Genomic DNA, 250,257 nt, shown 5'->3' on the forward strand with positions numbered 1-250,257 from the left:
CAAAAATTAATTATGGAACAAGACAGCTAGCAATAAAATGGGGTTGCTTGGTATATTAATCACTTGCAATGCAACAGGAAACTATCTATTATCAGGTCAAAATCAGTCTTGGTATCATAGTTGAAAGATGATGGACAAGTTCATATGATCTGCACAAGATGCAATTTCACAGGATATTTCCAAAATGACTATTTTCTTATGCATGTGATGCTACGTTTGTGTATTTCCTGATCTTCTTGCTAAAATGAAAAAAGTGTCTAGTTTATTTATAGCACCTTGATGAGAAAAGTTTAAACTGCTTTGATGGCCTAGAGGGACAAGAGCTTAATCACAGATTATCAGATCAAATGGGAAAAGAATACATTGTTGGCTACCAAGTTTTCAAATCTGTGTAATGAATACACTACTGGTCAGGAAATACCTGAATCACACTCTTCTCATCAAAATGCACCAGAAAAGAAAAACAGAAGGAAAAATGTCTGTTGACATTTAAAACATATCACAGAAGATTAGGGTTGGAAGAGACCTCAGGAAGTCATCTAGTCCAATCCCCTGCTCAAAGCAGGACCAACACCAACTAAATCATCCCAGCCAGGGCTTTGTAAGCTGGGCTTTAAAAACCTCTAAGGAAGGAGATTCCACCACCTCCCTAGGTAACCCATTCCAGTGCTTCACCACCCTCCCAGTGAAATAGTGTTTCCTAATATCCAACCTAGACCTCCCCCTCTGCAACTTGAGACCATTGCTCCTTGTTCTGTCATCTGCCACCACTGAGAACAGCCGAGCTCCATCCTCTTTGGAAACCCCCCCCTCCATTCAGGTATTTGAAAGCTGCTATCAAATCCCCCCTCACTCTTCTCTTCTGCAGACTAAATAACCCCAGTTCTTAGATTACTGATGAATTTTCCTGTAGAGGCCTATAGTCTGTAACAAGTATGTTATTACAGTTTGAACTTCAACCACTTTGAAGTTGCCGAATCTCTGAAGGGAAAAAAAAAACCCACAGCCTCCTCTGAAATGCCATTTGTCAGTTGAACCTTTTTGTCCCAATCAATTCCAAATGGGAAAGACAATAATTAAGTTCTATATTTCATTGGAGTTACTCTGAATTTCCACCAGTGTAACAGAGCAGATTTTGATCACTAGATTGGGTCAAATGTGACATAATTTACCAGCATAGATTTAATAATTAGCTCACCAAGGCAATAATTAAGAATATCTCAATAGCCATTAGTCATTGTGATATTTCTCTTACACTCTCATATGTACAACCTAATAGAAACCTCAAACTATTGATATTTTACTGTATAAACAGAACAGCAGATAAGCAATATAGACAGTAAAGTACCAACTTCCTTGAGGGCTTTTGGATAACAAAGAGAATGAGAACAAAGTTACCGTATTCAAAACAAAAGAAATGGAGTATTCTACAATCATGGGCCATATCTATCTATCTCACAAATGTGTACTGTAGATATATGTTTAATTTTACACATGTACATTCAAACAAGAACTGCACTCTCCTCCTGCCTTCCCCTCCACCCCCCACTATGGCATCATCTGGGGCTCTCTGCCTTCTTTCTCCCATAGTCTTGGAATTTGTCCAGATGAACTTTGAAAACTGTTTACCCAAGGTCTTCTTGGCTTGTTTATCTTTTCAATTTTAATTAAGAAAGCTAAGATTGCAGACATTTACTAACTTTTGAGTACCTGATTTTGAAATCTTAATGCCTAATCTTAAAGCCTAGGTAATTAATTGCACACAGAAATATATACATATATATAAAAAAAGCCAGAAATTCCATTATGGGGCATCAGATTGACACCCACATGGTTCATCAACAGACCTCTGCCTTCCACTTGAGTTAACAGAGTAACTGACAATAGTAGTAGGATGTCATTTTCCAAGGGGACCAGCATTAGAGGGGGATAAGATACATACTTTGCCAATAGGTTTCACAGATATTTGCTGACCGCAGACGAATGGTGAAAGTCTAGTTTTGGATTCCATTTCAGGCTGCGGAGGGGAGTGTGTTCTAGTGTGCTCAGTACTGTCTGTTTCCCACCACTGTCTCATTGGCCCAATCCCTTTCTCCTTGTCTGCCCAGTCCTAGCCTCCACACCAGCTTCAATATCTCAGTCCCAGTTTTTCCCTCCTGGCTTCTTATCCAATTTATCTTTCCCTTACCTCTGGTCTCTAGTAGTCACCCCTCCATTCCCCTCTCCCCAACTGAATCCCAGTCCCAGTCCCCTCCCTGGCTTCCTCACCCAATCTCCGTCCACAGCCCCAGCCCTCCGCAATTCCTTGCCCCAGTCTCCTGTCCTGTCCCAGATCCTTGTCAGATCTGTCTCCCCTCTCTCTGAGCACACCTTCTCAGGTGTCAGGCCTGATGTCTTTCATATATTCACAGGTAAGGGCACAGATAACATGATCATCTTGTCTGACCTCTTGAATATCACAGGCAAAAGGGCTTCCCTGAATTAAAATATATGCTCTCATTCAAACAGGAATTATCTTGATTTAAAAATTGCCAGTGATGAAGAATCCAACACAACCACTGGTAAGTTGTTCCTTTAGTAACTAGTTAATTACCCTCACTGTTGAAAATGTATGTTTTATTTCCAGTCTGAATTTGTCCAGCTTCAGTTTCCAGCCACTGTATCTTCTTATACATTTGACTGCTAGATCGAAGAGCCCATTATAAAATTTTTGTTCCCCATGTAGATATTTAAAAGGGGTGTAATTATGAGATTCTTCCACACTCCAGTACTTAGGACTTCCACGGCTCTGACTCAGCAAAACCAATTGGTTTGGCATCTGCGGTTCTTCCCTTCCAGAGTCTGTGACCAGTGGCAAACAGTGTGACCAGAGAGCCTTCTTAAAACCAAAAAAGTATTGCTTAATTTAATCTGCAGGACTCTATCATATCAAACATAAGCTACTTGTCTTCATTCTCAAGGTCCTTCATGATCTACCCTCACCTTATCATCTCTCATTCAGTACTGAAAGGTCAAGTCCCACCTCCAATCAACCCATGATGCCAGCCTCCATTGCCCACTTGTAATTGTTGTTTATACAGTGGGAAAACTGGTCTTTTCAGCCACATTACTGATACCCTAAAATTCATCCCAAGGGTTTACACACACTATAATAACGTAGCTTATAAAAAAAAAGCCCTTTCCTTCAGTTTATATGACTTTTGTTTTCTTTAAAGATATCATAGGCCCCTTTTTATTACTGTGTTTAAGTCAGAGTTAACATTTCTGTCTGTGAGGATTAAGGAAACCAGTTCCTCCAATAACTGAAGTCATCTCCATATAATGGTTGTGTCCCTAGATAGCGTCCCTGCAAGTGTTGTGTGAGTGCCTTGCCAAAGAGCCCTCAGGCCTGGCTTGCAAGTATTCCTTTGCGCTGAAAGTGAATGGCTGCTCACTTCTGCATACTTCTTCGAGCCTAACCATCTCCTTTGTACTGGGTACTGGGAATTGTCTTGTGGCTCTCCCATTACCAAAGCTTCTAGGATGTAGTGCTTAAAGTGTGATGGGCGCCATAGACCTGCAACATGAAATTTCTAAAACGCAAGCTGGGACATTGAGGGGCACAGTGTGCCTGGGGGAAATTTCTTCCTATTGGCTGTTTTCCCCAGCTGCCTGCCTCGCTGGGAAGAGGAGCCAAGCAGGGCTGCTCTGGAAGCAGGCAATGCTCTCTCCTCCTCTCTTTAGGAGCTGTCACCGTTGTCACCGGAGGTGGGGGGTAGAACCCTGCGTTGGATTATTTTTGTAATTCTGCTTCCATCCTGCCCCATAATACCCATTCCCACCTGCTCCCGCATTGTTTCTTGCATTTTTATTCTGCTCCCACACGCAGAAACCTTAGATCCCATATATCCCGCAAGACAGACAGATCGATTAATACATAAACTGATCGGCTGGTTAATATATTATATATATGTAAATGGAATTCAGACAATTTTTACCTCTAAGAATAAAACAAAACTTGCATAAACCATGTAAAAAACCCATTTTAATTCCTGTTATAAGACGTCACCTCTTTCTATCCCTCACTTAAAGTGAAGTATTAAAAGTTTTAAAGTGTTTTCCCATAAATCACCACAGTCTGTTTTGCTTGCCCACCCAATGCCACCCGCAACAAAGTACATTTTACCTGCTCCTGCTAGTATGGCAGTGGGTCATGCGAGACCCACGGGATGCCAGTCCTGCTGTAGAGCTCTGGGGTGGCGGAACAGAAAGAGCCCAGCAACTCAGGGAAACTGCTCCCTCCTCTGACCAATGGGATGATTCTTCTGCTTCTCTCCCCTCCACTCCACTCTTTCTCCCTGCAACACTTAGCAAGGGGATGAGGAGGCCCTGCTGTATCCCCCCGGACTGGAACAAGGTGAAAAATTCCAGGACTAGAGCTGATGCGGGGTGTGGGGGGGAAAGGGGAGGGAGATAACTGAGTTGGGGTTAGCGCAAAATTAATTTCAGGCAGGAAGACAGGCAGATGTGGGTGTGAAGATAGAATCCTATCTACCCAATCACCCACACTTTTTTCAGCCCATTTTAAGCACTGCTAGACTGGTGCTGCTGCTGCTTCAGAAAAGTGCTACTTTCTAATAATTGTTTACAAAAGTTCATTAGGAATTTTGTGTGGATTAGACGTAACTTGTGAAGTTCCCCCCTAGGGAGAGAGAGCTCCATTTTCCCATAGTTTTCATAAAGAGACCATGGATATGGAAATGTATTAAAATGAAAAGCATTTTATTCTGAGAATGGCTGGCTTCTACATTAATGGTACTAAACACTATCTTAAAATGGTGTTACTACAGAGTTTTGTCCAATTTGGGAAGTAGTTTTAAAGAGAATCTAGTCCTGGAATTAAAGATTTTTTTAAAACCTGATAGATTAGAAATAATATTTTGTATTTATCTAATTTTTATTTATTTGCCCAAATAATAAAGCAATGCATGAAAGTATTGTTTTGTGGTTAAAGCACCAGACTAAAACTGGTATCAGAATTCAATTGCTAGCTCTTTCAGACACTTTCTTGGGCATGTCATTTAATCATGCTGTGTCTCCATTACCTATCTGTAAAACGTGGGTAATATTACTTCCTTTCTTCCACACTTTGTGTGTCTTGTGTATTTAGAGTGCAAACTCTTCCTGCAAGGGACTGTCTGTCTGTACTGTGCCTAGAACAAGGTGGCCCTGATCTCAGTTCAGGCTGTAGGTGCTACTGTGATAATGATACTGATATTAGCCCTGATCCTGCTACATTAGCATCAGACATGCTAACACAGACACCCATGTGGGGTCCCATTACTTTTATTTGTCACCCTCTTTAGGAAGAGGTATTGTGGAGAGGGCTGCTGCACTGGCTTGCCTCACTGGTATCACATGTGAAAAAGAGGTTTGCCTGTTAAAACATGCAGCAGAATTTGCCTCCAGCTAGAATGCATTGTTAGTGATGCAGTGTGGCAGCAGGTTTCTTAGACTCCATTCTGGCTCCGGTCCTGAATCTCAAAACTGCGTGCATGCAAACTGCCAAATGGCCACCAGAATAAAAGGTCATCAGCACCTACGTCTTATGGTGATGTTGGGCAGTTTAGAAAAAGCTCAGAAAGAAAGATCCTATTTCCAAACCATACCAGTTTCTTCAATTAAGAAATCCTATTAAAGAACTGAAAATGTAGTTTTGAGTATTAAAGGGAATGAACATCTAAAACATGCTTTCAAACAGCTCTTCACTAATCCCTGAAATACTTGCTGGCACTAACACTTCTCAGGCCATTAACTTTCTCACAAACTGGTCATTTAGTGGTATAATTATTTCTTCCATGTATATTATTGGTTTTACCAACCACATCTAATGGCCTTTTAAAAAATTCATGCTATTATCAAGTAGAATGGGCTTTCATACGAAACATTTACATGACAGTAACTTTTACCTTTGTGTTTTCTAGTTCATCCTCCTCCTGCAATGCTGTGCTATCAATTAAATGTAACATGTTCATCATAGCCCACGGCAATCAAGGTATCATTTCAATTCTCAGTCAGTTACAATTTTATGATGTGGTAGCAATATGCATGCTGTTGCAAAACTATTTTAGCTAATAATCAGCAGTTTCTGCACAATACTATGATACCGAAGTCAAATGCAACTTCAGGATGGAATTAAAAGGTCAGATACACTGAAATGCAATAAACAGGTTTTCCAAACAATAATGATGAGGTGATATCTGCAGTACATATTTGCTAATGATACCACAACTCCTTAAACACAACATCAGACATTACTACCAAAGTTGTTTAGTAGGACTGTAGTATCTGTTGGGAAAATAACACAGCAGGGCACAGATTATCCAACAAGTTCCTGGAATGTATTGGAGACAATTTTTTATTTCAGAAGGTGGAGAAAGCTACTAGGGGAGAGGCTGTTCTAGATTTGATTTTGACAAATAGGGAGGAACTGGCTGATAATTTGAAAGTGGAAGCCAGCTTGGGTGAAAGTTATCATAAAAGGGTAGAGTTCATGATTCTAAAGAAGGGCAGGAGGGAGAACAGCAAATGTTACCTGAAAGTGAGAACAGGCATTCGCATGACATTGCAAGATATTTATGTGCCAGATGCACTAAAGATTCATATGTCCCTTCATACTTCAACCAACATTTCAGAGGACATGCATCCATGCTGATGATGGGTTCTGCTCGATAACAAACAGACCGACGCATGTTCATTTTCATTATCTGAGTCAGATGCCACCAGCAAAAGGTTGGTTTTCTTTTATGGTGGATCGGGTTCTGTAGTTTTCACACTGGAGTGATGCTCTTTTCTGACTTCTGAAAGCTTGCTCCACACCTCGTCCTGCTCAGATTTTGGAAGGCACTTCAGATTCTTAAACCTTGGGTAAAGTGCTGTAGCTATTGTGACAAAGTTCCTGCTCTACCTTGGTGGGTCTTGCGCTTATTGGCAGATTTGCTCACCTTGGAGCTTCATGGCAGCCCTCAGCTTGGCCCTTTTTCTGAACCCATAGTCCAGGTCGACGACTCCTTTGTCTGACCAGGAGTTGGGAGGATTTGGGGGGAACCCGGGCCTGCCTTCTACTCCGGGTTCCAGCCCAGGGCCCTGTGGAATGCAGCTGTCTAGAGTGCCTCCTGGAACAGCTGTGCGACAGCTACAACTCCCTGGGCTACTTCCCCATGGCCTCCTCCCAACACCTTCTTTATCCTCACCATAGGACCTTCCTCCTGCTGTCTGATAATGCTTGTACACTTCAGTCCTCCAACAGTCCGCGTTCTCACTCTCAGCTCCTAGTGCCTCTTGCTCCCAGCTCCTCACACGCACACCACAAACTGAAGTGAGCTCCTTTTTAAAACCCAGGTGCCCTGATTAGCCTGCCTTAATTGACTCTAGCAGCTTCTTGATTGGCTGCAGGTGTTCTAATCAGCCTGTCTTAATTGTCTCCAGAAGGTTCCTGATTGTTCTGGAACCTTCCCTGTTACCTTACCCAGGAAAAAGGGACCTACTTAGCCTGGGTCTAATATATCTGCATTCTATTCCTCTCCTATAGCCATCTGGCCCGACCCTGTCACATACCCTCTGCTCAACACTACGGGGTTGGGCAACTTGGGACGTCAGGCAGCGTACTCGTGACAAGCCATCTGCATTGCCATGGTGGCTTCCAGCCCTGTGTTGTATGGTGAATTGGAAAGGTTGTAGGGACAGCAACTATCTGGTCACCCTTGCGTTCTTCTCTTTATTTCGCTGCATCCACTGGAGGGGTGCCTGGTCGGTCACAAGGGTAAACCATCGTCCCAGAAGGTAATAACGTTGTGTTTCCATGGTCCATTTCACAGCTAGGCACTCTCTTTCAACCACGGCATACTTCTGCTCTCTCGGGAGGAGTTTCCTGCTGAGGTAGAGGATTGGGTGTTCTTCATCTCCAACCATCTGCGATAGGACAGCTCCCAGTCCTACTTCAGATGCATCTGTTTGTAAAATGAATTCTTTGTTGAAGTCTGGGGCTATAAGCACAGGGTTTCTGCAGAGGGCTGTCTGTGGATCCATGAATGCTTTCTCTGCAGCATCTGTCCACTTCACCATGTCTGGACCCCGGGCTTTTATCAGGTCTGTCAGGGGACTCGCTCTGGTAGCAAAATGGGGAATAAATAGTCTTTAGTACCCCACCACACTCAGGAATGCCCGGACTTGCTTTTTCCGATTCGGCTGGGGCCAATTTTGGATAGACTCCAGTTTGGTTAGTTGGGGCTTGACCATGCCCCTTCCTACAATGTAGCCAAGGTATTTAGCCTCGGCTAGCCCTATAGCACACTTGGCTGGGTTGGCTGTGAGGCCAGCCTGCCTTAGCGTGTCCAGAACCGTTTCTACCTTTCCTAAGTGGGTTTCCCAGTCGGGGGTGTGAATAATCACATCATCCAGGTATGCCGCTGCATAACTGGTATGGGGCCGTAGGAGCTTGTCCATAAGATGCTGGAAGGTGGCAGGTGCCCCATTTAGTCCAAAAGGAAGAACAGTATATTGAAACAGACCCTCTGGTGTAGAGAATGCAGTCTTTTCTTTCGCATCTTTGGCAAGGGGAATCTGCCAATATCCCTTTGTTAAATCAAGGGTGGTCAAAAATCGGGCATTGCCCAGGCGGTCAACTAACTCATCGATATGGGGTATGCATCGAATTTGAATATCTCATTCAGCCGGCGAAAGTCATTACAAAACCTAGTGGTGCCATCGGGCTTGGGCACCAACACAATTGGGCTTGACCACTGACTGTGGGACTCTTCGATGACTCCCAGCTCCAACATCCTTTTTACCTCTGCGTTGATCTCCTCCCTTTTTGCTGCTGGGACCCGACAGGGCCTTAAAGTTACCTTTGGCCCAGGGTCTGTGATAATGTGGTGATATGTTTCAGTGGTCCGGCCTGGTTGGGTTGAAAACACGTCCTGGTATTGGTTGATCATCTCAGTTACCTCCTTCTTCTGGTTTGGTGTCAGATCTGATCTGCTCCTGAATATTATTTCTCTGGATCGGGGTCTCTTGGGCCACTACACATGCCTCTCATTGGTCCCAAGGCTTTAAGAGGTTAATGTAATAAATTTGTTCTTGTTTCTGGCATCCTGGCTGCCGCACTTTGTAGATTACTTCCCCCACGGGTTCAACCACCTCATAAGGCCCCTGCCATTGGGCCAAAAGCTTGCTTTCTGTCGTGGGTACCAATACCATCACCCGATCCCCTGGTTGGAACTGTCGGACTTTTGCCTGGTGATTGTAATGGGTTCACTGGGCCTCCTGCGCCTTTTCCAAATGTTCCCGTACAATAGGGGTGACCCGGGCTATCCGTTCTCACATCTGCAACACGTGGCCAATTATATTTCTCCCCTCATTGGGTTCCTCTTCCCAGATTTCTTTTGCAATATCTAGTATGCCACGGGGGTGGTGTCCGTCTAATAATTCAAAGGGGGAAAACCCAATTGAGGCCTGAGGTACCTCCCGGATTGCAAACATAAGGTAGGGTAGTAGGGAGTCCCAATCCTTCCCGTCTCTACTTACCACTTTCCTTATCATTGCCTTGAGGGTTCGGTTAAACCTTTCTACCAGCCCATCGGTCTGCGGATGATAGACTGAAGTTCTCAGGGTATGTATATGAAGCAGCGTACAGAGGTACTTGTATAAGGTGAATTGAAAAATACTGTTTCTTTTCTTTATCATTTTTACATTGCAAATTTTTGTAATAAAAAGTAATATACACTGATTTCACAACACAGAACACAATATATATATGAAAATAGAAAAACATCCAAAATATTTAATAAATTTCAATTGGTATTCTATTATTTAACAGTGTGATTAAAACTGCGATTAAAAAAATTAATTGCAGTTTTAATCGCATGAGTTTACTGCGATTAATCGACAGCTCTACTGATTACCTATAGCTGGTTGCCATTCATTATTTACAAAGCTACAGTGGTCTCCATTAAAGAGTAAGTATTTGCCAACAGAAGTCAGACATATAGTATCTGAAATAGATGTCATTACATAGATGTCAAATTATAAATATCATGCATAGCTTAGAATGCTTGATAGCTGCTTCTTCGGAAAATAAAAAATAAGTGTGATACACCTTACATAATTTTGTGTGATAAATATTAACAAATATTGATTTTTTAAAAAAAAATGGCAGCTACTGTACATGTGTTTTATATCCTGATGAAAACAATAGAAAGGAAAATATTAGGAAAGAAGCCCTGTGAGTTCAGAAGACACAACTTAGCTGCAGAAAATACTTTCAGAATATGCCTTTATAAGTTGCTTTATTGCTGGGATCTAATTTAACACACCAGAGAGTGAGGTTTCATTTACATTACATTAGAAAGTTCTAGGAACTGATATAATTTAAAAAGCTTTGGCCAGTTAAAAAATATTTAAATTTTTTTCTGATACCATTAAAAAAGCGCTGGTTGTGTGAAATACTCAAAAAATCTGATGGGTCCAGCAAAATGGATGGACATGTAATGGACTGAATTCCTGTGAGCTTAACTGGGGGTGGATGTTGCTAAATGGAGACTTATGGGACACAATTTTATTGAAAACCAACCAAACCTATTTTATTTAACTAGCACTATTGACAAGTCACAAACGGCCACGTGTAATACAAAGGTGTTGTGCTCATTTGACCTCTCTCATCCCAGTCCAAACACTAACTACTTAGCCCCATTTTCTCTTCCTTCATAGGTGGTCCCTGGTTTAAGCAGAAAACTGCTTCTCTTGCCTGCTAAAAGTCACAGGCCCATCAATTCATAGATTCCAAAGCCAGATGGGATCACTGTGATCATGTAGTCTGACCTCCTATATAACACAGTCCATAGAACTTCCCCAAAATAATTCCTAGAGCATATCTTTTTAGAAAAACATCCAATCTTGATAAAAAAAATTATCAATGATAGATAACTCACTATGATTCATTGAGGAAAAGATTTTATATATATATATATATATATATATATATATATATTACACAAAATATGATGGGTTGAGTTCAATCTTCTAGGTGCACCACATGGAGCTTCCATAATCCAGTCTGTGGACTCCCAGCGGTAGAGAAGAAGGCAGACTAGAGTGGCATGAACTGCTCAGCAAACCTACTCTGCAGAAGATCTTGAAATGAGCTAATGCAGTTCTCAAGTGGGCCAGGCCATAGTGGAAAAGACAAGGTCAAACTGGCAGGGAGATTACTTGATTCACAGCTTCTCCTGGAAAACCCCTGCTGGGTAGACTCCTATTGAATGCCAGCTGAAATATAAAGCTAGCTTCCCAGGAAAGGGGGAAAAGCAATACTGTCATCTGTCCTTCCCTCAGGACTCCTTACAACATAATTGACCCAGCAGAGGTATGTGGGTGCAATTTACAGCCTCCTGTGCCCAAGGAAATGAAGTTGGCCAAATGACTCTATAGCTCAAATGTTATAAGCTTGAAAACTCTCTTTCAACTGAGGGCTGTCATCCTTGCTTAAACTACAGTACCCTGAAAAAGCAAAATGAATTCAGACAACTCACGAAAGCTTATGCTCTAATAAATTTGTTAGTCTCTAAGGTGCCACAAGTACTCCTTTTCTTTTTTGTATACTTTAAGAATCAGTGCATTCAAAGATAGGAAAAGGAGAAGATGGTTCCATGAATCAGGCAAACACGAGATTTTTTCATATCTGTTCCTAGATTACTTATAGCCATTCTTCTTTACAGATTTCGAGATCAGAAATGACTAGTTTTAAAGTTGTCAAAGTAGTAGTTCTTGTTGCAGGAACAATGTTAAGGGGGATAATTCTTCATACAAATCTCAATTTTGGTGGGGTTTTTTTTAACTGATTGAAGTAAGACAAAAATATTTTCAGTCACTCTTGCTGGTTTGTAAATGCAGATGATGGACTAGAATGCAACATGCTTGGTTGGCACAACTGTTCAAACTTTGGCATCAGTGGAAAACTACACAGCAATTAGATCATGTTGATTATCAAGTCTGTTAAATCACTTAACCTTAAAAATGTTTGCATTTAGGCACTAACCTGTTCATGTGCATTGTCATAAATATAAAGGGAAGGATAAACCCCTCTGAAATCCCTCCTGGCCAGGGGAAAGCTCCTCTCACCTGTAAAGGGTTAAGAAGCTAAAGGTAACCTCGCTGGCACCTGACCAAAATGACCAATGAGGAGACAAGATACTTTCAAAAGCTGGGACGAGGGAGAGAAACAAAGGGTCTGTGTGTCTGTCTATATTCTGTCTTTGCCAGGGATAGACCAGGAATGGAGTCGATGAAGTGAGCTGTAGCTCACGAAAGCTCACGCTCAAATAAATTGGTTAGTCTCTAAGGTGCCACAAGTACTCCTTTTCTTTTTTAGAACTTTTAGTAAGTAATCTAGCTAGGTACGTGTTAGATTATGATTTCTTTAAATGGCTGAGAAAAGAACTGTGCTGAATAGAATAACTATTTCTGTCTGTGTATCTTTTTTGTAACTTAAGGTTTTGCCTAGAGGGGTTCTCTATGTTTTGAATCTAATTACCCTGTAAGGTATTTACCATCCTGATTTTACAGGGGAGATTTCTTTATTTCTATTTACTTCTATTTTTATTAAAAGTCTTCTTGTAAGAAAACTGAATGCTTTTTCATTGTTCTCAGATCCATGGGTTTGGGTCTGTGGTCACCTATGCAAATTGGTGAGGCTTTTTATCCAACATTTCCCAGGAAAGGGGGGGTGCAAGTGTTGGGAGGATTGTTCATTGTTCTTAAGATCCAAGGGTCTGGGTCTGTAGTCACCTAGGCAAATTGGTGAGGCTTTTTACCAAACCTTGTCCAGGAAGTGGGGTGCAAGGTTTTGGGAAGTATTTTGGGGGGAAAGACGTGTCCAAACAGCTCTTCCCCAGTAACCAGTATTAGTTTGGTGGTGGTAGCGGCCAATCCAAGGACAAAGGGTGGAATATTTTGTACCTTGGGGAAGTTTTGAACTAAGCTGGTTAAAGATAAGCTTAGGAGGTTTTTCATGCAGGTCCCATCTGTACCCTAGAGTTCAGAGTGGGGGAGGAACCTTGACATGCATATACAGCTCCCACTTCATTTACAAATTTACAAATGGACATAATAAGGGCAAGGGAGTTTAAATTTTCACAGTTCTACTGAATTTTCTCCTATATTGTGTGTAGGAAAAGATGCATTCCACATGGGTCCAGTAACTGTGACAGCCCCTTGATCTGCTGTAGTTCTCAGTGAAGCACATGGCAGCCAATAATTATCCTGATGCATTTTTGAAAGGAGCATCATGGATATTTAATAAATAATAAAATGGCAGGAACATCTTAATTACAAGTATAATTAACCCTATAAATTACAGCCTAATCCTCCAAACATTATTCGTCACACCATGGTGGTGTTGCAATATTTCTGTAAGGCACGGAGATAAAGTTTACTCAACAGGCTAGTGCCTGAGTAACATTTGACGATAAAAAAGATGATCTCTCTTCATTTAGTAAGTAGACTTTGGAGTAAGTGAATGAGCTATTTGTGGAATTCTGTTCACTGCAGACATCTGCTCACCTGGCAATAGTCTAAGGACTCTAAAAGCCAAGGACTTTTGATTATCCTGAGTGGTCCTGTGTGTGTTCTGAAGCAAAAAGTGCAGAAGGCATTTTTGCTTGTATTACATTTATTATTTCTTAAATAAAGACATGGGACTCAATCAGATGCCAAGAATTTCCTGGGGATCATGACAAAACTCATCATAAACAGTTAGAGAGCAGTAGGGGAGAAAGAGGTCAAATACCTTATCAGTTATTTTTATTCCTTTTAAAATCATAAGATACAATTCACCACTCAACTGTTTCCTTGGGGAAAAATATTCCCCAAGGAATATTTAATATTCTATTTAAAATTTTTATTTATCCTTTTAATATAAGGAATGTAGTACTTGCAGGATCAAAATGTACCTTTAAACATTAAGGGGGACTTGGGAATCTACAATCGTCAATGCATCAAGATTAAATTCATACACTGGAATTTTTATATTAAAACACTTTTCTTGGTGGATTATCTGGTCTCCGCCTTTTACTACAACTCAATTAAAATCAAAATTCTCATTAAGCATTTGAAACCCTTTAGACAGTTTGGTAGGTGATATTAACCATAACATACAATAGTGACTAAAGTTTGCAGGCATATGGATATGATTTGTAACTCATTTTACAAGCATGCATCAAATGCCCAATTATCAAAAATCTGAAAGTCTCTAAAGTTGTAGCTTAAAATTTCCCCCCAGAGAATACCAAAAATATGTAGCTCACATCATGGACACACTAATTCCTAAATTTCAGTTTTTTAAAAAACCTCTCAGTTGTAAAACCACAAAAAACCCCACCACACGTAAGCTATTTTGAACACAAATAATGGTTTAATGACAGAAGATACATTTTCTGGACTAGCACCTCATCTCTAAATATACACATATTTGGTTAACTTTTAGTGCGCTCTATATAGTTAAGCCAGAGCTCCCACTATTCATGATGGAGTTGTGCAGCTAATATAAATCACTATGCTGAAAGTTTACTACACTGGAATATTTGGTGGTAAGGATTTGAATTACCATTTTTCTTCCAGTTTATCTTACATTAAATTCCTAAGAGGCCAACTATTTTTACATTAAATGTGTTTAACATGAAGTAAAAAACAAATTACATCACACATAAAGGCAGTTAATATAGGACAAGAAAGGAATAATATATACATATTTAACTACTGTTCCCAGTGAATGTTACTATAATACAGTATTTAAAGAACAAAAATTTATATTTTGACTTATTCTCATGCACTATGACAATATGCAGGGGGACAAAGTGCAAAGTCAGCTGATAAATGAATTTATCACACACTTTTGATGACATTGACCTACCTTTTTATATGGGTCTGTCTGGACATGGATCAGCTTCATCATCAGGTGTGGCCACTGCATCAGTTTTCCCCTTTTTTTACTTGTCTTCTCTCTGCTGGAAGGATGAGTTAGTTTAGCCCTCCGGCTATATTAGAAGTCCTCCATTCTTCTGGGGTAAACAAGAGTCTGAAATCAAACACCACCACAAATCTAATGTTGTCCTCACTTCACTGTAGAAGCTCTATTGATACCTTTTTACCCTACTTGGGCCACACTTCCTTCTCCGTATGGTCTCATTTTCCCTCCCCCGACCATCTCCCTCTCTCTCAGTCCTTTGCACCTAGGCTGCAGGGTGCAAACCAATCCCTCTTCAGGTGGCTCTACTCCCAGAGCCCTAGGCAGCAAAACAAATCAAATATTTTGCTTCACTGTTCTGCCTGGCCCCCCCAACCCTACTTCCTACACTTAATATGGCCAATCCTAAGTGTTCAAATGTCATGAGTCAGACCCCAAAAAAGTAATGACGGGCTTAAAAATAATGATTAATTTTAAATAAATCAAATAATATTTTTCACCAGCTTTCTGATTCTCACATTTTTCATGTTCTCTGTGTATATAAATCTCCCCACTGTATTTTCCACTGAATGCATCCGATGAAGTGAGCTGTAGCTCTCGAAAGCTTATGCCCAAATACATTTGTTAGTCTCTAAAGTGCCACAAGTACTCCTTTTCTATTTTCAATTGGTAAGTGATCTCAGGTTTAGAATTCAACCATAAATACGCACATGGCTCATGGTTCACCCCTTGGAGATGACCCTGTTTACCTCCTCGGGTGTGAGGACCTATTATTCTATCCCTCTTCTTAACTAGACAAAATAGGCAATGTTTCCCCTCATTCTCCCTCCATGCTCTCCCAGTATCTGTTCCGCACTACCCATTACATTCACTTGCTCTCCCTGTCCTAGCATTACCACCTGTCCAGGTTTTCCCATGATCTTTCCTTTTCTGAAGTGTCTGTCCAAGAAAATCTGTAAGGGTGCTCAGCAGATGCTGACAACTGTCTGGTTTTATGGACTCAGAATGATCCAGATATCCCTTTTTTGTACCTCAAAAGTGGCACACTGTTCTTCACCCACCACATTTTCCTCTTCTGCCATAATACACTCCCTGGCAACTTCTTCAGTTTACCACATGCCTGAAACAGTCTCCCACATCCCAGCTTCCCACAGTCCTCCCTCCCCACATACCCTATTTGCCTTCTGCGCCTCACATTCCTCTGACTTCTCAGTTTCCTAGCCTGCTCCTGCTCCCATTCACCTCAGTCTGAGTTAGAGCAGTTCTACATTTTCTGTCCCCTGCTTAGCCCTTACTCTGAAAGAAAAAAAAAGGGGGGGGGGGACTTGGCTGAGGTAGTCTTGACATCAGCCTCACTTTCAGCAACAAAGCTGAAGGGAAACGGCAACCATCTTGTTAAGGGCAGCCTGTGACTTCAGTCCCACTGATGATAAAGTGAGCGGCCATTTGGGATGAGAGAAAATCTTGAGTTTAAAGGCAGAAATCAGAAAACCATGAGAACTCTTGAAAAACACCAAATATCTCAGACTTGTGATGAAGTCTGAGAGCCGGCCGAAGTACACACTGTAGCCCTTAGTGGATTCCCATAAACACATGTTGAGTATGACAGAATTACTTTTACTGGGGCTGCCAGAAAAAAAAAAAAAAAAAAAAAGAAGAAGGTGCAATCAACAAAGGCCCAATTAATTATTTCCCTCTACGAATCAAAACAGTTCCAAACCCAGCCCAGAGAGCCAGGCCAGTGGAGGGTTATACAGATAACTTCAGTGTAAGGCCTCCTCACTGCCCTGTATCCTCCTCCTGCAGTGACTGCTCACCCCTGCCAGCAACAGGCTGTTGCTGGCTTGTTCTCAGCCTTCCAGTCCCAGCGCTCCTCCACAGCCAGCTCCCATGCTGTTGTCTCCAACCTGCAGCTCCTGCTTACCAGCAGTCGCTCTCTCTGCTGAACCAGGTTTCCTCTGATCTCAGGGTGGCACTTCCTCTTCAGAGCCCTCTCCTGGCTGATGTTGATAATGTAGCTCATTAGTCTTAGCCTGTGTCTCCAGCATATTCCGGCTACTCCCTCACAGGCTCCTTTCCCTGCTTGCTCACAGGCTAGGATAGCCCAGCCAGCAAACTACTACTCTCCCTGGCAGCGGTGGAGCCAGGTTTTGCAACCAGGAGGGGTGATGGCCAAAGGGGCACTAACCACCTGCAGCAGTACTCTCCTCCCCAGCGTTGCAACCCTAATCCTGGCCCAGTGCAGCACGCAGACATTGGGGATAGGCTGTCTCATAGGGCTGTGCCTGGCTCCTTGCTCACAGGGTCACACTGCCATGTGACCCCATGAGGGAGGGAAGCCAGGGAGAACCAAATTTGAGTGACTGGTGTTGCAACCTGGCACACATTGAAGTCCCATGTGAAAAGGCACAACACACACACCTAAATGCTGCTGGGGGGTGGTTGCTCCCTATTAGCTTTGCCACTGGTCCCTGGCTCTCTCTACAATGAGCAGAAAGGGCTTATTTGTAGTCCTCACCCTCACTTCTTAGCAGTCTTTGTTCTTTCCCCCTCATCAACCTGAAGCCATTCTCATATGAAGGGAGAGGAGCAGAAACAGCCCAACAGCTCAGGGCAGCTTTGCTCCCGCACCTGCATTGTAACTAACAGGGGCAAAATGGTGCCTCTGTTCCTCTCCGTGCAGCACCGAGCCTAGGGAGAGGAACAGAAGACAGATGAAGAGCCCCTAGAGCTGCCCTCCCAAGCTAGGAAGGGGGAAAGGGGGCTCACTGCTGCTCTCCCAAATCTGGGAGAGCAGGTAAAGAACCCCAGAGGAGCATCAGGGAGGCTAGAGGATCTGTAGTGATGGGGGTATTGTAATTATCAAGCCCTTAAGTGTACCCCTATTGTAAATTTAAATATAAAACATATGTAAAAGTTCCTGAGACGTGGCAATAATCATGAAAAATAAGTAAAGTTGTTTACAACATTTTGTAACAAGTTCAAGAGAACCAGACAAAGAAGCCAGATAAGTCTAAACCAAAAAGGCCATGTTGACATAATCCAAGGACTATTAAAATTATGCTTGGTAAAAACAAAAGATATGGAATCAGATATTAATAGAACAAAACTGGGGTGACATATTAAGTCTAAATTGTTGAACAAAATAACGAAAGGGATAAACTATGCAGCCCTTTTTGTGTTTTATAAAAAGAGACTGAAAAAACATGATCAGTTCAGTTCAGCCCTCCCCCTCATCTCCTGCCAACCTTGCATCACAGCTCACCTCATCTCATCCCCCAGACTGCCAGCACTGGAACTCATCGCAGCTCATCTGAAGGAGTTTTTTCCTGAGACGAAGGCTGGCTGGCTTTGCTTATTTAAAGAACTTCATTTTCACCTGTAAGTGCTGAAAGTTATCACGTTACTATGACATCCAGTCCTCAGCCCATCAGTGAGGCTATCTAATTACCAGCACTGCAAAGGCATGTAAGATCTTGTATTGTATACTCTTCCCTTGCTGTGTTATGTTCTGCCCACTATTTTCCCTCCTATCCTATCTCAATCACTCATACTACAATCATCCAAATCTGCCTTATCTAAGGAGAAAATATCCAGTCAGATGACAGCCCTGACTAGATCATAACCAAGGTCCAAGCAGCATGCGTCGTGGAAGACTTGCCAGCCAAAGCATCCACTTGTAACCATCCAGTGTTTCAAACATATCAACAATGTATTTTAACCATCTTTTCTATCCTGTCTCTCCTCTACCTTGCTAAGAGCAAGATAAGTAAATGCCATCTATACTTCAGGACTGGGAGTAAAATTAACCCTTTTCCTTTTCATCAAAGAAAGGGAGTTCTGAAAATAAGAGACTGATGGTTTGCCTCCAAAAGGAGAAAGACTGGAAAGGTTTTGACTGTTTTGCACACTCAACCACAGTTTCAGTATAAATGACTGTTTTAATTTCTTGTTCTTTCCTGTGTTTAATAAATTTTAATCTGAATGAATGTTTTTGGCTGTTTGCCAAATAACCAAGGAAAACCAAGGCCTCACTGTTTAAAAGAACCCATTTTATGTTGGACAGTGAAATGTATAAACACCTTTAGGTCTTTGAGGTCAATATCCTTTGACATCAATATCAATGTCCACAGGGGGACAGGACTGATTTTGAGGTTTGGGGTAGAATTGCTGGGCAGGTAATAGTCAGATGTGGGGGTGAGAGCTCCTGCAGCAGGAGCCAAAAATCAGTTTTACCCAATAAATTTGGGAATAGGCAAAAATTGTTTCTTACACACTGGGGACAGGCAGGGATAGTTCAAAAATAAAAAATCAGAAAACAATATCTTTTAAAAAACATGATATTTGGGGACTTATGCATGATTTTTGATCTTTTGAGGTTGGTAATACTGGAGCCAGGTTTTGAGCTGTTCTAAAGGTCCAGCTCACCCTGTACCAGGTTTCTTTTATGGTATTATCCAAATTGGTGATTTTCCTACTGAAATAGGAAGACCCTCAGACCTCTAACAGGAGCTGTCACTTCATTCTAATTTTAGAATATTCCAAAATGTCAGGCTTCAAAGTCATGATGTCTTTATGAACAGAGTCCATTTTAAGTCACATTTAGTAGTTTTAACTTTATCAGCTTTAATTTCAGTCATGTACAGTTGGAATTGTAACTAAGGCAAGTGCCTTTCCAGGCAGAGGGCTACTTCCAATACAATTTTAAAACTAAAACATTCCTAAAGGATTTTTGATAAAATGTGTTATATACAAATTACATGAAATTGTGACACATTTTATTGGCTGTTAATTGGGATAACCTACATAAAACCACTAATTGCCACTTGATGCAAATCTCAAACTCCTGGTGAAGAACTGTTCATGCCACATCATCATTTTCATGTTTTATTTATATACATTTTAATTTATTTGTAGTATACTAGTGCCTAGAAACCCTAGTCAAGGATCCTGGGATTGTGCTAGACACCACAGTTATGAAGACAGAAAACACTTAATCACATTATTAAGTCTGTAACATTCCACATACACACAAAGGAACCAAAAGATCAGGATTGTATATATTACATAAATTAATTAGGAAACATTAGCGAAATTGATCCAATATAGGAAGTTGTCCTCTCCCTTTTAGAGTTACAATTGAGTGATTTCACTTAAGATAAAGGAAAATTTAATGAATCATGTTATCCTTCACTTGAGGATAGCATAGGAGGTCTTTGTGATACCACAGGGTAAGGAACTTTTTATGTTGGTGAGGGTCACTTCTTGCCTTATGTTACTGTTTAGAATTAATCCCTACCAGAACCCTTAAAAGTACAATTAAAGAACTATATATGCCCTGACTTCATTCTGCTTTATTGGTTTAGATACGTTGCTCATTTTAGACCAATAACCATAACAGCTACATTAAAATCTTTTCTGCTATAAGCAGAATAGCACGGTTATCTTATCTTTTAAAAACAAAAAAGACTGTAGCAGCTAGAGGCACCAATCAAAATGCCAAAGCACATATAGTGAGAGTTCCTGTCCCAAAATGCTTAAAATCTAAACAAACAAGACAAAATGGTAGGGTTGAAATATGGTAGTAACAGTTCTCAAGATTAAAGCTAGGTTTCAGAGTAACAGCCTTGTTAGTCTGTATTCGCAAAAAGAAAAGGAGTACTTGTGGCACCTTAGAGACTAACCAATTTATTTGAGCATAAGCTTTCGTGAGCTACAGCTCATTTCATCGGATGCATACTGTGGAAAGTATAGAAGATCTTTTTATACACACAAAGCATGAAAAAATACCTCCCCCCACCCCACTCTCCTGCTGGTAATAGCATGTACATGGCAGAGGGGCATTGCTGGCACATGATGGCATATATCACATTGGTGGATGTGCATGTACATTGTACATTGTACAATGTACTGCCATGTACATTAGTCAAACTGGACAGTCTCTACGTAAAAGAATAAATGGACACAAATCAGATGTCAAGAATTATAACATTCATAAACCAGTCGGAGAACACTTCAATCTCTCTGGTCACGCGATTACAGACATGAAAGTTGCGATATTACAACAAAAAAACTTCAAATCCAGACTCCAGCGAGAAACTGTTGAATTGGAATTCATTTGCAAATTGGATACAATTAACTTAGGCTTGAATAGAGACTGGGAGTGGCTAAGTCATTATGCAAGGTAACCTATTTCCCCTTGTTTTTTCCTACCCCCCCTCCCCTCCTCAGATGTTTTTGTTAAACCCTGGATTTGTGCTGGAAATGGCCCACCTTGATTATCATACACATTGTAAGGAGAGTGGTCACTTTAGATAAGCTATTACCAGCAGGAGAGTGGGTTTGTGTGTGTGTGTGTGGGGGGTGTGTGTGTGAGAAAACCTGGATTTGTGCTGGAGATGGTCCAACTTGATCATCATACACATTGTAAGGAGAGTGATCACTTTAGATAAGCTATTACCAGCAGGAGAGTGGGGTGGGGGGAGGTATTTTTTCATGCTTTGTGTGTACAAAAAGATCTTCTACACTTTCCACAGTATGCATCCGATGAAGTGAGCTGTAGCTCACGAAAGCTTATGCTCAAATAAATTGGTTAGTCTCTAAGGTGCCACAAGTACTCCTTTTCTTTTTAAGATTAAAGCTGGCTTCCACTAGAAAAGCCAGCAGAATTCCTGGGAGAACAATTACTTTACAGTTTGGGGGGGAAAAAATATCCTCATAGCACATGCATTGTTCCATCTGACCCAGTCCAAATAAATGGAAAAATTGACCATTGTAATGTATGATATTCAGATTGTTACTAGAATTTAAAAAATTATGAAACTACTGTATTACTTTTTTGAATATTTACACTACTTGTTTTGCTGTTTTGCATCAAGGTAAGAACGTGAGGCTAAGCTCCTTTTCAAACTGTGTTCTCTTTGATCCATTCACATGTTTGAGGACTTTGCGTTCTTGAAAACCACATTTTTAGAGAATATAGACATGAAAATCAGACATTGTGACTGCAGCTTATTTGTTCATCTCAGCGTTTGAAAATCTCGCTACAAGATGGTGCACAACGTGAGTAGTTCTTCCTGAATAACTCAAACAATGATCATACTCACATTGAGGAGGGATTTGAAGCCTCACTTTGGTTTGAGGCCACCAAAGGCACATGGAGCTTGGTGATCCATACTAAGTTTTACTCCTGATATCATAGTACAGAAGACCTGGGGATCCCTAATAGCAACAGAGCTCACTCAGATTCATTACCATCACCTCCTGCACTCAGTCAGACATTCTCTGCCTCACAACACAAAGCAGTGGAGCAGATGAGGTGGAGCAGAAGTTAGTGCTAAGATTGAAAGCTAGTACATTCCTGGATTGTCAGATGAACATGCTGCCTTCAACATGTCAGGACCTAATATTTCAAAAGAAAAGTCAACCAGGAAAATTTAAAAATTACTTTTGAGAATTTGAGGCAGCTGCTATAGATCATAAAGGAACAGTAAAGGGCAGAAAGTTGTTTTTGCTTCACCCCTCACCTCCAAGGGGTTTCCCTTTATTGTATTTAAGGGGTCAGGCTCCACAATAAATATTATCTCATGAACTCCGGTAGTTATTCCATTTGCTAGAATGATGTGTTGGAAACACATTTATAAAACAAGAATGTATGTGTCTTAATACCCACTAACCATATATGAATGGCAAAACAAGAGAAAAGTCACATAAATGATGTGAAAAATACAGACACACTGGGTCCTAAGAAAATGTTTTTTTATTTTCATTTTATGGAAATACATTTTTCATTTTTATTTCCATGATACAAAAATGTTAAATATCAAAGTTTCTGAAATCTACCAAAGCAGATTTTTTGTAAATGAATAAAGGGCTGGTACAGTTTGCAGGTTTGTCACAGGTTTCAAAAACATTTTTACAAAAAACACAAACCATGGAAAACCAGATCAAGACTTGAGTGAAAACAGAAAAGAAAACCCACCTCCTCCCAACATTAATTTCTTTCTTTCTTTCTTCTTTCTTTTTTTTTTTTTTTTTAAGGAAAGTATAAGTTAAATTTTTCCAAGAGGACAAAAGGATATATATGTGTAGGATTAGTTTCCAGACAGATACTGGCTGAAGTCTTCCTACTGAGGAAATAGGACAACACTGTAAGGTTTCCAGGGTAACTGGTAGAAAGCAGTAACCGATACTGAGGTTTATCTGTTCAGGACTACTGATATTGCCCGAACATCTGAAGATGAGAAGACTTGTGTGATAACTCCCCTCAAGCACAGGAAACAGCCTAACAAAATTCTTAATAGTGCTGATTCTTTTTGTACATTTCATAGCCAACATGCCATAACAGGTGACCAAAACATGTTTAGTCTTGCTTCTTAAATCTAACATTGTTTACGACAGCAAAGATTTCACATGATCAACAGACAGATTTGCAAACTAGTTAATACACGAGTAAAACTGACAGTGATTGTTCAGTAGACAGTTTAAAAAAAATTAAACTGATTTTCAGGAGACATACTTATTTTTCAACACCACTTTTTATTTAAATAAAGTATGGCTTCCAAGTGGTATACTCTTGCAATTGTTTTGAATCAGCTTCACTTTTTATTAATACAGATGTTGGCTACCACGTGTCAGGAACTTCAAAGAGTGCTGTGGAACCACTTGTGATGCTTCCTAAGAGAAGAGAAAGATATTTACAACATTAAAAAGTACCATCTCAAAACATTTAAGTGGACTAAGACACCTTAAAATACAACAAGTTGTAGCATAATACTTGCAATTCAGGGTAACTTTATAATGCTATAGTTATATGGGGAAAATCTTCAAAGCAACAATCTACATTTATACCATTATATTTAGCAGTCAATCCTAAGTATGTCAGAACTATGAAAAGTATGATTACAAACAAATCAGGCTTTGATAATGGACAAATTGCTACATTTCAGCGTTAACTGTTGTTTTTGTTTGTTTTTTAGGGGGCTAGGGTGGGGGGCATTTATGGGTTTAACAAGTGCAGCACACATGGCATGCATCACCAATCACAATTTGCAGACCGCCATGTAAGCAATTCTCCAAACAATAAGACCAAGCATTCTCAGTGCAGACACTTCCTTAAAATGTGAGGCTTGTTGGTAAAAGTTTACCAATTTTTTTTTTTAACCTGGATTTTAAAAGACTCATTACCTGTTTAAACCAAGAATCAGAGAACTTCACTCATACTCTTTCACATTGTGCAAAGACATTTTTCTTCAGACACAGTTTTTACTGCTGGAATTAGCAAGTGAGAAAAGATGACTCTCTAATTGGAACCCTAACAGACCCTGCCTTGATTGCCTGAGTGCTCTCAAAGACTAAAAACAAGACAAGATGGAAGACTGGTGAAACCTTTCTCACCACATGAAATTATAAGGTAACAAAGCAATGACCCTGGCAAATCATCAAGTGACATTTAAGTACTTTAGGGACTTTATATTTTCATACAGTATTTTGCAAATCAGATCCAATTTTATTAAAACGGATGCAGCAGCATATTCAGTTTGTAGCTGCAGCATCAAAATTATAATAAATAAAAATGTTAGTGGTACTATCCTACCTCCAATGATCTGTACTGGGACATGTGCTGTTCAATATATGCATAAATGATCTGGAAAAGCGGATAAACAATGAGATGGCAAAATTTTCAGATGATATTAAATTACCCAAGATAGTTAAGTCCAGATCTGACTTTGAAGAGTTTCAAAGGAATCTAACAAAACAGGGTGATTGGGCAACACAGAGGCAGATGAAATTCAATATTGATGAGTGCAAGTAATGCACATTGGAAAATATAATCCCAACTATACATACAAAACGATGAGTTCTAAATTAGCTGTTACCACTGAAGAAAGATCTTGGAGTCATCGTGAATAGTTCTCTAAACATCTGCTCAATGTGCAGCAACAGTCAACAAAGCTAACAATGTTAGGAACCATTAGGAAAGGGATATATAAGGCAGAAAAGATCAGAATGCAACTTTATAAATCCATGGCACACCCACACGTTGAATACTGTGTGCAGTTCTGGTCTCTCCATCTTAAAAAAAAGAAAGAAAGCAGAACTGGAAAAAGTACAGAAAAGGGCAACAAAAATGATTAGGGACATGGAACAGCTTCCATACAAGGAGTGTTCTTAGAAAAGAGATGAATAAGGTGGGGGTGTGGGATATGATAGAGGTCTAAAAAATCACGAATGGTGTGGAGACTGAATAGAGAAGCATTATTTACTCCTTTCCATAACACAAGAACCGGGTGTCACCCAATTAAATAAATAGGCAGCAGGTTTAAAACAAGCAAAAGGAAGTATTTCTTCACACAACGCACAGTCAACCTGTGGAACTTGTTGTCAAGGGATGTTGTGAAGGCCAAAAGTATAACTGGATTAAAAAAAACAAAACAGATAAGTTAATGGAGGATAGGTCCATCAATGGCTAAGGTGGTCAGGGACACAACTCCATGCTCTGGGTATCCCTAAATCTCTGATTGCCAGAAGCTGAGCTGGATGACTGAGGATGAGGATCATTTGAAATTGCCATGTTCTGTTCATTCCCTCTGAAACATCTTGTGCTGGGCACTGTCGGGCTGATGGGCTAGATGGACCATCGTCTTACCCAGTATGGCCCTTATGTTAAATTCTTATGTACCAACTGCGATTGTTGTTTCATCCTTATTCAAGGCAGTTGAGAAGAGGTAACACGCTGAAAACTAAAGTATTTCAGTTTCAAACTAATGTTGGAAAGAGAAATTATTTTCTGTTTTTACTGGCAGTCTCCATTTCCAAACAAGTACTACTGCCAAATATAGCAGAGGGATTTTACACACAATAGAGGCAGTTCCTTTAAAATATTTCTGTGGACAGATTTATCTAACATATTATTACGTTTGCACAATATGTTTTTATCTTTGTTGTGTGTGGAAGGAAGAGAGGCACTGAGAAAGATCTTAACATAAAATCAAGATCTAGGCAGTTTGAGACTTAGATTAAATCATTTGATAAACTGATCAGCTCTTTATCACTGACAGACAATAATTTGAGGAACACCAGCGTGGGATGTGTCACCTACACTAACAAGTATATCATCTTGATAGTGTTTAAAGGACTGTCATCCATAATTTAAGAAACATGAAAGTCCTTTAAAACAAAGCTATACATGAAAGTTTTATGAAAGAACAAAATTGTCAACAAATGTACATTTGATTGCCCCCCCCCTTTTTTTTTTTACTGGTATGCACAGCATTAATGGGACATCCAATAGTTTTGAACAAAAGACAAGTTACTATACAGCTATGACAACCTCTGTGAATTACTTTCAGAGTGGTAGCCGTGTTAGTCTGCATCAGCAAAAAAACCGAGTACTTGTGACACTTTAGAGACTAACAAATTTATTTGGGCATAAGCTTTCGTAAGCTAAAACCCACTTCACCAGATGCATGTAGTGGAAAATACAGTAGGAAGATATATATACAGAGAACATGAAAAAATGGGGGTTGCCATACCAACTCTACCGAGACTAACCAATTAAGATGGGCTATTATCAACAGGAGAGAAAAAACATTTGTAGTGATAATAAGGATGGCCCATTTCAAACAGTTGACAAGAAGGTGTGAGTAACAGTAGGGGAAAAATTAGCATGGGGAAATAGTTCTTTAGTTAGTGTAATGACTCATCCACTCCCAGGCTTTATTCAAGCCTAATTTAATGGTGTCCAGTTTGCAAATTAATTCCAGTTCTGCAGTTTCTCGTTGGAGTCTATTTCTGAAGCATCTTCAGCCCCCAACAAAAACCTCTCCAGCGCTTCATCAAGGATCTACAACCTATCCTGAAGGACGATCCCTCACTCTCACAGATCTTGGGAGACAGGCCAGTCTTCACTTACAGACAGTCCCCCAACCTGAAGCAAATACTCACCAGCAACCACACAACAAAAACACTAACCCAGGAACCTATCTTTGCAACAAAGCTCATTGCCAACTCTGTCCACATATTTATTCAAGGGACATCATCATAGGACCTAATCACATCAGGGGCTCGTTCACCTGCACATCTACTAATGTGATATATGCCATCATGTGCCAGCAATGCCCCTCTGCCATGTACATTGGCCAAACCGGACAGTCTCTATGCAAAAGAATAAATGGACACAAATCAGATGTCAAGAATTAACACATTAAAAAACCAGTCGGAAAACACTTCAACCTCCCTGGACACTCAATTACAGACCTAAAAGTTGCAATTCTTCAATAAAAAAAACTTCAAAAACAGACTCCAACAAGAAACTGCAGAACTGGAATTAATTTGCAAACTGCACACCAGGGTTAGGAAGAAAACACCATCTGATTCAATCACTGTATTTCAAGTAAGTGGCTTTGATGTGCAGGCTCAGAGGACAACTTGGAGAGCCTATGGAACTTCAATGTTGGGTTTTTCATTTGAATTAGAATGTAAATGAGATTTTTTTACATGGAAATTCTGGAGCTCGGTATGGCAGGGATACAGTATTACTTTCTGGATAAGAATCATTAGAGCAAGAACTGAAGTGACATTTGAGCTAAGACATTCTGACATAAGAATGAAATATGTATCACTTTCAATACAAGTAGTTCTCAACATGACCAGGAATTGAGCACCTGAATTATAATTTATTATTTACTACAGGAATTAGATATAAAACAAAGCCCCTATCTCAGAACCTCTCAGGACACTATACACAGATAAATATAATGTTAAGGTATCCCCTTCTTAAATACAAATTATGAATCAATGAATTTTATAATTCCAAAGCCAGAAGGGACCATTGTGATCATCCAGTCTGATCACTTGCATAACAAACCGTAGAACTACCCCCAAAATATTTCCGAGAGCATATCTTTTAGAAAAACATCCAATATTGATTTAAAAATCATCAGTGATTGAGAATCCATCACGATCCTTGATAAACTGGTCTGATGTTAAATTATCCACTCTTAAAAACGTATGGCTGATTTCCAGTCAGAATTTGTCTAGCTTCGACTTTCAACCATTGGATTGTGTTACACCTATCTTTGCTAGACTGAAAAACCTATTAAATATTTGTTGACCGTCTAGGTATTTAGAGACTGTAATCACCTCACTCCTTAACCTTCTCTTTGTTAAGCTAACTAGACTGAGCTCCTTGAGTCTATCATTATAAGTAGGGCCCTATCAAATTCATGGTCCATTTTGGTCAATTTAACGGTCATAGTATTTTAAAAATAGTAAATTTAATTATTTTAGCTATTTAAATCTGAAATATCATGTTGTAACTGAAGGGGGTCCTGACCCAAAAAGGAGTGATTATAGGCAGGGCTGTGGTACTGCTACCCTGACCTCTGTGCTGCTGCAGGCGGCGGTGCTGCCTTCAGAACTGGGTGGCCATAGAGCAGCGGCTGCTGGCCATGAGCCCAGCTCTGAAGGTAGAGCTGCTGCCAGTAGCATCACAGAAGTAAGGATGGCATGGTATGGCATTGCCCCCCTTACTTCTGCACTGCTGCTGCCTTCAGAGCTGGGTGCCCAGGCAACAGCCACTGCTCTCTGGCCATCCAGCTCTGAAGGCAGCGCAGAAGTAAGGGTGGCAATACTACGATTGCCCCTGCAACTCCCTTTTGGATCAGGACCCCCAATTTGAGAAACTCTGGTCTCCTCCATGAAATTGGTACAGTATAGGGTAAAAGCACACAAAGGACCAGATTTCACAGGGGGAGACCAGATTTCATGGCCCGTGACACTTTATGGCCATGAATTTGGTAGGGCCCTAGCTATAAGGCAGGTTTGCTTTTCTAATCCTTTAATCACTATTGTGGCTCTTCTCTGAACCCTCTTCAGTTTATCAACATTCTTCTTGAATTGTGGACACTAGAAGTGTAGACAGTATTCCAGCAGTGGTTGCACCAGTGCCAAATACAGAGGTAAAAATCACTCTACTCCTACACAAGATTCCCATTTATGCATCCAAAGATCACATAAGTCCTTCTGAGCGCCCTGTGTGACGCCGGCCATGTTCAGCTGATTATCCATCAACACTCCCAAATCTTCTTCAGAGTCACTGCTTCCCAGGATAGAATCCCCCCCCCCCGCCTTAATTCTTTGTTACTAGATCTACACATGTACTTTTAACTGTATTAAAATGTATAATGTTTGCTTGTGTCCATCTTGCCAAGTGATCCAGACCACTTTGTATCAGTGACCTGCTCTCTTCATTCATTTACCACTCCCCCAATTTTTGTGTCATCTGCAAACTTTATCAGTGATGACTTAATGTTTTCTTCCAGATCACTGGTGAAATTGTTAAAATACCATGGGCCAAGAATAGATTCCTGTGGAACCCCACTAGAAACACACCCGCTCAATGATGATTCCCTATTTACAACTACATTTTGAGACCTGTTAGCCAGCTTTTAATTCATTTAAAGTGTCTCATGTTAATTTTATATCATTTTAGTTCTTTAAATCAAAATGTGATGCACTACCAAGTCAAATGCCTGATAGAAGTTTAAGTGTACTACATCAACACTTTACCTTAGCAACTAAACTTGTAATCTCATTAAAAAAAATAAAGTTATTTGACGGGATTTATTTTGCATAAACCCATCTTGATTGCCATTATATTACCCTCTTTTAATTCTTTATTAAGTCCCATAACAGTTGCTCCATTATCATGTCTGGGATCCATGTCAGACTGACAGGTCTATAATTACCTGCGTCCTCCCATTTACCCTTTTAAAATACTGGTCCAACATTAGCTTCCTTACAGTCTTCTGGAACTTAGACTTATCAAAAATCAACATTAACTGTCCAGTAAGCACCTCAGCAAGCTCTTAAAACTCTTGGGTGTAGGACAGATATTTTAAAATCAGCAGGTCTGACTCACTTTAGTAGCTGCTGTTTAACATTCTCCTGTGATACTAATGGGATGGAAGGAATGTTATCATATGACATGACTATATCATATGTTTTTTCCTCATATAGAGAACAGAAATATTTATTGAACACTTCTGTCTTTTCTGCATTATTATTGATAATTCTACCATTTCCATCTAGTAATGGACCAATACCATTGTTAGGATTTTTTCTGGTTCATAATATACTTGCACTCCTTATTGTCCTTAACTCTGCTGGCCATAGATTTCTCCTTGTGTTCCTTTGCTTCCCTTGTCCATTTTCTATACTTCCTAGATTATGATTTACACTCATTACTATGAACTTCCCCTTTCTTCCATTTGTTATATATATCTTCTTTATTTCTTAAATAGTACCTTCACTTCCCTCTCAACCAGTTTTTTATTTTTTTAACTAATATAGCCTTCTTCCTCAACTGTAGGATTGAGACTTTTTTTGGATATCTAGTAAAGTGTTTTTAAACAATTTCCAATTATCGTCCACATTTTTCTGATTAAATTCTTTCTCCCAGTTGATTTGGCTCATAATTGTTTTCAGCTTTGTGAAACTGACCCTTTTAAGTCACAATGTTTTTTTTATTACTGGTCTGGACTGGATAATATTTGTTACGTGCAAACAGAATAAAGTCATGATCACTTGTACTTAAGCTATCATTTTCATTTCTGTGATCAGTTCACTCTCTCTCAAGATGAGATCCAATATAGAATCCACCTGTGGATGCAACACTTTCTGTGTCAGGAAATCATCATCTATAATAGTTAGAAATTCCAAGGATGTTCAGTACTGGCAGCATGAGACCTCCAGCATGTTCCACTCAAACTGAAGTCCCCCAGGGTGTCTCAGCTTTTTTCCCCCCTACACATTATAGATCAGTCCATAAAGGATCCAGTCATTCTGTTTCCCTGTGTCATTGGGTGGTCTGTATCCAATCTTATTCTTTACCTGTTAGGGAATTGATCCATAAACATTCAAGATCATTTTCTTTCAGTTCCTGGTGACTTGGAAACAGGTAATGCCATTTTTGCAGAGTGCCCCCCCCCGCACATTCAATCTTTCCTAAATAGGTTATAATAATTGATTTTAAACATTCCAATCATGGGAATCATCCTACCAGGTTTGAGCAATACCAATTATATTGAATTTATGCTCATAAATGAGCAATTCCATTCTTCTTGTTTGTTACCCAGGCTCCTGGGATCAGTGTATAGGCAATTAAAGAATGTCCTTTCATGTCCTTTGCCACCTTGATTAATTTTGTTTCTCAACATCTGGATTTTTGTGCTAAATGAGTACTCGTATCTTTCCTCTTTTTACCCTTCTCTTCTGTCATTAATTTAATGCCCTCCTGACTAAATGAAGCCGGCCAGTTTAATAAAACAGGAAGATAGAAATATATATATTTTTATTTTTAAGAAGAGAATGTGGGTGGGAGGAGAAATGAAGCACTGGAGGAGGGATTTCCCACCACCAAAACATGAGTCCTATTCTCTAGTGCTCAGTTTTGTAAAAATGTGATCTCAAGACAACTCCACATGTGGTGGAATGATCTTTTAATAGTGGTGTGAGAAAATACACTCTAGGCTTCATGAGACAGCTTTATATATACTGAACGCTAACACTGATAAGGGCCTTTACAAACTATTAAATACTTTTTAAAAAGTCCATCTACTATTTAGGCAGATACTATAAAAAACAAAAAGGCATAAACTAAACAGTGTGCAACTGTGCTGCTACAGTCTGAACAAGCTCTAACGAAGAGGGAACTACAATGATTTCACTTCATGGTCAATGGGGCAAGATCCTGCTTGCTGACCGATGATTCATTCCAAAGCTGTGAAAAAACTCTTGGAAAATTAGTAACAATAATTTCAGTGCCAACTAATTAATTGTCTTCAGTAAGCCACTGCCTACACAGTAACTATCCAAATAAAATACTGACTCTGGGCTGTGAAGCTGTCCAGGATTAGAAGAATTGTGGGAGACACTATTTGCAGAAAAGAAACTATAAGGTAGAAGTTTCCCATTCTGTGGCCCAGTGTCTATCACAATCCTGATACGTATGGGTAGTTGTGAGCAGTAATGAGGAGTAGGGAGGAACAGAAAAGTGAACATAAAAAATAGGAAAGACCCCCCTCCACCCATTTTTGAACTAAGCAAAAGCAATGTCTGGATCACCATCTGGAGCACATTCCTGCCAATGGAGATCTGTGTAGAGACAGAAAGTCCACCTTATAAATGTCTGATAGAGACATTTGCCCATGGCTACATGGCTGGTTTGCAGATCTCTGCAGTGAAAGCGCACAGTGTATTGGCCCATGAGGTTGCCATGGAACTAAGAGAATGAGCCTTGATTCCTTCTGGAACAGGCGTGCGGGAAGGCTTGTAGGTCTCAATGATGCATAGCCTCATCCATCTAGAAAAGGATAGCCTGGATACTCTAAGCCCTTGGCATGTCAAGACGAAAGGAAATTAACAGGGAGCCTCATCTTCTTGTGGATTCTGTACGCTTGATTAAAGTCTTTAGTGTTCTCTTGACATCAAAGGTGTGCCGCTGCTTCTCATTTGGATGCTGTACCAATAGGCAGAATGAATGAAATCAGAGGCTCAAAGGGATGAATGGGTAGAGCTTTCAATCCCAGTGCTAGGTCCCTCTTAGAGAAGATTGGTCAAACTGCTGCCCTGATTGCTCTGAGAAATCCGGATACCTGAAAGTTCTGCGAAGGAGCTGGACCATCCTGTGAATAGAACAATACTTAGAGCTGATACCCAGGATGCTATGGTGCTGGGATGAAGGCTCCATGTGAACCTTTCTGAAGGAAATCCTGAGTAGCCAGAATCCCAGGATCTCTTGGATCTGTGTTGAGCTCTTGGACGACATGAACTCCATCCATGTGGAGGAGTAGGCTTTTAGAATGGAAACTTCCCTGGAATAGAATAGAGTCCTGATAGCTGCACTCGGCCTAACACTTCCCTGCCAGGCTGTCAGATGAAAACTATCTGGGTCTGGATGGAGGAATGGACAGAGAGAGAGAGAGAGAGAGAAAAAAAAAATCACCTCATCTCACTGGAAACGGCAACTGCAATTCCAGTTTGTATTCCATCAGATTAGAGAACCAGGGTCTCCTTAGTCAATACAGAGTTCGCGCTATCACCCTTGCTTCTTCTTGCTTTATTTTTGGATAACCTTCCCTAGGAGATGGTATGGCGGGAACACATATAGCAGACCTAAAGGCCATCTATGTGACAGAACATCTGTCCCCATGCACTTGGTTGGAGTCTGCTTCCCGGGTGAAGAACATTGGTAATTGCAAGAATACAAAATGACCAAACAGGTCAACTGAGGGAAGGCTGAACATCGATGAGATCAGAGTGAAAACTTCCTGGTTCAGACATCACTCCGAGTAGTTGACTGAGTCCGCTGAGCCTTTTGGTTCAGCTCTCCTTCCATGCGTATCACTTTTAGGGAAAGGAAAGTCTTGTCTGACGTCTCCATTGCTTCTGCATGTATAGCTATGCTCCTTGTTCCCCTGGGGTGTTTAATATGCAACTGTGGTCATGTTGTCTTGTTGGATCAAAATATGACTGCCTTCTAGGTAGCTCTGGAATCTCAGTAAAGCTAGTTTAGCAGCTCTGAGCTCCAACCTCTTGATGCTGCGATTCCTTTCTCTGGAGCTCCAGATATCCTATGTTGTTACTGGTCCCAGAAGTGCACCTCATCCTGTCACAAATGGTGTCTATTGTGAGAACCAGCAGGTCTGTAAGATAGATAGGAAGACCCCTGTGGATGTTCTCTGGGACTGTTCATCATCTTAGGTGATCAAGCATCTGGTTGGGAACCAGTACCTCATCTTGCATTTGCTCCAGGAAATGGTTCCATTCTCCCAGAAAAAAGGCCTGGAGACACCCGATATGTGACCTCACTCATGGAGAGACCCATATGCAGAAGACCAGAAGGCCCAGTGACTAGAGACACTGTGCTATGGTTGGCCTGCATGCATTTGTCTAACATAGATATCAGAACTTGGATCTTCCGGAATCTGTCTAGTGATGGGTAGATCTTCATCACCAATGTCTCTGTCCCCACTCACAGGTGAATTATGTTGGTCAAGGGAATCAGAGCTTTTCCTGGTATTATCGTGAAGCCATGAGCTTGGAAGTGATCCAGAGTCCAGGTTGCAAAATTGTGCACTGTAGCCTGTGAGCTGTACCTTGGCTGGGACTACTATCAGCTACTTAAGATTCCGTGCAGAAGATGGATCAGAAGGAAGTGTCATGCTGAGGATTTTGCTGGTTAAGAGGAAAATTAATCTGGCTTTCCTTGGAAACTTCTCCAGATTCCTCGTACTCCCCCAGGTTAACAGTCCTCTCTTGGATACTCTGAGTTGGTAGCAACCAGTGGATTGCTGTGCTGGCTTTGACAGCAAGGGTTGAGGCCTCTGGCAGTCTCAGCTACTAATTTCTCTAATGTTTTCCCCAATAGCTCCTCACGTGTAAGTTTGAATGCACAAGATATCCATTTAGAATGAGCGATTACTATTCATGTGTATAACATGACATCCCCGTAGCCACCAAATTAGAATCCACTGCTTATCACAAATCACATCGAGTGTTTGAACAAGACAGAACCCAAGATGTCTCACTCCAAAAACCCATCATATTCCTGAAAGATGAGCCACTCGTTGACTACAAAGGAAGCTTTCCTTACTAAACATGTGAAAAACCTTTGGTCTGAACAACTATAGCTGAGGTTTTGCAATTGCTGTGCAGCATGTCATGATTCTTATGGTCTATAGGGTCTTTTAGAAGGAAGTCCCTTCTGAAGGCGTGACTGTACCTTTCAATAGTGGAGCTACTACTACTCCAAACTTAGGCTCCCAATATATATGTAATTTCTTTGTTTTTGTATTTTATATTATATATAAATTATCATTTTAGTTTAACATTTGGTTTAATTGGGGATCCTCATTTGGATCTTATGATGCTCTCAAAGGAGGCATCAATAGGAAAACATGTATCATAATGCTAACAAAGAATGATATTTTATTAATATTAATAAATTCCTTACAGGCCACCAACTGACATGTCTTGGAAAAGTTCTGTAGGTTTGTTTTTTAGGGTTGTGTGTTTTGTTTTGTTATGTTATGTTATTTGCATGTGTGATAGTTCTCCCCCGGACTGTTTTACAGGTGGACCACACAATACAGAAGGGGTACTGGCATACATGCCTTCATTATATGAAAGGTATGTGAAAGGCTGCCTGTCCCAGGCCAGCTAAGACCCAAGACAGTGTTGTATGAGTGACCTAGTACCACTCTAGGCTTTACATAGTAAATCAGAATAATTTTTGAATACAGGAAGGGATTTCTTACATACCCCTCTGTAATCCTATGAAGATACACCTTGTCACATGTCTCTGTTATGGTCACACACTGCCTGAAGTGCTCAAGGCTTTAATGTCAAGCAGGGGAGGGGTGAGAAGAGAGCCACTTTACCCACCTTTCAGGGTCTGATCCCCTTTCTCTGGCAGATAAAAAAGCGGATGATAAGAAGGCACTTCCCATTCTGCTGCTGCCTCAAAATCTTAGTCCCTTTCTCAGGCAGAGCAAGGGTCCTCAAGCTAAAAAACATACAGACACAATTTCCATTAGGCTGAAGCCTGAGGCAGGGCTGCACAGATGGAACGGGCTTCTCTGCATGCCCAGACATACTGCAGAATTGGGGATGAGCACGGAGTGCAGTACAGAACACTGATAAAGATTCTGAAGGGGATAAATCCCAGCAAACCCTTTCTCAGGGGCAGAAGGGGGTTTAAAATCCCCCTTCACTTGGGGGGGGGGATTTTCACACCACTTCACTTATTAATAAAAGTCCCAGGTGCCTTGCAAAGAATACACTTCCTTTTTCCATTCTGGGACCTGGAGTCTCTGGGTTTTGCAGGACTTACCCCAGAGTATCATGAGAAACCCCTTATTCATGCTGAGAGGAAGGGATCTGAGTAGGAGCCCAGCTTGTCTTCCCAGAGTTTCTAGGACCCACTTTTGGACTTGTGGGGGGGACCAGTAGCCCAAAAAGGGTCTTAGCTTTTATGGTGTTTTTTTGCCCCAGGACTTCCCTGGGTCAGCCTCCTCGTTCTCCCTGTTCTATTCTGTTCCCCTGGTTGGGGTTTTTCTGAGATGGAGTCTCAGAAACTGGGGAAGAGGTGAGGGACACAGCAACGTGTTTGGCCAACTCAGAGGCCCGTGCCCTCGCAAGTGGGAGGTGCTGCACCAGAGATTCTGGCTGGCTGTGACCACTGCTATGCTCAGTTCCCAGACCAGGAGGCAGTGTGGAGGCTTGAAAACATGCTTTATCTGCCCCCCAAATGGCTGACAACTAATTGAGAAGAAAAGGATGAGAGCTAAACACAATGACACCTAACTGCTGCCGTGGAGGCAGAAGATCTGGTAGCAAGCAAAAGAAGGGCTGTGGGCTAGCATAAGCTGTGTTGCAGATTTGAACCGCCTCCAGAAACTGCAGCCAAGAGAGAAATAGCTTGTATGTATCAGAATTGTGGGAGAAGCTGAGCATCAAGAACACTTTCATACAATTACCTTTCCATGGAAAATAAATGGTCAAATGGACATCAAGACCCTTTCAATTTGCCTTACTATTCTCAAACAATCTCACTGGGAGCATAAAAGAATGGGGCTCCATTTACAGATATCCTCTACCAAACAGCAAGATCCTGATGAGAAAGATATATATTACCAGCTGAATGCATTGCAGTTAAGCATTTGTTCAAAGCAGAGACCAAGCCTGCATGGTCAGCTGAGGAAGATACACACAATTGTGTGTAACAGCATACTCATACTATACCACACATTCAGAAATGATCTCACTAAGAGGCTTTATACAGATATTCAACATGGGAAGCTGGATTTAATCACTGATCGACTACTGATACAGTAGGTCTATAAGTGTATTTTTCACACTTCAGGTGAACATGTAAACTATCAAGTTCCCAAGATCACTTAAATTTAAAGATACAGAAACATTGACATTGTTAATCAAAAAAAAGTTAAACCTGTATAAATTCTTAGTGTCTGCACCATTTCTCATGCCACATTTTTCAATGCTCATTCAGTTACAAAATCTTGACATAACTACCTTCATTTCAGAAACCATGAGCCATCATCTTGGGATCTCCCTAAAGAAAGATATTTCCACAATCCTTTTAAAAATGACCTGCTACACAATCATAATTTAACAAAGGCATACTCTGAAAAGCTCAAATACCAAGATGGTACTCTGTTTTACAGCTCCCAAGGTATAGTACAAGACAATATTTAGCCCTTCCATATTTTTCAAACCTATCACCATCAGTTAGGTAAAGGGGGTGAAAACTTCAACCTGCACAGTTAGTGCTTTTGTGAGTTTAATTAGAAGCTTGATGTTTGAACATGTTTATGATTTAATTCATAATAGCCTTATAAATAGGAATTAAGTTTTGCAGGCTCAATGTGGAAATCTGAGGTTTGTCCTACATTATATGGATACTAATAGGATTGGGAATGTTTACACAAGACCAAGGTAATAGGATTCATTGAACTACCTTATTTGCACGGCTGAAAGACTTCAGTATTTTTGGTAATCTGAGAAGATAAAAATCCCTTGATTCAACTGATTTAATTTTAAAAAATGAGGTAAACAATGCTTGTAGTTCTTATTTATAACTACTTTGAACACTTTTTAAAAAAAGTTAAGAATTAAGCTTCCTCAAAGTTATATTTAAGGTTAAACTCTTTAGTGAAATATGGTAATTTTATTGTGTATACCTGGACATTGTTGCCTTATTTGCTATTAGACAATATTTGTACAGCACTGAGCACAATGGAGTCCTGACCCTGCCAGCCTCTGGGTGATACCAGAACATAAATGTTAAGTTAGACACACAAAAACTAAATTAAAACAAACATTAAGATTGCAAAACGATGTGCTCAAAAGTTAGGAAACACCAGAATTAAAAGTTATGTCTGCAACCTTAATTCGGCCTCCTTCTGTCTATGTATGATACAGTCTTTAATTACACAATTACATACAATTTTTTCCACAGGAATTCTGCCATATTCAGTGCACAGGATGCCTTGCTCTAGGGATGAACTAGGGCTAGTAAAGAAGACTTGTCTGTAGAACCCCTGCCTCATATTGCAGAAGTTGGAAGGCATATAGTGAATGAGGCAAGGGATTGCAGGAAGAAAGGAAGGTCTCATGGATAAGGCATCTATATGCCATCCTGAAGAACTGGATTGTATTAGTGCCTATGCCACAAAGTTCCTATGTGATACAAGGCAAGTCACTGAAATCAAACTTTTCACAGGTGATCATTATGTGTTCCTCGTTTTCTGGGTGTCTAATTTGAGACCCTGAGTCTGATTTACAAAAGTTTTGAGCACTCAACTGCAACGAAAGCCAATGGGAGCTTTGCTTTGAACATATAAGACTCAGGTCCAAGGCACCTTAAATTGGGAACCCAAAATCAGTGCATACTTTTGACATTCATCTTTTTATGCCTCAGTTGCCCATTTGCAAAAATGAAGACCAGACCACATCCATGGGGTATTATGAATATAAATTCATTAATATTTGTGATGAATATGTAGCATTCATATACTACAGTAATGAGTGCCACAGGAAAGTCCTAAGGAAATAATTCTGTATTCAGATCAGGGTTTGATTAGTGTGCAGTAAATAAGGTATGGTGCATTATGAAGCTAAAACAAAAAATGGAATAGCTGCTCATTAAGTGAGCATTGTGCATCCTGGACACTGAATGAGGCAGGGGTCCTATGGGGGAGAAAAATCATGAAATTAAAGTATCACAATGCAAATGTACATGGGCATCAAATTCAGGTTGCACAGGTAACTTGTAATTCTGACATTTCCTAACTTTAAGGTTGCAAACAACTTTGGTGTGTGTAATCGCCAGGTTTTTAAAAGAGAAAACTGAAGAAAACAAATTCCATTGTGTGGAATCATATTGTCCCCTTCATGGGTCATCAGGAGGATTGGAACCTTTAGAGCAGTGATACATAGATACTCCGTCAGGCTCGGGAGCTGCAAGTGGCTCTTTAATGTGTCTCTTGCGGCTCTTTGCAGTACAAGGTATTAAAACACTGTGTGATTTAATTATTAACCAATCAAAATGCTTTTACTAGATTATTAACCAACTGTAGAATATTTGGTCAGTCATTTTGTAGTGAAAATTATAATACATAAAAATAGTAAATGGAACAACGAATTCACAATACTGTGACTCTTCTGGGTAATGTTGATTGCTAATTTGGTTCCTGAACCACTGAGTTCTGTGTATCACTGCTTTAGATATACAGCACAGACCTCTAAACTTGAGTTAAAAGAGTAACTGACAGTAGTAGGTTGTCATCTTCTACATGATGAACCAGCCACTAGAGGGGGATGAAAAACGTTGCCAATGGGTACCAACTATAATTGTATCCGATATACTAGACAGGAAAAATGGTATTTTCTCCAATGTTGTAGGCCACAATAAAGAACAACAGGTATACAGAAGTCTTCACCTGGCAACAAAACTGCAGGTCTGAATACTTAGACCAGAAGCAGCTTGGGTACATTTTGTTCCCCAGGCCATACTGACACACCTAAGAATGGAGGAGGATGTAATGTATGATAGAAATTGTACCTCTCAGACAAAGAGCAAGACTAGGAGGCATGTATGCAACCTTCCTATTTAACCTGTGAAAACAAACGGAGGCTCAAGAAAACCAGGCTATACACAGAGGAGGGGAGAGAAGAGAATAGTGATTATTCCCACAAAAATCACTTTCAAAAATGATGGCTGATCAACAAAGATTAAAATGAACTTTATGTAAACATAGGATCTCTCAACTATTTAATCTGTGCCCTCATTAAATAGTTATGTGGTATAAGATTTCCCCTTTAAACACCACATTTACTCTGGGAAGAACACTTGATAGAGCAGGTGTTCCCAAACTTTTGTGGGAACAACCCTATTTTAATGCATTATTTCCTTCCAGGATCCCACACAGCATGGAGGACATCATTTTGTAGAGCAAAATGTCATCTTCCACACAGTGTGACCTTGCACACACCAGACACGTGAGGTCATGCCACATGGAGGACACTATTTTGCTCTGCAAAATGGCATCCTCCATGCATCGTAACCTTGCATGCACCATACATGCGAGATCATGCTGTGCAGAGCAAAATATCATCCTCTACACACTAGGGATTGCCGTGACCCCATCTTCTGACTGCATGACCTCATTTGGGGTTGCAACCCACACTTTGGGAACTTCTGTGATAAAGACATTATGCGACTACATCTACATCAGTGGAGAAAGGAAGCTAAACAGCCACCCCCTCCAAATTACATCACAAATGACCAAGTCACACCTGTGAGTAGCTCAGTAACGAACCTGCAAATGTATCTAAATAGCTTTCAGAAGATGTTTGAGAAGCCAACAGTCAGTTCTCTAGCAATCTAATTCAAACCTTTAGTTCAAAACACTCAAATTGTGGAAATTATAAAATATTAATATGCAAGTCAAAGGAAGGAACACCCACACAAAGGGCTGGTCTACACTAAAAAGTTAGATCAGCATAGCTACATCTCTCAGGGGTGGGAAAAATCCACACCCTCATGAGATATAATTAAGCCTACCTAACCCCCAGTGCAGACAGCACTAGGTTGATGGAAGAATTCTTCTGTCAATCTAGGGACTGCCTCTTGTGGAGGTGGATTACCTACAGTGACAGGAGAACCACTCCCAATGCAGTATTCAGTGTGTACACTGAAGCACTAAGCAGGACAGCTGCAGCACTGCAGTTCTGCCGCTATACTGTTTTAAATGTGGACACAGCCTAAGTTACCTAGTGCTGTAGAGTCTTACATGCAAATTAGAATAAAAACTACAGCTACAGCTGAGCCCATATGGAAGATGCACACAGAACACTGGGTATGTTTATTTAAACAATTACAGCACTAGGCTTGTTTTGGGTGTGTGGAAAGGATGGTTTTGGATTACTTTTTTCTTTGTTCACAAATATAATTGACTTTCAAATTATACATCTTCATATCAAGACACAAACGAGACAGTCATACATACATTACATGGCAAAACAAAGTGCTCTTTTACTGTTTAGACAAATCCAGAATTTGGCAGTACATAACCAAAAAGATTTTTGCAACCTACAATAAGGTGGGTCAACTAAAATGTTCTACTTGTCCTCCAATGTCCAACAGACATGGGAACACTGGTAACTTACATTTTGCTCCTTTGAGCAAACATTGACAACATTTAATAATATGGCATTGGTCCCTAAAAGCTTTTTGATATACTGCACATACAACCTAAAGATCTTTTTAAACTGTAGACCATTTGCACAAAGCTACTTGCTAAACAGAGTGATTAATATGCAAAGCTTGAACCTGTGAGCATGCCAAAACTTTCACATGATATCTGTGACTGAAATTGTACGGACACTGAATAAACTGGTTATCAGCAGTGTTCCCTTTATTATGAAAAGAATATTCCTCTCAATGCTTACATTTCATTTTACTTTTCATCCAGTAGAGTCATGATTGTGCGCTCTGCCTTTCAAGTATGTAATGAAGTGACACTTGCATAAAAGTGAAAGCAAATGTGTGTGCATCACAATGATTGTTGACAAAATTTAGATTTGACAATATGCTTATTGCGGTCATAAATAGCGTCCACAGATTCTACCATCAGGTTTAAGCTATGCAAGTTAATACCACACGAACAGAATAACTCTGAACTGCACGGTAGTTCAGATGATTGACCAGTACTAATTTGGAAAACAAAGAAATAGTGGCATAGTCAGGTTTCAAATTAAATAATTCTGATAAGATATATATGGGAAAGTCTTTATTACTTCCTATATTTAATCTAATTATATTTAATATGCTGCAAATATCTCTATAAAGAGAAAAATTACAATGGGTGACATCAAGGCTGGGAAGGAAGGTACTGTCACAATTCCTACTTTCTGTATATTTGTTGCTTTATCTAGATTCAGCCGCTGGATTTGTTCATCAAAACACAAAAGTTACAAGATCCCTATAACCTCATGATATACCTCCCTTTGTAAGAAGTACATGTAAACAAACACACTAATATGACCTGCTATTAATATGGAAACTTTGTTTGCAAGTCAGTTCAGCATCCCTACTGCCTTCAAAACAAGTATTCACCTGCCCTTAGTTAACAGGAGGCAAGTGCAAACAATGAAAGAGGAGGTCACCTCCTGTTAATCCTATTTGTCAATAGACTCTTAGTCTTCATGAAGTGGTCAACACTACATTAATCCCAGAGATGTATCAAGTAAATCCATAATTTGTTTTAGATAGCTAAAAATAGAAGTCATTTAGGCATGACCATCATTTCAGAATCTTTATGACATGATTATAAAGCTATTACGAGAGAGAAAGAGGACTTTATATTTAATAAAATCACATTTTTACTCCAAATTAAAGTGGAAAGAATTTACCATTTAACATTTTGCTGGACTCCAAATGTTTACTCAGAGTAATAAGAAAAACCAATTTATGTATGACACATAACATCCACTTAGCTATACTGAAAATGGGAAGTGATCAGTTTTTTCCTCTTCTACCTGATGAATGAGGAAAGATGTTTCTTTAAGCCAGTTGATGAGTTTGCTTACATCAAATAAGCATTGACATTTTAGGAGCTAGGGAGAGAACATGTAATATCTTTAGGGATGACCTGGTTCATATTATGGGAAACTAAACACAATCGACAACGTGTATGCACATGCTCCAATCGGAGGATATTTTATGAGGTGGACAATATGGTGTGGAATCTCAAACTCAAAGTTGGGGATTCAGAAAGCCTCACGTTCTGATGACTGACTTGATGTGTGACCTTATGAAAGTCCCTTCATTTCTCTGCCTCAGTTTCTCCATCTGTAAGATATATTTTATTTATCTTGATGAATGGACTATAAGGTGGATGGAAAGCTGGCTAGATTGTCAGGCTCAGCGGATAGTGATCTATGGCTCCATGTCTAGCTGGCAGCCGGTATCAAGTGGAGTGCCCCAAGGGTCGGTCCTCGGCCGGTTTTGTTCAATATCTTCATTAATGATCTGGAGGATGGTGTGGATTGTACCCTCAGCAAGTTTGCAGATGACACTAAACTGGGAGGAGCGGTAGATACGCTGGAGGGTAGGGATAGGATACAGAGGGCCCTAGACAAATTAGAGGATTGGGCCAAAAGAAATCTGATGAGGTTCAACAAGGACAAGTGGAGAGTCCTGCACTTAGGACAGAAGAATCCCATGCAAGAATCGCTACAGACTAGGGACCGAATGGCTAGGCAGCAGTTCTGCAGAAAAGGACCTAGGGGTTACAGTGGACGAGAAGCTGGATATGAGTCAACAGTGTGCCCTTGTTGCCAAGAAGGCCAATGGCATTTTGGGATGTATAAGTAGGAGCATTGCCAGAAGATCGAGGGACGTGATCGTTCCCCTCTATTCGACATTGGTGAGGCCTCATCTGGAGTACTGTGTCCAGTTTTGGACCCCACACTACAAGAAGGATGTGGAAAAATTGGAAAACGTCCAGCAGAGAGCAACAAAAATGATTAGGGGACTGGAACACATGATTTATGAGGAGAGGCTGAGGGAACTGGGATTGTTTAGTCTGCGGAACAGAAGAATGAGGGGCGATTTGATAGCTGCTTTCAACTACCTGAAAGGGGGTTCCAAAGAGGATGGAACTAGACTGGTCTCAGTGGTAGCAGATGACAGAACAAGGAGTAATGGTCTCAAGTTGCAGTGGGGGAGGTTTAGGTTGGATATTGGGAAAAACTTTTTCACTAATAGGGTGGTGAAACACCGGAATGTGTTACCTAGGAAGGTGGTGGAATCTCCTTCCTTAGAAGTTTTTAAGGTCAGGCTTGACAAAGCCCTGGCTGGGATGATTTAGTTGGGGATTGGTCCTGCTTTGAGCAGGGGGTTGGACTAGATGACCTCCTGAGGTCCCTTCCAACCCTGATATTCTATGATTCTATGATTTATCTACCTTCCACAATGTTTTAGGAATCAGTTAATATTTGTGTAGTGCTTTGAGCATTTAAAACCCCTATGTAAGTGCTAAATAATATTAAAAAAGAGGAGTTCATGAACTTAATCAGAGAAGCTGGAAGATTTATTAAAAGCTGAGCATATTTGCAATCAATATAAAAGACCAGCTAACAAAATACAATCAATGATGTATCAGTCTAACCTATGCCAAGTTGAAAAATAACACTCCATCCGCTCAAGCCAATAGCCTAAAACAAAAGGTTGGCATAATAGGCAAGTCTTGCAATATGCACAGGTTTGCTGGACTGACTGGGGAAAAATTGAAGAATCATGCTTCCAGTACTTCAATTTTCGATAGCATAAGCAAAAGTGTCCCAGATGACCCTAATTGTCAAGAGAGTGCTTAGCCACACTGGGAGGAAAAATTACCTCATACCACCAAGATTATCCTCACAGAGGTCTTTATTTTATAATGGAAAGTAATCTTCTAGTAAATGACCCTCACTCTCGACCTTTGTTCTGGCCTCAAAATCTAGGTAAAATATTTCAAGTTTCTATCTTATTGGCAATTTTTTTTTACACTGATCAATGCAATCCCATAGTTTGCAATTCAGAATGGGCTTTAAACTAAAGCACTGTCTTAAGATAGATATGGATAAAAGGAATGCTTAACACTCAAAAGACAACTTGCACCTTGTTTAGGGTTATGGTGATTCCAAATAGAAAAAGGACAGAAATGAACATTCAGCCATATTGCTCTTACCTGTTGGATCTTGCTCTTTCTTGACTTTTTTGAACTTTTTGGCTCTCTTCCTTCCCTCTGGAACAGACTCTGCATAGCAATCTGTTTCATCAAGCTCTGTTTCTTGGATTTCTCTCTCTTCCATATCATCAGAGCCAGTTTCCTCTTGAATAGGACTCATACTTCTTTTTCCCATTGTGCTGGTAGCTGTAAAACTGAAATTAAAAAAAGGAAGACAACATGGTCATCTTGATAGAACGAATACAGCAAGAGTATTTAATGAAGCAGGTGGGTCTGGCTGCTGTATACCAAAATTAAAAATATTCATAGGCCAGCTATAAATTTTAGTAATAATGACAGTTCACCATGTCAACTGCATAAGTTGTCTGAAAAATAATGCAGTCTTAAAATTATCTTTCCAGGTGGAAGATTTGTCTAGCACCAGTGTTCCATAAAACTGATATTCAGAATTTCATCTTTATTAGATGCAGAATGATCCTTTCTTTGTCCAAGAATATTTTATATTTTCCCCCTACTTTGATCAGGATATTTTTTAGCTCCACAATTAAAATCAGGTCTTAAAAAGTAAAGATTTCCTGCATGTAAAATCTATATATCAAAATAAAATTGCACCTTCTCCTGTTCCTCTATATACTACCGTATATACTCGATCATAAACCGGTTCGTTTATAAGCCGACCCCCCGCAAGATGGATAAGTAAAAATGGAAAATTTTTATGACCTATTCATATACCGACCCTATAATTCAGGGGTCAGCAAACTGGCTCCCGGGCCATCAGGATAAGCCGCTGCCAGCCCAGATGGTTTGTTTACCTCGAGCGTCCGCAGGCACGGAGGTAAACCTAAGTAAACAAAGTGTCCCAGTGCACCAGCTGCTTACCCTGACAGGCCAGGACAGCAACTGGTGGGGAAAATTTTTTTTTGGGGGGGGGGTGGAGGGGGGAGCTGGGTGTCAGGGGAATAACTCCTGTGACCACCCCTAGCCCGGGACCCCCACACTCTCCCCATCCCATCCCTTCCCACCTTATCTGGGAAGGGCCAGGGGAGAATGTCTCTGGCCTGGCTGGAGCTGCTCCGGCAGGCTGGGCAGCATGGGCGCAGCCTGCTCCGGCGGGCCAGACCGGGTGGCGCAGCCGCAGCATGCTCTGGTGGGTGGGGCCGAGCATTAGGGCTCCAGCGTGCCAGCCCCAGAGCTGCAGCTGCTTCAGAGGCTGGGGGGAGAGCAGCGTGACCACAAGCGGAGAGACTCTGGTCCCGCCTCTTCCCTTCTGGCTCTGCTGGATGTTCTGCCTCTCCTTGCTCCTTCTGTTGGGGGGAGGGGCTGTGTCCCACCTCTCCCCTCTCTACACCCACTCATAAGCTGGCCCCCTTCTCTGATGCTTCCCTTTTACTAAAAAAATTCGGCTTATGAACGAGTATATACGGTACTTACCCATAACAGTCTAAATTCATCAAGACTTGATTAAAAAGCCACGGTCTGAAGAGAATAATTATAACCACATTTTATTCAGAATGCATTGAAATTACACTGCACAAGACAGTTTCACCTTTTAATTCCACTATAATTTGCCATTAGAGCAAAAATTCTTGGACATAAAATCAAGGTTAGCAAACATGAGTAACGCAGTACGAAAGTAACCTAGCTCAAAGAACAATTACGGTAATGTAATTGCTGTGTATCTGAATATCAGATGTTTGCTTAAAAATTACTGTGTACATTTTAATGCTTTTTAAACAAGACATTTTAAGATTATTATAAATTTATGCTTATGAAGCTTCAAGTTTTCCGTTAATTTAAAATGACATCTCAGAGTACAGTATTCACGAGTTTCTAAACAAACGCTCTTACATAAATCAAAACGTAACATCTTCGTTAAAAAACATATCACATCACATGGCTTTTTTGCACTTAATGACAAGGAAATATGGCTCTCTAACAATCCTTCAGAGGAATTCCTGTTTAGTTGTATTTTTTGGCTTCAAGATGAATTTTTTTTTTTGCAGTGGATTCAGGAGAACTTCTCTCTAATTGAGAATGTCTTCTATTCAGATACCCAAAGGCACTAAAATATAAAATATATGATTAAACGTCATGCTCTTACTTCCACTTCTGGGCCACATACACCGCTTGGTCTGAATAAATAGCTGGATTCTCCTCTCAATAGTCAGAGAGGAGAGGCCTTCCTTTGGGGTCTCTTACAAGATCCTCTCATTAAGTCACACCATGACTACCATTAACAAGCACTTGAAGGCTATTTAGCTACAAAAATTCAGATGGCCAAAAAAGCAGAAAAGAACTATTTACCATATATATCTACTCTAAACATCATAGTAAATCTGGATTTTGAGTTTTAGACTAAAACTGAAGTGAAAGAAGAGAAGGCAGGACAAGAGGTTTCAGGCATTCAGAAAACTAAGAACCCAAACTTGATTGAAGACTTCTAAAAAATAGCTACATAAAAAAATTCGACTTCTGAGGAAAAGTATTAGTTCCAATGAACGAAAACAATGAAAGTGTGGGGAAAAAGAGGGATGAGAGAGATTGAATAGTTATGTATTCTAATCCCATAGTTTACAGGGGTACTCAAAGCACCTGGATCTTAGAATGGAACCTGCTGTCTTTTCCCAAAACACGTTTTAAAATCAGGATCATGACCCTCCCACACAGCTGAACAGAGAGAGTTGCTGCAGCAATATAGGAATGTGAGTGTTGCTGCAGAACATTACTACTAGGTTTGGATTGGATAAAGTGCAAAATTAAAAACAATTCTAGCCCCTAATTTCTGCCTGCATATTTCTGGAAGAAACATCAGGTAAGCAGCATAGAGACAGCATAGAGTGCAGAGACCAAAATGCACAGTCTATAAGAAGAATTGGTAACAGGCAACTTGCTTTCACTACCCCAGTGAAGTGTTCTCATTTCTTTTACAATAACATATATTTTCTGTTTTTTCAACTTTTTATTAAGGCAAAGTTACAACAAAATGTTAACATACTACATCATACATTACCTATTCTGGATCAGGTTAATATTCTAAAAATCTGGCTAAAGATTCTGGGTTGAAGAGCTGAAGAGCCTTCTTCCTCTGAGTACACTAAAAAGGATGACCAAATATCGAAATTTGGTGCTGCTCTTGTTTACGTACTTGGTATGAAAGATTTTCTATTAAAAGGACATATTTTACTATGCCACAATTTCATAGGAGGAGCCTTATTTTTCCAATAATGTGCAATATAAAGTCTAGCTAACAATAAAAAAAATGTTTAAAATGTGTATTTTTTTACTGGAGCATTAAGTGAGCAGGTCAGGGGATCTCTAGGAAGCTGGAATTTTGCTTCCTAGAACATTAATCTCTTTAATAATTTCCTCCCAAAACTATCCAATTTCTGGACAAAATCACCACGTGTTCAAGTATGTTCCCCCTGTCCTGAAGTGTGCCACCATAGTAGCAAAAATAAGATTGATCTCTACATGGAGTCAAATGCAATCTATGCAGAAATTTCAGATGATCTATATCCCCTTTCAAATATAGAGACCCACTCATCCAGAGCAACTGGTTTGTTCAAATCCCTCTCCCATCTTTTCACGTGGGCTGTTTTCTTATAAATATCTTTCAATCAAAACTGTGCGCGCGCGTGTGCGTGTATATGTACATGTGCACACACACACACAAAGCCTTAGAAACGAAACCTTTTGTTGTTCTAGCTTGCACCTGTGGCACCTTACGCCAAAAATGCAGTTAAGGGTCTAAATCAGGGGTGAGCAAACTACAGCCTGGGGGCCACATCCGGCCCTTCAGGTGTTTTAATCCAGCCCTCGAACTCCCGCCGGGGAGCGGGGTCCAGGGCTTGCCCCGCTCCACATGACTCCCGGAAGCAGTGACATGTTCCTCCTCTGGCTCCTATGCGTAGGGGCAGCCAGGGGGCTCCCACACTGCCCCTGCCCCAAGCGCTGCCCCTGCAGCTCCCATTGGCCAGGAACCATGGCCAATGGGAACTGCAGAGGCAGTGCCTGCGGACAGGGCAGCACATAGAGCTGCCAGGCCACGCCTCCGCATAGCAGCTGGAGGGGAGATATGCCGCTGCTTCCGGGAGCTGCTTGAGGTAAGCACTGCCCAGAGCCTGCACCCTTCATCCCCCCCTGCACCCCAACCCCCCGCCCTAGCCCTGATCCCCCTCTTGTCCTCTGAGCCCCTCGGTCCCAGCCCAGAGCACCCTCCTGCACCCCCAACCCCTCATCCCCACCCCCACCCCAAAGTCTGCACCCCCAGCTGGAGCCCTCACCTCTCCCACACCCAAATCTCCTGCCCCAGTCCGGAGCCCCCTCCCACACCCTGAACTCCTCATTTTTGGCCCCACCTTAGAGCCCTCACCCCCTCCCGCACCCCAACCCCCAATTTCATGAGCGTTCATGGCTTGCCATATAATTTCCATACCCAGATGTGGCCCGCAGGTCAAAAAGTTTGCCCACGCCTGGTCTAAATAGAGCTGCTTTGTATTCAGATTTCACAATAAAATGTTTGACTTGTAAATAATGAAAACACATAATCTTTATATTATTACACGGCTCTTGGTATGATTTCAAATCAGGACCAAGGAACAGCTATCCGATTTTAGTAACCTCAGCCACAATAAACAGTTACTTTAATATTTCCTAGGGATAAATTCCTGATGAAAGTAGCTAAGGGAGAGGGCCTCAGCAAAAAAAATCTATTGAGACAAAGTTCCTCCTCTACCTTGGTGGGTCTTGCGCTTATTGGCAGATTTGCTCGCCTTGGAGCTTCATGGCAGCCCTCAGTTTGGCCGTTTTCGTGAACCCACAGTCCAGGTCAACTCCTCCTGTGTCTGACCAGGAGTTGGGAGGTTTGGGGGGAACCCGGGCCCGCCCTCTACTCTGGGTTCCAGCCCAGGGCCCTATGGAATGCAGCTGTCTAGAGTGCCTCCTGGAACAGCTGTGCAACAGCTACAACTCCCTAGGCTACTTCCCCTTGGCCTCCTCCCAACACCTTTTTTATCCTCACCATAGGACCTTCCTCCTGGTGTCTGATAATGCTTGTACTCCTCAGTTCTCTAACAGTATGTGTTCTCACTCTCAGCTCCTAGCACCTCTTGCTCCCAGCTCCTTACCCGCGCACCACAAACTGAAGTGAGCTCCTTTTTAAACCCAGGTGCCCTGATTAGCCTGCTGTAATTGATTCTAGCAGCTTCTTGATTGGCTGCAGGTGTTCTAATCAGCCTGTCTGTCTTAATTGTCTCCAGAAGGTTCCTGATTGTTCTGGAACCTTCCCTGTTACCTTTCCCAGGGAAAAGGGACCTACTTAACCTGGGGCTAATATATCTGCCTTCTATTACTCTCCTGTAGCCATCTGGTCCGACCCTGTCACACTATCCAAAGCTGGTCTGCATAGGTGGGTGGTTTTTTTTTTTTTTAAATAAAGATTTTTGTTGACAAATTTCTTTGTAACCCAACAACTATTTTGAATAGCTGTATTTGGGCTCCAGTCTTTGAGTTTTATCTATTGTTTGGATTGTCTAATCCAACTGATCAAGTCTTTTTATTGTGATGCATAATACTAATAAGCCAAATTAAGGAACACTAGTCCACCCCACTTTTAGGCTTATAGAGAATTTTAGAAATCACCTTTTTGCCTTTTATGTTTTCATATAAATTTTAATAGTGCATCCTGCTATGTTTTTAAAGTCATGTCGGGGATATGTACAGGGATGCAATTAAACAAAAACTATACTTTGGGAGGATTTTCATCTTTACTGAGATTACCCTACCTAGCCAAGAAATTTCATATTTGTTCCATTCCTTCAAGTCTTATTTTACTCCATATTGGCAGGCAACTTACTTTAAAAAAAATTAATTTCTCTCTACAATATTTACTCCTAAATATTTTTAAGATTTCTTTATCCATTTAAATTTATGTAGCTGACAGTTCATTTTAATCCTCATGAAATATGGAGAAAGTTAACAAACATCTCAGAGATCTGTTTAGTGCCAGTTACTAAATCTCCCTTTTTATTTTTAATCAGAGTGATGGCTGATTTATCCTGTTTCTCTTAACTTTCTAGCTAAAAGCATATCAGCATTATTGCCCTTTTCATAATATTTGTATTTCATATATCTAAGTTTTTGCTCAGCCCTACTGCTTATAATAGGTTAAACTTCCATCTCCCCTCTTTTACTTTCTTATCTGCTCTTCAATCCTGTAGATTTATATCTATCTTCCAAAATAGAAAGTATTTTCACCAAACTCTCTTCAAGAATTCTCTCTCTCTTTTTTTTTTTTTTAACATATGATGCTTTATTATAAGGATCCCCCCTCATTACTGCCTTTCCAACATCCCAGAGAACACTTTTATTGAGCCCTTCCTTACAATTTTCTTCTAGATATTTCTGGACATTTTCTTCCAGCTTTTGAATTCTAATGAAGTCATACAGAAAAGCTCTATTCAACCACGAGGCCCTTTGTTTTTCCAATGAGTTCCAATCTTTTAATCTAATATATACAGAGGAATAATCAGACCGTGTTATAAACACCCAGATTATCTTTTTTGACCAAATTAGCCAAAGTCTTAGAAATAAAAATCATATCAATCCTGAAATGAGATCCAAAAGTAGAGAACATGTATGGTCCTTGATATCTGGATTCATTTCCCACCAGACATCCGTCAGATCCTCATTTTTTAAGTGATGCAACAAATTTGCACTTACTCCTCCTGAACACCCTGCATGTACATTGCATTGATCCAAAAGTGGTACTAAGCACCTCATTAAATCTCTCCCCCACCCCCGCCCTGAATAATATCCTCTTCCATAAAACTTCCTAAATCCCTAATCAATTGGCTAAGGTGAGAAGTTTATCTTTCAAGGACTCCTTAATTCAAATATATCTGCCCTCTATATTTGAGTTGTGCTAAACAATAAACGACATGTTTAACAAAGAATATTGCCACTCTTCTTCTACTAGATTGCTTTGGAGAGACATATGGTAGCTGTATCCAAGTAGTATTCAGGCATTTATCATAATTTATTTCAAGTATTTCCTGTAAATAAATTAGACTAGAAAAATCCTTTCAGTGGCAGAATTCCCTTTTCCTTTTTATTGGATTGTTCATCATTTAGCATTAACAGTCATTACAATATTAAACTCTCCCAGGAGTACCAAGTCTGCTCTTCTTACCCAGAACATTACCTTTTGTTAAAAGCAGTTAGACCAACCAGCCAAATGCCTGGTTTTCATTACATTGCATTTATTCTTTAAATAAGACATTTTAGATGGAGTTCCCATCATACAGACAGTAATTTTAAAACTCCCACAAATATTGTTTTTCTCCTTCTAATGCCTATATTGTTATATCCAGCCTCATTCAGAGTTTGATTTCCTGTAAACTTTTAAATTCTGAGCTCTAATATACTTTTTATTAAAACACATAATACTTAACATTTGTCTGTGTTCTAAGGACACGAAGCAATGAGCTTAAATTGCAGCAACCACGGTTTAGGCTGGACCTTAGGAAAAAATTCCTGCCAGGGTAGTTAAGCGCTCAAACAAACTGCCTAGGGAAGCTGTGTATTGTAAGTTTTTGTCTAACTTGTTCTTAAACACCTGTCAGGAATGGTTAGTTATTACTTTGCCCTGCCTTGAGTGCAAGGGACTGGACCAGATGACCTAGTAAGGTCCCCTCCAGGCCTACACTTCTGTGATTCTATGATTATCTTACACCCTTCTTCCCTCCCTCTCTATGCATTCCCTCAGTCCTACTTCTTGTTCAGCCAATTACTCAGACAAACAAGTTTGTTTACATTTATAGGATATAATGCTGCCCGCTTTTTATTTACAATGTCACCTGAAAGTGAGAACAGGCGTTCGCATGGCACTTTTGTAGCTGGCATTGCAAGGTATTTATGTACCAGATATGTTAAACATTCATATGCCCTTTCATGCTTCGGCCACCATTCCAGAGGACATGCTTCAATGCTGATGACGGGTTCTGCTCAATAATGATCCAAAGCAGTGTTTGTCTGAGCGATTGGCTGAACAAGAAGTAGGATTGAGTGGACTTGAAGGCGCTAAAGTTTTACATGGTTTTATTTTTGAATGCAGGTTTTTTTTTTTTTTTTACATAATTCTACATTTGTAAATTCAACTTTCATGATAAAGAGATTGCCCTACAGTACTTGTAATGGGGAAATTAAAAACAAAAGAAATAGTATTTTTCACAGTGCAAATATTTGTAATCAAAAATAAATATAAAGTGAGCACTGTACACTTTGTATTCTGCGTTGTAAGCGAAATCAATATATTTGAAAATGTAGAAAAACATCCAAAAGTCTTTTTAAATGATATTCTATTATTCTTTAACAGCGTGATTAATCACATGATTAATTTTTTAATCACGCAATTAAATGCGGTTAATTTTTTAATTGTTTGACAGCCCCACCATTTACTAATCTTGTTCTTCTGCATCCAGACTCTTCTTCTCTCATGTCTATCCTGTTGTGTTGATGATGTATCTTCTTGACCTGTAGGACTGATTCAGATTGTTCTGAGCCCAGTCACCTACTCCCATGTCCCACGAACACCTATTTCCCTTCTTTTGGATCTGAGACAAAACACATCTGTCCTTCTATTTAAATGACAGCCTAAATGGGATCCCTCAGTGGTATCTTATATTGTTCTTTCTAAGAAGTATAGTCATCTGGTATAGTTCTCTTCGCTTTCAAAGGGTTGAGGTTACCAGATCTGGGAAAATCTGTATGGACTGTTTAGGAATAATCACTGGTTCAACTCTCTCTCTCTCTCTCTCTCATTGCCCTCAGTATTTTATCTTTGTCTTGATAGAAGAGTAAAAGGAAAATCATCTCTCTTTGTCTGGGAGTCTGCTGGGAGGGTGGGGGGGGATAGGGAAAAGGGCTCTAAGTCCTCTCAATATAAATGTGATCTTTATTGCCAATGCATCTAGCAGATTTCTCCCTTCAGTCTCCTCTGGAATATCTTTAATCCTTAGAGAACCCAGGAATAACATATTTTCCATGTCCTCAAGCTTCAATTCTATTTTTTTCTATTTTTACAGTTATTTGGATTCTTTCCTCTAGGTTAGTAATTCTGTCTGATTGCTTGTTTAATCCTGTTTCCATATCTGATATTTTCCCATTAATCTCATTAATTTCATTTTTTATATCTTTAACGTAAACTCTTCCCTCATCTCCTTATTCATCTTTTTGATTTCTAACAGAAGGTCCTTCAGGTCACCCTTAGTGATTGATACTTCTCCACCTGGCTTCATAGTTAGTTTGTTGGAGGGGGAGTTACTCTCTTTTGTGACTGTCAACTTTTGGTGGATGGAGGGGAGACAAACCTTTGTACCAGAGGATTGTTTTTTACTTTCCCAGACATCTAGATCTTCTGATCTTTCCTTGCTTGTTGTGCCTCTCTCAATATGGCTGTTGCCATATTTACTTTTTGTCTAATCTTTCCAAAGTGGCCACTGCCACACTTCGCCCGCCCCTCCAGACACAATAGTAGAATTATTTTTTTCTTTTAAGTAAAAAAAAAATCTCATTGCACTCACCCACCCACCGTCTCCTTATGGGATAATGAGAATCCAAGTTTAATATCTCTAAGCTTGTAGTCATTAATATGTTTTGCAGGCTGATATTGTTGCTGGATTTTCTCCCCCAGAGGCTGGAACTGGGATCTGCCAGCTCTCAAACTGGTTCTATGGGTACTCATTCATATTTAGGGCACATATCTTTGTATTCAAGTTGCCTTGGCTCTTTTTATCTTAAGTTGTTTTCATTTATTCACCCTTTATTACAGAGATAATACATTAAACCACTATTTTATTTGCTGTCTTAGCCATGCACCTTCATTTTACATTCTTTGCATCCAATTCTGATTTTATACCACTAATACCTTATTTACTCTTGCTTTACATTGCTATTAGAATCAGGCACCATATTATCACCTGACATGATGTGTCAACATTATTTAGCTGATTATAATGAGGAGCATCTTTAGGCAGTTTACAGGGCGTGTGTGTATATATATATATAGTATATATATATACACACACACACAGATTCTTATTTTTATATATATATAGGAATAAGAATCTAAGTGACCTAAAACAAATTTCAACTTTCTGCATTTACAGGATATTTGGAATGGATCCACTATTCCATATTGGAGTCAATTTCCTTAATTAGAGGGAGAACACAATTAAATCCAAAAGTTCAAGTACCAAACACAATAATAGTTCTCAATGGATTGTTATCTTTAATTTGGGTATACTAGTTTAAGATCTTCAATTGTTTGCACATCTGTAAGATCCTCAAGGCAGGGACCTTTTCTTCTATGTTTAACATACAGCTGAGAACACTGCCCATGCACAATGTTCTCACATATTTGTGCCTGATGTAGGACCCTAGGTTCCATTATGGTTGGCAATTATATTTATCCTAAGACACCTGAACCTAGCCAGTTCTTATTATGCACAAATGCAGTGCATAATCTCATACAATATAAATATACAAAACTTGAACTGCTAACTTGCATGCAGAGTTTCAGCTCAGAGTGAATTTTGAGGCAGAGCTGAATTCTCAAGCTAAGAATTTTAATGACAAAGGTTCTAAACAGCATCAGCCTCCTAGAATAAGAATGTGCATAAACTATTTGCAAAAAAACACAAAAATCTCAGTTCGTTTCAAAATGTACATATACACCTGTCATTTAGGTGATAACGGGATTTATAGCCAGAAGCAATCTAAAAAGGATTTTTTAAAAATGTCCTTTCCTTTATATATTGTAAATCATTTTTGGTTCTCATGTTTTTCTTATAAAATCACTAGCCAACTTAAAGAAAAGAAAAACCTATCACACTTTGCCAGTTGGCAAGACGCAGTTTTGGGAACACACTATTGCTTCCAGATCAGTGCTGATGAAAGAGTGTTTGGTAGGCGAGATTCTCAGTCTCTTGAGTGAATGCAACCCCCTCCTCTCCCAGCTTTCATTTTGCATTGATCCACACTCTAGCAGTGTTGTCAGCTCTGAAAGAAGCTGAACAGATGAGTGCCAGTGGTGGAAGTGGCAGCAATACAAAGTGAAGAGTTTAATGTTAACGTCTAGTCAATTACACTGATCTCAATTCACAAAACTAAGTACATTTAGGGCCACTGTATATATTTGTTAAATTCCAACAGTATGACTAGTAACAGAAATCAAACAGAATTATTCGAACTAATCAACAGGATGTGGTGGATTTGTAGAGTTCTATAATGCTAGAGAATTAAAGGAACAAAAATGTCACCTTTGCAACGCCATTTCAGCTACTGAACATCAAAAGTCTACTCACTGTTGGCTGCCGCAATTACTTTCCAAGGGACAGGGCAGATGGACAACAAGAGATCCAACTTTTCAGTTTTGCACGGTACATACTGCTTTACTTTCCTTGCATTACAACTGAGTATTTTATGTTTGGAGCGTGACTAAATACATATCCCTAACTTCTTGGCTACTGTTTATGTGTACCAGAACTAAGATATGTGCTTTACTGGCATTTTAGTTTGAACATTTTAGTTTAAAACTGTTGTAGGAAAGAAGCCATATAGTCAAAAATACATCCTTCCTGCTTTTGGTATGGCACCTTTTTGGTTTTTTAAACTGACAGAAATAATTGTTGCCATTAATCCCATTTTTTATTCATTCTAGGCAAATGACCTGGGAAATAAACCCTAAAAAAAATTAAAGCTGCAAATAGAGCAAGATTAAAATTTTATGCTTCTCAATTTGAATGCTATGATTTAACGCTATTTTGCAAAGGAAAAGACCTGAAATGATGCATTTAACATGAACATCAACTAAGCACAGACAGTGTGCTTTGCGCTGTGCAAAGCACAATAGGACATAATCCCTCCTCCTGGAGCTTAGAATCTAAACAAATGGCACTGAAACAAGAGAAGGTGATTCAGTGATAAACAGTTAATGCTGTCAAATGCACCAAGTAAAACTGAAAGAAGAGTTTTTTCTCCAATCTTTCACTTATCTTTGTATTAACAGAAAGCAATGTTTCCAGAGCAACATATCTGTTTTTAAATCCACAAGATCCTTTTAACTTGACTCCTTGCAGTGATACAGCATTATGTAGAAGGGTGTATTTTCAAAAGAGACAGCTTTCACTGTGTAAGTACCATTAGTATTAGTGAGCATTAATGCATGACTTCAGATTTACAGATTGGCTTTAGAATGCAACACTAAGCACAAGACTTCACATGTCAATTTCTACAACACTTAAATAAAAAGAGATGAGCTTGTGGGACAGAGGGTGACTTATTTTGCAATTTTTTCTTGTATCACATTAAGAGTTTCAATCCTTAAAGTCATAAGCCAAAAACACAATTATAAGGCAACCGTCCCACATTGAAGAATGTCAAACTATATTAAATTAAATTAATATTTTATACAATTGGATCGATAATCCATATGAAAGGTCTTGGCAAAATCCAAGTCCACAGTAAGGAACATTAGGATATTACAGAAATAAGTTGCTGCTTTTCGTGATGTATTGTAGCTAATTTTCAAGTATTGCTCGAGCCACTAATTTTAGTGTGAACACTTGTAAACAACAGGCTTGCATGGGAAAAGTTAATATATTTGCATTATCAACCTGTTAAACTTAAATTCTAACATAAAACTACTTTTAAAAAATATTGTTGTAAAAGTGAATCCTGGGCTGACATCTTGCTTACCAAGTTTAAATCTGGACTGAATTTTTCAGGCTCAGTCCTAAACGCATGAAAATTGGCATTTATAATGGAAATGCTAATAACTGATTATAGCAGCATGAAACAGCACCTAAATAATATTTCTAACACCTACAGCAGGATTCAAAGTTGGGGAAAGATAAACCACATACAAAAAACAGTTTAAATTCAATGGAATTAACCACTCAAGTTCTCTAACACACCTGAATTAGTGGCTTTTTGATATGACCAACCAGATGTACAGTTTGATTTTTAATATATACTCCTCCTCCTATTGTAACTTTCCCATTATCAAGTTTTGAGTAGACATTTCTCATGTCTACTGATTAAAATATATTAACCAAAAAATTAATCTATGTCATTTCCTTACAATGGTACATTACCCCCAAATTCCAAGTGCAGGTAGGCAGAGAAAGTGAACTGGATTAAGAAGGTTTAATTTAGCTTTTTCTGAAAGCTGGACAATTTGCCTTAAACTAAAAATTAAATTGAATATAGGCTTATTTATTCTTGCCCTGGTACTCGATGGATTTAAGCTATTATTTAAGATTTAAATAATAGCTGTGGTCTAGAAGACTGCTTCATTTAATCCTTCAGTCCACTTAGAAATCTCAAGATCTGTTCAAGTCTCCAATATGTACATTTATAGGTTCTCACAGAAACACCAGTATAACAAGATGATTAAACTAATTATGTTTAACACCATTCCACTGTCAGACCTGACAGTACCAACCACAGCTCCAATGTGCCAAGCTCTCACACAACAGAAACTTTTACCTCTGAGGATGCACCTTAAGGAGTAATGTGAGAACTTCACCAACCCACTAAAAATCGTTATTTAAATTGAATTACAGCCTATTTTAACCGTTCCACCTCCAAAGCAATTTCACCTTGACCAGTTCACGAAGGATCAGCAACAGGCTGACCTTTAGATTGGCAGCCCATCCCGACTAGTGACTGTGCCCCAACTAGTGACTGTGACTGATGAAAAAGTTGAGAAATTCTAGAGTGACACCGGGAAGGAGCTAGCATCTGTTCAACCCAGAGACATCCTAATTGTACAAGGTGAGTGCAATGCATGCAGTGGTCCCAAGAATTACCCAGAATGGAGCAGCTGTGTTGGGAATTTTGGGTATGGCAAGACAAACAGCAGAAGACTGTGATTCATGCAATAAGCAACTGGAAATTACTTACTATTACTAAATACCCTTTTCAAGCATAAACCATCATGGTGATGGACTTGGACACTGCCAGATTTTCAGATTCAAGACCAAATACAGTAACTCCTTGCTTAACATCGTAGTTATGTTCCTGAAAAGTGTGACTTTAAGTGAAACGACGTTAAGTGAATCCAATTTCCCCATAGAATTAACGTAAATGGGGGGGGGGGGGTGAGGGGTTAGGTTCCTGGGAAATGTTTTTCACCAGACAAAAGATTATTATATATATACACAATATAAGTTTTAAACAAACAATTTAATACTGCATACAGCAATGATGATTGTGAAGCTTGGCTGAGGTGGTGAAGTCAGAAGGTGGAAGAGGGTGGGATATTTCCCAGGGAATGCCTTACTGCTAAATGATGAACTAGCACTTGGCTGAGCCCTCAAGCATTAACACATTGTTGTTAATGTAGCCTCACACTCTACAAGGCAGCACAAATGGAGGGAGGAGAGACAGCATGGCAGAGAGAGACACAGAGACACACACCCTGTGTGAGTGAGAGAGAGAGAGAGCGCTGTGCATTGCCCCTTTAAGTATGGTGACCCACTAAGTACGTTGCCTTTTTAAGTAGATCAGCAAGCTGAAACAGCAGCTGCTGCCAGCAAGCTCCCTCCATCCTGAGCCCTGTCATGTGTGTGTCCCCCCCCGCTCTATGGAGATGGGGTAAGCGGGTGGCAGGAGCAGGGGGGAGAGGACACTCTCACATTAGCCTCCCTCTTCCCTCCCCCTGCACAGCAAGCAGGAGGCTCCCGGGAGCAGCTCCAAGGCAAAGGGCAGGAGCAGCACATGGCAGTGGGGGGAGAGACAGCTGAATTGCCAGCAACTGATAGCCTGCAGGGCAGCTGCCTCACAGGGAACTTAGGGGAGCAGGGAGCTGATAGAGGGGCTGCCGGTCCACCCTGGTTCCAAGCCCCCACCAGCTAGCTCCAATGGGCTGCTCTTTCTGGAAGCAGTGGACAAAGCAGGCGACTGCCAAACAACGTTATATAAGGGAGCATTGTGCAACTGTAAATGAGCATGTTCTCTAATTCATCAGCAGCGTAACAATGAAACAATGTTAACCGGGACGACTTTAAGTGAGGAATTACTGTAGACCTCATCAAGATCCCAATGAGTTGATGTTCTACTGTGACGGGAAGTCAATCCCTCAGGAAGGCTAACATAAGATCTGATCATAAGTTAATAATAGCCACCATAAAGATCAAATTGTGAACCAAGAAACAACCAGCAAGTGCCTTCAGAGTCCACTGTAATGTTGATAAACTGAAAGTCTGTGAAAGTGGAATTCAAGATGACGAAAGAACAAAAGCTGCAGGCTGCTGATCCTCTACAAGGGTGACATAGATCAGATGTACAGCAGATGTAGTGCTCTATTACATACACCACAGATGAACTGCTCGGGAAACAGATCCTAAAGCTGCAGCCTTGGATCACAGAGAAGATTATCAAGTTATGTGATCAATGAAGGAAGCTAAGAGCACAAAACAAGATAGATCAAACTGCAAGAGAGCAAGCATTTCTGTGTGATGTGAGAAAGACTGAAGAGGCAAAAGAAGATTGGCTTGACAACAGTACATCACTCTATTGTGGCAAATGCCACGAGGAGCAAAAAGAATTTTAAGTTGGAAGTGAGGCAGAGATCTATGTCAGAAGATTGACTTATCCTATTGAACCTCCTCCTATGATCGAAGAACTTGATGAAGCAATGCAGACACTGAAAAGTAATAAAGCCCTTGAAGTGGATAATGTACAAGCAGAACTACTTGTAATTAAAAGTGGTGAAGAGGCATTCAACAGGCATATCATAAGCTGGTCAATGTGATTTGAGAATCTGGAAGAGAACTTCGACACAGTCCCTGATGGTTCCTATACATAAAAGGGGGGCCCCCGCTGTTAATGGAAATTACGGCAGAATCTCATTATTGACACACCCTAACAAAATACTACCACACATCATCCTGAAGAGAATTGCATCTAAGATAAAGAGCTTTGTGGTTGAAGAACAAGCTGGGTTTAGACCCAAAAGAGGTACACTGGAGGAGGTATTGGAGAGGCATCCTAGTACCTATAGCTGTTCCTACATTTGAACAAAGTATTTGTTGTTAAATGTAAAGGTGTCATGAGGGAGGATGAAATGTACAATGAAATTGCATGCTGCAGTCTCTTGTCTTCAGTATCTTGCTATAAACACGAGACATGGTAGTAAGGAAAGAAGACATTAAGAGACTTTCAGCCTTCAAACTGAAACGCTACAGGCAATTTCTGCACACTAGTTATATCTCACATATGATTAAAGAGAAGGCAAATCACCCAAATTTACAGCCTAACCGGCATGATTCCTGGTATTAAGACGACCAGATAAAGAAAACTTGAATATGCAGGACATGTGGGTAGGGTGGGTCAGATGAGTGGAGGAAGGTTGCCAAAGCTAGTTTTGCAGGGACTGGTGTCAGAAGGCATCCACAGGGAGTGTGGATCAACAATGTGGCTGACTGGATGGGATATGGTATGGCATCAAGGCTGTGTGAAGATCATAAAATGTGGAGAAAGATTAGTCACCAGTGACTCCCATGTGTTGTGTTTAGTGTACATTGTGAAGTGACTATTTTATAGGTACATGCATACATTATTTTATAGTGCAAAGCAGAATAAAGTCCCATCTGTAGTCTTCCTTGCTAGCTAAACCACTCTCAACTATTCAGGCCACCGGACTTTAATTTGGGACATGGATTCTGCTAACAAGAGAATATATTATACATTCTGCCCTTTAAAGACCAAAACACAAAAAATGCTGTAAACCACTCATTATGGCACCGTGGTGTGTGTGTGTTTGGGGAGGGCCTCAGCTGTAATAATGCATTCCTAAACCATGGTGAACAGAGCAAAATACCTCAGAACTCTTCCATGACCAGATTACCAATGCTACCTAAACCTATAGGAAGTACAAACTGCATGAAGATGGATTACAGCAATGCAGTGTATTTTACTGTATAAATTCTATTCCTAGATCAATTCATTTCACAGAAAGATAAGTAACTGAAGCTTCAGAACCTTTAGAAGTCCCATAGTAGATTGTGTAACATGCCTCTCTCATTATTCATGCTTCCTCATACGGAATACCCAACTATGAAACACAATATTTTGGAAAACCTAGATTAACTCCTCACTCCACCTCCCCGAAGAATCACTTGTGCTCTTCCTGCTCTCCTAAACATTTCTCACAAACTTTTAAACTCCAAGTTTGACATGCCATCAAAATGTGACAAGCAGCCAAAACACCTGTTTTGTTCATATTAAATATAAACACTCATCTACAGTGTAAGTATAAAACCTATTTTTAAGGATGTTCTTACTGTGAGAGAGAAGCCAGTTTTCCATATTGCAAAATCCAACACATTCACAGGAGGACGGGGCGTGGAAACTATAGATCGCCACATTATTCATACAAAAGAAGGAAGCAGACAAAGCCCAGCAGTTCAGGGTCAGTTTTGCTCCCTATTCGTACCTCCTCCCAACCTGTAAAAATGTCAGGCCTGCAGCTCCCTTGAGATTTTTATAAATTTAAGAAGGAATCTGAAACAGTGCAGCAGAGACTTTCAAGGACAAATACAGAGATGCTATGAATTACAGTAACACCTAGAAACCTCAGACCTCAGAATTGCACCAGTGTACAGTGAGATCCCCTTGTCTGAAAAGCTCACTCTAAACAGGCAAGACAAAGCAAACAAGAAACAGATGCAAGTCATACAGCAATTTACTGCATCAGGATTACAACACAGTTTTGCTGACTCAGTCCAATAGATCATCAACGAGGGCAAAAATTCATGGCAACCCTTTAATTTTCACTAGAGACTCAAACAAAATCTAACCTAAAAAATAGGTGGTTAATTAAGGTAGTCACAAAGAATTCTTTCCATTTTTCTTCCCCACTTTTAGATACACAGAAGGAATTTTCATTATGATTGTTCAGTTGGCTGTTTCCCAGGGAGCGAGAGAGTATGTATTACCCTGTGCTAGCACCTTGGAAAGTCAGCCACAAGACACGGATAGTAGTAGTAGGAGAGAGAGCAGCTTAGGGCTTGTCTACACTGGCATTTTACAGCGCTGCAACTTTCTCGCTCAGGGGTGTGAAAAAACATCCCCCCCCCGAGTGCAGCAAGTTTCAGCACTGTAAAGCGCCAGTGTACACAGTGCACTAGTATTGGAAGCTGCGCTCCCAGCTCTGGTAGTTACGCCCCTCGTAGAGGTGGTTTTTTTTTTTTTTTTTTTTTTTTTTTTTTAGAGTGCTGGGAGAGCTCTCTCCCAGCGTTCTGCCGCGACTACACAAACCATGTTAAAGAGCTGCCACAGCAGCGCTTTAACTTTGCCAATGTAGACGAGCCCTCAGTTTCCAAATCCTAAGAGAAGCCATCCAGAGCTGCTGAAATTAAGGATAAGTTGTTTTCTTTCCATGTGTTTTATTATTATTATTTTTACTTATGAAAAGTTCTCACCTGTTACCACAGTAGTACCGACTCTGGGGAATGTATGGTGTGTATTGCGTTTTTAACCGCTTTCTCTCCATCTCCTTCCAACTATCTTCTGTCCACTTTCTTTTTGCCTGTTTCTCTTCATGTTTTTTCTCAACATATTCTGCATAGGTCTGGATCCTATAACTTTCAGCGTACCTGCTGGTGTTTACAGCTATGGGGAAGAAGAGCATTGGATATTACGTACAGAACAGCCTTTAAATACAGTCTCCCCTCCCCTGAAATAACTTATTTTAAGGTGGAGTGAACAGCTTGATCTGTGAATATACACAATCCGAAGTTCAACCGTTAGCGGTAAGGAAATGCAATAAGATCCTGCTAATTTTATGATAAACACTTCAGGAATGCAGGAGGCACAAGAAACAGATCTATTATGTAACTGTAAAGGAGAACTTCCAAGTAAGGGTGCCCACATTTTGCAGTCATCTATCTAGGACAGGGAAACTAGTTTGCAGGAGTGGAGATTTCCATCCTTACCCCCAGGAGATGGAAGTTTAAACATGACACTCATGGATAAAATAGCCTACATTTACCCATACCAAATATAGTAGGACTTGCTACATTCACATTCATCTTCCTTTGGTGAAGGAAACAAGTTGTTTTGTACCCTCTTTAATTCACATTGTTGCACATCATAGAATACTTGTACTGTTAGCACTGCTCACAAAAATGGGCCTCACAAAATGGTTAATTGGTTTGAAGATTTTTTTTTAAAATGAGAAACCATCAAATCTTCTGTCATTATCCCTTCCAGATTGCTCATTGCCAGAAAAGCATTCTTGGATTTTTTTTCCTTTAAGTCTCATTACTTAACCCAACAGGTTTATTTTTCAAGATTGCCAGGAAAAGGCTACATTTACAAAACCTAGTTTTGATTGCTGCACTACACAGCTTTAGTTGAGTTGCATTTTCTATTATGCTAAATATTCATTAGAGAGGCAAGCAGTCTATTAATTAGCACCCAGTTACTCCCATTATTGTAGCCCTCTACTGTTAGGACTCCATTTCACTGAAACATGACTGCCAATTTATGGTGCAGTGATTTCTCTCAACACATGCAGAATTAGGATCACTTAAAAAAACACCCCATGTTCATTGCCTGCCTCTTTGCACAGCAACATTTTACCAACATTCCTTCAAGTCCCAGCAGTTTTACAGTTTTCAGCCTTTAATCTGCAAGCCCAGTTCTGGCCTGAAGCCATCGCTATAATGGATGAATCAGCAAAATGAATTGGCTGTCAACTGGTGTCCTCTGCTGTTTCCAGTTTAACTGTTTGAAAGAAAGTACTGTAGGGTGATCAGTAACACTAAAGTTTTACAAAAAGAGTTTATAAATTATTCACACACTGTGTAATTCTAATTTAGTGAAGTTAGACACAAAATACTGAAGTTTATCATTGCTTTTTCAGTCTTTTGTAGGAGTCAAGTTGCTCCTTGCTTAACGTTTTACATTACTGCTATCCCATGTATTGAAACTGGCATGCCTTAACCTCACAGTTCCATATAGGCTGGGAAGCAGTATCAATGATGGTGGAATTTATTTTTCTTTTACAACTGATGTTTGTATCCAATAGATTAAATATTTAAAGTTATATGTAATTAAAGACCCATGAGCCACAGGTGGCATATTAGTGCTGTTGAAGGAGCATAAACATTTTATTACAAGCACAGATAGCCGAACTAAAGCATGTTATAGACTCCAGGAATAGTCACGTCTTATTTAATTTCTGATTAATGGGAAAATTTTATAGGATTTTTGTAGCAACAGTAAGGCATTAAACATATACAGTACATCCACATACATTAAAATTTTCTATTAACAACAAAGCTTCAGGATCTGTGTCCTTAGAAGTTAAAGTTATTTATTGCCCAGAGAAGTAGTTTTAACCCTTTAAATATGATTTAAACATGGCCAAAAATGGAAGAACTGCAAGAAATACATTGAACTCTCCCCATATTTTTTCATCCCAAGAAATAAGTTTAATACAACTGAGGAAAAATCCACAGGAAGGAGCAATGTAATAAAAATTTGATGTTGGTGTGCATTTTTAAAATAAGAAACATTAACTCTATGTGAAATTATTTAACTAAGTGGACGAATCTGCTCTTTTTGAAGCCCTGTGTTTTATAGCAGCACATTCAAAAATTTTATATACTGAATGACCTACCACTTTATGCATTGAGCAGTTGAGATTTGTATATACAAAGTTTTAAGAAGCAACACACAGCTGAAACTTTCTTGTATGGTTTTCAGCAATGACTGGTAAAGAAGGGTGGTTCTTTAACTCAATTTGCAGCTATATTAGGAACAAAGCTTTTAGAATAGTACTCTTCATGCCACAATAGCTCCAGCATGCTACACAGTGTTATCTCATTTTGCATCTCCAGCAAAGGCATGTGTTTCCAGAAGTTGAATCTCCCTATAACACAGTGAGCTCATTAAAAAAAGGTTTGCACTATTTTGTTAGTTGAAAAAGCTGTCCTCTCCCTTTCTACATCTGAATTAGCAAGTCTGGTTTAGGATACCAAAAGAAAGTGGCTAAGTTAAGTTATACACCAAACTAGATCCACTAAATGACTATTTTAAAAAACCCAAAAAACAAACTGTAATTGCAAACATAACACTATGTTATGAAGAATATTTCTAGCACAACATCACCCCCAGTTACGAGGCAGATTATTAAACAGACTGACTGAGGCTGAGTGATCTAAAAGGAATGTGCACAAACACAAAGATTTTCTTTCACCAAGTCACTGCCCTTGTACAAAACTGAAATCATGCCAGACAGCCACTGACAATACTGAGCATATGAAGTACATAAAGTGGTCCCACAGCTAAATATAGAAATTAAATGTGTAGATAGAAAAACTACACATAGTTTATATTACTCACAAAGAGCTATATTAAAAGAACACTAAAGTTGGAAAAAATCAAGCACTCAAAACGTAGGAAATTGCAGAATAAAGGTTACCGGGGGAACCTTAATTTGGCCCCTTGTATGTATGTATTATGATGCTGTCTTTAATTACATGATCACATACTATTTTTTCCACAAAACCCCCGACTCATTCACTGCACAGGATGGACGCCGTGCAACTAATGAGCAACTATTCAATATTTTGTTTTATCCTCATTGAGCAATGTGTAGCTGTAGGACTTATTTACTGCACACTATTCAACCCTTGTTATGAACAAAGAAATATTAATTTCCTCATGGGCTTTCTATTGCACTCATCACAATAATATCCAAGTACTTTACAAATAAGCTATTTGCACAAAATCCCTGTAATGTGAAGGGTGATGATATCTTCATTTTACAGATGGAAATCTGAGGCAGAGAAAGAGGAAGGTCAAAAGAAGCCACAAATTGTGTTTGCCCAATTTGAAAAATCAGATCCTCATAGTTTCAGAGTACTTTGCATTATATATCCCACTGACTTCAGCTGCAGGTGTGAGTGCTCAGCCCTACTGAAAATCAGGACCCACAGTTTCGAGCTGGGCACCAAGAAAATGAGGAACCCAAATTAGCGACCACCGCTTGGTTTAAGTGACTTGCCCAGCATCACACAGGAACTCTTTGGCAGAGGAAGGGATAGAATCCAATTCTACATGACAGCTTTCAACTGCCTTAGCGATGAGACCATTCTTTCTCTTCCTACAATGCCCCGTCTCATTCATTACACACTTTTCAATTTCTGCAACCCATGAGGCAGGAGAGTCTTGCAGACACCAATTTCTTTCACTACACAACACTGATTTATCTCAAGCAGAGACATTCTGTGCACTGAATAAGGGGTTCTTTGGAAAAAATTAGCTGCGAGCATATAATTAAGGCTAACGTCTACACTACAGTGGCACAGGTGTACCACTGCAGCTGTGCCGCTGTAAGGTCTCCTGTGCAGCTGCTCTATGTTGACGGGAGAGAGCTCTCCCGTTGGCATAAATAAACCATCCCCAATGGCATAGCGCTGTCCACACAGCTTGATTATACAACCTAAATAGTGTTCTTTCGTGTGTGTGTTTGTGCAATTTTTTTTTAACTGAAAAACAAATTCCTTCATGTGACATCATACTGACACTAACAAGCATCAGTAGGGTTGGAACCTTTAGATGCACCACACAGACCTCTGCCAGTTGAGTTAATGGAGTAAGTGATAGTAATAGAAGGTTGTCATGCTCTTTGTGGACCAAATAAGATACAAAGATACTTGTTGACAATAGAGGAACGGTGAGACACATGAATTTTGGTCTCCGTAGCAGGCTCTGGAGAGGTGTTTGTTACTGGCATATACTCTTCTGCCTGTTTCCCCAAAACTTCTGCTCCAACACATCCCTGTTCTAGTTCTGTATCTTCTCCAACTCTAGCTCCTTGTCCCAGCCCCATTCTCCTTGCCTATCCAGTCCTACTCTCCACTCATCATGCTTCTTATCCTTGTACCAGTCTTTTTGCCTAGCCAATCCTACTCTCCCGGATTGGGCTTGCAATCTAAGTTCCAGTCTCCCCCCATCAACTCCCAGTCTCATGTCCCCACACACACAGTCAGTCCCATTTCCTCCTACTTTCTCATCCAATCTGTCTCCTCTCCGCACACTGGCTCCCAGTCTCCCTCAGGGCATGTCGATACAGCATCTAGACACCTGTGGCTGGCCCATGCCAGCTGACTGGGGCTCATGGGGCTCAGGCACTGTTGTTATGTAGATGTCTTGGCTCAAGCTGGGGCCCAGGCTCTAGGAGGGAGGGCCCAGAACTCAGACGCCATCATAAGCCCATTTGTCTACACTGCAACCAAACAGCCCAGTAGCCCGAGCCCTGTGAGCCCAAGTTGGCTGGCATGGGCCAGCCAAGGGTTTTTCTTTGCTGTGTAGATATACCCTCACACTCCTCATACAATCTCAGTATACCTGATTCCCATGCCCTGGCTCCTCATCCCAGTCTTTTTGCCCAAACAGTCCCAGTTCCTCCCCCACATCCAGTTCCTTGTCAGATCTGTCTGTGTTCCCCATCTTGCCCATTATCTCCCAACGGTTTTCTACACTAGTTCTTTTCTCCTTGTCCAGCCTATTTCAGTCTCACCCAATCTCAGTGTGCCCCAGCAGCCAAACGACTCCTAGTCTCCCCCCTATGCCTCCAGTATCAGACTTCCCTCAATCCCCTGGCTCCCAGTCTCCTTGCCCACCCAGTCCCAGTTTCTCCTCCCCCTCACCTTCAGTCCCAGGCTCAGACTCCTTTCCTCAATCTACTCCTACTATTCCCCCAGTATGGCATAGTCCCCTCTGCATTAGAACCAGACTTCTTTCCCCTCCATGCTGCCTGGGTGTCAGCAAAAGGGTTGCTGCTCTCTGTTCTGCTGGTTGGCCCCATGCTGGCCTAGAGCAGCCATTACAGGGAATGCCCTTCTGAAATCTTGTAGCCTGGTGAAAGCATGTTCAGTTGCTCTATGCATGTGCTATCCCTACAGTCTGGTCAGCAATAGGAGCTGTGAGAAGCTTGAACATTCTCACTGGTGCAGAATCTTTTAGCTGCTAAGCTCTGGTAAGTGTCTACTCAGCACGTGTGAACTGCAATTTTTCAAAGGTTATAACTTCAAAATTTGGGTGGATTTTCAGATTTAAGGCACATCCCTGACAAAGTCCACAACCTGCCAAATTTTAAGCACCTGCTTCAAAGCATGGGGGAGGGGGAGAAACAAAGGGTTCTCTGTCTGCGTGATGCTTTTTCTGGGAACAGAAAAGGAATGGAGTCTTAGAACTTAGTAAGTAATCTAGCTAGACATGCGTTAGATTCTGTTTTGTTTAAATGGCTGATAAAATAAGATGTAATGAATGGAATGTATACTCCTGTTTTTGTGTCTTTTTGTATCTTAAGGTTTTGCCTAGAGGGATTCTCTATGTTTTGAATCTGATTACCCTGGAAGGTATTTACCATCCTGATTTTACAGAGGTGATTCTTTTACTTTTTTTCTTCAATTAAAATTCTTCTTTTAAGAACCTGATTGCGTTTTCATTGTTCTTAAGATCCAAGGGTTTGGGTCTGTGTTCTCCTATGCAAATTGGTGAGGATTTTTATCAAGCCTTCCCCAGGAAAGGGGGTGTAGGGTTTGGGAGGATTTTGGGGGGGGGAAAGACGTTTCCAAGGGGTCTCTTTCCCTGTTATATATCTGTTAGACGCTTGGTGGTGGCAGCAATAAAGTCCAAGGGCAAAAGGTAAAATAGTTTGTACCTTGGCGAAGTTTTAACCTAAGCTGGTAAAAATAAGCTTAGGGGTTTTTTCATGCAGGTCCCCACATCTGTACCCTAGAGTTCAGAGTGGGGAAGGAACCTTGACACAACACCTAGCATAAAATAAGAGATCCCACATTTAAGGACATATTCAGGATGGAAACAAATATTCAACTTCTGATTTGTGGTCTACATAGACAAAAAAGTCATTAGTGAAATGAAAAAGTACAAGCTGAGATAATTACATTAGGTCTTGCATCACATAAGAGCATAACTTAAAGATTTCCTTCCTTCAGGTTAAGACCTCTCCTGAAATCATTTCTCTAGTCAGCTGAAATAGACTGCATTTTAAAAACTTCTTTCCACTCTTTGGCCAGAGACCGGGGGGGTTGGAGGGAAATCTAGATTTTGACAAAGCAGCAGTTTAAGGTTCCTGGCCCTGCACCTGGCTATATAGGGCTGGACAAGTGAACTGCACTCCATTTCTTCTTCACGACAAAATCTCTCAGTGAAAATTCTGAAGCAGAGAGAAAGAAGGGCAGGTAGCAGTGCACACACCTTGAACAAATCCGTTACTGCACAAGATGAGTAACCTCTCCTTCTTTGGATGTTCTCCCTATAGGTGCTCCACTTCAGGAGACTACTGAGCAGTACCCTGATTTAGAGGGAGATTTGGAGCAGAGTCCACGACTGAAAACACCACTGTATTCCCAAGGGCAGCATCTGATCTAAAAGAATGGACCACCAAATGTTTGGAAAAGGTATTACCGAAGTCCAAGTTGCAGCCTTGCAAACCTCCACAATGGGAACCTTCTTAAGCAACGCCACAGAAGTACAAAGAGAGCTTGTAGACTGGCTAACAACCTAGAATAAGGTTGTATATTGGTAGATTTATAGCACGAAATAATATACCAAGAAATCTACCTGAAGAATCTCTGGATGGAGACCGCAGACCCTTTGGATCTGTCAGCAATTGAAATGAACAGTCTGAAAGACCTTCTAAATGGCTTGTTTCTGTCCAGACAGAAATCACCACCTTACTGATGTCCAAGATGCCTAAGACAGTATCCTTCCTAGTTTTATGTGGTTTTGGGGGGAGAAGGGAAATGAGATGGATGAGTTGGTAATGTGAAATTCAGATGACTCATTAGGTAAAAGTTTAGGATGTGGGTGTAACAAAGCCTTGTTCTTGAAAAACACTGTAAAAGGGAGGACCTGGCCTTTAAATTCCCCATTTCTCCGACTCTTTGGCTGTTTTCAAGGTAGAAAATCTGCCCTAAATGGTGTGTGTTCCTAAATGTGCCCCCAACCCAACAAAGATGCACTTGTTGTTAAAGTGACAATTGAAGATGGTGGATAAAGGAGAGACCTGCACAGACCTTGCAAGGGTTCTTACACCAACTGAGAGAGTCTCATGCTTGACAAGGGACTGATACCAGGTAGGCTAAGAAGAGAAAAGGTAGCCATCGGTTCAAAGGGAGATTTCATAAAACACTTCAGTACTAAGCTTAGATCCCACCCAGGGGTGTGTTCTCTTAGTCTGTGGAAAAAGGTTTCCCAACCTTGATAAATCTTACCATGTGATGAGCAAACACTGAGAATCTTTCAATTAAGGAACAGAAGGGCATTACAGCCAACAAGTGAACTCTGACAGAACTCTTAGATAACCCAGATTTTTTTTAAATTCCCAAACTGTTGTTCAGCATATGAACTGTTCTGAATCACCCCTGGAAACAGCAAATACATAACTTTGCATGACGTTATCCATGATGCACAACAAAGGTACAAGCTGCCATATGTCCCAGAAATTAAGGATAATTTCTTGTCGATGTCTGGAGTACTGGAAGTGATCTCGGCCAACCAGAAACCAAAAGAATTTCATGAGATGGGTGAATTGCGATATGAAAATAAGCATCTGAAGGTTAAGGGCCGAAAACCAATCTCCTGTATCCAACGGTGCCATTATAGATGCTTTCACAATGTTGTTTAGAAGTCTTAAATCTAGAATAGCTCTTCATCCTCTGTTTTTCTTCGGGACCAGAAAATACTTGGAGAGTAAAATCCCTTCCCCCTGGGCTGAGCAGGAACTGGTTCTATAGCTAGTAAGTGTAGAAGGGAGGTGATTTCCTATCACAACCAGTGTCCATGAGACAGGTCCCTGCAGAGGGGCAGGGAAGTGGGATGGGAGGAGGGAGGTAAAATGAGTGGAGTAATCCAATCTTATAAACTCCAATACCCATTTGTTGGATGTAATCTACTCGCATGCAGGCAGAATGTGGGAGACATGGTCCTGACAGAGAAGGAGGTGGGTAAACTGGTGCAGCTGGAGATAAGAGAAGCATGGTTGTTCTGGGCCTCAACCAGACTGTCAAAACACACGTTTTGACAATGTGGGTGGTCGAGTGGCTCAATCAGAGGTAGTGTATGGTCTCTTTCTTTGAAACCTGGGGTTCTTCCTTGGCAGCTCAGTAGGTCTCTAGAAACCAGAAAACTGAACTGAGTAGGATCTCTGGGCTGTCTGGGATCCACTAAACCAGTTTATTTTTAGGTGTAGATAGATGCACCCACTGCAAGGTGCCACGCAACAAATCCCACAGGCTCCCCCTGGGCAACCATCTAGCTAGACTTCATTGTGAAGCTCCCCAAGTCTAAGGGGTATACTAACATCTTAACTATCGTCGACCACCTCACAAAGATAGCCCACTTTGTACCTGGTTACCCTTCTCCAAGGAAACTGTCCAGTTATAGGTAAACTAGGTTGTCTGTCTCCATGGACTCTCAGAGCTCATTATTTCTGACAGTAGTGCTCAGTTCATCTCTCACTTCTGGCAGGAGGCCCTCCGATTGCTGGGACTACGCTCCTGCCTCTCTTCAGCGTAGCAGCCCCAAATGAATGGCCAGATGGAAAGGGTGAACCAAATCCTGGAGCAACATCTCCCGCCTTATATCAACCATCACCAGAATGATTGGTCCTTGCTGTTACCTGATGTGGAGTATGCATATAATAATGCCAATCATGCCTCTATCGGACAAAGACCCATTTTTTTTGTGAACTATAGGTTCCAACCCCAATTCCACCCTGAATTACCCCCATCCTCCCTCAACCCAGCCTGCTAAAAAAGTGTCCATCCCCCTAAGCTCATTTTAAAAAGCGTGATACTATTCACAACTTAGTCCTAAGTAACACACAAGTTTATTCAAGAGTGAGCTATAATTGATCCATTAAATAACAATGACCACAGTATAATTAAACTTCAACATCCATGGGGGAAGACTCTGAGTCAAAATCTAACACTGCAACACAAACTTTTAGAAAGAGGATTCTAAAATAGGGCGTTATTCATGACCCAAAAGTGAAGAGAGGGAACTAAAATTCTTACACTAAGCACGGAGGCTGCTTAAGTAGACCATGTCAATCACAGAAAATATACATAACTAAACAAAAAAGAAGCAAGAGAAAAAAGTTAAAAGGCAAGACTCAGGAAGTTATCTGAGACAAACTTGGTCTCTTTCAGGTAACGGAAACCCAACCCCAATAGAAGTCAACAGAAAGGAGCATAAACTATGGAATGTAAAATGGGAATTAGGAGAATTAAGAAGAGTATTTGAAAAGCAAACCACCAGACAAAACCAGGAAATGTTAGTGCATCAGAAATAGGAACTGGCCATTTAGGACTTTACAGGTTAAAATCAACAGACCTAATACCCTGAACAGCAATAGGTAGACAATACAGATTCCACAGATTAGTGTTGTATGTGCCTCACAGGTATCCTGGTTAGCAAAACAGGATGACATATCCTGTGCCAATTTCAGATTATGGGTTTATTTCAGGCACACCCTCGTGTATGGGACACTGAGTACTCTAATTTTGGTGGGAAAAAGTTATGGATTATGGCAGAAAGACAGAAAATACTGAAAATATGCCATTCTATAAATGGATGGTTTGTCTTCGCACAGAATGTTCTTGTTTCCTCTCTCCGAGCTGATATAACAGGAAGAAGATTCACAGATGGGAGACAGTAGTCAGAGGCACAGAAAGACTTTGCATAAAGAAATTGAAAGAGACTAATTTAAAGAGGAGATGAACAACAGGTGATAATGGCGATATACAAAATAAGCAGTACAGAGAAAATTAAGGAGCTAGTACTAGCTACGGTCAGGCAGAGGATACTGGACTACATGCACCATTGATCAGACCCAACATGGAAATTTTTGCGCTTCAGTTCAGATGCCTCAGCCAGTACTGTAACAGCACAATCTTCAAAGAAAAGTCAGATTCTGGATATGCAGACCTGAATGTGGTACTGCAACCCACTCTCCATTTAAGGTTTCAGAGTAACAGCCGTGTTAGTCTGTATTCGCAAAAAGAAAAGGAGGACTTATGGCACCTTAGAGACTAACCAATTTATTTGAGCATGAGCTTTCGTGAGCTACAGCTCACTTCATCGGATGCATACTGTGGAAATTGCAGAATACATTATTATATACACAGACACCATGAAACAATACCTCCTCCCACCCCACTCTCCTGTTGGTAATAGCTTATCTAAAGTGATCATCAAGATGGGCCATTTCCAGCACAAATCCAGGTTTTCTCACCCTCCGCCCCCCCCACAGACAAACTCATTCTCTTGCTGGTAATAGCCCATCCAAAGTGACCACTCTCTTCACAATGTGTATGATGATCAAGGTGGGCCATTTCCTGCAGGAATCCAGGTTCTCTCACCCCCTCACCCCCCTCCAAAAACCACACACACAAACTCTCCTTACAACGTGCATGAAAATCAAGGTGGGCCATTTCCAGCAAAAATCCAGGTTTTCTCACCCCCCCCCACACACACACAAACTCACTCTCCTGCTGGCAATAGCTCATCCAAACTGACCACTCTCCCCACAATGTGCATGACAATCAAGGTGGGCCACTTCCAGCATAAATCCAAGTTTAACCAGAACGTTGGGGGGGGGGGGGTAGGAAAAAACAAGGGGAAATAGGCTACCTTGCATAATGACTTAGCCACTCCCAGTCTCTATTTAAGCCTAAATTAATAGTATCCAATTTGCAAATGAATTCCAATTCAGCAGTTTCTCGCTGGACTCTGGATTTGAAGTTTTTTTGTTTTAAGATAGCGACCTTCATGTCTCTGATTGCGTGACCAGAGAGATTGAAGTGTTCTCCGACTGGTTTATGAATGTTATAACTCTTGACATCTGATTTGTGTCCATTTATTCTTTTACGTAGAGACTGTCCAGTTTGACCAATGTACATGGCAGAGGGGCATTGCTGGCACATGATGGCATATATCACATTGGTGGATGTGCAGGTGAACGAGCCTCTGATAGTGTGGCTGATGTTATTAGGCCCTGTGATGGTGTCCCCTGAATAGATATGTGGGCACAGTTGGCAACGGGCTTTGTTGCAAGGATAGGTTCCTGGGTTAGTGGTTCTGTTGTGTGGTATGTGGTTGTTGGTGAGTATTCGCTTCAGGTTGGGGGGTTGTCTGTAGGCAAGGACTGGCCTGTCTCCCAAGATTTGTGAGAGTGTTGGGTCATCCTTCAGGATAGGTTGTAGATCCTTAATAATGCGTTGGCGGGGTTTTAGTTGGGGGCGGAAGGTGACGGCTAGTGGCGTTCTGTTATTTTCTTTGTTAGGCCTGTCCTGTAGTAGGTGACTTCTGGGAACTCTTCTGGCTCTATCAATCTGTTTCTTCACTTCCGCAGGTGGGTACTGTAGTTGTAAGAATGCTTGATAGAGATCTTGTAGGTGTTTGTCTCTGTCTGAGGGGTTGGAGCAAATGCGGTTGTATCGCAGAGCTTGGCTGTAGACGATGGATCGTGTGGTGTGGTCAGGGTGAAAGCTGGAGGCATGTAGGTAGGAATAGCGGTCAGTAGGTTTCCGGTATAGGGTGGTGTTTATGTGACCATTGTTTATTAGCACTGTAGTGTCCAGGAAGTGGATCTCTTGTGTGGACTGGACCAGGCTGAGGTTGATGGTGGGATGGAAATTGTTGAAATCATGGTGGAATTCCTCAAGGGCTTCTTTTCCATGGGTCCAGATGATGAAGATGTCATCAATATAGCGCAAGTAGAGTAGGGGCGTTAGGGGACGAGAGCTGAGGAAGCGTTGTTCTAAATCAGCCATAAAAATGTTAGCTATTACCAGCAGGAGAGTGAGGTGGGAGGAGGTATTGTTTCATGGTGTCTGTATATAATAATGTATTCTGCAATTTCCACTGTATGCATCCGATGAAGTGAGCTGTAGCTCACGAAAGCTCATGCTCAAATAAATTGGTTAGTCTCTAAGGTGCCACAAGTCCTCCTTTTCTTTTTGCGAATACAGACTAACACGGCTGTTACTCTGAAACCTGTCATTATGCAAGGCACTGCATTTAGCCGTATGGAGTGGAAATCTATCAACTGCATGAAAAAACTTGTACAGATACAGACAGACATCATCTTCCTTTCCAAATGCAAACAGATGGACATCGTACCAAAAGGACTGAAGGTAAAAAATCCATTACAATCTACATACCACACAGACTATGCTGACAGCTTGTGCCACATGCTCTCAAAGAAACTGCGGAATCACCTGATCAACATCCTCTACAGCAAACAGGGAAAGATTAAGAATGAGCTCTCAAAACTGGATACTCTCATAAAAAACCAACCTTCCACACAAACTTCCTCGTGGCTGGATTTTACTAAAACTAGACAAGCCATTTACAACGCACACTTTGCTTCTCTACAAAAGAAAAAGGACACTAAACTTTCTAAACTACTACATGCTACAAGGGGCCACAGCAATGGTTCCCTCAACCCACCCAGCAATATTGTTAACCTATCCAACTATACTCTCAGCCCAGCAGAAGCAGCTGTCCTATCTCGGGGCCTCTCCTTCTGCCCCTCCACCCCCACGAACATGATACAGTTCTGTGGTGACCTAGAATCCTATTTTCGACGTCTCCGACTCAAGGAATATTTCCAAAATACCTCTGAACAACATACTAATCCACAGAGGCCTCCCGACCAACATTACAAAATTACACTACCCGGGCTCACTACCCGTCCACACTGGCAAGGCACATAGAGCACTCTGACTCTGCGGCTGGTCCGCTCCTGGTACTCCACCTTGGTGAGTGGAATAACGTTTTGTGCGCCCCGCTGGAGCGCCGCGGTGCTAATGTGAACGCCCTGGTCTGTTAGTGTGCTCTGATCGGCCTCCAGAAGTGTCCCACAACGCCTGTTCTAGCCACTCTGGTCATCACTTTGAACTCTACTGCCCTGCCCTCAGGTGACCAACCATCAGACCCGCCCTTTAAATTCTCTGGGAATTTTGAAAATGCCCTTCCTGTCTGCTCAGCCAGGCATGGAGTGCTCTCAGGGAATCTTTCCAGGTGACCATGCCTCCACGTGCTAGGCAATCCCCAGTATGGAGCAATGGTGAGGTGCTGGACCTCATCAGTGTTTGGGGGGAGGAAGCTGTCCAGCCCCAGCTGCACTCCAGCTGTAGGAATTACGATACCTTCGGGCAGATATCAAGGGACATGATGGAAAGGGGCCAAGAGCGGGATGTACTGCAGTGCAGGATTAAAGTGAAGGAGCTGCGGAATGCCTACTGCAAAGCCCGCGAGGCAAACAGCGACTCCGGTGCTGCCCCCACAACCTGCTGTTTCTACAAAGAGCTGGACACAATACTTGGGGCCGACCCCACCTCCACTCCAAGTACCACCATGGACACTTCAGAGCCCAGTTCAACAAGGCGGGAGGAGGAGCAGCAAAGCAGGAGCGAGGGTGCTGAGGCGGAGGAAGACACCCCAGAATCCCTAGATGCATGCAACCAGGAGCTGTTCTCAAGGAAGGTAGCCAGTCGCTGTGGCCAGCGCTTGGGGAAGGACAAACACCAGAAAAGGTTGCTGGTAAGTGGCTTTTATTTTGGGAAGGAAGCTATTCGGTGTGGGCTCTTGGGGTGAGGAGGGTTAGCGCTGCATGCATGCCTAGATGTGGAATAGGGCATTGATGTGCTCTCTCACATCACGGTAATCGGCCTCAGTAATTTCTTCAAAGGTCTCATCCAGAACTTGGGCAATGTACTTGCGCAGGTTTCTCGGGGGAGCCACTGTGTTGCTTGTCCCAGTAAGGCTAACTTGTCTGCGCCACTGTGCCGTGAGGGGCTGGGGGGACCACTGCTGCACACAGGCAAGTTGCATATGGGCCAGGGTGGAAGCAGCATTGCAGTTGAAGACCCTCCCTTGCTTCCCAGGTCACCCTCAGCAGTGAGATATCTTCCAGGACGAACTCCTGTGGAAAATGTGGGGACAGTGTTCAGTACAGGGGTCCCCTGCTGCTGTTGGCTCTCCCCAAGGCCGAGAAATCTAGAGGACAGTACAGCCGTGAAACAATCAGTCACGCTTGACCCTGTGCTTACTTACCATTTTGGGGCTCCTATGGGTTATGTGCGCTCGCTTTGGGATGGACAAATTATGCTATTGTGTAGACTGTGCTTGCCCTTAAGTACAGGGGAATCATTGCTCTGTCTGGTGTGAACAATGCTGTCTCTGATAAGTGTTGCATTTTGCCTTTACAGATGCAACCTTGAGATCTCAGCCGTCCGTGTTACCAACGGCCGAAAGAATCAGAAAGAGGCCACGCAGAAGCAAGGAAGACCTGTTGCATGAAGTAAATGCAGCATTCAAGTAATGAAAATCGAAAAGTGCAGGGATGGCGGGACAGTGAAAGGAGGATCCACCAGCAGAATGAGGAGCACCAGCACAAAAGCGCAGTGCTCTGGGAGCAAAGCATGGATCAGCTGATAAGCATAATGGAGCACCAAGCAGACTCAATCCAGGTGCTTGTAGCCATGCCCGACCCCCCCGACTGGAGCCTTTGTCCCAAAACTCTTTCCCTTGTGCCTTCATGTCACCTCCAACCCACTTTCCCCAACATTCGGGTTCTTACCGCCACCTGCTGCCTCCAACACCTGTAACTTCACCACCCAGCCCTGAAAACCTCAATCCCCATCACCATGCAGTATAGCCATCCTGAAGTGCAGCACTCATTGCACAGCACTCCAGACAGGAAGGCGGAGTATGATAACAGGACCCTCACAAATCTGTGATTGAACCGTTCCCCACCCCCATCCCCTTCCCCTTTCTGTTTCCCAAGCAGTTGTGTTTCTTTTCAGTGAATGAATTTTCTTTTCAATAAATGGATACCTTAGCCCAGGAAAGAAACAGGCACTGCAAGTCAGCGTAGCAAACACAGATTCCTACTAATATTGGAACCACTACATTTCACTCCCGTGCAGGGCACCATACATTACTGGTGGCTTTCAGCCTCAAATTGCTCTCTCAAAGCATCCCTAATCCTTGCAGCCCTGCACTGGTGCCAAATGTGGATGGAAGCACAGGGATTGCTGGGATGCAAACCGATGCATCACAGGGCGTTGGGACAGGACCCAGAATGCCCCCCCCTTCCCACAAGCCACAGCGCCAGAATAGGAAGAGGTGCTCTGTGGGATAGCTGCCCATAATGCACCGCTCCCAATGTCGCTGCAAGTGCTGCAAGTGTGGCCATGCCAGTGCGCTTGTTCCTGTAGTGTGGATAGACGGCAGCGCTTTCCCTACTGCGCTCTCCGAAGGCGGGTTTAACTCAAAGCGCTGTACATCTGCAAGTGTAGCCATGCCCTAAGTGAAAGTCAGGCAATCCTATCACTAACAAAGGTGTCTTATGTGCAAAGAAGTTAAATGACTAATGATAAAGAGTAAAGTGGATATTAATGTCTCCTAATTTCCTCATCTCAGTAAACCTAACAGCTCAGCTATTTCATCTGTACAAAAATCTTGAGTTTGAAAAGCCAGTAAGATTGCTGTACACATATGCAAAACCACAACAAACAAGATTAAGACAGCTGCTTTACTCCTAAGCATCATGAGTTAACTACCTGTTAAACTATTATGCACAAACTGTGCTTTATATTTATCAGCTGATAACTGTTTTACTCTGGTTGCCAAGGAATGTGTCATTCTACTAGGGTTCTGTAACAAACAGTTCTCAAACACAGTGTGGCTCACCAGAATGCTGAGTAATTGTTCCATCAAGTGGCTATTTAGAGGCTGTAACTTCGTAACACGTACATTGCTAGCACATTTCCTATAAAACACACATTCTCTGTAAGTGAACACTTACAGACAATAGACAAAGCATACAAAAGAGGGGAAAACAAGCAAACTTTTATGCTTTTGAAAACAATCTTGTAAAAAACAAGATCCACATGTGGGAACAAACTGATGTACTACAATATAAGAAAACATCATTAGAAAGTGAGCTCACTAAATGATTTCCACTTATTTTTTGGTCATACTCTTTTTATGGTTAAAAAATTAGCACCTATTTTAGAATTTTAGTAATTTTAGGCAGTGACTGATTAACTTTCTTGTTCTTGGGTATTTTAAAACTGTTGTCTCCCAGCTCACTCTCAATCTATGGGCAGGAAGTTAAAACATCCCCAACATCCCTTTAAGTACCTAAGGTAAATAGGAAAAACTTTATATATACGAAAGAATATAGACAAGAAATAGCATTCTGAGAGATCAGAAAGGTGCACGGTGGGTTACACACAGGAATGTCACATCAAAATAGAACTGGAAACCATTATGAAAAACATTTGTGTGTTCTTTTAATAAAGAGGTCCTGGACCTTAGACCATCCAGCTTATAGGATAAGGGCTTGTCTACACTACAAAATTAAGTTGACTGTATCTAATTCAACCTAGAGTCCCCGAATTAATGAAGCTGATTGTGCGTGGCACACCATGCTCATTGTCTCAGTGGAGTGCGTCCTCATTAGCATCGCCTGCATCGATGCACAAAGCAGTGCATCATGGGTAGCTATCCATGCCGCAGTGTGTTTTGGGAAATTTGTGCGATGCCCATGGGACCAAAACATTGTCGCAGGGGAGAATGGGAACATTGGGTCGGCATCCCATGATGCACTGTGCTCCCTCCCTCACTTCAACAGCAAACAACCCAATGGTTTTTGCATCTTAAAACCGCTGCACATACGCCATAACCCCAGAAGCATGGAGCCTGTTTAGCTGTGTACTCTTGCTGTGAGCATCTCAAACACCTCGCGCCTTCTCCCGCAGTATTTCCAGAGCCGGAACAGGGCCCGCCATGCAGAACATAGCGATGTTCTGCAAGCAGCCCTGCTGCAAGCCATTGAAAAAAAAAAATTCACAGTTGCTGATGGCAGTCACAGAGCAGCTGCACTCTGAGCGCTGTTTCTGGTCCCGTGAAACAAGCACTGACTGGTGGGACTGCATCATTTTGACGAGCAGTGGCTGCAGAACTTTCGAATGCAGAAGGCCATGTGCCAAAGGTTGCTGAACCCTGTTATAGCTGCCTGCTGTGTGCTCCATAATATCTGAAAAAAAGGGGGGGGAAATTTTCCACAGGAGTGGGAAGTTGAGACAGATCACATGATAGTCATTTTTGAGCAGCCGAACACCAGGGTAATAAGAACACAACAAGGGGTGCTGAGTATCCATGAGGTTTTGAAAAGCCATTTCAATAATGAGTCACAGTAATGTGAGCTGCTTGTCTGCACTGTGCTTTCCCAAACCTTCACCTGGCTTGTATCACTGTCCCTGTAAAGCCACCCCCCCCACCCACACCCACTTATTCTACTCAATAAAGAAGATTTATTTCTCAAATCGGTTTACTTTATTTAATAAACGTAAGTAAAGAGGGAGAACAGAAAGAAAAGGTAACCTTGGGGAAAAGGCGTTGGAAAGTTGGAAAGGGAGAAACATTTTCAGCTGTGTAACATAACACCCCATTCTAGACCATCAAAGGTCTGTGAATGGGTGCCTTCTGTTCCTTGTACCCTCCCCTCCGAGTTAAATGAAAGGGATAATGGACTTTTCACCCACGCTTCATGGAAAGCTTGGGGAAAGGTAATTCTGCGCCAGGCGATGCTGGCTGTCTGTCCGTCCACTAGTGTCTGCAGAGGGACTCTACCTTCCTGCTTCTGTTCCTGCAGTTCAACCAGACACCTCAACATGTCTGCTCGGTCCCTCATAATCTGAAGAATCTCATCCTGCGACACACGCTCTCACTCATTGGAAGCTTTCCTGCTCTCCATGTCCATGTCTAACTTTTCAGACAGTGAAATCTTCCACCCTCTCAGCTGTATCATTGTCCCGGAGGCGTTCATTATCTCGGTGAACATGTCCTCCAGTGTTCTCTTTTGCTTCCTTCTAATCACCAAAAGTCTGCTTTCAGGTGTTGATGACCCGCCAAAGGACACATTTCCAGCTGTCAGTCAGGGGGAAAAATAAAGGAGCGACTGTACATGAATAAAATGTTTCCAAAGCAAGGCTGCTTTCATTAAAATTAACAAAAAAAAAAAAAAAAAAAAACCCGCTTTCACTCCCAAATTACAGAATCTCTTATGTGGGGCCCCAGTCTCCTATCAGCCACTTTAAACTACTTCCTGACCCATGCCGAACACAGTAAAGGCACATTAGCGGCAGCGCGCTTTGGCGTTCCGGAAAGTGGGGGTGAGGGTGAGGTGCGTTGGGTTTACATGCCCTTTTTTTCCCTGTGTAAGAGCACTTTTAATGAGAACTTCCCCCGTTTCCCCTAGGTGACCCTATGTGATATCAGTCTCCTGAGGGTAACATAGGTGGAAAGGAAGGAGATGCTGCAAGCGTCTGGGTATAGACCCGGTCCATATGCTGCTATGCTGTGTACCGCAATGATGCCAGCAGAATTAATTCAGGAGTTGCGTGGGAAAGTGTCCTAGCATGGTGGAAGAAATAAGACTGCCCTGCCCAGAAACCTTCTGCAAAGGATTGCAGAGTACCTCTATGAAGGTTTCCTAGAGATATTCATGGAAGATTCCCGGGCTATCCCAGTCCACATAAACAGTCTTTTCCGGGGCCACCCTCTGCGTACCTGGGGCAGCCTCTTGTGAGAAGAGAACCACAGCACCTCACTTTTTCTTCACAGTAAACATGTAATACCACCGAATGTGTGTACCCACTAAAGTTTAACTGGACTTTCCTTTTAACTGTATAATCGCCAAAAGTGCCTTCCCCGGCATCACAGTCAGCCATAGTGATGTCCTGCAACTCACAAGGCTCCAGGGTTAAAAATATTTCCTGGCTCTCAGGGAGAATAGATCCACTGCTCGCCTGTCTTCCATTATCCTCCTCATTCTCATCCTCCATATAATCCTGTGAGGTGTCCATGTTGCTTGTGGGGGTGCTGGTAGGGTTACCACCGAGATTCGCATGCAGCTCGTTATAGAACCGGCATGTGTGGGGTTCAGCACCAGAATGACTGTTCGCCTCCCTTGCCTTCTGATATGCTTGGCAAAGTTTTTATTTTCACATGGCACAGTGTCCCTTGTGTAGCCCATCTCCTCCATTCCATGAGCAATCTTTGCATAGATGTCAGCATTTCTTCTGCTGGATTGGAGCTCTGCCTGCACAGACTCTTCTCCCCACACAGTGATGAGATCCACCACCTCCTGTGCAGACCAGGTTGGAGCGCGTTTGGGGCAAGTAGTCTCCATGATCAGCTGTGCTCAAGCTGGCATGCTCCCAAAGCTGATCAAACAGGAAATGGGAATTCAAAAGTTCCTGGGACTTTAGCATGGGAGGGGTTGTTTCCTGTGTATGTGGCTGCAGTGCAGCGGAGTTGAGAAGGATCTCCAGAGCGGTCACAGACGAGCATTGTGGCACACTACCTGGAGGCCAATTAAGTCGAATTATACAACGCTGTGTCTGCACTACCTCGCAGTTGGCCCATGAAAATCAAACTAAGTGCTACACCTCTCACAGAGGTGGATTACAGAAGTTGACATCAGAGGTGACTTAGAACCCGGTAGTGTAGACACATACAACAGGTCAACTTAAGGAGGCTTCCTTCAACCTAACTCTGTAGTGTAGATCAGGCTTAAGTCACTGATTTTTATATACTCTGAATCCTCATCCAGATGTAATGATGCCTCCAGAATGATATCTTACAGGGATGGTGTGGAAGGAAGAAAGTACAACGGACCTGAGTTTACATATCTATTTATATTGGATTTTCATCTACATGAACAAGAAGGAAAGTCTAAAGTTGTTTTTACTTGTTCCTCTCACCTTCTAATCAGAAGTCAAAGTTGGCCAATAATCAAAAACATAGGTTGGTGCGGATAAAAAAGTTAATATTTTCTGTGATTTGTTCTTAAGAGCTCTAATTTTGCAAAAACAAATTTTTCTTCATCTTGAAACATTTGGAAACTAGATAACTTAAAATCTCATTTGTCTGTTTATGCTTTTCTTTCATAAATTCTCTGTAAGTAGATTTGCATCATAGCAACAGACAACATAGAACCATGTATCGTAGTTATTTGGAACGTGAGCAAAAATTTTAACGCCAGCTTTGACATGTAACCTGTCACCACCAAACTAACTTTTCAAATCGTAAATAGACATTTTTAGTTCACATACTTGTAGAATGTATATGAGCTTACCAAACAGAAACTGGCTAAGTGCTGTCATTAAGAACTATCTCATTGTTATAAACAACTACATGGAAGACTACCAAAGTTTGAGGAAGTGTCTGTCAATAAATTTAATTCAGAGATTTGGAGATGCCACCAGGGGGAGCACAGAGTATATCTTTGCTCAGTTCCTATGTTGCAGCGGTCTCTGGTGGCCAGGAGGGGCAACTGCAGAGAAATGCTTGCTCCGAAACCCTCCACTGGAGCACACTTGGTACAGATCGAAGAATTTATTTGGAGAATTTAGTCTACTAACCATGAACGCATAGACTTTTCAAAGGCTTATCAGTTTGCCAAATCTGGATGGTTTTCACAGGAAGAACTAAAAGGAAATCTGGACACAAAGACAACCTGTCAGTCAAATTTCATACCTCTTCTCCAAAGCATGGGGATGTGGTAACTAGACTGTTTCAATAGAGAAAGGTAAGAATTTAACATAGGCAAAATGTATTTGTCCCTAATCTTCTTCTCGAAAATGGCTAATTCATCTTTGCTGAATCCATTGTGAGGATTGACAGAAAATTCAAGCCCAAACTGCTATAATTTGGCAAAGTTATAAGCATGGTCTTGTAACAGGAAGTGCCAGGCAACCTTCACTGTAAGTGTTGCTACCATCTTTGCCAATAAGCAATATCCTAAGTTTTTCCTGGAAGCAGACTGGAATCAGTCCACTGTACAAACATGAGCTTGCCCTGTCTGATACAAAACTAAGAACAGGTGGTAACACTATTTAAGTGGGCAATTAAGCTGAAAGTGTAAGTGACTGTCTCCTGTTCAGACTGCTTATTTTGTAGGTGGAGTTTTAGTTAGAAATAAAGTTGTATTTTTTGGAAGCTGTATTTCAAAGCTTTCAATTGCTAATAATGATTTATTGCTAATGACAGTGAAGTTTAGATATACCAACACAGTTTGCTTATCTGGGAATGATGAAAAGGAAATGACAAATACTCTTCCGTTAAGTGAACAGTGGACAGAAAATATTCTCTCCATTCTCACAATTTTAATGTAACAGACTTTTCTTCTGCCTTGAAGCATCAATGCTAAATTTGAAATGTGGACATCAATTCAAATAAAGCACCACCTATCAACTCTGACCTCACTAAGACCCATCCATGTTCCTGCTTTACTTACTCTTTTTTCAAAAAAGGTCTTTTGAGAGTTCTCTGGTTAAAAAGGCCATTTCCAACATGTCTCCCATCCACTTCCTTCATTCAGAGATAAAACTGGCTCAAAACCAGAGAACTTTGAGTCATCTTTGAGCAAATTAGGATACAAATTAGAAACAGGACCACACCTTAGTCTCTGAAAAATGACTCAGGTAAGAATGCTGGGCTATTGAATCTAATGACTCAAAAACCAGAGACTGGGTGCTACTTTAGTCTCAAGTCCTAAAAAGGTAAGCTATTGGCTACTCCTGACAAACATCTATTTTTTTGGCTGAAGGCTCAGGCTCCCAGGGTGTTTCTTCTGTTCTCCAACCTTTCATCAATGGCTTTTCTAAATTGCAAACAAAATTTGTTTGAAGTCTCTGCATCTCACCCAAGAAAAAAAGGGTGCACAACTTGCATTAAGCTTCAGAAAAATTTACACATTTTAAACTTGCTTTTAATTTTGTAAATCTTTAACAGTTGCTGTAACTGTATAAGATGCACTGTACACGTTGATTGGAAATATTCAAATAAATGATGTTTGGGTTGGCTTGCAATTCTGAAAAAGGAAAAAAATAATTTTGGATTGACCCAAAAACAATTTGTGAAGATTTTTTCAGTAAAGTGAAAATCTTGTGTTTGGTTGAACAAAATACTGTTTTTATTTTAAAAAACAAGCTGAATTCTAATTTATGAACATTTAAAAAAATAATTCGGAGTTGAAAAGTAAAAATATTTTATTTTGGAAATACCAAAACAAAGCATTTTGATTTTTTCTGTCTTTTTATTGTTTTGGTTTTTCCAACTGAAACAATTTAGCAAATTCCACACAAAATGTTTTGGTCGACCCAATTCTGCATTTTACACCGGAAATAGGTTTGGATTAAAAAATTTCTCCGAGCTCTAACGTAGATATAATTATATAATAATATATATAATATTATATAATAATAATCTAACGTAGATATAATTCAGAATATTTTATAATTTAAGAGGCACAAATAGAGTAAAGTGTGACTTTTGTAATTGGAATACTTCACAAAATGGAAAATTTCTTACTAATATTTTTTTTTATTAGCAGCATCTCCCACAATTCTCATACATATGGGCTATTCCCCTCCTGTAAGCAGTTTTCGGAAGCAGTTCGAAGCTGTAGCATAGCCTATACTACCCACACCTTCTCCTGGTTGGTGCTGCCAGATAATTCATTCCAAGGCTGCAAAAAAAACCCTTGGAAAATTATTAATAACAACTTCACTATCAGATCATTAACTGTGTATGGTAAGCCACTCACTACGCATTAACAAGCCAAATAAAATGACCACCCTTGGCTGTAAAGCCGTCCAGGGTTGGTAGGATTGTGGGAGATGCTGCTAGCAGAAAGAAAATTATTGGGTACAATTTTACGTTCTGCAGCCCAGTATCTACCATAATGCTGAAACATATGGGAAGTAGTGAGCAGTGAACAGGAGTAGGAAGGGATAGATAATTGAACATACATATTTTGAGTTGCTTAAATGGCAAGGTTAAGTCTGTTCTACTGCCTGAAGCACCTTCCTGTCATAAGAGGCCTCTGTGGAGACAAGTTCCACCTTATAGCATCTGACAGAAGCATTATGGGATGACAAGGTCGAGTGATTGCTCTACAGATCTCTACAGTGGAAGTGCATACCATTTCGGCCCATGAGGTTGCCATGAATCTTGTAGAATGTGCCTTGATTTCTGCAAACAGGCACGCCAGATGGTTTTATGCCTTAACAATGCACAGTGTGATCCACCTAGACTGCTGGCTGATCTGGCCAGTCTGATTGTTCTGAGAAATATGGATACCTGAGAGTTCTGCCAAGAACCCTGAGGATCCTGCAAATAGTATGCTACACAGGACAGAAACAAGGCAAGCAACAGTGCTCAGTTGAAGGCCCTTATCTGCACTTTTCTGAAGGAAGTTCTGAGTGGCTGGAATCCCAAGATCCCTTGGATCTTCATTGTGCTCTTGGCACCAGGAATTAAACTTTGTCTATATGACCCATGATTTTTAGTGTGGAAACTCCCCTGGATGAGAACAGAGTCCTGATCACTCTGGAAGTGATCAGCTAAAAGTGATCTGGGTCTGAATGGAAGAATGGACCTTGGAAAAAAGAAGTTCGGTCTCAATGCAAGCTGCAAAGATGATTCTAGCTTCAATCTATCAGATGAGCGAACGAGAGTCTCCCTGGTCGGTACAGATTTAGAACTACCACCCTTGCTTCTGCTCTCTACCTTTGCATCACCTTCCCGAAAAGACAGTACGGCAGGAATGCATAGTGTAGGCACTGCAACCATCTATGTGACAGAGCATCTGTCCCCATGGACTTGAGGTCTGCTTCTCAGGTGAAGAATTTTGGCCTTTTTGTTTTCTGGCAATTAGCAAATCGGTGTCTATCAGTCAACCTAACATCCACAAGATCAGAAGGAAGACTTCCTGATTCAGGCATCACTCTGAGTAGTTTGTCCACTGAGCCAGTCTGCCTTTTGGTTTAGCTCTACTATATATATCGCCTTTAGGGAAGAGAGAGTCTGGTCTGCCCATTCCATTGCCTTTGTTGCTTCTGCATGTAGAGCTATGTTCCTTGTTCCCCCTTGGTTGTTTAGTATGCAACTGTGCTCATGTTGTCTGGTTGGATCAAGACGTAGTTGACCTCTTGGTAGCTCTGGAATCTCAGCAGAGCCAAATTTAACAGTTGTGAGATCTAACAGCTTGATGCTGTGGTTTCTTCCTCTGGAGCTCCAGATACCCTACATCATTCTGGGTCCCAGATGTGCTGCCCATCCCATCAACGGGGTCTGTTGTGAGAACTGGCAGGTCTGGAAGACAAATGGGAAGACCCCTGCAAAGTTTTTTGGGCATGAACATCATAAAGGATCCTGTATCTGGTTGGGAACCAATTCCAAGTCTTGCATTCGCTCCAGGAAATGGTTCCATCCTCCCAGAAGAAAGTCCTGGAGACACCTGACATGATCTCACCCACTGGAAAGCCCATATATACAGGACCAGAAGGGCCAGTGGCTAGAAACACTGAGCTATGGTTGATCGCATGCATTTGTCAAGCATGAATATCAGATCCTGAATCTTTTGTATTATGTCCAGTGATGGGCAGATTTTCATCTCCGAAGTGCCTAACTCCACTTCCAGGTGAACTATGTGTGTGAAGGGAATTATGGAGCTTTAGCCAGTGGTATTGCAAAGCCATGAGCTTGGAGCTGATCCAGAGTCCAGGCTGTGGCACTGAGTGCTGGGGTCTGTGAATTGTATCTTGGTGGGACTACTACCAGCCTCTTAAAAAATTCATCTAGATTTCCATGGAAACATCTCCTCCTACTCCGTCCTTTTTGGATACCCTTGGCATTGATAGCCACCAGTGGATTGCTGGGCTCATTTTGACAGTGAGGATTGAGGCCTCTCTGCAATCTCAGCTACTAATTTCTCTAACAATTCAGCCAATAGCTCCTCACCTGTTAGTTGATACAAATGTTTAGCAGCCAGTTTTTGTAGCAAGTGAAGTGAAATTCTGCAGCAAGTAATGAGGGAGCAACAGGAGCCCATGCCTGGCTGAGGAGTTTCTGGTATTCCCTGTTTATCATCTAAAGGTAGATCTGTCTCACCATACACAGCTTTCTACACCACTCCCCAATGGAAGAATAGGGTAAAGAAACCACTCTGAGGAGAAAACAGATTTTGCATGAAGTATTATAGAAGATTTCAATTGTCACAATTTTTACTGCATTTTAGAAGTGCCTGAATCTCCATCTGCTTTTACATCAAAACAACTTCATCCTGGCCTAGTCTAAATCATTCAGTTTCTCAGGACCAGGGAAATGAAGCACCAGCGATGTCACTCTACACCAGGGATCTCAAACACGCAGCCCGCGGTTATTTTCTGCGGCCCATCAGGTCCCCGCAGCCCCCCCTCCAACATTTACCTAGAGCGGCTCCGGCCTGGCACGCACCGGGAAGGGGTGGGAATGGAGGCAGGGAAGGGGTGGGAAGAGGCAGGGCAGGGGCAGGGCGTCACGAAGGGGTGGAGTGGGGGCGGGGATGCAGCACCAGGGGGGTGGTGGTCAGTGGTGCGGCCCTCAAGCCAATGTACTAGTCCTCATGTGGCCCTCGTGGTCATTTGAGTTTGAGACCCCTGCTCTACATAGCTCTACTCTCAGCACAGGAGCAAACATGCATACTTTTGCTTAGCTGGCTATGGACTTTTCTTGAGGATATGAACTTCTCCATTCTCTGACTGCATGCCATCACCACAGAACAGCCGCCAAAAATTAGGGCAGGTCTACACTATGGGGCTATGTCGACTTAAGTTACACAACTCCAGCTACGTGAATAAGTTGACTTATTGCGGTGTCTATACCGCGCTGGGTCGATGGGAGAAACTCTCCCGTCGACTTACCTTATGCTTCTCATTCCGATGGAGTACCAGAGTCCGATCACCAGTAGATTTAGCGGGTCTTCACTAGATGAAGACCTGCTAAATCGACTCCCGGGGGATCGATCGCCACGCATCGATCCCCCGGTAAGTGGAGACAAGCCCTTAGAGAGTTCACTCTCTAATACAGATTTACATTAACATTCATGTAATCATTATATCTGGCAGTCTAAAGCACTTTGCAGTTAAGCTTAGCTATCTCACGAAGATATTATCCTTTTACAGATTGGAAAATTTAAGAAGAGTAGTTAGGTCACTTGTCCAAGGTCAAGTAAGACCTTGGCAGGGCCAGGATAACTGCTCTTACCATAATATTCTCTTTTCCCCTTCATATTTTTAAAAATAAATTCACATTTTCCTTGAACTGTACAGCTGGCTTAAACTTCCTATGTGAGCTACTGAAGAAACTAAATTGATCACTATATTTCTTTAAAAATCTTTAAACTAAGAAAAACGAATACAATCAGACCCAATACCCAGAATTACTTGAATTTGATTAATAAATCAATGAAAGATTAAACAATTTCAGGACTAAGTCAGAAACATAAAATGCCAACAAAAATGTTTTGACTCAGGGCAGCTTTTCTTGGAAAGGTAGCACCGGGAAAGCTTTGAACCAAAAATCTGTTAGGGGAAGTTTAAAAACTTCACAAAAACCAAGAGCCCAGTCAGGCCAGGCTAAGTTAATACTTCCATTTTTAAGGTGTCCATTATTGAATATTAATTTAAATCACTAAGCGACTCTGTAAAATGAAATATGATTGAAATACTATAAACTGGAGTTTTGTTTCAGAACTTTTCATAGGAACCAAACCGCACTGGATTACTAACAAGTGAAACCATTACTAATTACACATCATCATCATTTTACCAAATAAAATTATTAAAATTTAATTATGAAAGTTACTACTTTTCTGACGTTTGTCCATATTCCCATATGTATATTGATAACAGCACCTGAAAATGCTAACTCTAGTCTGACTATTTTCAGCATTATTTTCTCAGTCCCCCATCTCACCTGTGGTCATGAACTTTGGGTAATGACCAAAAGGATGAAATTGCGGGCATAGGTGCTGACTTGCCCTCTTTCCCCTGGGTGCTCGACCCCTGCTCTACCTCCGGCCCCACCCCCACTCCACCCCTTCCATGAGGCCCCACCCCTGCCCCGCCTCCATTCCAACTCCTTCCCCCAAATCCCCACCCCTTCCCTGAGCACACCACATTCCCGCTCCCCCCTTGCCCCCCAAATCGTGCTAACGCTGCCAAACAGCTGTTTAGCGGTGGCCGGGGGGGGAAGAACTGGGAGGTAGGCAGAGGAATGGGGATGCGGCGTGTTCAGGGGAGGAGGTGGGGTGCGGGGGTGAGGGGATCTTGGCTGCCAGTGGGTGCAGAGCACCCACTAATTTTTCTCTGGCGGTGCTCCAGCCTCGGAGCACCCACGGAGTCAGCGCCTATGATTGCGGGTACAAGCGGCAGAAATGAGGTTTCTCCGCATGGTGGCTGGGCTTACTTTCCGAGGCAGGGCAAGGAGCTCTGCTATTCGGGAGAGCCTTGCAGTAGAATATATACTCCTTCAGACAGAGAAGAGCCAGCTGAGGTGGTTCAGGCACCTGATAAGGATACCATCTGGAAGGCTTCCTTTGGAACTCTAACAGGCATATCCCACTGGGAGGAGGCCCCGAGGTCAACCCAGGACACGCTGGAGGAATAATATCTCCCCAGCTGACCCAGGAATGCTGGGGAATACCCCAGGAGGAGCTGTAACCTGTTTAAGAGGAAAGGGAGGTCTGGTCCTCCCTACTCTCCATACTATCGCCGCAATCCTTACCAGGAAAAGTGGCATAAAGAAAAGAGAAGAAGAATTTTCTCAGTTACAACTATGTTTGTGAAGTCTTAATTTACTGGACCATTTTAGGCAATATCATTTCTATATTATACAATGATTTATTATGTCATTTCATGGCCAACTTACATATATGAATACTATGCAGCATCAGTCACATCTAGCCAAACATTTGCCTTTATGCATAGTCAGCATTTCTTTAAAACTGTGAAGCCTTTTTTAAAAAGGTTGGGTTCAGTTTGTATGTTTCATTCACTATGGGTTTGTGATTTCCTTCAAACAAAAAATTATGTTTAGGTAAATTCACCTGCTGACACAGAATGCCTTACACAATGTTTACATTTGTAGCTTTTATGACTTGAGATTTAACTTGAAAACTAGCATTTTTATTATAAGGAAAATATAGGTCAAACATTGGCACTGAATTAGACTGATGAATGCAAAAATGTATACCAGTAAGAGTGAGAAAAAGACACCATGTACCCTTCACATTGCACATACTTTCAGGCACTGAATATAAATATTTTGACATTCCAAAGGAACTACTGAAAAAATTTCCTCTTGGCAATGAAAACAGATGAATGATAGCACAGTCCATTAAATATTTCATACTGTGCATCTAAAATGTAGACTTTGTTCTAAAACGGTTTAAATTTCTTAAAAGATCCAGTTCTTTCTTAAATACTGAAAGGAATTCAAAGCATTTGACCTTTGCACACTGTTTAAATACTTCAGTGATTGAAACAGAAGCTGAGAAATAAATGAATCTATTCCAAAAACAGCCACACAATGGACCAGCTATAAAATGAAAGATCATCATTGAAGTTACATTTTTGCAACGGAGCATTATAAATGCCAGGGCCCTATATTTAAAGTTATCAGTCAAGCAACCTTATTTTGTGTACAATACATGTATCTAACTGAAGTGTTTAATAAAAATGAGGTGACAGCTGTGAATCTACAGCCAATGAAAAAGCGGTTTTTTTCACATTGATTATAGAAGTCTACCCCTGTGTACCCTCACAGTGAGTCTGCAACAGGAAAAATCAGACCTTTAATTCTCCACCAGTGATATCAATACTAGAAGCTGTAAAACAGACAGGGTTCAGGCATTGTAGCAGTCATTTAACCAGAGCAGCATTAGATAGTGATAAATGTCTGGTGCCTGCCTCCACTACAGCTCCACCACTGAAGGATAAGTTCAACTTCTCCCAGGGTAGATTGACCCTGATTCAGTAAGCAATTCAGTTCTTAGTTACAGTCAAATACTCTTGATTAGTTCAGTAAATGGACAAGTGCATTGCATCTCATATCCAGTGTTTACTGGTACAGAAATACTCTTGAAACAAAACACCAACACAAGTGCACAATTCAGAACATTTCTTACATCTCCAAAAGATCATTTAAATTAGTATAGTACTTTAAATTAACATTTAAGTCTATTAAAGTCTGGGAGCTAAAAGCCTTTAAAATATATTGTAGCGTGTGTGTAATCAGACAAGAGTCCTCAGCCTTTATTACTACTAGCAGCAATAATTAGCACTTACATATATTGCTTATCTTTAAGGCATTTTACAGAAAGTGCTTGAGAATCACATCACCAAGTTCAGTAAATATCCTCAGGGTCCCTTTGCTGTCACTCCAGAAGTCCAACTGTCTGCAGGACTCAACCCCTGCTGCAGAATTTAATTTTTTTTTATAAAGTTTGCAATTATAAAAAACTTAGAAAAGAACCTTCAGAATATGAACTAATGTAGTGCCTCTGCCTGCGTCTGCAGATGGCTTCAAACAATAGTTCCGAGGTACACAAAACAGCTTGCATTCACCGTAATAGGAGAGGTGCTTACTCAAGCCTTCTAATATCAAAATTTCACAGCTAATCACTGTAGCAGAAACACCCAGCTAACACATTTGCCAACTATAGGATACAGTAGCAGGTACTGTTGGAGATACCTTGGTGGTTGGTTCCAAGGATTAGTTCTAACATGCTCAGCCTTTTTTCCCTCCCCTGTGACTAAGCTGTTCCTCCTGCTAAAGAGGGTAGTGATTCAGTTTCCGTCCATAAGCCTCCACTGCCTCTTGGTGCCAAATCTCCAAACCACTGCTTGCCTCTTCCTTGGTGCCAGAAACACTCAAAGCCATAATGTTTGTCAGTGGCAAAGATAATCTCTTCTATTATATTCAAGGCCCATCACTATGGTATACAAGCACTTTTCAAAGACTAATGTGACTACTGTGGAACTTTTGAATTTCAAGTCTCAAGTGGCTTAACTTATAAAAGTCAGTGAGTAACCAAGTTGAGATAAAAACCCTAGAGCGCTGCTCTCAACTGGACTAAGGAAGTTTTCTACTTCATTCTGGATAGCCATTTAAATTAGAGCCACATTACCTTACCACTCCAAACATACTCAGTCATAGGTATACAAAACACACAAATTACAAAGAGCAACAGACAAGACTCAGACACTTTTTTATTGCAGACTCTAAATAAGAAGGTTATGCCCCAATCACAGCCTCCAATAGCCAGGTAAGGGAGAGGAATTCACAAGACTGAAGTCCACTAGGACCCTTGCTATCCAGATTCTGGAAGTGGTCAAATTAGGCTGAAAGATGCAATGGGAAATGATAAGGTAAGTACAACCTAATGCCCACTTCAGCCATCTCGATCCCATTCGGCTCTCAGAGCTTTACAAGCTCAGGAGGATTAACAATTCAAGTGAGAGTAGTGCAAAAAAATATATCACAACTTGCACTGTTGCACCTGCTCTAGTCCAATGTCCTCCAGCTGTCTAAATGAACTGGACTACTCAAAGTCCAAGGGAAGAAAACATCTGACACAGTAAATCCTGTATGATATCATGTATCAAGATACCTACACATGGGACAATTTAACAGTTGCTCTTCACCTGGTACAGGTACATTAAATTGAAATTTTAAACATTTGAAAGCGATAGCAAAGACAAAAAACCAGTCCAAACTAGGAAAATTCAGAGGCTAAAACTATCCTTAATCTGAGCTTTTGTCTTTAAAATCTTGGGGAAATTGCCCAGAGACAGTAGATACTCCAGAATACAACCTTCATTAAACTGCAGACAAGCCTTAAAGAATCACACACTTCAGAAAAACTCTGACAGCATCTCTATAAACTAATCTTAAAAGGAAGAGAAAATGGTAACCTGATATATTCTTCAATGCAAAACTTGGATGAAATAAACCTGCAAGTATTTGGAGCGCATATTGTCTTACATATCTGTTTTTTAGGGCTGTGATACTGGAGCAGAGTTAAGGATGTTTGGGAGACAATAGCTGTTTGAAAACAAATGCTCTTTAAAGTGAAACCTGCATTTTTCATTTCCTTATTTTCATTTTTAATTTCATTCCATTTTTCATTTCAATGTGTGTTTCAAAAAGCTGCAATAGTCTCATAACGGAGTTTTTCCTTATGTGACAGATTATTCCATCCTTAAGTACAGGTTAGCATTTTTTTTAGGTAAAGTTGTTTTTCATTACTCATACTCATACAGTTTTCGGTGACCCATCATTAAAGACCATTGCTATTAAGTAACCATGTTATTGTTTCTTTAGTGGTCACCCACAACAGATGTCACTGTTTCATGATCAAACCTCATAATTAAATATCAGAATAGGATAAACTGGATTTATATGGCCAAGTACCTAGAAACATCCCAATAATTTACAATGATTAAAAAAAATGTTATCCTAGCTCCATTATAGCTCATAGTGTTTCAAAAAGTTTTTTAAAGAATGAATTAAAATGGCGAGTTATTCTGATTTAACCACTTTCTTCACATGTACAAATATGGATTAATGACAATCTACACTGCCTTCTAAAATATTAATATGACATTTAAATTTGACAAGTGTATATGAAAAAGACATGTTTTTCTAGCTAGTGAACATCTCAAATCTAAACAGTTTATGACATATACCTCTATCATACTTAAGATCAGACCCTTGCTTTTAGACCATCAAGACTTGCTACCTGATACATTTTCCCTCGAGTATGAGTAATGAAAAACAACTTTACCTAAAAAGGAGCTGATTTTGACTCAGTTGATTGCTTCGTGTAGAAATTCACTATTAAAAAGTCCTTTACTTTTTCATGATAGAAGATAAAGATAAGCTAGCAGTAGGGTTAGAGTAATTGCTCTTTTCGTGCACGCAAATACCTGAAAATTGCTTTTGTGGATGTTTCTAGAAGGGTCCTATACTATTTAACATTGATTCTTGGCCCTATGCTATTCAACAATTTTAATCGGTGGCCTGGAAAGCAATATAAAATCATTACTGATGAAGTTTGCAGATGACACAAACAAGGGAGTGGTAGATAATGAAAATGACAAGTTATTGATAGAGAGATCTGGATCCTTTTGTAAGTTGGGCACAAGCAATATGCATATCGATACAACCAAAGGTAACACTACACATCTAGGAATAAAGAATGCAGGCCATTCTTACAGACTATCATCTCGGGAAGCAGCAACATTGAAAAAGATTTGGGGGTAATGATGACGCATTATTATGCACAGTAGATGACTGACTGCATGGTAATAATCCAAATAAAAGTGATAGCCATCAGCTGCGAAGCCATCCATTGTGGACAGAACTGTGGGAGATACCTAATAATTTCCTTTTTGCTAGTAATAAGAAATTTTCTGCAGCCCAGAGTCTCCCACAATTCTGCAACACAGAGGTAGCAAGCAATGAACAGGAGAAGGGAGGGATAAAGAGAAATTAAAACAGAATGAGATAGGGAACCCCCTCCTCGTGAATATTAGTCAAAAAGCCAAGGGTGTTACTGAACCACCGCCTGCAGCATCTTCCTGCCAAAGGAGGGCTCTGCAGAAGAACTAAAGTTCACATTTTGGTGTCTTATAATGGTGTTAGCCAATTACCAAGTGGCCATTCTGCATCTTTCTGCATTAGAAACACAGTTTATTTGGGCCAAAAAGCAAAAAGTCACAATATCTTCTAGGCCTCAACAATGCACAGACTGATCCATCTAGCAAGAGATAGCTTGGAGGCTCCGAGTTCTTACCACTTTGAATGGAAGGAGACAAAGAGGGCACCTGACCTCCTTGTGGAGTCTATATACAATGTAAATCTTCAGTGCTCTTCTAACGTCTAGGGCATGTTACAGCTTCCCAATCAGGTGCTGTGACCTTGGAGAGAATAAAGGAAGGATCATCTTCTGTGATGTATGGAAAGGAGAGTTACACTTTGGGGAGAAAAGATTCTGAAATTCTCAGCATCGTTTCACTATGGAACATGCAGTAAGGTTCCTGGATAGATAAAGATTGCCAGTTCTAAAACTCATTAGCAGACATAATGGCAAGGCGAAACAGGTTTTGATGGAGACACAGAATGCTGATATTCAAGTCAGAGGCTCAAAGGGGTGAGTGGTCAAGGCTTGGACACCAGTGCTAGGTCTCATGTGGGGAAGACTGGTATAACTGATAGCCTGGCCAGCGTGACTGCTCTGAGAAATCTGGATATCAGGGTGTTCATCTGCCAAACAGCCTGAGGACCCTTTTCAAGCTCCTTAAGGTAGAGGATGGCTCTCACTCTCCCTACAACCTACCACGGGGCTCTTCTGAACGATAAAGAAGAGGGGGAAGAACCTTTCTTCTAAGGGAATTCCTTTTATTGCTCCGATATTCAGAAGATAGGAAATCTCCTTCTGGAACAGTTCATGCCTGGCAGTATTTGCTGACGACTGGCAACTGGATGAAGAAGAGATGGGTTGGAGCCCAAAGCTCAAGGGAGTTTCCCTGATTCTCTCTGTTTCTTACCCACTTGTCTGTGGTCAACACACACTGCTCCTCTGAAAAGTGGGAAATTCTGCCTTCTAGATTCAGGTCTGGATGGAGACATATTTGCTCTTTGTCGTGTCATGGGGCCTGTGGGACTGTTCCACAACTTGCCCTTGGTTTATCCTTCCTTTGGTACTTCTTTCACCCATCTTCCTGACAGGAATGTCTCTGCCTAAAAGCTAAAAACTCAAAACTCCCTTCTTAGAGAGCTCAGAGAAGAGAGAAGGGCCTACTTAGATTTATCTGCATTTTTTGCCACTATCTTATCTAGTTTTTCTCCAAAGAGGTTAACTCAGAGGAACACAGGACTGCTTGGAGTGAGCATCTACCTTCCAGAGACCAAGACATACGAGCTGCCTAGCCACTGAACTGGCTACCATAGCCTGGCTGAAAAATCTCATTGCATTCATTGAGGCATTAGCCACAAATGCTGTTGCCAGGGAAATTTTCTTTAAAATGGTGCTGAAGTCAGGGTGATTTATGTCCTTCGGGTCCCCAGCCAGGACACTGTAGCTCTCATGAAGCATGTGGCTGCGAGAAATTTTTCTGAAGTGGCCAAGGAAGCTTCAAAACCCCTTCTGAGGGGGGCTTCCATTTTCCTGTCTGTTGGGTCCAAGAACTCCATTTCTAATGGGACAACCTCATCCTCTGGCAGGGAGGCCATTGCAGTACCAACCTTTGGAACTTCGGTAATATTTTGTTGGCTGTTACAGCTTATAATATCTTCAGTCATGTCTGTGAATGCATTTACTCTTCTTGGGTCTCTCCCACTGCTCTCTAATCACATCCTCAAAGGAGGAGTGCAGAAGAATCATGGCCTCAGAGGACGATTTTGAAGGAAGGTGTTTGCCTGAAAGCTTAGCCACAGAATAAGGATTGAATCTGGATTGTGGATGCAACTTTTTAGCAGATGGCTTCACACTTACTGAGGGGGAAAATATTGCTAATTTTTTTTCCAAGTCCTGCTCATATTCAGTCTGAAAGCATTCCTTCTTCAGCAGAGGAATAGGGGTCCGAGTCGAATGTTCTTTTCAGGCTATTTATTTTGTGCACGTGCACTTTGTGGGCACTGCTGCCATGCTGTGGCCAGAGCATGGTCTTTTGCAGCTTGCCTTACATGGATCCTGGGGTCCTCCCATTTGGGGTCCCAATCCATCTGAGTGGGGGATGGGATCCCATTACCAGAATTTACTGGCTCACATTGTGAAGGAGGAAATCTCTCCTCAAGGAACTCAGACCCATTTTAGGACTTGGATGGGGACTGGTAGCCCCACAAGGATCTTATCTTTGCAGTCGTGTGTTGCCCCAGGTTTTATCCCCTGGGCCAGCTGGATGTGGTCCTCCACCTTAGAGCCTCTCCCTGTTCTGTCCTCTGTCCCCTGGTCAGGTTTTCTCCCCATGGGAGAGTCGGGACTTCTTGGGGTAGCAGAGGACCCAACATGCCTGATCAAGGAAGAGCCCCATCTCCCAGCAGAGTTAGGGTTAGCTGACTGGGATCAGGCTGGGCACAATTCACTCACCGCTGTGCCTAAGAAAGCTGCCTCGCATATAAAAGCACCTTTTAGATTTTGCCCAGTGCTTATGCGGCTGCTCTGCCATGGCTGAAAGGGAGCAGAGGAGCTTGGCAAGGAGGCACTACCGCAGAGGTTTCAGGTGGCTGTGACCACCACACTCTTCAGATTCAGGACAAGGAAGGAGGAGACGCCTGAACTAAAAAAAAACCTGCTTGCTACTGCTTGAAAAACAGCTAAAAATAAAAGGCTAAAGAAAAGGATGGGAACAAAGCAAACCACCATTTGACTGCTGCCACCAAGGCTTAAGATCTGGCAGCAAGGAGAAGGGGGCATGGCCAGCACATGATCTGCTGTAGCTTTGAACTGACTGCGGAAATTAGACAAAAAGCCCATGCATAGCGGAACTGTGGGAGGTGCTGGGCTGCAATATGATAAAATATACCCATATAACCTGACAGACTCAAAGTACCAAGGTACTAATGAATAGCTCAGACTGGTTATTGAGTTATTTCTGATTTCTTACGCTTAAACCTCAATTAAAATAGGTATCTATTAGGTTTTGCTTTAAAGCTGTACCAGGTGCTGAATCTTTCCTCCTTTTCACCCCCACTATTCACAGACTACCTAAATGTAGTCTAAACATACAACTCAAGATTCCTACAAAGCAAAACTCACTCAGATTCTCCAACAGTACTTATTTACATGTGAACTTCTACAGATGAGAAACCAGCTTCATAAACAGATGAAGCTGGCAACCATCCAGAAACAGAATAATCTAATGCAACTGGTTGGAGAGCTGAAGACCCTAATATTATATGCCAAGAATTTGTTGTGAAGTTTTTTCCTATATTCCCACTGACATCAAGTTAATAGGGTGGACCACGTCTATATTGGTTTGTCCTTTTAACCAAATGTTTAAACAGTAAAAAAATCTGAACTTAATATCTGATGGAAATATCTGCTAACACAGGTGGTGCAGTCGTCAATGTACTTTCTTTCCTATCATGTAAAAAGCTGCCGATATACACAGTAAGAGAAATAGCAATGGTCAATCGACAACCAAAGTGCTTTCTCATTAAGCAGTTGCCTCTAATTGGGGGCTTCAGATGGTAATTGACTATACTGTAGGTTGTATGCTCTGAGGTGAAGGAAAGGTTGCATAATGAGGTAGAGCTCAATTATTCTCCAGAGAGCTCATGTAACTCAAGGAATAATTTTTATTAGAACATGTATAAAGAGCTAAATTAAAGAAATCTGAATCATTGTATTTTAGAACTACGTTTATTTGCAATTAATTTGGCAGTGTAATGAATTAACACCAAATATTTTCAGAGAAATGTATATTAAGATAGAGCCAGCTAGGAACTAGAATTTACGAAAAAAATTTCTAGTCAGATTTAATGTGAACTATATAAGCAAACAATGTCAGGTGACCAGTTTAACACAAGGAGGTCCATAAGGCAGATAAAAGGGTATGAGAACAGGAGTACTTGTGGCACCTTAGAGACTAACATATTTATTAGAGCATAAGCCCACTTCATCGGATGCACAGAATGGAACACATAGCAAGTAGATATATATATATTATATATCTCACACACACACACACACATACAGAGAAGGTGGAAGTTGCCATACAAACTGTAAGAGACTAATTAAGATGAGCTATTATCAGCAGGAGAAAAAATACTTTTGTAGTGATAATCAAGATGGCCCATTTAGACAGTTGACAAGAAGGTGTGAGGATAATTAATATAGGGAAATAGATTCAATATGTGTAAAGCTTCAAAAACAGACTCCAGCGAGAAACTGCTGACCTTGAATTAATATGCAAAACTAGATACCATTAACTTGGGTTTGAACAGAGACTGGGCGTGGCTGGGTCATTATACTTATTGAATCTATTTCCCTATGTTAAGTATCCTCACACCTTCTTGTCAACTGTCTAAATGGGCCATCTTGATCATCACTACAAAAGGTTATTTTCCTCCTGCTGATAATAGCTCATCTTAATTTATTAGCCTCTTCCAGTTTGTATGGCAACTTCCACCTTCTCTGTGTATGTGTGTATATATCTATCTCTTCTTACAATAGGTTCCATTCTATGCATCCGATGAAGCGGGCTGTAGCCCATGAAAGCTTATGCTAAAATAAACGTGTTAGTCTCTAAGGTGCCACAAGTACTCCTGTTCTTTTTGTGGATACAGACTAACACGGCTGCTACTTTAAACCAGTCATAAAAGGGTATGTCTTCAACCAAGAATATCCGAGATATAAATTGCACTTTCTGTTAACATACTGTAATTCCAGAGAAAATCTCAGCATTACAAAAAACTATTGTGACAATAAAGGTCTTTGTTTGTTCCACTGCATAATAATATAGAATTCTGTCAAGAAGCTATTAGTCTTCAGTCACTTGAATGATTGAGGCTTGGCTACACTTGCGAGTTAGAGCGCATTAAAGCAGCCCCAGGCGCCCTAGCTCACTACCAATCCACACTGGCAAGGCACGTAGAGCGCTTTAACTCCACAGCTAGAGCGCTCCTGGTACTCCACCTTGGAGAGAAGATTAACGCTTTTTGCACCTTGGCTGAAACGCCTGGGCATCAGTGTGAACAAGGTGTTGCATTACTGTGCTCTGATCAGCCTCTGGAAACATCCCATAATCCCCTTAAGTCAAGTGGCCACTCTTCTAATTGTTTTGAGCTCACTGTAGGAATGCGGATATGCCCTTTGAAAGCTCCGTTTCTGACATCCAGCATGCTTATCTGCTCCAAGACAAAGCAACCATTACTGTGGAATGCTGTGTGTAAGAAAGAGAGGTGGGGAGGGGGTCTGCAGCTGTCTGAACTTACAAGACAGCATGCTGACATGCTCTCCCCCCACATACACACAACACACTTCCTGTCACACTCCACCCCCCACCCCCATTTGAAAAGCACATTGCAGTCACTTGCATGCTGGGATAGCTACCACAATGCACTGCTCTCTGTGCCTGTTGCAAGATCTGCTAATGTGGCTATGCCAGTGCGCTTGTAGCGGTCAGTGTGGACAGACTGCAGCGCTTTCCCTACTGCGCTCTACGAAAGCTGGTTTAACTCAAAGCGCTCTACATCTGCAAGTGTAGCCATGCCCTGAGTTGGTTGAATATTCTTGGGTACTTTATAACAGAAAGAACAAAACTGTTCAAAAGCAAAAGAGTTTCTACCTGGTTTGAAACATTGAGAATGTGGTAATGCTATGCAAATTTCAAAACAGGTTCATATACTGCCTGTAAAAATAGTGCCCCATCCTGTTTGCTTTCCATCAAAGTATTTCTCCGACTTGTAAAGATCTGTCAGTCTTTGGAGGGCAACAGGACTGCTTAAAAATTAGCATGTTTTTCACATTGGGCCATATGGGATTTGAAAGTAAATTTTACATTTCTTAAAGTAAGATAGAGCTCATATGCTCTCCCACTTATTAAAATATTTTTTACTGTGCACTACAATTACCAGGATTGATATTATTTCTTTCAGAAACCTATCAGTAATTTATAGATCACTGGCTCCACAGATACAAAAGCTTATTGCTTCACACTTTTATACTGGATTTTAGTTCATATTGGACTGTTACATCTGGAGCTAAAACATTCCCAACATGCAGATAAGCAAGCTTTCAGTTAATCTGAAACCCACAAATCTACAGTTAACAGGGTTACAAATGACAAACAGCACAGAGGAGATGAAACAGAAGACTTCCCATTAAGAAAAAAACTTCTCTTTTAAGTACTGTAAATGACTTTGTATTAGTCTATCAAAAGCAATTAGACATAATGGATTAATCTGAGATGTCATTTAAATAATCTGAATGTGTTATGGTGTGAAGACTTGAAAAATTAAAAAAAATCCTCATACAGAAGTTTAAACGAAGAGCTCAATCCTGCAACTTAATCTGTAGTCTTCAGTGAAGATCCAAAGAAGCAGAGGTCCACCTGCTCAGATCCAATTACAACCCTGGAGTTTTATATACTAACCAGACTTTTCTACGAACTGGTGACAGGTTTTTTACACACACACACACACACACACACACACACACACACAAAATTGGTGAGTACTACTATAACCAGAAAAGTGAAAACTGACATTTCTGTAATTTGAAGTATGTTCAGAAGTTTTTAAACTAACCTAGATGTGTGCAGTATTCCCTGTGTTGTTCTGATATTATTCTTAAATGAGATTCCTGGAATACATGTCCATTTTATGCTACAAAATCTTCAGTTTTTAATTTGGCACAGAATTATATATTGTCAATGCACACTTAATATCTTCAGTACAGTTACGTGAATGTTGAAGTTTGGTACGGGATATTTATAGCCTTCTGATACCAATGAAGGGTTAAAAGATGGTTGAGGCTTGTCTCTCTGGAAGGGGCTGAACTTCTTTCCCTGCCCTTGCTGGTAATAATGGAAGTGACCTAAATTTTGGAAGTATAACTCCTAGTTTTCCAACCCAGCAATGCTTGACAGGAATCAGCCATCCACTGAAACTATAAGCACATAAAGCTGTATGTTTCCATGAAAATCGTAAGCAGTTAAACAATTAATATTGACATTAAGATTGATTTAAATGAATAGGGCAGATTTACACTTCAGGGCAATTATTCAGGAGGTCTGAAGCCTCAGGAAGACAACACTTCAGTTTAAGAATAAATTTAATTTTTAATATTTTTTGAATGTGTCTAACTTCATATAGATTTAATTTTCAAATAACTGCTTAGATTCTGCACCAATTCCAGAGCCATGAAATTAAAAAAAGAACTGGGATCTCAACTGTAATAAGCACGAGCAGGTCAATAAATAAAATGGTGGCTACATTCCCCTGAGGAAGAGAACACAAAAATGTTTAACAGCTAAAGTATTAATGCCATTGTCAAGGTTCCTTCTGCACTCTGAACTCTAGGGTACAGAATGTGGAGACCTGCATGAAAAAACCCCTAAGCTTATTTTTTTTACCAGCTTAGGTTAAAACTTCTCCAAGGTACAAACTATTTTACTTTTTGCCCTTGGACTTTATTGCTGCCACCACCAAGTGTCTAACAGATATATAACAGGGGAAAGAGCCTCTTGGAAACGTCTTCCCCCCCCCCAAAATCCTCCCCAAACCCTACACCCACTTTCCTGGGGAAGGCTTGATAAAAATCCTCACCAATTTGCACAGGTGAACACAGACCCAAACCCTTGGATCTTAAGAACAATGAAAACGCAATCAGGTTCTTAAAAGAAGAATTTTAATTGAAGAAAAAAAGTAAAAGAATCACCTCTGTAAAATCAGGATGGTAAATACCTTACAGGGTAATCAGATTCAAAACAGAGAATCCCTCTAGGCAAAACCTTAAGTTACAAAAAGACACAAAAACAGGAATATACATTCCATTCAGCACAGCTATTTTATCAGCCATTTAAACAAAGCAGAATCTAACGCATATCTAGCTAGATTACTTACTAAGTTCTAAGACTCCATTCCTTTTCTGTTCCCAGCAAAAGCATCACACAGACAGAGAGAGCCTTTGTTTCTCCCCCCCCCTCCAGCTTTGAAAATATCTGGTCTCCTCATTGGTCATTTTGGTCAGGTGCCAGTGAGGTTATCCTAGCTTCTTAACCCCTTACAGGTGAAAGGGTTTTTCCTCTGGCCAGGAGGGATTTTAAAGGTGTTTACCCTTCCCTTTATATTTATGACAGCCATAGTTTATGCTCTACTCTGCCACTAAGAAGTGGACACTTCTTGTACTAGTAAGTGGCAAACTATACTAAAATTCTCCCATTCTGTAAGTAATAATGTCTTAACCAGCCACCACACATTTTGCAATCATACTCTTGTACATAACTAAAGTCTCTCTCTGGAGTATTCTCCAACTTGATCAACTCAATTTGCTGTAGAGTGAATTCAGTTATGTACCAATACAAAAATCTGTCAGTCTAAAGTTTTCATGTAATATTTATTATCTTCCTTGCTCTCCATATTGGTTAAAATGCCATCAGCACTGCATTACTTATTCAATATAACATATTGAAGATAGTTCACTATATGTGAAGCATATTCCCAAATTTTATTTTGAGAGGCAGCTTTTCTAGAACATATTATGCAAAACGAAGTGGGGATTATCTTAAAAACCTCTGACTGGAAGAAGAAAAGGATTCAACAACGGACTCTGAAGGTGTGTGGTATATCCTCACGTCTCAGACAAGTATGTGGACAATTCACTCAGTTGACGTGAGGATTTTAACAGCAATCCATGTGGACTAAAGATTTTGAGAGTTTTGTTGATTTTAAACTTAAGTTCTAAAAAATGAATTTCAAAGTGTGTAGCTGTTTGACATAAGCTTTGTTTATCACAGCATTAAATTTGGTGTGATTAAATTTAGAGTATTTAATAGTGATTATATTAAGAAGTTAGTGCTCCAAATAGGAACTAATCGGTTACAAACAAAATATTAATTGATTAGGTACATTTAAATTTGTTCTCTATTTTTCTACTTCAGTATAAAAGCCTTAAGAAAGTGATGCTCACGTACGATAGCCATTAAAAGCAAGAAATACTAAAATCAATATAACTAGCTAGCTAATCTTCTTAAAATATTAAATATCTACCCAGGGTACATTTAGACCAAAAACTGTTGCAGTAGAGAAGTGATAAAAACAAGTTTTATTCCACCACAACTACAGCTCACAAAATACATGTGAAATCTTGAGCTCTGTGACGGAACAGAGAAAACAGGTTAACTGTCTTGACCATTAGCTCAGATATTAGTTTTTATGAATACTCAATGTTCAAGTTTTAAAAGAATGAAACCTGTTAGTTGCTGAATTCAATCATATTCAAAATGAGAAATGCAAGAATTCTAAGTACACTCCAGGTAACGTAAATTCTAATTTCAGAAATTTAAGACAACTAAAGTCTCTATAGTTTAAAGAAAACTGAAAAGTAACTAAAATTATTAAAGACAATCAATGTGCAGATTGAATTACATCCGAATCTGATGCTGTTCTTTACATTAAAGATTTATACAGTAATTCATCCCGAGCACATACAACGTCTCTCATAAAAAAGTTTATATTCACTTACATTTGAATGTCATTTACTGATACAAAGGGAACCCAGAGTCTGACTCCCCTTCAAAGGAGAAATGGTGGCAAGTATCCTCTATATGTTTAAGGTAGCAGACCAATTAAGAACAGGAGTATCTTCTATTTTTGCAATGCACACACACTGAAGCTACAATGATCTTGTGCTCCCTCTCCTGGATATACCACAGCAGTGACTATTCACAGACTTATGGATATTATATTAAAATTGAAGATGCTATTGCATTACAGAGCCACCAGTGTCCATTATGAACCAAATCAAGGTTCACCAAGAGGATGAAAACTAGGTGTATTTAAAAAGGCAACAAACACACAGTTCTAGTCACCAATTCAGAGCTAGCAAAAAACTTCAAATTCAGAGAGAAAATACTAGTCACAAAACCAATTTGTAAAGAGATTTGAGTCCTTTGGCTAGAGAATACAAGCAATGTATAGAATGAAATATGAACCCAGTAACAAGCAGATTAGGCAACATTTTAAGATGTTAATTTTAAGAAGTTAACTCCACCAATAGCACTGATCCTCTCTACATCTGAAATTAACATGTTTTCTCCCACTTATAAAGTGGGGATACCAAGACAGTTGCTCAACATCACCAAGCAAGTCAGTTGCACAGACCGTATTAGACCTATAGGTTCCTGACTCCTACCCTAACCTCTAATAATTCAAGGTGATTGAAGTCTCGCCAACTGCTACATAGAAACAAGAGCAGACAAGAATACACCCTGTAGCACATTGTCTATGGACAGAGGGAACAGCGTATCTATAACCTAAAGTTATGAAACCTGAAAGAGGATGTGACATATAGCTCGACATAACAGCATGAAAAATCTTGAAAATAAAATTCCAAGTAATTAGACCATTATGACTTCAAAATACTTTCCTTTAAGAAGATGGAGTTACACAGAACTAAGACTTCAAAATGGTGGACTTCAAATTTTGTTTTAACATCTATAGTTCAAAACTGATTAAAATGACAAAGAGGGAACAGAAAAAAAATTACAAGAAACATGTCTGATTCACTGATTCAGTCTAACAGTGCGTACTTCAAGCCTGGTCTACAGTGAAAAAATCTTTCAAGATTTTGAAAGAGTTTAGTACTGTAATCTTATTTTAGCATAGTTGTAACAATTAAAGGTTCAAATATTCTACCATCCATCAAAGGCAGCAATAAGGTGTTTACCTGGATTTGAAGCTGGGAATTTTATTTAATAATTTTAATTAAGAAGACTACATCTGGAAATGACACTTTATAGTAGGGTCACAAAATGAGTAAACATCTATAAGTCTCTTCACAACATTTCTAAATGCATCACTAAACAGGAAGCATGTATGTCTGAAAAGACATTAAAGAACGCTGACACTGAGACATCTAAGACATAAGCCAAATCAGGCCACCTTACAAATGCAGAAATACCTTTGCCATGCTTTATTATTTAACTCAACTCCCAATAGTCAAGAGGAATTTATGCCCAATCCTCCACATATCCAGAGTTCCTGCTGCATATGTACTCTAATGCAAGATCTGAACCAATCAGACAGCTCTTCTAAATTAAGCGTCAACCTCAACCAGTGGCAGTGAGGTGTTGAATTGCAGAATGTATTCTCCTTGGTGACTTTGCAAGGTTATTCTTCTCTTGCACACAGAAGATTTAGAAGCATTTTTAACTCAGGTTAAGGAATAGGACTACATGTTTATTTTTGCATTGTTAACTATTTAAAAAATGAAGTTCACTAAATCACCAACACAGCAAGAGACCTTTATTAGCAAAAAGAACAGGAGTACTAGTGGAACCTTAGAGACTAACAAATTTATTTGAGCATAAGCTTTCTTTGTGGATACAGACTAACACATCTGCTACTCTGAAACCTTTATTAGCAAGGTTTCAGAGTAACAGCCGTGTTAGTCTGTATTCGCAAAAAGAAAAGGAGTACTTGTGGCACCTTAGAGACTAACCAATTTATTTGAGCGTGAGCTCACGAAAGCTCATGCTCAAATAAATTGGTTAGTCTCTAAGGTGCCACAAGTACTCCTTTATTAGCAAGTAATTCATGAACAAAGGAATTAAAATGAGCCTTATTTGAAATGAAAATAGAAAAGGATAGGATCCTTCTGAACATTCTGCTGGTACTGCTTGCTCTCTTCACCTCCTCCACATGGTATCCTTTCACTTGGTTCCAGTGAGCATAACTAAAAATGGCATTCAAACGGAACCCAAAGGCTTTATACTGCAGCATTTGAATTTCTGGCACAAAGAAAGGGAGAGAAGCAGTGGGGAGAAACAGAGATTTTTGTTTGAATTCTCAATCTCTGCAAATATGCAGGGCCTGGCAACTCAGCTATAAGGGCCCAGAAATAACCCGAAGTAGTGTGGGGCAACTCAAACATGCACAGTAGCTGTTCCTGAAACTATGTAAGAAATTTTAATTTAGGGCAAGCAGTCTTGCACGTCCCTTACACATTCACTGATACTTGAGCCAATCAGTGCTCAGGGGCAAGGTAATGAACATAGGAGATAAAGACAGCCCTGTGGACTCAGCAGCTGACAGACACAGGACCAAGAGTGGTATTTGCTGTGAATTCCTGTAACACTCTGGACACAGGTGAATGCTATTTCAGCTTACTTATTAGGGAAGCCCTCCATTGGGATAACATTTGATCCACTGCAGTGCTCTATAGACAGAGGAAGAGCTGGAAGGGGAGCATTTTTATCCCTTGAGGCTACATAGTCTATGGAAGTTACATTTAGCTGTTAACTAGCTGCTTTTAACTGGGATTTTGTTCCAGTTAAAGATAAGAGGAAAGATCTTAATGAGTTGAAAGACTGTAAACGCGTCCCCATCCCCCCCACTGTTCCTCAGATGGTCTTCTCAACTGCTGGAAACGGCCCACCTTGATTATCACTACAAAAGGTTCCCCCCACCCCCCCCACCAGTAATAGCTCACCTTACCTGATCACTCTCCTTACAGTGTGTATGGTAACACCCATTGTTTCATGTTCTCTGTGTATATAAATCTCCCCACTGTATTTTCCACTGAATGCATACAATGAAGTGAGCTCATGAAAGCTTATGCTCAAATAAATTTGTTAGTCTCTAAGGTGCCACAAGTCCTCCTTTTCTTTTTGTAATTAGAGTACTTATCAACTGTTCTCTGTCAAATTGGGAGGGTGTATCTAGTGGGATCCTGCAGGGGTGAGTACTGGGTCTGGAACTATTCAATATTTTCTTAAATGACTTGGATAACGAAGTGCAGAGCACGCTCATAAAATCTGTGATGATACGAAGCTGGTAGGCGTAGCAAGCACTTTGGAGAACAGAATTAGAATGTAAAACAATGTTGATAAATTGTAGAACTGATCTGAAATCAACAACATGAAATTTGTACTACGGTTGGGAAGGAAAAATCAAATGTGCAACTACAAAATGGAGAATAACTGGCTTGGTAGGATCTGAAAAAGAGCTGGGGTTAGAGTGGATCAGAAATTGAATGTGAGTCAACAACGTGATGCAGTTGCAAAAAAGGCTAACATTCAGAGGTGTATTAACAGGAGTGTTGTATGTAAAACATGGGAGATAATTGTCTTACACTACTTGCTCAGGCCTCACGAATGCCGACCTGGAATACCGCATCCAATTCTAGGCACCACGCTTTAGAAAAGATGTGCACAAATTGGAGAGATTCCAGATGAGAACAGCTAAAAAGATGAAATGTTTAGAAAATCTGACCTATGAAGAAAGGGTAGTTAAACTGTGGAAAAAGCTTTCAAGGTAGTTTGGGGAGGTTTTTAAGAACAAAGTTGGACAAACACCTCTCACGAATGGTCTAGATTTACTTGGTCCTGCCTCTATACAGCAGCTGGACTGGAGGACCTCTCAAGGTGCCTTCCAGCCCTACAGTTCTATAACATTATGATATTCTTAACTAGCTTAACTCAGTTTATGGCGGGGGTCTCAAAGTCCTGGCCTGCGGGCCATCTGTGGCCCGAGAACCTCCCCAATGCAGGCTGCAGAGGAGAGACGCACGGAGCCACGCTGCTCACAATGTCTGCTGTAGGTGCTGCCCCCCACAGCTCCCACTGGCTGGGGGAGAGGGACAGAGATACCATCACTAGTCGTCAGGCAGAGTCAGCCAGGGGGGCAGCATCATTAGTTGCCAGGCAGAGGCAGCCATGGAGGTAGCGTCACTTTTTTCCACAATGAATATAAACAAGTCAAAATACTGAACACAACTATCTGATGCACACCGTGCTGCAATACTGATGGTTTCAATTGCTCAGTCACTGAGGCCAAACATCAACAAACTGACAGAACTGAAGCGTTGCCAGGTGTCTGGCAAACACTAAAAACTCTCTGGCAGGCGAAGAATTGAATAATGCTGAATGAGAGTTTTATTATTTCTAAGAAATTCAAAATAAAAAATACAATATAAACGTTTTCTTTTCTGAACACCATCTTCAGTGACATTATTGGCCCATTGGGAGGATTTGAGGACTGGCATTGGCCTAAGGTAAATTGACTTTGAGACCCCTGGCTTATGGGGACAAGATACCACCCTCCAGAGTGATAGCCTTATAGAACTCTAGGGTACAACTATTTTTATATGCTGATCTTTTCCAGTTTGGATACAGGCTACAGATTTGTTTCATCAGAAACTGAGTCCAGTCAACTATTAACCCAAAGACTGGAATGCTGCTAGCTGTAAGGATCCTCAGAGTTGCTTACTAGCAAGACTCAAGTGTTTGGAGAAGAACAGAGATGCTGCCATTCTTCTCAAGCTCTGAAGAATCCAGGTGACAAACTACATATGACCACACTACAGAAAGGGGGAAATCATCTCTAAGAAAGTCAGAGGGGAATGTGTGTACTAAAGTACAGAACTGTAGGTGTTATGTTGAAACTTTGCATTTAAATATATGTAACAGAAACAAAGATTGGCATCACTCATGTAGTCTGAATTGCTAGCATTGAATTAAGTCTTTTTCAGTCATGTAATTTACCTGATAGCAAAAACAGATCAAACAAGATATGCCAAATTTCACATCTACCTACAAGTCACAAACTGAGCTCTACGCAACTGTTCAACTACCGATAATAAAGAACAAAAACTAATTTTTGCTATAGCACATAAGCAGAATGACCTCATCTCATATACGAGTGGGGGCCATTGTTTGAATTGTAGGAAAAGGTGTGTGGCCACTTTAAAGGCTAGATAGCCAGAGAGTGACTTGCTGCAGCAGCTTCAGACTAGGTCAGCATGGGGACACTGCCCTATCCCTCCTCCCAGTCACTGGAAGAGAGGGGAAACTATTTAGGTCCATGCCAGTGCAGGAAAAGCCCATGCGGATAGTTTAATACCAGGCTTTGTCATAACCCACTAAGGGCATTATGCTAATCGCTCCTTACACAGGAGGTTCTGAAGGAATTTTTTCCCTCACCCCAGACAGGCCAAGGTGAGGTGGGGGCTTTTTCCATCTTCCCCACAGCGAGTTGGGGGCATAGTTTGGGAAGACATGCTGAAGAACTAGCACATGGCAGTGCAGGTATGGGAGAACCAAAATGACCTTTAGATGCTCAACACAAGGGGTCACCTAGCTGTTACTGGATGTTAAACACAGCTTTTTGACAGTAAAAAAAATTAAAACCTGGAAATCTTGTGTGTTTTGAATGACTGACTTTTGCTGCCAAGCTGAGTGTTATAGAAACAAATAGGTATTTAGAAGAATTTATGGGTTAGGGGAGGAAGAAAGCAAGAGTGGCACTAGAAAAGAGACTGCTAGATATCCAGTTGGCTGCTCCCCGTATAGGGGTTGAGATTGTTGGTCAAAGTACATTTTACGCTCACTTTTGACTTTGAACTTCAGAAGGTGGCGCAAGGATTGAACTCCTACCAAGTATTCTGAAAACACTTTCACTTATGCTATGCGACACACAGTTTTCTCAATTGAATGCACGTATTTTTGGCTGCTGAAATTTTCTATAGATCTAGCATTTATGCATTTCATATATTTGGAAGACAGAGTTGGGGCTTATTCTGTTTTCTTTTAAGTGATTAATAACATTTCTAACTTTCTGGTGAACACTGTTCTGCTCCATTTCAAAACGGAGAGGACAAAGCACATGCTCTCATCTAGCACTACATTCTATTTTTTTTATAAAGCTAATGCACATGCTTAATTAAAAGAAAGTAAGATAGTATTCTTTGTTACCTTTTCACATACCAGTAGTCCAAGCACAGGAAAACTGACTTGAGCAAAATGTAGTAATGTGATATATTTCTATAACTTTTTACAGAAAAAATAAGCTACTAAAGGTAAAGTTACACAAGTTAGAAAGTTTTCATTGTGTTATAGTGATTCCTATCTAATTCTCATGGGATCACACTATGGTGCCAAGTTACTCAGCCTCCAATTTACACACTTTGAAATTTAAAAATCAAAAACTGTCTACAGAGTATAGGTCAGTTATGAATTCCATTTGCAATGTCCACATTTTATCTCAAACCTTTGCATTTTGCTGCAGAACATACTTAAAGTTGACATATATACACAAGCACTGTTTTTGTAGCCATGTTGGTCCCAGGATATTAGAGACAAGTTGGGTGAGAAAATATCTGTTATTGGACCAACCAGAGTTGGTGACAGAGATAAGCTTTCGAGCTTACACAGGGCTCTTCATGATCTGAAGAGCGCCGAGCGTACTCGAAAGCTTGTCTCTGTCAACACCACAAGTTGGTCCAATAAAAGATACCTCACCCCACTTGTCTCTCTAACACACAACTGGTATAAAAGTAAACTGTACTTTGTTCAGATATTCTGAATATCTTGACTTAATAGTACCTACTGGCAGAATTAACAGACTGGAATTTTTATACTACCTATAGTTTATAAAGCCACTATCAAATCTAGCAGAAAGGAGTTTTCATCGGTGCATTTTGTATGCGATAGATACACAAGTCATTAACTTTAAGTGCATGTGTATTACTGCTCTTTGTAATTGTAAGATTATTACAAATAATGTACACTCTTTGGGATTATGCTTTACAGACTTTAACAGCAAATGAAATACACAAATTAGTTTTCAAACTATTGTGCAGAATTTGCACGCATATAATTAGTTGGGGAGCCTCTCTCTACTGTCCAAGTTTGAAATACTCAAAGAATGCATGTAATTCAATTGAATTACCTACATGTCCTTAAGACACTCCTTGGGGATTGACAGCAATGAAGGCAGCCTGTTGGCCTTATGGGGAGGGCACCCATTTGACAATTCCTGTTACAGGCACCAAATTGGTAGTCCCATTCATTACAGAGCTCTGCAAAGAGGAAGTAATCCGTTTCCCGATTCTCCTGAATCATGTTAAATCTCGCCTCCCTTCCCTACTGTGTGTTCTGTTGGTTGTTTCATTAATTTGATTTATAAGTAACAGAGAATGGCTCATGTTAATATTTTAAGAGGATCTGTGTGGACCACACTGGGCTAAATTTTGGGGCAGGGTTGGGTGTTGGTATGGCTCTTGGACATTACATAGAACGGAGGTGGACAAACTACGGTCCGCGGGACCATCCTGCCCAGACCCTGAGCTCCCCGTCAGGGAGGTGAGACCCCGGCCCCTCCCCCGCTGTCCCCCCTCCGCTGCAGCCACACCGCCACACGGGCAGCGTTCTGGGTGGCAGGGCTGCGCGCTCATGCAGAGCAGTGTGTCTGGCTCCAGCCGGGCGGCATGGCTCCAGACATGTTGCTCTGAGCGGCATGGTAAGGGGGCCGATGGGTTGGATATGGGGCAGGGGACCCCGGGGGGCGGTTGGAAGAGGCGAAGGTTCGAGTGGGGGGGCAGTCAGGGGATGGGGAACAGGAGGCAGTTGGATAGGGCAGGGATGGGAAATATGGGAGGTTGGATAGGGGGTGGGGGTCCCAGGGGGCTGTTAGGGGTGGGGGTTCCAGGAGGGGGCAATCAGGGTACAAGGAGCGGGGGGGCGGGGGTTGGATGGTTGGGAGGTTCTGAGGGGAGCAGTCAGGGGAAGTGGGAGGGAGCGGGGGCCAGGCTTTTTGGGGAGGCACCGCCTTCCCTACCTGGCCCTCCATACAGTTTTGCACCCCGATGTGACCCTCAGGCCAAAAAGTCTGCCCACCCCGATATAGAATCACAAAAATATAGGGCTGGAAGGGATCTCAAGAGGTAATCCAGCCTATGGCTCTGAACTGAGGCAGGACTAAGTATACCTAGACCATCCCGGACAGGTGTTTGTCAAGCCTGTTCTTTAAAACCTCCAGTGATGGGGATTCCACAACCTCTCTTCGTAACATAATCCAACAACATTTAACTAACCTTAGAGTTAAGTTTTTCCCAATATCAAACCTAAACCTCCCTCACTGTAGATTAAACCCATTACTTCTTATTCTACCTTCAACAGACAAAAAACAACAGCTCACAGTCCTGTTTATAAGATCCATTAACATATGTGAAGGTTTATCAGATCCCATCACTGTCTTCTTTTCTCAAGACTGATCATACCCATTTTATCTTTCCTCATAATAGGTTTAGAAAAGCTTGACCTATCATTGACGACTCATTCAATTTGTGATCCACTATATTCAATTTGTGATCCACAGGTCCTTTTCAACAGTACTACCACCTACCAGTTATTTTGTAGTTGTCCATCTGATTTTTCCTTCCTAAGTGCAGTACTTTGCATTTGTCTATTGAATTTCATCATGTTGATTTCAGACCAATGCTCAGATTTGTCAAGGTCATTTGAATCCTAAACCTGTCCTCTAAAGTTCTAACAATCCCTGACAGCTTGGTGTCACCCACAAATTTTATAAGCGGCACATATGACACATCAGAAAAGGGCAGCTAAATAAACAGTGACAAGCTTTTTAAGTGCTTGTACACAAATGCTAGAAGTCTAAATAATAAGATGGGTGAACCAGAGTGTCTCTGTTAAAGGAGGACATTGATATAACAGGCATCACAGAAACCTGGTGGAATGAGAACAATCAATGGGACAATCATTCCAGGGTACAAAATATATTGGAAGGACAGAACAGGTCATGCGGGGGGGGGGGGGGGTAGGGCAGGAGTGGCACTATATGTGAAAGAAAATGTAGAATCAAATGAAATAAAAATCTTAAATGAATCCACATGTTCCATAGAATCTCTATGGATAGTAATTCCATGCTCTAATAAGAATATAACAGTAGGGAATCTATTATCGACCACCTGACCAGGACAGTGACCGTGACAATGAAATACTAAGGGAGATTAGAGAGGCTATCAAAATAAAGAACTCAATAATAGTGGGGGATATCAATTATCCCCATATTGACTGGGTACATGTAACCTCAGGATGAAATGCAGAGACAAAATTTCTCGATAGTTTAAATGACTGCTTCTTCATTCAGTGTGCATCCGATGAAGTGAGCTGTAGCTCACGAAAGCTTATGCTCAAATAAATTGGTTAGTCTCTAAGGTGCCACAAGTACTCCTTTTCTTTTTGCAAATACAGACTAACATGGCTGCTACTCTGAAACCTGTCATTAAAAAAAGGGATAGAGAACAAGACGGAGAATATCTTATTGCCCTTATATAAATCCATGGTACGCCCACATCTTGAATACTGCGTACAGATGTAGTCCCCTCATTGCAAAAAAGATATACTGGCATTAGAAAAGGTTCAGAAAAGAGAAACTAAAATGATTAGTGGTTTGGAACAGGTCCCATATGAGGAGAGATTAAAGAGACTAGGTCTTTTCAGCTAGGAAAAGAGAAGACTAAGGGGGGAATATGATAGAGGTATATAAAATCATGAGTGGTGTGGAGAAAGAGAATAAGGAAAAGTTATTTACTTGCTTCCATAATATAAGAACTAGGGGCTACCAAATGAAATTAATGGACAGCAGATTTAAAACAAATAAAAGGAATTTCTTCTTCACACAGCGCACAGTCAACCTGTGGAACTCCTTGCCTGAGGAGGTTGTGAAGGCTAGGACTATAACAGGGTTTAAAAGAGAACTGGATACATTCATGGAGATTAAGTCTATTAATGGCTATTAGCCAGGATGGGTAAGGAATGGTGTCCCTAGCCTCTGTTTGTCAGAGGGTGGAGATCGATGGCAGGAGAGAGATCACTTGATCATTACCTGTTAGGTTCGCTCCCTCTTGGGCACTTGGCATTGGCCACCATCGGTAGACAGGATACTGGTCTGGATGGACCTTTGGTCTGACCCAGTATGGCCATTCTTACGTTCATACTCCCCACCCCATTATCCAAGTCGTCAATGAAAATATTGACTAGCTCCAGACCCAGGACAGACCCCTGTGTGATCCCACTAGACAGCCTACCAGTTTGACAGCAAATCATTGATATTTATTGAGTACTGTGTTTCAGCCAGTTGTGCACAAATCTTATAGTAATTTCATCTAAATCACATTTCCCTAGTTTGCTGATGAGAAGGTCATACGGGACTGTCAAAAGCCTTACTGTTAAAAGCTAAAAATCAAGATGTGATATATCTATTGCTACCCTCTACCCACTAGGCTGGTAACTTTATCATGAAAGGAAATTAAGGTTGGTTTGGCATGATTTATTCTTGAGAAATCCATGTTGGCTACTACTTATAACCCTATTATCCTGTGGGTGTTTACAAACTGATTGCTTAATAATTTGTTTCAGCATCTTCCCAGGTATTGAAGTTAGACTGACTGGTCTATAATTCCCTAGGTCCTCTTTGTTCCCCTTTTTAAAGGCATGTACTATATTTGCAATTCTCCAGTCTTCTGGGACCTCACCCATCCTCCATGAATTCTCAAAGATAACTGCTAACAGTTCCGAGATTGCTTCCAATAGTTCCTTAAGCACCTTATGTACTTCAGTACATGTTTATTGATTATTTGTAACTTTGAGTGGAAAATCATGGCAACCAGGATGAAGAAATCCCTTTAAGGATGGCTAGTAATGGCATAATGCCTGAGGAAAGAGGGTTTGAAGATAAGCAACCTTCCTGTGAACAAAGCATCAACTGCCCTCTCTATCCAGGAGGTAGAATTGGACCTGCAGGGATTCCCAAACACTTTTACAGAGCTCAGTGGCACTAAGACTTGACCTGGCAGGCTGCAGAATAGGACTACTCATACGGGTTTTGGGGAAGTAGATTGGTCATGATCTGGAAATTTTGAAAGGCTCTGGAAGTGATCTTACATTAGGAAGCCGCTGAAGATGACCTGGGGTGACCCTTTCCTGTACCTGTTCTAGATTCACTATCAGATAGTGCTGTCCTCAGAAATTATCCTCCAAGTTATCTTACTTCAGTGCACTGTTGAATAAAGTTGCAGCCACTTATCCAAAAATTTCAGATGTTTGTTTTCAATGGCCCCTTACCACCAGCCAAGAGAATTTTCTACCTGTTTAAACTGGACCTGCTAGAGGAGAAAGTCAGAATTTGTTCTCGCTCCAACCACTACATAGTCTCACTGAATTACTTTTGAAAACTGAATTATATCTATGTGGTAACAGTTGCAGCATGGCAGGTAGTTGACTGCATGAATGAATTTATGTGAAAGTGGCACCTTATTCAATAGACCTGGTCTATGTGTGATCTGGACTCTGCTCACTTCAAAAGCTAAGTTTATTTTACTTCCATCAGCACTGTAGAGCCAATATATCTATGAGAAGATGAGCAGATTCCAAACAGGGTCACATCATTCAAACTGGTCATGTTCTGCTTACAGAATCTTTCTTGATCTGTGAATGAAAGAGGACCCAGCTTGACTTTCAGATCCCAAGTTGAGCTTGCAGAGCTGGCAGTTAGGAAAAAATGCATCAGGGAGACTAGAAGAAATATGAAACCCCAAACTTCATTTACTACAATGCTTAGGAAAATGGACTGACACCACCTTTTATTCACATGTGCAGAACTTCAATATTGATTCTGAAAACCATGTACTTTCAGCCAACCTTGATGACATTTCTCCAGATTAACAGGCACCTAAACAAACACTATAAAACCCTTCTCCCATTTTAATTATACGCACTGTATCAAGATTAAAACTGGAAGAGACTTAAAACCTTTAAAAATATTATTTGTTTGGTAATGTTATTTTAAAAGGATGATGATTTTCTGCCTTGGCTAAAACCCAGTTAAAACAGAACATATTGTGCTAGAAAAGTGTGTATTAATTATTTCACATGCAGTTTACCCTCAAATTTCTTACTAGCAAGTCTTTCAGGTCTCAAACCCTGAACCACTCAGCATTTATGGTGTTGTTGGTCTCCTCATAGAATCATAGACTTTAAGGTCAGAAGGGACCATTACAATCGTCTAGTCTGACCTCCTGCACAACGCAGGCCATGGAATCTCACCCACCCACTCCTGTAACAAACCCCTAACTTATGTCTGAGCTACTGAAGTCCTCAAATCATGGTTTAAAGACTTCAAGGTGCAGAAAATCCTCCAGCAAGTGACCCGTGCCCCACGTTGCAGAGGAAGGTGAAAACTCCCCAGGGCCTCTGCCAATCTGCCCTGAAGGAAAATTTCTTCCTGACCCCAAATATGGTGATCAGCTAAACCTGAGCGTGTGGGCAAGACTCACCAGCCAGACACCCAGGAAAGAATTCTCTGTAGTAACTCAGATCCTACCCCATCTAACATCCCACCACAGGCGATTAGGCATATCTACCGCTAATAGTTGAAGATCAATTAATTGCCAAAATTAGACTATCCCATCATATCATCCCTTCCATAAACTTATCAAGCTTAGTCCTGAAGCCAGATATTCTTTTGCCCACACTGCTTCCCTTGGAAGGCTGTTCCAGAACTTCATTCCTCTGATGGTTAGAAACCTTAGTCTAATTTCAAGTCTAAAACTTGAGAATCTCAAAGGCTTGGTACTGTTGAGGTAATAAAGCAGGGCCTTAGACATATCCAGTATATGAAGTTTCTTCCCCGCCCCCCACCCCCACCCCGTGAGGAATGTGGCTTCAATAAGATGACTGGTAAGGTAATAAACCAGTTCAAAGGGAATTTGGAGAGTTAGGGTGTGGTTTCGTCACTTTCTTGTACCTCTGGAATGATGCGTGTGGCAGTTCAGCCACAAGGGCCTGCATTTCACGGACTCTTCATGCTGATACGATGGCTATGACTCAGACAGTTGAATGTGGGGTGTATAATGAGCATCCTGATAAGGGTTCAAAACTCTAAGAGGACAACACTGAGATCCCACGTGAGACTTAGGTCTCTAATCAGAAGGCAGACATGAAGGCCCCTGAGGAATTTTGATAACACAGGATGTGAAAAAACAGAATACGACAGTATCAAGAAACTGAACGCTGCCAGTTGGCCTTTAAGAATACAAAGGCTAGGCCTGCTTTCTTCAGTAGCAGTATGTTGTCCAGAATCTTTATCATCAGGGTCTCCACTGTGTTCACTTTGTTTCAGGCTGCCTATTTGGAAAAATCATTTCCACTTCCATGGTAAGTCTCTGGTGGAAGCTTTCCAACTTCATAAAAAAATCATCTGAATCGGTCAGCCTTGCTCATCCAGCCTGTCAAGTAAAATGGCTGAGGGCCTGGATGTAATTTTGGCCCTGATTTTGCAACAGTATGTCTAGACAGGTGGCAAGGTGTAGGGGAAACTGACTGCACATCTGCAGGAGAACAGAAAACCAAAACTGCCTCAGCCAATAGGAGACACCATCTCACATCACTGCAGATGACAGACTTCTCATAGCTCATCACGAGTCCTAAAACAGGAAAAAAACAGGGAGAAGACATGATATCTAGGGGCGCTTCAGTCTTCTCTCAGGACTTGCCTCTGATCTGCCAGTCTAGATATGGGTAGGTGTGGATTCAGTTTCATTAGATGTGTCGCTAGTTGGTGAAAACTCAGTGCTGAGGAGGGTCTCAAGGACAGAACCCTATTTTGATAGCAGTCGGGTCCCACAGTGAAGCTTTAGTGTTTCCTGTGGGCCGGTGGATGATGAGGAGCTACGAATGAGTTGTGGGTTTGGAAAGATGGACACAAGTATTACCGACCTGAACCTGAGACAGAATATGTATCTTTGTGCCACCTCTTCAGAGATTTCCCGCTGCTCCCCCATCTCTTCTGAACTGTTGGATAGCATTAGTTCAATGTAAAATTTTCAGTGGTTATGAAATATTATTACATTATTATAGCCTTTCTGCATATTGTCCTGCTTGAGGGGTTCTCATGTAAAACTCAATGAATTTTGCATCTCGGTGTTTGCCACCTGCACACTGACTGACACAGGCACAGACTTGCTGATGTGAATTTGCATGTTAAGTCAACTGTCAAATTCCACTTCAGGACCAATTTAACAAGTTCGTAAAAGCATTTTCACAGATTGTTCTTTTGATCATTAAGGGATAAAGAAAGAAAATCCCATCCTCACAATCTATCAGTATCCTGGAGATGATGCTGCAGATGGAAGCTAGCTTGTGTACATTTACCGAAGCTGGAAATTACACCATCAGATCCAGTGCAGACATACCCTTAGTGGGTTAAAATGACCCATTAGGTCTTATCTTGTAAAAATGTAATGCCTATTTCCAATCCTAAACTTACCTACCAAATCAAATCCAACGAACTTTATAATTTAACAACTAACCTTTAACATCTCAAAATCTCCTTCTCCTTTGGATCCCTATTGCAAGGACAGATGTCCAGTCTTTGTTAATCTCTACATGGACTATCACACCACCTTGCTCTGGGGCCTACCTGGATCCCACCACTACACTGTACTCAAAACACTGCTGCTAAAATCATTTAACATTAGGTGTAGCTAGAGCAGCAAGCACTACCCTCCCAGCGTCCTTCATTCCTTGGAGTTTTCTTATATGAGAAATGACTCAATCCTGTCAACTCAACTTCAATGTCCTGTTCAGCTCTAATCCCACCTACATGTATGGTCTCTTTGCCCATCACACAACACTAAGACCAATACTCAATCAGCTCCTCTCACCATTATGATGTGTGACCTTCTCCCAAGCTGTTCACTGCACCTGAAATGACCACTTTGACCCCAAATACAATCCAGCCTTCTTCAAGGCCCACTTGATTAGCATGCATGCTATCTTCTGCAGTAAATATAGTTTAAGCAGCAGAAACTGTGATGCAAAGCAAGATATAAATCAAATATCTGGAGCTGGTCAAAATTTCTCATTTGAAACTTTTGACAAATGGTTTTTGTCAATAAAAAAAATGCCCACAGGACATATCCAATTAATGACACTTTTGGGGTTTACATCAAAAAACTGAAAACTCAAGAAAAAAATGTTAGGTTTGGGAAATTAGTCAGTTTTTTGATGAAAAACACAAGACTTATTGAGAAATTTTTCAATGAAAACTTGTTTTCAAATGTCTTCATTGGAAATGTTTTGTTCCTAACCATCTGAAAAAAAAAATCAATTAAGCCAATAAATAAAATGGAATACTAGCCAAGTAAAAAAAGTAGCACTCTTACAGCCTTATACTTGGGATGGCTCAAGTTTTTAGAACTACTGCTTGTCTAACATCACTCCCTATACGTCATGTCTAACACTGTAAACCCTTTAATGACAGGGACCAGTTATTTGACCACTAACCATGCCTGTTTATAGTGCAGAATATTTCTAAGGGACTATGTAGACAGACCCCAGCTTTGCACTTCTGATTACGGGTTAACTAAAATCACAAAACTTTAATGAAAGTAAAACAGACATGTACTTTAGGCACTAGACAAAAGAATGCGGCCTAATTAAAGTGAGGTTTCAGAGGAGCAGCCGTGTAGTCTGTATCCGTAAAAAGAAAAGGAGTACTTGTGGCACCTTAGAGACTAACAAATTTATTTGAGCATAAAGCTCACAAAAGCTTATGCTCAAATAAATTTGTTAGTCTCTAAGTTCCACAAGTACTCCTTTTCTAATTAAAGTGATGTACACCAGTAGTTCAACCTATTTACCATTGTGGATCACATATGCAGCTTTCCATGTGTTATGTGGGCAGCAGCCACACAATATATATACTACCTGAGGATGTCACATGGGCCGCAGCTGTGTGCTGATTGGGCTGCAAGCAGCTGGTGGGCCACAGATTGAGAACCACTGATTTACACCCTCCTCAGGGTCACTAACTTGATAGTTTGAATTAGCTACCCTATTGAGGTGCATCTTAACTTAGGTTTACTATATGGTAGCAGTGAATTGTAAAATGTAAATTAATGTATTTTGATTTCCAAAGCAAGCATATGTATATACAGTCAATTTTTTAAATTCACTCAAGAATAAGCCACTTATTTAGCCACTTTATTTTCTGAAAATATGTTTGGACTTTTTTTTAAAACTTTTGTAAGTAAACAGTGCTCTCATTCCCCTTCCCATAGTGAGCAGTAATTCCCCTATTGGACCTTGTGTGTGTCTCGAGGTCAGTGTTTTAAAGAAGGTCATTGACTACTTATCAGTATGAAATTGGGGATGAGGATTAAGTAAGGTTACAAGGTTTAAACATAAATATAAAGTATTCTGTCCAATAGCATTAGGAGTCTGCCTTCTATTTTCTGTGTCGGAATCAATACCTACTCGGAGAAAAATGCATTCAACAACTCAACTGTTTGAAGATTTGTGAACGCTAATACCTCCCCTCATCTCTTTCACTAGACCCCATCGGTTTACTCCACAGCTGAGTTGGCAAGTTCCCTGAATGATTGTCAAAAGGGAAAACAACCCATGATATTAGGCTACGACTGTCGCATAGCATTTCAGAACAGTGTTAAAAATTCCATAAACACAATAAAGTATTCTGTTTGTAATATCTCAACCAACTACCTTAATACAGTTATACTGTTAGAGAAAGTTAGTTTTAATGCCTGAATTTGATTTAAAGTGAATGAAGTTTGCCATCTGAAGTATTTAGGCATATTTCTACCTATTCAGCTGTACACAGCCTTTGTTTTCTTGCTTTAAGATAACTGATGTTTTCTTGAACAAGCTACTGATCAGGAAAAGCCATTACAAAACTTGGTTTTGGTAATAAGCCAATCAACTCTGGGACCAAGGAAAGTCAGCAATAGTGAGCAGCTTGGCAAAGCTAACTAAGTATTCAGTATGATAAAGAAGAGCTAAGCAAAATTAAGATGCCCACGCTAGAAAGTGGACTTTACACAAGCACTCCAGTAGAGATGGAACATGGACAGAATCATGTTTTAAGCATGTGAATGTTCAAACATTGGCAGCCCAAAGTAAGTAAAAACTAATTTTCATCTTTCCTAAAATGTTTTGGTCCTCTTCTACAATAAAGACAGAAGGGTACTCTGTACTGCTGATGCCTTTGGCAGATCATGAAACAAATCTAAGCAGATAGGTCACACCTTAAGGTAGTTGGAAACACAGACAGCTAGTGAAAACCTTCACAATTTTGCTCTACAGAGACTACCATTTGGTAGGCTTAGTGAGGAAGGGGAGAGAAAGAAGAGAAGAGAAGAAAAGAAACTGGAAGCCAGGGAACTGGGTTTGTTTAGTCTGGAAAAGACGACAGAGGGGACAGGATAGCAGTTTTCAAGTATGTAAAAGGCTGTTACAAGGAGGAGGAAGAAAAACTGTTCTTCTTAACCTCCGAGGATAGGACAAGCAGCAATGGGGTTAAATTGCAGCAAAGGAGGCTTAGGTTGGACATTAGGAAAAACTTCCTGTCACGGTGGTTAAGCACTGGAATAAATTGTCTAGGGAGGTTGTGGAATCTCCATCAATGGAGATTTTTAAAAGCAGGTTAGACAAAGACCTGTCAGGAATGGTCTAGATACTTAGTCCTGCCATGAGTGCAATGGACTGGACTAGATGACCTCTCAAGGTCCCTTCCAGTTCTATGATTCATGATATGCAGGCAGCAGTGGGGATAGGGAAAACATGGAGTTTCAGTTTGTTTTACTACAAGAACTACTCAACTAGTTGCAGTGAAGCCTATAAACCCAACACGTGCATTGGAGCTACAACAGCCTGGTGCTCCTCTGCATAATACTTCGACTTCACAGTGCTTTGCCCCTTGGCACCTACCCATTCTGTTGGCTTCTTTTATGATGCTCAGGAAGCAAACTGTGCAGGAGAACAAATGGGTTCTGAATCCCTGTCTACCTCAACTGGCTCTAACAGTTCAACAAAATTCCCATACCTGTTTGTATTGCTGTTATGTCAATGATACTCATACACAAAGAGAAATGGTTGATATAAAGCGACAGTGGCTTATTAAGAGAAACATAGTAGCAAATGAAATTCCTACTATTTGCCAGCTAGAAAGAAATTATGGACTGAGGAATTTTAGAAGAGACAGTAGCAACCCTTTCAATGTCTGTTTATAGTGCGAACAGGCAAACCTTACAATGAGGTGATTCCAAAAACACTTACCTATTTGTACTTGTTCTGGCTGACTAAGTGACACAAATGCTGATGTATCATCAATCCAAGATACCTGAATATTACCTAAAAATATAGAACAAACAAGAATCATCATAACAGTTATGACATTTCACGCAGTCTAACAGGTTCACTCCGTGCACTGATGTGCCACGGGATGGGTAAAGTCACATGCTTTATAGTAACTAGAGTTTGAGATGATTATGTCCACTTGGATCTTACTGTAGTGCGTACCCCTAACATACATGAGCCCAGAATCTTAACCACAGGTGGGCATGAAGAACTGAGCACCCTCAACTTCCACTCATTTCCTTCAGTAATATGGGCAGGTAGAAGACTTAGTTACAAGCGGGGAAGGAGGGTGGGTCATAGTAACCACATGGACAAAGGCATCTCTAAGCCACTCCACTTACTGTAAATTAGGTAACCTTTGCAAGCATTTGTCCACCTGCATACCACTGTCAGTGACTGACCAGCAGTTAACTCAAGGAGCTGGGTGATAAGACTCCTATTTAAAAAACGACTAAGACAGACCTGCCTAATCTGATCTAGAAGCTGCTACAATGGAGTAATGACTGGTAAATATATAAACAAAACTCCAAGTAACTGCTCTACTTCTCAGAAATAGAGATTCCCCTAAAATGAGCCATAGGAGTATCTGCACTAGCTTGAAAAGGGAGGATTACTTTGCTCAATATGTAAGAAACTTAAATACAATCTGAAACCTACTTTGAGTGTCTAGGTGGCAACAAAATCATTCCTTGGATTTATTAGCAAAAGCTACCACAAGCCTGCAAGAGTTTCAGAATGACTGTTTTAAATAATGTTATTACAGCCTTGTCCTCTTATTTATGTGTATAAAACTTATTCTCTGTGGGAGAGTCAGGAGGCTTGGGAAAAATACTGGCAGATGTATAAACTAATTTAAAAGCTGAATTACAACTCTGTGCTTATGGAATACAGCATATACGCACAGGGGACCCATCGCCATTAAAAACAGCATCAGCACAACATTAAAATCCCAGGTTGGAAAGTCTCTAACTGGTAGAACTATGAGTAAATCCTGTTGGAAATGTGGATAGAGTGGTGTGGGGGAAAACTGAATGACCCTCAACCTGTGGATGATGCACAGAAACAGCTGCCAAATGCACTTGAACAGAGCTGATTGAGAGTCCTGAGTATTCTAGAGACAATAAAAGACTCCAAGGGTTGAGGGTGCCTCTGAATGGACTACAATGAAAACAACTTTCATTCAGCTTTATAGGTTACGCTTGTAAAGGCCTTTCTGCTCTGCATCAAAAACTCAAACGGTCATCAAATAGAATTTAACCAGCTAATCTCCACGTCATCAGTTGTAGAGAAATGAGATCTAGATGGAACACTAGATCATGATTCTTTGGAATGATGTCTACAAGATTTTGAAGTGGAAGAAGTGGGTGAATTGATGGGTGTATTGGGTCAGAAAAAAACTGATGTGCCCAGGCTGGATTTTGCATTATCTGGGCTGTCCCAGCACACATTCCTGAGGACTCTGGGCATTAGTGGAATGGGGATACCATAGTAGCTTCTTTTCCCACTAAATCAGAAATGCCTCTGTTAGGGGACCTCCCCCCTCCGCCCAGTTGTAGAATACTTTATCTAAAACTAAGTCCATTAGTCCCCATCAGTGGTGACTGAGCCTTTCCTGCTGTGAGGATCTGCATGTTTTGAACCCCTGTGAAATAAAGAGCTATTGGGTTGATTTAATGAAGAATACACCACTCTCACAAAATAAACTGCTTCATGATAAGGGGGAATATCGTGCACCACTCTGTTTATATAATGCATCGCCATCATACTGTCTCTGTTGGGATCTTGATAGTGCTGTCCCAAAGGAAGGGTAACAAAGCCTTGCAGACTAGACAAACAGCTCTGAGTAGAAATACATTTGTGTAACTGACTTTGTCCAAGGCAATAGACCTGAACCTGAAGGTTGTTTAAGGCCTTTTCTACCCTAGAAAACTTTTGCTGGCATAGATATGCCAGCAAACCCTCCAACTGTAGACACAGTTTATACTGGCATAAGAGTTCTTCTGCCAGCCTAACTCAATTTACTACTACAAATCCAATTCCAAAGTAGGTATTCAGACATGTGACTAGAAACAGCAAAATGTAGCATGCTCTCAGACAAAGTTTGTCTCAATTAAATCTGAATCACAAATTAACAATCTTTTCAGATCAATACTGACAGAAACTGATTCCAAGTGTAAGTTAGTTTAATAATTTTAGCTTTCTAATCTATTCAGATAGGTTACAGAATGCTTTTTGAAGCTCAGATAATAAAGTGCTGCTTTTTTTTTGCTATGATTAATCATCCTGAGCTTTTTATTCTTTAGTTTGCAAGTTAAGTACTGTACCTCTGAGTGGCCAGGTGTTCAGGATGTAAATTACAATAATCTGAAGACCACAAGAAACAATTGATTCAATATGGTTTCTGACAGCCACAAACTTAGTAACTGTTTCTGATATTAAAGTCCTGAACTAGAAAGCTCAATCGTCCTGTAAACGAAGTTTATCACTTAAGTGCAAGTTCTCTGAAGTTATGTTTATACATCATTGCATTTCAAGAGGTTCAAGCGTCTCCATTATTCTAATAGTCCAGAATGTTTTAGGAATGTGGATCCCTGCCCTCCTGTGGGGAAGAGATTCAGTACAGTGGGAAGAATTATGCTACTAGCCTTTGCAGGTAGCATAACAGTTCTTTGAGTATAAGGATTCAGAGTCAGGCAAAAGAGTTGAGATGAGAGTGCACAATATGCATCTGGTAATGATCTGTTAATCTCACACTAGCCAGAAGAAACCTTTTCCTGGCCGCTTTAACCCTGCTCCAAACATATCTTAAAACAGTTTAGTATACTGATTATGTCAGGCAGTATCATTTTTTTCAATTTATTTTAATTTTAATTAATTCATATTAACTTATTTCATTGGCATCCAGTTGGATGGTTATGTCACATCCTTCAAGTCTTCTTGCATTTGCCATTCTACAGTTCTACCCTTCATTACTGGATTCTGATCCAATTTGTACTCATTTTCCTTGATACTTGCTCATTGCACCATCTTTAATCCATCAGTATGAGGGATGTTAAGAGATTCATAGATATTAAGGTCAGAAGGGACCATTATGATCATCCAATCTGGTTAAATACTAAAAACCAGATACTAGGTTAAATATTATTTTGGGGCACGAACATAAAAATCTGCAATCCAAAGTGAGCGAACCCCAAAAGGAATTCTTATACAATTCCTCATGCTGATCAGAGAGTCTAGGCAAAAGAAGTTTGCTCATATTTGAGCTGACCTTTGATTAAGAGTATGTTAACTGAAGAGAAATAGGCTATAGAAGCAGGATAGACTAGTAAGCTAGGTCATCCAGCAAATGTGGTCAGCATTCTTAATAAATTTTGTAAATACTATATATTTCATGAGTATGGTGAAAGGATAATAGATGTCTGAAAAATAGACACAGCTGTGCTGCAAGTACAGTATTTAACAAAAAACATAGCTGGATGCCAACTTACATACTGTAACACCAAGCCAAATATAAGACATTCACTAGAGTACAGAACACTAACTAGCAGGAAAGAGTTGAGCCAGGAAGAGTTCTCAGTTTTGAGACATCTAACACAGGCCAACTTTACAATCTGAGAAGTGACATTTTAGCCTAGCCTACAAGGTCATGAGTTGTCAAACAGATTTTTCCCCCCATTAAAAAAAAGTTTACACCTTCACTTTTAAGTATTATTAGAACTTATTTTATCCAAATGGCAGTACATGAAACTTAAATCTGCCATTTCTGAGGAAAAGCTGCTGGTGTTAATATTTGGTCTCAATATTTTAGTTTTTATATTTATTTTCCTTAAATTAAAATTATGTAACAACCTAAAATACAGGAATTATCTTTTTGGACAGCACATTGCACTATAATGCCTAAGTGAATTATACATTATTCAAACAATATGTATGGGAGGATATGCTAAGACTTGCCCTGTTTTCATGTTAAAGATTGGCTGAGTACCATATAGGTCACCCTGAAACTGCAAACAACTTTTGGACACCTGCTCCCAGGACAGTGGAAACAGTTTTAAGACTTTATCTTGTGGGCAGGGGGTTAGTGCAGGTACTCGTACAGCATTTGCCAGTTAAGTAACTGAGAATGGTTAATAGAAACTATACAATTAACCTTTCTGGCTGGAGGACAGAGTGCAAAGATAGCAAGAACAGCTAGAGGGGGTGGTCAAGAAATCTATCTTCAGTTGGGAATGGAAAGGAAAGGCCAGAAATGCTCAGAGCACAAACAGAATGGAAAACTTTCATGTGACTTGTATAACCTTTCTTCAAATTTCTTTAATACATGCTGAATTCCTCCAGAGTATATGGGAGGTATTTAGTACATATTACTATACTAGAAGGGTTTAAAAAAAAAAAAAAGCTGGGGAGTTCACCTTAAAATGCCTTTTTTATTTTTAAAACGCAAAAATGTAGGAAGTTAGATTAAATATTAGTTTTATGACAGACATTAACACATTTTCATCATAATTAGTAAAGCTTGAACACAAATGCTCAAGCAACAGTGGTGTTACAACCAAGCAATGTGGAATATGAAGTATAGATGTGCAGGAGCGCGTAAGGTTTTTCAACATATGTGTCAAATGTTGGTTTAAAGTGACTTTAAGAAGTCAAATTACCATCTATGTAACACCTGGATTATTAAAACTGAATTTTAGAAAATCCAATGTTATTTGTGCATTTCACATTTTGATCACCAAGCTTAGACAATGAAAACAGATCATCATCCATTTTTCCTCCCCCACTAAATGATTCTTTTGCACTAGCAAAATGCTATGTTTAGTCTGATTAAGTCCAACTCACTCATTCTGGTGAATTAAAAAAAAAAAAGACAGTTTGGTAATAGTTTGACAATATTTTGAGTTTAAGTTACCTATAATTAGCAAGGACTGAACAAAGGCTATGAATTCAGCATAAAACCTTGGTTAAGTACGATCACATCTGTCATCAAATGACTCTTGAATATTTAATACCATTTCAAGAGTTTAAAGAGATAAAAATAATGTTTTAAGGATTTCACAGTCCTGTGCTGAGATTTCTTTAGGCTCTGACCAGCACTCGTTATGAAAGGGTAAGAAAATTTGTTTAAAAAAAAAAAAAAAAGCAGTATGAAACATTTTAAAATAATAACAAAAACAGGAGTGGTAAATAATGAAGACAACTGGTCACTGATACAGAGCAATCTAGATCACTTGGTAAACTAGGCAGAAGCAAATAATACATGTTTTAATATGGCTAACTGGAAACATGTATACTTCCAGGAACAAAGAAGAGGAGGTTACTCATCTGTGCAGTAATTGACATTCCTCAAGATGAGTGTCCCTATAGGTGCTCCACTCCAGGTGTTGGTGCGCCCCTGCACCTTTGCTTGGAGATTTTTACAGCAGTACTTGCACAGGCCGCGCACATGCAGTGCCTGCCTCACGTGCCAACTGTATCTCAACAGCACGCGCATGGCCCGGGCTCCTCAGTTCCTTCCCTACAATGGAGACCGTTCCAAACTCTGAAGTAGAGGCGAGAAGGGGGGGTAGCGAAGCACAGGGACACTCATCTCAAAGAACGTCAATTACTGCATAGGTGAGTAACTTCCTCTTTTTCGAGAGATGTCCCTGTGTGTTCTCCACTCCAGGTGACTGAAAAGCAGCATCTCCTAAGGAGGTAGGGACATGGGGTCTGGTAAGAAAGCTGTAGACAGCACAGCTCGACCCATTCGAATATTGGGCAGGGGTTCCTGAATAAGAGCATAATCTTTAGCAAAGGTATGCTCCAAATCCCTGGTGGCAGCTTTGCAAATATCTGTGAGGGGAATGTTAGATAAGAATGCCACAGACGTTGATAGAGATCTTGTGGAGTGTGCCCTAACAGAAGCTGGAGAATTCATCTTCTTTAGTTGGTAGCATAGGTGGATGCAGTCTGCTATCCAACTGGATATTCTCTGGGTAGAGATGGATTTGCCTCTGGATTGTTCTGTGATTGAAATGAAAAGTTTAGGGGAAGCCCTAAAGGGCTTAGTTCTATCCAAATAAAAGGACAATGCTCTGTGCACGTCGAGTGGGTGCATTGCTGCTTCGAAAGTGTTCGCATGCCGTTTAGGGAAGATGGTTGGTAGATGGATAGGTTCACTGAGGTGGAAGGAGGAATGCACCTTCCAGAGAAATTTGGGATGCGTTCGAAGCATAACTTTGTCCTTAAAAAAATATAGTGTATTGTGGATCAGCCATAAAACACTCCAAGTTCTCCTACACATCTGGCAGATGTAACGGCAACTAAAATGCAGTTTTCATGGACAGATGTAAGAGGGAGCATGTTGCAAGCAGCTCAAATGGATGGCGCATCAAGCATGTGAGGACCAAGTGCAGGTCCCAAGGTTGAGTGGGTCGTCTAATGTCCGGGAATGGGATCTGGAGGCCCTTGAGGAACCACTTTGTGATGGGGTGGGCAAAGATAGTAGTGTCTCCAATCTTATTGTGAAACGCCATAATTGCTGCTAGATGCACCTTTATGGAGCTTAAGGAGAGCCCAGATAGTCTAGTATTAATGAAAAAGGGGAAGAAGCAGGAGCAGTTTGCTTGGCGGAGCGCCAGTGAGTGAACCTAGTCCACTTATGGAGATAGCAGAACACAATCCATACATACCACCTATGCAATAGTACTCTTTGTACCTGTTCAGAGCAGTCTAATTCCTCTTTAGAGAGCCATTGAGAAGCCATGCTTTGAGGTGCTGCATCGTTACGTTGGGGTGGTGTAGCTGACCCTTGTATTGTGATAATAGGTTTGGAGCTGGGGGAGCAGGACTGGAATTAGCAGACAAACAGACATCCTCATTACAAATGGGTACCATGCCCATCTGGGCCATGTAGGGGTTATTAGTATGACCCTGGCCCTCTCCGCTCGTATTTTTTGTAATACCCTGTGAAGAAGTGGTATTGGGAGGAATGCATATAGGAAATTGTCACTCCATTTGATGATGAATGAGTCTCCCATCGAGTGCTTTCCTAGGCCCGCTCTGGAACAGAATTCCAGGCATTTCTTGTTGGTTGCGGTTGCAAAAAGATCCAGTTGCGGGTAGTCCCATATTTTGAATAGGTGTAGGATGGTATCATTTATCTCCCATTAATGATCTAGGGGAAAAGATCTGCTGAACACACAGTGGTGTTTAATGAACCAGGTAGGTAGGAGGCTGAAATTTGGATATTGTGCTGGAGGCATCAATTCCAAAGTTTCATAGCCTCCGTGCAGAGTGAGTGGGATTGAGCTCCCTGTCTGTTGATCCAAAACATGTAGGAGATATTGTTGGTCATGATCCTGATATGTTGGTGGTTCTGGATGTGTGGGAGAAACTGGAGGCAGATGTTGTGGACCGCTCGGAGCGCTAGAAGATTTATGTGTAGTGAGGCTTCTGTAGGGGACAAGAGTCCCTGAGTGATGTGGTGTACCCTGGGTGCCCCGCAGCCTCTGAGGGAAACATCCGTGGTAATTATAACGGAGGGGGACTCCTGCACAAATGGGACTCCGGAACAGAGTGAGTCCTTGTCAAGGTTCCTTCCCCACTCTGAACTCTAGGGTACAGATGTGGGGACCTGCACGGAAACATCCTAAGCTTACTTTCACCAGCTTAGGTTAAAACTACCCCAAGGTACAAATTAATTTTATCCTTTGTCCCTGGATCTCCACTGCCACCACCAAACTCTAACTGGGTTTACTGGGAAACGTAGTTTGGACACGTCTTTCCCCCCAAAATCCTCCCAACCCTTGCACCCCACTTCCTGGGAAAGGTTTGGTAAAAATCCTCACCAATTTGCATAGGTGACCACAGACCCAAACCCTTGGATCTGAGAACAATGAAAAAGCATTCAAGAGTGTACAAGAAGACTTTTAATAGAAGTAAAGAAATCCCCTCTGTAAAATCAAGATGGTAGATACCTTACAGGGTAATTAGATTCAAAACATAGAGAATCCCTCTAGGCAAAACCTTAAGTTACAAAAAAGACACACAGACAGGAATAGTCATTCTATTCAGCACAGTTCTTTTCTCAGCCATTTAAAGAAATCATAATCTAACACATACCTAGCTAGATTACTTCCTAAAGTTCTAAGACTCCATTCCTGGTCTATCCCCGGCAAAAGCAGCATACAGACAGACACGGACCCTTTGTTTCTCTCCCTCCTCCCAGCTTTCGAAAGTATCTTGTCTCCTCATTGGTCATTTTGGTCAGGTGCCAGCGAGGTTACCTTTAGCTTCTTAACCCTTTACAGGTGAGAGGATTTTTCCTCTGGCCAGGAGGGATTTTAAAGGGGTTTACCCTTCTCTTTATATTTATGACAGTCCCTGACTTTGGTAGGTATGGACAGAAGTCTGTTTAGACGGTGTACATTTGGTCTGTAGACAGTGGTCATCCAACCCTGTAGGCACGGCATACAGTGGTGTGCATTCTTGACCACAAAAGTGCAAGAGACCATATGTCCAAGAAGTTGCAGAAAGTCACAGACCGTGACCTGCGGGCTTTTCTGCAACTCGCTGACAAGGTTCTTTATGGTGTTGAATCTGTCAGATGGGAGAGATGCAAGTCCGGTTATGGAATTGAGGTGAGTGCCTATGAACTCTAGTCACTGAGTAGGAGTTAATGTGAATTTGTTTTTGTTTATCTGTAGGCCAAAACCCTGGAAGCAGTTGATCGTCATCTGCGTGGCTTAGATGGCCTCCTGGAAAGTATGCACCTTGAGCAGGCAATCGTCCAGGTAAGGAAAAATGATGACTCCTTTTTTCTGTAGGTGCACCGTTGCCACTGTGAGAATCTTGGAAAGTGCTGTTGAGAGGCCAAAGGGCAGTGGGAATAAACACCCTTTCCCCTGTGCTTATCAGGCACCATCTCCACTGCTCCTAGTTGCTGGTGTATGGATGCCTAAGGATCTGAGCTTCGCTCTGGAATCCTTCATGGTGTGCAGCACCTTTTGGTTTTTGCTTTACATAACTTCCCGCCATCGAAGGGGATAACCTCTACAGTGTTTTGTATCTATCTCATGTGGGAAAAAAGAAGAGGTAAACCATGAAGCTCGACGGATCACTACAGCCATCGCGGTGGACCTGGCAGCTGTGTCCGCAGCATCGAGGGCAGTCTGCAGTGCCATGCAGGAAATAATCTGCCCTTCAGCAACTACTGCTTTGAATTGTCATCTCTTGTCCTCTGGGATGTCATTAATAAAATCCACGAGTTTCCCATAATTTCTGTGATATTTGGCCAATAGGGCTGCGTAGTTTACTACTCGAAATTGTAGCGTGGATGATGCATAAACTTGGCGGCCGAGGAGGTCCATTCTTTTGCTGTCCTTGTCAGAGGGAGCAGACCGGAAGTGCTGATGTTTGTTCGTTTGGTTGGTTGCTTCTACTACCAATGAATTTGGTGCTGCGTGCGTGAAAAGGAATTCTGAACCCCTGGAGGGGACATAGTATTTCCGGTCTCCCCTTTTGCAGGTAGGGGGTATGGTGGCTGGGGTTTGCCAGATATTCTTGGCAGGGTCCATAATGGCTCCAATTAATAGGTAGGGCGATCCTGGAGAAGGTCCAAGGTTGTAATAGGTCAGTCAGCTCATGCTGAGTCTCTGACACCTCCTCAAGAGTGATCTTGAGCTCATTAGCCACTCTTTTGAAGAGGTCCTGAAAATGAGTAAAATCATCAGCTGTTGTTGTGGGTGGGGACATAATAGCCTCATCCAGTGAGGAGGACGAATTATTATTATTTGGAGAGGTTTCAGGTGACTCCTCATCTGCGTGCACCATTGCAGGGTTGCATCCATCACAGAAGTGTGCATGGGTACAGGAGGAGATCTAGTGTCGTCTCTGCATGGGCTGTGTCAGCTACTGTGGTGCCTGCTGTAGGACCCCACGGGTTCCAGTAATGCCTTTGTCCGTGGAAGGGCCTGGGCGGTCCCATCCATGAATGTCCATACCAGAATGCTAAGTCCCTGGAACAGGAAGACTTCAGTCTTCTTGGTTCCATGCTAGCAGGAGAGCCAAGGGGGGAGGAATGGTGTGGTAAAAAAACTCCCTCCACTTTTTCGTCCTCATCACAAGAAAAGTGAGAGGGAATAGGGGATAGCTGTTGGTGCCGTGTCGACAGTTCTGGTGAGAGATCAGTACCAAGTAATGAGGAATCTGGAGTTGGCGAGACTAGCAAATTGCTGGAATGAATAAATTGTGCTACCGAGGTAGAAGGAACCGGAATATATTGTGCTGCATGTGGTGGCACGGGCGTAGGGTTGGCCAGTGCCAATTGGTGTGGAGCTGTATGTGGAGTCATAGGTGGTTATGGTGTCTGAGCCAGGACAGCAACCGTACTTGTATGCAGCACAGACAGGCTCAGCTGAGTTGGCACCGAGTCCTTTGAGGTGCTATGCAGTGCCGTATTAGAAGAGGCAGGCAACTTTAAGCCAGAAGCCTCTGCACCGGAGCAGTGGATACTGGCAGCAGCTGGGGTACAGATAGTGCCCAGAGCATCATATGTGCTGAGCTGCGGAGCGGTTGGCATTGACAAGACAGACCTGGTAGGAGACCCCATTTGGATGCCGGCTGGTCTCTGTGACATGATGAAGCTGGCCTTTTTTTTGTTGTTTTCTTGTCCTTAGTGGACTTAGGCAGGCTCTGTTTTGAGTAGGACTCCTGACCTCCATTAGAAGCCTCAGAGGTCTCTATCCTTTCGTGCCCTAGCCTTCAGTTTACTGCAGTGGGCACATTTTTGGGGGACATGGGACTTCCCCAAACAGCGAACACATTGCGAATGGCCATCAGAGATAGGAATGGCCTCGCTGAACATAGTGCATCTCTTAAAACCTGGCGAGCCAGGCATAGTATAAACTGTCTAACTGACAGAAAAAACTGGGAAGGGTTTTTTTTGTTTAAGAGAAAAGAAGGGGGAAATAAAACTTATCTGACTAAAAAATACAAGGTAAACTGTATAAATAACTATCTACCTAAAGCGAAAAAATAATTGAGCAAGACTGCTGAGCTCCATCTCAGGCCGGGGATGGTGGAGAAGGAAGTGAGGAGCCTGGGCCACACGCGTACTATTGAGACACAGTTGGCGCGTGAGGTAGGCACCGCGCATGCGCAGCCCATACAAGTACTTCTGTAAAAATCTCTGAGTGAAGGTGCAGAGGCACGCCAACATCTGGAGTGGAGCCCCCCAGGGACATATCTCTCTCTCTCTCTCTCTAAGAATTTAGGCCATACTTACAGGATGAGAGACTCTATGCTGGGAAGCAGACACTTTGAAAGAGATTTGGAGATTGGGGTGGACAATCACCCGAACAAGTTCCCAGTCTGACACTGCGGCCAAAAGAACTAATATGATCCTGGGATGCATAAACAGGGGAATCTCGAGTAGGAGTAGAGGTTATTTTACCTCTCTGCACTTGACACTGGTGAGACCATTGCTGGAATTCTGCATCCAGTTCTGGTGATCACAATTCAAGAAGGATGTTGATAAGTTGGAGAGGGTTCAGAAAAGAGCCACAAGCATGATAAAGGATTAGGAACATGCCTTACAGCGATAGACTCAAGAAGCTCAATCCAGTTAGCTTAACAAAGACAAGGTTAAGGGGTGACTTGATTACAGTCTTGAAATACGTACATTGGGAACAGAAATTTGATAATGGGCTCTTCAGTCTAGCAGAGAGGCATAACACAATTTAATCTCTGGAAATGGAAGCTAGACAAATTCAGAATGAATACAAGCTTTAAATTTCACAGTGAGAGGAATTCACCACTGGAACAATTTACCAAGGTCATGGTGGATTCTCCATCACTGAATTATTAAATCAAGACTGGCTGTTGTTCTAAAAGATAACCTCTAGGAATTTTGGATGTCAGACCAGATAATTACAATGGTTCCTTCTGGCCTTGAAATCTGTTAATCTTTTTTTCAAACTAGAAAATCTAAATCTGCTTCCTCTACTACTTTAAGCTTTGCAGAGACTGGCTGCTCCTTAAAGAGTTTCAAGTGTTTCCATCAGAAACCTTGTATTGGAGCTCTTCAAAACAATAGATTTTATTTTAAAAAAATCAGAGCCTTGGGGTTTTTTTTCAAAAATAATCGACTGTTTAGTTGTTAGTAGTGGGATAAGATTTATTACTTCTATGACTACTATTGCCTTTCTTTGGGGGCTTTTGGCAAGTCACAACCTTACTGTCCCTCAGTTTTTACCATCTGTAAAGCAGAAGTACATCACCCTAGGATGCTGAAATGCTTAGATGATAGGATCTAAACTGAAATACCTTGCATTAAGGTAGTCCAAGTATCAAGTGTTCTACTGTGTCAGTGGGATTTTACGTTACAGTTTTATAGCACCAACTACACCTATGAACAATACTCTTCTATTTAAATTGAAAGTTTATCGCATTGTTCATAGATATGAAAGTATGACCCCTACTGGCTATGACCTATGGCTGCAATACATGCCATCAGTAAGGCCTGGTCTAACATAAGCCTTACTTCAACTTAACCCTGTCAGCATCTACACTACAATGTTGTTTCTGCCAACATAAGTCGCCCACTCCACCTCTACAAGAGGCATAGCACTTAGGTTGAAGCAATGAAAGTGGCAGGGCTCCGGCTGTCAGCCCCGGGTGGCAGGGCTCCGGCTGTCAGGCCTCCACAATGTCCTATGCTAAAAAGTTAAATCGGTGCAAGTGCTCCTGCTGAGGATGTGCACCACCAACAGAAGGAGCTAGTGTGGACACGCTAAACCAATTTCATTACTGCAGTGACTGTATTAAGTCGACTTAATATTGTAGTGTAGACTTACCCTAGATGTTAAAGGGAGATATGTGAATTAGGGAGAATAATTCTAGATCAGGGTTTTGGTGGTTTCTAAGCTGATGCTTTTTCTAGTGAGAATAAAGTTTGCAACCAAAATCCTATGCTTGAGTCTCTAAGAAACTAGAAAGTAAAGTCCTGGTAAGCTATATACTGTTCAGCAACCTGGAGTACCAGCTTCTAGAAATTTTTACAGCTTTTACAGTATTCCAATTCAGGCAGTCAGGAATACAAAGGCCCAGCCAGTGGTATGCTGGCAGTGCCTTATGGTACAACTCAGGTGAAATAAAGGGAACACAGCCAGCCTCCTGGTTTGTGTTCTATATATACACACACCCTGAGGCCCAGAACTTAGAGAAATAGAGGTGAACGTCTCAACTCCACATGAAAAGCAGTGTATAATTTCACCACTACAAACCTTGGGGTAGCATGAAATCTTTTCGGTATACGATCACACTCCTACCCTCTAACGAACATTGCCATTGCATGAGCAAGACCAAGGACCACCCAAACTTACACAGCATGAACTACCTCTTAACCATATCTTCTGGACCACCTATCCTCCCCACTGTTGATTGAACATCCTTGTAGCTATTATAACAATTGCTTATCTGGGGCAAACAGCATATTTTTAGCTGTGTTTAAATGCAGTTTAAGGAGTCAGCACCATGTGAACACTCAGCTATCTGTGGATGAGATGAGAGAAAGGAAAGCTTTAGTAGAACCCAAGGTCAAGGGGAATACATAGCTATAAGCTTAAGTCTGCCAACAAACACCATTCCTGGGCCCTGATTTTAACTAATGCATAGTGCTTTAAGAAGCGTCAATATGATATAATAAATTAACACTGATCATATATGTTGTAGGTGTTTCACAGCAAATACCCAGTCTAGCAGCCTTGACTTTCAATTTCCTTTTAATCAATTTATATAATGCTGAGTCTCAAGTTGGTCAGCTACTCATTTACAACTTATGGTATAGTTGCAGTAAGTTTAATGGCTATGCTGCTTCAATAGATAGAATTCATAAAGCCTGCTTTTAAAGAAAACTCTTGATTAGGAGATCAAGAAGTGTGCAGTTTATCCTTTACCGAAGTATTTTGATTTGGACTCTATTACAAAAAACGCAAACATTCCCTAGTTAAAAATGTTTCAAAAATATTACAAAAAGACTGATGCCGAAGAACAAGAGTCATCAGAAACATTTTTCAGGAAGGATATTTTTCAAGCATTTCATTCTTAAAAAAGCAATATCAAGGCAAAAAAAAAAAACTGGATTATACAAGTATTTCAGGAAGACAAGACGGATCATCCAAGATCTAACTTTGTACGATATATGTAACAATTTTATATACCTTCAATAGAGTGCTATAAACAAATAAGTGTATCTGAACACTCATGCAAAAGGAAATAATTTTGCTGAAAAGAAATCAAGCATGTTTTGTAGGCAAAGAAATTAATATTTAACAAACAGAAATTATATTTGAAGAAATGTAGCAGTAAAAAAGTGTTTAAAATTTGTTCATAAGACCAAGAATTTTATTTTTAAGCTTCACCTTACTTTTAGCACTTTATACATGACTAGAGCACAACCCACATTAACCATAGACTGGATATTACTTCCAGAAATTGCAATAGCAACAGCATGCTTGTTATGCTCCATGAACACAACTTCTAACACAGCTCTGCTGCAAACACCAGGTACAAAGAGACCTGTCACTGTGCACTAGGCTCTAAGCACACAGGACACATACCACCACCAGAACAGTTTAGTAACATAGATCCCTGAAACTGTAGGAGGGGAGCTGCAATGAAATTCTTGAAACAGTGACACTGAGAATTAAAAATTAGCAGTTTAGGTGCAGTTGATCATGACTTGATTGCATTTGTTATTTGTGAACAGGATGAAGTTCAGCAAAATATAGTTGGTGCTTTCAACAGGCCAATTTCATAAATCTGAAAACAACTGAGTCAAATCAGATGGGAGAATACATTTCAAAATGAAAAATGTGAATAACTGGAAACTATTTAAGAACATTTTATTAGATGCCCAAAAAGCCACGATCAAGAAAAAAGCACCTGGCTTAGAGGGGAACTGAAAGCAGCTATAAAAGGAGAAGCTGATCGCAATGGATATAAAGCTAGCAATTGTAGAAAATTTATATGGAAAGCAAAAGGACACACAGAAATCTACATCTAGCAGAGTTACAGGACAATAAGGAGTTATTAAAGTATGTTAGGAACAAACTGAATCCTAACAATGGCATTCATCCATTACTAGATGGAAATGGGAGAAAAGACTGAAGTATTAAAAAACTATTTCTGTGTTGTATTTGGAAAAAAGCCAGATGTATTCATATGTGATGAGGCTGTATTTTCCATTCCAATAGTAACTTAGGTGGTTATTAAATGAAAGTGTCTCACTTTAGTAGCTGTTAAGTCAGCAGGTTTGGATACCTTGCATCCAAGAGTTTTAGAAGCTGGCCAAGGAGCTCTCTGGAGCATTAATGCTAATTTTCAGTAAGTCTTCAAACACTGTGGAAGTTTCACAGGACTGACAAAGTAAATGTCTAACAATATTTTTAAAAGGGTTAATGGGATGACCCGGGCAATAATAGGTCTATCAGCATGACACAGACCTTTGCCAAACTAACAGAAAGGATAATAAAGAACTAATAGTTAATAATAGAATTTAAAAAGGAGGCCAATATAATACCAATCATCAGAGGTTTATGGAAAATAGATTGTGTAACTTGATATGTTTTTGATTAGATTAGAAGTTTGATTGATAAGGGTAATAGTATTGATCCAACATAGACTTCTGTAAGGCATTTGACTTGGTACTGCATGATATTTTGGTTAAAAACTAGAATGACTCAAAATAAACATCAGCACAAACTAAACTGATTAAAAACTGGCTATCAGGTCTCAAAATTTTAAACGGGGAATCATCATTAATTGGGTGGGTTTCCAACAGTGTCCTGAAAGGCCTGGTTCTTGGCCTTATGCTATTTTATATTTTTTCCCTGTGATCTAGAATTAAAAGCCATGCCTCCTAAATTTGTCAGATGACAAAGACGGGAGAGTGATAAATAACAGAGGACAGGTCACTCACACAGAGCAATCTGGATCACTTGGTCAACTGGGCATAAGCAAACAATGTGCATTTCAATACAGCCAAATGTAAGGTCATACATCTAGGAATAAAGAATGTAAGCCATCCTTAAAGGATGAGGGACTATCTTGGGAAACAGCGACTTTGAAATGGACTCGAGAGTCATGGCAGATAGTCAGCTAAAAATGAGTTCCCACTGCAACGCTGTGGCCAAAAGGGCTAATGTGATCCATTGATGTACAAACAAGGGAATACTGAGTAGGAATATATTATTGCTGCATTTGGCACTGGTGCTAGCACTGCTGGAATACTGTGTCCAGATATGGTGTCCACAATTCAAGAAAGATGTTGAAAAATGGGTAAGGGTTCAGAGAAGAGCCACAATAATGATTAACGGATTGGAAAAACATGTTTTATCAAAAAAACTCAAGGGGCTCAATCTATTTAGCTTATCAAAGAGAAGGTTAAAGAGTAACTTGATCACAGTCTCTAAATACCTACATAGGGAACAGAAATTTGACAATGAAAGGATCTTCCATCTAGCAGACAAGACATAACAAGATCCAGTGGCTGCTGGTTGACAATGGGCAGGTTTATATTGGAAATAAGGTACCTCTTTTTTTTTTTTTTTAAATCAGTCGGGGGCAATTAGCTACTGGAATTTACCAATGGTTGTGCAGGATTCTCCATCTCTGGAAACTTAGATCAAGATAGGATGTTTTTCTAAAACCTATGTTCTAATTCAGAGGCGGGCAAACTACAGCCTGTGGGCCACATCCGGCCCACGGGACCCTCCTGCCCAGCCCCTGAGCCCCCGGCCCTTCCCCTGCTCTTCCCCCTCCCCCACAGCCTCAGTTCACTGCGCCGCCGGCGCAATGCGCTGGCAGCAGGGCTGCAAGATCTTGCTGGGCAGCACAGGTGCAGAGCTGCGGCTTGACCCAGTGCTCTGTGCTGCACGGTGGGGTGGCTGGCTCCAGCCGGACAGCACAGCTGCCTGTCCTGCTGCTCTGGGTGGCATGGCTGTAGCTCTGCCAGCCACTGATGCTCCAGGCAGCGGGGTAAGGGGGCAGGGAACAGGGGGCTGAATGGGGGCAGGGGTTCCAGAGGCGGTCAGGAAGAAGGGGTGGTTGGATGGGGCAGGGGGTCGGGGGAGGGAAATCAGGAATGAGAGGAGGGCTTGGATGGGGTGGCAGGGGGCAGTCAGGGGCGACTGTCAGGGGGCAAGAAGCGGGGGGGTTGGATGGGGGCGGGGGTTGGGCCATGCCTGGCTGTTTGGGGAGGCAAAGCCTCCCCTAACATACAATTTTGGAAATCCGATGTGGCCCTCAGGCCAAAAAGTTTGCCCACCCCTCTTCTAATTCAAACAGGAGTTAATTTAGGGGAGTCTTATGGCCTGTGTTACACAGGTAGTCAGATTTGATTATCACAAATGTTCCTTCTGCTTTATAATCTAACAACTAACATGAAGCTCAAAATGAAGCTTTAGATAATGAAGGTTGTGCTATACAGACCTTACATAGTGAATGAACAGTTGGTATGAAGGTTGTTCCCATTCTCCCTAGTGTTCCCCGTATCCCAAAACATCCAGACTGTCTGATGTAGGATATGCAGCTCTTTGTCTTTTCAAAACACATGCAGCCAGGAACCCACAGACAAAAACCACCAGGATTGAAGTATGAGCTCCACTGCACAGAACCCTGCTGAGCAGTTGCTAATAGCCGTCTGATTAATGTCTACTAGCTTGACTGAATTTCTACCTCACCAGACTTGGCCATCCCTTACCATGACTTTTACCTTCACTCCTTTCCCATCTCACTACATCTTTCCCTCTTTGCTCAAAACAACTCTATTTTTACTCTTACCATTCTCACATCAGAATAGCTCTCCCTGCCTCCAGTAGAAATTTTGACTTCTGATTTGCAATTTCCTTTCATCCAAATCCTGCACTTCTGCTGACTTCAGCTTTAATGTTGAGGATTTCAACAACTCTACTCTCATTACCTTATTCAATCCTTGGCTAGATCAATTTAGTTAATCATTGCCTTGGCCATTCTTAATCTTGTCTTCACCAGGCAATGCTCCTCCTCAAATATCACTCATTTACTGTTTCAGATTACTACTTTTTCCTTATTTAGTACTGTACACTTTCCCCATCTCAGTCTCATTCCTTCCATAACGTTCAATACACTGATAGCAAAGACTTCTTTGCTCCTCTTAGCCACCTCCTTCCCTCCTTAAGTGCACCGTACCTCCATATCCTCCTCCCCTTCACTGACACTATGATCACCATCATCCTCTCCTCCATCCTCCCCTTACTCCTTTTCCCTCCACTAATTCCCCAAACCCTGGGTCAACTTTCACATCTGTTTCTCCCCGTCTCCACCAGTGCTGCAGAGTACATCTTACAAAACCTAAGGACCATGAGGGTGACATAGCTAGATGTCCAACACCCAGACAACAAATATGCTATAGGCTAATCATGATTTAGCGTTGTCTACTCTAGCAGCTGAACAGTCTACAACCATGGTTAAAGGGTACAGACACATCTGTTCAAGACCACCATTATCCAAAGCAGGACAGTTTCCAAGGCCAGACAGGGACCCAGCTGCGTTACTTACCAAAGGCACTGAAAAGCTGGTAAAGATCACTAGTCTTCCACTCTTTGGGAAATGTAACATGAAGAACATGGTCTCGTTTTGGCTGCACTGCAAGATAAGAATGCATTTAATAATGCTGTCAGGTATTCATATAGGTTTGAATTGTTCAGTGAAATCAGAAAAAACTAAAATGTATACTCTAACACAACTACTCATTATAGAAAACTGGTTCACGATTTTCAGAACTGCATGCAGTTAACTGACAGAAGTGAGTACAATTACTGTCATTATGCATGAAAATTACTACTTAAATCAATCTGGCCCATTTGTATATGCATTTGAAGCAACTGTGCATGAAACAGTAACTGCTCACAAATTACGTACATGCCTTTTTTGCCCAGCATTGCTCATATGCAATTATGAAAATCCAGTCTCTTACATCTCTTTTGCACCAAGTTCAAGGAAACTAAACTTACAGTAAAACAGTTCTTAATTAGGTTTTCACACAGTACCAAATACATATTAGAATATAAAACAATCATCATCATCCTCATGTGATTTAAGTTAAAATTGGGAAACAAATGACCTGTTTCTTTATACTACTGATAAAAGGAGAGGTACACAAGTAGGATGGAAAAGTTAACTGTATGCCAGGAACCCTAGGCATGTAGTGAAAATTATTTGGTTTTCAGTAAGAGACAGAAAGGGAAAATGCAGAATTTGGCTGAACATACAGCACAGCACTCCCCCCATAAACTTATTGAATTTGTGCATGATTGTAATGAAAGCAACTTTGTTTCATTCTTGGAATACTCACATTCTGTAATTTCCTCATCCCATTAAAAGAGAAAAGAATGGGATACCAATATTTTAAGGTGCAGCTAATTTATACTATTTGTCACTTTTATTCATCAAAACATCCAGAACTTATCCTCTGTGGCTTATGTCCTTGATGTAAGAATTACTGGACATTGCCTCATTCTGTTTTATTTTGTTCATCCTTCGCTACCCAACCTCAATTTGTCTACTCGTGCCCTCAAAAGAGATCAGGGAATTTGTCTGGAATGCCGACTACTGGGACAACCTCAAGTGGCAAATATAATCCACTGGTGCCAACATTCTCCCTGATGACAGCTGCTTTCTTCCAAATCCATATAATCCTAGGATTTAATCTAAAGTAATATTTTGGATTGGTTAATTCTAATTCATTGCTCCAAGTTGTTCAGGAGAACACACATCTTTAAACCAGGAATGTGAAGTTGAGTGCAATTCCCACCACTGCAAAATTGTACTAAGGAAACACCTTAGCATTTCTAGTATACTCTCCATGAGTGTCTTACTAAAAAGTCCTATTAAGAATTCCTTACAAACCTGGGATTTTTTTTTTAAGAGAAGAATGAGTACCTTAATTTAAAAATTCAACTTTGTTTTGGTCTGTACAGTACAGAAACCTATTTTGCAGTGTACAGGCAGTTTCATATTTTAAGCTTTTGCTCTGTCAACTTTCAGAACTGCTGGTTATACAAGTGTATTTTTAATCTTAAAAAGAAATTTTGAATTTCAGCACTATTTTATATTAAATAGATTGCTTGCTAGTTTTTGATCATTTTGGCTCCCCTGTACATTGAATCCTGTACAATGTAAGCCTGAGAACTTTACTTGACTTCAGATTAGAGTTTAGAAATTGAAATGCCTTCTATTTTAGGTAACGTTTTTTAGTTTGTATAGCTCTGAATAGTAGTTTTCATATTTAAAAAGATGGCCTCACAATTTTTATGCAAAACACTTTCTACGAGGACAAGTAACGCTTAGTTCACTGGTTTCACAGTGTCCTCTGTTGGGCCCTAATTGCTCCCTCCACCTACTATTTCTAGCTAGTATAACTATAAGGTATTAAAAAGTTTTAGTGCATCTCAGCCCTCCACCACATGAAGCGACATCTCTGTCTAATGCTGGAGAGTACACCGATCTTGACAATGTAACATTCCTGTAGTAGTTCAGTGCTAATGGAAGTTACAGATCCATATACAAGCAAGTCTTAATCTGGAGTGAAAGGAGCAGACCTATGCACAAAGTATCAATACAAGGGCGTTAGTGATAAGTACAGGTTGTGAAATGTGAATGTTGAGGTATATCAGAAAAATACGTGCATTTAACTAGTTAACATCAAACAACTTCTCTCCTCCATGATAAAACAATTATATACTGATTTAAGATGAGTGGGATTTACAGGCAATACTAGATAGTGACAACAGAAACCCCTCCATATGTTATATTGCCTGTACGTTGCTTATTTCTTTGTCTATGATTTTGTAATTAAGATTGCTATCAAAACCCACAGTTAGCACCTTTAAACTGATCATTTTAATCTGAATTTAAATTTAGTAGCATACATACCAGGATAGATCAAGGGCTTGAGTCTTTTCTCATTTGCACTTGGTTAATTATATTGGGTGAAATCACAGACTTGTTAGAGTCCATGGAAAAATTCACAGATTTCACCCACTGATCTCAGTGGAGTTATAACTGATTTACGCCAGTTAAAGTGGATAATTAGGCTGTTACTTTGAACACCAAAAATGAACAGTGTGTGTAGTGCTTTGTGTCACAAGTAGTGTCAGCAATTTCAATTTGTGGCATGCTCATCTTAGCCTAAGATTTGTATGAAAACAGGAACTTTGTTTTAAAGACACCTACCCTGCTGCTCTCCCTCAATTCAATCAGTTCTGAATAGAAAAATCCATCATTTCTACGGAAACCACTGAGAGGATGATAGCTTCAGGTAGGACATAAATGGAGTAATTCAGCCTCTCAGAATAAGATTTTACTATTTATAGAAATGTATTTCATAATAAAGAAAATGCACTCAGATAAAGTTTGTTAAAAAACATTTAATTTAAGCCCTCCATTATGCGTTAGTAGCTTGGAAACCAATCAATAGATCAAAGATCACCAGACAAAAAGGGAATTTGAATTAAATACACTTATGCTAAAGCTGCAGGGGAAGTCAGATATAATGAAAAAAATATTGCCCTGACAAGTGTAACTCTACTATAAGAAAAAGCCAAAATTGTACACTATGAAATTTTACTGCTGAAAATAGCCACACCTAAAGTACAGTACAAACTAGAGCTAAGGCACAAAAATTCAAATTTCATAAACTAATTTAAGGAAGATCTATTTCTTGTTGTGAAATAGAGCTGATGGTGAATATTTCAAAGGGTTTTATTTAATCTTTGCAACTCAATTAGTCTCACATTAGAACTCTAAATTTCCCAGTTCAAGATAAAGGTTTGAATAGCATCTGTTTCCAAATTAGATAGAATAAACTGTTTATGGTCCTTAATAAATGAACCTTACCACATTTTCTTTTTATTCTTAAATTTTACCCCCTATATTGTAACCACCTTCTGATGAACACCAATGCCTAGCCAGGATAGGAATGTTTCAGTCATTTCACCAACAACCGTTGTTTTATATAGTCTTCTTATTACAAAGGTAATCAAGTATAACTGCTGTGAAAGCCTCTTCATATTCATCATTTCTTGAAATTGAGGATACGTTACTGAATTCCTCTACACTATAACTTTTACAGCATTAGGCTAGCTGAAATATATTATTATAGGTGTTTGCTCTATAATTTGGCATAAAGGTAACATCTGTCACGGTTGCAGAACTAGCTGCATCTCTGGACTCTAAGTGAATCCCCTTCAGATATGAGGCCTTGTACCTTTATCTCTGTTGAGTGGAATCATAGGATTCTTCCACTCCTACGATAGGTCCTGGGCCACATCATCCCATGGATCAACTGTGCTTACCCAGCAGGCCCAAGTGGTTTAGGCACCCACAAGTGTTCCCTGCGGGAGCCTGAGACCAGTGGATAATGCAGGAGACCAGACAGCTTTCGCGAACCAAAGTATTGTTAAATCTTTTTAGTAGGAATAAAGCATGTCTACCCACCCTACGGTTACCCTGCCATGGAAGTTTAAAGCCCAACTACTTCAGATCCTCCAGCAGTCACTTTGTTTCCCCTGAACAGCTCCCTAACAACTGCCTCCCCCTCTCTAGAAGGAATTTTTAATCATTTAGGGTATATTTACACAGCAGCTGGCCGATTCCCAGCACAAGTGGACATACACATACTAGCTCTACTCGAGCTAGAGTACTAAAAATAACATTGTGGCCGTGGCAGTCTAGCTAGTCACCCAAGTACAATCCTACCTGATGTCCTGGGTAAATATTTGGGTGGCTAGCCCGAGCCATTACTTGTGGCACCACAGCCACGCTGCTCTTTTTAATGTGCAAGCTTGAGCAGAGCTAGAATGTGTATATCTACTCACTTTGGGAATCAGAACACCCAGCTGCTGTGTAAACACACCCTTAGGGTCCTTTTGATCTTTTTAGCTGTCAGACTTAGTTTTGTAATTTTGCTGGCACCTGGCAGCAGCAACTTCACAGCTCAGTAGCTCAAGCATTGTCTCTTAATGATCCTAAAAATGTTTACATTGAGGTTACTTATTTCCCAAATGCCTACTATTAAACTAAACCAACATATGCATATAATAATCATACCAATAAAGCCATACTGTAACTATCCCAATAACTACGTCACATACTATATTCATAAATTGCTACTTACAACCTTCTCAAACTAAATTTCTCTCTGAAGTACTTACTTCCCTCCAGTCAGTGAATTTAATGAAGCTGCCATCAAAAGGCTATAGTTACAAAAGGCTATTTTTAGTCAGAATTATTCAAAGCACAGAAAAAAGAAAAAAAAAATCTTAAAAAGGGAGGAGAAACAGCTATTATCAGGAAGTTTTATTTTGAGGGCAAAAGCAAATGTTTTTCTTGAGTGATATGTTTCGAAGTCACTAGGAATATTTTTTCTCCTAAAAAAATTAAAAACGAAGAGGGTATTTATATATCAACCTTTCCTATGTTAAAATACTTGTTAAAAATTCTAGTCTTGACATGAAATTAGTCTTTTACCACTCTTTTATTGTGGATTATATATTTACTACTGCTGTAGTGCATATTAAGACTACAAACAGACTTGTGTTTTTCAAGTGTCTGTAGGGCTCCAACGGTTGTTAAAGAAAACCTTAAGCACAGGGATGAAGAATTTTTCAGCCTCTCTCTAATCAAGGACCAAAACCTTCCCATATTTTTAGCCAAATAAATCAAGTCATGAAAGGTTCAGATCTCTAAAGTTTGTAAGGATGACAGGGTCCATGCAATGCTTTCCCTCTTGAAGTTATAACCTTGCATGAAAATGAACCTCTGGCTCAATAGCCTTAATAAAAAATAAATTATTCATTATCATTCTATGGTTTTGAATCCATAGCCAAGGTAACACTGATTCTATTTGAAAGCATAATTTCAATCCTCATCTAATTTCATCAAAATATCCTTTGGCCTGAAAATTCTTACACTTAGATGAAACAAATTTTTTCTGAATTTTGAAGCAAAGTTGTCAATCTACTTTCAGAGTCATTGAATATTCACTACCTTGCATCCTTTACTTACCGTAAGATACGAGACAAAATGGCCATTTAAGACTGCAAACTTTAATTTGGGCCACTTCACTTGTGCGTAGATCAAGGATAGACTATGACCCAAAGCTATTATCTTCAACTACGTTAAACTTGGTACACACAAGGAGTCCAGACTGATCTAGACAAAACCCATTTCAAATAGTATTTACCATATAGTGCAGATCCTCCATCCAAAGTAACAAGGATGGTTACTTTTTTTTTTTTTTTTTTAATAAAATGGAGAAGCAGTACATTAATGCCGCTTGATAAGAGTTGTGAATAGAGCTCAGCTGCAATTTAAGTCCCGTGCTCTACCCATAATACTGTCTTACACTTGCTTCTACAGAGGACCTTTTTAACCAGAACAGTAGTAAGAACAAGGCAAAATGAAAACAATTACTTACAGTCTGGTCCTTCCAAATTGAGATATGGTATGTCCATTACCCTCATAAGAAATAACCTAAGGCAAAAAGGAGAAGCGTCACTAGCGAACTTATGCCATACAGCTCTCTTTAAGAGGCTATTATAAAGCTTAACACCACACTGCTTCTCTAAGGTAGTCAGCAGCAGTACTAGTCACCCTAAGCAACGGAAAGCTTTAGTCCCACTAATAATTTAAAAATCACAAGATGGAGGGAGTATCCCACCAGCTAGCTCGTTCCATGCGGTGCAATTATTTTAAAGTAAATGCTAGTTATCTTACTGACTTGCTCTAAAACAAATATGCCTAGTGTTATTAAAATAGGAAAGAAAATGTGAAAAGTACACACACATTTCAAAATAATCCAGCAACTTATTGGCAGTGTTTAAAGCAGTTAAGTAATTAAGAATTGATTACAGTGTGGAAGGAATCAAGAAGCACTAGCCTAAATATGTTGGAGAGGGGGCCATCGGAGTCAGCTGTTAACGTATTGTAGTTCTGTCTTTTCCTCCTCTACCTACAACTTCCCCAGCCCCTTATGTCCCTATCTACATTGAATGGAACTGGAGAGCTTAAAAACTGATAGCCTATGCTATTTTAATGGAGAACAATGAGAGATCTGGCCAAATAAAAGCTGTCCCCCTCAAAACTATGAAAACTACAGGAATGTCTACACTACAGAGGCACAGCTATGGTGCTGGAGCTCTATAGTGTAAACACTTACTACGGTGATGAAAGGGGTTTTTCCACTGAAGTAGTTAATCCATCCTTCTTTGAGGAGGCAGTAGCTAGGTCGACAGAAGAACTCTTCAGTCGACCTAGCAGTGTCTATACCAGGGCTTAGGTACGCTTAACTATTTTGTTTCTCAGATAGTGAGAAAAATTCACAATGAGCAATGTACATAGGTTATCCGAAATTGTAGGTATAGATCAGGCTTCTGTAATGGAAAGTAAGTTTTTCATAATTTTGATTCATATCTAAATAGTGCCTCTCTTTATGATCTATCTGGTTAAAATTGTTAGCTTCAGCATGCAGTAAGCCAGAAAAGAGAACAGGATGACCTGAATGGTTTTTAATTTGATAAAATCCATGCCACTCCACGTTAGAAGCACAAGTCCCTATTTGCGTAACAGTTTACTAAATAAGAGACGGGTATATGCTGCACACACCTAACCATTTTGTTGAGAGAGAAGCCAAGTGACACTTGAGATTATAAATGGAATGCATTCTGTCACATTTACTGTCCAGGAGCTCTGAACTGAACATCTACAAGCTATTTTGTTTCTGTCACTAATGAGATTTCCATTGGTATGGCTGGATGTTTTTCAACAAGGTTCATAAAAAAACCCACCACGGGAATTTCAGAAAGTGTTAAAACAAGAAGAATTCTCAGACTGCTATATTATTCCAAGGTCACTAGCCCCAGCTCCTCCCGCATCCCTAGTTCCACACCCAGCTCTGCCTTCAGCCCAAGCTCCATTGCTGAGGAAGCCTTGGCTGTGCAGTAATGGAGGGGAGAAAGATTCCATTAATGGGAGAGCGCAACTGGAAACATTTGCACACCACTGCTATAGAACTTGCATAACATTATTAACAAAATATCTCAGAGAAAATGAAGTAACTATGTACATTAGACCAAGGAAACACAGTCCTATGACAACAATTCCACTTAATATCTGACCCTTGCATCATCCAAGGTGGGTAGAGTTGTGGGAGATGCTGCTAGCAGAAAGGAAATTATTGGTAAGAAGTTTTCCACTCTGCTCCACAGTATTTCCCACAATACTGGACATGAGGTAAGTAGTGAGCAGATGTAGGGAGGGTTCTGATAAAAAGTTTGGTAAATATGTACTCCCTTTTTATGAGCTCACTCAAAGGTCTACATTATTTGGTTGTGTTTTTTTCAGAAACCACTGCAACTTTGGGGCCCAAGCCTGGATTCAAACTGATGGCTAAGAGATTTTGTATTTCATTCTAAGTCTTCACCCAAAACCATTCTGTTCACCAATTTTAGTTTTCAAACTGAAGACTATATTTTGAATGAAGATTTTTATATACTATGGCAAATATAATATTTGAATAACTGTGTGTTTTATGAGAATGACATTTTTACATAGAAAATCTGTGCACTGTTTAAGTTTTCTAGGAACTAAAAGCAGGGTAACCTTGTTTAAGTGCTCTATTTTTTAATTGACAGTAAGTGCACACTACTATATTGTGTTTGACCTATTTATGCATGTTTATAATATATTTGTACCTCAAAAATGGAGAAAAATATTTAGAGAGTTATAAAAACAATTCTTCAAGGTACGTATCATGATTAAGGCTAAGTTTTTGTCACAGATATTTTTAGTAAAAGTCATGGACAGGTCATGGGCTTCCGTGAATTTTTGTTTATTGTCCATGACCCGTCCATGACTTTCACTAAAAATACCCCTGACAAACTGGAGGGGCGGGTTCAGTACCCACTAGTCCTGGGGCTCCCGGGTCCCCCACCGCTGCGGTCAGTGGGAGCTCTGGGGTCTGGGGTCTCAGCTGCTGTGGGGAGTGGGAGCTGCGGGGGTCCCCACCGTGGCTGGGCAGCTGCGGTGTGCCCCCACCATTGCACGGGCTGGGAGCTGTGGGGAGGGGATAGAGGGGAGGGAAATGGGCTGGGAGCAGAAAATGTCACAGAGGTCAATGGAAGTCATGGATTCTGTGACTTCCGTGACCTCTGTGACATAATCGTAGCCTTAATCATGATGAATCCATGTATAAAAAGACCTTATAGAACTTAGCAGTATATGTACCAAATAAAAGCAAGTTCATTCTGTTAAAAAGTATTTGTTAGGTTGTCTTAGTTCTAGTTAAAGCCTCCTCACCATTTTAATTTAGGAGGGGTTCCATGGTTGAAAGTGATACAACAGCTAAAAATTAAATGGAGCTATGCAAGATTACCTCAGAAGCAACTCCGTTTTTTTGAAAATTCAGCACAGCCATTTAGCTTAAAGTAAAAATACACAGTACATTTCACAATAGGCAACATAGCTAACTGCAATTCTTCATATTAGCTCAGCCAAAAGACAAGCGTCTAGATCAACAAGACCATGGCTGTTTTCAAATCCTCTGAAAGCTTGGTGAAGGTACTGAATTGAAGCAGACAAATAGCGTTTAGAAAAGATTGATCAACTGCTTGTTCTAAATTCTACATTTTTTTTAAGTTTAAGAAATTGAATAAATAAGCTTATAAGCAGGGATCCTAGTCTTTCCGTGATAAAAAACCCACAAAATTCTCCAATAAAAACCTGAAAATCAGTGTTTTTCCGTGATTAAAATGAAACGCTGAACTTTCATTCCGTAGCTGCAATACACACACATATATCAGTTGAACATATCTTATTGATATATTTACCATTTTTAAGCAAGTTCAAAGCCTAACAGTGTCATCAATCATAAGAAGAAAATACAATTACAATTTGTATTTTACATATACCAAATACTTATGTCTGTATTCTATTTTTTCAGAAAATTGTTTTTTTTAAATGCACAAATAATAAGAGAAAAAATTGCTTTTATATTAACATTACTCACTTTCTGAGTCCTGGTGGCTCAAGTGAAATTTGAGATTCATTAAAACACAAATCCCTTTATGCCATTGAGTAACCTCTATATGCCAGAGGTTTACTGGAGTATGTAAATTTAAAGTGTATTTAAAAATCAACCACAAAAGGGGGAGGTTGCATGCACTGAATAAGTGACATTGGTACTTTCAGTAAAATTTAGTTAATAGTTAATATGTTTTATTTTTTCACAAAATGTAAAAACTGAAGATTTTCTGTAAAAACGCAAATTCTGCATTTTTTCATGGCAAATGGATTTCTAGGATTCCTGCTTATGAGTAAAATACTGTTTTTTGCAAAGTCAGTCATCCTTAGCTATTTGACTTACTTTGTATTACAGACATCACCCTCTCTTGTCATGTAGTCACTACTGACACACATACAGGTTTATCTTAATATTGTGTTGAATAGCATTTATGAAGTCAGAAAGTAAAGGTACTTAATAGAACGAAACTGGCATTTAAAACTTAAGTCCAAACCCAAAGTATTTATTGTAAGATTTTCTGTACGGAAGCTAGAAGCAGGAACTACATTTACCACTACAGCATGTAGTGAAAAAGTAGCAGGTGCTCCAAGTTTAAAATTGGATTTATTTTTACCGCATGAAAACATATTGATCCATTCTTGACTGCAGATTTGTGTTAACTTAAGTTCTAAAATGTATCTGTTTTCTTATCTTTATTCAGCTACCACACAAGAAAATCATAAATCCACTGGGGAAGTGATTTCCGATATCATAATGTTGTAAAGCTGAAGTGCTCAACCTGTAGGTCACGACCACATCGCCCTCTTGTAGTCGACAAGTGTGTGGGGTAGAGAGGTCTCAAGCCAGTTCTCATGCCCCGATTTTGGTTTTCCTCTGAAGTGATTTTGCTTAGTCATTCAAAACCATCCCTCCAACATCAAAACCACCAACCATTACATAGATTTCAACAGCACATCCCCTGAAGTTCTGTTCAGCTTCCTGCTTCTGACTGAATGAAGTAACTACTTTTTATAATATGCAATATTTATACCCAAAATGCGCCCCTCTCCCCCCCCCATCACCAACACACACCACTTGGCTTTACAGGGAACATTTTTCATCTCAACTGTTAAAAAATAAAAATAATACACCTAACTAGATTTACAGATTTTTAACTCCAGAAAGGATCATTGCAATCATCTAGTCTGGTAAATTAACAGCTCCATAGTTTGGAGAAAAGTGCATTTATATATGCATTGAAATAATGTGTATTACCGATTTATGAAGTGCTTCTTGTGTAGCAGCTAGGTGCTAGTTTACTAAGTTAAGAAACCAGTGACAAGAGTTCCCACACCACACTAGAGAATCACTGCAGTTGTTCCACAAATGCTGATATTTTATTAGGAACACCATAAACAATTCTGATAAGACTAAACCAAATACAAATCTTACAAGGTGCCCTGACAGAATGCAAGTCCGATACTGAAGCCAGCTCCTTCAACCCAGAAAGCACGGCCATCATCCCTACAGAGTTCAACTTTAGAAATTGGAAAGAATCATCTCCCAAACAATTTGAACTGCTTCAGTGGGGGCCAGGATAAAGCTACTTCTCAGACAGGAACAGCCACAACCTCCTGAATGGCCACAGAAACCACTTATGCTACTGAGAAACCAGGCACATCAAGGGTTCCAACAAGACCCCCGAGGCTGTGAACAATGGTGGAGAAAGGCAAACACACAGCCTCAACAGACTGGAAGCTATATTCATAAACAACATTCCTCTATTTGCTTCCACTTACTAGCTAACTCATTTCAGAATTATCCAGGTTGATATGCAGCCAGTTTACATGCATGCATACATGATAGATTTCTCTATCTGCATCCAAACCCTCATTCTGGAGTATGATTTTTCCAAAGAATGACAGTTAAAGTATTTGAATATCATTAATATATACAATTTTTCAACAATTTTGTGCTCATACTTCGCCATTACTGGTAAAGACAGCATTTGGGTCACGACTGTGTTATAATGTGACACACATTTCACTACACTTGGTCTGATTAATACATTAAGTGGACAGTAAGATTTGATGTTCTTGATTAACTCCTTGCTTCTAGGTGCTTGAATTGTGTGATAACTACAAGACAAGAACACTGTCCACATTAAGTGGTTTCTGAAGTTTTTTTGGATTTAGAATTCATTCAATATTAACTTTAACTCAGTACCAGTTACTGTCTAATGATTAGGAAATCTGAACTGACAAACTAAGGTACTTGCTAGAGATCATGTAATCTGATGAGACCAAGTAATTTTGAATTAGCTACTCACTAGCAATAAATTGAAAAAATATAAAGGGAAAAAGTGTAATTCAAAAAACCCAAATCAGTTGCAAGTCAATATATTAATTCACTAGACAGTTTATCATTTAGGTGGTTTAGAAACCAGTTTAGCTTGTAAGAGTCAGAGATCTAGCCAGAGTTTTCTCTTCTTCTTAAGGTTAACATGTTTTGTGCGCCAAATCTATAAAGCAATATTGGGTTCACTCTAAAATAAGCTAGTTGACCACTGTTATTGGAAAAGTAAACAAAGGAATAAATGCCTCTGGGCTCTAGTCCTCAGTTTACAGTACTGAATTAAAATATTTCATCGATAAAGAGCTTGGACACTTATTACAGATAGATGTGTTTTCCAAGGGCAGCCCATATTTCCACATTGGGATCCAATCACCTAAGGAGCAAACTGCATGCTCAGTGTCATGATGGTCAGAGTATCAGTAGGGTTATATTAGTTGCTGGCCTAGTGATTAAATGTTAATGTTTTTACTTGTATTGGTTGACTGAATTAGGAGAGCACAGAGATCCTAATAACCATGAAAGACTGAGCATGTACCCTATAGGGAGGAACACAGGACTAAACATTTAGGATAAATCTCACCATAAAATAGAGTTTTCCAACTTCCTTCGCTGATACTTTAGGAAACAGTCTATGCTGCAATTGAAGCGTGACCTTTGACTGTTTTAGTTTTGAATTTTAAGCTGTAGAATGCCAGTCCTAATCTTTTAAAATCAGAAGCTGGAATTTCAGCCACCACCCAGCTGTACTGAACTTGCTAGTAGTTTCAATATTTTCTGCAGCCAACAGTATTAGAAGTATAACACAAGCAGTTTATATGCTATATTATACATATTTACATGACATAAGTTTCCAGATAAGCACATTTTTAATGGTAGTTAATGGATTTTAAGAAGTGGACTAGAATAAATTGCGCCATTTATTCAAGATATTAATTCCGTTAATTTTTCATCAAGTTACTTGTTTTGAACAATCAGGTTTGGTTTTGTTTTACTTTTTGCTTGAGACAGCCTCACCTTTGCCTTATCAATGAGACATCAGCATTACAAAGAATGTATCTATGCAATATAGATCAAGTGACACCCTAAACCCTGCAGTAATGAAAAGGATAACATGTATGATTCTGCTAACAGTTAGACTAGACCACCACAAAACCAGTTGCGAAGTCCAAAGTTATATTGTGAGGGGGCAACACTTTTAAGAAGAATCTGATGCAAGCAAATATGTGCAGAGCGCTAACCACAAGTGCACTGATATCGGCTGTTTGAGAAACTGAGGACAAGCATCTAATGAGAAATTAAAGAACTCTAAAGCATAAGCATGGCATTTGACATGATACCTGCAATAGATGATTTTCACACTTGGCTATTTAGAGGACCAGAATGAGGGAGTTGGATCGTCTGATGATTGAAAGCAAGCACCGAAGCCAGTGTCTGAGTGACTATGACCAGATAAAGAGAAAAAGGATGGGTAGAGCTATTTTCTGGATGCCAGGACAAAAGATGTGAGAGATAAAGGATACCCTGAAGAATAATGTGAACTGTTGACACAAACAGAGAAACATATAATAGGTTCTTAATAATGTTCTTGATTTTTAAGAACCTAACAAGAGAGATTTGCTGCACTGACTCAAGTTTTGTGGAAAAGCTACAGTGGGTACACCTTTACCAGACATTCATTAGAGATAGCTAAAACATTAATATAGCACCTAAGCATGCTCAGAAACAAGGGCTTAGGCCAAAGTTCTTCCACTTACTTCTTACTCCTTCCATTTACTACTTATCAGAATGTCTGGATGCAACACAGATAATATTTTCATCAATACCTTCCATCCTTCTCCCTTTCACTGACCTCCATTGAGTGTTTCTGATCATAATTACAGTATTCACTTCAACCATAAGATTATAAATGTTAACACATCTGTATGATGAAGACTTCATTTACACTGTAATAAAATACTAATGTTAATTTTTTTTTTATTCCATAGAAATTTCAATTACTTGCCATAGTATCCTGTTAGGTGGTAGCATTTTTAACTGCATTACATTTTAAAACCTCTTCTGGTTACTTTGAATGCTTCATTTAGGAATTAAGTATGCCTGTTTGTTGGAAGGTAAATTACGTGCTCTTCACTACAAAAGCTGAGTAAGCAAATTTCTATGTAGCATGACGAAAACTAACTGCTCTAACTTTAAAAATCAGCCAGTCAATTTACTGTTCAACCTTAATATACCTACCAAAGGAAAATTCAGTCTCTTATGCAATTTTCAGAAAGTGCAGTAAGTAGCAGCAGAATTTTTATTCAGTTTTCGTAGCTTGCACAATTGAGATTTTACTAGAAATCTCCTTATTTTCTTTAAACTCCATTATTTAGTAGGACCATTCACCACCATTCACTAAGGACTTGTCTACTTGAACAATTAGAAAGTAGCAAGCCAGGGTCTGAATCTACCCTGCACTTGCCCTGTCGTGGTCTGTCTGTGTGGATCCTGCTGATGCACGTTAAATTCTTTGTCAGAGTTCTCTATTATCAAAGTGCTATAACTTATCACATATCACTAGGTAGTGCATGGAATTTAGACCATAACAGGTTATCGCAGGCTAGATTCACACCCCGGCTTGCCCCGGTCCAATTAGACAAGCCCCTAAATTGCCACCAACATGACAATAATAAATAATATTAAGGATCAAAAATATATCAATTATGGCAATGCAATCAGCTATCTTGTATATTTTGAAGAACAGCTATAAATCGATCCAAAAAAAAAAAAAAATCTGAAGATACCCTCATCTTTCTATTGACTGATCCATCCAGAGGACATAGATATGCTAGTCCTTGTTTACCTTAGTATTGAGAGAGCCCACTAAGTATTTTATTTTAGTGTTCAATCCAGTAATTATTACTTTGAGAGAGAAGTGAATCTCCCTGTGACCAGTAGTGATTGTCATGTTGTGAGTGCCATGAATCTGTCTGAAAAATAATTTTAGATAATTGCCATCACAGATTAGGTTTGCCTGAAAATCTTTTAACTACTAAACATCAGACAAAATGCACCATAAAAAAAAGCTCTTGAAAAGATTAAATAAGTTACATTGCATATATTTGTGGCTGTTCAAGTATTAAAAGATTAAGAGCAAGATTTAAACCTGGTCTACACTAGTAAGTTTTACCAGCCAAACTTTCCTTCCCTTGGTAGAGCCCTGCTCTCATGCACACTTCACTTTGAGTCCTGAGACAAAACCCTCCACTTTTGCCTGCTGTTATTTGATTTCCTCCAGTGACATGAAACCTCTACCAGTATAGCTATCTTAACAGTGCAAGTATGAACACAGAAGTACCCCTTAAAAGCAGACCTTCAGCACAAGCCCACAAATCAGCTGTCCCTTCAGCAGTTACCTATCTGGTCAAAGTTTTGACCTCTGCTACCCAGGAGTCAATGACCGGAAGTCTGCTTCCCAGTGTGCCCAGAGTGTTGGAACTGGCACCCCTTTTCGTGTCATCTCTACATTGCAACATGGTTCCATCTCAACCTTGTACTGCTGCATGGTTCAGGAGAGAGTTTCTGATCTCCTGAAGCCTGTATCTGTCATTTTTCTTGCCACTTCCTTTGAACCGTGAAGCCACTCTTGTAAGCAAGACCAGTTAATATACTGTGGTGAAAAGTAAAGGAGTACTTGTGGCACCTTAGAGACTAACCAATTTATTTGAGCATAAGCTTTCATGAGCTACAGCTCACTTCATCAAATGCATCCTTTTCTTTTTGCGAATACAGACTAACACGGCTGTTACTCTGAATACTGGGGTGGTAAACTTGAAAATTGGCTTATTCATAAAGTCATATTTAAACAGTAACTGGCACATCAGCTTGACAATAGTTCTCTATGATCATACATTGTACATTATCTCTATTTAAGTACTAGGAAACTCCCCAAAAAGAGGAGTTATCATTGACAAAGTGACTTGTTTACCAGTTCTGAATTGCCAGGAATTGCAACAAAGGTAGAAAAATTTCAGCAGATGCAAGACTTTAGACCAGAGGTCTCAAAGTCCTGGCCTGGGGGCCATCTGCGGCCCGAAAACCTCCCCACTGCCGTCCTCCGAGAAGAGGCGCATGCAGACACCGCCCCTCGCAGCTCCCATTGGCTGAGGAAGAGGGACAGAGATACCATCACTAGTCGCCACGCAGAGTCAACCATGGAGGCAGCATCATTAGTGCCAGGCAAAGGCAGCAATGGAGGCAGCATCACTTTCTTCCCCACAATGAATATAAACAAGTCAAAATACTGAGCACAACTATCTCATGCACACCCCGCTGCAATACTGAAGGTTTCAACTGCTCAGTCACTGAGGCCAAACATCAACAAACTGACAGAACTGAAGCGTTGCCAGGTGTCTGGCAAACACTAAAAACTCTGGCAGGAGAAGAACTGTATAAAGTTGTATGACAGTTTTATTATTTCTAAGAAATTTGAAATAAAAAATACAATATAAACTTTTTTTTTCTGAACACCATCTTCAGTGACATTATTGGCCCGCTGGGAGGATTTGAGGACTGGCACTGGCCCTAAGGTAAATTGAGTTTGAGACCCCTACGTTAGCCACTGAAGCTACCAGATGCATGTGCAACATAACCTCCCACCAGTAACTTATTTGTGACACCACCATTATGTATAAGTTGTGTATATTGCTTTGTGTTGCAGTGAGTGAGTGTGCTGCATCCTCGATTGGTAGATTATCCTTGCCGTTTATGGCCTCACATTATGTACAAGGAGAAAAAACTCAGGAGTGCTGCTATAATTTTTTGCCCTTCGCAACAAAAGAACCAACCATATTTACTAGATTTGAAGAGTAACTGAACAAAGCTAAATTGCATCTGCTCTTGACCAATTTCAAAGCTTTTAAGCCATCATAATATGTAACTGAGTTCAAAATTGGTAACTCAATAAAAGTGAAGTGTTCTCAGAAATGTTCAGGCTTCCATAAGAAGTGCAGAACACCAAGTGTTAAAGAAAAGCAGCTTCTCTGAGATGGCAAACACTGGAGAAAACTCTTACACAAGTTGTCTGAGCACCAGCTACCTAAGAGTTATCCAATTCATTTGTTTATCCTTAGTAGTAACTAAGCTTGTCGTCATCATTAAGCTAATTGTCGCAGATGCTAGTTTACTAAAATGCTGGAGAAAAAAGTTTAGCTAGAATACTACCAATGGGTATTTAATATTAAGGCTATCCTCCCATAAATTCGCTTTAAAAGCATGTTTAGGAAAACAAATTATGGCTGACAGCAAGAATAGAGAGGTACCAAAAATTATGTACACCGCAGGAATTTATCAAGATCAGAGATCTGCTTCTTTGTAAAAAAGCACTGATCTTAGAATTGAGATAGTTGCAGTAATATTTCTTTAAATGAGGCATTTCAAAACACAGCATTAGTTAATATAATCAATATTTGCACTTGCATTTAAAACTAAGTTATATCAATGGGAATGTGGTGCAACAAATGTGATCTGCTACATCTATATTTTCACTTATCTGCAGAGATTAGGAATACAGAGTCAGTGTCTTTATCCATGATTTGAGATTACCTCTTTTGTCGGTTTGAAACTTCTGCAAACAGACAAATAGCCATGTAAGAGTGTCACCTTATCCCATGAAATAAGTAAGTGCTGCCTGTGCTGAATTAACTAGATTTATGTAATCATGGGTAAACAGAAACATGTTTTCACTACATTAACTCAAAATTTGTTTATTTTAACTTTATTAGAACTCAAACTTTTCCTGTTAAGCATTTACAGTCAACAGCTAATGCAGGAAGTCAAAAGGAGAAATAACGTCCTCCCTATACATCTTTATGTAGTATAGTCCTTTTTGCATTTGGAGGAAGCCATCTTTAAGATCTTTGAATTAAAACTGCTATAGTAGTGATAACTCTTAGTACTGGGAAGAGTGTGTTAAAGTGCTTCAACTTCCCTATGTGATGGGTTCACAAAGTATTCCTATTTTACAGATAGGAAATTGAGACAAGTCAGTGGTGGAGCCAATAACCCAGCTCCTCCAATCCCACTCTGAGTAACTTGGTGGGATAACTCACATGACTGGAGTACAGTCATGGATGGTTATAAACTGTTCAGGAAGGACAGGCAGGGCAGAAAAGGTGGGGGAGTAGCACTGTATGTAAGGGAGCAGTATGACTGCTCAGAGCTCCGGTACGAAACTGTGGAAAAACCTGAGTGTCTCTGGATTAAGTTTAGAAGTGTGTGCAACAAGAGTGATGTAGTGGTGGGAGTCTGCTATAGACCACCGGACCAGGGGGATGAGGTGGATGAGGCTTTCTTCCGGCAACTCACGGAAGCTACTAGATCGCATGCCCTGATTCTCATGGGTGACTTTAATTTTCCTGATATCTGCTGGGAGAGCAATACAGCGGTGCATAGACAATCCAGGAAGTTTTTGGAAAGCGTAGGGGACAATTTCCTGGCGCAAGTGCTAGGGGAGCCAACAAGGGGGGGTGCTTTTCTTGACCTGCTGCTCACAAACCGGGTAGAATTAGTGGGGGAAGCAAAAGTGGATGGGAATCTGGGAGGCAGTGACCATGAGTTGGTTGAGTTCAGGATCCTGACGCAGGGAAGAAAGGTAAGCAGCAGGATACGGACCCTGGACTTCAGGAAAGCAGACTTCGACTCCCTCAGGGAACAGATGGCCAGGATCCCCTGGGGGACTAACATGAAGGGGAAAGGAGTCCAGGAGAGCTGGCTGTATTTCAAGGAATCCCTGTTGAGGTTACAGGGACAAACCATCCCGATGAGTCGAAAGAATAGTAAACATGGCAAGCGACCAGCTTGGCTTAATGGTGAAATCCTAGCGGATCTTAAACATAAAAAAGAAGCTTACAAGAAGTGGAAGGTTGGACATATGACCAGGGAAGAGTATAAAAATATTGCTCGGGCATGTAGGAAAGATATCAGGAGGGCCAAATCGCACCTGGAGCTGCAGCTAGCAAGAGATGTCAAGAGTAACAAGAAGGGTTTCTTCAGGTATGTTGGCAACAAGAAGAAAGCCAAGGAAAGTGTGGGCCCCTTACTGAATGAGGGAGGCAACCTAGTGACAGAGGATGTGGAAAAAGCTAATGTACTCAATGCTTTTTTTGCCTCTGTTTTCACTAACAAGGTCAGCTCCCAGACTGCTGCGCTGGGCATCACAGAATGGGGAAGAGATGGCCAGCCCTCTGTGGAGATAGAGGTGGTTAGGGACTATTTAGAAAAGCTGGACGTGCACAAGTCCATGGGGCCGGACGAGTTACATCCGAGAGTGCTGAAGGAATTGGCGGCTGTGATTGCAGAGCCCTTGGCCATTATCTTTGAAAACTCGTGGCGAACGGGGGAAGTCCCGGATGACTGGAAAAAGGCTAATATAGTGCCAATCTTTAAAAAAGGGAAGAAGGAGGATCCTGGGAACTACAGGCCAGTCAGCCTCACCTCAGTCCCTGGAAAAATCATGGAGCAGGTCCTCAAAGAATCAATCCTGAAGCACTTACATGAGAGGAAAGTGATCAGGAACAGTCAGCATGGATTCACCAAGGGAAGGTCATGCCTGACTAATCTAATCGCCTTTTATGATGAGATTACTGGTTCTGTGGATGAAGGGAAAGCAGTGGATGTATTGTTTCTTGACTTTAGCAAAGCTTTTGACACGGTCTCCCACAGTATTCTTGTCAGCAAGTTAAGGAAGTATGGGCTAGATGAATGCACTATAAGGTGGGTAGAAAGCTGGCTAGATTGTCGGGCTCAACGGGTAGTGATCAATGGCTCCATGTCTAGTTGGCAGCCGGTGTCAAGTGGAGTGCCCCAGGGGTCGGTCCTGGGGCCGGTTTTGTTCAATATCTTCATAAATGATCTGGAGGATGGTGTGGATTGCACTCTCAGCAAATTTGCAGATGATACTAAACTGGGAGGAGTGGTAGATACGCTGGAGGGGAGGGATAGGATACAGAAGGACCTAGACAAATTGGAGGATTGGGCCAAAAGAAATCTGATGAGGTTCAATAAGGATAAGTGCAGGGTCCTGCACTTAGGATGGAAGAATCCAATGCACCGCTACAGACTAGGGACCGAATGGCTAGGCAGCAGTTCTGCGGAAAAGGACCTAGGGGTGACAGTGGACGAGAAGCTGGATATGAGTCAACAGTGTGCCCTTGTTGCCAAGAAGGCCAATGGCATTTTGGGATGTATAAGTAGGGGCATAGCGAGCAGATCGAGGGATGTGATTGTTCCCCTCTATTCGACACTGGTGAGGCCTCATCTGGAGTACTGTGTCCAGTTTTGGGCCCCACACTACAAGAAGGATGTGGATAAATTGGAGAGAGTCCAGCGAAGGGCAACAAAAATGATTAGGGGTCTAGAGCACATGACTTATGAAGAGAGGCTGAGGGAGCTGGGATTGTTTAGTCTGCAGAAGAGAAGAATGAGGGGGGATTTGATAGCTGCTTTCAACTACCTGAAAGGGGGTTCCAAAGAGGATGGCTCTAGACTGTTCTCAATGGTAGCAGATGACAGAACGAGGAGTAATGGTCTCAAGTTGCAATGGGGGAGGTTTAGATTGGATATTAGGAAAAACTTTTTCACTAAGAGGGTGGTGAAACACTGGAATGCGTTACCTAGGGAGGTGGTAGAATCTCCTTCCTTAGAGGTTTTTAAGGTCAGGCTTGACAAAGCCCTGGCTGGGATGATTTAACTGGGAATTGGTCCTGCTTCGAGCAGGGGGTTGGACTAGATGACCTTCTGGGGTCCCTTCCAACCCTGATATTCTATGATTCTATGAACTACTAGAGTAACTATACACAATATTTACATACTCTGTCCTAGATTTCCTAAAAACTGAAATTCTTTACTATCTGGAAAATGTCACAACAAACAGAAAAATAAATTTACTATCAATATTGGTTCTCAATCTAACAAAAATTCATCAGCATGGTTGCTTGCAGCCCAGTATTTTGGACATTTTAGATTTGTAGTTTCTTTAGAAGACTCTACAAAACCTCTTTGATAAGGATATTTTAGTTTTAAGTGTTTAAATTTCATATATTACTGACTTGGAATTCTCTCAATCCATATATATTTGCTGCAGAGATCACCAAGTCTAACAAGACCTATACATTTTTAATCAGTTTCAGTATATTATAAAGCTATAATGATACTCTTGGACTTTCGGTAAAAAAAGTATTTTAATCTACAGCTACTGAGAGTGAGTGAACAAAGGTGTTTATGTCATGTATTGAATAACCTGCCAAAATATAACTTTAGAGTGAGATGTATCACAGGATTAAGTGAGACTAGACTGATCAATCTGCAGCCAGCTCTCATTTACTCAACTGAACGTATGCAATAAGAGTGGTATTGAATTCTAGTTGATCACTAATCTGCACTTTTCTGTCACTAGTATATCATAGTTAATGGAAGAACTTACAAAATGATCAGATAAAATGGCCCTTTTGAAATGGTAGAGAACTGATAAGGGGAATTTCAAAAGTCTACTTAATGGGCTAGAGTCACAAAAGGACTTACGCAACTGCCACTTCGGGCAACTACTGGGATTCACAAAACCATCACTCGGCTGTTGCCAAATCCTGCAGGCACCTAAACTCTGCAAGCACCCAAATTTTTTTCTGTAAAAGTTCTAGGTGTCTCTGTTTCTGCCTCTGAACATACACAATGCAGCCCCATGCCAGGCATCCAGATGCATGAGTTCCAGAGCCATTCACAAGTCAAGAGAAAAGAGGGGTTCCTCCTAACTTGCCTACGGGGCTGATCTGGTAAGCATGCAAACCTCGCCTAGCAGATCAGAACCCGATAGGCAAGCTTACACAAAACGGCTGGGATGGGATAACCTTTAGCCCAGTGGTTCAGGTACTCACCTTGGATGTGGGAGAGCCCTGATTCAAGCCCTGCCAACCCCCTCAACCCTCTAACTGAGCGGGAGAAGAGATTTCAAAAGGGATATGCCACCTCTCTGGTGAGCATCCTAACCATTCAGCTGTAGGATATTCTGGTGTGGGGCTCCTTCTGTCCTTCCTGATGAAGCTGTTCTATTGTGGACAAGTAAAGTCATTGGAGCAGGTCTCCTACCTCCCAGGTGAGTGCTCTAACCACCAGGCCACTGAATGACTTATTCTTGCTCCCAATGATACTTTCATTATTTATTCACAGTGGAACACCTGCAAAAGGAGCCCCACAAATCACAATATCCTATTGTCCAGTGATTATTTACTTACACGAAAAGTGGCATATCCCTGTTCAAATCCCTTCTTCCCTTCAGGTGGTGGGAGGGGCATGAACCAGGGGTCTCCCATATCCCCAGTGAGTATCCTAAGCACTGGACTAAAAGTTTGAGGGAGTCCTCCTCCTTCCCCTCCCTTTCAGTTTCTTGATAAAAAGGCATAGGTGCCTAATGTCAAGCAAGGGTGTGCAGCTGAGAATCCCAGTATAGGAAAGCACCTCCCTGCGGCCCTAATTTAGGCATGCCTAACTCAGAGGTACAGGGTGTAGGATTCAGAGTGGTAGCTGTGTTAGTCTGTATCAGCAAAAACACAGAGTCCTTGTGGCACCTTAGAGACTAACAAATTTATCTGGGCATAAGCTTTCATGGGCTAGAACCCACTTCATCAGATGCATGGAGAGGAAAATACAGGAGCACATATAAATACATGAAAAGATGGGAGTTGCCTTACCAAGTGTGAGGTCAGTCTAACGAGACAATTCAATTAACAGCAGAATACCAAGGGAGGAAAAATAACTTTCGTAGTGGTAATGAGAGTGGCCCACTTCAAACAGTTGACAAAAAGGTGAGAGTAACAGTAGGGGGGAAATTAGTAGGGGGAAATTAGGTTTAGGTTTTGTAATGACCCAACCACTCCCAGACTTTATTCAGGCCTAATTTGATGAAGTGGGTTCTAGCCCACAAAAGCTTATGCCCAAATAAATTGTTAGTCTCCAGGATGCAAACCTCATCTTGGCATCTCCCATTGGCTAGTTTAGGCAAGGAGCCGCCAGCATGCTGCCTTTTGTGAAACCCACTCTCAGGAGGCTCTCCCCCTGTCTCCTCACTGTACAGGGCACCTCAATGCCTAACTCAAGCTTTGTGACTCTCAGTGATTTTGTAAGTGTCAAAAAATCAGGAGTGGTGATGCCCCTAAGTTTCTTTGTGACTCTAGCTCAACATGCCTTCAGTATTATCTCCAATAAGGTGACAGTTTGCAGATTTGGCTATTTCTTTCCAAAATGTGGTAGTCTTCAGTTTACAACTGTCACTAAACCTCTGTCAAGAGATTCCCCATCATAACCTTACTGTGTTCACATGCCATCATGTAAGATTATTCTACCACCAGAAGCATGACAAGAAAAGACTATGAATAAGCAAAGCATCAGAAACATGCACAAAAAAACTTTAGATTTCTAAAATTCTCAATTAAATCTTTAAGATCTTCATGAATATCTAATCCAGCAATAAAAGATGCTGTGAATTTAAGATCCAATGAATTTATTCTGAAAAATCAATGTAATTTCTTTAAAAGTTTATTGCCTGATATCTTAAATATGTCACAGATATTAGATTTTGGTCCAGGTAAAGCAAAAGCTGCATCAAAAATACCACTCTGGATCCTTTGGACATACTTCTAGGCTACATCTCTCTCTCTCTCTTTTTTTTTTTTTTTTTAAATCAGTGCAGCAACAAGCTTTATTGCTCACACTAAATCTCCAATACCTATCCTTGCCTTACAAACTATAGAAACATTTAAATCAGAGTTATTTTTCTCACTTTGATTATTCCTTAGAACTATGCAAACATTTGCTAACTGACAAAAGTATAGATCTCAATACCAAGAAGAACAATGGAGCTAGAGCCACAATTTTAACATAATCCCTTCCATGCTCTCTTAAGCAAGTTGGCAGGCATCTCCCTGCTCAGAAGCAATACTTAATGAATGTATGGGAGTTTTTACCTCCCAATACCAACACTTCATTAAATTCTTAATACGAATAAGATAGGCCACTAGGGAATTTTAAATGTAAAACAGTAAAATACAAGTGATTAGTTTAAACTGACGCTAGGGTTTTCAGCTCCACCTTCAGATTATAGCAGGTTTTGTAATGTACAGTGATTTACTTACTTGTTAAAAAAGGGTTCAATGAGTTTTGATCTAGCAGATACATGATTTTTCGGAGGACTGAGAAATGAACCTAATAAACAAAGAAGAAATTCAGCATAACATATGCATTGAAACAGAGAGTAGAGGAATAGTTTTTTGGGGAAAAAAATATATAGTACCTAGGTAGTTAGCCATGGAGATGAAACACAGTCCTGTTATGTAAGCATCATAGCCTGCTTCATGAAGTTGTTCAGAAGCTGTGTCATAACTTGGAAACCCTTCTGCACTTTCTGAAGAAGGAAAAGTCATGTTTACCTAAGGGTATCATGTAAGTGGAAGTTATATTTAACCAGAAACACATTTGCTGCAAGTGCATAATGCACTATGGATAATTCTAGTAACTTTTACAAATTACAAGCAATTTAAAGCTTCATTGACAGAAGAAGGCTTCTAGGAACCATTCCTATTCCCACTGAGTCAAAAATTGTACCACTAGACTTTCATAGCCCTTCTCATCCAGAGATATTCTGGATCATACTGCCACTTTAGCAGCCAAACTTCCATTGAAACAATGACAGGTTTCAGAGTAACAGCCGCGTTAGTCTGTATTCGCAAAAAGAAAAGGAGTACTTGTGGTACCTTAGAGACTAACCAATTTATTTGAGCATAAGCATCCGATGAAGTGAGCTGTAGCTCACGAAAGCTTATGCTCAAATAAATTGGTTAGTCTCTAAGGTGCCACAAGTACTCCTTTTCTTTTTATTGAAACAATGGGAACAGGATTAGTCATCATCTTATTTCTTCTGACTCTTCTGCAACACATGACATACAGCTTGTAATTGTTACTCCAGTGGTAGCAAACAGACTAATATTTTTCAAAAGTGCTTAAGTGACTTCAGCATCTAAATCCCATTTCCAAAGGTGACTTAGGGCCACATTTTTTAAAGATTCTTAAATACCTATATATGCAAATAAGTACCTTGAGGCATTCTGAAAATCCCACTAAATACTTAACTGCATTTTTAAGCACCTAAATACTTTAAAAGTTTACCCCTAAAATACTTAGAAAGCCTAAGTCCCATCGACAGTCAATTAACTCCCACTCCACAAGCCCCCAACATTAGCATCGTTTAGCCTTTCATACTTAATTTCCCAGTCTGTAAGAGACATCTGAACAGTTCAAGCAATTTTTTTGGAGGGGAAACGGGACTAGAAGGAGAGAAACAGTGCTTAAACCAATCAAACTTAAGTACACACAGTGGAAATGGAAGTCAAGCTTAGTTATATCCACTTTATTACAATTAAGGGAGTCTTTTCCGCAGCAAAAATGATGAATGAATATAGCTATGAAGTACACCCCAATATTTACAATAGGGACATAAATAGGTGTCATAATATAGTATTTTAGCCATATGTTAAGGAAGCCTATATGTAACAAAATAAGCTAACTACCTTATCTAGTATTTTTCCAGCGTCTAACCATGACTCAAAATTCTTAGCATATTTAAGTTTAAAAACCTACAAAAAAGTTACACAGCATCATAAGCATGCCAATGTTTCAGTCAAAAACAGTCCTCTCTCAAAAGAATATATTTCTAAGAAAAAATGTTAATACTACCTAACCAATAGGTTCAGTTAACTTGATTTAAACTCAGCTCAAACAGGTTATCCTTTTAACGCCACAATGCATACCCATACATTTCTCCACAAATCTAACAATCGACAGAAGTATTTCAATAACTTTAAACCGTCTTTGCCTTGAAAGTTCTGACCCACGTCTATCGCAATATCAAACTTTACAGTAGTCATTCATACAAGTGATTAATGTTAACATATCCACCAAATTTTGATGCAGAACCCAACAAGTAGCAAAATAAATATGATTTCATACAATCATTTGGTACTACATCAACTAAAAGAGCTCACCAGGGAGAGGCCAAGTTGTCCCATCCCCAAGTTCAAAGAGGTTACAGCAGTGGTTCTCAAACTGGGGGTCGGGACCCCGCAGAGGGTCACGAAGGAATTACATGGGGGGTCATGAGCTGTCAGTCTCCACCCTAAACCCCGTTTTGCCTCCAACATTTATAATGGTGTTAAATATATAAAACAGTGTTTTTAATTTATACATGGGGCGGGGGGTGTTACACTCATAGGCTTCCTATGTTAAAGGGGTCACCAGTACAAAAAAGTTTGAGAACTACTGGGCTACAGTGAATACATTGTGAAAAGTACATATGTGGAAGTAGGAAACTATGCTGTGTGCACCAACACCTCCTGCTGGTTGGCTAACAGAATTATTACAGAAGAAAAAGTCAGAAAGCCTCTGGATTACTATTTCCTTTCTTGAAGCCACCCAAGTTTAATAAACTATGTGCATTTGCTCTGCATATTTAGAATGCTAAACAGAGTAATTCAAACATCTATATTGCTTAAGACAAGAGACCCTCTCCTCCTGCCTTTCAACATGTTACGCCGCCCAATGGTTTTTCCCTTTTTATATCAGCAGTTCATGAACTCCATTCCAGAATGTTAAAAATAGTCTCTCTCTTCCAATCATTTAACATCCCTTCTTTCATGCCACCGCCTTAGAAAAAGTGATACAGCTCCACAGTACTTAATTACATTCTAACCATTAGTATGGGATCTAGTAACTACTGTATTCTTTCAAAGAGTCCAACTAAGTACTACTGGTAATTAATTAAATAAGAGCTTTTAGAGTAAAGTACTTACACCTGGGCTTAATTTGAGACATAGCAGAAATTATTCACCAAAACCTAAGCTACAGAAGAAATGCCATCAGTACAGTGACAGAACAGCTGTTCATTCAAGAATTACTATTCTACTTCACTCAAAATAAAGCTGACGTATAATGCCTAAAACCACTAAGAATAATGATCACAAATAGTATTGCATATATGTAACCCACTGCCAATACTAAATGGGGTTTAAACACCGTTTAATTTAGAAATAGACCATTTCACATCCCAAACCAAGCAATCAGCATATCAATTTTTTCTGCGAAAAATGAAACCTAGCACATAATTTAGGAGCATGGGGCAAACGCTTTTATGCATCCTTACCAACTTCAGGAGGGTTGAATGGAATCTCTTTTAAACGTTTTTCCAGTTCTGCAAGGGATGTGTTGTTAATAATTTCCTAAAAACATAAGGCACATGTGAGGACATCAATGCCAAATGCATTTTCCCATATATTGAGATTGTATGGATTAGAGGTAACATTTGGGATTTAATACTGCCAGCCTGTGTTCTCTACAGAGCTATACACAATCCAGTTCCAAACTCCCAAGTCCTGGAATGAACAGTTTGCTCCGACTCAAGTTTAATGTTACATGCAAACAATTGTTACAATTACACTATTTCTATCAAAAGCATTTTAGGCTCTGGGAACCCTAGAAAAAAACAGCAAAATCAATACTGAGGCACAATCTTTATCTAAAATCTGGCCTCCTGCTGAAAAAAGAGCACAAACAGCAACTCACAAAAACCAAGGTTTACAGCAGGTTACGGAATTAGAACTGAACACATTTTACCCAGAAAGGATATAACTGACCAGAAATATTGGTACTTGAGCTGGTGAGATTTTTTTTAACCAGACACACCTAGTAAAGAATATACAACAAGATGTACCGTTGCTTAATGGGGTATCCAAGCAATAGAAATAGACTGACAGTTTACTTACACAGTTATATGGTGTCTGATTTATTAGAGTTAGGCAAATCTTATACATTAGCTTAGTTGACTAGCTTTATTCAATGTAACAAAAGTAGTCACTGATACGTTACACAAAGATTCTTAAATCTGAAATAAAAAGACAATCTAGTCTAATTCATTATTTGGGTCACTAAACACTTTGTATTTATAACTCCATTAGTCTTGCCATTGCGCAAAGAAAGAAACAGGCAGCAACTTACTCAAGGTGATAGCACAGCTGAGTAGGGAGAACTAAAAGTTCTCCAGAGGTTATCCTACAACTTCAGCTATCTACAATATACTTAATAATTTTGTGGTTTGAGTTAACTCTTACGTTTCAAGACAGAAGCCAAGAACCAAAACGGACACAGACTGGAATACCCTCACTCACAGTGGCTATCCATCCAGTGTAAAGCTACATGGGTAGAATAGGGAGGGAAAGCTTGCACTAGCACTGGGATCAGCAACCTTTGGCCGGGGCCCACCAGGGAAAAAGCCCCTGGCGGGCTGAGACGGTTTGTTTACCTGCAGCGTCCGCAGGTTCGGCTGATCATAGCTCCCACTGGCTGTGATTCGCCGTCCCAGGCCAATGGAAGCTGCGAACCGTGGCCAGTGGGAGCTGCGATCGGCCGAACCTGCGGACGCTGCAGGTAAACAAACCGGCCCAGCCCGCCAGCAGATTTCCCTGACAGGCCACGTGCCAAAGGTTACCGATCCCTGCACTAGCACTACCTCAGACAGACCTATTCTGAGAAAAAAAAAGTTTTAGCCACCAGAACAGAAAAAAAAAGATAAACAAGTACTACTGTCTTTAAAAACTATATTAAGAACCTGCCAAATAATTTTCAACCCAGTGATCAAGCTCAGAATATTTGTTGCACTGGCATCCAAAACCTCCAATTAGATGCACAAGGCATGTACACAAATGATAACATTGTTTCTAACCTACCCCCCCCCCCAAATTATAAGTACTGTAAAAATTCCAAAGCAAATATCACTGCAGTATCTGAGCTAAACAGAAAAGCCAACATGTATTATCAAAATATTAGTTTTCAAGTCACAAAAGCCTCCAGATCTATTTGTATTCAAACAGTACTGCTCAACACAAGGCTGAAATACTTGAGACATAATTTAGTTATTTTTTTTTACTCATTAAGACCTTGCCCCTGCCCGAAAAAAAGCTGCAGAAGTTATTATTGCAAGGTATGCACCGCTAGAGGCCCCGGCTTCATCAGGTCACTGTTCGGCTTTGGAATTCACCCAGTCCTGGGACACAGGAAAGTTTTGAAGAATGATCACTAGCCTGGCCATTCATTCCTCTAATTGGTACGTCATCTTTAGGAAGTGTTGACGCAGACTGCTCCCAGTATGCAAGGAGTATATATGTGCCGCAGAAGAACGTAAGTACATGCAAGCGACATTTCCTTCCAGTTGGAAACTTCTAAAAGCTAAAGATGGAGTGTTTGCAAAACTCTAGGGCGTTAGTATCCCAGATAAGCAAGCAACTTCAAGGACCTAATATTTGCTGTCATGAATGTGAGAAGAGCAGAGGTGAAAGTAAGCTGGTCCGGTCCGGTGTACCGGCAAGAAACTGCCGACCGTACCAGGAGGGCCGCTGATGGGGGAAGCAAAACGGGCAGCTATTCCAGGGCCTGGCAATTTAAAAGGGCTCCAGCAGCCATTTAAAGGGCCCAGGGCTCTCAGCTGCCGCTGCTTCTACCACGTCAGCAGCCGAAGCCCAGAGCCCTTTAAATCACCGCCGGAGCCCAGGGTGGCGCCAGCTGGGCAGTGCTGAAAGGCTGGCTGGGGGATTTTGGCTCCAGCCCCGCCCCCTCTGCCCGAGCCCTTGCCCCTTCTGGGGACCCAGAGCCATCCCTCACCCAACCTTGCCCAGGACCCTGGCCGCCCTGCATACTGGTAACTTATTTAAGTTACTTTCACCCCTGAAGAAGAGGTCCACAAGAAGACAGACAATTCAGGATGCAACAACTGTTATTCACAAAGCAAAACCATTCTACCAGTCTCTTTAATTAAGACCACAATTTAAACAGTAAAAGCAATATGCTTTTCGAATTTAGAGGACATCAAGTTAATACGTAACATATGCAGAAGTTAAGATTTGCAGCCAACTTAGAACAGGACAAAAATATAGCTAACTGCCCATATTTCTTTAAAAAGAAGTATTTATTAATAATTATGAATTAAATAGCTTTTTCCTTTAGTGCCCCATATTGTTCTAGAATAGACCACACGTACTGCAAGCGAATGTGTGCCTAGAAATTTAAGGCTACCTTTAAGATATTGGTCTACAAATATTGTTCCATTTATGCAACATATTGAATTGTTATCCTAGTGTGCGTATACACACACAAGAAGGGTTAGTTTGCCTATTTTGTGTATATACAACAGGGAAATCAATTCTTACAGCTATACCTAAAAAAATGTATTTTACTATACAGATAGAATGTGGCCATGATGAAATCCTACATTCAAATCAATAGTTTAGTATTACCATGGATATAAAATCCAGCAACTGTGGTACAACACAGCATTAAATTGAACCTTACTGAATACTCAGTTCAACTGAAATTTTAACAAGAGATTTTTAAAATGATATTTGAACAGTCAAATTAGTCTAAACACAAAAATGATGCACCTCGGACTCAAAAACCCAGAGTCCTGCTCAGGCAAAAGTCCTGTTGATTGAGAGGATAGTTACCTAAGTAAGGACTGCAGGAATGGGGCCCCCAGAGTTCAAGGAAAATCATGACGGATAATTCATAAGACATTTTCTTGTATTAACTCTCAGTAGAAATCCTAGAAGATTAGTTTTGGCAGAGTTAATTAAGAACTTTACATTTGTCCAGAACCTAAGCTAACTGCTCAAGACCAGGCATTTAGTAGAGTTTTTACCATGGAAGAATGGAATTTAAAAAGTATCATAATTTGTTATTTTAAAGCTCATTTACTGTAGTTTTAGAAGGGTTAGATGAGAAAGTTTTTTACAACAGTATGAAGTCATCCTGCTACAACAGAGATAGTATTTATAAATGAAACATTCTATTATCTGTTGTCCTCTACCAAAATATTACTTATACTTCAGTACTCATTTAAAACTCTCAAAAAAGATTAGACTACAGTTATTTACATTTGTAAATTACCTTAAAAGGTTGCGTACTTGCCATCAGTTTAGTATCCAATAGTCTAAAAATGAAATTTAAGAGGTAAGAATGAATTGTTTTGTTTTTATAAAAAATTTTGCCAAACATTCAAGGATATTTTGTTTTATTCAGGGGTAAACAACAACATTAAGATGCTGAAAGTCATTAACACAGATCTTTAGGGAGCATTAGAACTGAGCTATGTCCACTAGAAAAAGTCAACAGACTAAAAAGGTGAAGCTAGTAACATTAATAGCAAATGAACACTGGTCCCGATTCAATCAGGGTTCACAACAATTTTCATACAAAGAGAAGACAACTTGTAAAGGCTTCTCTTTGGCTAAGAAGTATTCTGACAAGGGCAATGCAATCAGCAATGTCATAAATATGAATTAAAATGCAGACATTATTTTTAAACTAAATTGTTCCTAAATCACTACATATTGTGATATATGAGTCACAACCATAATTTTATGCTTAATTTAAGCAAGAAGATAGCTGGATACACTTTAATGACAGTTGATATCAGTGAAAAACTGCTCAATAGTAATTTGAAGATGAGCCTACCTGGGAAAGACACATGCCGCTAACTCCTTAAACTCGCTTAGGTCCTAAAATTCAAAACAAAGTTTTGTTACTGTCAAACCCGAACAGTATAAAACTCATAAGATATTCTATTACCCTGAAATAAATATTGATCAAGAGATTCCAACCCTTTTATCCACTAAGATTTCTAAAGTAAGAGCCAACGGCTGTACTTTTTTCTATTTAAAATCGAAGTGTACTTGGTTACACTCTTTGAATGCCTGCTGACACTCAGTTTTTACAGGATAAAACCTTTCAATTTATCACTGTTTTTTCATCTAAACCTTCTGCCACCCATCTCCAATATTTTGCTATGCAAAGATAACTGAAAAGGCTGCTACAGAAGATGAGCAGAAGCTTTTAACCTGAAGAAGTCTGGTATAACCCAAACCCCGCTTTCCATTAGAAGCAAGTGCTTTTCCCATCCCAATTTATCATACTAACGATGGCAGCCTCCATGTTCTGTCTGATATTAGAACTAATCAACTACAGAAAACTGAAGAATTTAGTAAGTATTTCTTATATATTTGATAGTAGAGAATTAATTGAATGTTCATTTTCAGGAGATATTTTACTAGTGAAATGCTTGTTAAGTCATTGACCCTTCCTTAGAATGGGTTTGTGTATGTCAACTCATTCTCTTAAACATTAACTCTTTGAGCCAATGAAGCATATGAACAGATGGTCACCTGGGGAAGGTTGAGAAAACCAATCCTCTGTATTCACGCAGAAATGGCAGTGAATCTGATAGTAGAGGCAAAGAGTCCACTCTCTGCAGCAGACATTTATACCAGAACCCCACTCTATGCCCAATGAGAAGAGGGAAAGTAACCCAGCTAAAACCCTTATGAGGGGGCAGGAGGGGACAAGTCACTGTGAGGTTCTTGGGATCACCCAGACCAGTAAGCCATGGGTTGCCTTCATACTATGCTGGTATGGCTCAGAGCCCTGACACCAATAGACAGCTCCATCAAATTCACAAAGAGGTTGTGACAATCAGGGCTCAAACACTCCAAGGAGAGAACAGTGGGTCTGAACCTCACAGATTAAGCAACTGAATCCATAGGTTGTATACAATGTTACGGTGTACAAAAATATGTTGAGTAAGGTCTTTTATGAAAGCCTGTAATGTTCTGAACTTGATGGTTTGAAATATGTATACAGACTGATTACGTAAATATGTATATAGAATACTATGCTCATGATATCTACTACAACTTCAAATACACCGCACAGCAGACAAGTAACCATCCACGGTACAACCTAGGAAAAGACAAATAATGAACCATTACAGTTAATGGGAAGACACAAGGGAATTTCCCCTGCTCTGAGAAACAATGAATTACCATAGTCAGGGGAGAAAAAACTGCAAGCCGTATGAAAAGGGAAGGTGGGGTTTGAAGTGAAAAGCATTGAACCGAGGGATAATTTCAACAGCAGAAGGGGCAGGGGTGGAGGGCGCTGCCTGAGAACACTGGATCTCATCACCTAAGGCTAGGGGGCAAGCTGGGAAACCGTTCAAAGGCAATAGGTAAGTTTGTATTAGAAAAAGGAATTTATTTAATATAGAAATGTAAAGCACCAAGTTGCTTCTTTATGTTTATATTCTGTAACTTGTTTGCTTTTCCTTACTATTTCATCTTTGAATCTGAGATTATTTTATTAAATAAATGTTGTTTATTTTTATCCCAAGCAGGTCTCTGGTGTGCCAACTGTGTGGAGGGGAGAGGGATATCTTAGTGGTTTGAGCATTGGCCAGGGTTATGAGTTCAATCCTTGAGGGGGCCATCTGGGGCAAAAACTGGGGATTAGTCCTGCTTTGAGCAGGGGGTTGGACTAGATGACCTCCTCAAGTCCCTTCCAACCCTGATATTCTATGAGTGTCTCTGCTAAAGTGTGCTGATGACTGAGGGCTGTTTCCACACTTCTGGGGGTGACGGACCAGAAGGGAAGAGTCCCCGTGTCTCATGCTTTAGAACTCAGGTTAGACAAATTTGGGGAGGCTCAGGACAGAAGGGCTGTTGGAGTCACCCTGCAAGGAGTAATTAAACTGGTAGAAGCCAGGGTGAGTCTTTGTTGGCTGGCTGGCTAGTAGTGTCAGGGCTCTGAATCATAGCAGCACAGCATTAAGGCACCCAAAGTTACAAGGGAGGCTGATCTGAAAACTCGTGGCGAACGGGGGAAGTCCCGGATGACTGGAAAAAGGCTAATATAGTGCCAATCTTTAAAAAAGGGAAGAAGGAGGATCCTGGGAACTACAGCCCAGTCAGCCTCACCTCAGTCCCCAGAAAAATAATGGAGCAGGTCCTCAAGGAATCAATCCTGAAGCACTTAGACGAGAGTAAAGTGATCAGAAACAGTCAGCATGGATTCACCAAGGGAAGGTCATGTCTGACTAATCTAATCGCCTTCTATGATGAGATTACTGATTCTGTGGATGAAGGGAAAGCAGTGGATGTATTGTTTCTTGACTTTAGCAAAGCTTTTGACACTGTCTCCCACAGTATTCTTGTCAGCAAGTTAAAGAAGCATGGGCTGGATGAATGTACTATAAGGTGGGTAGAAAGTTGGCTAGATTGTCGGGCTCAACGGGTAGCGATCAATGGCTCCATGTCTAGTTGGCAGCCGGCGTCAAGTGGAGTGCCCCAGGGGTCGGTCCTGGGGCCGGTTTTGTTCAATATCTTCATAAATGATCTGGAGGATGGTGTGGATTGCACTCTCAGCAAATTTGCAGATGATACTAAACTGGGAGGAGTGGTAGATACGCTGGAGGGCAGAGATAGGATACAGAGGGACCTAGACAAATTGGAGGATTGGGCCAAAAGAAACCTGATGAGGTTCAATAAGGATAAGTGCAGGGTCCTGCACTTAGGACGGAAGAACCCAATGCACAGCTACAGACTAGGGACCGAATGGCTAGGCAGCAGTTCTGCGGAAAAGGACCTAGGGGTTACAGTGGACGAGAAGATGGATATGAGTCAGCAGTGTGCCCTTGTTGCCAGGAAGGCCAATGGCATTTTGGGATGTATAAGTAGGGGCATAGCGAGCAGATCGAGGGACGTGATCGTTCCCCTCTATTCGACATTGGTGAGGCCTCATCTGGAGTACTGTGTCCAGTTTTGGGCCCCACACTACAAGAAGGATGTGGATAAATTGGAGAGAGTCCAGCGAAGGGCAACAAAAATGATTAGGGGTCTAGAGCACATGACTTATGAAGAGAGGCTGAGGGAACTGGGATTGTTTAGTCTGCAGAAGAGAAGAATGAGGGGGGATTTGATAGCTGCTTTCAACTACCTGAGAGGTGGTTCCAAAGAGGATGGTTCTAGACTATTCTCAGTGGTAGAAGATGACAGGATGAGGAGTAATGGTCTCAAGTTGCAGTGGGGGAGGTTTAGGTTGGATATTAGGAAAAACTTTTTCACTAGGAGGGTGGTGAAACACTGGAATGCGTTACCTAGGGAGGTGGTAGAATCTCCTTCCTTAGAAGTTTTTAAGGTCAGGCTTGACAAAGCCCTGGCTGGGATGATTTAATTGGGGATTGGTCCTGCTTTGAGCAGGGGGTTGGACTAGATGACCTCCTGAGGTCCCTTCCAACCCTGATATTCTATGATTCTATGATCTGAGTGATCCCAAGAATATCAGTCATTACTCACTCTTCCCGGTGCCTGAAAATCTCCACCACAAATACAAGTCCTAACTCACTCTGCCCCTTCTCTCTCAGCTGCCAACCTTCTTCCACAACAGAAGCCGAAATTGCCTTAATGATGGCCTTGGATTCTGGGTCTCCCTATTTCCACAGGCAAATAGGGCTAACGCAAGCGGCAAGTTACAACTTCTGAATGACTCAACAGCATCAAAGCCTGGTCATTTGTAGGAGTAGGTAAAGAAAATCAGCCTACACCATAACAACCATATTAGCCAGAATCTGAGGACTTCAGAAGCAGTGACAGCAGCCTCACCTGTGCTTTAGTAACTAAACAGGCCAAGTTACACCACTGTCTAAAGATGGTTTCTTGAGCAAGTGACTCCCTATTTGCTTATGGGCCAACATAGTTCAAACAGGCCCCAACCCACTTCCCCCACATCTAATAGCCAAGTCTCGCATGCAGCCTCACCCCAAAAAGCCTCCAAGTTTAGGATGCCTGTACAAGACACAGGTGACCCATCTCCAGCCAGATCTCTTGCTTCCTCAAAGACTAGTACTGTACCCTTACCCACCTAGCACAAAATTAGGCCAGGCTAGTAGATTAGGACTTCTTAAATAATCAGAACACCCTCCCCCTCCAATATTCCAGTACTGCAATTCCCATCCTTATAACCAATTTGATTTTATCCCCCAACTTCTGCCATTAGATTTCATAATGTCATCTCCATATCACAACTCAGCTTCTAGATAACATCACAGAAGAGAACTTTCTTTTAAAAATACAGCAGAGGAAAGTAAAACACTTCCATTAATGCTAGAGGCCTTATTAAGACATAAAAAGTAAGCAATTTAAAAATAAACCACAATATAATGCACCTAATTACCCAATTACTGAAGCAGCATTGAGGGCCAAGAGCTGCAAGTACACAATTCACTTCCTAGTTTTCCTTTATCAGAAAGTGAACATAAAACTTGATTTCCTACAACTTAAATTTTCAACTGCCATAGAGCATTGCAACTCCTGATCACTGAAGACAATTCTGCCCTTTAACAATTACACTCTTTAGCATTATTCATGCTCCATAGAAAACTGCCATTTCCAATTAGCTTTTCTGCACTGTAAATACTTAGCTATATGGAATTATAAAGGATAAAGGTGATGAATGTAACAGATCTTTAGTCAGACTAGGTTTTCAATTACAATCACTTCATAAAAGTTTTAGTTTTATACTCGAATCTCTTAATTAAAAATGGCTCAAAGACAGTAAGAAAGGACATATACTCAATTATACATTGGTTGACATTTTAAAGCTTTCAGGACAAATGCTTTTAAAAGTGATTGAAGTATACTGTTAGAGATGCTATAGTACATAAAGTCACATACTAGAGTTGATTTTTATTTGCACTCAACTTACGTGTTTCAACAACATACAAGTAATACCCTGAATCCTCACCACTTTAACTGCTGCTCCACATTGAGCAGATGTTTTCAGAGAACTATCCACATTGACTCCAAGATCTTTTCCTTGAGTGGCAACAGCTACTTTAGACCCCATCATTTTGATTGTATAGTTGGGATTATGTTTTCCAATGTGCATTACTTCGCATTTATCAACATTGCATTTCATCTGCCACTTTGTTGCCCAGTCACCCAATTTTGTGAGATCCTTTTCTAACTCTTTGCACTCAGCTTATGACTTAATTGTCTTGAGTAGTTTAGTATCAGCTGCAAATTTTGCCACCTCATTGTTCACCCCTTTTTCCAGATCATTGACGACTATATTAAACAGCACTCATCCCATTACCGATCCTTGGAGGATCCCACTATTGACGTCTCTCCACTGTGAAATCTGACCATTTATTCCTACCTTTTGTTTCCTACCTTTTAATGAGTTACTGATCAATGACAGGACCTTTCCTCTTATCCCATGACTGCTTACTTTGCTTAAGCGTCTTTGGTGAGAGACGTTGTCAAAGGCTTTCTAAAAGTTCAAGTACACTATATCCATTGGATCCTTGTCTACATTTGTTGACCCTAGGGTGACCAGATGTCCCGATTTTATAGGGACAGTCCTGATATTTGGAGCTTTGTCTTATATAGGCGCCTATTACCCCCACTCCCACCCCAATTTTTCACACTTGCTATCTGGTCACCCTAGTTGACACCCTCAAAGAATTTGAATAGATTGGTGAGGCAGGATTTCCCCTTACAAAAGCCGCGTTGACTCTTCAACATATTGCGTTCATCTATGCGTCTGATCATTCTATTCTTTACTATAGTTTCAACCAATTTGTGTAGTACTGAAGTTAGGCTTACAGGCCTGTAATTGTCAGGATGGCTTCTTGAGCCTTTTTTTTTTTTTTTTTAAATCAGCATTACATTTGCTCTCCACCAGTCTTCTGGTAGAGACTAATTTAAGCAATAGTTTATATATCACAGTAAGCAGTTCTGCAATTTCATGTTTGAGTTCCTTCAGAATTCTTGGGTGACTACCATCTGCTCCTGAGATTTCAAATTACTGTTGAATTTATCAGTTTGTTCCAAAACCTCCTCTACTGACACCTCAATCTGGAAAGGTCCCTCAGATCTGCCAACTAAAAAGAATGGCTAGGTGTGGGAAACTCCCCTCCTTTGCATCTCTCCTTGCGTCTATCTGTGGCACTTCATACAAAGATATATGGTTACCAAATGGATAATGGAGATAATTTCAGCCCTAACGGCAAACTCTCCCTAGTAGAGAGTTTAGGAAAACTGAATGAACTATGGGCCAGTATCTCCAGAGAGCACACAGATTTCTAATAGCATTTTAAAGATTCTATTTTAGTTTGTTCATTACACCCTAGTAAGCTTCCATCCACAATAGATTTCAGACAAATTACTTCAAATTTCAGGATACATTTTATAAATTACCTGAAGACTGACAAGGCCACTTACTTCAGGCAGGGGACAGTAAAACTGGTGGATAGTGTGCATGACATCCAGTAGCATGTTGTGTCCAACAACAAGTTTGCCCTAAAGAAAGAGACCATTATATGTGTGAATGACATTTCGAACTACTGTATACAAAATAGGTTACAGAAAAGGCTCTGGTGCAGTTTCACTCAGTTTTCAATTCATTACATTTTAACTTCAAACTACCATACTGAATCACAAGCATATTCTTTACAGTTCAAGTATCTGTTATCTGTACATTGGTAGCGCCAATAAGAAGAGGAGAGGGGGCTATGGTGGCAAGCACTGTACAAACACGATGAGTCCTGTTCTAGAGAGCAAAGCAAAACCATTTTAAATCCTATTTTGAATATTTAGGTAGAAAATAATCAGTCTGTTGATCTTTTTCTTTCTGTGGTTATGTTTTTTACCTTGTTGTTACAGCCAAAACAAGAGCTATGTCCTTTCTGAAAAAAATTAAATGACTCAGAATCTTGTTAACTGCCATAAGAAATTGGTATTATTCACTGTTTAAAAGATCTAATGCAGAGGTGTAGCGAAATTTCCTATTACTAAAAACCTTTTTAAAAAGAACACACTACACCTATCTTATATATCAAAGCATTGCCATAACAAAAAATCTTAATTAAAGTTGATAATGTACATCAAGTAGAGCCTTGCATGGATACAAAATTTATATCCATGAATATGGATATCCACGGAGCTGCAAGGCTCTACTAGGAACCGCTGCAGCGAAAGTAGGAGCATGTCAGGCCGCTGCTCACAGAAGCCAGCATCCCGCCCAGGCAGCTCCTCTGGGGTGAATATACCATCCCCAGCCCTGCCCATTGGGACAGGCACCAAGCTCACTGGCAGCTGCCCCAGTCTCACTAGTGTGTGAGAGCAGCTTGCATACTCCCATACGGTGGACCAACATGCTGCTGCTTTCACCGTTGTGGTTCATGGAAGAACACAGCAGCTCCACAAATATGCACTTTAGATTCAAGAATATACATTTTGTATCCACGCGGGGCTCTAAAGTTACATACATTTGAGTCGTACTTCATTAGTATTTGCTTATTTGTACAATTTAGTAGTAATTTAGTAGTCATACTCTAAGTGAATTATCAACTTTTTACTGTTAACTACATTGGGATTCCCCGAGACCTTTTCTACTCAGCTTAACCAGAACACTTCAACCAGTTCTCTGGGATCTCAAAAACTCAGTTCGACTCCAGATTTCATCACTAAGGTTCATTTGCCATATAGTAAAGCTACACTGAGCGTATCAAACAAAAACAGGGAGGTGGATGCAGGGTATATCACACCTCCAAACATGCACAGAAACCCTCTCCCTTCATATATCTCACTGCACTTTCTATACATGACATCACATTTTTGTATTGGTTTGATTATTTTGCAAAAACCAATCCCTGTGCAGCATGTTCTGTCCATACATTGTTGATCTTGACCTCTTCTCTGCATTCCTAATTAATCTTGTCCATTGCTAGTAAATGGTTCCCTGGATGTTCTCCCTCTTACCTTAGCTGGCTCAGACATTCTGTTTTTTTAGCCTACTGACCTATTAACTTATCTTATTTAGTACAAAAGTTCTGTTTTCAGCCTGATGATCCATTTATCTCTCTAATCCTATTTTCCAAGTAATGAGACCTCCCTCCAGGTGTTAATTACTCACGTCAGACCAGGCCTCAGCTGAAAACTAAAGAAACATATGAAAAAAAGCAATGTGTTGGTTAACTTACAGAATTAGCAATGGCATGAATAACTCTGGAAAATCCCACTGCATCACTGAGCTCTTCCTGTAAGCAAAATATCAAGTATCAAGTATAATTGCAAATAACTGACAGCAATGTCTGTATATTGCAACAAGACAATATCCCTTCAACTCCGTCTCCAATTAAGGTCCCCCATTCTGTATAGTCCATAAAATGATAATCAGACCAGACCCCAGGAAATGGATTTAGGTGAAGGAATCCCCTAAGAAAGCTGGAAAAGAGGGGCTGGGGCTCCAAACATCAGGTACAGCCCCTGCTTTTTTTCAAGCCCACTTTAGTCCCCATACAAGGAAATAGTGGTGGGGTCCCAGCAATGGGCTGGGACCAAGTTGAAAAGTGGGAGGGCTGACGGCAGCCCTCAAAAGTGGGAATAATTAAGGAAAGAATGAATCTGCACTGTATGACTCATCGCCCGATATGTTAAGTGAATGAAGTTGCAGCCTAAATGAGTCACATTCATTACATTTTGTCTTTCTTCCTTTCCTTTCTTCCTTTCTGTGGCCAGAACCAAGGTAGTAGCCCTCTGATTGCTCTTAGAACAATGCATTTTTATTGGGCTACTGTACAGTACGGAATATTTTTACATTAAAAGTATTACTTCAGCAACATGCTACAGTACCAATTTGGTGCACCAACTTCACTTAGAAGCATCACAAGACTTCCATTTAAGTATCAGTGCTCAGTCATTGTAGGTAATTTATTTAAGGCTTAAATGTTTCATACATGTAGAACCTGCAGATCTGGTAGAGGAGATTCATGTAAGGATATAGAGAGCAAGTGCAAGGGAAGATGTTTGAGCACTGGAAACCCACTCTTTATGCCAGAGGCAGGCAAACTTTTTGGCCTGAGGGCCACATCGGGTTTCTGAAATTATATAGTGGGTCAGTTAGGGGAGGCTGTGCCTCCCCAAACAGCCAGGCACGGTCTAGCCCCCTCCTCCCCCCCCGGACTCCTGCCCCATCCAACCCCCCCATTCCCTGTCCCCTGATGGCCCCGCCGGAACTCCTGCCCCATCCACACACACACCCGCTCCCTGTCCCCTGACTGCCCCCCGCCGCCCCATCCAACCCCTCCTCTCATTCCTGACTGCCCCCCCCCGGGACCCCTGCCCCATCCAACCACCCCTTCCTCCCTGTCCTCTGCCCACCCCCAGAACCCCTGCCGGACTGCCCCTATCCAAACACCCCCCCCCCCCGTTCCTGACTGCCCCTCTGGGACCCCTGCCCCCCATTCAACCCCCTTGTTCCCCGCCCTCTAGCCACACCCCTGCCCCCGACCACCACCCCGAACTCCACTGCACTCTATCCAACCCCCCTGCTCCATTACTGCACTGCCTGGAGCACCGGTGGCTTGCAGCGCTACAGCCGTGCCACCCAGAGCACCAGGACAGGCAGCCATGCTGCCCGGCTGGAGTCAGCCACGCTACCACGCAGCGCAGAGCACCATGTCAGGCTGCAGCTCTGCAGCCCCGTCGCCCAGAGCATTGCGCCAGCGGCACAGTGAGCTGAAGCTGCAGGGAAAGTGGAACAGCAGGCGAGGGGCCAGGGCTAGCCTCCCAGGCCAGAAGCTCAGGGGCCGGGCAGGAGGGTCCCCATGGGCCAGATATGGCCTGCAGGCCATAGTTTGCTCACCTCTGCTTTATGCTCATTCTAATGGTAAGAGGACAATACTAAAAAAGGCTTTGATCCTCTTACTTTATCCCTTATTAATCCACGTTAAGAGCTACTAAGAACACTTTTTAACATTTATGGGGAACCTCAGTCTCTGTAGTTATGGCTGGATAAGTTCTCCTGTGACTAGTCAATTAATTCCTAGCACAGAAGCATTTGATGTCCCAAAGAAAAGAATTATAAGCACTAAAAATCCATTACAGCAGGCAATTCAGTACTGCAAGCCATACATCTGGAACTGTATGCCCAGTTTCAGATCTATCCTGGAAAGACTGAAACAGACAGCTATTAAAGTCTTCTCTAATTCTCATTAAAAAAAATAACTGAGGTACTTAATGTTATGAGGGGTACAGTAAAACAGAAACACTCAGGCTTTCCTTTTGACACCAATTCAAAGAAAGAAAATAAGGTGTCACTTTAGTTTGAAAATAGTACAAGGAAACACCTTTCAGAATGCAGTTAGCTACTACTGAAGGTTTTCAAATACTGTAGCAAGATTTTAAGAGACAAGTAATGATAAACATCTTCTAGCTATGCTTACTAAGATAAAGGTAACTGAATATGCTCCATGACATCAGCAGAGAGCCACAGTGAGCAGGTACAAATATTATCCCCCTCCACTTCCATCATCCACAGCACTGCTTACTTAGTCAAGCGCATCCCTGATTTTTCCTTCCTCTGAAAGATCAGATATCACCAATGCAAGAGGTAGGATACTGGAGTTGAGAGGTGGGGAAATTTCAGTGTCATAAGCATATGGAATTCAAGTCAGTCAGGTCTCTTCCCCAATTCCAACATTTCAATTAAAATGAACAGCATTTTCTTCACCTTAAGAAAGAACAAGGACACTAAACATTTTACCTGTTCTTTTGCTTGTTTCTGCTGTTCTCTTCTTTTGCGCTCTTCTTCATCTACCTTGCTAATGACAATGTATCTTTCCTTCTGAAAGCAGTAATGGCATAAGTAAATTATTCCAGGAATAGCTTGACAAAGAAAGTGAAAAACTAAAACAGAATCCCAACACTAATACATAAACCAATCACAATTTGCTATCTAAATTTCCACTGCAAATATAGCTAAATTGCATCCATTATACTCAGAGTTTCGCTGCAACAATTTACCTACTAATATTACAGTGTTTCTTTTATAAACTCTTATTTTTTTCTAGGGACTTATAATTTTAACAAGGCTATCCAAACTGAATCTACTCACATAATGAAGCCTAAGGAAAATACACTTTTTGGTTGGAATGAAAACATTTACCATACTAAGTTTCCCTATAACTTTAGGTTTTAGTGGGGGGTTTTAATCAGGTGATTTGGGGTTCATATTGTTTACCTAGCTCTTTGGGAAAAAGTTAATGTTCAAGATCTGCTGCAATTATTGTTCTGTTATCAAACCACTCAGCTGTCCAAGACTTCATACTCTCAATGTACTGAATGTTAGATCGACTAAGTATTTAAAATAGCCATTATAATTTCCACTCACATACTTAATATAAGTCATATATTTGTATTTATACCTCATGGATTTTAAAGTCAGACCACTAAGGTTATTCAAAAGTATTTCATCACAGTTTAATGAAAGTTTAAAAGTTTGCATAACAAAGCTTCAGCAGGCAAATTTAGAGCTCAAGTAATATGAAGTTTCATTAGGACTGAGATTTTCCCTACACAGAACAAGCATCTAAGACAGTATGTTGTTAGTCAATTAATTACCTTCTCTGTCTCCAGAGTTTCAACATGGATACCTTTTGGGTACCTACAGCAAACAGTGAAAGGTAAACTACAGTTTATGGACTAATTTAGCAGTTAGTATAGTGAAGCTCCCATCTTCAACTAGGCTAATTTTCATAGCTACACAACTTGTAGTAAGGTTACAGACAGGTTTAATATTAAATGCAAAAACTATTAAGGCAGCTTTTAACCAAAAAGTGAAGTTGGCAAATTCAAAGTACCAAGCTATTCAATAATTTTGCCTTCTTGTGTATCTCAAGAATTTCAACAATTAGTGTTAGTATATTAAGAAAATAAAACTATGCAGATAGCTGAACAACTGTTCCTGAGAGAACTCTAACTCAATTTCTTGACTTCAGTGCAATTAAATCAATCTGTATAATCTCATGTTGGGTTAAAGTACTGCTTGTGCATTCTTTCAGAACGAGAAACTTATTCAAAAAAGCAGTTACTAAGTTACCCATTCAGGAATGCACATATACTCAGATTTCACAGGGAGCCCTCATTGTGCAGTGTGGGTGTAGGCAAAGCATTTTAAAAAAAAAAATCTGCCACAATGATAAAAAAATGCAAAATGCCATTATTTCCATGTGCAGACACTCTAAAATACATGTTTGGATACCGTATATACTCATTCATAAGCCAAATATTTTTGGTAAAAAAGTGACACATCAAAGAGCAGGGGTCAGCTTATATACGGGTCTACACCAAAATTTGATGATTTTCAACTCTATGAAATCATTGAATTGAATATCTAATACATTGTCGTTTTGCTTACCTGGAGCATCTGCAGGCATGGAGCCCCTACTTCCGCAGCTCCCACTGGCTGGGAACAGCAAACCGCAGCCACAGAGAACTGAGGGGCTCCATGCCTGCAGACGCTCCAGGTAAACAAAACACCCTGACCCACCAGCGGCTTACCCTGACAGGCCGGGAGCCAAAGTTTGCCAACCCCTGAAATATAGGGTTGGCTTATGAAAGGGTCATACAGTTTTTACTATTTTTACCAGTCCATCTTGGAGGGTCAACTTATAAACGAATGGGCTAATGAACGAGTATATACGGTAACTTCCTCGTGTGCATCAAAACATTTTGAAAATATATTTGTTAAACAGCTTAAAGACCTCATCCCATCTCCATTAGTCAAATTGCTTCTTTAACAGCTTTTTTATCTATTTTTAAAATACAATTTACTTCTAAGATGAGAATCAGCACAAAACAATTTTAGCTAAGAACAGTCTCTAAAGACAGGATTTTAAGAACTACTGCCAACTTGAAACAATCTCCCACAATATCAGCCATAAATATAAGAGCACCATCAACACCCTATAGAACTAATTATCGTTCAAATTAATCCCACTATCTATGCAGGAATACATTCCCCCTCTTCAGTTGTTTGCAATAACTGCACACTGTATGTTAAGAGTCACATGTTATTACATAACGCTAATCTGCTACATTGTACTGTTCAATTTACAACTATTTTAATAGTTGTAAGTGATAGAATAGAAACATGCTCAATTTAAAAAAAAAAAAAGGATTCTAACAAACCACTAAGAACTCCACACTTCTAAGTATTAGTTCAATTTAACCACATTATAAGACTGTTTCTCTTCTTAAGCAATCTAAACATAATGGATATTAACCGTAGATCAGCTTTTTATCCAGATTTTTTCATGTTAAAAAACAGCACAGATACACAGTAGGTAAGGTAAGAGATTAACACTAGTAACTTACTTCCAGCTCAAAGTCTGATAAATTAGTTTCCTCTGAAATCTTTAAAAGCAGAAAAGAGTAATGTTATTAATGGTTCTCATATATAAATATTTCAGAGTCAAATAAAGACAAATTTATGTTAAAAATTCAGGCAGTGAACATAAAACAGCTCATGGTGTTATCACATGGTATCTTAAAAGGCATTTAAAAGGCTAAACACTAGTCTAATTTTCCAATGAGAAATTGATTTACATCTTATTGTACATGTATCTGCCTTTCTGATGAGAATGACTTGCCAAAAATTAATAGAAAAATGTTTGGCTCTGTCAGCTAAATATTCTTCACCCAAGTCTATTTAGATGGAATAACTATTTCCTTTGTCATTATGGTTAGTTAAGAAATAACTATACATCCAATGATGGTGGGCCTAGTAATACAATATTCCAATTGTATAATATTTCACATGCACAAGAGCCACCTTGTATCATAGAATCATAGAATATCAGAGTTGGAAGGGACCTCAAGAGATCATTTAGCCCAACCCCCTGCTCAAAGCAGGACCAATCCCCAATTTTTTTTTCCCCAGATCCCTAAAGGGCCCCCTCAAGGACTGAACTCACAACCCTGGGTTTAGCAGGCCAATGGTCAAACAACTGAGCTATCCCTCCCCTAAAGATTTGAACTTGCAACCCTTGGTTTACAAGGCCAACGCTCTAACCCCTGAGCTATGGGGTCACCAGCAGCTGATTCCAAAAATACGCAGACACATGAAGTACATTGATTAAAATGGAAAAAGCAGTTTTAAAAAGTCATCTTGATAATCAACAGAAAAGGCACAAGAAGAAGTTGAATACTTTACCTAAATTCCCATTAAAGTATTATTTATGAAGAGCACCTCTTCGACTTATAAACATACAAAACTGTAAATTTATGTATATTCAAGTAATGCCATATGCATACTATACATCACCCTTGGTATGTGCTGCCACCACTGCAGAACTTCAGGATGAACATCTGGAAGTTTAGACTTTTTAAGCAAGGAAAGATACCGAAGCTCCATGACAGCAAGTCTTTACTTCCTGTCCTAAATCAAACAGTTTTTGCTAGGACTAATCAGGGATAAATTTGTTGAGACAACTATGTGCAAACCTACAGAAAGAGGCTTTTTCCCCCATATACCTGGCTAGTAGGTAGGTCAAACCTAATTTCTTATACAGAAGACAGTTCAGAGTTCTCCCTTTACCAGAGAACTAGTGTTTATTTTCAGAAACTGACCCTGTGCATGGCTCCAACTGCAAATTCTTGTTTTCTTCATTCTGTATTAAATCTTCTATTTGCTCCCTGGAGAAAATAGATTAAACAGATTATTATTTGCTTTTACTAATACAATACTATTTTCACAGAAGCATTTAGTGATATATACCAAAAGGCAAAGCAAATCTTTTATAAGAAGGATTAATGGAATATTTAAGACATGTTTATTGTACATATACCAACATTTTTCATCTTTAGAGACATTAGTATAGTGATAAATATGAAATCTTGCGTGATTAAGAAATCTAAAACAGAAACCAAGTGTAGACTTAAATGGCTTCATATTTGAGGGCCAGAATATACATGGCCATTATTTTCCAGCCAAGATCACAAACTAAGAATTGGATTAAACTTTAGCAGAGATTTCGAAAAAAGGACAATACCATCAAGAGGCAAAAATGTAACTAACAATTTAACTACCCTTGATGTAGCTGAAGACAGATTACTGAAAGTTGCAGATAAGCCTCAAAAAAGCCTGATTAAAAGGAAAAGAAGTTTCCCAGACTTAAACCCTCTCATTCAAAGGAACATTTTGTTAAGACTGACAAATTTAGAATCAGAACACTGGCAACTTCAAGTTTTTGGTCAACTTCAGAATGGAGGACTACCACATAAAGAAGAGTGTGCACACATTACAATAACAGGATTTTTCTATTTCCACTTACACCACTCTTTCAATGAATTTTTTCTGATCCTCAGGAATAGTCACAGGACACTTTGTGGCATTAGGGGAAATGTACGATAGGGTCGCCGCACCATTTGCCTGAGAACGTTTTTCATCATACTGCTCCCGTAATTGTCTTTCCTCATCCTGATTTAAATATGGGATTCCTAAGAAAAACATTTTACAGGTTTTATCATTGAAAGCAAGCAAGTATTGCACAGCTCAGAGAAGCTTAGTTACTACTCCAGTCATGTTACAACCTAAAAACTGTGGGGGGGGAAATGCATCTGTATCCCTCAAATATTTCTTCTAAGTTTCCTTTCCTTATCTCTAGTTGCAGTGGATTCCTTTTGAGAGAGCCTGAGCAGCTGGCACCTTCAAGCCCAAATGAGTCACAAGCAATTTAGGCCCTCCTCCTGAAATCTGATCCTTACAGGCAGACCCCTATTTCTGCACAGAACCTCACTGAATTTGATGGGCCTTCATATTTGTTGATACATAACTGGGGCTTCTAAGTGCTACCACAAAGCAAATAAATAAGGAATAGGGATCTACCCATATGGATATAGTTTAGCATCAGGGCCACAGATTGCTATGGAGTCAAGAAGCTTTAAAGTAGTTGCCATGTATCTCACAGAAAAGATTTGCAACACATCAGAGCCCTGCAGGTACTAATTACCTTAAGAAACCTGCTGAAATAGGAAGGGTTGAGCAGAAGAGGGGCAATATATAGGTACCTAAATTGAGGAACAAGTCAAATGACTAGCACTGTCATATTAAGTGTCACAATTATCTAGTCCTTAGTTTTACAGTATGACAAGCTAGAAAATGCCATTGTTCCAGTAATAAGACCTATAGGAATGTTCTTTTGGAAATATTACAACTTTGTTCTGTGTTTAACCAACGAAAAACAATTATCACTAAAATATGCTTAAACAAGTAGGCACTCACCTGTTTCTCAGAAAATGTAGATGGACAGTCACTTTCCCTCCTCCCCCACAAACAAACATCAAATAAGCTAAGATCTTAACAACTTTACCAAAAGGTCAAAATGTACATGTTTTGCCTTTTGTTTTAAACAGGAAATGGAGGAAAAGAAAGATATTCTATAAAAACAGGCTGTAAAATGAAAGAAAGCTTACCATTGCGAAAAACTTTATTAAAATCAAATCCTTGGTTTGCTAAAAAGTCTATACTTGAACTCTGAAAAGGAAAAAAAACAAACAAAAAAAACAGCTTTGTGACTGATTGTACACCATTGAAATTTCAAAGGTCAATTAAAAAACAACCCAGGTATTTTCCTCAAACATATTTGTTTTAAAAAACCCATACTAACTTTTTTCTTTGTCAAAGTATTAGGTTAGTGAACTCAAAGTTAGTCTGTGCAATGAAATAGTTTATTAAAAGATAAAGTTTAATAGAGTAGAACAAGTCATTCATAAGCAAATCTCTCCATCAGTCTTTTGTCACTTACTTATCCCTAACAGATAACCCATGGCTTGTGCACTGTAGATAACAACACATCCCAAAACCTTAACAACAAACCCACCATAACACCAATGAATATGTAGTACACTGTTTAAATTATAATAAAAAAAGCCACTTTGAAGCTATGTATGTACCATTTCTGATCTTAGTTAGAAGCTATAGAGTCATGATTTTAGTTTGTCCGAAAAGCCAAGTGAAGCTCAGAATTGTTTAAAACAAATTCTTCTTTCAAACAAAAACCTTAAAAATGCATCTACAGGAGCCATGTTGGCGATGAGACTCATGATATCCAGGGCAACATGGAAACCAAAAAGGCAATAGTTTCTGCCATAGGCAAAGCACAATACAATGGTAATAAGGGTGGAAAGGAGTGTAAAGCTTTCTACATATGTAACTATTACTATATAGATTTTTTAAAAATACATATGCAACTTTCTGTAATAAGAAGAGAAGTACCTTCTGGGTTCTACCAAGCTAAACAGGACTTGTACCACTCTGTTCTGGCAAAAAGGTTCAACAACTGTTAGAAAAGTGTCAGGTGGACAAAACACAAGACTATACAATGATGATGTCTGCTGGCTTTCCTTTAGTGCTTAGCACTGGCTAGGAATCCCGATCTTTGGTATACTGATTATATCTTTAATGAGGTATGGATGAGAGACAGGAGAAAAATAAAGACATAAGGAGAGAAAGAGTTGGGTGAGGGACCGGAGGTGGAGGGGGGAACGGGAATCAAGTGAAGGAACTGGTGTGGCAAAATCTCATGAGTCCAGAAATTCTCCCAACAGCTTTGTGAAGCAATGAGAGAGAGAGAGAGGGTGAGAAGAAGAACAGATAGGAAGAGAAAAAAGAAAAAAAGCTGGATAAGAAAAGTCACTTCTGTCTACAGAAAAAACTAAGCCCTGTATTAAGCAGCAGGAGTTTAAAAAGGGGAATGACCTTTACTTCATTTTTCAGCCTAGTTTTCTTCATTTACAGAATATTGTCCCACTAAGACTTTTTTTTAAATGGAACCTGCCTTCCTTCTCTATGCACTGGGGAAAAAAAATCCATGAAGAATGAATTATACATAGGCAAAAATGCTTCAGGGACTAATCAAAATTGACACCACTACAGAATTTTCACAAAAATCATTTTGAAAAATTTTCCAGTAGCAATATATATAAATCTGTTTTTCCACTAACCTGACAGACAAACTTGACATCTGGTGAACTTCTGTTGAAGGGTTTTGGAAAAATATAGAAGTTAAATGATTTCATTATGTATCTGTGAAAGGTAAGAGTTACAAGTCAAAATAGAGCTTATCAATATTACCTAGTATAAAAAAAGTTAGGAATAAGTCAAGGAAACAACATACTTAGCTTCTGTGTGGTCATATTTAAAACTACAAAGGCCAAACTGAAAAAGCAAGAAATCCATGGAATGCTGAAAAGGAAAACGAGTAAGACTATGGTTACAATACATTTTGAAATGCAACTGAGAGGCACTCGGGAAAAAATTATTTGTCTGAGGCTCAGACATCTGTACGTCATTTATAAATATTGGCACTCAAGTGAAAATGCCTTGTCATAATACCTTACTTTAAAAAAGGACCTTTGTCTACATAAGATTCATGTTTAAAAATAAAATTATTCTTACCAATAACATTCTTTTTTCTTCTGAAGTTTAGCATTTCATTTTTACCTTTTCTTCATTTTTGCAATTTTTTTCTGCACTTCACTCAGCTTGGACAGTGAATAGACTAAATTTTCACTTTGTTTCTCATGCAGTAGGGCAATATTGTTTCAGCTTCCATTACTGCAAAGGTATGAACTAAAACCAGCTTTTAAAAAACAAGTTATTTTATATTAAAGGGACACCACCAACTTGATCTGTTCAACTTCAAGTGCATTCAAATAGTCTCAAGTACCTCCTGACAGCTTTTCTAATGTTACAGCTACCTTTCCAAAAGTTGCTTTTCTTCTCCACTGCTATACACACAACCCACAAGAGGTGAGCCTGATCAACTATTCAGGGAGAGACAGTGCAACTGTACACAAAGAGCTAAAAAATCCACAAAGTAAACAAAATGCAAAATAGAACTCTTCTTCTAATATCTTCAATTCTAATAATCCTAACTGTAACCTCTAACAATAGCAGATAAAATATATAGATACGTGATTTAAGCTTGGTAAATCCTTGCTTTAAAAATCTAGTGTTGGGGCCAACAGTCTCTTTAAAGGGATAAATGTAGTAGTTTTTATAGCTAACAGCAAATATGCATGATCATAAACTTAACAAGTATTTTACAAGAAAAAGCTTCCTTCCCTTTCTGACATATAATCTTAGTTTTAAATAGTACTGAAAGTTTTTGGCATTTTCCTTCTCATGACTGACAGTCAACATAACCCCAAGATCTGAGAAGTAATGTAAGCACTTCCAGTACAAGATAATAGTATTTGGAAACGGGGGTGGGGTGGGGGGGGGAAGGATACCTATTACAGCTTCAATCGTCAAAGTTGTTAAGTGTAAGCTGTTGCCACAAAACCCTTTCTAAAGGCGTGTCTATATGGCAGGTTAGTGCATGGCAAGGAAGGGTATAAATCTACAGCGCTTCAGCATGCCATGCAGTGACAGTCTGTGTGGACCCTGCTGCTGCACACTAAAAGTTTCCTAGTGCACTTTGTGTTATTGTGCAGCAGTAAGTACACATGAACAATAAGTGTGTGGCATGCTGGAGCACTATAGATTTACACCCCAGCTTGCTGCACCTTAACTATTCATCTAGATAAGCCCTAAAACCGAGTTGCAATCCTCTCTTTTCCCCATTTCATCTGGCAGCTGCCCAAAGGGTTCTTGTTTGGTGGTGTGTGGTTTCCTCCTCCCTCCCCGCCCTCTTACACACACAGGCAATTTGGCCTTGTGTACAGTGTCAGATATCAGATTCCCACCTTCCACTATTTGTCTAGCACAGGGGCTCTCAAACTTATTTGATTGGGTCCCCCTTCTTTGTGTTTGTAGTAATTTACACCGCACACACCCCACCACCACACAGCTCTGAAGGCAGAGTGGAGAGCAGCGACTGCTGACTGGGTGCCCAGCTCTGAAGGGCGCACCATCCCAGCAGCAGCACAGAAGTAAGGTAACAATGTGAAAAGTTTCAGAGTAGCAGCCGTGTTAGTCTGTATCCACAAAAAGAAAAGGAGTACTTGTGGCACCTTAGAGACTAACAAATTTATTTGAGCATAAGCTTTCGTGAGCTACAGTGCATCCGATGAAGTGAACTGCAGCTCACGAAAGCTTATGCTCAAATAAATTTGTTAGTCTCTAAGGTGCCACAAGTACTCCTTTTCTTAATGTGAAAAGTGATATTCATCTACATCACTTTCCACAGTAGATTTAGCACCACACTGCCACCCTTACTAAAGCTGATGCCACCTCGGGGCTGTCAACCGGAGCCCTGCCATCTCCAGATGAGGGATTGGGGGGGGCGGGGAATGAAAGCCTGAGCTGCCTCCTGGTGAGGGAATGGGGTGAGGAGGAGGAGAGCCTCCCATCATGGCCCCTCTGCACAAGCCCCAGCCACCCAGGATTGACAGCCAGAGCTTAAAAAAAAGGCACTCAGCTAATGGTTCCCCTTGACACATTCCCACACCTCTGTTCGGAGGTCCGCCCCATAGTTTGAGAACCACTGGTCTAGCATCACTGACACATTGGCAAAAGAACTAGTGTAGACTGGATACAGGCGCTTGACCACCATAACATCTGGCACTTGCCCACTGTTAGACCAATGCTGGAGGCTCTCAAGACAGTTAGCATAGACATTGCCAGACTCCGGTTCAACAGGATAAGCATGGCCTTACTGAAACACTCACCAATTGCTGTAGACCAGTGGTTCTCAACCTATTGACCATTGTGGGCCACACACGTGGCCCACAGTGTGTTATGTGTGCCCTGAGCCGCAGGTTGAGAACCTCTGCTATAGACTAAATAGATCAAAAGTATTGTTTTTAATCAATAACTATTTTAACCTAATGTAAATTTAAAATCTTACTTGTCTCCACTGTGACCCTATCAACATCCTGTATGCAGCCAAATATTAGACAGGCAAAGTTAAATATTTAGCCTATTTTTCCTGCTGGAATTCAAGTTTTTATCTATGAGTACTATTTAGAATGAAGCAGAAGTCTTAATTTGTCTCAGAATAAATCCCTATCATGACATACTGATATGCACTACTAACAAATCTAACAGTTTGTTCTAGTCTCAGACATGTTGCACCTCCTACCAAGGATGGCAAAATACTTAAAATAGTTTCATTTTAACTCTTAAGTTTTACATTTACCTTTTTAAGTTTTTGATACCTTTCTTCTGGTGTGTCAAAGCCATTGGTTAATGTGCTAACAGATGGCCCATCACTGATTCCTAAAAAATATAGGAAATATTACATAAAAATAAAGCTATTTAAAGATACTGGGTGAGGAGTAGCAACAAAGGACAATTATTAAGAAGTCTGCCACTATGTAATTAACATAATATTACATTACATATGTATAAGTTACCATTCAACTGAAAAAAACCTCTTCCATTATAGGTGAACATCCCTCTTTAAACAAAAGCCAATTAAACAATGTAATTCTACATAAACAATCTGGTGAGTTCAGAGAACATAACGTGCTGGCAGTGAGACCATGTTCTAGGAAAAACTATGAAAGCCTTACTTGTGTCATTCACATGTTAGAAAAATAATCCTGATAGAATGGCATGTGGTACCAATGACCTGATGTTGATGGGTCTCAAGCCACATTACTGGAGACAGAACCAGAGTCAATGAAGTGACAAACCAATAGTACATAAGAACATAAGAATGGCCATACTGGGTCAGACCAAAAGTCTATCCAGCCCAGTGTCCTGTCTACCAACAGTGGCTAATGTCAGGTGCCCAAGAGGGAGTGAACCTAACAGGTAATGATCAAGTGATCACTCTCCTGCCATCCATCTGCACCCTCTGACAAACAGAGGCCAGGAGCACCATTCTTTACCCATCCTGGTGAATAGCCATTAATGGACTTAACCTCCATGAATTTATCCAGTTCTCTTTTAAACCCTGTTATAGTCCTAGCCTTCACAACCTCCTCAGGCAAGGCGTTCCACAGGTTGACTGTGTGCTGTGTGAAGAAGAACTTCCTTTTATCTGTTTTAAACCTGCTGTCCATTAATTTCATTTGGTGACCCCTAGTTCTTATATTATGAAAACAAATAAATAACTTTTCCTTCTTCACTTTCTCCACACCACTCATGATTTTATATACCTCTATCATATCCCCCTTAAGTCTCCTCTTTTCCAAGCTGAAAAGTCCTAGCCTCTTTAATCTCTCCTCATATGGGACCTGTTCAAACCCCCTAATCATTTTACTTGCCCTTTTCTGAACCTTTTCTAATGCCAGTATATCTTTTTTGAGATGAGGGGACCACATCTGTACACAGTATTCAAGACGTGGGCATACCATAGATTTATATAAGGGCAATAAGATATTCTCCGTGTTATTCTCTGTCCCTTTTTTAATGATTCTTAACATCCCATTTGCTTTTTTGACTGCCGCTGCACACTACATGGATGTCTTCAGAGAACTATCCACGATGATTCCAAGATCTTTTTCCTGATTAGTTGTAGCTAAACTAGCTCCCATCATATTTTATGTATAGTTGGGGTTATTTTTTCCAATGTGCATTACTTTACATTTATACACATTAAATTTTATTTGCCATTTAGTTGCCCAATCACTTAGTTTTGTGAGATTTTTGAAGTTCTTCACGGTCTGCTTTGGTCTTAACTATCTTGAGCAGGTTAGTATCGTCTGTAAACTTTTCCACCTCACTGTTTACTCCTTTCTCCAGATCATTTATGAATAAGTTGAATACGATTGGTCCTAGGACTGACCCTTGGGAAACACCACTAGTTACCCCCTCCATTCTGAAAATTTACCATTTATTCCTACCCTTTGTTCCCTGTCTTTTAACCAGTTCTCAATCCATGAAAGGATCTTCCCTCTTATCCTATGACAACTTAATTTACGTAAGAGCCTTTGGTGAGGGACCTTGTCAAAGGCTTTCTGGAAATCTAAGTACACTATAAAAAGAAAAGGAGTACTTGTGGCACCTTAGAGACTAACAAATTTATTTGAGCATAAGCTTTTGTGAGTTAGGCTTATGCTCAAATAAATTGGTTAGTCTCTAAGGTGCCACAAGTACTCCTTTTCTTTTTGCAAATACAGACTAACACGGCTGCTACTCTGAAATCTAAGTACGCTATGTCCACTGGATCCCCCTTGTCCACGTTTGTTGACCCCCTCAAAGAACTTTAATAGATTAGTAAGACATGATTTCCCTTTACAGAAACCATGTTGACTTTTACCCAGCAATTTATGTTCTTCTATGTGTCTGACAATTTTATTCTTTACTATTGTTTCAACTAATTTGCCCGGTACTGATGTTAGACTTACCAGTCTGTAATTGCTGGGATCATCTCTAGAGCCCTTTTTAAATATCTGCGTTACGTTAGCTATCTTCTAGTCACTGGGTACAGAAGCGGATTTAAAGGACAGGTTACAAACCATAGTTAATAGTTCTGCAATTTCACATTTGAGTTCTTTCAGAACTCTTGGGTGAATTCCATCTGGTCCCGGTGATTTTACACTGTTAAGTTTCTCAATTAATTCCAAAACCTCCTCTAGTGACACTTCAATCTGTGACAATTCTTCAGATTTGTCACCTACAAAAGACGGCTCAGGTTTGGGAATCTCCCTAACATCCTCAGCCGTGAAGACTGAAGCAAAGAATTCATTTAGTTTCTCTGCAATGACTTTATCGTCTTTAAATGCTCCTTTAGTCTCTCAATTGTCCAATGGTTGTTTAGCAGGCTTCCTGCTTCTAGTGTACTTAAAAAACATTTTGTTATTACCTTTGGAGTCTTTGGCTAGCTGTTCTTCAAACTCCTTTTTGGCTTTTCTTATTACATATTTACACTTAATTTGGCACAATGTATGCTTTATGTTTATGGTTTTTGGTTGTTTTTTTTTTTTTAAAGGTAGTGTGAAAAATATGGTCAACTGACTGTTGGCCTCTCTTATGCAATACATAACCCATATGTACAGTGTTAAATTTAACATTTTGACCTAGCTTTTGTTTTAAGTATTTCAGTTCCCTATTCAGGCATCTTAGAACAAAAGAAAATTCTAAAGACAGTTATTACATCTAAGGCAATGGGAAATCCATAAGCAAAGTGGCTGCATATTCAGTACAGCAGATCACGGTTAGCCCATTTGCTAATATTCCATGTTCACCGGGGGATCTGGAACAATTTTTATAGTGGGGATGCTGAGAGCCCTTGAATCAAACTGTAATTCCTGCATATAAGGAAACCATTTCAAGTCAGGGGCTACTGCAGCACCCCCAGCACCCCAATTCCAAATCTATGACGTTCACAAAATAATCTTAATAGTACCTGAAAATTCGCCATCAATAGCCAAAAAGTCTGCTTCCTCGATGGCTTCATACACTTTATTTAGGTTATCCTTAAAATCTATAAAGAAATCAGTAAAAATATCCCTGAGAACAGGGCTATCAACTCGAGAACCTCCACCCGGCCTCCCGTTTGTGTGCGGGACCAGCGAAGCGGACCCACCGCCCGGGAGCTAGACGACAGGGCCCTGAGAGCCACCGTCTGTCTCTCAGCCTTTTTAAGAGGCTCAGTGTCCACTTGCAAAGACACCCGTCATTTGAGAGATAAACCAACAGCCCCGGGCGTGCAGAGGGGAGGGTCAAATACAGGGCGCCCAACGCCTCGCCTCACGTTCCGCGGCTTCCCCGGGAGCTCGCTGGCCAGGGCCCGTGTCAGCGCAGGGCCTCAGGCAGCAGCGCAAGGGCCGGGCTCTGGGGTGCAGACAGCGGGGCGGAGGTCACAGCTCAGCCCCGTACCGCGGCGGGGCCCGCGCGTGGAGCCCTGAGCGGTACCGTCACGCAGCCCACCTACCGCTCCCCGTCCCCTCACTCCGGGGTGCCTGAGATGAGCCTGCCCTGCCCGGCGCTCTCTCGCGGGGCCTCCCCGCTCCTCGCAGCCGGGAGCCTCCTCGCAGGGGCACATGCAGCGCCCCAGCACAGCGGAGCCCCGGCTCCTACGTTAACGGGCGAGTCACGGCACCGAGGACGCTCTCGGGCAGCGGCCCAGGAGGAGAGAGGTGAGGCCAGGCCCTGGGAAACCGGCCCCCACCCGGCGCGCGCCCCGCCGTCACTCACTGCTCCTGATAATCTCCATCCCCGCAGCCCGCCCCAGCCCGGCCGGAGCCCCGCTCCGCAGCGCCCGAAACCCGGCTCTGCCCGCGCCGAGCACTTCCGGAAACAACCCTCCTCCCCCGCCAGGCACGTGAGCGCTCACGTGAGCCGCCCGACTTGGGAGCTGGGCGGAGATAGCCGCCATATTGCCCCCCTCGGGCGCCGGCCCGGCGGGGCGGTTTTAGGAGTTTGTGCTTCGTGGCTTCTCTCGCACAGCAGCGCTCGAGGCTGCACAGGGTGAGCTAGGCAGCTCCCGTACCTGCGGCTCCTCGGGGAGCTGCAGCCCACACAGCGGTAACCCCTAGCCCCTTCTCCTGGGGGCATCGCTATTGACAGCTGCACCCCGCTGCTTCCCTCAGCCCATGGCGCCCTCCCTGTGCCCCTTCCTTCCCGCCCCCATTTAGCTCCAGGCGCGTCACTTCTCCCTGAAGCTCTGGCTTTTGCTCTGCCAGTATCCCCCAGCAGGAATCACACCTGAGCGCCACAGTGCTTGCAGGATCCCATTCATTTTCAGGTAAACGAGGCTTTTGCTATAAGAATATTTTACATTGTTATTTGACTGCTGAGTGTACTTAGTGAGGTACAGCAGAGGAACTGTGCCCAGAAGTAACAAAGGCTCACGTGGGAACCCTTGCCACCTCGGGGCACAAAGAGGTGGGCAATACAGAAATAAAAATGGGAGACTGGGACGTGTCATTATGCTGGAAATAACTCCCCACAGTCAGCAGGTGTGTGCTTTGTACAGGGAGTGAGTGCACTAAGTGTATGGAAGCTGGACCCAACGTAGGGGCCCACCCAAAAAGGACAAAACTCAACCATGAGCAAAGCTAAGCCTTTGCAGCGGAAATTTAAAACTAAACTAGCACAAAGCTCTAGTATAGGGAATAGCCCTACACTGGTACCCCAACCGGCTGAGAGTAGCATTTTTTCCATCTCTTAATTTCTGTGATTCTAAGAGCAGTAGGAGCACAGAGAGAGAGAGCAGAATAAGTGTCTAAGGGCAACTCTGCCATACAAAGTTAGGTCAACCTAACTAAGTCATGCAGCCCTGTGAAAAATTTCACACCCTCTGCAATGTAGGTAAGCTAACCTAAGCCCCGCCAGAGATGCCACTAGATCAATGAAGCATTCTTCCAGCAGCCTAGCTACTGCATCTCAGAGAGATGGATTTACCAGACAAACCCCTTCCATAGTGTAGTAACTGGCTATAGGCTGCATCAGTGCAAGTGCAGCTGTAGCATTTCTACTATAGCAAAAAGAAAAGGAGTACTTGTGGCACCTTAGAGACTAGCCAATTTATTTGAGCATGAGCTTTCGTGAGCTACAGCTCACTTCATCGGATGCATACTGTGGAAACTGCAGAAGACATTATATACACAGAGACCATGAAACAATACCTCCTCCCACCCCACTCTCCTGCTGGAGGTATTGTTTCATGATCTCTGTGTATATAATGTCTTCTGCCGTTTCCACAGTATGCATCTGATGAAGTGAGCTGTAGCTCACGAAAGCTCATGCTCAAATAAATTGGTTAGTCTCTAAGGTGCCACAAGTACTCCTTTTCTTTTTGCGAATACAGACTAACACGGCTTTTACTCTGAAACCTGTCTGCTATAGCAGTGGTTCTCAAACTTTGTATTGGTGACCCCCTCACACAGCAAGCCTCTAAGTGCGCCACCCCCTTATAAATTAAATTTGGGTTTTTAATGTAATGTAATTTGTTGTGTTTGTTTTCTACTTCTCATAACACAAGAACTAGGGGTCACCAAATGAAATTAATAGGCAGCAGGTTTAACCCAAATAAAAGGAAGTATTTTGTCACACAACACACAGTCAACCTGTGGAACTCTTTGCCAGAGGATGTTGTGAAGGCCAAGACCATAACAGGGTTCAAAACAGAACTAGATAAATTCATGGAGGATAGGTCCATCAATGGCTATTAGCCAGGATGGGCAGGAATGGCGTCCCTAGCCTCTGTTTGCCAGAAGCTGGGAATAAGTGACAGGATGGATCACTTGATGATTACCTGTTCTGTTCATTCCCTCTGGGGAAACTGACACTGGCCACTGTCGGAAGACAGGATACTGGGCTAGATGGACCTTTGGTCTGACCCAGTAGGGCCATTCTTATGCAATTTAATTTTAATTTAACAGGGGCTCAGGGCTATCAGTCCCTGACCCCCACATAACCACCTCATGACCCCCAGTTTATCAACCCCTGTACTGTAGTCATACCTTCACAGTGAGAACGAAAAGGTTTAACTCACTGTTCTGTAGGGAGAAAAGAAGAGAACAAAGTAAAAACTAAAAAATGGGAGGGAAAGATTTTTTTGACAGCTATAGATTGTTATGGATTTGGCTCGATGGAAAAGAGGAAGCTGGAGGAAACAAAGCATATACTTACTGTCCTTGTTGTAAGGATGAAGAGGGATTTCCCACTCCTCAGATGACAGAAGTATTTCTCAAACATACACGGTATTAGAAAAATACATTTCTACCCTGTAGATAATAGGCATCGTCAATGTATAAGGTGGCAATTATCTGCCATATGATACATTTGCACAAGAGTGGGAAATGGAAACGTGGTCTAGCACCTCAGAGCAAACATACACCTGCTTCAGCACATGCACTGAAATCTTAGTTGTCCACACTGACAGCAAATTAATTTTTCAAGTTTCCAGCAAGATGAAAATTAATCAGGAAGTTTGCATCTATTGCTGAGGTATGATGTTAATTTAAACATAGATTACAGTTTGCTGTACGAAAGTGAACTATAATTGGAAAAAAAATATTTTGTTTTAATTCTACAGCATATGTCTAAAGAGATCCTTACATTTTTATTGGCTTTTCCTTTCCACAACACTGAACATACCCCTTCACTCCCACCATAGTTCTGTTTTTTCAGCATAGAGACTGAAGCCTGGGGTTTTGACTCCCTTCAAAAATGCCCTATCTTTGTTAAACTGCTCTAGTGTAAGTCACCTGGAAAGCTGTTTTTTTTTTTAATAAAATACTTTAGGGCTTGTCTGTCCACACTAAAAAAATAGTATCACTTTTAGTGCTGTAGTTAGAACAGCAGTTATACCAATATAAAAGTTCTTATCAATACAGTTTATTCTAGATTATGAATAAAAATAAAATATACCAGTATAAATGCATCCAGACTAGGCCTATTACCACTAACTGTGTTGGGGGAGGAGGATCACACCCCTGACAGACCATGTTATACCAGTAAAACTTTGAAATTGACCAGCGCTTAGTCCATGGGCCCCATATTGGTCCCACTGAGATTAACAGCCATGCTCCGGTTGACTTCCTGGTAGCCTAATACTTCATTTAGGAAGGTTTCAGAGTAACAGCCGTGTTAGTCTGTATTCGTAAAAAGAAAAAAGAAAAGGAGTACTTGTGGCACCTTAGAGACTAACCAGTTTATTTGAGCATGAGCTTTCGTGAGCTACAGCTCACTTCATCAGATGCATAGCATATCGTGGAAACTGCAGAAGACATTATATACACACAGAGACCATGAAACAAAACTTCCTCCCACCCCACTGTCCTGCTGGTAACAGCTTATCTAAAGTGATCATCAGGGAGGGCCATTTCCAGCACAAATCCAGGTTTTCTCACCCTTCCCCCCCCCCCCCCACACACACATACAAACTCACTCTCCTGCTGGTAATAGCCCACAGTATGCCAACATTTTTATGGCTGATTTAGAACAACGCTTCCTCAGCTCTCGTCCCCTAACGCCCCTACTTTACTTGCGCTATATTGATGACATCTTCATCATCTGGACCCATGGAAAAGAAGCCCTTGAGGAATTCCACCATGATTTCAACAATTTCCATCCCACCATCAACCTCAGCCTGGTCCAGTCCACACAAGAGATCCACTTCCTGGACACTACAGTGCTAATAAACGATGGTCACATCAACACCACCCTATACCGGAAACCTACTGACCGCTATTCCTACCTACATGCCTCCAGCTTTCACCCTGACCACACCACACGATCCATCGTCTACAGCCAAGCTCTGCGATACAACCGCATTTGCTCCAACCCCTCAGACAGAGACAAACACCTACAAGATCTCTATCAAGCATTCTTACAACTACAATACCCACCTGCGGAAGTGAAGAAACAGATTGATAGAGCCAGAAGAGTTCCCAGAAGTCACCTACTACAGGACAGGCCTAACAAAGAAAATAACAGAACGCCACTAGCCGTCACCTTCAGCCCCCAACTAAAACCCCTCCAACGCATTATTAAGGATCTACAACCTATCCTGAAGGATGACCCAACACTCTCACAAATCTTGGGAGAAAGGCCAGTCCTTGCCTACAGACAGCCCCCCAACCTGAAGCGAATACTCACCAACAACCATATACCACACAACAGAACCACTAACCCAGGAACCTATCCTTGCAACAAAGCCCGTTGCCAACTGTTCCCCCATATCTATTCAGGGGACACCATCACAGGGCCTAACAACATCAGCCACACTATCAGAGGCTCGTTCACCTGCACATCCACCAATGTGATATATGCCATCATGTGCCAGCAATGCCCCTCTGCCATGTACATTGGTCAAACTGGACAGTCTCTACGTAAAAGAATAAATGGACACAAATCAGATGTTAAGAATTATAACATTCATAAACCAGTCGGAGAACACTTCAATCTCTCTGGTCACGCAATCACAGACATGAGGGTCGCTATCTTAAAGCAAAAAAACTTCAAATCCAGACTCCAGCGAGAAACTGCTGAATTGGAATTCATTTGCAAATTGGATACTATTAATTTGGGCTTGAATAGAGACTGGGAGTGGCTAAGTCATTATGCAAGGTAGCCTATCTCCCCTTGTTTTTTTCCTACAAACCCCCCCCAAGACGTTCTGGTTAAACTTGGATTATTGCTGTGCACATTGTAAGATGAGCTATTGCCAGCAGGAGAGTGAGTTTGTGTGTGTGGTTTTTGGAGTGGGGTGTGGGGGGGGGTGAGAAAACCTGGATTAGTGCTGGAAATGACCCACCTTGATTATCATGCGCATTATAAGGAGAGGTTTCAAAGAGGGATGGGCTATTACCAGCAGGAGAGTGAGTTTGTATGTGTGGGGGGGGGGGGAAGGGTGAGAAAACCTGGATTTGTGCTGGAAATGGCCCTCCTTGATGATCACTTTAGATAAGCTGTTACCAGCAGGAGAGTGGGGTGGGAGGAAGTTTTGTTTCATGGTCTCTGTGTGTATATAATGTCTTCTGCAGTTTCCACGATATGCTATGCATCCGATGAAATGAGCTGTAGCTCACGAAAGCTCATGCTCAAATAAACTGGTTAGTCTCTAAGGTGCCACAAGTACTCCTTTTCTTTTTTCTTTTTACATTTAGGAAGGGTAATTCATAGATATTAACTGCAAAGGAAAACTTTATGTTTTTGTTTTGTTTTTTAAATCCATTCAGGTTCATTTTGTCTAATTAGCTTTATGTACTGGTGCAACCTTCTACCCAGATCAATTTCTATCTAAGATGATCTGACCTTTGGAATCTGTTCAGTGTGCACACACATGAATCACTGTCTGCCTCTGAGCATGCACACTGCTGCCTCACTGTAGACACTCAGGTGCGTATCGCCTGCCTAAGTCCTAGAGTAAGTCACAAACCAGGGGAAAGATAGGCAACTGAATACCTAAGGCAAGTCACAGCAGGACCTAATCAGGTGGACATACCTAAAGGCCACTTATTGGATTGGGTCCCCTTCAAAATCTAGCTGCCAGAGCAAACAGAGGCTAGGGACGCCATTCCTGCCCATCCTGGCTAATAGCCATTGATGGACCTATCCTCCATGAATTTATCTAGTTCTGTTTTGAACCCTGTTATGGTCTTGGCCTTCACAACGTCCTCTGGCAAGGAGTTCCACAGGTTGACTGTGTGTTGTGTGACAAAATACTTCCTTTTATTTGGGTTAAACCTGCTGCCTATTAATTTCATTTGGTGACCCCTAGTTCTTGTGTTATGAGAAGTAGTAAACAAACACAACAAATTACATTACATTAAAAACCCAAATTTAATTTATAAGGGGGGGGGCGCGCTTAGAGGCTTGCTGTGTGAGGGGGTCACCAATACAAAGTTTGAGAACCACTGCTATAGTAGAAATGCTACAGCTGCACTTGCACTGATGCAGCCTATAGCCAGTTACTACACTATGGAAGGGGTTTGTCTGGTAAATCCATCTCTCTGAGATGCAGTAGCTAGGCTGCTGGAAGAATGCTTCATTGATCTAGTGGCATCTCTGGCGGGGCTTAGGTTAGCTTACCTACATTGCAGAGGGTGTGAAATTTTTCACAGGGCTGCATGACTTAGTTAGGTTGACCTAACTTTGTATGGCAGAGTTGCCCTTAGACACTTATTCTGCTCTCTCTCTCTGTGCTCCTACTGCTCTTAGAATCACAGAAATTAAGAGATGGAAAAAATGCTACTCTCAGCCGGTTGGGGTACCAGTGTAGGGCTATTCCCTATACTAGAGCTTTGTGCTAGTTTAGTTTTAAATTTCCGCTGCAAAGGCTTAGCTTTGCTCATGGTTGAGTTTTGTCCTTTTTGGGTGGGCCCCTACGTTGGGTCCAGCTTCCATACACTTAGTGCACTCACTCCCTGTACAAAGCACACACCTGCTGACTGTGGGGAGTTATTTCCAGCATAATGACACGTCCCAGTCTCCCATTTTTATTTCTGTATTGCCCACCTCTTTGTGCCCCGAGGTGGCAAGGGTTCCCACGTGAGCCTTTGTTACTTCTGGGCACAGTTCCTCTGCTGTACCTCACTAAGTACACTCAGCAGTCAAATAACAATGTAAAATATTCTTATAGCAAAAGCCTCGTTTACCTGAAAATGAATGGGACCCTGCAAGCACTGTGGCGCTCAGGTGTGATTCCTGCTGGGGGATACTGGCAGAGCAAAAGCCAGAGCTTCAGGGAGAAGTGACGCGCCTGGAGCTAAATGGGGGCGGGAAGGAAGGGGCACAGGGAGGGCGCCATGGGCTGAGGGAAGCAGCGGGGTGCAGCTGTCAATAGCGATGCCCCCAGGAGAAGGGGCTAGGGGTTACCGCTGTGTGGGCTGCAGCTCCCCGAGGAGCCGCAGGTACGGGAGCTGCCTAGCTCACCCTGTGCAGCCTCGAGCGCTGCTGTGCGTGAAAAGCCACGAAGCACAAACTCCTAAAACCGCCCCGCCGGGCCGGCGCCCGAGGGGGGCAATATGGCGGCTATCTCCGCCCAGCTCCCAAGTCGGGCGGCTCACGTGAGCGCTCACGTGCCCGGCGGGGGAGGAGGGTTGTTTCCGGAAGTGCTCGGCGCGGGCAGAGCCGGGTTTCGGGCGCTGCGGAGCGGGGCTCCGGCCGGGCTGGGGCGGGCTGCGGGGATGGAGATTATCAGGAGCAGTGAGTGACGGCGGGGCGCGCGCCGGGTGGGGGCCGGTTTCCCAGGGCCTGGCCTCACCTCTCTCCTCCTGGGCCGCTGCCCGAGAGCGTCCTCGGTGCCGTGACTCGCCCGTTAACGTAGGAGCCGGGGCTCCGCTGTGCTGGGGCGCTGCATGTGCCCCTGCGAGGAGGCTCCCGGCTGCGAGGAGCGGGGAGGCCCCGCGAGAGAGCGCCGGGCAGGGCAGGCTCATCTCAGGCACCCCGGAGTGAGGGGACGGGGAGCGGTAGGTGGGCTGCGTGACGGTATCGCTCAGGGCTCCACGAGTATGTAATTTGGTAGTAAACAGGAGCCAAACATTTTTTTTGAAGCAAAAATATTTGTAACTATTAATACAGCAAATAAAGAAATCTTGAGGAGCACCTGAAAAAATAAAATGTGAAAGATGACTGGTAATCTGAGCAATCTATTTTATCTCCCCGTCTACCCCCCTGAAATAGATCTGACCACTTGCTCTTCCCACTAAACTTTATCCCAATAAAATAGGTTTATGGTCTTCTCAACTGGTGAGACAGTAGAAAATTAAAGTAACTTTTTGCTGGGAAGATATGTGCCCCGTTGCACTGTGACCATCTAATTATCATTAGGGAAGCTAATTGGGCCTGCATCCTGCACTGAAGTCTATGCTAGCTAGCCCTTACCCAGATCTACATTTATTTAATGAAAAAAGAAAAGGAGTACTTGTGGCACCTTAGAGACTAACAAATTTATTTGAGCATAAGCTTTCAGGAGCTACAGCTCACTTCATCGGATGCATCCACTGAATGCATCCAATGAAGTGAGCTGTAGCTCACGAAAGCTTATGCGCAAATACATTTCTTAGTCTCTAAGGTGCCACAAGTACTCCTTTTCTTTTTGCGAATACAGACTAACACGGCTGCTACTCTGAAATTTGTCATTTGTGTAATGGTGTCTGCCTCTGTAGGAGGCTGGGGACTCTACATAGGAATGTGCAGGGCAAGAATGGGCAGAGGAAATTTGATCATAGTATACCACGTGTGCAATATTTTTAGGTTAAACTTTTTAAATGTTGCTTAGCATGGTGATTTGGTGTCTGTTACCCAACAGAATTTTGATTAAATACATAGTTTGCTAAAATAAAAAAAACTTACCTTTTGATCTTGTCTTGGCAGATGCTTACTGGTTTTTGTTGTGGTGTTGGTTATTTTATATCTGAAGATAAATGAAGGGCAAGAAAATGTCAGGGACCTATGGTTCCATCTATTTTAGTTGGGTACATCCAGAGTCTGCTTTTGATTGTAGTCTGTACTGGATGTATTATAATTGAGAGAAGGTAGAAGATGATGCTACGTCTGCTAGAATTGGTACTCTAGCAAAATGATTAATTTTTTTGTGAATTTGAGCGAAAACGTTGAGGATATAACTTTACATGTCACATAGAAAATTTCATCATTGTATTAATACTGCTTGTAATGCTTCCTTAGGTTTTGTAAAGGAGAAAATAATTGCCTTTTTCGTTGTTTTGCAGAATTAATAATGCCTCGCATGATTTAAAGACTTGGAGTGTGCTTTCTGGTGATCTGATGTACAAAGGGAAAATGGAAGAAGATGTGAAGTTACAAAGAGAGAACGAGAAGTTGAAAGTTAAAGCAGATGCTGCTCCTGAGATCAGCCATCTGATTTCAGTTAGTGAGTTCTCTTGCCACTGCTGTTATGATATTCTGGTGAATCCTACCACCTTGAACTGTGGTCATAGTTTCTGTAGACATTGCCTAGCCTTGTGGTGGGTATCCTCGAAGAAGAATGAGTGTCCAGAATGCAGAGAAAAGTGGGAAGGATTCCCCAAGGTCAACATCCTCCTCAGGTGATTGTAATGCATCTATTTGGTCTTTTTAAAAGCAAAGACACATACATACTTTGTTGCTTGTTTTTTGCTACATACTTTTAAAACCTCTCAGTAATCAGCGCTTTCTTGCAGACGTTAAGGCGTGCAGTCTCACAATATGTAATTGTTTTTAACTGTTCAAGTAATCACTTCTGTATTTTGGAGTGGATCTCTGAATTTTCTTTTCAGATTTTTTTAAGTGCCTTAAGTTTTTTCCCCTCATTTTTAATAGTTCTTAACAACATATCACAACTAGAAATAATTCTAGCTTTGAATGATCAGTGGGATTAATGTGAGTACTGCTTTAGTTCCTTGGAATAAATTCTGATCTCATTACAGCACAATACTAAAGTATTGATTCATTAAGTACTTGCTGGTGTTTTGAGTTACATACAAGCTCTCTTCTTGCATTTTTTAAGAAAGTAATTTTCTGAGCTGTGTAAACGATAGTCAATTAAATAGTTTACCCTGTTGATTTTAGGCTTTTCTGTTGGACTTGGCCAGTGCTATTGAATAACAACCTATTAGCTGTCTTTCAAAAGTAGTAAGGTATATCCTGACCATCTAAATTTAGAATAGTGGTTATTGTATAAACTTCAGTTTTTCTTGTCATATATTTCTTTATAATGAACCTTAAATTTAACGTTTGTGTGCAAAAACTTTTATTTATATTCAACTTTTAACTGATGATGATTGCCAAAACCACCTTTCACGCAAAACTTAATATGTAACTAATAAGCTGTAAAATACACTTTTCAGCTGAGTCTCAGTTCTCTGAGCTATAGACTTGGATAGACTCAGTGATATATTGTAAAGTGACTGATGTGTGTTTCTCCAGGGATGCTATTGAAAAGCTATTTCCTGATGCCATTGAACAGCGAAAAGAAGACATTCACCAAAACAGTGATGTAGCTCACAGCCTTGCAGCCTTCCAAAAACATGGAAATGATCAGATTTCTGCACCTCCAAATGTGAGAAGAATTAATCCTCGAGGAGGAGGTTTTTTCTCTGGAGTTCTGACAGCTTTAACTTGTGTGGCAGTAAGTTTCATCCCCATCCATTTTCCAGATAAACATGGAAAACAAACACCATCAGCATTTAATTTAAGCTGTCCAGAAAAGTAATGACAAATATTTGGGGGGGGGGTTTGGTGTTGACTATATATTTCAGTGCCAGCTGTGGATGGACAATAAATGGGGGTGGAAGTTGTTGAGATCTTACTCAAATTTGTATTTGTTGTGGTATTTGAGTGTACCCCATCAAACCGGCAGGACTTTCAAACATTTGATCCAAACTTTGTCAGTGATGTTCATACTGCATTCCAAAAGGATCTGTTGGCTGTTTTGCAGGTGGTTCTGCTTGGGTATCATTGGAGCAGCAGAGAATATGAAGATGATCTTCTTGTCCACAAACCTGTTGCTAAATGGACTCCTGAAGAGGTGATTCTTTGGCTGGAACAGCTGGGTCCTTGGGCTTCCTTGTATAGAGATCGATTTTTATTAGAGAGAGTGAATGGAAGGTGAGGAAAATACAATCTCAAACTGACAAGAGCTGCCATAATAGAACCACTTCATTGGATAGACTTCATTTTTCATACCATATATGTAATGAAATGTCAAGATCTTGTTTCCCAGGTGATCAAAAATTCTGGTACCAAAGGACATTTCAACCCTCAATTTAATTGACCTAATTCTAATAATGGTTGTTAATACTAAGTATGTGATTTTTTTTCTTTGTTTTACAGTTTTGATAGCTTATAGTCAGGAAGTAAAAGTTATTAGGTTACTTATTAGTTATAAGTAAAATGTTATTAGGTCTCTAACAGGGATTTGGGCAGTTATCGAGTGGCCCAGCTTCTGGAGTTAGAGGCTTAGGGACATCTGGATCATGGGGTTGCATCCCTTACCATTTTGGCTAATAGTCATTGATGGACCTATCCTCCATGAATTTATCTAATTCACTTTTGAACCCAGTTATAGTTTGTCTTCACAACATCCCCTGGCAACGGGTTCCACGGTTAACTGTGCATCATGTGAAGAACTTCCTATTGTTGGTTTTAAACCTGCTGTCTGTTAATTTATCAGGTGACTCCTTATTCTTATTATGTGAAGGGATAATAACACTACTTATTCATGTTCTCCATACCATTCGTGATTTTATAGACCTCTATCATATCCCCTCTTTTCCAAGCTGAACAGTTCCAATCTTTTTAATTTCTCCTTATATGGAAGCTGTTCTATACCCTTAATAATTTTTGTTGCCCTTCTCTGTATCTCTTTTTTGAGACCGGGTGACCAGAACTGCATGCAGTATTCAAGGTGTGGGCTTACCATGGATTTACATAGGGGCATTATATTTTCTGTCTTATTCTATCCCTTTCCTAATGGCTCCTAACATTGTTTAGCTTTTTTGACTGCTACTGCACATTGACTTGCTCCTCACCAATCTACCTTCTAGTTCTCCTCCGTTTGGAGGTCTTTTCTCTTCTCTCGGCTCCTCTCCCCTCCCCCACTCTTCCTCCTAACTTGATGCTCCAGTAAATGCTAACTCTTCCATTCTAAATTGATGCACAACCAGTTAAATTACAGAACAGATCTCTTCTCATGAAACCCAGATTTAAAACATAAGCCACTATACTTATATAGGATCTTATCTTATAGTGTGGTGGTAGTTATAGTTATTGTGTGAGCACAGCTCTAGGAATAAAAGGAAAGCTATATTGGCTTGCCTGGCTTAAAATTTGTTTGCCAAATGTGGAGACAAAATGAGTGAGGGAAGATTTTAATTCAAGCTTGTCGATAAGATCATAGAATGTATTTTATAGGGTTTGGGGGCTTTTAGTGTGTTTAAAAGTGTATGGTATGGGACATAATTTCTAAAGGTGATATCTTGGTGATTCAGTATCTTGTAACTATGTGAGAATTAAAATAGTGTGTCTGTTACAAAAGAGGTGAGCTGTCAGTATTTACCCTTCTGAAATATTTTATTCTGTAGGCTTCTACTAACAATAACAGATGAAGATTTCACAAAAACTCCTTATCACATAGAGAACAGTAGCCATAGAAAAGCCATTATAATGGAATTGGAACGTGTGAAAACATTGGGAGTTAAACCACCACAGAACCTTTGGGAATACAAGGTAAATTTGATAAAGTAGTGAATCGTGTCACTTGGAATAGATATTTTCAAAGACTATTTAGGCAACTACAAAGAAACATCCAGTTCTTTAGAATGGGATCAATAAGTGTCTGAGTACAATGCAAGGGATAATGTGAATGAAAACTCTCAAAGGTGAATGAAAAACAGGATTCATGTGACTGGTATGGCAATGGATGCAACTGTAACAGTACTGTTGCATATTGCACAACAAAAGCCCAGAAAATCATAAAGTTCAAAGAGAGCAAGGCAAGGAAGTAGTCTGTGTGCAAACTGTTAAGTTTAAAAACTAATGATTTTTAAAAAACTTGATTTCTGTAACATTTGTAAATGCTAAATGATTTTCATTGATGATTGTGTAAAGCAAAATAAACATACTTCAGAAAAGTCTAAAGCTGACTTCTTATAATAGTATGTCTCACTGTTAACCTTCTGATTCATTTCAGGCAGTAAATCCAGGAAAGTCACTCTTCCTACTATATGCACTAAAGAGCTCTCCAAGACTCAGTATGTTGTATCTATACTTGTTTGATTACACAGAAATATTTCTACCGTTCATCTACACAATATGTCCTGTGCAAGAAGATGAATATGAAGATATTATCACAAAACTATTAGTAGGTGTTTAAAACATTTATCATTATGCCAGTTACTTTAAATTGAAGCATTTGTGTTTAAAATTTATTTTTCAAATATGCATAGCACATTGCTTACCATTCTTATCTTATAATAAAAGCTTTTCTTAAAACAAAAACAAAAAACTTCCCTGCAAAGTAAGTTTCATCCTCAAGCTTATTGTGTAGGGTGTTGATAGTGTAACAGCTATTAAAGTTGCCCAGCACTTCCCGTTTGGAACTCCCTGTTTTTAATTGGTTACTGTTTGGCAGTTATAGATCGTCAGGTTTAAAAAAAAAAAAAAATTGTTTCCATGTATAGATTGTGTGTTAATCAATGGTAAATTAAACGAGACATATCAAGAGATTCCTTGCCCAGAAATGGAAAGGCATTGCATCTGTTCATATGGACTTCTACATTTAAGAGCAAACCTTGTGAAAGCACATACAGTGAAAATGTCTAGTTAAATTATGTATATTACTAATTATATTTTAAAAGTGCAAGACTTCAGAAATCTAATCTCTTCACTTGGCTTTTCTTTTTGCATTTGACATCTTAGACAGCTTAAAACAATTGTTAGTTTCATACTCATAGTTTGGGTGTCAGTTTTTCAAAGGAATGTCTGTTTTTAAAACTTTCCACTAGAGCTTAAAGAAAAACATTCTACTGGTCTTGGAATATGTGTAAACTTGTTGTTACAAAATGTAAATCTTAGTCTGAATTGGAGTAATCATTGTAATTTATGAGGGCGCTACAGTAACAAATGAACGTATTTAAAGATCAGTTTTGTGTTAACTACTCTCTTCTTTTAACACATATGGCTTGCACTTTAAAAGAAATCTCATCTGAAGGTTCCTGTGTATTTTTCTAAATAGCTGATTACTTTAAAAACATGAGATGTTTACCTAGCATACTGGATAAAATCTATTTTATAACTCTAAGAATTTAAGGAATGGTTTTGTCCAAAACCATTTTATTTATAATGAAGCCTGCAATGGCAACAACCACTCCTTAATGTTGTCTTCTGTCTGTAAGCACAATTCCATTTTATTTCTGTGTCCCTTCACTCCTCTTTTAAATCCTCAAATGTCTTCCACTTCAAATTTGGCCTGTGAGCATCCTTTTCTGACGAAATTTTGAAACTGTTCGGACAAGCTGTTAACATAAATGCCTATTCGCATTTAAAATACTTACTACTTCCCCACTCTCTGATAATAGCCTGCTGCTGCCAGCTAATGTAGTTTATTCTATAGCAACATTGAAGGTTCTGGACTTGGTTACTGATCTATTCCTTCCCATGCCCCTACTCAACTCTCTGCATTCAAACCAGGCTGCTCCTCCTCTGTTCTGCCTGGGCCCCACCAGGGTGAGTACTGAGGGCAGAGGAAAGACTGTAGGTATGTCTTTTTTTTTTTTCTGAAGATGGAAAGTGTACTACCAGCTTGAGGAGATGTACCCAAGCTAGTGCACTAAAAATAGAAGTGTAGCCTCAGCTGCATATGTGGCAAAAGGTCTAGCTGGCCCTTGTTCATGTTTAGGGTCTCAGAGGGGATTGTATTTGGGGAAGCCAGCCCTTCATGTTGCTGTGCCTACATTTCTATTTTTAGGGGATCAGCTCAACCAGTAATTAAATGTTCTAGTGTAGCCATACACTAAGTCTGTGCTCAGTTACGAGCAGAAGCTGCAGGCAAGTCATTCCTAGCCCTGGGCTGGAGCATGCTCCAATTCAAAAGGAGTGTTTGGAGAACTTGGTCCCCAAACCACAGCAAGCCTTTTCTGAGTGTGCAAATAGCAATTGTTCAGAGGCTTGTAACTTAGCCAAATTAAGATTTTCTTGGGGATGATAAACAGCACTTCTGTGATGCCAAGGTGACCATGATGTCAAATTGCAGGTTCCTGTTCCAAAATATGAAGATGTTATAACTCCTTTCAGTGAAAGGCTCTAAGTTGTGTGTTGTTGTTTTTTTTTTTCACCAATGTTTTAAAAAAAAAAAAGTTTTTCCTAACCTTGTCCTTGAAAATGGCTGAACCGTTCAGCCTTAAGCAGAACTTTAACCATAAGGATTGATAAATTAGACTAATGGAAGGTTGTCCAACACTTTAATCATAGGTGTCACTATCCCCACCTATAATAACCTAAATATGTGGCCTGAGTTGAAGAATGCTGAGCACCTGCAGCTCCCATTGATGTGGGCAGCAGTTGTGGGTGCTCATCTTTGAAAATCACTTATTTTATTAGCCTAAAGATTAATGTAGGTGCCTATCTGTAGGCTCCAGTATTTGAGAATGTTGACGTGTAATCCCATGTGGATGAGAGAGATGGATTTCACAGGGAAGCAGTGACCTAAACTCTGCTGAGGCACATGTCACTGTGCAATTGTTAACTGTCTTTAGTTTCTGCGAAACTTTTATTATTGAGAATACAATATCAGTTCTTAATTCTAAATCAATACATCCAATAAAATAGGCATAAAGAGAAGAAAGGAGGATTGAGTCATTACAGGGGCAAAATTGAGGCTTTCATTAGGATTCAGTATTGATATGAAAAATGAGAATAAACCCTCATGGTTTCAGGACATGAACCAATTTCTGGCACTAGTTAGGAAAAAAGTTTCCTTAAGGGCAAGTTTATTTTTGTAACTACCTGTCAAAGGCTTTCTTACTCCTTCCTTTTGAAACATCTGTTGCTGGCCACTACTAGAAACTGTGGAATAGGTGGATCATTTGCAGACATGCCAAACCCATGAAAAAAAATGCAGAAATTGGGCTTGTTTTTGGCTTAATTTGCTTGTTGGCTAGTTTTTTGGCTTGTTGCTTATTTGGCGCCCGGCAAGGGAGAGAGAGTCAGGAGTGCACAGCAGGCCCACCACAGTCCCAGATTGCATGCCAGAGGATCTAATCACATAGAGTGTTGGGGTTCTTGGGGATTGACTTGCTTTGGCCTTGTTTTGAAATGGGATTAGCTTGATTTTTGGTTTATTGTGAAAGTCAGGGTGCTTATTTACCGTGTGAGTTGGCAACTGTGATCATTTGTCTAATCTGATATGGCAGTTCCTGTGCACTTCTTCTGTATATTTTTAAAAGATTGACTTTCCTGGATTTAAAATGTCAGTGTCTTTTCTATAATCTTGTGTTTTTAAACTCTTAAATTGCTTACACACATACTCAATCATTAATTCCAGTATAATGAAGACTTTCTTTAATTTCCTAATCACTTCAGTGATTGATACTCATTGAAAGGAATCTCACTCATATCTGCAACTGGTGCTTGTTCGTAGAGTATACTTGCTTATTTGCACCCTCACTTAAAAACTTGTGTGATGGAAATTTTAATTTTAGTTTAACTAGCTAGCAAAATTTTAGTGAAGCAAAGGTACTTCCTTCAATGAAGGAAAAGCCATAAAGCAATGAAAGGTAAACTCAACTAGTATGTAGTTAATTTGACCATTGATTTTAATTTTTTCCCCTTAGGACCTTAAGGATCCTACTTGGAAACAGTGGAGAGAATTCATTGTTAAGTATTCATTTTTGCCATATCAGTTAATAGCTGAATTTGCTTGGGATTGGTTGGAGATACACTACTGGACATCACGATTTATCATTGTTAATGCCATGTTGCTCTCTGTTCTGGAGTTATTCTCCTTTTGGAGGCTCTGGTCAAGAAGGGAACTGAAGTAAGTCATGCTCAGATTGTTTCAATTTCTTATGGTTGCTGTTGAAGAGTGTGGGGGGGGGGGCAGGGATAAATGGTGACAATTGGTTATTTTTGTAATTTGACAATTAAAATGACCATGTTGAAACAGCACCATCAAGGTGAATAAGTATTAGATGAATCTGCCCACAGAATCAGTGTATACCACAGTTGGTGAATAATGTAATTGCTATTTTACTTACAGACATTTGAGTGACTTTTAATTAGTACATCTGTTGACTCTGAATACTAGTACTATACATACTACTGCTTTTCATAAATTCACTAATGTTAATTCCCCAGGAAAAAGCTTCAGGTTTCTTTTATGGCAATCTTAATGTATGGAGTATATGCTAAAGATCCAATGCAAATTAAGGCAGTCTAATTGGCTTGGAAATTCAGTATAGTACAGTAGTCCTTGGAAGATGTTTACTTACAAAGAATTGCTATTTTTTTTCTCAAATTTAGATTATTGGTATTTATTAAGGCTTCACTTAAGATGTTCAACATCTTTTACAGAGCTAGAGAGTGGAAAGAATTACTGTTTACCACACACTATTCTAGTTTGTCCTCCAAAACAAAGGGCATCAGTATTGCTTTATTAGAATAGAAATGAGCAATGGTTAGTGTCTAGTTTTCATGCTGTGCTTGGAGGGGATGGGCAAAAAGAGGGTTAATGTTTTGACAATATGTTTTTGTTATCTTTCTACTCCTGGAGGGCAGAGTAGGCTTTGTGGAGAAAAATCCACATAATTTTTTTCTTCATTTAAGCAATTATCTTAACCTGCTACAAACTACTGAGTTCTTGTGGCTCAGTAGCAGTATTTTATCTGTGAGTAGGCCCGGACAGGCGCTACACCTGCAAGGCATCCTTTGGAATTATAGGATGCAATTGGTGAGAATGCGGTAGACTAGGTGGCATCTCACAAATGGAATGAATGTTGTAATGATCACTCTTAGGTATTTTTCTTCATTCATTTGTTTTAATAGCAATGTCTAGAATACCTTGTCTATAGAAGGATGATTCTCTTGCTCTCTTTTTTTCAGGACTATCCCTCAGAGAATGTGGAGCCATTTCTGGAAAGTGTCAAGCCAGGGTCTTTTTGTTGCTATCTTTTGGCCCCTTATTCCTCAGTTTGTCTGCAACTGTCTGTTTTACTGGGCCTTGTACTTTAACCCAATTATAAATATTGATCTTGTGGTAAAAGAAGTACGACGTCTGGAAACACAAGTGCTGTGATTTGACATTGAATCTTTTTCTTAGGAATTGAATACCTAAGCTGTCCAAATGTCTGAAATCAGACATCTGAAAGAAAAACAAATTGCTTTCTTTGCTTGCTTCCTTTGTGGTCATTGAAAAAATGCTCATTTTGTTAATTTAAAAAAAATTGCCTTGAGGTAAGTCCATTTTGAAGCAGTAGGTATCATAACCCTCACGGTAGGCTTTGTTTTATGTACCATTGCCATGGATGAGGAGAATATTGTATTCTTGAATGGGCCTTTTAAAGTTGCTGTAGTCATGCCATTTGATTTTTGGCTAACTATAAAAATCAGACTATAATACTACTCTTGTGAAATCTGGCTAATGCCAAGTTGTTAGGGCCTTTACACTCAATACCTTCTAAACAGTAAAAACTGACTGGTGTGCTATTTGTAACTTAACATTTCCTGACAGTTACATGTTGTTCAAAACTTGCCAGAGGGGCGCTTTTGGACAATCGCTTTAATTGGTTTAATATTGGAAATACTTGAGGCTTTTTGACTCCTCTTTACATGCTAGGATGCTACAGACAAACCCATATATTTATGAACATTTGCTAATAGTGCTTATTTTAAAATTCCCTCTATTCCAACTGTATAACACTTAGTTTTCTTTGTAGCACACACCTTTTATAATTGGCAAACATGATTGGCATGACTTAAGCTGTTTTATTCAGGCCAGTTAATTTTTATCAGTCAGAGCTGACTTAGTGCTTCCTCTCCTAAATCAATTTTTATTTGCTAATTTCTTAAATGAATTCAGATACCTCTCACAGTATTAATCTGGTAAAGTGGCCATGATACTGTAATAGCTTATTGTAGTCTTATATATGTAGCAAGACCTGTATCTGTAAATACCGAATGAGAAGTGATTTATTTTGTATAAAAGCCCAACCAGGTTGCCATTTTGTTTTTGTGGTGTTTCAGAGAAACAAAAGTTAACTTTTGTTCTTAAAATACTTTGTACTAATGAATCTCATCTTGTTGAGTTTGCATTTGTATCATACTATTAGTGAATTCCAGATTTGCATATGAATACTTTTAAAAGTTGGACAAAATTAAAGATTTCTTTTTCTAAATCTTTGTCTTCCTTTAAACTAAAGAATCAAATTTACCTTTAAATTTTTTTCTTGTCAAAGCTCTTGACATTTACTTTGTACTGTACTGTAATTAACCAATAACTTTTAGCAAATCTGCTGGCTTAAAGTTAGACATCACAATGGACACAAGATTTTTGTTTTTCAGAAAACGTGGATGTTCACAATTAATTATGAAAAAAATTCATTGTACAGTACTCATTAATTTGAAGCTTTTCTGAAGAGAAGCCTAAAAACTTTAAAGTTTGCTTACCTAACAGTGCAACCCAGCTTTACATTCCTGTAAAGCAAAACCGTTCTCTTCTGAGTATTGTAGTATATAGATCCTGTGCCCTGCGTGTTGAGTCAGGACCCTCTTTGTGTAAAAGGGAGGACAGAATATGGGAATCCATATCGTGGAGCTGTGGTCTTTGGAGACTTCCTCTGGTTCAACACACTTTGGGGTAGAGAGATGGGTCCTAGTGGCTTAACCACTCATCACCTCTACCTTTGTGGAATGAGGCTGCAGCTTGTGACCATGGAGCTGCTGCAGCCTAGAGGCCACGCTAGTGGCTGCTAGTATCTGTGTTGCTGCTCTATATCTGGGAATGTGGGAGGCAGGCAGGATTTCTTTTCCTTGGTCTCTATGGGATTCCGACTCAAGTTGTACAAAGGGACCAGGGTTTGACGCAAACTTAACAGTCAGTGACTTAATGTCTTTTTATTATTATTATTAATTTATTTAAATACTCAAGCGACTGAACAAGACAGTGAAGCTAAATAGTCATTGTGTTGCCTACGCCAAGTGAAATTTAAAACTTTAATGATTTAGTGAATAGTAAACTATTGTTGGTTATCAAAAGTGTTGCTAATAACAAAGGTTAAAAGCCCTTCCTTAAGTTGACAGTGTCACTCTGAGTGTGCCTTTCCCTTGGCTAAATCTAATTATAAAATTCTAGCTTCAGGATTCAAATGAAATTTAAAAGTGGAGGTTTTCACTCCAGCCCTACATGCTGTTTTGCATATGTGGGTGATTAGATAATGGGTAGCTTGCAGTGAATAACATGGTGAAAGCTGGTGTTCTAGAGGCTTTTTCCATAGTTAACATTCCATTGCTGCTTGTGATGATAAAGGTTCACACACTATTAGAAATCTCTGATAAAACTGTTCTTTATATTTAGTCCGCGAAAGCTGCTACAGTTTCCCAGCTGTTAAGAACCACTAAATTTTCTTTTAGCTTATGCATTATGAAAACTAGGCATGCACAAACATTGTTGGAAAAAATCAATCACCACTATCCTTTTTGATGGGAGAAATTTTATTTTTTAAATTCAAAAGCACATACAGCTTTTTATAAATATTAGAGTAGTGTCCTCCTGTTTCACTAAAACTTACACTTTGGGTGATTGTCACCACATACAAAATCTGGCCAGAAAATGTACCTTGGGTAATAAGGGGCTTTAGCCAAACACTTGGCAGCTTTGCGGTCACATTCACACACTATTTTTTGGCATTTGTCTTCTAGTGAATCTGGAAAAGAAAATGAAAACAAAGTACAAATGGTTCTTAAAGTAATTAAAGGACATCAAATGGTAACAGTAAGCAGGAAATATAGTATTCAGAAAATTGTCCTGAATGTTAGTTTATTCCTGTATAAATTGTAACATCTTAATTTTTATAAAAAGCCTTTTATTTTAACCAATTGTGATTTCTTTCCTCCTCTACTGTTCTGTACATATTTTGAAATTTTGTGCTGTACTTGATTAATGGTAAACCAGAATTCTCCCAAATTACTGGGCTAGACTGAACCTAGATGATGATGATACCTCCCAGCAGATGGAGATAGTGGGAGGAGAGGAGAGGGGATTTGTGAGCAATCCCATCTGCAGAGCTCATTTTAGCTGAGAAATTAGTTCTGCTAATTGTGTTGGGAGGAACAAACCCTCAGTGAAGAGTTACCTTTTAATCCTCTGATGCTTACAAAATGGAGGGATTTTATTAGTTTAACTCCTCTTCAGACAGGAGTAATGGTAATTGTTTTGTATCCTCCCTCTGCTCTAGTCAGAACTGTGTGAGAGAAGTGGCTCTTAAATACATACAGAGAATGAATGCCCTTGTAAAAGATGCAACATTAAAAGTGAGACTTGTGTACTATAAAATTGAGTTGCAAAGGTGTTAGACTTCTACCGTAAACTTAACTCATTTATACAATATGACTTGTTAAATAGGCTGTTGAATATAGTGTGTAAGGTGCAATTTAACCTTACAAAAACTTGTTTCCTGTGTCTTTCACAAAGGTTTTGTTTGTAACTGTCATGTTGCAGTAACATGGTCTTTTTATTTTCTCCAACTCTGGTATTTGATCAGGTATTTGTAGTATACAGTGACCTGTAGAGAGCAAGTACAACAGTCTTGGAGGACCTACTTATATCAGGTGGCTTCTGACACTGTTAAATCAAAGTTGAATTGAGAAGCATAGAGTGGATCTTTAACTCTGTCCCTGAATCACTCCCACGTGTTGGCACAGTAACAGTTAAGATCTAGTCCATGCTATGAAATGGAACTGTGCTTGAAACATAACCATGTTAGATCTCAGAGCAGGTTACATCTGTAGAATAGACAAGATCTTAAATGAGAAGAATGCAGAACAGCACTCTCCCTTTCCCTTTCCCTCCCCCACCCCAAACTTTGCCTCCTTTCTGGCATGTCAGGCACCCTAAATTTAATACTTTGTATATCACGAGCATGCAGTTAACTTATTTTGGCTGTTACTAGAAGGCTGCCTTTAGACCATATTTTTTTTAAAATGGTTAAAATGTGTTGGTTAACATTTGTAATCCTAGTGTAGAAATGGTTTAACGCCTTTTTTTAAAAAAAAGTGATAAGTCCACGGACACCTAAAATTGATCACAAGCACTAGTTGGTTAATAACTTTAAAATAGTGCATCTTAAACATGACTTATTGTCATAATCTAGACATGTCCCCCACTGCAGCATTACATGCATTTAAATATGCTAGACTAAAACTAATTCTCAAACGCACCTGAGCAAAACAAATTAAGTTCAAAATGTGCCCTTTCTATTGGCTAAATATCATATTTGTAAGAAGGAGTAAGTGACAGTAGGAAACCTACTGGCGAGACAACTTCCTGTTTCACATCAGTGTCCATATTTTTGTGTGGTGCAAACAGTAATTGCTTTCTAGATGGCTTCAGGGTTTTTGCTCCCAGGGTTTACCTCTGCAGCAGCAATACAGTTGGAACGACAATTACACGTGAGTATCTTTTGTCTTAAAATTTGTCAAATACTACAGCATTTTGTGTTGCCCAGTTTTATGGAATCTTGTAATGAACAACTTAGTTTAAGCAGGTAGAATTAAACTTGCTGAGACCACGAATACTAAGTTTACAACTTTTGTGGGCTTAATCCTTCCTTCCTTTTTGTAAACTTAATCACAGAATAACCTCTTCAGCTTCTGTTTTGCTTTACTATTCTCTGCACAGTTATAAAAATAGGAGGTCAGGTGACCAAATGAAAGGTGGAAAGCTAAAAGATAGGAACAAGTTACTGAGTCTGGACAGAGATATTAAACAAATTACTATCTGTTAACTTCCAGTCTCTGTAGTGTGTATACTTGGTATTAGAAAGGTCTCCCCCCTTTCCCAATCTTCACTCTTGAAACCAGAAACCAATTTTGTGTCAAAATTTAGCTACATAAATAGAAGAACATAATCTTGTCTAATCTACAGTGGGATCAGGTGTATAATGGCAAAGCATGCTTCCCTCTAGGTGTATCAAATTAAGTTGGTAGCAATAATAATGGTAAGAATCAACACACATGCTCTTTTCAGTGATTGGAATCGCTATTAGCAGGTATAAAAACTTTGTGAAAGTCTTCAGGAAGGATTAATGACCTCCAAGATTGACTTCTTTAAATTAAGTAGTTTTCAAAGTAACTGCAATTAAGATATTCATCAGTAAACTAGGTAGAGATGGGGAGAGAGGACAGTAAAGATTTAACAAATGATACATAAAATAATTGTGGCTGTAGGAGTTATACCATACACATTGCAGAATTACTGAGACAATTTACATTGTAATGTTTGGCTACTGTTGTAAAATTGAGAGGGAAGTTATACAGAAAACCTCCCTCCCCACTCCAAACATTCAAGTCATAATTACAGCAAAATCTTTCCACTCTGAATCTTATTGTGTGCTGTCAATCTGAGTGAAGTCTTTGATTTCTAATTTCATTACTTTTGATTTAATCTGAGCAAAATTCTGCCTAAATAACATAACTGTAGTTCCCATATTTCAATCTTTGTTTCTGGCTCTCCACTAAAGATATTTCTTGCGGCTGAAGGGAAATAATTTGACTTCCTTCCAAGAGAAGGAGACTTGAACAGTACTCACAATCCTATTCTGCCTCTTGAAGGTATGTTAAAGCTTACAGCTGAAACTCTGGTGCATTGAAAAAAATTATTTAAGCAGCATTTTTGTTGAGCATGCATATTCTAAATGTGAATCCCATGTAGTTCCTCTTTCACATTAGTTTTCCTTATCCAAATTTTAGGGCTCAATGAATTCCTATCCCGACTTCTATGGGAGATTTTTCTGTAGGGGCCTGATGCATTAATTTAGGAAATGAGTACTTGATCAATTTGACAGACTGTAGCTATTGTATAACCAGATTGTTTTGCTTTTCTTAATTTTACATGGTTTCTCCAGCTGGTCATGTCATTACTTAGCATTCCCCTTCTGCCCTCCGATAGTTTGGCAAATGTATTGTAGTTTAAATCTTACGGGAGAAAAAACACATTATCAAGATGCTGTGAGCAAGAAAATAATGATCCAAGGAATTCTGAAGTATGAATTTCTATGTATTTTCAAAAAGAGTGCGTTTTTTGTGTGGCCTGTGGGCATGTTGCTCCCATATGTAAAGTAGTGCATTATTACATATACTAAAGCAGTCGTTCATAAATTATAGCTATGACTAAGTGGAGCCTTTCCCATTAGGCTGCAGTGTGAAACATTTTGGGAACCCAGCAGCAAGGAACTAGTAGCTGGGAGGAAAGATGGCTTATGAAGGGTGTGTGTGTGTGTTGTTTTGTTTTTTGGGGGTGGGGGGAAAGTAGGCAAAGAATGGAAAAGTTGCAGAATCACTGTACTAAAGTGTATAGAAATGACAGTCATCCCAGATGTGCTTATGTCCGTTCTGAATATTCAGATGTGGAGAAGCATTTCCCGCTATGTGTAAATTGTAAGATGCATTTGAAAGTACTTCAGTTTCTGAGTCTACTGTTGGCAGTGGCTATCTTGATGACGAAGATTCCATTTGCGACCATAGCAGTGTAGCATAGTGTGGGTCTAGTAGCATGACAGAATGCAAATTGTGTGTGACTGGTGATTAACTTTCTAAAGTTGCCTTGTATTGCTGTCCGTAAAAGATCGGATATGTATACCCAGTCATAGAAAAATCATCAGTTTGTGATCCCTCACTTTAAAGCTGTGGTTATTTTGAATCTCACTGAAGCTAAAACTTTAGAGATGAACAAATTTAGGAGCATTAGGAGTGTTAATAGAAATGGTGCAAAGAAAGAAGGGCCAAAAATAAAGGAAGAAGGACAAAATAAGGAAGTTACAAGTGGCAGACTGGCATTGTGGTGGTTTTCCATGGACATGTGCCAGAAAGGGAACAGAGGTAATTACTCACCACACACAGCAGCATTGTCTTCACATTCCCAGTTATAGCTTTCTATCTTGGGCTTACAGCCTGCTTGCTCTGCTTTACTGTAGCAGCAGTCATGCTTAAAGCAGCACCTGACAGCAATAAAAAGATGGATTTATGTTTCTCTCACTATAATATTGTGTGGTCATGTAATGTTTGTAATGCTTTTGTTGGCACACTTACCTATTACCACAGTACACTCTCACTATAACAAACCTGTTGGGATCCATGCCCTTTTGTTAGAGCCAGGGGTTCTTTATAGCAAAAGGACAATCAAAGGAACGAAACTGCTGGAGTAAGTTAATGAAGTTGCCTTAGATAAAGGCGTTAGCTTAATTAATAAAATAATAATGATACTTAAGGCTTGGAGTTGGTCACAGAAGGTGATTTTAGGTGATCTCTGCACCTTCAGCCATGGTAACAAGGGTCAGGCTGTCGGCCCCTGCCGCAGCAGGGCTTCCGCTTCAGCCCTGGGAGGCTGGAAGTGGGCCCACTCCTTAGTTTCTGCCCTTGGGCTTAACGTATGATGCCACACAAAAATTGTGCATGCATGTGCAACATCCTTTTTTTTACAGTACTGTACTGTAGTTGGGATCCAGGGACTCCTACGTTATAGCTGAAGGTTTGTAATAATGAAGGGCATTATAGCGAGGGTGTTCTGTACATAGGCTGTGCGACCACAAAACACTAAATGTCTCCATGAACAAATTCTTCTAGATCCAGTCAAGAGTCTTAATGAGAGAATAGATAATTGGCTTTAAACGTAGTATAGCACTTAAGCAACATTCTTTTGCCATGTTTATTCATATATCTAACCACTACTGAAAAAAACAAGTAGAATATCTAAGATCCACATTAGCTAATCTAGCTGCGTGTGTACTTTTTTGCTCTCAAACGATCCTATCAGGATATTTTGGCAGTATTCTCTAATCACAGTGAGCTTTGTGTCTCCCAGGAAACTGCCCAGTGACAGGGCCCAATCACACTACAGCTACGTCCACACTACACCCCTCTTTTGGTAGCATGTAGTGCATTTATGTAGCTCCCCTGTCTGTTGGAGGGAGGGGTTCAGCATCAGGGAGCTGGCAGAACCTTGCCCCACTGCCAGAGTTTTTTCCTGCAGTGCGGGGAAGGGCTTCAGCAGAGGGCAGGCAGCTGGAGGCTACATTGCTACAAATAGCAATGTATCTGTTGAGGCATGGGTTAGGCAAGCAGAGTAAAGACAAGTCTGAAGGGCGCAGGTATGTAGTGGAGTACATATCCTACATGGCCCACAGCCCCACACACTCAAGTATGTACTCCCTTCAGGTGTGTCTTTACTTGCCTAAGCTGTGCCTAACTGTCTCCATTGCTGTTTATACCTGGAGGGGGTTACATGGGTATGTACACTACACACCATGAAAAGAAGTGTGCAGTATAATAGTACCCTGGCACAGTTAAGGGCATCCATTTTTGGTTTTTATTACTAAAGAAGATAAGACAGTAAGGTATATTATGAAATAGTATTGTTTAAATAAAGACATTACCACAATTAAGGGACAGTACAGTATAGCTTAAGTAGAGAACCAAGCAATTCTTGTAGAGTGTATGGCCCTACAGTGAACAGACATGACTACTGTTTAATCAGAATAAAAGCAGAATTGTTGCTTAATTGGGATTTATTTGGACAGCACTGCTGAATTAAGTTGGTAAATGTCATTTAGTGAATGAAATTGAGTTGCTAATTTAGAAAAAATTTGGGGATAACTCAAAATGCCTCACCCTTCCTGTTTGGTTTGTTTTTTAAAAGCCTTCATAATTAACACGGCTAATATAGAAAAGCTATATAGGAAATAGTATTTTATTATAAAATTGTTAGCATTTCATAAACCTTGATTCTTGAGCCAGAGTCACTACTCTTGCAACAACCTTTGACAACTGGGGACATTTTGGGGGGATCTGGAATTAGGTGGCTGTAGGCTCTGCTACAAATTCTGGAGTCTTAACTATGCAATCATTACTAGTACACTCCTTTCTGTTCAGATGGAGAGTCGGATGTGTTAGTGAGCCCTTTTTGTTCAGTGATGACATCTGGTCTTTTCTGGTGACAAACAAATATAGTATTATAGTGCGTATATGATTTTTTAGATAGTTCCTAGATTGGCATGTTTCACTTTTTAGGATCTGGACCTACAAAGATTAAAAAGTAGTGCTTTGACTTTCAGCACTATCAAGTTTTTATTTTTGTCTTGATTTTACAAATTGCTGCCAACAGTGAATAAACAAGTGATTTTTTTTGCTATAATTTGTTAAACTAATACTTGGCAGCTCAACATGACCCTTCATCTAAAGATTGCAAAGTTTCACAATGCTCTTGTGGTGTAGCTAAATATATGTATTTGACAGATAAAGAAACAAAGCACAGAAAAAATTGGTGACTTGTCCAAACTCCCTCAGCAGGACTGAGGTAGTCAGAAATATAGCCCAGGAAGTCATGGTTCTCTGCACCATGTTCTGACTACTAGATTATGCTGCCTCATGGGAGTTAAAATTTACTATGTTTGTGGAAAAATAAAACAAGCCTTTGCCTAGCTGAAGTTTAGGAATTAATTTTAATCCATTTGTTTCAAATGTTTAAATACAAAAGTGTATTTAAGAATTGCTGTGTCTTACTTTGATTTTATGAAAGTAGCATAGCTGTAGGGATGTGATCAAAACAAAGAAATAAAACAGGGAGAATAGGAACTCAACTGCTCTTTGTGAAGCCCAAGTCTTCATAAAGGTCTTGTACTTTCTAACTGCTGTCTAAATTGAGAAGCTCCATAAAGAGGTCTTAAAAACCAAGACAAAAGAAGGCAAGTTGTGTACCCACTAAACCCATACCACAAATAGCCATATTTTATAAGCAGGAAGCTGGCTTGCCACCAGGGGCTTTTTATGGCATGTGAAAAAATATACCCCAGAATGAAGGATTTGAGCTTACAGTGACCACAAGCAAAGATAATACTCTTCTTTCCATCTGTATTCCTAATTTAGTAATTAAAGTAGCAATTACCTTCCATAGAATTGTCTACAAAGTAAATGTCAGATGTTACATTCAAAAGCTTCAAATAACCAGCCAGAGGATCATAAAATTTACTCTGCGTACAGTCAAGATTTCAGTACGACAAAGGAGTTTAAAATGTGATCTGTTTGTATATTCTAGCCCTAAAGAAATATTCAAAATAAAGTTCTGCTTTCCTGTTGGTTACAATACCATTTACTGTTAGGGTACCAACATCCCGAATTTGGGGTGCAACAGATAATGCAGAGGAGGGGGAGTGTCTTAGTAGGTTCATATTCCCAATGATTATCTTTAGAGCAGGCATTTTGTAGCTGAAAGATCAGAGTATGGTTACTACCAAGTGTAGTTTAAGATGTTGACATCCGTATGGATCCCACTGTAACCACTCGTGCACGTAACCAGATCTTATTTTTCATAGTGTCTTTGGGGCTATGCATGCTTGTATTTATGTGCTTCCATACAAATCCAAGAGCAAGGAATTTTAATGAATCTGTAAACTCCCTATGACAGGAGAATTGCTAATATATTTGCTCTTTTTAAGAAAGAGGAGGGGGAGGGAGTAATCCAGGTAACTACAGGCCTGTTAACTTGACCTCAATTATATGCAAGGTCTTGGAACAAATTTGGAAAGAGAAAGTAGTTAAGGACATAGAGGTGAATGGTGATTGGGATAAAATACAATATGCCTTTTCAAAAGGTAGATTGTGCCAGACCAACCTTTGAGAAGATAAGTGCTTTTTTTAGACATTGATTCTTCTGCATTTCCTTTATCTGGATTTTAGTAAGGTATTTGAGACCGTTCCACATGGCAAAATAATTAAATTGGAGAAGATGGGGATTAATATGAGAATTGAAAGTTGGATAAGGAACTGGTTAAAGGGGAGACTTCAGTGCGTCATACTGAAAGATGACCTGTCAGGCTGGAGGGAGGTTACTGGTGGAATTCCTCAGGGAAGGTCTTGGGGCCCATTTTTATTATTGACTTGCCACAAAAAGCAGGAGTGTGCTAATAAAATTTGCAGATGACACAAAGTTGGGAGGTATTGCCAATATGGAGGAGGACCAGAATATAATACAAGAAAATCTGGGTGACCTTGAAAAATGGAGAAATAGAAATAGGATGAAATTTAATAGTGCAAACTGCAAGGTCATGCACTTAAGGACTAACAAATCTTTTTGCTATAAGATGGGGATGACAGTTGGAAGTGGTGGAGGAGAGAGACATTGGTGTGTTGGTTGATCACAGGATGACTGAGTTGCCAAGGTGATGTGGCTGTGAAAAAAGGCTAATGTAGTCCTAAAATACATCAGATGAGGTATTTCCAGTAGAGACAGGGAACTGTTAGTACCATTATGCAAGACATTGGTGAGACTTCATCTGGAATAGTGTGTGCAATTCTGGTCTCCTCTTTTAAGAAAGATGAATTCAAACTGGAACAGGTGCAGAGAACGGCTACTAGGATGATCCAAGGAATGGAAAACCTACCTTATGAGAGGAAACTCAATGAGCCTGGCTTGTTTCATCATCATCATGTTCCCATTACGCCTCTGGTGTTTAGGGCAGCAACAAAGCTCCCCCAGTGATGAGCGCTGTCATTGCCAGGAGGCGTTGGAGATGGATTGGCCATATGCTTCGGATGGAAAATGATTCCATCACTAGAGTAGCAATAAGATGGACACTTGAAGGCAAGCAAAAAATGAGGCTGCCCAAAAAAACATGATGAAGAGCTGTGGAAGCCGAGCTGAAAATCTTGGGGCGTAGCTGGGGAACCATTGAAAGACTTACCAGAAACAGACAGGGGCAGCTTGTTTAACCAAAGCAAACCAAAAGAAGGCTCAGGGCAGATATGGTTGCTCTCTATAAATACTAGGGAGAGGGAAGAGTCATTTAAGTTAAGCACCACTGTGGACACAAGAACAAATGGATATAACCTGGCCATCAACAAGTTTACGCTTGAAATTAGGCCAAGTTTTCTAACCATCGGAGGAGTAAAGTTCTGGAACAGCCTTCCAATTGGGGCAGTGGAGGCAAAAAACAAATGGCTTCAAGACAGTGTTTGATAAGTTTATGGAGGGGATGGTATGAGGAGAAGGCCTACAATGGCATGTAGCTGATCTGCAACTGCTAGCAGCAATCATCTCCAACAGCTGGTGATGGGGCCCTAGATGGGGAGGACTCTGAGTTACTACAGAGCATTCTTTCCCAGGTGTCTGGCTTGACCACATGCTCACGGTCTAACTGATTCCCATATTTGAGATTGGGAAGGAATTTCCCACGGTCAGATTAAAAACCCCAGGGTTTCTGCCAATCTTCCCCTGCAGCATGGGGTGCACAGGGTCACTTGCAGGTTTAAACTAGTGTAAACGGCGAATTCTCTGTAACTTGAAGTCTTTAAATCATGATTTGATGACTTCAGTAACTCAGCCAGAGATTAGGGGTCTATTACAGGAGTGGGTGAGATTCTGTGGCCTACAATGTGCAGGAGGTCAGGCTAGATCAGGGGAGGGCAAACTACAGGCCGGCTCTGGCCCGTCAAGGCTTTCAGTCCAGCTCGGGGGAGTGCCAGTCCCGTGGCACAGCAGAGCTAATGCAGGCTCCCTGGCCCTGCGCCACTCCCGGAAGCGGCCAGCACCATATCCTTGTGGCCCCTTGGGTGAGGCGGAGGGCTGTGCGTGCTGCCCTTGCCTGCAGGCACTGCTGCCGCAGCTCCCACCCACAGGAGCCACTGCCGGACATGCTGGCCACTTCCGGGAGTGGCGCAGGGCCAGGGCAAGCAGAGAGCCTGCCTTAGCCCTGCTGCACACCACTGCCACCCCGGAGCTGCTGGACGTAAGTGGCGCTGGGCTGGAGCCCACACCCCAAACTCCTCCTGCACTCCACACCTAAACCCCCTGCCCTAAGCCCCCTAACCCTGTGCCTTGAGCCCCCGGTGCACCCAACCCCCTGCTCTGAGCCCCCTCCTGCACCCTGCACCCCCTCCTGACCCCAACCCCCTGCCCTGAGCCCTCAACCCCCTGTCCTGAGCCCCCTCCTGCACCTCACACCCTTCCTGTATGCCAACCCCTTGTCCTGAGCCCCTTCCTGCACACAGCACCCCCTCCCACAGCCCACACTCCCTCCCGCACACCAACCCCTTGCCACAGCCCTACATTCATGGTCCTGCATACAATTTCCCCACCGAGATATGGCCCTCAGACCAAAAGGTTTGCCCATCCCGGGCTAGATGATGATGGTCCCTTCTGACCTTAAAGTTTGAGTGATAAAGGGTGGGTCGGCCACAAACGTTCCTTAGCTCCCTTGCAATTCCTTAGCTACATGGGCTTTGACTTAAAAAAGCAGGGATGGCACGTGGGTCATAGAATCCACACTGACTACAGCATCTCTAAGAATCACAATTACTGTAGGGTAAGTAACCATACTTTCATTTTCAAGTATGTGGGTAACGCATGGCCAGAAAGTGTTAAACATCCTGCAAAATAAGTAACTCTCGAAAGACACGTGGGGAGATAATGTTTGTCTATTACGTATGTCTGAGTAGGTTGACAATGTAATCAACAGTCCCTGTCTATGTTGTATTCTGATAGTTCAGCGATCAAAAGAACATCCTAGCATTTAAATGAATTGTAAACATAGGATATCTCGGTATTCATCTCTCTTTCATACTGTGAATGGTGGAGGAACAAGCAAATGGCTTTAATTCTATAGCTAAGTACTGGTAATGGACCTCCTTCTAAGTTATCCTAATTACCTTTTGTTCTTGGAGGAACTCCCAACTTGTCAAAGAGGACATGAAATTGTATAAAAGATCCTTGGGTCTTGATTCTGTCATCTCAGATCTGCTTAAGCTTCATCAGGGAAAGTTTGAGTCACAAGACTGAGGTCCCAGTTATGCTATTATGCCTTGAATGAGATTTGGACATTGGACTATAACCTATGAACTATTTCTGAAAACTCTTTGCAACTACAAAGCTCACGATCTCTGGTATGAATCTGAACCTCAATGAATTGAACTCATGTCTGTATATATATTCATCTTTTTAACCATACTCTTGTTTTTTAATAAATTTTAGTTCACAAGAATTGGCTGTAGTGTCTATTTGGGTAAGATCTGGAATATTCAATAACCTGGGAGGTAATGTGTCCGATCCTTTGGGATTGGTAGAACCTTTTCTTTTATATGATGAAATAAGATTTTCAGATATCATCATATTTGACTTAGCTACTTGGATGGAGGCCTAAGGCTGGAACACTTTAAGGGAAGTGTTTGGACTTCTGAGTAACCAGTAAGGTAATAAAGAAGCTGTTTTGTGCTGGCTTGGTAAATCTGAATGTTGGAATATCCACCAGCTTTTGGGGTTTTGGCTGCCCTATTCTTTGCAGTTCACCATAATTGAGTGACCACAGCTGGCCCCACTGGGATCCCGGTCACAATGTGTCTGTGGATCCTGCTGTAGGTGACTGACAAGCAGTACCCTTACCAGATGGTGAGAGTGAGGAATCTTGGCTGTATCAATCAAACAGGGATTGAGGTACTGCTTTTTGAACTTCGTCTTTGTTCTGACTGCCACGTCAAGTGCACAATGTTTCACAAAGGTCAGTGACTTGCTGCATATGGCTGCCTTACAGATCTCGGAGATCAGTATATTTCTAAAGCAGGCTGAAGATGTCCCCTGGGCCCTGGTATAGCATTCCTTGACATTTTGGGGAGAGGCTTTCCAGTCAATTGATAGCAGATTACACAGTGCATTTCTACTGCTTTGAGATACTCTCAGGCTAGATGACTTGGCATTTCTGCACACCAGGTATATGGGCACAGAGACCAAGGTAGAAGTCCTGAAAGATTTGGCCCTTGTAATAAAGCAGGGCCCTGGACATGTATGAAGCTTCTTTACTGATGAGTGCAGCTGAGGGAAGACCACCCGTAGAATAATACTGGTTCACAGGGAATTCTGAGAACACTTTAGGGATGAATCTTGGGTGCAGTTTAATCACCACTTTGTCATCATGGAAGGATATATATTGCTGTCCTGCCAGGAGAGCTTGCAGTTCTCACTCTCCATGTTGGCGTGATGGCTATGAGAGAGACTTGTAATGGTGAGGTGGTATAACGAACATTACATTAACTGTTTGAATTGAGGCTCCATGAGCTGTAGAACCACATCAAGCTTCCATGTGGGAGCAGGGTCTCTAACCATAGGGCAGGCATGGAGAAGGCCCTTGAAGAATCTCAATACGGTGGAATGTGAAAAGATTGAACGTGACTGTATTGGGGTGTGGCATGCTAATATTGCTGCCAGATGGACTTTAGCTCCATTTAAAAGGCTAGGCCTGCTTGCTTCAGCAGCAGTATGCAATCCAGAATCTTTGGTATTGGGGCCTCCACTGGCTTCACATTGAGTTCACCCTGACCTGCCTGCATGGAAAATCTTTTTCCACTTCAAGAGGTAAGGCTTCCTAGTGGAGGGTTTGACACTGTAAAATGATCACTTGGACCTGCAGGGAGTAATTTTTAGCAGTCCTGCTCAACCACCTGACATCTAGGTCATCAGAAGCAGTAATTGGGCCTGGGAGCAATATTTGACCATAGTTTTATGAAAACATGTCTGAACAGGTGGGAAAGCATATGGGGAAATGGCTGGGCATATGTAGGTGGTCTGATAGCCCACTACTGGCAGAGGCAATTTTGACTATCATGACCATAGCTTGGATATGATCCTGGAGATCGGTGGAAAGATTTACTTTGCTGGTGTTAACAACTGCTGTACAAGGCACCTAGAAGGGAGCCAGAGCTCATATCTCCTTGGGAGCAGAAAGGGGATGATGCACTTGACATTGTCTGCCATGGCAAACAGTCTATCGTGGGAGTTGTATACCAATGGAATATCAGTTCCAGGATGGATTTCTTCAGTGACTGCTGATGGCTGGTTGCCACGTTCCTTTATCAGAAAGTCCACTAGGTTGTTGCTGACCCCTGGTAAGTGCAGAGCTATCTTAGTCACTCCATGCTGACTGCACCATTCCCAGAACTATAGCCTCCCCTGCAGAAAGGGGATGATGATCAAGTGCATCCTTGCCCACAGTAAATCAAATACTTCTTGTGGGCCAAGTGGATGGTGATATGCAAATTGGAGCAGTGACCTCATCTTGAGTTTGGAGTGATGGGATGATGGAGGCAAGTATTACCATCCTGAACTTGTGATGGTGTATATATTTGAGTCTGCTGAGGTCTAGTATAGGATGGTGCCCCTTTATTTCCTCTAGATAAAGGACTCTGATAGGTCTGGCACCACAGTGCCCCTTTGTGGATGGGGTGTCGGGGCCTCGCCACTCAAGTTCCCACGCCCGTCCCTTGAAGGGCGTTCCAATGTGGCCCAATGGCCGGTTTCCCCGTGCTCGCCCCTTGGTCGGGGTAGCGGGACCTAATGGCCAGAGTCCATCTGTCGCGCCCCGAGTTTCCAGGCAGCGTGGCCCAACAGCCAGAGTCCATCTAGCTCACCCCGAGTATCCGGGCAGTGTGGTCCAACGGCCAGAGTGGTAGGGGGACCCGGGCCCGCCCTCTCCACAGGGTCCCGACCCAGGACTCTCCTATTGGCGGGGTTTCCCCTCACGCTTAGCTCGGCGGTGATCCGCCCACAACACGCCGAGGGTCAGTGCAGCTTTAATGCTCCTTGTCTCTAAAGTTCCCCTGGGTCACTTTCTACCCTCAACGTTGTGTTCTCCACACCGGGGGGCAGGGCCTCCAGTCCATCCCCTCCCGTCGAGACATCCATCTGGGACGCTGGGTGCGTCCCAGCTTGGCTGGATCCTGGAGCATTGGCTGTCCCTCCTCAAGAGCTGGCGGTGTGCCTCCTTCTACTCTGGTGGTCAGCCTAGACTGAACACTTTTGCAGGCTTTTATACCAATTCTCCAGTTGGAGCATGCCCAGCAGGGCTTCTGGGGCGGGGCTTCCTCTGTCAGGAAGGAAGGGTTAACCCCTGTGGTACCAGTGCAGGGCCACTCTGCCCCATCACAGACTCCCTTTGTTGTACCTAGGGTATTTCCTGGTCTAGTACTCTGTGGTAAAACTGTGTATGCAATCTCTGGTGTGTGGTGGTTGAGGGTATGCCTTTCAATAGGGTGGAAGAGCATAGATTCCCAAAGAGCATAGGTTCACTGTGGAATCTCAGTGAATATAAGTAGGGGGTCTCCTTAAATCACAGAGAAATCACACAATTTTTGCAGGTTGGTCATGACATAAATAGCATATTTCAAGGATGTAACACACCTTTACTGGCTAAAGTGCTGTGTTGCACTAGCATGCCTTCAGAGCTGCATGCCCAGGCAGGAGCTGCCACTATCTGCTCGGCTTTCAGAGCTGGGTGACCCTAGACCATATTTCACAGGGGAGACCAGATTTCCCAGCTCTGAATTTGGTAAAGCCTCATATTTAGGGGTCTCAGTCCATTTGCTGAACAGCTACCAACATTTGAGGGGTTAATTCTAAATTGTGGCTTGTACCTTACAAGGGAACATCCCAAGATTTGGCATCTTAGTGCTTTTTGCATGATCACCATGGTGGTCATAGACTTGGGTGCCTTTTAGGCTGAACTGGCTTTTTATGATGTCTTGGCTCCTCTGCTTTTGTAAGGAAGGTTGGGCAGGAAGAACGTCTCTCTCTGCCTATTTGGCCCACTGACAAGAATAGGCCACCTTCAATTGGAGTGAGGCTGCTTGAATGTACCTTCCTTTCAAACAGCTCACAGGCACAGGGCTCATGTGCGGCCCAGATGCACAGTATTCAAATAAAATCCAGTGTTGCATGCATAAGGTGTATGAATGCACACCTAGAGTGGAATCCACACTGGCACACAAATGTGTAATTTATAAATATACTTTTTTGGATAATTTGGTCTGTTTGCACAAGTTTTCTTTCATAGATTCCTTTTTTTCAGACACTAATAACAATCTAAAACACTCACTTTTGGGGTTAAAATTTTCCATGTTTGGGCCCATAAATAATTTTTTTCTGGAAAGAGTAAGAAATATCCTTCCAGCTCTTCATTACAAAAGGCAAAAAATCTGCTTTTTATCCTTGTGAGAACATTACCATCGTTTCTGATATACAGAACTTAAAAAGGGATGAGCTTTAAAACTTCCTCTGAGAAGATGGATTATAAAATGAAGTCTGGGACACTCGGTCAAACAATAGCAGTAGCAAAGTGGTGAACTCATCCTATAAAGTTAGTACAACTCACTGAGCGGAGTTCAAAGCCAAGGAAGACTCATGTAAAAATTTCATTGCAATGGAATTTTAGCACTCTGAAGCTACACCTTGCCCACTGGGCCAGATACTGCCCCCATTTATACACCCCACTAGTGTTAAATAGGCTAAATTCTTACCTGATTTGCAGCCTATTTTATTCTCTCCCCTACCGTTCTCGTGTTAAACCCAGTATTTTGGTTAAATATAAATGTGTTCTCTTACCAGTCTACTTTATCCTTGGGCCAGCCTTGCCCTCCCAGACCACAATAGCATCCATAACGTAGATAGGCAAAAGGAGTGCGTCCTGTGCTGCATTTAATGGCTCCAGCCAATTCAAGGATTCCTCTTCGATTCCTAGAATGTTTTTTTCCCAAAGCACCTTTATAATCTAAAGAAAAACCAAGATGCTTCACTCAGTATCTGAATAATCTTTCTGAGAATGTTCACTATGCACTTTAGAGCTTCAGTTATTTGAAACTGTTAATGTTGTCTTTACTCTGTTAGAGATTTTAATGTTTAAATGCTTGTTTTTTAACATACTACTAAGAGCATAGTAAAGTGGTAATCTCATGCTTCCTATAGAGGCCTTGTGTTAAGGTTTTGTGCTAAGACTCTGGTCATCTGGGTTTAATTGGCAGCTCTGCCACAGACTTCCTGTGTGATGATGGGCACTGAAGGCTTGCCTATACGAGTGGCAGGCTAGCAAGAGGTAGACTTACACCCCCACCTGGCACAAACTAAGTGTTCTCATAGATGAGCCCATACTGTCTTTGCCTCAGTTCCCTCCTGTTGTGAGGATACGTTAACTGAATGTTTGTGAGGTGCTCAGATATAAGGTAAGAGGCCCAATATAAGAAACTAGATGCCAAGTGGCCAGTATCCAGACTATTTAGGCCTGGTGTACGCTTAAAAATTAGGAAGGATTTGGAGGGAACAGGAGGCTCCTGCTAGCAGGGAGCCTGGCCAGCACCTGAGTGCCACTCTGCCTGCCAGGTCCTCCTCCAAAGGCCATGGCAGCTCCTCCTGGGGCTGTGGACCAACAGGAAATCTTGATCCAGCAGGCTTTTGGGGGAGGAGGTGCAAGCTGGGCTGTTTCTGTCTGACCTGACAGTGAGCTGCAGTATGGGGGGGAGCCTGTGCCACTGCTGGGGCAGGGTGCCCAATCCATGGGCTCCTGCCTATTCCAGACTGTGATGGCAACTCCTTTGCAGGGACCCCTGGCAGGAGACGAATAGGGCTGGATGTGGGGCAGGGAGGGTTTCTTTCCTGGGTTTCTAACTGTTATAATAATTATAATTGTGACCTTAGCTCAGTGTAACTTGCAGTGTTGCTACAATGGTATACATGTGTTGTGCAAGACTCTTGCATAATCAGTCTTTGGATAGTGTGTGTATACAGTTGTAGAAACACAGTGGTGAGTTAGTTCAGTGTAAGAACACTTAATTATGATTTTTTGTTTGTTTCTACCTGACTATGCAGTTAAGATTTCATAGCTGCTTTGTGTCCATTAACTAAAGTGAAATGGGTGGTGCGAATTCCTTGGGGATACCAACTTGGAGCCCCAGCCCTTTGGGGAGGGCAGTAATCCCACAGGGCTGGCCCCCCTTATTGTTATTGCAAAAATAGACCTCCACTACAGTATGTCTAGATGTCGTCATTAGGAACTTTTTTACATACCACTCACTTATAAGTAACGAGCTGAATTGTTCATTGGAGTAGAGTCCTCCACATTATTAAATAAAATTGGGTCATGTAGTGGGGAGGATATGTTGGCTTTAAATTCCATTGTATAATCTATGACAGATTATCAATCATTATGACAGAAGTAATAATGGTCATACTTAGACTTCAAAGGAAGACTATAAATGACCCTTGGATGAGAGGACTGGAATAGAGTTTGACTGACAGTTATGACCTCAAGCACTGGGATGTTGGAATAAAGGCAGAGCCTATTATAATTGGAGAGAGAGAGCTAGAACGTTGGAACCATAATCTCCAATTTACCAGGACTGTAATTATAAGATGTAACATACCTAACTAGGCTTTTACCTATCCTGGGTACGAGATAATTCATTTATTTGATTTACTAATACACTACAAAACTTCCCAACCTGAGTAGTGCTGCAACCCAGTGTGCCAGGTTGCAACACCCAGAACAGGGAGCCAGCCCAAAGGACATGAATTGCTGCTGCAGAGTGAAAACCAGTCCCACCTCTCTCCCTCCCCTGACCTCCTCTCTGCACCATGCTGCGATTAGGGTTGTGCTGGGGCAGAGGGTGCTGCTGCAGATGGTCTGTGCCCCTCAGCAGGGTGAGGAGGAGGAAGTAGAGTTCACCCATTGAACCAGAAAGCTTTATCTGCTACAGGAAATAATTTTTATTTACACTGAGGTCTAAGGTGCATAACTTTATAAAATTATGATGCATAACTGAATAAATTTACAGAAGCCCATTATAACACTGCCTATTCTTCAGGCTGCTTGACATTTCCCATTATAAGACCCTGTCTTCAGTGGCTTACAACTTTTGCCAAATTTTAATCCTTTGGGGTGAAATTTTCCATATTGGGGGTGTCACTCACACATATATTGGGGTGTGTTACTCAGACACAATTTTGTTTTAAACATTTGAGCCACAACAGTTCAGCCACTTCAGAGATCAAGTCTACAGGTTGTTTTGCAGTGTTTAAAAAAAATTCTAATTAACTTTTCTCTGAAAATCTCTGACCCCCATGTTTTAGAGCAGTGATTAGTAATTTGGCAGGGGGAGCCCTTTGTGTCATGGATATGCCTTTTTACTTCCCTATGAAAATCTGTCCAAATTGGCCAAGTTATACACTTCTGAAAAATGTTTCCACATGCCTAGTAGAGACTTCATAGACTTCTAGCAGTTAATTTTTTTTCAAGATTCAATGCATGCTCAAGCTTCACAGCTCCTAGTACTGACCAGACTGTTCATGTGCTGTCTCCATAGAGTGACTGAGCATGCCTGAGGCTTCTGGAGAAGCTGGGCCTTCTCTGTAGTTGTTGCTCAAGAGTGGGCTTGGTTGGGTGATGAGCACCAGAACTGAGAGGAGGGAGCCTGTCTCTCCAATGCTCTCAATGTCCCCCCCTAAAGAAGCCCAGGCAGCATAAAAAAGGAAGCCATCTGACTTGAATACAGAGGGGACCAGAGCCAGACTTGGAGACTGGGAGAGTGTGTGTGTGTGTGTGTGTGTTTGGGAGGGAGGGGGATTGGGACAAGGAGCCTAGTAGAACCTTCATTGAGTCCCATTGTGCATTTGCATTAGTATAGAAGAATTCTTCTTCTATAGTATGTGATCATGTACTTAGACTGTTTTCCACAAGACCCCTGCCTCATTCGGGCACAGGCTGGAGTCCGTAATGTAGAGTCATGCTATAATGAAGGAGATTGTCTGTCTGTAAGATCCCTGATTCATTTGTTGCAGAAATTGGAAGGTGTGTAGTGAATCAGGCAGGGGATTGCAGGAAGAGAAAGGACTATCTCATGGTTAAGGTAGTTAAATGCTTCCCTGGAGAATTGAATTCTATCCCTGCTTCTGCCACAGAGTTCCTAGGGCAGGAAAGTCACTCAAACCAAACTTCTCATTGGTGGTCATTAACTGTGTTCCTTATTTTGTGGGTGCCCAACTTGATACCCTGGGTTTACTCTGCAGAAGTGCTGAGCACTCAGCTGCAACTGAAGTTCATGGGAGCTGTGCTTTGAACAACTTAAATCCTATATAAAGCTAAGTATTTGGGAAAATCAGGTCCTAGTGTCTCAAGTGTGGCATCCAAACCAATGGATGCTTTGGACCTTACTCTCTCTCTCGCTCTCTCTCTGCCTCAGTTCCCCATCTGTAAAATGGGGATAAGACCCCCCCTCATCTCATGGGGTGTTGTGGAAAATAAAATTATTAATGTTTGTAAAACACTCATGCTGTATTAAAGAGCACCACAGAAAACCCCAGGATAAAAGTGAACATGGAATTATTAGAGCAGGGTTTGAATAATGTGCAGTAAATTGAGCAATAAGGAGAAAATAAAATATTTAATAACTGTTCACTAAGTGAGCACTGCTCCTTCTGGACAATGAATATGGGAGGGGTCCTGTGGAAAAATAGTACGTAATTAAAGACTAAATCATAATGTGCCCACATAAGGGGGCTCACTTAAGGTTGTACAGGCAATCTTGATTCTGGCATTTCCTAATCTTTGATTCTAGCATTTCCTAATGTTTTGACTTTGCCCTCTTAATATTTTTATATATACTCCACATGAGCTATGGATAAATGTGTAGGTCTGCAATATATATTTTGCTGGGATCTGCAATCTTTAGTTTAAAGTATTGTTATGTAAATCTTTTGTATATAGCACTGATTTTTTTTTTTTAGGTTTTTTTTGTGTGTGAAAGAAATGCAAAACCTACTTTATATTTGCAACATTAAGGTTACAGTTAGCCACCCAGAAGTCAAGAAACTGAAAAGCTCTGAGTGCCAGCTGTAAAGTGGCCGCATTACAAATATTCTCTCTGAAGTGGTAGATCATTTTTCAATTACTACTTGGACTATCCGTTTCTCATTTGGCTGAGTTATACGTTACCCAAATATTTTCTACAGACTTGTGGCACCTTAGAGACTGACAAATTTATTAGCGCATAATAAATGCTCAAGAGTGGGCTTGGCTGGGTGACGAGCGCCAGAACTGAGAGGAGAGAGCCTCATGCGCTAATAAATTTGTTAGTCTCTAGGGTGCCACAATTCCTCCTTTTCTTTTTACGGACCCAGACTAACGGGCTGCTACTCTGAAGCGTGTCAGACGATTGTAACTGCACACGACCCAGCGTGTGCAGGAACCCGTCCAGCCCAGGTTTTGTGTTCAATTAAATAGAATACAGCCCAGATCCCCGCTGTGAGGCGATGCCTGGAGGAGCCCGTAGACCCGTATTAAGACCGAAGTGATTTCTCACTCACCCTACCCCTGAACTTTTCACTCTGGCTTCCCTCTCTCCGCTCGTAGGGGCGGGGGGGGGGGGTCGACTCTCTCCTTCCCAACTTCTGTTGGACTCTAACTTGTTTCAGACCAATGGGCCCAAGGCAGCTCCCCCTGTGTTCGGTGCAGCTGGGTCCCGGCGAAAGGGCAGCTCGGCGGCCGCAAGCTCTCCACTCACCCGTCTGCAGCAGGAGCAGCAGAGGCAGCAAGAACGCCAGGCGCCGGGGTCCCATGAGGAGCGCCGCGGAGTCGGGCGGGTGGCCGGCGGCCGCGGGTGAGTCGCTGCGCTTCTGTCTCCCTGGCGCTCAGCCTGGGCTCGCGGTCCCTGCCGAGGCTGCTGCGCACCGTGAGCGATGGGTGGGTGAGAACAGCATCTGCTGCCTATAAAGGGTTGCCCTCAGCCTGCCCCCCCTCCTGTTCTTCACGTCCTCAGGGTGCAGAGCGTGAGGCCAAGCCTCGGGGTCCATCTCGCCCTTGGGGAGGGGCGCCTGCTGCTGCCCCAGTCAAGGAAGAGACTCGTGCAGCGCTGGCACCATTCACTTGGGTAGCAAGCGAACTGAGGCTGGGCTCCAGAGCCCTGCTCCTCAGGGACAGTCCGAGCTCTTGCAGTCTTATTTCTGGAGACTTATTAGTCATCATCATTGTAATAATTCCACAAATGCTCAAAGTAAAACCCCCAGCACAAAAGCATAAAATCTTGTCAGTATCAGAAAATGCAGGGGACAAATATTAAAACCTCTGCATGCATCCATTCTGTGTGCAGTCAGATACTCTGCTCTCTGCTGTAGGCTCCTACTTATCCACACTCTCTCTCCAGCCACCAAAGGGGGATTTGGGGGTGAGGGAGAATATGGATTTTAAGGAACTAAGTATATTCTTATATTATTTCTATTGTGGCAGTGCCTAAAGTCCATAAACAGGGATTAGAACCTATTTATACTCCACACTCTACAAAGCAAGAATCGTCCCTTCCCCAGAGAGCTAGCAATCTCGGATTTAGACAATATGTAACAGGTGAACAACATGTTCTAAACAGAAAAAGCAGTTCGGAAAAAAAAAAAAAGTGGCAAGGGTGTTGGAACTGCTAGCCAGACAGTGGGGTCTGGAAGACCTTGGAAAATTCTCCAGAAGGGGAGGACCTTAGTGACCTGGCCAGAGGGCCAAGCCACAAAGAGGAGACTTTTGTGCTTGAGAAGCCAGAAATTAGTCTCATGTTTGTCGGGAAACTTACTTGTCTACCAATTTTTGCAGTTGTGGGAGTGCTAGTGAAGTCTCTGACATTTTAACCACCATATCATCTTACATTATTACTCCCACTGGCTGAGCTGCTGTAATATTGGCTACTTGTCTGAGTTTTTTTCCTAGTTAGCCTCAGCCTTAGGGATGGCTCACGTGAGCAGGAACTGCAGGCAGCCAAAAAGTCACCTTGCCTTGACCTAATGACACATCTTCACGTTTAGGGTCAGGGTGTTAATGTTTGAGTGAGAGAGGTGGCACAGACAGGGTCTGAAGTAGAGGAATGCGAAGTGGGGGGAGGAGCAGAGAGTCAGAAGCTGGAAATGGGAGTGGAGGTAGGAGAGACTCTTGGTATTTAAGAGAAGCTTATAGAAAAGTAGAGAAATTAAAAATTTAATAAAAAGACCATCCTAGGGAGCACATGCTGTGTTTTTTCTGGCTATTTTTAAAGGGACACTGTTAACTTTTATAAATCACATGTAAGTAAATTTCTTTATGATACTAATACATAGTATGTATGATACTAATACATCTTAGATAATAAAGTGTGAAAGCATTTTAAACATTCCATTTGTTTGTCATTTTGTACTCTGTTTACCTTTCACGTATCGCAGGTTGGGCAATGAAAAAGAATGACATGTCCACTTTTTGCTATAGTTACCTCTTCAAGTTCTTAGTATTGCAAAGTGGGTTTCCAGTGTAGGGAGATGTTGCATCTGTTTTTAAAATAGCTGTTTTCATTAGAATTGTGTTAAATTTTGAAAATTCCATTTCCACAGTGTGACTGTGTGGCAGCCAAAGTAATAGCAGTAATGGTGCTGAATGAAATCAAATACAGAGTTTTATGTTAATGAAATATTAAGGTTTATCGTTTTCAAACACTCCCTTGTTAGGAAATGAAAAAGTTGAGGCTCACATAGTGATCTTAATCTGACCATATTGCATATATGGGATATTCTGAACTGCTTGTGTGTATGAGACCTTATATCAACACACTTATAACCTCCATATGTAGCTGAGCTAATCTTACTATTAGAATCCTAACGTCTGCATTTCCTATTTGTATATTGAAATTTGTAACCTTATTATATTAATATGTAATTTTATTTCCTCTTTCAGAAGAGTTAAAAAGATAAAACACTAATTGTCTATAGTCAATGTAAATCCTGGGAAGGATTTGCAGAGGACAGAATCCTTCTTTGGTTGTTCCAATGTCCTGTTAAGAAATTGGGGAAAGATATCCCCAGTTTATTACGTGTTCCACCCTCAATTGTTTATGGTGCAAAACACTACTTATTCTTTATGATCTTTTGGGGAAAATACATGTGGCATACAGTTGAAAACAGACGTTCACTTCTGTGGAACATCTGCCACAAATGAACTAGAAGTGTGTCTGTGTTTTTTAAAATGCAGCTTTTGTTTTGTTTCTCAGTCTCAAGGGTCTAATCCACCTATCTCTGCAGTTATGATGGCTTACTCCAGGGGCCTTTTCATGATCCTGTTTTGTGCATGGATGCTACCAGGGTAGATCTGGCATCCGAATGTGAAATACAGATGTAGCTGACACTGTAATTTCTTCACACTTGCTCCTTGGGACAGGAACTTTGTCTTTCTGTGTCCATTGTACAACAGAGAGTACCCTGCTGGTGCTAAGCTAATTATAACAAGCTGTCCCTTTTGTGCAGTATGCATTTCCACTGCCTTTGTCAAGATCTCAAGCAGATAGAATATATATTGCAAGCTAGTAAATTATAATCCTTCACAGTAACTGATTCAAGGCTGCTGAATTTAAACCTGTGCCATAGATTGAGAGGAAGTACTTGTTAAAGCAGGACACGGTCCTGTGTGATACATTTTTCAAAGCAGCCTGTAATTTTGGATGCCCTTGTTCTTGGATACCCAATTTTAGACACCTGGGGTGTAATTTTTCAGAGGTGCTGAGTAGAGCTGGTTGAAATTTTTTTCATCACTTCTGATGAAAAATGTCCTTTCTACAAAATGAAAGTTTTTCACAGGTTTAGGAAGGCAGCAACCTGGTCCCTGGTTGAGGAGAAAGTTGAGAAACACTGAATTCTAGTCTAGTTCCCTGCACTGAGCAGGACTAAGTATTATCTATACCAATGATTCTTAATAGGTGGCCTGGGGGCCAAATGTGGCCTGCCCAGGCTTCCTGTATGGCCTGCCAGCTAACCTTTTTAAAAAAAAAAGTTGTTGTTTTTTTTTAAAGAAATTTGCTGCCTGAGCGCCGCCACCTGGGGCTGAACTCAAAGGGTGCCCAAATACAAGTTTGGCCAGGGCACTATTTTCCCTAAGGCCAGCCTTGGCTGCCACCCATTTTTTCATTAGTGATGGAAGTGGAGCAAAAAATGAATGCAAGTGGGAGTAAACATTGCAAAGTTGATGGTGAAAACCAAGCTTTTAACCCAAACTGGCCATTTGCTTTTCTTTAATTATGCCACCTCATTTAAATGCAAAACCTTTGTGTTTAATATGCCAAGCCACTGTATCCGTCTCTAAGGTTGTCGACATGAGGCGCCACTTTCAATCAAAGCACAGTAACTTCAATGCAGCCTATCCTCCTGGCAAGGTTGCAAGACATGACAAAATTGAAAATCTGAAGTCTTTGTACCACACTTCAAATGTCATTTTCACAACATCAGCAACTCCACAAGAAAAAGCAACAGCTGCTTCTCTTTGAATAATGTGGACACTAGCTAAAAAGAAGCCTCTCCTGGGGGCTGAGCTTGTGAAGGAGTACATGTTGGCAATGCTGGAGGAGTTTTTTTCTGGAGATAAAAACAAAGGTGATATTATGAAGCCAGTTCTCCTGTGTGATTCCACAGCAGTGCAAAGATTGCAGGTAATTTACAAGGATTGTTTGTCAGCACTGCTTTCTGATTTAAAAAATGCCAAATACATGTCCCTTGCTGTGGACGAATCAAGCGACAGCTATCACTGTCAGTTAGATTTTATTATGGTGAAATTTTTAAGGAAGAAACTTTGTGCTCAATACCATTAAACCTACACCCCAGGAGAGAGCATTTTTGAAAAAGTAATGTAAGGATAAGGCCTTTTCCTGTAACCATATTGTAAGGTTTTGTCTGTGGCCATATTAGGAGAGCAGCAGTGATTAGCCAAGAAGCAGGAAGTCACATCCTCACATTGTGTTAATGTAATTTAGATGCAATGTAATATCAGGCTGTTAAGAAGGAGATCCTGTCCTAATAGCACCCACTATCACTAGCTAAAGAAACAGATCTTAAGATGGTTAAAGAAAACTTAGTTTGATAGCATCCTGTCTGGCAAGAAATCACTTATCAGTAGTGGTTATGAAATCCTTTCTTTATTGTTTTATATTTATAGTCCCCACTTCTCTATTGTTTGTATGATCTGTCTGGTTCTTTGTTTGTTGGTTACATAGTTAATTTTCCTAGGTGTAAATTAATTAAGGTGGTGGGGTATGATTGGTTAGAGAATTTTTTTCAGTATGTTAGGATTGGTTAGTAATATTTTAGTAAAGTGATTGGTTAAGGTACAGTACAGCTAAGCAGGACTCAAGTTTCATTATATATAAGTTCTTGGGAACCAACTCCAGGACACAGCCCCAAGATCAGACCTGCCAGACCTCAACACTCTGCCAATGACACCATGTAGAAACTGGAGTCCCCCAGATGACTTGATCCTGACTGGCCATCAAGAAAAGTTCATCTGTCTTCTTGGGAGTGGTGAGCATTGTATGTGTAGCATGTGCATTCTGTTTTGGTGATTGTTAATAAATAGAGGTTAAGTAGGATATTACTGTGTAAGGCTCTTTCACTGGTAAAAGACCCCGTAACCTGCAATAGATTAAGCCCTGAGTCCACAGGGAATGGGTACTTGCCTAGAGCCCATGGAGGGGTAAAGTTGGGTGCCTATCGCCTGGAGCCCTAGGAACTGGGAGAGGGTGGGGGTGCCTAAATTAACCAGGTTTTGCTAGAGCCCTAGGGACTAGATAGAGGTGGAAGCCTTGAGCCCTAGGAACTAGGTAGAGGTGGGATGTCTTAGAGTGTGCGAGTAACAGAGAATTTTGTGCTGATAACAGTAAAGGGCTTTTTTGGGGGGCGGGGGAGGGGGTTGGACCTACAGAAAGTAAACTTGCTTGTTAGAGATGGCGGTCCCTCCATGACGGGGGGGAAAAAAGGGCTTTGCTTCATGTCTGGCAGCGATACACCCTGCATTAAATACACTCCACTGCATCATTCAACAGACTGTCCTGTGCATGGGGAGTTGGAGGGGAAAAAAGGGTATTGTGATGACATTAGTGATCTACATATGCTCAACTTCTATCTTGCAACATCTTCTTTTATAAGACGTTTCAGCCGAATAGTGACCTGTTGCAGCATAATGATGTTCTCTGGTTAAGTGGGGGTGGGGGTGGGGGGTTAGAGAGGTTCTGCGCGCTTGAAAAAGAAATAATAGAATTTCTTTCAAACCACAAGACCAACAAGGCTTGTGAGTTCCTGGAATTTATGAATGATGTCCCCTCTGTCACAAGTAGCTTTTCTATGTGATATTACTGGTCACTTGAATTCCTTCAACTTGCAATTCTAAGGCCATGCAAGTGGTGTCAGGGATCTGTTTGAAAAAGTGTGTGCTTTTCAGAGGAATCTTTAAATGCTTCAGACAGTCTTAACAGGAAAGATGTTGCATTTTCCCACATCATTTGAAACTTCAATGAAAATAATGGAAGAATTCCTAAACAGTCTGACGGAAAATTTTAAAATGTGATTTAGAATTTTTAAAATTCCAAAGGACTTGCTTTTGTTTGTGATCCATTTGCCTCTACTGATGGACCTTGCCCTTCTGAAGAAAAGAATATTCTTGATTTAATCAGTGAAGTTGCCTTTCAATTAAAGCTCAGATGTTCTGAAGGCAAATTCCAGAGAAGTGGGACTTTGACTTCTAGATTCAATATGCTGAGCAGTTTCAGAATACCCAGGCTCTAGCCATCTATCTCTTAACTATGTTCAGATCAACGTACCTCCATGAATCTGGGTCTTCTACTGTGAACATTATAAAAAAGCCACCACTGCAGTGGCCTGACAGATGAGCATTTTCGCCAATGCATGCTGCTTGCCCTGACCACCTACAAACCACTCTTAACAAAGTTTTCCAGAGGTTGTTGAAGTCACCTCTCCTATTAGAGATTGCCACAAACACAGGTAATGTTGCCTTATCAACTTTGTTCAAAGATAGAAACACTAATACTTATGTTGCAATCAAGGTCTCTTTTTATTGGCGGCTGAAGTTTTTTGTTTTTTATTGTCAGCCTTCTGTGCAAATGGTCCGCCTCCCATCATAAAATACTCAAATCAGCCCCTGGGCAGATATAATTAAGTATCACTGAACTAGACCATTCCTGACTGGTGTTTGTTTAACTTTTCTTAAAATCCTCCAATAATGGAGATTCCACAATCTCCATAGGAAGTTTTTCCTAATGTCTAAACTAAATTTCCCTTGCTGCAATTTAAGCCCATTACTACTTCTCCTGTCCTCAGTGGATAAGGAGAACAACTTTATCACTTTCCTTTGTTTTTACAACCTTTTACTTAGTTGAAGACTGTTATGTCCCCTGCTCTGTCTTCTCTTCTCCTGATTAAACAAAACCCAGTTTCTTTTCAAAATTTCCTCATAGTTCCTATTTTCTAGATCTTTAATAATTTTTGTTGCTCTCCTCGACTTTCTCCAATTTGTCCACATCGTCACTAAACTGTGGTGCCCAGAACTGGACACAGTTCTCCAACTGAGGCCTTACCAGTGCTGAGTAGAGTGGAAGAATTACTTCTTATGTCTTACTTACAACATTCCTGTTAATACAACCCAGAATGATGGTGGTTTTTTGTTTTGTTTTGCACCAATATTACATTGTTGACTCTTACTTAGTTTGTAATGCATTATAACCCCCAGATCCTTTGCTGCAGTACTGCTTCCTAGGCAGACATTTCCTGTTTTGTATTTATGCAACTGAATATTTCTTTCTAAGTATAGTACTTGGCATTTGTCCTAATTCATTATCCTAACTAACTGAATATCATCCTATTGATTTCAGATCATTTCTCCAGTTTGTCAAGATCATTTTGAATTCTAATCTTGTCCTCCAAAGCACTTGCAACCCCTCCGAACTTGGTATCACCTGCAAACTTTGTAAGTTTACTCTCTATGCCATTATCCAAATCAGTTATAAAGATATTGAATAGAACCAGACTCGGGACATATTCTTGCAGGACTCCACTTGATATGCCCTTCTAGGTTGACTGTGAACCATTTGAACTACTCTGAGTACGGCTTTCCAATGAGTTGTACACTCACCTTATAGTAGGTTCATCTATATTTTCCTAGTTTTGTTTGAGGTCACGTGAGACTGTATCAAAAGCCTTTCTAAAGTCAAGATCTGTCACATTTATTGCTTTTCCCCACTATCCACAAGGCTTGCTAGCCTGTCAAAGAAGAGTATTAGGTTAGTTTGACATCATTTGTTCTTGACAAATTCATGTTGACTGTTTACTTTGTTGCATTATTATCTTCTACATGCCAATACATTGGTGGTTTGATTATTTGCTCGATTATCTTTCCAGATACCAAAATTAAGATGCTAGGTCTGTAATTCTCTGGGTTGTCCATATTCTCCTTTTTACAGATTTGCCTTTTTGTGGTCCTCTGGGATCTCTCCTGTGCTCTTTGAGTTCTCAAAGATAATCACTAATGATTCAGAGATCTCTTCAACCAGTTCCATAAGTATTCTAGGAGGTAGATTTCATCAGGCCCTGCTGACTTGAGGACATCTAATTTGTCAAACGCTGTCTCTACAGAGACACTGTCTCACCTTGACTACGCTGATATAAGCCCTACGCTTCTCAGTGAGGTGGTTTTATGATGTCAGCATAGCAGGGGAGTTACATCTGCAGGAGAAGCATTTCAGTGTGTACACGTCCACTGTTTTGTTGCCAAAAGCTGACTTCTGTTGACAAAACTGTGTAGTGTAAGCAAGGCCTAAGTAATGCTTAACTTGTTCTTTCCCTATTTTAGCCTCAGATCCTACCCTGTTTACACTGATGTGCACTGTTAGTGGTCTGATCACTGCTAACCTTTCTGATTTAAAAAAAAAAAAAAAAGCATTTAACACTTCAGCCATTGCTGTGTTTTTTGTTGTTGTTTTCTCCCACTTCATTGAGTAAAGGGGCGTACCCTGTCCTTGGTTTTCTGTTTGCTTCTAGTGTTTTTGTAAAACGTTTTCTTGTTACCCTTAATGCCCCTAGCTAGTCTAATTTTGTTTTGTGTCTTGGCCTGTCTAATCTTGTCCTTACATGCTTGACCTAGTTTCCACTTTTCACAGGACTTTTTGAGTTTCAGGTTGAATATCTCCTAGTTAAGCCAGAGTGGTCGCTTACCATACTTCCTATGAAGAAGGTAGCTAGGGACATAAAGGTAACAAGAAAACATTTTAAAATACCACATTCTGCCTACTTGTTCTTCTAGTGTGTTAAACAACCTTTCAGCTGTTGAGGTACTATTAAAATTAACTAAAAACCAAGGCTCAAAAACCAGTCCACCCAAAAATTTGTAACAGGAAAAAAACTGATCTGACCATACACAAGAACAAACTGTTTGGACTTTGAGTAAAATAAAAATCCCCTGACAAATTTGCGTTTGCAGAAGATAAGAAATGTTGACATTAAAGAATCATAGTGTGCCCTCTAAAATCCCTCTTGTAATAAATTAAGTGGGAGGATAATATACACATACTGATCTAAACATTAACATTGTGGGATTGCTATTGATAAGATTAAAAGTTTTGTTAGCTATATTTTTTAATAACTTGTATTTATGAAGAGTGAGTAAGTATAGCTAAGGTAGCTTGGAGGCCAAAGCTTTCCTTGACATGAGTGTTTTTGTTTTTTTTCTCAATATAATTTGCTGATTTACTTATCTTGCCAGCAACATTACTTTAACCTGGTGTGTTGGAAGATGTAAGCAAGAGGTACAAACATGCAACAATAAATGCCCCCTTTGCCCCCCCCCCCATCTTGCAAACTTAGAAACA

General features: G+C 40.8%; 3 protein-coding genes and 2 long non-coding RNA genes across 10 annotated transcripts; 3 read left to right on the forward strand and 2 right to left on the reverse strand.

Moving 5' to 3' along the window:
• Positions 1 to 2,414: 2,414 nt before the first annotated feature.
• Positions 2,415 to 11,109, forward strand: LOC141994409 (uncharacterized). The gene is made up of 3 exons (XR_012641122.1): positions 2,415 to 2,561; positions 5,964 to 6,034; positions 11,063 to 11,109. It is a non-coding gene; the product is annotated as an uncharacterized LOC141994409 (long non-coding RNA).
• An 11,902-nt stretch (positions 11,110 to 23,011) lies between these two features.
• Positions 23,012 to 199,828, reverse strand: PARN (poly(A)-specific ribonuclease). 3 transcript variants are annotated; one of them, XM_074965438.1, is made up of 24 exons: positions 199,795 to 199,828; positions 199,004 to 199,081; positions 195,845 to 195,924; positions 192,878 to 192,945; positions 192,705 to 192,786; positions 191,175 to 191,235; positions 190,034 to 190,199; positions 189,330 to 189,395; positions 188,076 to 188,114; positions 186,321 to 186,363; positions 185,464 to 185,544; positions 182,900 to 182,956; positions 181,140 to 181,217; positions 174,541 to 174,584; positions 173,974 to 174,016; positions 170,183 to 170,258; positions 167,282 to 167,392; positions 167,124 to 167,193; positions 149,026 to 149,081; positions 143,106 to 143,192; positions 124,446 to 124,520; positions 63,309 to 63,498; positions 44,821 to 45,014; positions 23,012 to 23,674 (listed from the first exon to the last, which is right to left on the reverse strand). In XM_074965438.1, exons 1-24 carry the CDS (start codon positions 199,811 to 199,813, stop codon positions 23,622 to 23,624), a joined length of 1,917 nt encoding a protein of 638 aa, XP_074821539.1. In that variant the 5' UTR covers positions 199,814 to 199,828; the 3' UTR covers positions 23,012 to 23,621. The 3 variants fall into 3 exon arrangements, with proteins under 3 accessions (XP_074821539.1, XP_074821540.1, XP_074821541.1); XM_074965439.1 differs by lacking the exon at positions 23,012 to 23,674 and adding an exon at positions 24,595 to 24,644; XM_074965440.1 differs by lacking the exon at positions 23,012 to 23,674 and adding an exon at positions 35,468 to 35,567.
• On the forward strand, positions 63,588 to 70,386 carry LOC141994921 (uncharacterized). Its single transcript, XR_012641222.1, has 3 exons — positions 63,588 to 63,638; positions 69,212 to 69,286; positions 70,187 to 70,386. It is a non-coding gene; the product is annotated as an uncharacterized LOC141994921 (long non-coding RNA).
• A 3,701-nt stretch (positions 199,829 to 203,529) lies between the features above and the next one.
• Positions 203,530 to 218,916, forward strand: BFAR (bifunctional apoptosis regulator). Of its 4 annotated transcripts, none has more exons than XM_074964622.1 (8): positions 203,530 to 204,675; positions 208,782 to 209,117; positions 209,977 to 210,178; positions 210,488 to 210,657; positions 212,133 to 212,277; positions 212,741 to 212,911; positions 216,381 to 216,583; positions 217,648 to 218,916. In XM_074964622.1, exons 1-8 carry the CDS (start codon positions 203,534 to 203,536, stop codon positions 217,838 to 217,840), a joined length of 2,562 nt encoding a protein of 853 aa, XP_074820723.1. In that variant the 5' UTR covers positions 203,530 to 203,533; the 3' UTR covers positions 217,841 to 218,916. The 4 variants fall into 4 exon arrangements, with proteins under 4 accessions (XP_074820723.1, XP_074820724.1, XP_074820727.1 ...); XM_074964626.1 differs by lacking the exon at positions 203,530 to 204,675 and adding an exon at positions 207,147 to 207,255; XM_074964624.1 differs by lacking the exon at positions 203,530 to 204,675 and adding an exon at positions 207,268 to 207,518.
• A 1,369-nt stretch (positions 218,917 to 220,285) lies between these two features.
• On the reverse strand, positions 220,286 to 241,340 carry PLA2G10 (phospholipase A2 group X). The gene is made up of 4 exons (XM_074964627.1): positions 241,120 to 241,340; positions 236,174 to 236,339; positions 224,650 to 224,756; positions 220,286 to 220,466 (listed from the first exon to the last, which is right to left on the reverse strand). The coding sequence occupies exons 1-4, from the start codon at positions 241,172 to 241,174 to the stop codon at positions 220,321 to 220,323; spliced, it is 474 nt and encodes a 157-aa protein (XP_074820728.1). The 5' UTR covers positions 241,175 to 241,340; the 3' UTR covers positions 220,286 to 220,320.
• Between the last annotated feature and the right edge of the window lie 8,917 nt (positions 241,341 to 250,257).

This window comes from Natator depressus, chromosome 10 (assembly GCF_965152275.1).
Source record: "Natator depressus isolate rNatDep1 chromosome 10, rNatDep2.hap1, whole genome shotgun sequence".
Lineage (NCBI taxonomy): Eukaryota > Metazoa > Chordata > Testudines > Cheloniidae > Natator > Natator depressus.

Bases quoted from the DNA above. Each gene is read 5' to 3' on its own strand.
- PLA2G10 (XM_074964627.1), bottom strand. From the start codon at position 241,174: ATGGGACCCCGGCGCCTGGCGTTCTTGCTGCCTCTGCTGCTCCTGCTG. The intron at 236,340-241,119 runs GTGAGTGGAGAG...GTTTTTCTTTAG, and splicing joins GCTGCTCCTGCTGCAGACGG to ATTATAAAGGTGCTTTGGGA. The intron at 220,467-224,649 runs GTGAGTAATTAC...TTTCTTTTCCAG, and splicing joins AGACAATGCTGCTGTGTGTG to ATTCACTAGAAGACAAATGC.
- BFAR (XM_074964622.1), top strand. From the start codon at position 203,534: ATGGCTGATTTAGAACAACGCTTCCTCAGCTCTCGTCCCCTAACGCCC. The intron at 204,676-208,781 runs GTAGCCTATCTC...GTTGTTTTGCAG, and splicing joins TGGCTAAGTCATTATGCAAG to AATTAATAATGCCTCGCATG. The intron at 209,118-209,976 runs GTGATTGTAATG...GTGTTTCTCCAG, and splicing joins AAGGTCAACATCCTCCTCAG to GGATGCTATTGAAAAGCTAT.
- PARN (XM_074965438.1), bottom strand. The intron at 143,193-149,025 runs GTAAGTAATTGT...CTTATCTTGCAG, and splicing joins CAATTTGGAAGGACCAGACT to TGCAGCCAAAACGAGACCAT. The intron at 45,015-63,308 runs GTGAGAACTTTT...TTTTAATTTCAG, and splicing joins CGGTACTACTGTGGTAACAG to TTTTACAGCTACCAGCACAA.